General features: G+C 40.6%; 3 protein-coding genes across 8 annotated transcripts; 1 reads left to right on the top strand and 2 right to left on the bottom strand.

The window, feature by feature from the left end:
• Positions 1-15712: 15712 nt before the first annotated feature.
• On the top strand, positions 15713-32848 carry p2rx1 (purinergic receptor P2X, ligand-gated ion channel, 1). Of its 3 annotated transcripts, none has more exons than XM_022205991.2 (14): positions 15713-16482; positions 20311-20455; positions 22923-22994; positions 23350-23407; positions 24630-24717; positions 24887-24967; positions 26681-26822; positions 26967-27112; positions 31122-31212; positions 31301-31366; positions 31443-31538; positions 31908-31997; positions 32148-32192; positions 32284-32848. In XM_022205991.2, the coding sequence occupies exons 1-14, from the start codon at positions 16346-16348 to the stop codon at positions 32287-32289; spliced, it is 1263 nt and encodes a 420-aa protein (XP_022061683.1). In that variant the 5' UTR covers positions 15713-16345; the 3' UTR covers positions 32290-32848. The 3 variants fall into 3 exon arrangements, with proteins under 3 accessions (XP_022061683.1, XP_022061682.1, XP_022061685.1); XM_022205990.2 differs by having other exon boundaries at positions 15719-16482; positions 23350-23419; XM_022205993.2 differs by lacking the exon at positions 31908-31997 and having other exon boundaries at positions 15730-16482; positions 23350-23419.
• Positions 32849-32899: 51 nt separating this feature from the next.
• camkk1a (calcium/calmodulin-dependent protein kinase kinase 1, alpha a) lies at positions 32900-143496 on the bottom strand. Of its 3 annotated transcripts, XM_022205988.2 has the most exons (17): positions 142938-143494; positions 115495-115945; positions 100308-100355; positions 94284-94337; positions 81168-81219; positions 80346-80479; positions 75331-75367; positions 74929-74950; positions 72384-72472; positions 64551-64750; positions 63308-63361; positions 62946-63019; positions 52722-52809; positions 45166-45294; positions 41716-41819; positions 39144-39191; positions 32900-38743 (listed from the first exon to the last, which is right to left on the bottom strand). In XM_022205988.2, the coding sequence occupies exons 2-17, from the start codon at positions 115822-115824 to the stop codon at positions 38671-38673; spliced, it is 1536 nt and encodes a 511-aa protein (XP_022061680.1). In that variant the 5' UTR covers positions 115825-115945; positions 142938-143494; the 3' UTR covers positions 32900-38670. The 3 variants fall into 3 exon arrangements, 2 of the variants coding, with proteins under 2 accessions (XP_022061680.1, XP_022061681.1); XM_022205989.2 differs by lacking the exon at positions 39144-39191; XR_007937263.1 differs by lacking the exons at positions 32900-38743; positions 39144-39191 and adding an exon at positions 42612-42991 and having other exon boundaries at positions 142938-143496.
• A 13472-nt stretch (positions 143497-156968) lies between these two features.
• atp2a3 (ATPase sarcoplasmic/endoplasmic reticulum Ca2+ transporting 3) lies at positions 156969-209495 on the bottom strand. Of its 2 annotated transcripts, XM_022205987.2 has the most exons (22): positions 209115-209495; positions 194694-194711; positions 194277-194359; positions 188830-188934; positions 188051-188189; positions 183321-183401; positions 182973-183058; positions 182155-182619; positions 175057-175145; positions 173618-173720; positions 172667-172798; positions 170152-170268; positions 169820-170038; positions 169025-169360; positions 167788-168008; positions 167484-167686; positions 165501-165586; positions 164992-165125; positions 164274-164391; positions 162160-162277; positions 160754-160787; positions 156969-160638 (listed from the first exon to the last, which is right to left on the bottom strand). In XM_022205987.2, exons 1-21 carry the CDS (start codon positions 209230-209232, stop codon positions 160783-160785), a joined length of 2976 nt encoding a protein of 991 aa, XP_022061679.2. In that variant the 5' UTR covers positions 209233-209495; the 3' UTR covers positions 156969-160638; positions 160754-160782. The 2 variants fall into 2 exon arrangements, with proteins under 2 accessions (XP_022061679.2, XP_022061678.2); XM_022205986.2 differs by lacking the exon at positions 160754-160787.
• Positions 209496-258762: the final 49267 nt, after the last annotated feature.

Here is a 258762-nt window from a genome sequence, read left to right as displayed (position 1 = left end):
AGTAATTGTGAACACCTAAACTCTGCACACCTTTAAATCTTAAGTAGCAGCTATTTTATGCAGACAGTTAAGAAAGTAAAGTTGTCACCTGCCTTGTTTACGTAGAAAATGTTATGTACATGTAAAATATACATAAAAAACTACATACATAACATGGATGCATCCATTAGAAATAATATTCCATTCAACCAAACACTTTCGTAGTGAATCTGATGACCAACACTGAATTTCACAGTATTTACTACAGCAAGTTTTCATTTAGCAACTGTTTTTTTCCTAGGGCAACAATGTTTAAAGCAGCATTTTACAGAATTTATTCTGGCTTTGTATTTGCTCCTGAAATTTGACATCTTTTAGCCCGCACAAGTGCATCAGTATCAGGCATCATGTCCTGAGCAGCAGCCAACTTCAGCATGTCAGTTAAGTGCTTATGTGTGAGCTTTGTGCGCTGTTTTGTTTTATTAATGTTCATTACTGAGAAAACTTGCTCAAAAAGATAGGTTGTCCCAAACGTGCACAACATTTTTGCAGCCATTGCTGTTAATTTAAGGTAGCCTGAAGGAGATGCTGATCAAATGCTTCCAAGCCCACAGAGGCAAATCTGTCCTTCAGTTCTACATCACACTGCAAATTGATTATTTCAAGTTGCATGTCAGAGGGCACATCAGAAGCTTCCACTGTGAATGGAGAGCAAAAAACTGCCAATTCTGTCTGGAGTTCGCTAAAGAACTGAAATCGTTTCTCAAACTCCCACAGCAATCCCGTAATCTTGTCCTGAGGAATGAGCAGCGTCACTGCTTGCAAGCTGCGTCTCTCACAATGCGAGCTTCAACTTGAATGCACGTATGAACGTAAGCGTACGAATGCATGCAGGTTCAGAGTATTACTTGTAATGTATACTGTGTGCGGAGGGGTCACATGTACGGTCCGCGGACCCGTACCGGACCGCAAGGGGTCCGACCTGGCCCGCAGAATACATATGCAATGTCAAAAAATATTCAAAAAATTATGATCGACATTACTACTGCATTTGTTTGATCAAACTGCAGCTCCCACATTGTCTGCTATAGGGGCGCTCCGTCTCATTCGGAGCGGAGAGCGTCACGCTAGCAACTTACCTTAGAACAGACGTAGGTGTTCTCATTGATTTTGGAGGGATTCAGCTGATCCTGCGGTTTCCCACACTGCTTAATCCCCACGCGGCACCTTTCTTCTTGTGTCTTTGGCTTGGGGAATGCAAAAAAATCAACACCACCCTCCAAGCTTTGCGGATAACGAGTGTCAGACTTGCAAGTACCGTACGCACACCGCTTCGGCATATTGTCTCCTGCTGAAAGCTTGACAGACCTCTCATGCCTAATTACAGTTGCTAAGGTAGGATTGGACAGTAGCCATTTGTGGGAGGGGGTTAGCAAAGGGTCAATTGCTGCAGAGTGATTTGAAAGACAACCTTTTAGCCCCCCTCCCTCCCTGTCGAGAGTTCCTAGACCCTTGCGTCTTCAGACCTGGGTCTAGCGCGGCTAGGCTAGCAATATGCAAGACTTTGAATACAACCATCTGCTCTGGAAGATTTTTTTACATTGGATTATTTCTGTTGCCTGTCTTTGCTGAACCTCTCTGGTTGTAAATGAAACAAAAGCAGGTATGGAATTCCCCCCCGTCGAATCGCCACCTTATCGCGGTGTAGGGGTTTGAGTGTCTCGGTGATCCTGGGAGCTATGTTGTCCGGGGCATAAGCCCCTGGTAGGGTCTCCCAAGGCAAACTGGTCCTGGGTGAGAGACCAGACTAAGAGCGATTCAGAAGACCTTGATGACAACGACAAAAGGCAAAGCCGCTACCTCGCCCGGGAAAGGGAAACCGGGGTCTTCCGGAACGTCACCTCACTGGCGGGGAAGGAACCTGAGCTGGTGCGGGAGGTGGAGCGATACCGGCTAGATATAGTTGGGCTCGCCTCCATGCACAGCAAGGGTTCTGGAACCAGAATCCTGGAGAGGGGTTGGACTCTCTCCTATTCCGGAGTTGCCCAGGGTGAGAGGCGCCGGGCGGGTGTGGGGATACTCACAAGCCCTCGGCTGAGCGCCGCTTTGTTGGAGTTCTCCCCGGAGAACGAGAGGGTCGCCTCTCTGCGACTTCATGTTGCAGGGGGGAAAACTCTGACTGTTGTCTGTGCTTATGCGCCGAACAGCAGTTCAGAGTATTCGGCCTTCTTGGAGTCTCTGGGTGGGGTCCTGGAAGGGGTACCGCCCGGGGATTCCATAGTTCTCCTGGGAGACTTCAACGCTCACGTGGGCAACGATGGAGAAACCTGGAGGGGGGTGATTGGGAGGAACGGCCTGCCCGATCTGAACCCGAGTGGTGTTTTGTTATTGGACTTCTGTGCTAGTCATGGTTTGGCCATAACAAACACCATGTTCGAGCATAAGGTTGCTCATAAGTGTACTTGGTACCAGAGCATCTTAGGCCAAAGGTCGATGATCGACTTTATAGTCGTATCGTCAGACCTGCGGCCGTATGTCTTGGACATTCGGGTGAAGAGAGGTTGTTGCGATCCAACCTCTAGGGGTTGGCTGGATGCAACAAAATAACCAGATGGTGTTGGTTTAGGTTAAGGGATTTATTGCTTAGTAGTAAAAGGAACGAAAAAGTGACAATGAAACACAAGACTGGTGGGTGTTGCTAAAACAAAGAACGGAATAAAACATAACGAAGGCTAACAGGGTTTGTAACTGAGCTAAACACAAAGAAAACAACTAAACTCCCTAGCCAAACCAAACTACAGAAGCAACACCCACCACCAGGAACAAAAACTAATACAAAATGTGTACAAAACGAACCAAACAAAACTGGTGCCTCCGAATAAGTATACATACCAAGCACAGTTCACAAAAGCTCAAAATACGATGTGGCTTCTACACACAGTTGGCAGACTACGAATTGGAGCCTCAATCTCCACTGAGATGTAGGGCTCCACACCAAAACTAAAGCCAACAGAAGGTCAAAGTTGTCTGTAGCACCCACCACAAGTGCTTCCAGACCGAAAGACCACACAGAACAACAATACAGAGCCACGGTGCAAAGAGGCACCAGGGTGGACTGGTCGAAGTACCAGCCACCAAGACTAATGGCACGGTGGCATTTTATAGGTAGCAGGTGTGGTGCCTGGCTGCCTCTGGTTGGTCGGAGGAGGAGGAGCTGAAGGGTGGCCCAATCAGGATGGCCGGAGGGCGGGGAGAACAAGACTGGAGTGCAGGTCGTCATTAGCTCTGTCGTCAGCTGAAACGGCTGGCAGCTGGGGTTCTAAAGGCTCTGCAAAAAGCCCCAGCTGAACCCACACACAAATTTCTCCCACACAAAGACCCAATAAAACACCACCTCAAAACGAACGGCACACCAATACTGGTGGCCGTAACAGAGGTGCAGAGCTGTCAACTGATCACCACCTGGTGGTGAGTTGGATCCGATGGCGGGGAAGACTGCCGGACAGACCTGGTAAACCCAAATGTGTAGTGCGGGTGAACTGGGAACGTCTGGCGGAGGACCCTGTCCGTAGGGTTTTCAACTCCCACCTCTGGAAGAGTTTCTCCTGCATCCCGGGGGAGGTTGGGGACATGGATTCTGAGTGGTCCATGTTCAAAGCCTCCATTGCAGAAGCAGCTGTTAGGAGCTGTGGTCTGAAGGTCACTGGTGCCTGTCGCGGCGGCAATCCAAGGACCCGCTGGTGGACACCAGCGGTGAGGGAGGCCGTCAGGCTGAAAAAGGAGACTTTTCGAGCCTGGTTGGCTCGGGGGTCTCCTGAAGCAGCTGACAGGTACCGGCTGGCCAAAAGGGCGGCAGCTGCGGCAGTTGTGGAAGCTAAAACTCAGGTGTGGGAGGAGTTCGGGGAGGCCATGGAGAAGGACTTTCGGTCGGCCTCGGGGAAGTTCTGGCAAACCATTCGATGCCTCAGGAAGGGCAGGCAGGGCTTCGCTCAGGCTGTGTACGGTCGGGGTGGAGAACTGTTGACCCGTACTGGGGATATCGTCGAGGAACTCCTGAACCCGTTAAACACGTCCTCTATGGAGGCAGAGCGTGAAGACTCGGGGGTATCTGCGTCCATATCCATGGCAGAGGTTGCCGAGGTAGTTAAAAAGCTCCTCGGTGGCAAGGCGCCAGGTGTGGACGAGATTCGCCCTGAGATGCTGAAGGCTCTGGACATTGTTGGACTGTCTTGGTTGACACGTCTATACAATGTCGCGTGGGCATCGGGTACAGTACCTGGGGAGTGGCAGACCGGGGTGGTGGTCCCTATTTTTATAAAGGGGGATCGGAGAGTGTGTGCCAACTACTGCGGTATCACACTTCTCAGCCTCCCCGGGAAAGTTTACTCTAGGGTGCTGGAAGGGAGGATCCGACCGATAGTCGAACCTCGGATTCAGGACGAGCAATGAGGATTCCGTCCCGGTCGTGAACAGCGGACCAGCTCTTTACCCTTGCGGAGCTGCTGAGGGGGTCATGGGAGTATGACCTGCCAGTCTACATGTGTTTTGTAGATCTGGAGAAGGCCTACGACCGTGTCCCCCAAGGGGCTTTGTGGGGGGCACTGCGGGAGTATGGGGTCCGAGGCTCGTTGTTACGGGCCGTTCGGTCCCTGTACAACCAAAGTGAGAGCTGTGTCCGCATACTCGGCATTAAGTCAGACACGTTTCCGGTGGGTGTTGGACTCCGCCAGGGCTGCCCCTTGTCTCCAATCCTGTTTGTGGTTTTCATGGACAGGATTTCAAGGTGCAGTCGTGGTGGGGAGGGTTTTCGGTTTGGGAGCCTCAGGATTGGATCTCTGCTTTTTGCGGATGATGTGGTTATATTGGCATCCTCAGACCATGACCTCCGGCACGCACTGGAGTGGTTTGCAGCTGAGTGTGAAGTGGCAGGGATGCGGATCAGCACCTCCAAGTCCAAGACCATGGTTCTCTGCCGGAAACCGGTGGAGTGCTTCCTCCGGGTTGGGGGGAGTTGCTTCCCCAAGCGAAGGAGTTTAAGTATCTCGGGATCTTGTTCACGAGTGATGGGAAAATGGAGCGAGAGATGGACAGGCGGATTGGTGCGGCGTCAGCAGTAATGCGGGCGTTGTACCGAACCGTCGTGGTGAAGAGGGAGCTGAGCCGTAAGGCGAAGCTCTCGATTTACCAGTCCATCTACGTTCCAACCCTCACCTATGGTCATGAGCTTTGGGTAGTGACCGAAAGAACAAGATCGCAGATACAAGCGGCCGAAATGAGCTTCCTCCGTAGGGTGGCTGGGCTCAGCCTTAGAGATAGGGTGAGGAGCTCAGACATCCGTAGGGAGCTCGGAGTAGAGCCGCTGCTCCTTCGCATCGAAAGGAGCCAGTTGAGGTGGTTTGGCCACCTGATTCGGATGCCTCCAGGGAGACTTCCTTTGGAGGTTTTCCGAGCACGTCCGTCTGGTAGGAGACCCCGGGGCAGACCCAGAACTCGCTGGAGAGATTATATATCTCGTCTGGCCTGGGAACGCCTTGGGATCCCCCAGGAAGAGCTGGAAAGCGTCGCTGGGGGGAGGGACGTCTGGAACGACCTGCTTCGCCTGCTGCCCCCGCGACCCGGCCCCGGATAAGCGGAGGAAAATGGATGGATGTATGGAATTAGGTTGTGAGGTCAATGCTCTAGCAACATCAGTGGTTCTGAGAAATTGCACATACAACCTTTAATGAAATTAGTTTTTTGTGCATTTGTTATGACACATTGCAAAAGTCTATTAGGAGCGCTACAACTAAGCTTTTGTTAATTTGTCAGTGGCTGGTCACAGTATCACAACAAAAGAACATTCTGCAGCCCAAAAAGTATTTTCCCCTTTAGACCACCACCATAAAATGACACCTGTAGATTCACTGTACATTTTCTTACATTGGTGCATGAGACCTGACATGATAAATAATGGTTATGCAGATGGAAGTTGCACAGACAGTTTAAATGCTTTAGCAGAATTATCTGCGCTGACAATTAGAATTATTATTCTGCCAAGGAACGCAGGAGAGGTATGTGACAATCAGTGTACGTTTATCAGTCTGTGTGCAACATTACTCAAAAACAGACTAACAGATTTGGATGGAATCTTTAGAAATGACACAAGGACTACCTCATTAGATTTGGCAGTAATGCAGTTTATAGTCCAGATCCATGGATTTGTTAAAGATTTCTGGATCATTGCGAGATAGCGAAACAGCGTCACTGTAACTATGACAACAGGTGAATGCTACGTCCACTCACATGATCATGATCACATGATTGTGATGTTACGGTGGGTACACAGGCTCAGATGCAGGAAATGAGATGACTGGTTTAAATATGCTTTCATTTACAACACAGGGGAAAAAAATACAGAGAACTACAATTGCATACCAGAAATATGACTACGGATACAGTCGAAGAACTAACCGCCAAGGGCGGAGCAGATGTAGATACCCTCCAGAGGGTAGGCTCACTAACTACACAAAAGGTAAGTAAACCTACATTTGGTACGACCAAGGCAGGAGTACAAATTAAATACAAACAATAAGAACAGAACATAAACAGGATTCTCAGCTACAGCAATCCTGAAAACTCAAAGACTAGACTAACACAAGGCTAGAAACAGTTTAAAACTGAACCTGAAAAGCACAAAATTATACCAGAAGATGCAAACAGAATTATGCACAAAAAAGCCAAATGGAATGGACTAAATAAACAAGAGAACTGGTCTAATAATAAAGTCTGGTATTGCTTGGGCTTGGTGACTTAACTGACTGTGCCAGGGAAATAAGTCCGATTTTGGGCCAGGTTCCGACCAGTCTAGGGAGGACGAGATGCTCCAAGGTATAATAGTAGCCAGTGGTGTATTAGTTGGCATACAGGGTGGACAGACTGGAGGGCTGGCGTGGCTGGTATTCACAGTGGCGTGGCAGGCAGCAGGTGTGCTCTTCAGGTGAACGGAGAATATCCAGGGAGTCAAAGAACCACAAGAAGCCAAGGGAATCCGAGGGGTTGAGGAATCTTGCCACAGGCAGATGGTGTGAGCAAAAGAACCAGGTGACACAAGCAGGCAGGAGTCAGTTCTAAAGAGAAAACAGCATTACTAGAAGCATGAGAACAAAAGGCTCAGTCTGAACAGTGTACAGCACTAACTGTAGATTGTTCACAGTCCAGCGTTGAGTGCAGAGTTACATCTGGTTTTATGGGGCAGCAGGAGTAGTTGATTTAATGGCTCCCACCTGCTTGCATTCTGCTGCTCACTAATCAGCAACACCAATTGCCAAGCCTCTGTGCCAACGCACACCAAGGAGAGAGAGACCAGGGCCACAGGAGGGAGAGCACTGCTGCTAATCCCAGCCTGTGGCTGTGACCATGACATGCGATCCTACGACAAATCCACCACGACATATCCATCGGAAATGATATGAGGAACAATTGATTAGGTTGTTCCTCAACCTAATCAATTGGTTGATTAGGTAACCTAACCGGGATTAGGTAACCTAATCAACCAGTTGATTAGGTAATAGATATCATATTAAAACTGTTCTTCACTCAATTTCCCATTTCAACACATTTTCTCACTAAGAGGCAGTTAAAGGGTATTCAATATAGGTCCTATCTACCTACACAAATATACTATGAACTGTGCTTATCTTTGACTTGTTAAACTCTATTATTGCTTTTACTATAGGGTGTTTCCGAGTCCCATCATTTCCGCCACCCGCTACAATTTTAGATCATGCGATTCGGTATCCGTACATAACATACACATGCATAACACATGCCTGTGCTCAGAGCAAGGTAATTTTTTTAAATTAATGTCAGGATTCCCCTCTCACCCCCACTCCCCCCTGACTCCCCAAATTCCCTTCCCTATCTGGTTCTGGTCTCTCTCCCTCTCTCCCTCTCTCCCTCTCTCCTTTCAGCAGGACTCGGAGTGGAGCAAGTCACAGCTGGCTCCTGTTTGGCAATCAGCTACATCCCTGGAGTCTGGGCAGCTGTGTTCTATTCCACTAATCACACCACTGCAATAAAGACTGGCTGAACTCTCCACACTCTGCCAGATTGTTGCATTTGACTCATGCAGTCAGTAGCTCTCTAGCCTTTGTGTATCCTGAGAAAGTGACCCACGCTAATTCTGTTTCTCCTCCTTGCCTTGCCAGAACCAGCTGCCCAGAACCGCTCGCCGCATCCAGCCGAACCCACCGTAGACCTCGCTCCCCTGCGAGATCCTGCCTGGACCCCTTTTCCCCCTCCAAGACGTTTCCCCCCTCCGGCTCCTTCACGACCGGTTCTGGACCCAAAGACCCCCCGGACCACCCCCTCTCTGAGTTCCTGCCTGAACCCCTTACCCTCCCTCTGGCGCCTTGACCTCCTGACGTCCTCCCGGTCTGGTTTTGGGACCGAACCTTCCCCGGATCGCCCCCGCCTTGAGCTCCCCCCTCCTGAAGCGAACTCCTCTCCCCTCTCCTCAGCTCTCCGCCGCCGGGAAACCCAATCTCCCCACTCCACACTCTGCTCCCCCGCCTCTTCGAGTTCTGACCACCGCCGATCCACAGCCCAAGACCCTGCAAACCGGACTCCTTTTCCCTAACTCACCTCCCTTCCTGGACAGTCTCCAGCCACTTCCATCCATCTCCCTGTACAATAAACCATCATTACCTTCATCTTTGCCTCGGTAGCGTGGTTCTCTGCACGAGTCCTGTCTAGTTCTGTGACAATTAAAGATTTCGTCTGTCAGAAATGATACAAAGACTGAGCAGCCTTGGTGGAGTGCTGCTCTCTCTGAGTGCTTTTCTTGTTTTGGCTAACAATAAATGCTGAGCAATTCAAAAGAGGAGAACCAGCTAACAGATGACATGTCACCACTGAAGTTCAAAACTGTTTGCTAGTGAAATACATAATTTACTTACCCAAAAGTGATTTTCATATCTACTATAATTTTCAGAAATTTGGCATTTTGTTGTGTTGTCAGAGCAAAACCAATCACTGACCCCTGATAATCCATTTATTGTTTAATGTGACAAATTCATGTCAAAATACATAATGCAATTATTAGATGGAAAGGCTACATGACATCAGTTTTTCTTTTAACTATTATGAGTAAATCAGAGGGAAAGACACGATATTTACTGTATTACATGTTATTGGCTGGGCTGCACAGTGGAGTAGCACTTTCGCCTTGCAGCAAGAAGATCCCCGGTTCAAATCCCGGGGTGGGCCTGGGATCTTTCTGCATGGAGTTTGTATGTTCTTCCTGCGCATGCGTGGGTTTCTCCGGGCAATCCGGCTTCCTCCCACAGTCCAAAAATATGCTGAGGTTAATTGATCACCCTAAATTGCCCGTAGGTGTGAATGTGAGTGTGATTGTTTGTCTGTATGTGTAGCCCTGTGACAGACTGGCGACCTGTCCAGGGTGTCCCCTACCTTCGCCCGAGTCAGCTGGGATAGACTCCAGCACCCCCCGCGACCCTAGTGAGGATAAAGCGGTGTATAGAGAATGGATGGATGGATGTTATTGGCTGACAGAAGTCCCAGAGATCATCCAGAAATCCAGGCCATCCTGTCAACTAGACTACTTCCCCACACAACTGATTAAAGCCTGCCTTCCTTCTCTGGTCCCCCTCATTTCTGCCCTCATCCACTCATCTCTCATCCCTGGAACTGTCCATAAATCCATCAAAACTGCTGCTATTGCCCCATTTTAAATTTTATTTTTTGTTGTTGAAAAGATTTGCCGTTGACCCTTCCAACTTCAATAGCTTCTGTTCTATTTCCAATCTAGTTAGAACTGTTACTATCACCTCTCCTGCCCCTGGTCATTGTGTCAACAGTCTTATTTAAGCAACAACATTTACATCCAGAGAAGGGAAGGAAAAGGCCCTCAAACAGCTCAGTATGAATATATGTCAACACACTCTGACATACCAATGTGGTGCGACTTATAAAATACGCTTCATTTTGAAAGGCTTTTTGCATTGTGTTAGTGGAATTTAAGGGAACAGTTCAAGCACCAACTTGCTCTTGGTTAAGAATGTAAAACAACACAAGAGAGATTGTGCAACAAATTATTTTGGCTCATCACTCACATGCAGTAAAACCAGTGGGCATGCAGTTTGTAATTATCAATGTCCCTTTTCTTCTGCGTGGGTGAACAGATATCACATTTCTCAATAATCTCAGTAACCTTTGGGTTTCACAGATTAGACATCCTCGCTGAATCAGTGACAGCCATGAATGGCCTGTCACTTTAATACATCCTTGTGTAGACAACTGAGAGTGAATTAAGCTGATCTACATCTTACTTATGTCATTACGGCCATCCCATACACTATCAGTATCGACTATGCCATCAACCAGAGGCTCAACTTACACTGTAAGCTCTGCAAATGCTGCTCTGCATGTGAATATTATGTTCGCTTTTTAGGTTTAAAAACAAAAAGCTGATCACTCTTGTCTGTCATAAATAGAACTTCCTGATGGGAATGAGCATTTGGATGTTACCACCACTTTGGTCCAGACTGAGACATCTGAGCAACTGTTTGATGGATTTTAATTAAAGCTTGTTCAGACATTCATGGCCCCGAGAGGATGAATCCTATAGACTTTGGTGATCTTTTAACTTTTAATGTAGAAACCATCATCAGGTCAAAGTTTTAATTTGTCTTGTTTAATTACTGACCATTGACATTCCCAACTGCTTTAGCTGTGCTGGACTGTTCCTAGAATTTATGCTTTTGTAAAACTAAACTGCAACAGCAAATTCTGTACTTTCAAGAAAGTGTAATGGTCACCAGACCACATTTTCTTTTTACTTAATGAAGAAACATTGGCAGGTCATTCACACATAACATCTGTGACTACAGCATCATTAAATGTTTTTATTGTTATGCTTTGGCACTCACAGAACATGGTCAAAGACATTCTCAAGTAAAAATCAGGATTTTTATCTTCTTTACATGTCCATATGTTGTTTTTCCTATGTTGGAAGACACATCATTTTTAGCAAAAGAAGTAGTCAACACCATGACTGAGAAGTTCCACATTAAAACTGCAGTGTACTGATGACAGTCTGAAAAACACTGATTCAGACTTTCAAAGTTCACATGTAGCAAAGTTGAAGAACAAGTCCTTGCAACTTGCAGGGTGAGGCTTTTTCGGTAATCACGTTTCTTCAGAATCCGTTTCTGGTTTAAACATGTAGAGCTGAGTTACTCCAATATTACAAGTGGAAATGGTGCAGCTCAGCGTAGTTGTACAGTGTTTGTCCAGAGTCAGAGGTGGGCTGGTGTGCTCAGGCTGAAGCGAGTGTTGAAAAGCGGATGGAAAGACACTTCACAGATCTGCACATTCATAATATACAACATTGTAGGGTCACAGCTAAGCCATTTTGAGGCAAGATGAGAAAAAATTCTATTTTTGTAATTTTGATACACAAAAAATGAGGTTTCAGAAGTTGAAAGACCGAAGATTGATTTAGAGGTTAGGGACAGTCTGTGATCTGATTTAATACATTAAAGCTGTCTTCTCTCACTAAAATTAAAAGTGCTTTTCTTGCCTAAAAGACAAGAGAATAATGTTTATTCCAATCTCTGGACTCCACCTCCTGCTAAATCCAATGGAATATCATTGAAAAGCAATATGCAGCGGTGGAAAAAAGTTTTAAAATTTTACACAATCTCAAATATTATCATGAAATATTTGTGGAAAAATCTTTTTTGTGTTTCAAAAGGTGTAGCACAAAATATATTTTTTTGGTTTTTGCTTACATGTTGTGAATGACAAGTCCTTCATTGTGTATGGATAAGACAGTCAAACTGATTAGTCATGTTGTCATTATAACAGTGTACTCTGGAGGAATGTTCTGATGTAAACTGTGGCTAAAGGACTTGTCATTCTGATGGCACTGACATGTTCATTGACACAGATATTTATTTTTGAGAGATGAACTAAGGATTTTGAGCGAGAGACTGGCTTTTGCAGGTAATCCATGGTGTTTTGCTATTTGTACGAATTGAGAAATGCACTTACTGTTTTGCAGATGTCGAGGATGATTGTAGAAATGCACCAAAGCAACTGAGGAAGACTGTAATTGGCTTTTTTAAGGATTTGTTTAGTGTTTAAGCTGTGACTATACTGAAATAAATTGCTATTGAAGAGTGATTCTTATTGCGATATTTCACAAATGCATGGAGCGTCCAAAAACTTTTTTCCACCAATGTAGTTGTTCAGTATGTCCTATTACACAGTCCTGTTTAGTACATAATGCACTACATTAACATTTCGTCATTTTATTTTAGTGTCCAAATTCTCATGTGCATCTTCAAACACAGGAACAAAAAGTCCATTACATGTACACTATTATTGGCCAACAACTGGCAGTAAATGATTTTGTTGTTGTTGTTGATGAGGCCATAATGGACAAATTTGCACACCCTGAATCAACATAAATAAAAAGGACTGTTTAGTAAATGTTAGGAAGTGTTTCTAGACATAGAGTCACTCTTGTTTCTTAACTGTTTATTTTCACGTGTGCCTTTAAAAAGAACACATTGGCTAATTAGGAGAAAGCATTAGATGCAGCAGAAAGGTATTTAACTACTTGTAGATTTCATTTACAGGGGTGAACTTGGGCTTTACATGTATAATTGAGTTCTGTGAGATCTTTTGTTACCCACAAACAGATAAATGTGTAACTGCACCCCTCTGTTTGAATCTTCTTTATTCACTCACAGTGGAAAATATCTGTGCAAATCTTTCAAAATGTTGTGCACACTCACAGAACTCATTGATTTTAAAATTAAATCTATTTGTGCAGATATTTTTACACATTCAAACATTTATGAAGTCAAGTCATCATTATAGATAGATAGATAGATAGATAGATAGATAGATAGATAGATAGATAGATAGATAGATAGATAGATAGATAGATAGATGGGGGAAAATTTCTGTGTATATTGCATATTCATTCACAAGGGCGTAGGTTTGCATAGGGACGGTAGGGACATAACACTACCAACTTTTCAAGAGGGTCAAATTGTCCCCACCAACTTTTAAGCAACCTTATTTGCATTATATAATGAGTTCAGTTATATAGGTAATTTTGATTGTCTTCCCATATGTTGTAAGGATAGAATTGACCCTACCATTATTAAGTGAATTATTTTCATTATATTCAGACCAGGTTCAGACTTACATTTACCCCTTTTCACTTGCTGAATGTGCCGCTCCAATCAAACGTGCGTTTGATTGGCTGATGGCTTGACCCCCCGCCACCCACACGCACACTCACACAGCCCCGACAGAAATACACAATAAATAAACATGCCGCCTTCTCCGCCCCCTTCGAAGAGGAGGGATATTAGAAGTTTTTTTCGGCCAGCAGCAGCAGCAGACGACACTGTAAGTAATGTAAAAAGACGTCAATGTTGTGGACGTGGGGAACACACCACTAATGTTGCTACTGAAAGTCCGACCTGCATCAGAGTTAGCGTAACATTAAACTGTGTGAACTTGCTAACCTGCAAAACTCGAGTAGGAAGCTGCTTAGAGAGAATTGTCCTCCTGCATGTGTTTTCTACTGTTAACGTTAATTAAACTGTGAGAAATGTAGTGAACTCTGCTGGAAAATATAGAACCAGAAAAACGTGAGCAAGAAGCTGCTTAGAGAGAGAGGTCCCAGTCTGTGCTTCACAGGAAAGTGTTGACAGTCAAAAAAAAAAAAAAAAAAAAAAAAACACATGCTGCTGCTTTTCTTCTTGTAAACGGCCTCGTTTAGAAGGAAAGAAGGCTAGAGCATTATGGAGCAATAGGAGTGCCAAATCAAAATATAAATAAATAAATAATTAAATAAATAAATGTGGAAATATAAAGAGAAATAAATAATTAAATAAATAAATGTGGAAATATAAAGAGAAATAAATAAATAAATAAATAAATAAAAGGAAAAAACAGAAAAGGTAAAGCAAAGACAAAACTTCCTTTTTATTTATTTATTTATTTATTTATTAGTCATGTTGTGACTTTACACTTTTGAAACCAAATACCTATTAGTGCATTTATTTATTTATTAAAATGTATTTAATTATTTTCTACATTATTTATTTAAAAATATTTTTATTTGCAGCCTATGCAGACATTTTTCAGATAATCTAGGTTAATCATGATCAAGGTAAAAAGTTCAATTTATCCCGATTTAGATTTTTTCCATAATTGCTCAACCCACTGATGCACTTTAGAGATGAAAATAAGGGAGAAGAAGATGAAAGAGACCAATTAAAGCAATGTATTACTCTTGTGGTGAAGGACAATGTTGGCTAACATGTAGTGCCATGTATAGGTTAAATAGTACCCCCCCAAAACACACACACACACACACACAAAACAGCCACTGTAAATTTCCTTTATATGAAGCAAGGGGGAACTCCCCCATTTTGAAAATTACTTTCTCCCATGAAAATAACAATTTTAACTTTTTTCATTTTTACATAGGTAACACATCAGCAACTAAGAGAGGGAGAGAAAGAAGGGACACAGCAGAGGAAGTTTTCAAAATGTTTCTTTAGTAGTTTTTGAAAACAAAGATTTGAATTGAATGGTGTATCACCTGAACCAATACACATGAAAGTTAGTATAAGTCAATACAGATTTATTTTGCATTTAGCTTATCAATTAATTAGGTTCATATTCGTGAGAAATGTAGCCCTGACCCCCGTTCACCCAATCTATTTGGTCTTATTAATGTCCTGTCCCCAGCAAAAAGTGTACATACAGGTTATGCTGTTATATCGTCCCTACCAATGTTGAGACCAAACCTATGCCCTTGTTCATTCATACATATTCATAAATTTAAAACAACGGTTGTTGATCCAAAGTGAGTTCTAATCAAGAAAAAAGAAAACGTGTGTTATGAATTGACCTAACAAGTGTCAATAAATTAAGACTATACAATCTTATAAAAAACACCAATATATCTGACTAAGAACCTACAATAATATATACTCTAACAGATTATCTGACTACTCTAAAAATTCAATCCAACTAAACTGTATATGATATTCTACAAAATTAAAATATTATATTTGAGTGGTAATCAAATTATTTGAATTCAGTTGGTCCAAATATTTTTACACATTCACCTGTTTAAATACATTCATGATTTCACACATTCATCTACAATACTTTTGACCCTAATTTGTTTATCTATTTGTGCCTCTCAACTCTTATTATATTGTTCCAATCAGAGCATTTAGGTTTTTTATTTAGATTGTCATATGGTCTTTTTGGCAATCCTAAAACCCTTACAATCCTGCCAAATCCTTGCAATCCCACCAAATTACAGGCATGACAATTTTAGAGTGAACATATATGCAGATGTCTCATTGAATAGGCTTTAACTAGATCTAGATTTCAGACTGATAAGTTTTAATCATAATTCCAAAATGCGATGTTCCATTTATTAATCTCTAGTGATCAGAAAGCACTGAGAGCACCATGTGAGCATAGCATAGTTCTGATGGGAAGCCTTAAATATAAAAGTCCCAATATTCACCTTATTTATACTGAAAAAAGCAGTTCATTTTTCTAACTGAGTGTCTGCCACTTCACAGATTAAAATGCAAAGTATCTCACAGTATATGAAAGGAGAGAGAGAGTGGATTGTTGAAAGTGTTGTCTGCATTCCCCCACACAAACTGATGATAAAACATAAGCAGGCTTAACGTCTGACATATGATGGCATGAGTGTAGGCAAACAGGCTAAACTGTGGAATAGAAACAGTGTGTTTGTGCTGAGCTTGTGTTGCTTTCTATCTCTGCTCAGCATGCAGGAAGAGAGTGTCAGTGGAGATGATAAGGTTTGATTGCACAACGAGAGGAGGAGGTCCGGTGCTTGTCTGACAGCGGTTGAGCTATTCAAACTTGAATTCCAACAAATGTGTTTCTGCTAATTTAGTGTGCTTGCAAGATACAATGAAAGGCCAGGAGATGCAGGAATGAGGAAAATGGGAAGATGCACAAATGTGAAGAGAGAGAGACCTTGTGCAGAGAGAGAGAGAGAGAGACGGACAGAGAGAGAGAGAGAGAGAGAGAGAGAGAGAGAGAGAGAGAGAGAGAGAGAGAGAGAGAGGGAGCAGTGAGGGAGGGAGGAAGTCCTGCACTTCAGGACTTCACATGAAGTGTGTCAGACATTACTTATGAGAAAAGGAAGAGGACCCACGCCACTAGTGAGGAAAGAAGTAAAGGCGGCCGAGAGGGGAACAAGGGGATTCTTGAGTGTTTTTATATGCAAGTGGGGTGACCAGAGAGACCCTCCAGTTTGTGGGTCAGCTGCAGAGAGAACATGAAGAACCAAATCACCAATGCTATCTCTGACTTCTTCTTTGAGTACGAGACCCCACGCCAGGTGCTGGTGAGGAACAGGAGGGTGGGAGTGGTGTGTCGGCTGATCCAGCTGGGGGTCCTGGCTTACATCATTGGGTAAGACCCACTCTTTCTTTAAAAAATGCTCAGAGTCAGGTATGAGCGTCTGCACTGCATTGTTTTGCATGTTTCAGCCTGTTTGACCTCCAAGAGTGACCCTGCAAATTTTTTTTTCTGGTTTGGGATGTGTTTTAATTTTGCACTGAACAACAAGGATGAAACTGCTAGAACAAAACAAAAGGAAGATTAGTTCATCAGGATCCCACCATGGTCACACAGACATACTGTAATTTGCCAGGTCCTGTTGACACAGCAAACAGACTCTGGAAATGAACTGATAGCAGAAGGGACGAGTGCATCAGGTCAACCATGTTTGCCCAAGTTGAGACAACAAACGGCATACTTGTTAGCTTACGGAATCACTCACCATCTGCAGACACTTGCTTTGACATGCTGGAGATTTCTGTGGAAAAGAAAGGAGAGTCAGGGTTTTTTCATCATCTCACTTCACTTGAACAGCATAGCATGTAGGTTTACATTTGTGCTATGCTGGAATTCGTCATCAGTGGGTGTGTGTGTAGCTGTGTGAGTGGGATTTTCTTCCTGCCCCTCTGAGCAGCACAACCTGAGGAGCTGCATGTGATGAACATGCTGAGGCATATGCTAGCATAGATAACAATCAACTGAAACCCAGTCCCCTGCCAAACAGCACAGAGACGTGCTACTTTCTGCTGGTGTTCATGATGGTGACCAGAAATGGAAGTGAGAGGGACACATTGGGAAGATCTACCTTTTTATTAAGGAAAAGTGAATTGATTGGGATTTTTCAGGAGATGCTGATGTTGGGGCTTTAACCTTATCAGTCTCTACAATTAGAAAAAGTTCATGATGATCTTAAAGTTCTGATCTTGAAAAAGTGGGAAGGTTGTTTTAGTTTCTGCCATGTACTGATAAAACTAAAAACAAAAACTAAAAACAATTCAGTGTCTTTCATAGATTTGGTATCAAGGCTGCTCCTGCGTGAAGGATCTCTGCTCTGCCTCCTTCTCCTTCTATCTGTCACCTGCCTTTTGCAGCCATCAGGCCACATTAAGGCCAGGCGCTGATGCGCAAGAGAGGAGATGTGATTGTGAAGCTGTCCAGATTCTTCTCTTCAGAACTGAAGCAGCAGGCAGACAGGTCAGAGCAGAAGCCAGCTTGTCTCTCTCTGATGCTCAGCAGTGATCCACTGAATCGGTTGTTTTGTCAGGAATGTTCATTTTCATGCTTGTTTTTAACTTAGATTGGCCGCACAACATGTAATTTTAGTCAGCAAGAATAAGAAAAGGTTTCTTTGGGCTACTGTTTAATGTTTAGCTTTAAAATGAGGCATCCTCAGGCTGCCACTCCCCAATGCTTTAAATAAACCTCTCACTAATAAATCCCACATGAAAGGTTCTGGAAATATCTGTGAGTGAAAGCATCAATCAAAATAGTCCAAAAACAAGGACTAATTTAATAGAGAACAGCAGCTTCAGCTTCAGTTAATTAAAAGAACAGTAATGACTGTTCTTTTAATTAACTCATTCTTTGTCACTTTGAAGTTAATAATACTGCCGATCCACTGCCTTTTTAGCTTAACTTGAAGGTTGATTGTTTCCTTTTTATTTTAATTTGTCACAAAATGAAGACTAATCTCAGCACCACAGTGGTGGAAGAAAAAGCCTTGTGCACATCAAGAAGCCTCCTCCCTGCCTCACTGTTCTCCTTCTGTCGCAGCAGATACAGATCTCACTTAGACTGCTGTTTTGGAAGATCTTTCCATTATTTCCACGCTCATCAGTTTCTTTATTCCATTAATGCGCTCTATTTTTTCTTCGTTTCCACATCAATGTAAGCTCGAACTTACATAATTTGATTTGCCTCGCCAATAGAAAATGCGGCTTTTGTGCACACCTTATTTCACTCTGCAGTTTGAAAGATGTGTCATTGGTCTGTTGCTGTGAGGGGCTTCCATTGTCCACAAACAAATGAACATGTGCTGCAACGCATGCTCTCCTGTAGGCGTCCTGGCAGGCAGTAATTGCTTTTCACATCCTATATAAAATAACTCTGCATGTTCGACAGTGTGTGTGTGTGTGTGTGTGTGTGTGTGTGTGTGTGTGTGTGTGTGTGTGTGTGTGTGTGTGTGTGTGTGTGTGTGTGTGTGTGTGTGTGTGTGTGTGTGTGTACATACAATATCTTGTCAGTGCACACCAGCTGTTGGTCATACCTCCTGGCAACACACACACACACAACACAATAAGAAGCTTCACTGTGCAGAAATCAAAAAGTGCTGCACCCCAAGTATGAAGCTTTTTTGCCATATGGGAATCCTTTTATGTGACAAAGGGTTCAGTCTTCACTTTGTCAACTTATAATAACTGCATTTTTCATCAGGACAAACCTGGAATGTTTGTCCAGTTGGTGTATTTAGTAAAAGAGAAGTTCTGCTCTGGATTTCAGAGCTCTTTAAACTATCATGCATTGTGGAACAAGCACTGAAATTCTTCACAAAATACCCAGTTAAAATATACAATCACAGGGCCACACCCTGCGACAGACTGGCGACCTGTCCAGGGTGTCCCCTGCCTTTGCCCGAGTCGGCTGAGATAGGCTCCAGCCACCGAAAATCCTGAATGAAATAAGCAGTCAGGACCAGCCCTGATCATTTCCACACTGAAACTGCAGTGTACTGATGACAGTCTCTTCAGATCTCCAGGGTTTGATACATAACCTAAGGAATCATCGGTTACATCTAATGCATTTTAAGTGAGAAAAGAATTCTCTTCCTCAAAGAGGGCCTTTAACGCTATCATGCCTTTTTTTATTGAGGTTATAGTGGATGGTGACGCACCTGTGACTGCAAATGACTTCTTAATATTTTGCTCACACCATTGAAATGTATGAAAGTGCATAAAATGTGCCATTGCAAATAATATATTATTGTCTATGACATCATTTGACGTAAAAGCATTGATTTGGAAATTGCTGAAACTGTACTCTACATTTGCTCAGTGTGTTGTACTTCTGAAATCCATGTATGAAGTTTGCAGTGAAAACATCACTTTTGTGGAACTGCTAACAGCTCATAGTCATCTGAAATGAGACAGAAACAAGCCAGAAAGACTGGGAACCACTGGTTTGACCTTCAGTGATGGATTGTATGCTATAACTAACTATATTTTGTACTCTTTTTATTTTTTATTTTTACAGTAAAATCTTAATCTAAACCCTAACTGAGGACTGCAGCTGTCAAACAATTGTAGTACAGTTACACGTTTCATTTTTCCCTCTGAGATTATGTGGAGTGTAAAGTAGCATAAAAGCATATACTACAAAAGTAACTTACTTGTGTGAATGAGCTTCGACAACTGATTTTCGCAAAACCCTTCTGACAGACATGCAATCTGGCATTTTAATATGACATTCAGATTCTTCAAAAACACTGTCTGTGCTATCAGCAGGGAAACTTTCATTATGATTCCCAGGCAGCAATCAGCACTCTCCCTCCACTGATCACAACTGTGATAAAGCATATGATTTACTGTCTACTTGAGCTGCTTTTACTTTCTTAACATTTTTCTGCAACCCTCTTATGATTCTTCCTGGCATATTCTGAAGCCGGTAAATGTCAGCACTTTGAGATTCAGTATGTCATATGTGCCCAAATGGTGGTGAAAAAGGACAAGCAGAACCATCATGACATTGCCCGACCACATGTGTCCCTGTTAGGATTGCTGCTGGATGTGTAGAGTGTCATGGCAGCACCACCCATATGCATGCCCTTGCCTGTGGGATTAAATGTTTCAGTGGGAGTCCGTGGTGCTGACAGAACTGACAGGCTGCTTTCTATGTCTTGCACAGGTGGGTGTTTATCTATGAGAAAGGTTACCAGTCCACAGACACAGCAGTCAGCTCCGTCTTCACCAAAATGAAAGGTGTGGGCTACACCAATGTCAATGGAAGCGAGAGGGTCTGGGATGTGGCCGACTACGTCTTCCCCCCTCAGGTCAGACACTGGTTAGATGAATGTTGTCTGAATTTGTGTATCTGAATATGTGCTCCTAATGGGCCAATAATTACTTTTGTATATCCTCCTGAGACCCAGGGGGAAAAAAAAGTTTTGTCATTTCGATTTTTTTTTTTTACATAAATGAAGTGTTGGGGTGGTAAAGAACATATTGCAAAGATTTTTTTTTAGAAACTTCACAATGACAACATACATTTTGCTTTGCACTAACCAAAAGGATGTGTGGCAATGGGTGTGGTCAATCACAAAAAGGCATGTAACTCCCTAATGGCTTCATGAAATACACACCACAAAACTTTGGTGCAAGGTTGGTCATAGGCTAATGAAGAACTGATCAAATGTCCACATCCACTAGTCAAAGAGGAGTACTAGGCTTGGCCATTCACAATAACACAACTAATTCCCAAACGGCTTTATCAGATGCTTCATCAGATGCCAACAATGAGGTGTCTTCATCGATGACATCTGATGAGGCAATTAGATTTTTTTTTTCTCTCACCCTCTCCTGTCTCACCCAGTGGGCTGTCATCTTCTGAAAGGTTTAGGTCTGAATCTCCATAATGATTCTCTGAAGAATTACCTCTGCCTCTGTCAAACACCTGTTTACTAACGATAAAAGTGAAGTAAACAGAAGTCCAAAGTCCTGACGTGCACTACAGTGTACGTCCATAAATCAGTTGCTTCTCCTTTGAAAATAACTAATCAAATCTCTGAAAATGCACTCAAATCATTCTTTAGAATTTTATTTACTATAAGCAGTCAAAATATAGCATCAAAAATACAATTAAAAATATGAATATCTTCCTTGCTTGTCTTCCTTTCGTAAGATGTGCTCAATGGGCTGACTGCCTTTTTGAAAAGACCCCCAAAGGGAGTTGGCAAGACACACCCCCACACATGTGATGTCATTTTAAAGCTAAGTTTGTCCCCTTTAAGGAACATCGGGACTTAAAAGTGTGGCATATATAGTATTGGAGAAATGAACAGGAAATGAATGTGCACTACAGTGCACAAAAATAAATTGCCGGGTCTCAGGAGGATATGATACAAGTCAGTGGCCACTGAATTATACGGTGAATCTGGGTCAGAGTCAGGTGTCAAAAAGTCAGCATCTACAGCAAATGAATCCAACTGTCAGAGTGAATAAATGCCAGGATGAGTCAGGCAGAAATGTCAAAACTCTTTGCTCCCTGAAGAAAAATAGTCACTGGTCAGATCATGACAAAGTTTATACATCATTAAAAACATATGTGCGTCATGATTTAATGCTTTATCCAATCAGTGACAACACTACAAGGAAGTACAGACATACTGACGGTTACTGAGGGTTTATGAAGTTGACCTTGAGAGCAATCTGGTTTTGTCAACTTAGAGGTGTCTATGTACTTTTCAAAAGTCATTGCGTGCCAGAGTTAAGCAAACATCCAACTAATAGGGACACTTGGCTCAAATACATTTCATTGTTTACCTAAAATGTTGTGGAGTGCTGTTATCTGTGGGAAAGAAATAAAGAAGACACAATGATGTTTGTCCTATTTGCTTTGAGGTGTAGGTGTGTCCCTGTTTTGATTCAGAGGAGGGTTAGCACATGGTTCAGTGTCATAAACCCCACCAATGACATGAAAGGGTTACTTTTCTTTATTGTACGCTTTGATCAAGTAAGGCATCAGTTTATTCTGGAATCCACCTCTTTGTGAGATTATTCCCTGCATTCATCATGTTAATGCACATAAAGAGAGATTTCAAACAGGTCTTATCTAACGTCACAATGAACCTGATGTTCAGCACTTTGTTGTGTAGAATCTTTTTCTCATCATGATATCACAAATAATGGTGTTTTATGTCAACAAAATTCCCTTGGGATCAAACACAGAAGTTTATAAAATTATACAAATAGTTATAAACAAAATCAAGAAGGATAGATAGAAATAAATGGCAGTAACTGTTTCTGAGTTTAACTAATTAGTACAAAGCTGCACACAGCAGTTTTTTTAGGGCCACTCAGAAGTATCTACCCTGGAGCAGGCACTCTGTCGTTCCCCAAAAATAACCCCAAAATGAGGTTTTAGAGGAGTGGCTCTTGCAAGAAAACACGCTCAAAGGTTTGGGCTATGTAGTTCCTATATCAAAGAACAGCTGAGCCTTCTTCTCCATTTGCAAAAAGCTAAGAAGCCTTTTAAGAAATGTTGAGCTGTGTCCTTCAGCTGGAAACTGACCAAGAATGAAACAACACAGGAATGTCTGGAAAGTAAAAAACTCTATTTAAAGCTGTTTGTGATATTAGCAGGCTCACCAGTGGCTGTAGCTGAGTACTGTTTGGCAGTCAGCCTACAGTTCAGCTCAGCAGCGGCATAACAGCTACTGCATCATTTATTATGTGATTTTATAGAACAAATACATGACAAAAAATGACTAACGCATTCCTTCTTCGAATCTAAAACTTCAGGGAGATTCCTCTTTTGTAGTGATGACCAACTACATCATAACTGAGGGCCAGAAGATGGGAAAGTGTCCAGAGGTATGTCAAAGATTCTTTTTGTTTCTCTTTCCTTCATTTTTTTTTTCTGTTTTCTCCATCTCCATCTCCCTCTGACTTACACATTGCCATAAATAGTCAAACAAAATGGAAATTGTGTCTCATTCCAAGACTGTTTGTGTAATTGGGTAGTTGTGCAGCTGTTGCAAAGCAGAAAAAGTTAATTTAAGCTTAATGGTTTCAATGTGACACAAACAGGAGTATGTGTAGGTCGATGAATGTCACAGTACTTACGAAACTGAAATTTTGTCATGTTGTTTTCCTGTTTAGAAATACTGATTTCTTCATATTACACAGTCTTGCTCACACACTAAACATAGTCTCTTGTTTACAACAGCTCAAAGGCAAGCAGAACTGCAACTCAGACGCCGACTGTGAAGGAGGGAGTTTCAAACGTACGGGACATGGTAAATGATGACGGCCTGACAGTGGGTGACCTCGGCTGTCCTCACTGAGTGACCGTCTGTGCCAAAAACTCAGATTGGTCCAGATCTTCAGTTTCATATTATCTCGCTTTGGTTTGCCAAATGCAAATGCTTTCTGTGATGTCCCGAGGGAGGTAGAAGATCACGTCAGTTTATGTATTTGCAAAATGGGCTGTGGCTCTCAAGACATGTTATAATTTAGACTCACGCAGTAGAATCTAAAATGCACCAGATCTGACTCACCACTGCCAGTGTAAACATTTAGACAAACCTTATGGATCCCTCTCGTCTAGAGCTGTGTAAAAAAAATTGATTCAAAACAACAATCTAAGTCTTAGCAACCAAACATTTGGCCAGTGTGTTTGTACCATGGTTATTAGTCACTGAAGCAAGCAAGGAAAAACCTCCCCTTAAGCAAGCAGTCACATGTATGTATACATAAGCACAGCCACAGATGTTGCTATAACTCTCATGCATGTGAACAGACACAGTCACCGAGACATCCAAAACAAATAACCTTCACGACACAAGCTTTTTTATAGGTCCAAAATTATACAAAGTTAATGGTGAGTTCAAAGAGCAGTTATATAAATGTATTGTCCTCCATCTCTCCGAGGGTTAAACCCTGAACCTTTCAAGTCCTCTGTGTCCCACATCCCCTTCAATAAGTCCAGTGTTAGTCAGATCTCTACATCTGCCTGTCTCATACCAGTTCAATTCACCTTGAGGTGCCAGTGTCCACTCAGAGCCGGCGTTCTGTTTCTGCGATAGTAGATGAGCAAACATGTGGGTGCATCCCTGCAGTTAAACATGCTGGTGGGCTCCAGTAAGAGGTCAGAGACTAAAGTCGAGTGACCAAATGCCTGCTGGAACTGTCTGTGAACTCATCCGGCACTCGATGAGAGTGGCTGATAGCAGCAGTGCTAATCACATGCAGAGAAATGATATGTAAAGATCAGGGTGAGATAAAGGAAACGGCTATTACAGATTTTGCTTTGCTTCACTTTTATATCTTGCTTACTGCTGTTGATGCTAATTTGAGATAAGATGAGAAGTGGAGGCATAAAAATTGCATCAGTGTTAAAGCTCTCTGTTCTGTTCTTTGCTGCTGCTGCTACAAATACATGCTATACTTTTACTTCAATTTGAAATTGTGTCTCAAAAGACAAACTCTGTCTGTTTCTGTTTCAAGGACAAATGACTGGAGTCTGTGTGAAAAACACTACGACCTGTGAGGTGTTGGCTTGGTGTCCAGTTGAGGACGATCACAACATTCCAGAGTATGTGGCCAGTGAATTAATCATACTGCAGTGTGATGCCAACTGTTGATGACTAAATTTTGTAATGATTCTGTGATGTTTTTCGGATCATAAAATAGTCTGTTCATGACAAATATCACACAGCAACATATAGCCACAACATTTGATTCTGTTCTCTCTTGTGTTCCAGTCCTCCTCTGCTGATGTCTGCAGAGAACTACACACTGTTCATCAAAAACTCTGTAACTTTCCCCTTATTTGGCGTCACAAGGTGATGGACCTCATTCACGTTACATTAAATTTAGCCCTGCAGATGCTAAGAATGTAAAATAAATCAATAAAATCCAGCAAAAGCAATACAAATAAGGCATATATAGATACGTCTCTATTGAATGCCTACATGTGTACATGCACACCTAAAAATTATGCTAGAAGACGCTTTTAAACGGACACTCCATCAATTTTCTTTTGTGATTTAATTTTCCCTGATAGTGTCACTATGGGGAGGTTTGAGATTTTCAATATTTGACTAAAAATGTATATTTTCTTGATGACTGTGAGGGCAATAAGTAGGAAAGAAGAGGGCTGTGGTAATCTGGTTGAAGATTTTACTGACGTGCATTGTAGGATCCTGGTTCTTGGGAGTTGGATCTGAATTAAAAGTCTGGACATCTTGGTTCCTGCTGCAATTGTTACATTTTTAAAAGTTGTGTTTTACAAGTTGCCTTTTTAATTAAACTATGATACTAAATCATTGCATTCCCTTTAAAGGAGAATTCCGGATTATTTCAACCTGGCATTTGCTATTAATCTGTTTCCATGGTAACTCGTCTCTATTGTAGAGACTCAGGGAAACAGCATTTAGCATAAGCTTCCTGCAGCTTTCCAAAGATGAATTCTTTTAAATATTTGCTTTCAGTCTGACCAAAGGCAGACACAAAAATTTCTCAGCTGGAACAGACATTTTTTTTTTTAGCTGTACTGATATTATCTGTTTCACCGGCTGTACAGAAAGCCGGCTGTTCTTGATCTTTCCTTCCGAGTTGGTCTTGAGGTAAGAGGTACAAAACATATCAAATCAACAATGTTTATCAAAGCTGTTTGTGATTTTCTAAGTCTGCCATAAACACATCCCACTCTGAGCTGCGAGCACAGGATCACTAGTTTCTCGATGTACGCTGTCTTCAGGATGTCCTGCTGTTTTTCTGCCTTCATCGCCACAGTCAAAGTCTGCCTCACACACAGAAATAAACCACCATCGGCAAACGAATATGGTGGTTTTTAAGTCAACCGGCAAGTGCTCCCAGATGGAGATCACTAATGCAGTTAGCAAAATGTTGGTTGTTCTAGGTAGCTAATTTCTGTGTTTTCTTTCAGACTAAAAACTAAAAAAAAAAAAAAATTAAAATGATTCTTTCAAAAATGGTCCTTTTTTAAATTAAAAAAGCCACAGGAACATCATGCTAAGTTTCTCAAATGAATAGCGTCCACAGGCTGGTTTGTTTGACCCTTCATTTCCTCCAGCTTTCCTGAACAGAGGTAAAGAGTTCAAAGTCTGAACAACTCATGGAGTCAAGAAAGCTGCATTAATAGGTAATATGCCAGGTTGAAATAAACTGGAATTCTCTTTTAGCTGTTGCCATACCAGTGGTTAAAACCTGTGTTACTTGTAAAAACAAGCAAGCAAAATGTCACTACATTCATTACATTCTCTTTAAATACAAAAGAATTAGCATGCATTCACACAAAAACTTGCAGTCTCCTTAAAAAAATACTTTTTAAACACACCTCAGTCATGCAAAAGATGAGGATGAAGGATGAAGGATCAACACTTATAGGAGACTGACCTGCAGAGAAGTAGTTCTGAGATCACTATTTTTTTTAATTCATAAAAATCAGTAGTCAGTGGTGAGTTGCATGCAAATCAACAAGGGTACTATATGTTACTATGTGATCCTGGACTGTGTTTACGATGTATTTTCAGGAGTAACCTGGTGGAGGGGATAGATGCTGACTACATCAGCAGTTGCCTTCACGATCCAAAAAAGGCTCCACTGTGTCCCATATTCAGACTGGGAGACATAGTTAAACTGTCTGGCTTCAGCTTTGAAACAATAGCCCGAGTGGTAAGTCGGCACCACTAAGTCCTTACTGTGAGTGGAAATGATTCACTGGTGAAGTCACAGATCCTGTTTAATCCCACCTGCCCATGTTTCATGTTGCCTTCAGAGGTTTTGTTTCTTATGTGGCATGTGCTTGTGTGCTGACAGGGAGGGGCCATAGGGATTGTAGTTGACTGGACATGTAATCTGGATGTGGATGTGAAACACTGTAAACCTCAGTACAACTTTCATGGTCTCTATGGAAACCCTGCTGAGACGGACAAAGCCAGAGCGTCGGTGGGCTACAACTTCAGGTGTGTGTAAACATTTTGCACTAAAGGTGTCACACTGCAGTAATACATGTCCAGCTCTGTATGCCTGGCTCTTGCTACGGTGTTTAACCTTTCTGACCTTTCTGATAGCAACCTGCCGCTGGTTGCTATCTCTCTTTTTTTTTTTAAATGGACAAAATTAGATCATTTTACTGAAAAAAGGGAGTTCTCAGCAGTTCTTCAGTTGTTCGTCTGTGACATGGTGTCCCTTCAGAGAACTAAGTCTGAGCTTAAGCGTGCATTATTTCCTTAAAAATGCATGTCTCATTTAAGAACAAACCCAAAATTGTTTGAGTTGAAAAGATTTCACAGAAAACAAACAATTCAAAGCACCTCTGCAAAATCATGAAGCTATGAGTCACTTTGCTGCAACCAACAGTGGCATAACAAATATTCAGGAACCGCAGACTGTGTTCACACAGAGCAGAGAGAAGACAAGAGAACATACAAAATAAAAATGTAAGTAGTACGTAAAATAGTCATAAAATGTTTTACCTAAAGACTGGAAATGGAGGGAAAGAGTTAATCTTGTTCTGTTAACACTGCAAAGAAGTGAAAAAGTGTTGTTTTTATGGTTCATTTTTTTATGCAGTAAAGCAAATGCACAGCTTTAGCTTTCCAACAAAGCTAGTTACTTGTCTAAGCAATGAAGAACTGGTGAAAAACAGAATTTTGAATTTATATTGAACTTAGTCATCGCTTCTACCTGCAAACAGCTCTTCTTTCATTTTTACAGTCATTACTGTTGCTTGAATTACTTATTAATGCTTCACTGCATAGATATGTTAAAATCAATGCAATTTAATAGTGCACAAGAGCAAGCAGATCCAGAGCTTTATAATCATGTTTGTTGCGTATTTTTACATTTGGAAGGAATAACATTATAAAGACAGATTAAATTTCTGCAAACTATTATCATTTGCACACACAGTTATGAAAAAATATCTCTGCTGAAGGCATTTTAGAATATAAGACATTTAACATGTATGAAATATGTACAAACAATAATTTCATTCAACAGATAAAAAAATCTGAAAGTAATATAGTATTAAATGAGGAGTACAACTTAGACCTTTCTGAAAGGGAAAAAGACAAAGACACAGCACAAATGGCCAAGATATGTTTTCAAGTAAAAGGAGTGAAATTACACTGAAAATGGCCCAGGGCTTATATGATTCATTTGTTATGCCCAATATATTGCTGGGATGTATATGTCCAGAGCAATTTAGCTGAGAAGCAGGCATGTGAACGTGGACACAAAGTGTGTCTGTTGGGTTCTCAGGATTAATTAATGAGCTTTAGAGGAACTTGTAGATGGATTTACCTTTAGACATTCAGTGGGTACGGAAAGTATTCAGACCCCTTGAAAATTTTCACTCTGTGTCATTGCAGCCATTTGCCAAAATAAAAAAAGTTCATTTTATTTCTCATTAATGTACACTCAGCACCCCATCTTGACAGAAAAAACAGAAATGTAGAAATTTTTGTAAATGTATTAAAAAAGAAAAACTGAAATATCACATGGTCAGAAGTATTCAGACCCTTTGCAGCGACATTCATATTTAACTCACATGCTGTCCATTTCTTCTGATCCTCCTCGAGATGGTTCTGCTTCTTTATTGGAGTCCAGCTGTGTTTAATTAAACTGATTGGACTTGATTAGGAAAGGCACACACCTGTCTATATAAGACCTTACAGCTCACAGTGCATGTCAGAGCAAATGAGAATCATGAGGTGGAAGGAACTGCCCAAGAAGCTCAGAGACAGAATTGTGGCAAGGCACAGATCTGGACAAGGTTACAAAAGAATTTCTGCAGCACTCAAGGTTCCTCAGAGCACAGTGGCCTCCATAATCCTCAAATGGAAGAAGTTTGGGACGACCACAACTCTTCCTTAGACCTGACCGTCCAGCCAAACTGAGCAATGGTGGGAGAAGAGCCTTGATGAGAGAGGTAAAGAAGAACCCAAAGATCACTGTGGCTGAGCTCCAGAGATGCAGTCGGGTGATAGGAGAAAGTTCCACAAAGTCAACTATCACTGCAGCCCTCCACCAGTCAAGGCTTTATGGCAGAGTGGCCCGACGGAAGCCTCTCCTCAGTGCAAGACACATGAAAGCCTGCATAGAGTTTGCCAAAAAACACATGAAGGACTCCCAGACTATGAGAAATAAGATTCTCTGGTCTGATGAGACCAAGATTAAACTTTTTGGTGTTAATTCTAAGCGTTATGTGTGGAGAAAAGCAGGCACTGCTCATCACCTGCTCAATACAATCCCTACAGTGAAACATGGTGGTGGAGCATCATGTTGTGGGGGTGTTTTTCAGCTGCAGGGACAGGACGACTAGTTGCAATTGAAGGAAGGATGAATGCAGCCAAGTACAGAGATATCCTGGAGGAAAACCTCTTCCAGAGCGCTCAGGACCTCAGACTGGGCCGAAGGTTCACCTTTCAACAGGACAATGACCCTAAGCACACAGCTAAAATAACAAAGGAGTGGCTTCAGAACAACTCTGTGACCGTTCTTGACTGGCCCAGCCAGAGCCCTGACCTAAACCCAATTGAGCATCTCTGGAGAGACCTCAAAATGGCTGTCCACCAACGTTCACCATCCAACCTGACAGAACTAGAGAGGATCTGCAAGGAAGAATGGCAGAGGATCCCCAAATCCAGGTGTGAAAAACTTGTCATTCCCAAGAAGACTCATGGCTGTACTAGCTGAAAAGGGTGCTTCTACTCAATACTGAGCACAGGGTCTGAATACTTCTGACCATGTGATATTTCAGATTTTCTTTTTTAATAAATATGTCACGGTCTCGTATCTGACATAATTTCATTAAATAATTTCCTATTTCTAATAAACAAAAACAGAACCTCATTTTCAGTCTGCATTCACTGTCTGATGAACATGAACAAAACACTGCTGATGGGTATTTCTGTTTTCATGTTGATATACTGTCACTAAATCCTGTGTTTACTGCTACTGCTGACTTTATTTTCCACGGGCTGGACTTTACTCGCTGTTTACTCCTGATATTGGTCGGCCTCAGGCCTGTTGAGCTTGCAGAGCACAGACTGCCTGGAGTTATGATGTTTGCTTGCTCTCAGTAAAACAGCTCCATGTGGCGCTCTGAGATTTGTCTCAAACTGCTATTTCATGTTGTTGACTGTGATTCAGACTGCTCTCTGAGTGCACTCACAGCCATAGCTTTTATTTAAGAATCACTAATTGGCTTTTGGGGTTTTGATTATTCAATAATTGTATGGTAGCTGCCATAGTATGTTTTTAGTAACAATGAATGAGAACAGTTTTATTATCTAGTGAGGTAATACTAGACAAAGGAGTGAAACTTTTCATTTATTTCATGGTAACCTTCTGAATTGAGTAAAAGCACTATTTTTACATTAGTTAATTTAGTCAGATACTTTGACAAATACAAACTGGTGACACATTAAAGGAAAACCAAAATTTAATGTTTTGGTAAGGTGCTGTCAAAACAGCTTCAGTGCTTCTTAGCAATAAGTCTACTATACACAGAACTCTACTGGAGGAATAAACACAGTTCTTCCAAAAGAAACTCCCTTATTTGGTTATGAACAAAACACTGCTTGATGGGCATTTATGCTTTCATGAAAAAACATGAAAGAAGCTGACAACTTTTATTTTCAAAAATCACAATAGCATTACTCAAAGATGCAACAATACAGATGCGTGCTGTTGCCTGAAAATTTACTAGAATGCAACTAATGAAGTACTTGGTGCTAGAATGTCCTGGTGGGCGACACATAACCTTCCCACTTAATGTGTCCCTTCAGTGTTCAAACCTACTGATATATATGATAACTTAGAACCACTTCGTATAGATTTACTGTGAACCTTCCCTCCGTGGGCCAAACCACACCAGTAAAATACCACCGACAGAATAACAGAGCCACTGGATCCCCTCACTGTCTTCCTTTAACCTGTCTAATGCCTTTAAATTTCTGCTTGTAGATACGCAAAGCATTATATGGAGGACAAAATTCAGAAAAGAACCCTTATGAAGGTGTTTGGCATCAGGTTCGATATCATCGTACAGTCGCTGGTATGTAACACATCTGATTAATTTCATTTTTATGGATTTCTTACTTGAGAAATAATCAAAAGGAATTTTGCATCACTGTCCTTCATAGGCACGAAAATTTGATATCATCCCAACATTGACAGCGATAGGCTCTGGAGTGGGAATCTTTGGAGTGGTATGTTATCTTCAGAGTTACATAATTACAGTCTATGAAATATTCACATAAAAAGTAATATGATTTTCCTCTCCAGGCAACTGTTGTATGTGACTTGGTGCTGCTCTATTTGCTACCAAAAAGAGAATTTTACAAGAACATGAAATTCAAATACACAGACACACAAACACAGGTAAGCTCCTTTTGTTTATAAACGATAAATAATACTTGTTTAGTTTGTGCACAAGATGGCAGCAGAGAGGCACATAACAGTCCAGACAGACACAACAGGCTCCACAAAGTATTTAAAGGTCTCATTTTTCCTCTGAACACCTTTTAGGTGTATTACTGTCGAATGCCACATACAGTCCAGCTAGAAACGCCACCAGCACACAGTAACCGTCAGATTATTGCTGTGTTTATTCCCATAGCATTCGTGAGAATTGCAGAGGCCTCTGCAGCTAGTGCAGCTAGTTATCTGATAAAGGATGATATCTGCGCCTATCCCACGCAGACAGCTTCCCTCTTTAACTGAACCAGGCAGGACGTTTTGTATTTACAGCAGGACAGCGAGTCGCTCGGTTTAGACACAAGCGTCTATTACACCCTTGAAGCAAATGCAAGACAAGCCCAAGGCACTGACCAGTCCAACGTGAGTGCATGATGGTGTGGACAGTATAGCAGATACTCTTTATTAAAAAAAAAAAAAAGTTTTCTATCATGTCATGAGGAGAGTTGTTTTGCATATTACCTTAAAGGCCTAACTGGCTCCTGTCCTGTGGCTCTGACTTCCATCCCACAGGATCCTGATTCAGAGGCAGGTAGCACAGAGACTGAGGCATCTAAAGTAAGGGATTCATCTTTTTTTGTAGAACACTGAAGCCTCGGGGCTTTGATTTGCTGTGATGCCTGACGTGTTATCTTTCTGTTCTGTGCAGAAGTGACCTGGGAGCAAACGAGCCATGCTGCTGTTGAAGGCGTGCTGCACTGGAACACCGCCATAGACCCTCTCTCTCTCACTCACACACACACACACACACACACACACACACACACAACTTAAATGGACTCCTGAGACAGAAAAGAATATAAAGACATTGCATCTCGTGTTTCTTTCTGATCTCCAGCAGCATCTTCTGCCAACAACATCCTCCCACTCTTAAAGCCATCCTGAGTGACTGTGACTCTTGCTGCTGTGTAGAGCCACAGATACCCTAGCTAAGCTGTATGTGTACTTTTCTGGGTGTAGCTTGGTTTGCTTTTGTTCTTACTTTGGGTGTAACCTCCGGCTCTTTAACCGTCTCCGTATCAGGTGAAAGTAGAATTTCTGGCACTTAAGTGCTGCTGTATACACAGATTGTCCACTATCTCTGTCACTGTCTTTGTCAAAGCAAGATATACACACAGAACCTGTGGATGGATGTGTTACTGTCAGAGTGATTCATCGCTTGTGTGCACCTTGTGATCAACAGTGGAACTCAGTAAAAAAAAATTGTACAGCTACATTTGTGGTTTTCAGTTTTATCAAGCAGAAAAAGAAAAAAATTAAACAGATTCAGGTTTTTTATTTATTTATTGTCTTTGATTATGTTTAGGTGTACAAAAAGCATGCAAAAAATAGCTCATTATATATATGTATATATATATATATTGGTACATATTTACATTGTAATAACTGCATTCCATAGGGATGTGCCATGCTTTTGTTTTAGTGACTTGACACAGGCGAGTGAGTACATTCAGAGAAATCCACAAGACGACACGAGACACAAACACAGAGACAGCAGGCACCTTCATCACACACATCAGGACAGTCACAGAACAGCAGTGATCGCAGAGTCCCTGACTTCATACTATGTACACACTCACTCTCCCTCAGTCCTCCTCCTTTGGATATAATTATGACCTGAAATCATGATAAAATTAGCCCTGCCACCCACTCTGTGCTGCGGTAACGGCACTCATTGATTTTTCTCCCTCCTGTGATTCTCTGCAGCAACAACATGAAGCTGGAGAGCATTTATTGAGAGAGTAAACCTCTGTCTGGGCTGCACAGTTGGTGTGTTTGAGCCTTTGTTGTGCATGGGGATCACAGATCTGCCACCTGAAACCTGGAAGTATGAAGGATGAACTGTGCTGCATTTACAGGTGGCCACAGAGTTATGGCCATTTGAATTTATGTGCTGCAGAACCACCCAAACATGATGCGTTCAGGGGTTTTCAGTATTATATGTACAAAAAAGAAAACATTTAGTGAAAATTGGCAAACATTTAAAGGGACCTCTCTCCAGGCAGAAAGAAATGTGACTTATGTAGACTGGCTGACATATCGGACTAAGGAATAAGGAAAAAAGGAGTTCGCTTTTTCTTGCATGCCTTAATATGGGAAGTAAACTTAAATAAAATACAGGTGCTGTAGATTTATACTGATAACTCAGTAGGTGATAGACAGAAAACAGAAGAATATAAAGTAAGAACATATCTCGAGGATTAAATGTTTCATCATCAAGGTCAGCTTGTGATCATCCATTACTGTGTCTCTTGAGAAGATCCTGAACACAAAGCAGTCTCTTCTACCTGATCCAGTACTCATAAAGAGTTATTTTTTTCAGTGTTTCAGCATTTTTTCAACAGTAAAACCTAGAAGTTCATTTGCCCCAGTTATCCATCATTCAGTAGTCTGCTCTAGTATGGATATGCACACAAAAAAACGATTGAAAACCAATCTTGCAGCTGTTACAACCTTTTAACACCGACAGGAGAAATCAATTATAAAAAGGTCTCAAAAACCAAGTAGCAATGCTGTGACATGCAGATCAATAGCAAAGAGCAATGCATTAAAAAGCACAGTAAATGTGGTCTTTTATGGGTGAACCACACAGCTTTCCCTCTTTATCATAAACTATACATTGTTAAACGGCTGCCAGTACTGTTCAATGTCATCACAATAACTTTAATATGTATCTGTAAGTGGTAAAGTGCAAATATTTAAATGTAAGCAGTGTTAATCTCTCAACATTAAAGGAGGAGCGGCCTGAGTGCTCTGACACCAGAGGAACGAGGCAGCGACGACAAAGACAACAATATTGCACCTCTGACACTGTTACACAAATGGCAGATTAAAAGAACACTCGTAAGAAGTGGTTTTAAGCAAATAAATACAGCAAATCTAACACATCATGTCACACTTTTTGGTTCAAACACACCCTCATAGAAGGCCACTCTGCATACAGACATATAACTCCAACCCCTATCAGTGTTTACTTTCATTCAGATTTGTCTCAATTACATCTTTCACTGAACATTAATATAAAAACAACAAATACAAAGCTTTAAATTCTCCAGTAGCCACACGATAATAGAATTTATGCTCTAATGTCAATGTCATCCATGATTTTTATGCCTCTGTGGACATAAACCCCCAAACACAACAGCTCAGCAATGCCATGTGAAGAGCTGCTTTTCTTTCAGACTCCACCTGTCCGTCCACTGCACCTCATGCATCACTGGAGGACACTGACGGCAGCACTAATAGAAGAGATGCAAAGGGCTGCACTCTGTTTCCAAACAGCCACTTTGGGGATGGCGCTGAAGTGGGCGGAGAAGTGTTTGTTGGCAGCCTGAGCCTAATCATGGCATTGATTGGGAGCAGAGCCTTCCGCTAGCTGTCATGTCTTTCTTTCACAGGAGCATCACGCCAGAGTGGCAGCAGAGGAGCTTCATAAATACCTACAGTCCCCTCCAAAAGTATTGGACTAGTGAGGCCAATTCCTTCATTTTTACTGTAGACTGAAAACATTTGTATTTGACATCAAACAATGAATATGAGACAAGAGATCATTCCAGCTTTTATTTCCAGGTATTTACATCTGAATGTGATGTACAACTAGAAGATAGCACCTTTTGAACCCACCTATTTTTCATGTGAGCAAAAGTATTGGAACATGTGACTGACAGGTGTGTTTTGCTGCCCTGGTGTGTCCTCTTACCTTGATTATTTAAACAATAAATAGTGCTCAATGTTTACATTCAGTTTCAGATTTGGGTTTTGCCTGTGCAGACTGCATCTATAGTTAGAGGTGTAACCAACATGAAAACCAGAGGGTTTGTCTACTGTTGGCAGAAGACTTCATTAAAAAAAGTACAGAGGCTTCACCAGAAGATGCATACCACTTATTTACAAGAGGAACAGGAAGGCCAAGTATAGAGATGAGCCTCTAAAATTCTGGGACAAAGTTTTATGGACTGATGAGACAAAGACAAACCTTTACCAAAGTGATGGAAAGGCTAACATTTGGAGAAATAAAGGATCTGTTCATGATCCCAAATGTTCAAGTTTATCTGTGAAACACAGTGGAGGTAATGTCATGTCTTGGGCTTGAATGTCTTTTTCTGGGACGGACTTTTTACTCTTCATTGATGATGTAACACATGATGACAGCAGCAAAATTATCTCAGAATTCTATAGAAACATTTTGTCTGCCAATTTAAAGAAAGATGCAACCATAGTCATAGGGAGATCGTTCATCATGCAACAAGATAATGACCCAAAACACACTGCCAAAATAACAAAGAAGTTCATCAGGGGCAAGAAGTGGAAGTCAATCTCCAGACTTAAACTCTATAGAACTGCATTTTATCTTTTAAAGAGAAGACTGAAGCTAAAAAAACCCCAGAACAAACAACTGAAAGAAAAGTGAAAGCCTGGAAAAGCATCACAAAAGTAGAATGTCTAAGTTGTGTATCAGATCCAGATGTAAATACCTGAAAATAAAAGCTGAAATGTTTCAAATTCATCGTTTGATGTCAAACCCAAATGTTTTCAGACTACAGTAAAAAATAAAGGGATTGGCCTCAGTGTTTAAATACTTTTGGAGGGGAGTGTATGTGAGGCTAAGCTGCGGCTCAGGAAGAACTTTTCTCACTTACCAAATAACAGATCTGGCATTAGACATGTGGAATGGCAAACAGTGAAATCACATAAAAATATATACACTTCTCTTTCATGTATCCATCACACCAACATCTCAAAGGATTAGAATGATTTCCAGTATTAGCATAGTTTGTTGGACCTCACCAGCCAGGGCCAGTCAGCAAGGACTACCGTAACTAGTGAGGGCCTGCATGAAAATTACAAGCAAGATATTTGTGGAGGGAGGTTAAATCCTATATTTTAATTTTTTACATTGCACAAACTATTTACTTTTTCTTAGATCTTAACCTCGACTCAACAATAAACTGCATCCACCTGATTTCAAAAGACTTACGGTGCTGTATTGTTGAAACTGAGAAAGGCAGGGCCTGAGAAGTTCAGATCATGTGATCAGCCTTGAAGCCTAACAAATTAATGGATTCATTTTTTTCCACCATCGCAATCATCATGCAAATCTGAGGTGGAATTAGAAGTTTCTGCTTTCATGGCAAAGACAGAAAAACAATGAAATTGATTAGAACATGGGTCATCTATATATGTATAGAGATATCTGTCTTGTCATTACACTAATCTTGTAATTGACTTGCTCTTTCATAATGAGTATTCTAAAAAAAAAGAGTCACATTTAAAGTCTTCATCTGTGTGAACAAATGAAATCTATTTCTAGAAACAATAAGCATAATGCTGCTCTATACGCTGCAACAATAGCTTATAATTGTGCACATTTGGGGAGTCAAGTACACCAAATCCGCTGTTTGTTGTTGTTGTTTTTTGTTTGCTTTGTATCATTTGCTTAATTGACAATCACTGGATGACGCTGAATATTCTCAGGCAGGTTCTGTAGTGTTCCTGCACCACTAGTCTACTGTGCATTGTCCTGTAAGTATGAGATAGTTTTCTCATAATTGCAACATCCAAATTCTCCTAACAAAAAGGATAAGGTCTATTTTGGCAGAGTGCACTTTAATGACTCACTGTGCACACCAGAGCCACAGACTGCGACCTGATTCCTTTGTTTTTTTTAAAAAATTAATCCCACAAGAGATTACTGGCATAAAAATGTTGGGCATTAAAAAATAAAAAGAACCTTCTCTGTTTTGCTAAAAAAAAAAGGTCACTGTCTAGAGCAAAAAGCAAACATGCACAGCTTTCCCTCTGAAAAATTTGTTGCACTCGCTTTACGTTAGATAACCTCATATGAGTTCATTCAGTGTTTTCTGCAAGGGAACTCATCGATGTGTAGTTTGAACACTGAGATTACTTATGCTTTAAAATCCACTCTGCATCCAAGAACGTTGTATAATAATATGTTTTAAATTGGATATACACACAGCATAGGCAATCGCATTATTTTTTTTCCATCTCTTCACACTCACCGTCCAAACAAGATACACTTCAAAATGTGCCAATTTCTGTCACAATAGCGACACATCAAACTCAACAGTGTTGGAGAGGAGAACTCATCAGACAATGCAGAAAAGTTGGAGCAGGAGAAGAAGCGTGAAATGACCCCTAACACAAACATAATTACAAATCACATGGCAGAGAACGTCATTTTGAGATGTTTTCAAGCACAGCAAAGCCACCGTCATCCGACAGCCAAAGAATCAGAGAAGTTGTGCCAGTCCATGTCTGTGAACGCAGCGCAGAAAGGACCTTTATGACCTTGCTTTTAAAAAAGTGATCAATGGCACAGATACAAGAAAAGGGGCATGACAGTCACACAGAACACACTTCAAGACGTCTATGTACAATCTTAAAATGACTGACCACTGACCAGGAAATAAAAGCCCTCAAGTTCACTGAAGAGACAATACAATGTCATGTACATGCTGAAGTCTTTTCTTCTTGTGACGGTGACAGATGGCTGTAGATTGTCTGATGAACATGTCTAATTATTCACCATGCATGAAGATTAAAAAAAAAGTTTTCTTTTTTTTTTTTTTAACAACAGTGTAAACCCCACTGACAAGCATGTTCTCATCTTTTCTTGCAACACTGATTTGAACTGGTAATGATCCAGAGGATTGGAAGAGTTCCTCTAATGGTCCACTGATGCCAGTCACAACAGTAAGTGGTTGAGCCGTTACGACAAGAAAGATTAAACTTGCAAACTCCACAGTGGAGTGGCAAAAATGGGGGTAAAAGCAGGTTTTCTCAGGCTAACTGGAAGCAAAAGGAAAATCAAGTCTGATCAACTGAATGTTAACACAAGCAATACGTAAGATTAAAAAGCTTGAGTTTTTAAGTCTCACACGTACAGACTGATATTGTGTCACTAACTTGAAAGAAAAGCTTGGAAGAAGGCCTGAGTGCGCAGTGGTTCAGTCAAAGGGATGTAAAGCAGATGGTATTTAAGACAAAGCTCTGTTTACAGGAGTGTCATTAAGACTCAAGAGGATGGTTCGTCTTCATGTAAGTCCTCCAGTTCTCCTTCTCTTGGTCCTTCTCCTGTGCTGCCCTTTCTAAAGGAACAAATAAAAGAGACAAACAGAGAGAAACAAGTGAAAACCAGCAGCTCTGTGGTCATTTAAAGCTGGAGAATGAGGGTAGAGATCTAAATGGGAACACTATTAAGCTTTTCTCTCTCCAAATGCAGCATGGCGATCAGAGAAGCTCTTTTCCCTTCTTTTTCTGCTACATGATGAATGTGAAAAACACACAGGATGCTTTGTCAATGTAACACAGTGTTTCAATGAAAGCAGTAGGGACATGAGAAAAAATATCTCTGAGATGACAGCTGGGGAAAGGCTCCTCCATCACCTCTCATGATGGGGACAAGCGAGAGCTGAGGGGTCTAAGATGATGAGCGGCTGTTAGATGTGCGACAGACAGCGTGCCAGACTGCTTTGCACAAAGTGTTACCTGAGTGAGGGGTGAAGTTTTAAAGTGGGCCGGAAGGGCCACGAGTCCCTGCAGCAAAATGGGAGAAAAGATGGAGAAGTCACAGGTGAGAGGGCAAAGACATGGCAACTGGTGGAGATGACCCACCTCCTCAATGTAAGGGCGCTGGGAGAAGATCTTTTACATTTCAATATTCATTCTTCTTAGGTTAATCTTTATACCAGTGTCAACTGAATATTGTACAACAAAATAAGCTTTTTTAACGTTTTAATTTTTTTTAAAAAAAATTTGTTTTACAGGAGTACCACGACAATTTTGATGTCATTAGGGTTTTTGGAATTTGGAAATTATTTCCTATTTTATATTTGTACCTATTTTCTAACATAAAACGTGCTTTTCAATATGCTAATATACACATCCTGGCATTCTCTCTCCTTCCAGGACCCAGAAATACACCATTACAGAGGAGCTTCCAATTACTTATGCTCAACTTAAGATATCAAGGAGGGAGGAGAGAGGGAGCTTGAAGTCAGAATACAGATTTTCATACGTGGAAGCCTTTAATGAAGTGGCATGACGTATGAATACAACACGTTTGTCGGTTTTGGAGTGATCTGACTGGTGATAAAGTTGTGCAGCAGTTTCTTAAATAACTGCCTTTGTTGAAGACTGAAGCTATGGAACTAAAGATTTCCCATTTAGCAGCTTCGCCTTCTTTGTTCTTGCATCTGTTCCTCGTATCTCTCTCACACATCATTGCAAAGACTGCATTACAAACTATGGAGGGCACTTTGAAAATGTGCATTACTAGGAAAGTGTTATACTCTGTTCAGTATAACTTGTAGACTGTTTGGTGGAGACTGGTGCTTGCATTTGTGAGATGTACTTCATGTTCTAAAAACACCCATGATCAGATGTTCTCCACCCAAGCTCTGACTGACAGGCTTAAAGACAAAAGGTCTTTGTCTGGTGATACCTGGTCCAGGTTAGACACTTTGAACCTTAACCTGAGTGTGGTGCAGCAGATTCATCATGGTGGTCGCCTTCTATGTGCCTCAGAGTTTTACTTTCTGAATGATTTACCGTGTATCAGGTGGGATCATCCTTTCATCCATATTTATCTTTATTTTTTAGATTTGAATTTCACCATTTTACTTTAAATTGGCCACTTAAGCTAATTTAAAGTAAAGTAGTGAAATTCAAATGAAAGTCTTTTTCTCCTAGTCTTAAAAATGATCAATAATTATCATCATTATTATCGTGATAAACTTTTCAGCTACATCACCCAGACCAATGTAAGCAGTTGAATTGGCTGTCTGTGAGACACTTAAGGGAAAACTTTGCAGTGTCGTCTGGGCTTTTTTTGTATAGATCAACATGTAGGTCGAATAACAACAGAGGCTGCCTCATGTAACATGCCTCATAACATTAGTTTAGTCAGAATAATACACACAATATCTGCAGTGTTGATTGGATCACTATTTTTAAAAAAAGAAATCAGTGATATCTTTGTGTAAATATTATTACTATTAGATCATGATTGTTGAAATCAGTCTTATAATGTGCAGCTGTACCACTCATAAATCCGATTGATTCCTGTCAGGAAAAGGGTAGCGGCCATTATTCTGCCGGTAGCGGTCTTCTCTTTCACTTTGATGAGTAAGATATTGTTTGTTCATCAGACGTTCATTTGTTCCACCTGCCATTCTATAAAAAAATTGAAGACTTAAACTTTAGCTTGTTTTTTATGTCTTGAGGCTGTACATCAATAATGTCTCATAAAGAAAACTATTATATTAGTCAGTCCTCCGTACGAATACAGACTCAACATTCAAGAGCATGGCTTCATAACGGGCACACGAGACCTTATTTTTTCCTTTTCCAGCAGGGGGCAATGTTATTTCAAATTCCTCCCATGTCCTCTGAAAACACCTTCACCTCAGATAGCATCTCTGACAGTTTGGCGAATAATAGGGGAAACCTCAGCCTAGATAGAGGAGAGATCATCTAATAAAGCCCTCACAATGGAAGATAAGAGTCTGCTCCACATTGAAAACAACATCGGTCCATCTTCATAGCACAGTCTACTGGACACCTAACAGAATATTGTCTCAAGAGTGCTTGCAGTACAGCAATACACGCTCCAGTTTGCCCTTGGCTATATATGCATATATTGGCTGTTTCCCCTGTGATGCTTGCAATCTATAGAAAAGTTAATCCAAGGTCAGCCTGAGGCACTAGTGGGTCTATATCATTGTGTTACTCTGAATCCTTCTGGCCTTGAACGCTGAAAGCAACACACAAAGAAACACTTATAAATGCTGTAAGCTTCGCTGCATACAATGAACGAATGAATTATGGTGCTATGGCAACACAAAGCAGCAGGTGTTGCTGCAAGAATGACTGCTGGTTAACCTGATACAGCAGAAAGAGGAGACAGGTGTGAAGTACCAATCTGTGTCAGAATCTTAAGCACTACCGGCAATAAGACTGAGCTTATGTGGTTGTATCTTCATGGATGAGATATGCAAGTATTACACATGCAAGAGAAATCTGGGCTTGATGATGTCAGGAAGGTGGACTGTGTGCTTACATAAGCAGACTGCTTGGTGCAGACATGGACCTCTCCTCCCGCCTGCTCGGACACTCAAAGGGGTTACTGAAGGAGCGTTTCCTCAGCATGGCTTTTACCAAAATCTGAAAAATTCAAAAACAAAGGATGGTTACAAAGATGTGTAGAAGGTTTTGGTTTTTAGCAGATGGTTCTGTGCATCAGGCAGATAGACTTCCCAGTGACATCATCGTAAGATGTTCAAGTGAGGGGTAATACCCAAATCATGAAAAGAAGTCATAAACTGCACAAATGCCAAATGTACCCAGAAAATGCTCAATACTCTAAGAGCAAACCTATGTGTTTACTATGACCAGTGATAGAGGTGCAAGGTGATGGCTTTGGATGAAAACTGCATCAAGTTTTTAAACTTAAAACATTTAGGGGAGGAAAAAAACACAAACAGGTGTATAAAGTCTTTTTTGCAGCATTCAAAAATTAAGTCAATGCTGAAGAGCTATAAAGTGTAGTTCTTTGAATGTTCACTTGAGGTTGGTTACACAAGTAGATACCCGAAGATCTATATGGTAAAATGTCCAACTTTACATCCATCCATCCATTCTCTATACACTGCTTTATCCTCACTAGGGTCGCGGGGTGCTGGAGCCTATCCCAGCTGACTCGGGCGGAGGTAGGGGACACCCTGGACAGGTCACCAGTCTGTCACAGGGCTACATATACAGACGGTTGTTGCTAGAGGTTCGGACCCGTACCCGTAGCCTGTGGACTACGGATACGGCACTTTCCATTTGCCAATCAGATACGCGAGATCTGGTCACGTGACTCCCGGTAGACGCTAGCGGTACGGACCCGTAGCATCGGTACTACAGGTACGGACCCTAAACCTGACCCTAACACTAACCCTAACCTTTGCTTACCTTTCAACAGTTTGCAGTGCTGAGCAGCTTCTTGACTCGCGAGACTCGCGTACGGGTCCGTATCTGTCCGGCAAATGGAAAGTGCCGTATCCGTAGGCCACAGGCTACAGGTACGGGTCCGTATCTGTAGACACTACCTATACAGACGAACAATCACACTCACATTCACACCTACGGGCAATTTAGAGTACTCAATTAACCTCAGCATATTTTTGGACTGTGGGAGGAAGCCGGAGGGCCCGGAGAAAACCCACGCATGCACAGGGAGAACATGCAAACTCCATGCAGAAAGATCCCAGACCCACCCCGGGATTTGAACCAGGGATCTTCTTGCTGCAAGGCAAAGTGCTAATCACTTACTCCACTGTGCAGCCCTCCAACTTTACAGCAGAACAAAACAAAATAACAAAACAAAACAAAACAAAACAAAAATATATTTATAATATTATAAGATTATGGGGGTGAATTTTTATATAACTCATCCATGTAGCTTTCATCAATGCTAAAAGTCATGCTTGGAGTGACAAGTCCATTTACTTTATTAAGTAATGGACAAAAAAACCCATCCGTTGGCACCACTGCCACATTTTGAAAAAATACAATCTATTGAGCTTGGAAAGTTTCATGCAGTTTTCATTCCTTAAATTAGTTTTCAAATGTATTAATAATCTTGCCCCCGAACCCTTATCCAAATTTATTCAAAGACAGAACAGCAGCAGAGTAACAAGAAGCAAGGTGAATGGAAACTGTAGCATACAAAAATGTAAGTCAACATTTGGACAGTCAGCTTTCTCTTTTAGAGGCTCTAAACTCTGGAATTCATTACCACCCAATATCAAATTAATCACAGATTTAAAACCCTTCTCTGCAAAGGTCAAGTGCTGGCTAAAAGCAAATCAGAGCTGTAATCATTCTTAGTTTGCCATGTTTTTTTATTAACTTATTTTGAACTGGTTTGTGTAATTATTTGTTTTTATGTGAACATGTATTTTATTGTTCTTTTGTAAACTTTTCTGTTATTTTATGATGTTATATATTCTGACTTTTATATTTAAAGGCCCATCAAGGGACAAGAGTTGGAAACTAGCATTTGCCATAAACTCTCTGTGCAGCACATCAGATTCATGCTAAGTAATGGAACTATGTTAAACTGCATCGTCCCTATCAAATAAATAAATTCAATTCAAAATTCAACTCAAGATGGCAACCACTGGAGCCACCACACAGAATTTTATAACCACTCTTCAATAAACCTTTGGGCAATGCCAAGAAGGGTTTTTCCATCTATATACAGCCTGTGGTTACAAAATCAATGTAAAGAAAGTTGCATATTAACACTGCATACATGTCCTAGCTGTTTGTAGCATAGGACACTGGCATGTATCTGTTGCATCGTATTCAGCATTTTGGTGTTAAACAGCAAGAAGTTCATAAATGCTAACATTGCTAATATCCAGAATGAGGACGATAATGTGCTCTTAACCTATACAAAAGACAAACTACAGGTTTGTTACACATGGCAGCATTAGTTGTTTGTTTTTTAACCAGTTGTTTACCAACAGTTTCAAATTCCCTTTATTAAAGCATTATGTTCATTTTGGTAACTTACTGTCCCATTCAGAGAAAAATATATGATAAAACACGATACGTTTTGCTGTATCATAATGCATAGTGTTTTGGACTTCTTAGTCAGATATATCCCTCGCTCATTATGACCAGTTTCAAAAGACTGAGATGTTAATGTCTAAATTCCAAACTCAAGGCTTGAAAATGATATGTCATGAATCACTGGTGACATGATAGTAGCTCTAGTCTCAGTTAGCATCATCACTGCTAGTAGTGGTTGCCATTTTTCCAACAAGTCGTAGAGCCAGCCGGTGCCTATCTAGGCATGTCTATCAACATGAGGTGTGCAGTAAAAAAGCTGTAGATACACAAGCACTGAACTCTAATGAAGCTCTAAAATGTCATTTTAATAACTGACATTAACATATAAGCTATCATGACGACATTGTAAAGACCTGTTGTCGTTCCCTTCTTCAACTACTTCTTAATCTGTACACGAAGTGCAAAGATAAAAAGCATTAGTAATTATAAAGGCAATTTTGTGTATATCCAATGCCAATAATTCCATACAATGGCACTGGGTATACACAACATTTCTTTAGAATTATTAATGTTTTTTATCTTTGCACTCACTCACAAAATTGAGATCCCAGTAATGCTTTAATAATCCAACAATAAAGCATTACTGGAGCCAGACACTACAGAATCCAGTTTTCAGTTTGATTGTGGTAAACCAAACAAAAAGCTTTCAAGGTATAGGAAAACACATGATTCAAACTGGGGTCACTGAGGTGCATTTATTTATTTAATTCCAAGGTTGAGCACTGATAAAGGCAACCTTGTCCTCTACAGTGGTGAACAAGGCTGCCTTGTATTGCTGTGCCTTGTCACAATTAAAGTTTTATTTGTAAAGACACAGCTATACTACTGAAGGCATCAATTTGACACAAAAGTGCTTGATGAAAGGAATAGACACTGCGTTTCCTACCACTGCAGAGAGGCTAGGAACAAACTTCACTGAGTTCTGGATATCCTCCTCTGTAACCTCCACCACCGAGCAGTGATCCTCCTCCAGTGGCAAGGGGTCAGTGCCTCCCTGTGTCACCCACTGGTCCATCTAAACACAAAGACAGTATTGAAACAGGAGAGTTTCATGACATGGCAAATACCCTAAAGTATGACAAAAACTCACACTAGCATTTAGTGAAGCTATGATTTACATTTGGTGCAGTAGTTTGCATCTCAATAGGAAGCCTTGCTCTTAGTGTTCCATGTGTTACTATTCTTATGCTACAAAAATCCCCATTGCAAAGATTTAACAGTTCCTTGGGACAGATAATGCATCACTATGTCTGGCAAGGTAGCTACTTTGTCAGATTTAAGTAAAACATAAAGTCAGAATTTCTTGCAATGAGTTGGCTGAGAGACATGACAGACTACATATTAATATAACAATTGAATTGCTTGCTATTTTTTCTGACTTGCAAAATGTCATGAAGATCTATTTGTGGGTCGCACTGAATCACAGTCCTTCAGAATGCCTTTTGTTCTGTTTTTTCTGTTGGCTGACATCATGGAACATGTTGTGGAAGCTGACATACAATGCAGAAAAAGTAGAAAAATCTGACAGGCTTGTCTTTTTACTATGACACTGGGATAAGTGATCGATTATAGTGCCAGAGGCACATCTGAAGCTGCCCTCAGTGTTTTGATATGGGCTATTATCGGTCTGATGCCTTGTATTTCTGTATTTTCTGACTTCCCAATTCCATCTGTACTGTCTTACAGCTTGAACCTTTTCAGTTCTACATCAAACATATTACCAGTATCTTCAAAGACTAATCATGAATATATATACTTCATTTTTCATAAATGGCTAAAAAGATTCTTGAAACAGCTGATCACTTTAATTTTCAATAAACAGGCAGCATGAAACAGTGCCACCGACTAGAACATTTTTCCTCTGATGTGATTTGCTGTCTTTGTTGACCTTTTGCATGGCAGACACTTTGACTTGTCAGAGTGGGGTAAGACTCAGAAAAAATGAGCAAAACTTTCATGAAACAAAATCTCAGACAAGCAATTTGTAAAAAGTGGGTTTGTTAAAAGTGATTTTAAAATAAGACATTACAGTCCGGGCTGCACAGTGGAATAGTGGTTAGCATTTTCGTCATGCAGCAAGAAGATCCCTGGTTCGAGTCCCGGGGTGGGCCTGGGATCTTTCTGCATGGAGTTTGCATGTTCTCCCTGTGCATGCGTGGGTTTTCTCCGGGTACTCCGGCTTCCTCCCACAGTCCAAAAATATGCTGAGGTTAATTGGTTACTCTGAATTGCCCGTAGGTGTGAATGTGAGTGTGACTGTTTGTCTGTGTATGTAGCCCTGTGACAGACTGGCGACCTGTCCAGGGTGTCCCCTGCCTTCGCTCAAGTCAGCTGGGATAGACTCCAGCACCCCCCGCAACACTAGTTAGGATAAAGCGGTGTATAGAGAATGGATGGATGGATGTTATTGGCTGACAGAGATCATCCAGAAATCCAGGCCATCCTGTCAACTAGACTACTTCCCCACACAACTGATTAAAGCCTGCCTTCCTTCTCTGGTCCCCCTCATTTCTGCCCTCATCCACTCATCTCTCACCCCTGGAACTGTCCATAAATCCATCAAAACTGCTGCTATTGCCCCATTTTTTAATTTTATTTTTTGTTGTTGAAAAGATTTGGCGTTGACCCTTCCAACTTCATTAGCTTCTGTTCTATTTCCAATCTAGTTAGAACTGTTACTATCCCCTGCCTTCGCCCGAGTCAGCTGAGATAGGCTCCAGCACCCCCCGCGACCCTAATGAGGATAAAGCGGTGAAAAGAGAATGGATGGATGGATTTACATTACAGTCCTAATATCCTTCTAGTCAATCATTTCAAAATATAGGAGCAGTAAATGCAAAGGCTCTCTCACCTTTGGGTGTCAGTCAAATCAAAAGATTTCATGAAGCCAAAAGTCATAAAAGATTTGACAAAGAGGGATTTGTAAATAATCAGTAATAGGTTGAAATACATTCTGAGCGTAACAGTGTACTGAAGCCAGGATCAGTGAGATGTGCTCTAACCTAGAAAAAAGTACTGGGAGCTCTGGGTGAACTGGAGGCTGGAGAGAGCTTCTTTTCCCTGATTTCAAAAAATACAGAATGACACGAGTCTTATCAATCAACACAAAAAAATTAGTCCCCAGATTTTTTGTAGAAATAAATGTTTCTGACATGAGCATGGATTTAACATTTTTGTCGAAGTTACGGCTTTAATCTCAAATACACTGAGATTTCTGCAGCACTGAGTTACTGAATGTGACACAGAACCAAGACTATTTGGAAGTTAGTTGTACTATATTGACCCATGATGGATACCTCTGTGTTTTCTTCATTTAGCTGCAGGGAATTTTGTGAAATGAACTCAGTTTTGCAGCTTCACGGTGTTCTGAGCATAGACAGATCAGAGTGCTGTCTGTGTGAAAGTGGAAGCTGATATTCTATTGACATATACAGGAAGGAATACATCTACGTGTTTATTGTTTGCTGGTTTTATAGCCCATTTGTTTTCAGAGAGTATCAAACAGAATTATATTGTACAATGTACAATGACAATAAAGTGATCTGATTGATTTTATAGGCAACATTTATTGTTGTAGTTTGAACATTGGATTTGCCAGCATTAAAGAGTCCATATTTGATTTTTTGTTTTTCCCTTTCCTTTCTCATATATTGCCTTTTTGTGCATGTAAAAGTTATGCAAACTTATAAAACACAAGGCCCTCACCAAAGAGACTTATTATTTCCCACAAAACACTCCTTACTTGCCTGAAATACAGTGCCTATCATAAGTATTCACCCCCTTTGATGTTTTACCCTTTTATTGCTTTCATAAATCAATCATGGTCAATAAAATTTAGCTTTTTAAACAAAAGAAATTATTAGAAAAAATTCTTTAACGTCAAAGTGAAAACAGATTTCTATAAAGTAATGTTAATGAAAGAAAATTACATAAATAAAAATAATTGTTTGCATAATTATTCACTCCCTTTTTAATTTAATGGTCTAATTCAATAGAGGTCCATCAAATTGTTGCCAATAGTCTCACAATCAGTGAAATTAAGATCACCTGAGTGGTGTGGGTGTGTTTCAAGTGATTGAGTTGTAAAACACCTGTGTCTGAAGGGTCCAGAGAGTGGTTGATCAGCATTCCTGGCTACCATTACACCATGAAGACAGAAGAACACTCTAAGCAACTCAGGGAAAGGATTATTGAGAAGTACAATTCAGGGGATGGCTACAAAAAAATTTCCAAGGCACTGAACATCCCCCGGAGTTCAGTGAAATCAATTATCAAGAAATGGAAGGAATATGGCACTCGTGTGAATCTGCCTAGATCAGGACGCCCTCGTAAACTGAGTGACCGTGCAAGTAGGAGACTAGTGAGAGAAGCCACCAAGACCCCTACAACTACTCTGAAGGAGTTACAAGCTTCAGCTGCTGAGATGGGAGAGACTGTGCATGTAGCAACTGCTGCCCGGGTTCTTCACCGGTCAAAGCTTTATGGGAGAGTGGCAATGAGAAAGCCGCTGTTGAAGAAAAGTCATATTAGATCTCGACTAGAGTTTGCCAAAAAGCACGTGGAAGACTCCATGGTCAAGTGGAAGAAGATTCTTTGGTCTGATGAGACCAAAATTGACCTTTTTGGCCATCAGACAAGACGTCATGTTTGGCGGAAACCAAACACTGCACATCACCAAAAACACACCATCCCCACTGTGAAGCATGGTGGTGGCAGCATCATGCTGTGGGGATGTTTCTCAGCAACTGGACCTGGAAGGCTTGTAAAGATAGAGGGCAGAATGAATGCTGCAAAATACACTGAAATCCTGGGGGACAATCTTTTTCAGTCTGCAAGAGAACTACGTCTTGGGAGAAGATTTATTTTCCAGCAAGACAATGATCTAAAACATACTGCAAAAGCTACACAGGAATGGTTAAAAAAGAACCAGGTAAATGTTCTGGAGTGGCCGAGTCAAAGCCCAGACCTCAATCCTATAGAGAATTTGTGGCTGGACTTGAAAAGGGCTGTTCATGCCCAATACCCGTGCAACCTGACAGAGCTTGAGCAGTTTTGCAAAGAAGAATGGAGCATAATTGCAGTGGGCAGATGTGCAAGACTGATTGAGACCTATCCACACAGACTCACTGCTGTGATTGCAGCCAAAGGGGCATCTACTAAATACTGACTTGAAGGGGGTGAATAATTATGCAAACAATTATTTTCATTTATATAATTTTCTTTCGTTAACATTACTTTATAGAAATCTGTTTTCACTTTGACATTAAAGAGTTTTTTCCAATAATTTTTTTTGTTAAAAAGCTAAATTTTAAATTTTATTGACCATGATTGATTTATGGAAGCTATAAAAGGGTAAAACATCAAAAGGGGTGAATACTTATGATAGGCACTGCAGCTCACTTGAAGTTCAGGCTTTTCCTCTGTTACTTATCTACAGCACCATGTTCCATATTTGTGTAATGGCTGCCTAGTAGGTAGTTTGGCCTCCAACTAAATGAGCAGCTTCCTCACAGTCTACCATTATTTCATTACTGGATCTACGTCTCTTGGCCTTATATTCACAGATCTGGAGTTATGGTATGTAACCAGTGTTGCCTTGCTTTCGTCCTGCCAGCTGACAAATCAATAGGACTTGGCTTTTCAGGAGGGGGACAGGAACTAAAATGTATCATTTTTTTTGAACATTAAAGTGTATAAACATATTTTAGTAGACCTCAAAAATAAAATTCTAAACATGTAATTGTGCATAATATGGATTCTTTAAGATAAATTATTCTTTAAAATGCCTGCATTTACATGCTGGTTGAGACCTCTACATCTTGGAAGATGACCACAAACATTTAACAGTTCACACAATTATCACTCAGGAAGACACAGGAATGCTTCAAATCAGTGAGTGTCATTATGATTAACAGTATATTTACTCGGCAGATTGTGTGTATTCATGTGTTACATAACTCTAGCAAGTTGTGCAAGTTTACTTTTCTACCGTGACATGAATAAAAAACTCAGAAAATATGTGATATTGTTACAGAAATGAACAGCAATAAAATGAAAGAAAATATGTAATTTTGGTTTAATCAAAATTAGGAGTTAAATGGCATTAGTCTGATTTAGCTGTTGTTATGAAACGTGATGTGACTAACAGCCACATTTTGATTTGATCTCTTAGTCTTCTTCTGATTCAAAGGCGGTGTTGAGCTGACTTTCGTATCTCGTATTAAAAAAAGAATGTGTGTGTGTGTGTGTGTGTGTGTGTGTGTGTGTGTGTGTGTGTGTGTGTGTGTGTGTGCGTATGTGTGTGTGTTTTGCTCAAGGTCACGCATGATGCCCGACAGCCTCATTATCTCCTGTTCCATGAACGCAATCGGAGACTCTGGTGAGAAAATGAAGCACTGACACACCACTAGATTGTATCACGGAAACACAGTGGGAAGTGGGGAATGTCATCCATTTGTTGCTGGTCCGGGATCCCTCCTGGCAATCTACTGTTGAGTTTTAGCCCAGCCCTCCACAGGGACAGACAGGTTTAATCATGCCCTGGAGTAACACAGCATCTCTAAAGAACCTACTGCAAGTACCACACTCAGAGTTTCCGAGGGGAGAAGAGCATCGTGTTGTATGTTATAGTTTTTCTTAACTGATAAGACACTAAATTCCATTCACTGCACACAGCCACCAACTGACTGCACACATTTCTCAAAAACAGGACTCTGCTGTCAAAATTTTGAACACTATTCATGGTTTACACACAGTTTCCAAAACTCTTGCACTCTTTTTGCAAATGACTGAACATATTTTTTGCTCATTTGAACACACTTTTCACTCATGGCACACATTTTTCAAAAAGTGAACGCTAGGAAGCAGAATTGGGACACTGTTCCTACACTGCTGTCACAATTAAGACACAACAGGTCAAAACTGAAAACACTTTTTTCGATGAACTGCACACTATAAAACCTGCTGGGAAGCAGAGTTAGCTGTTCAGAATGGATGTCAGAGGAGCAAGAGGTCATGCTGGAAGAAGAGGGCGTGGATGGCCTAGACCCCAGCCAGAACCAGATCCTGGACCTGCCCATGCCCATGGTCCTGGACCACTTTACATGGTATGTAAATGTTGTTTGTCACTTCAGTGATATGTCTATACTGGAACAATACAAGCAGCCAGAAATGTTCTGAGAATACTGTAAAAAATCTAGTGCATAATTTTGGTTCACAAGTGCTGGTAAAATTACAGACAGTATACATGACTGACTTTTTCTCTGTTTCTTGTGCATTTATTCCAGAGAGTTTTTCAGTTGGATTCTAATGATACACATGAATACATCTTTGTGGATGAGGCTGGTTTCAACCTGGCCAAGAGCAGGAGAAGAGGGAGAAACATCATTGGACAACAGGCTATAGTCAACGTCCCAGGTCAGTGTGGGGCAATGTAACCCTCTGTGCTACAATAAGCAATCTTGGAGTAATTGACCGTCATGCAGTTCTGGGCCCATACAACACCCAGCATTTGTTGACTTTCCTAGATGGATTTGGTGAAGGCCTACTGACATGGGTGCAGCAGGACATTTGGCAAGAATATATGTTTTTTGTTGTCTGGGACAATGTCAGTTTTCATAGAGGACTATTGATTCAGGAATGGTTCAATATGAACCTCCAGTTATTGGGGTTTTTCTGCTGCCATATTCTCCCTTTCTGAATCCTATAGAAGAATTCTTCTCTACATGGAGGTGGAAGGTTTATGAGCGGCAGCCATACTTTGGGAAAATCTCTTGCAATCAGTGGTCTTGGCATGTGGTGATGTTTCTGTTGATGCATGTCAGGACTGGATCAGACACACTAGGGGTTTCTTTCCACGTTGCCTGGCCAGAGAAAACATAGCTTATGATGTTGATGAGGTCGTGTGGCCTGACCAGGCTGAAAGAATTGATGCAGATGTGGTGTGAATATCTGCATAATGTACTGTGTAAAATACAGTGCTGTGTTTTTTGTCTAGCATTATTTTATTTTGTAATGTACAGTCAGGCACTGCAATGGCCCCCTCTGATTCATTTATAGGATGCATTTGTGTTTCAGTTGTCATTTTTGAGGACTGTATCATTTTTTTATGCTTCTTGTGAAAACACAATGAGAGAAGAGTGTTTTGTATTTAGCAGTGCATTGTCCTACTTTTGCTTCGTGTGTCTTAATTTTGAAAACAAAGTTCAAAATTTGACAATAAAGTGCGCTTTTGACACAAGTGTGCATTGCTTTGTGAATTGTGTTTAAAAAAACAGTGTGCAGTGTGTTGGGAAATGTGTGCTATTTTTGAGGAACAATGTCTTATTAATTGAGAAAAACTGTAATACGAGTGAAGATCATGATCAGATTAGCTGCTGACCATTTCAAATACCAGGTGTCTACTCTCTGGTCTATTTCATAACTGCTTTGTTCTACGTTTACCTTGATCTCAGGAAGGGTGATCCTGGTGTCTGGGTTTTTATCTAGCATTCGCAAGAGCAGAGTCCGCAGCTCTTCACTGATCTTTGGTCTGCAAAAAACACAAAATAATGATTTGAAAAGAGTTTTGGGGAGACAAGTTTGCTAGTACACATGTTACACAATGTTTTATTCACATTCAGTATCTTATGATTATATCATCTGAGCATTAGGCAAGTTAAGGCAGGATATTTAAAAAAAACAAACAAACAAACAAACCGAAGCTGCACCTTTCGAAGCAGCATTTAGTAGCTTTTTGAGTGCTACAAAGAAGATTTATCCATCTGCAGCACCATGTCACACAAGTAAAAAACAAAACAAAAGGGGCAGTAATTAGCATTGAGCCATGAGATACAAGAATTCTGGCATAGAACACTCAATATAAAACTATACTAAAACACCAATTATGCTTATTCTAAATCAAGAAAATTGGCAGTCATCCTCTGCATTCTCAAATTTAGACAACCGCTGATAATCATACCTTAAAGTCGCTTATATTCTCCACAGATGTTATCACAACAAATATTCCACATATTCTGTCTGACTCATTTAAGACGCTTATGAATAATATCTCACATTTCACTACATATATTGATGCTGTCAATAGAACTGGAAGGATAATAAGGTTTCTTCCTGCCTATTTCAATATACTGAAGTTAATCCAGAAACATACAAAGCATGATTGACTTATTTCTTTAATTCATAAGTCAAAGTTTTGGACTAATCAAAATTTGGGTGTAAACTGATGTGGTTGTTCATTGCCAATATAAATACCAATTATTAGTGACCAAGGGCAGAACCAATATGAATTTGCAGTAAAAATGAAAATTGTGATGTCAAAATTTGAAATACCACAAACAATTTCTATTTCAATTAAAAGAGAACTTTTAAACATTTATCCATTAGTGTTGATAGGTTGTTACTCATGACATGCAACTAATCAGACAGCACTGTAGGTGGGACATTGCTCAAGACCACAGAATGGTGACTACACATAGAAAGAGATGGCTGCATCAGATGCAAAGTAGCAGATTTCTGAATAAATGTATTTTTCTTGAAGTGGTAAAAACTATACTAACAGTAATGGTCAGAAAAATGCTGAATATAGAATCCAATAATTGGTCAACCACTGATCAAAATATCATCCAGAATTTTACAATCTGAGCCAACCTGAGAAGCATTTGGTTGTCAGTTGTCTTGTAATTGTTGTAGATATCGTTGGGCTGCCTGTAACCACACATGAAAGTTTTACTCTCTAAAACTAAACTTTAACAGGTTTTTCATATGAAGTAAACTAAAACTGAAATTTAATATTAGTTTCTTACGGTCATTCAACATGCAGTTGTGAGCATCCTGGACTAGGCTTGGGAAAAAAATGATGGCCTGGGAATAACTTTGGTATAGATTTCTTTGTTAACTTTCAAAACTTAAAGGAGCTGTTACAGGCTCACTGTGAAAAGGCTTTTGAATCACCTGAAAGAAAGTTGTAACACTGATACCGAATTTGTTGAATACAAGAACAAAATCAATTTTTATATAAAGTCAGCCATAGCACCTAATACCACGTGGTCGAAAAGCAGCTAGCCGCTAGTAGCAATAGTTAGCAAAAAGTAATGGATAAATAGTGAAATAGTTAGCTAAAAGTAGAGGCTAAAATTTTACCTCTACTTTTATTTAGCCGCTAAATGGTTAAAATAGAACTAGCTTAAAGTACCAGCATGGGTAAAATAGCTGGACAACTTTTTAAAGGATAAACAGAGGAAATAGCTAAAGGTAATGACACTGACATTATGAACATAGAACATACTGTATAGCTGAAACAGTTGGCTAACATATAAATGGTTTTACTTGCTAGCTAAAAATTATGGCTAAAATATTTAAAATAATGTCAGAATAGCTAGCAAAAAATAATTACTAAAAACTAGATACAAAACGTTAGGTTACTCATGTAACCCCGGTTCTCTGATAACCGAGTGAGGTATCTCACTATGGGAAACGCCCTCTGGCGTGACCGATCATGGAAGCTCCAATGACACCACGTCTGTCATATGACAGACCAATCATCTCGAGATGCATGGGGCAGCCTGCCCCCCTTATAAGCGCCCCCGCGCTGCACCCACCATTCTCAAGCGTATTTCTTCCACCCCACTGATGCAAGTAGGGCAGTGTTGTGAGATACCTCACTCGGTTATCAGAGAACCGGGGTTACATGAGTAACCTAACGTTCTCTTTCAAACCTCCCTCGGTATCTCACTATGGGAGATATAGCCCACTCCCGGATTTGCATGCTCCGAAGCCCACAAAGCCGCGACCCGCGATGAGTCGACACCCTAAACCCTCCCCAAGGGCTAGCACGCAATTAAGATGTACCCACACTCAGGACTGAATGAGCCAGAGACGTCTCGGTCATGTCCAGTCTGTAATATCGGATGAATGTGTGTGGGGATGCCCAGCTGGCAGCGGCACAAATATCCCTCACAGATGTGCCTTTGAACAGGGCCCATGAGGTGGCCATACCCCTGGTGGAGTGGGCCCGAAGCCTCTCCGGGGGCTGCAACCCACGACTTTCGTACGCCAAGATTATAGCCTCCACCACCCAGTGTGACAGGCGCTGGCGCGTCAGGGCCCTCCCCTTGTGAGAGGGAGCCCACGATATGAAGAGCTGGTTGCTCTTCCTAAATCCCTTAGTCCTGTCCATGTAGATGCGTAACGCCCTCACAGGACAAAGCAAATTGAGCCGTCTCTCATCCTCCCCTGCAAACGGCGGTGGGTGAAAAGCGAGCAGCTCAAGCGTGGAACAGCTGTAGGCAGAATCACTAACCTTAGGTACAAACGCTGGGTTAGGACGCAACGTTACCTTCCCATAATCTGAGGAGAACTGAAGGCATGAGGCATGCACAGACAAAGCCTGTAACTCGCCTATCCGTCTAGCTGACGTTAAAGACAGCAGCAGGACAGTCTTAAGAGAGAGCACTCTTAAATCTGCACATTCTAACGGCTCAAAGGGCAACCTTGTGAGCGCCTCCAGAACCAAGGGTAAATCCCATGACGGAACCGGGTGTTTACGCACGGGACGCAGCCGACGCGCACCCTTCATAAACCTCTTTATGAGAGGATGCTGCCCGATAGGCGCACCTCCAAAGCCCACGTGACAAGCTGAAATAGCGGCCAAATAGACCTTAATGGTGGAAAAAGCTTTATTACCGTCCAATAAGTCCTGCAAGAAGCACAACACATCTGGGACAGAACACTGAAACGGAATGATAACTTTAGTCTCACACCATTTTTCAAACACGCGCCATTTATTGTCATATAATGATCGCGTGGAAGGTGCTCTTGCGCACTGAATAGTCTCAATCACCCTCGTCGGGAGACCAGACTCGTGTAAATTCACCCTCTCACGTACCAGGCCCAGAGAGCTAGACGTTCGGGGTTCGGATGAAAAATCTGCCCGCGCGCCTGTGACACCAGGTCCGCGCGTAACGGTAACGGCCATGGCTGGCCGTGTATGAGCTGTATCAGCTCCGCCATCCACGGTCTGCTGGGCCAGTAAGGAGCTATCAGGATTAATGAAAGCTGCTGCTCCCTTACTCTGATCAGAGTTGGAGTGATGAGGAAGAGAGGGGGGAAAGCATACAGCAGCGCGTTTGGCCACGGGTGCGCCAACGCGTCCGCTCCCAGAGGCGCGTCCCGGTCTCGTAATGAGAAAAATAGGGGACACTGCGCGTTTTCGTGCGATGCGAAGAGATCTACGGACGCTCGGCCGAATCTCTCCCACACCCGGAGAAGCACTTCGGGGTTCAGTCTCCACTCCCCGTACAAGGGATTCCCCCTGGAGAGTAAATCTGCCCCGCTGTTCAGTGCACCCGGAACGTGCGCCGCGCGTAACGATAACAGGTGCTCGCTGCTCCATAATAACAGACTCTGAGCTAGTCTGTGTAATTTTACAGAGCGAGTGCCTCCCTCCCTGTTTATGTAGGCCACTGCTGTCGTGTTGTCCGCTCTGACCAGCACATGACACTTCCCCAGGAGGGGCAGAAAATGTCTGAGGGCTCGGAAAACAGCCAACAGCTCCAAGTAGTTTATATGAGCCTGACGAAGCGTCGGGGGCCAGGTCCCGTTCACTGACCTCCCCTCGAAAACCGCTCCCCACCCCGTTAACGAGGCATCGGTTGTAACTGTCTTCCTCATCACAACCGCTCCCAATGGGACGCCGGTAGTGAATATCCCCGGGTCTCTCCAGTGACGGTGAGCCAGGAGGCACTCCGGGGAAATCCTCACCATACGCCTGAGGTGACGTCGTGCGTCCAGACGCAGAGAGGATATCCAGCGCTGAAAATCCCTCATTTTCAGCAGCCCGTGTGGAATGACAGATATTGATGACGCCATCAGCCCTGACAGCCGGAGACAGTCCCGTAATGACACTGAACTTCCCCTTCGAAATAAAGCCAGGTGTTGGCGAAATTTCTCCACCCGAGCATGGGACAGAAAACTCCGAAATGAAACAGAGTCTATTTCGAGGCCCAAATACTCGATCTTCTGAGTAGGAGACAAACAGCTCTTTAAGGGGTTTATACTGAAGCCCAAGCTGCTCAGCCTGTCTATCAGTCCCCGCGTATCCTTCTCCGTGTTCTCCTTGTTGGGAGCACAAAGGAGAAAATCGTCCAGATACGCGAACACTCTGAGGCCCGATGCTCGCATCGGGTTCAGGGCTGCTTCCACACATTTGCTGAAAACTCTCGGGGCTAGTGACAGCCCGAAAGGCAAGGTCTGATACTCGTATGCCATTCCCCTGAAAGCGAACCTGAGATATTTTCTGTGTGCGGGATATATGCTTACATGAAAATAAGCGTCCTGCAGATCCACTGAAGTGAACCAGTCGCCTGGACGAATGGATCGGAACAGAACCTTGTGTGTGAGCATTTTGAATTTGTACTTTCGGAGGTGTAGATTGAGGCAACGCAGATCTAGGATCGGACGTAATGAACCTCCTTTCTTTGGAATGAGGAAATACCGGGAATAAAACCCCTGATTTCTCTCTCCCTCCGGTACAATGCGAATTGCCCCTCGGCTTAATAGAGAAGATATTTCGCTCTCCAAAGCCTCCGCGGCTTCCCCCGTAGCTTCTGACATTAGCACACCGTTGAAGCGGGGCGGCTTCATTGCAAACTGCAGCCTGTAACCCTTGGTAACTGTTGTAAACACCCAGGGGCTCACTGCGCATGCGCGCCACTCCTCTGTGTTGACAGCAAGAGGGCCTGGTGGCCTGAAGCTTAACAATGGACCAGCTGCGCCCTCTGGGGGAGACAGACTGTCCTGCACCTCTTGATTTCTCTTTTTGTTTTGTATTTGCTGCACCCTCGGCTTTATGAATGAGCCTGGCTGCGACAGCTTGTTTTTTATTGAAAAACCAGGAGAAGTGCTTAGTGTGAACATTGCACTTTTTCCCACTTCCCTTTGAACTGTCTCCGTGGAGCGACGAAGGGGGGAAAAGAAACTGTGCACTGGGGGAACGAGTGCGTATTTCTGTCTGTGAACGGGATGACCAAACGGGGCCGTTACACAGCGCTGACCGGAACATTGGTCCAAAACATCCATCCTCCGTTTCTTGGGAGGAGAGGGAAACACGTGGTCTGTTCCGAGGGGGCTCAGAGCAGGGATCTCCGTGAGTGCTGACTGCTGAGCCTCTGTTCCCGCGAACCACGACACCAAGGCCGACCGTTTCTTCTTCCCGTCCGGAGGGCGGGACGGACGGTTTGGATCGGTGCCTGGAGCGGCAGCTACTGCGGCGAAGGACTTTTTGGGCCAGTGCCTTTGATGCTGAGCTCCACGTTGGTGAGACGCTGGCTGCTCAGACGTGCGTGGTCTGGGCTCCTTATAGCCGCCGCTGCGCACTCTCGCTGTAGCCGCAAATCCCTGGCGAGATGGCGGTGTGGGGCGAGAGGTAACCTTGCGAGGAAGGCAGAGGTCGAAGGCTTCTCCCTGCTTCTTTCTCAGGTCACTGGTTTGCTGCATGGCCGTGACAGCCTCCCCAAATAAGCCCTTAGCCCTTGACGGGTTAAAGGGAGCGTCAATAATGACCTGTTTTTCCTGGTCAGACAGGCTGGAGAGGTTCAACCAGAGCGCTCTCTCCCCTGCCACTGCCGCATAACACGGCCGCAGCCTTGTACCGCACCTCTAGAGACACGGAGAGTGAGGTCGGTGACAACACATATTTCCTCCCATATCTTGGGGCTTGGGGAGCCTTTATCCAGGAGGACCCCCATCTCCTGGAAAAGTTCAGCCTGGTAGGCTGTCAGCAGAGTGACAACATTTAAGTTTTTCACTGACTGGGCTGCTGATTTGTACATCTTTTGGTACATGGCGGCAGAGAAGCGCTCCGTCTTCCCCGGGAGGGTGGGACCCGCCGCGGTGAGCGCAGACCGGTGGCTGGGGTGGAGGTGAGAAGCCACCGCCTGCTCCACTGCCGGGGGATCTCCGAGGCCCCACTCCTCGCTGTTAGCCACGTCCAGGCTGGAGTAACCCTTGACGGGGACTCTGTGGCGAAACGGTTTGTCCCAAAACCGCTTCATCTCCTTCATGCATGCAGGGACGACGGGCATGACCTGTTTTTTTGACGCTGGGCGAGAAGGCAGAATTTTGCCGTCGTATAGATCCCTTTCCTCGCCCTTGTCATCCGATGATGCGGGCCAGTCTATACCCAGCCGGGATGCTGCCCGCTTACACACCTCATGCAGGTCGACCTCCGAGGGTGAAGAGGGGGGTTGGATTTCTCCGCCAACGGAGCTGCTGGGTCGGGATGCCGGAGTCGGGGGGAGGATTGCGTCCTCGTCATCCTCCTCGTTCTCGTCGTTAAGGAGGTCCAGGTTATCATCCTCCTCTCCGCCCCCCCCTCCGTATTCGTCCTCCGAGTCGAGGAGCTGGTCGAACAGCGGAGGGAAATCCGCCACCGGGGGGTTAGCCCAGTCTATGTTAGCTGTAGCCGGCTTGACGGCGCTATCGGAGAGGCAGGGGTCGGCTTTTGAACTGGCCGAGACCCTGAGGCGCCTCTCCAGGATCCTGGTTGGCACAGTGCTGCAGTGCTGGCAGCACTCGGAGTCTGCGAGTGAAGCCTGAGCATGCTGCACTCCCATACAAGCAATACAGAGAGGATGTGGGTCTCTCCCTGAAATGCTAAGACCGCAAGAGGCCGGGCAAGGACGGGACTCGACGTCCTTCACCTTGCCGCTAGTCGTTGTCCCCTTAGAGGAAGCGGTAGCCATAGCCGACCTCGACGGTCAGTAATAAAACACCACCACCCTAATACCTTAACGGTTAGCGTGATAAGTGAACAAAAACACACACTTTCGCGACGAAAGCAGCGATAAAAGTGAATCCTGAATCAGATATTCACGCTCGGTGACTACCTTGACGGCGCGTCGGAAGAGCAGTTGAATGAAAATCCAAAATCAGGACCGCTGAGGAGCTATGTGATGATCTTCACGTGGAAGAAAGCGAGAATGGTGGGTGCAGCGCGGGGGCGCTTATAAGGGGGGCAGGCTGCCCCATGCATCTCGAGATGATTGGTCTGTCATATGACAGACGTGGTGTCATTGGAGCTTCCATGATCGGTCACGCCAGAGGGCGTTTCCCATAGTGAGATACCGAGGGAGGTTTGAAAGAGAACAGTTTAAATACTTGGCTAAAATACTGGCTATAACAATTGGATAAACTCAATGGATGCATTACTGGACTATAATATACAGTCATTAAAAAAAATATCAGACCAACCTTGTTTTCTTTCATTTCTTGTTCATTTTAATGCCAGGTACAAGTTATTGTACATTTGTTTGGACAAATACAATAATAACAAAAATAGCTCATTTAAGTTTAATTTAAGAGCTGATATCTAGCCATTTTCAATGGTTTTCTTGATAACAACCAAAATCGCTTAAGTTCTTACATCAATAGCTATGGCATTGTACTTCCAAAAATAGTGCTTTTAGGCATTTCATGTTTTCTTTTCTGTCTGTTTTAGTCACATGATACACAGGGGAGTTAGTATTTGATTGCACAACCATTGCTTTTGATGATTGCAGCCATGCGTGTTGGCATGCTCTCCACCAGCTTCTGACATTGTTCTGCTGTCACTGCAGCCCATTCCTGTTGCGCATATTCAAACAAATTTGCTTTGTTTTTGGGCTTGTGGTTCTTGGTTCTCCATTTTACATCTGATGATTTTCCATAGGTTTTCAATTGGATTTAGAACTGGTGATTGAGCAGGCCAAGGCATGACTCCAATGTTCTGGTCCTCCATTCAGGCTTTAACTGACCTTGCCGTGTGGCAAGGGGCGCTGTCTTGTTGGAAAATCCAGTCATTTGAAGCAGGAAACTGTTTCCCGGCTGATGGAAGAAGACTGTTTTAAAGAGTAGACCTGTACATGACCTGGTTCATTTGCCCTTCACACATTTGAATTTGCCCTGTTCCACCCATACTGAAACAACCTCAGGTCATCACTGATTCACCCTCATGTTTTACTGTAGGGGCAAGACAGTCTGGTTTGTAGGCTTCTACAGGCTTCCTCCTAATCGGTAAGTTGGCTGGAGCGGGCATCAACTGAAAATTGGATTAATCACTGAAGAGAACCTTAGCCCAATCATCAACAGTCCAATCCTTGTGATCCCCAATAAAGAGTAACCAGGCTTTCCTCTGCATTTCGTTGATGAAAGGCTTCTTCCGTGCCCTGTGTCACTTCAGACCATCTTCAAGAAGTCAGTTTCGAACTGTCCTTGCTGAACAAGTTACATTTCTCAAAAGTGCCTACTCAATTTTAAGGTCCTGGTGGTCTGACAACAATTCCTGACACAGGAACACATGAGTGCACAGTCATCTCATGGGGTAGAAAGATGTTTTCTGCCATAAAAAGCTAGCTATTTAGTAGTACCATGTTCAGCTTGTTTTTTCTTGGTGTAATGAAGGGATGTCTTGGAGATCTTCAGTTTTTTTCCACTACCTGTCTCTCACTCATGCCAATTTCCAGCAGTGCCAAGATGGCTACCTTTATGGCTTCACAAAATTCTTTTGTTTCAGGTATTACTTGAGAGCTGACAACTTCTGAGTTGTGCTATAGCATGAACGTAGGCAGGAACCACTCTAGACCTTTGCATGCGCAGTGCTGCTTATGACATGAAATGGCCTCTTATATGTCAAATAGGACAAAGTATTATGTAATCAGCTGCATTTTTTGTCATGTTCATTGTATTCTTCACACAATATATCTTTCGTGGTACCAGGCATTGAAATGAACAAGAAATTAAAGAAAACAAGGGTGGTCTAATATTTTTTTTTTATGATTGTATTTGAAACTGTCAAAAAACATGTCTACAATGTTTATAAAGATTCACCATCCATGTTGCATTTCAGTGGCAATGAACATAGAAATAAAGTTAGAAAGAAAAGTAAATAAATGAATGTGAGTTCAGCCACTAATCACAATGACAGTGGCATGACATTACCTGCAGCACACCTACAATATACTAGTCGTACTGTCAGTCCTGCTTATTATCACTGCTTGGTACAGCATAGAGATGATTCCATTATGTGATGTGCTATATTCTGTTTAGACGGATGGTAGCATTTAATGAAGAGGCTTTCTGCACAGCCATGAAGTCTCTTGAGCCCACAGTGGAAGGGCACTGATTAACAGCATGGCACTCTGTCCTGACACATACTCCATTTGCTACTCGCAGGTGCTTCACTATCGCCGTGTTTGAACAATAGTAGTGTGCTCCTTCACTTTACCACCACCATCCACCCTGTTCTTGGCTTCACTTCTTTTGCTTTCACTGTTTTCTGGCAAAGACCTTCTCTGCTTTCCTTTAGCTCTTTAGCCAAAAGGAGGAGCAGTGACTCTTGTTTGTGTCCAGGCTGCTGATCCCTCAGTTTGCTTTGTCAGTGCTTGTTTTGATCAGATGCAGGTGACATTTACTGTGTGCTGGTGGTTGCCACTGTGAAACGCTATTCATATTTATGTTCACGCATTTTGTGATGGAAAAAAAAGAAGAAAATGGTTTTATGACTGATATGCAGATGAGATGAAAATTGAAGGTAAAGACGATGACTCGCGCTGTAGACTGGAGCTGGCTGAAGCAACACTGCTGTCGTTTTTAATAGTGGAAGAGAGGCAGGGATGCAGGAGTTGGACTTACGTCTCTGGGAAATCCACAGGCTTGGTCCTTATCTTATTGTGCAAAGCCAATATGTACTCGTCAATAAACGGGCACTGCAGATGGAACAGAGGAAAGAGAGTGAAAACCACAAGGAAGGTACACTGAAGTAGCACTGTGCTAGAGAAAATCTGAACCCCTGCAGACAGCTGAATAAAACAACAGCAGTAATCAGTTCCTAGTGTTCATTAAAATGAACCATTACAGTAGAAAGCTGTTTTACTGTCCATGTCTTTTAATTTTGACCTTTGAGTCGGTACTACCAAAAAAATTCATTATGTGACTGGTCAAAATTAATTGCATAATGACAATAAAGATTCTTGACTTGAAATCTGCAGACTTGCCTTCCCAAAGACGAAGCAGTAGAGGGTAACTCCCATGGCCCACACATCCAGTGCCTTTAAGAAAGTGCCAACAGTGATGCTAAAGCAACAGACTGAACAGCATTCATTTAAAAACACACTGCAGTGAAGTCAACATCTACTTTTCCAGACAAACACTTGGACCTGAATCGATGCAGACTGCCAACAGTGATTTATGGGGCATTTTGAGGTTATGCTTTGGGTGTGTTTACTGTCAGATACCCTGAAGATGGATTTGTGTGATCGGATAGCAGGGGCACAGCTGCTACCAGCCAGGCTCTTTGTATTCCATTCAGCATCTCTCTGCTCAACTTAAAATCCATTTCATTTTCTGATTAATATAGAATGACTAAACTAGGCGTCTGAATCTGTGAACTCTACCTCAATGCCACCAACATCAGTTATTAGAAATATGATGTACTATTGCAACTGAGAACTGGTGGTGGTGGTTGGGGGGGGGGGGGGGGGCATACAAGTGACAGATATTATACATACATAGTGGCACAATGGTGTAACACATGAACTTTTCACTGTTCTATGTGAACTCGTGTTTTATTAATATCTTTTTCGTATTATATGTGCCCTTGTTTAATTTCTGCTCAGTGTGAGTATCTAAAGCTTTCCTCTGGTTTTCCTTCATTCTGCTGTCTGCTCTGCTCTGGTCACTGTGCTTGCTCTGCTGTGTGAAACAGACACATATGGACCAGAGCAGAGCAGACAGCAGAATGAGGGTGAAGCAGGGTACAGCAGAGAAACAGCAGAAGAAAGGGACACATATGTACCAGATGGAAGAGAAAGTGAAAATGCTTGAGGTGATCACAACCTTGTGTATTTCAGATGCCAGCGTGGCCTAATGGTTGTGGCTGATATATATTTTGTTGGTCCTCGTATACAAAAACGTTCTGGTTGAAAATGAGAGATGAAATTTATTGGTTCTGAATGCCATTTACATAATATTCAAAAAACATGAAATCAAACTGATTACATTCTTCCATTCCTTTATTTTGGTCCTGAATACTGACACCAGTCAGCACATATGATAACTTGTTCCTGGGTTAGCAGGTGGGCACATCTCATCTTTCTCAGGTCATAAACTTCTGGCATAAGGCAGAATTTGCAGTTCAGTGCACTTAAATGCAAGTACACGAACATAAACAGATACACACCTCAAATGTCTAAGTCAGACATCAGTTTATAAGACTGTTTGCATTCAGAGTTGACTCACTTTGCCGCTGAAACTCTTGCGCTTATCTGACAAGGTCTCTGGTGCCATAAATGCAGGAGTACCAGCAGTGCTGGATAGCAAAGCGTCGTTGCCCTCAAACTGGTTGCTGACCCCAAAGTCTGCTATCTTCACATGGCCGTCGTCCCCCAGTAACAAGTTAGATGGCTTGATGTCCCGGTGGACAATCTTCTGGTAGTGCACTGATGATAAGAAAAAGAAATGTTATTTGTCTAGGCTGTGCCCAGAGGATGCAGAAAAGCTCAAATATCAAAAATGGAAAGGGTTTCTCCCCTGGGAAAGTGTGAATGAACTCAATAAAATTCATGGCAGTCTAACACAATAAACATTTTTATTTGTCTTCCTCTCTTCCATCTTTGGGGACCCATAATATGAAAACTCGGCCATATACAGTTGAAGACAAATTATTAACCCCCTATGAAGTTTTTGTTTTTTTTTGTTCAAAAAATTCCCAAGTGCTGGTAAAAAGATCATGGCATTTTTAGCACAGCTTTTCCAAATATCCTAGTTTAATTTTGGATGCTTACATTATTTTACTTTGCACACAGAAAAAAAAAGTATTTAACAAAAAAAACCCCAAAACTACTAGGGTCAAAACTATTAGCCCTCTTGATGTTAACAGTCAGTTGTGTATCCTTTTTGCTGGATAACCGCTTGCAGTCGTTTGTTGTAGTTTGTAACAAGTCTCTGACACATTTCCTGAGAAATCCCAGGCGTTCCCCTTTGGGAAATCTCTCAAGCTCCTCCAGATTTGATGGCCTTCTGGCATGGACCCTGGTCTTCAGTCGACCAAACAGATTTTCAATGGGATTCAAGTCAGGGCTTTGTGCAGGCCAGTCAATAAGTTCACTTTGGTCTTCTAGAGGAAATTCTTCACCAGGAGTGACATATGTTTTGGGTCACTGTCATGTTGGAAGACAAAGCAACCACCCAGACCCAGTTTTGCAGTTAACTTGAGGTTTTCTTTCAAAATCTTCATATATCCTTCTTTCTTCATGATTCCTTCAGCCTTGACTAGATTGACAGTTCCAAACACACTATAGAATCTCCACAACAAAATACTGCCACCACCATGTTTAATTATAAGGATGGTGTTTTCTGGATTATACGCCACTTGTTTCTTTCTTCAAACATAAGCGACGTCTCTATGACCAAAGAGCTCTAGTTTGGTCTCATCTGACCTAAGGATATGCTTCTCGTATTCATAATCTTTCTCCAGATTGTCTTTGTAGGTGTCTCTTCTGTAGAAGTGGAGTTTTTCTTGGCCTGCACAGTTGCAGTCCATTTCTGTGCAGAGTTCTGGTGACTGTCTTCTTTCACACTAGAATTCCTGACTTGGCTACGTCATTAACTAGTGATTTGGTGGTTGTTTCTAGCGTCTTTAGACACATCTCAAAGTTTTCTTTGCAGAATCTTTGAAATCTTTCGCTTCCTCCTTTTGCCAGACTTGTTCTGTACTGTGTGGCTCTCTTTGAATTTCTAGATGATATTTCTCACTCCACTTCTTGACACTTGAAAACACTGTCATAACGTTGTGCACCCTTCTCCTGCTTTGTAAGCAACAACGATTCTTTTTCTCAAGTCTAAGCTGATTTCTTTTGTTTTGGAGTGATGCTTTCTCACATGACAACTCTAATTCGTGATTAAGTTTTCAAACTGTCTGTAAGGTGTAGGACAACCTTCAGTTTTAAATTGATTGATTGATTACAAGTTGTGAGCAACACAAAGTTAAAGCACATGATTGCACAACAGTAGTTTGGGCTTTGGTTCAATAAAAAGGTCAGTTGTTAAGGGGGTTAATAATTTTGACCCTTGTAATTTTTCATTTTTCTAAAATTATTCTGTTATTGTGTGCAAAAACAATTCATTTATGCTATCTGCAGAAAAATAGTACATCAAGAAGTGCTATGTTGAAAATCCTCTGCTCTGGTAAAAATGCATCTGGAAAAATTTCATAAGGGAGCTAATACTTTTGTCTTCAACTGTATTATTGAGACAGTTTGTCACGGAGCAATATATACAGTGCCTTGTGAAAGTATTCGGCCCTGTCAGGAAGCCGTCCCGGCTCCTGGCTGGTTTTTGTTCCTGCCTCTGTCAGGATGCTGTTCCGGCTCCTGCCTGGTTTTTGTCCCTGTCTCCCTCTCTCTCTCCCAGCTGATTACCTGTTGGAGGACAGCTAATTGCAGTATAAGACTCAGCTTAGGAGTAATCAGCCAACGCCATTCACCTGCCTTCCCCCTTCTGTTTAAAAACCCTCTGCTCCCCTCATTGTGTGTGGGAGCATCACAGCTTAGACTGTCCCATATGTGGTTCTCCCTGCACTCCTTCTGATTCCCATCAACTCTGGACTTTTGAAGATTTCTCCCTCTGGATCCTACTGCTTTTGGACAATATTGGTTTTTCTTTTGTGGACTCAGCCCTTTTTGGGACTCTGTATTTTTGGACTTGCCGCAGCTGGTTCCTCCCTGTAAGGAGAGGATTATCACTGTTCGTGAGTACGTGTCCCTTGTGTTATTTTCTGCTGTTGGATTCTGGATTTTGGTTTAATAAAACCTATTTTCACCTCTTACACCTGTTGCCTGCCTGTTGGTATCTGCGCCTGGGTTCTACCATCTCCGCTCGTGACAGGCCCCCTTGAACTTTTCAACCTTTCGCCACATTTGAGGCTTCAAACATAAAGATATAAAATTTTAATTTTTTTTGTCAAGAATCAACAAGTGGGACACAATCGGGAAGTGGAATGAAATTTATTGGATATTTTAAACTTTTTTTAACAAATAAAAACCTGAAAAGTGGGGCATGCAATATTATTCGGCCCCCTTGCATTAATACTTTGTAGCGCCACCTTTTGCTGCAATTACAGCTGCAAGTCGCTTGGGGTATGTCTCTATCAGTTTTGCACATCGAGAGACTAAAATTCTTGCCCATTCTTCCTTGCAAAACAGCTCGAGCTCAGTGAGGTTGGATGGAGAGCGTTTGTGAACAGCAGTCTTCAGCTCTGCCCACAGATTCTCGATTGGATTCAGGTCTGGACTTTGACTTGGCCATTCTAACACCTGGATACGTTTATTTGTGAACCATTCCATTGTAGATTTGGCTTTATGTTTTGGATCACTGTCCTGTTGGAAGATAAATCTCCGTCCCAGTCTCAGGTCTTCTGCAGACTCCAACAGGTTTTCTTCCAGAATGGTCCTGTATTTGGCTCCATTCATCTTCCCATCAATTTTAACCATCTTCCCTGTCCCTACTGAAGAAAAGCAGGCCCAAACCATGAGGCTGCCACCACCATGTTTGACAGTGGGGATGGTGTGTTCAGGGTGATGAGCTGTGTTGCTTTTACGCCAAACACATCGTTTTGCATTGTGGCCAAAAAGTTGGATTTTGGTTTCATCTGACCAGAGCACCTTCTTCCACATGTTTGGTGTGTCTCCCAGGTGGCTTGTGGCAAACTTCAAATGAGACTTTTTATGGATATCTTTGAGAAATGGCTTTCTTCTTGCCACTCTTCCATAAAGGCCAGATTTGTGCCGTGTACGACTGATTGTTGTCCTATGGACAGACTCTCCCACCTCAGCTGTAGATCTCTGCAGTTCATCCAGAGTGATCATGGGCCTCTTGGCTGCATCTCTGATCAGTCTTCTCCTTGTTGGAGGTGAAAGTTTAGAGGGACGGCCGGGTCTTGGTAGATTTGCAGTGGTCTGATACTCCTTCCATTTCAATATGATTGCTTGCACAGTGCTCCTTGAGATGTTTAAAGCTTGGGAAATCTTTTTGTATCCAAATCCGGCTTTAAACTTCTCCACAACAGTATCTGGGACCTGCCTGGTGTGTTCCTTGGTGTTCATGATGCTCTCTGCACTTTAAAGAGAACCCTGAGACTATTAACCTTGCCAGCAAGTTGATTTCTCGCGATATTTGTGAGTTCACAAATCTCTCAATAAACCATCTTGCTCCGCTCCCGCATTCACTGTTCGTACAGAGCCAAGTTGGCATGGGCCAATCACGCAGCAGTATTCGTGTGTGGGGCGGGATATCCGGGTGTGAAGACGACACCAAGCGCCAGTAGATCAAAACAAACATGGCAACGGAGGACAACGATCATGTAGATGCTGCTATTAAGTCAGTTTTAGCTGAATCTCCTATTGCTTCTTTGAAGGAAGAACAACGAGAGGCGCTTTGCGCATTTCTGGATGGTAAAGATGTTTGTGCTTTTTTACCTACGGGTTTTGGTAAGAGTTTAATCTACCAATTGGCTCCGCTCGTTGTGAAGATCTCGCGACTGGCTGAAAACAAACCTGTCAGAGGCGGGACATACTGTTGCATTGTTCAATCCGTGCCTCTTTCCTCTGAACGGATTTACATGGAGCGGTCCCAGATTGATATTGTGGAGTACTATCAAGTACTACACAATTATTAATCTGGCTATTGCCAGGTTATGAGACTATCACAGAGCGGGTGCATTTATACGGAGACTTGATTACAAACAGGTGGATTCTATTTATCATCATCAGTCATTTAGGACAACATTGGATCATTCAGAGATCCTCACTGAACTTCTGGAGTGAGTTTGCTGCACTGAAAGTAAAGGGGCCGAATAATATTGCACGCCCCACTTTTCAGTTTTTTATTTGTTAAAGTATAAAATATCCAATAAATTTCATTCCACTTCACGATTGTGTCCCAATTGTTGTTGATTTGAAAAATTACAATTTTATATCTTTATGTTTGAAGCCTGAAATGTGGCGAAAGGTTGAAAAGTTCAAGGGGGCCGAATACTTTCGCAAGGCACTGTATATGTGTATATATATATATATATATACGTATAGTGGTGGACGGAATGATGGGGACCACCAAAATAAATTGGGACTCATACTGTCGAGGATATCCACAGCAAATGGAAGATCCAATGTGACCCATAAGTTGTTGATGCATCAGCAAAAAATCTGTTTGGACCAAACTGTTGGACAGACCCATCTGCTGAACAGTAATGGAGGAAGTACTAAGTTAAGTAAACATCACTACAGCAATGCAGAAATACTACATTACACTAAACGTCCTGCATTGAAAATCTTACTTAGGTAATAGGTCACAATCTGGGGAGTCATGGGATGAATAAATGGGGAAGGAAGAAAGGAAGAACGATTTTACATACAAGTTATTGTTAATTATTTGTACACTGTTTAGTCTTCATGGTGTAACCCACCACAACATTTTAGATGTAAAAGTGAGGTGGGAGGGGTGGTGGCAGTGCAAGTCAAGGACTTTTACCCATGAGACTGAGACTTGAGTCAAATATCAAACAGATTGTTAGTGTTGTTGTATTTTTTGACTTCAGTCTTTCTTTCAATCAGTGCTTGGTTACAAGGCATCAACATTGCTTTGCTATGTTTAGGCACCAATACTCCTTGGTGAAGTTTAGGGAAAGATCAAGGCTTGGGCAACAATATACCCTTTCACGTCAGAACATATTTGCCTGCAGACTCATGGTATCCATTTCTGATGCTGATAGATTTTTATAGGTCTTGACAAATGACATTAAAAAGTATCTAGTACATTCAAACACGATGCCAAAGAGTCATGGAAAAGCAGCCGAATGGGACAAATTGGGGACAGTTGGAAATGATTTCAGTCTTTAAGAATACATTGCATTATATTAATTAACCATAGTTAATAACTTTGAAAAACATAATCAGTAACTAGAGCTGTCAAATAAATGCAATGAACTAGAAATCAAACAGAATCTCAATATAAAGGTTAGGTATAGCACTTGAGGACTTCTGTCCAATCCAGCATTCATGTGTTTATTAAAAAGTAATAAGCAACAATAACATTTTGTTCTATCTGTATCATATTAAAATCAATTTTCTATATTTTAGGGTAGAAACAGAAATCACAGTTTTCTTTCCTTCTCCAGAGAACAGTTGATAACATACTCTAATGTATGTTAAGCAGCATATAGGAGAGAGAAATTGTGAACACAGCAGTGCAGAAATTATTGCTTTGACTTCGGTTTGATCGCTGCAGTATAAGGATGACAAGAGGACTGCACTGAAGGTTATCTTCTCTCAGCTTTATACTTAACAGCCATTCGGAGCTTAGCCTTGGACACTTCACTGATTGGATAAGCAGTGCCTTCTTGTCTGAGGAGGTCTTAATGGAACATGGGGTACTTGATATATTAAAAGGCCTTGGCAATTGAATGTTGCTAGCATGAATAATTTAGGTTAAAGAGGACATACTATTTCACTTTCATTTCGACACAGATGGCACATTAAATAGAGGTCATCAAGAGTATATCAACAGACATTTACTACTGAGTTAGTTATGCAGCCCATAAATGTTCAATATCAAATAAAGAAGTCATAACATAAGTAGTCACATGAATAAATAGTGTATTTATTAATTAAATTAATAATTAGTAAAATAATTACTAAGCTTATAAACATAATATGATGTTACATCAGTTGTTCTTAAATGCTTTATTTTTAACATTTTGATTTGACAATAGACATGATTTTACAGACAGCTTCAACCGTGATGTTAACTCTGTGTGTCTCAGGAAATAGTGAAGATAGCAATGCCATAGAGGACAAGACTGCTACTCAATGAGGACCCTGAGAGGGAAAATACGTCTCCATGATAACAACTTGTCAATCACAAGGTAGCCGCAGCCTAAAGCATGCCCTGTTTTGTTGTCTAGTTTACTCAAAATACAGCAGAATTTACGAAAAGAACATCATGCTGTATTGAAGGAGACTTGAGCGTGGGTTTTCTATGGTTTCTCCAGCTTCCTCCCAAAAACATGCTGAAGTTAATTGGTAACTCTAAATTGTCCGTAGGTGTGAGTGTGATTGTTGACTGATCTATTGTGTAGCCCTGTGATAGACTGATGACCTGTTCAGGGTGTTCCCTGCCTTCATCCGAAGTCAGCTGGGATAGACTCCAGCCCTCTGCAACCCTAATGAGGACTAAGCGGTGTATAGATAATGGATGGATGTATAACATTAAAAACTGACTTTTAGAAAAGAGCATTTTGAAATCAGGAAAGTGTAAGTTAAACATATTTGTTTCAGTATGTATTTGATATTGAACATTTTCAGGTTCCATAGATGGTCAGCATATTTTAAATTTGAATTGGAAATTCATCTTTACTCTAAAAAAAAATAAGGCCAAGTGTTTAAAAGTGCTTTGTAATCTGCAGTACCGGGTTAATTTGCCCTGCTGAAGTACTCTTGAGCCTCAATTGTAATGATAACTGAGTTTTACACATTCAACAAGTGCATTTAGACGAAATGTATTGATGTGTTTTCTTTATTTTCAAAATGGACCTCAAAGTTCAGACAGAGGCAGCATCAATCCCCAATCATTAGGCTCAGCCTGCTGAAATTGATTATCTACAGCAAATGAACACCCAGCTTGAGGCAAACCATTCCACTAAGCATAAGCTCAGTACTGATGAGGAGGTGGACAGCAGACTGCAGCCAGACCCCAAAGTACAATAGCTCAGGGTCAACAAACATTTGTTCTTTAAGATAAAAAAGGAAACTATTATCACTGGTTTGTAAACATAGAAAGAGAGCATATTTTAGGAAATGTTTCTGCCAAACTTTGAATATCATAATGTGTAAGAGACATTATTACATATGCCATATGTAACACTTTTTTAGCCACTAGAAAACCTTAAAACTACATCTAGGTGGCACGAAAGAAGCAATCTGTAAAAATGTGCAACTTTATTCACAGAAATGTTTCACAGAGACACAGATAGGCCACACTCTGGTCCTCTTTAGTCACTTTATGTGTGGAGCTACTTACAGTACTCCATGCCCAGGATGACGTCTCTGAAGTACAAGCGAGCCTGCTCTTCTGACAAAGGTTCATCTGTGGGCACCTCCATCACTGGACTACAAATCCACAGCAAGCAGAGAAAACAAACAGATACACAAACAGCGTGGCAGAAAATATACAGATTACGTGTATTAGTTGTACCATGATTAGCACTCGAGATATTCAAATGGAATCCGGATTTAAACATCTTTGTCAAACATCACAGACTGTCAACAGTAAATCAAACCCAAGACAGTTTAATATCTGAATGGATGAGGTAAGACTCCTTACTATACAAAAACAAATCACTATGTACACTTCAAATATAAGTAAGGATTATTTTTTTCATGGATGAATACTTGATTATCACTTCAATAACATTTGTCACTGTAAAGCAGTAGACTGACAATGGCTACAAGGCTAAACTCACAATAAAATGCTATATTGGATCTGTAAGCGGTATACATATTTATTATGTCTTTTTTTTGAAATATGAATAGAAGTTCCACCACTAACCTAAATGTAGGATGGAAGCAAGGATTTTGTAAAAGTATAAAAAGAAAATGTGTGAAGCAATACGATACAATTTTAAGTTAGATCTAGAATGGTTACGACATTTCTTAATCAAGATTATTATTAGCTGATGACAATTTTGCAGTGTGATGTATCACATATTTATTAACTGTTTCATAGAGTCTTTCTTTCCCACATGGGAACAGAAGATGGAGTTACTTTACAAAACAAGGTACTCAGTTTAAAAAAAAAAAAGGAAAAAAATCGTTTCCAAATAGCACTTTCATGTGGAAGAAATCATGACCAAAGGCTGTTTTTCTGTCATGCTTTCTCCAAGTCATTTAAGTGTTTCATATGTGAATAACCAGCTCAGTCTTGGTGTATCATCCATTTATAAAATCAATATCTGTTTTCATCTTAATAAAGTACTGTGCAGCTCTCAGTAAAAAGGACTATAGAGAGCTCATCGCTCTGCATATCAGAGTAAACACAGAGTCTCTGAGCAAACCAAAGTCATGGTTTTAGTTCTAAAACCCAGCCTCAGCAAACAGAGTTGCAGAACAGCTCACACGTGTCTATTGACCACAAGCTAATAATTTGTTTATTGCAAATTAATATCTTTGTCTTCAGCCTGCTTTCTGCTAAAAAATTGACTCCATTACTCAACTGCACACATACTCCAGTGAGCCCAGTTCCCAAACAAACTCTTTAAAACTGTTAGAATGCAAAATTATGCAAATACAGTGAGGAATATGTTTATACAGTAATGTCATACTGCAGTGTCAATCATTCTGTGTATATCAGATATGAATGCAACAAATACAGCCTCAAAAATGTTCCTTGATTATGTTAAAAACATTTATTGATTGTCTATATAGTGCTTGAACATGCTCAGTGGGGGTGTTGGAATTAAAATATTACTAGTTTTAGTAGTTTGGAAACAATTTTGCTTGATTAATGACTTAAAGTATGAATCCACTGTGTAAATGTACTGTGGACTGACTAATATTTTGCCAATTTGAAGACAAAGCCTACACTACCGGTTAAAAGTTCTAGAACACTCCAATTTTTTCATTTTTTAATTGAAATTCATAATAGTAATCATAGTAGGAAGCCTCAGTTTCAACTGTGAAGAGAAGACTTACAGTTGCAGGTTTCACAGATCGAGTTGTAGCAAGAAAGCCATTGCTCAGACGTCAGAATAAGAAGAAGAGGCTTGTCTTTTATTGTGGTATTGTGGGCAGTCTAAGGCACACCTGTGCACTAATCATGGTGTCTAATCAGCATCTTGATATGGCACATGAGGTGGGATGGATTATCTCAGCAAAGGAGAAGTGCTCACTATCACAGATTTAGACAGATTTGTGAACAATATTTGAGAGAAATGGTGATATTGTGTATGTGTATTTGAGTTCATCTAATAAAAAATGGGAGCAGAAACAAAAGTGTTGCATTTATATTTTTGTTGAGTGTACGTGAATATTATATCAATATAGCACTACTATTTATCGCAGATATAGTAAAGGCTGTGTGAATCAGATCAAATATCTATCATCTTTTTCCCAGGGGCAAAGACAGAGGAAACACTTCCACTTAAGAAAAAAAGCAAACAAATAGGGCCTGTCTTTTTTTTTTTTTTTGAAAAAGGAGAATATGACTTACATATGCACATATGTGAATAACACCAGCTCCCCCCTCCCACCTACATTCGCTTATCATAACAAAAGGTCTCACATCATTAGATCATCGCAATTTTTAGTGGTGTAGGAAGGAACGACTCATGCATCAGGAGCTGAAACACTTAAAGGGCTGGCTCCCACTGGTAGTAACTGTGAAAACCTAAGAACATTACGAATCCCTTTGAAGCCTGAGATGGAACAAACACCCGCACTGTGTCAGCCTGGAGTCATGAGGCAGAACAAGACTGAGGCAGGGATGCAGGAATGAGAAGGTGAAGGTGGGGGAACAGAGGGATGAGCTTTAAATTATTCAAAAGTAAAAGGACATGCTCTCTACTCACCCCTTACGCATCAGCTCAAACACTGTCAGAAAAAAGGAGGGAGAAGGAATCAGGAACACATAAGATTAAATATTTTATTCATCCATTCATTCATTCTGCTGGGTTTGACCACTGCTGCCACTCAGGCGATGCCCAAGCTTCACATCCATAGTCTTCATTAGCTCATAAAGAATTTGATGTTGCACAATAACAAACGTCCAAGCAGTGACTTCAAATTGCCAATGGAAGGTTTTCTGCATAATGTGTATGCCCTGAGGCGGTGTGGAAGGAAGCAAGAGACGAATTCTGAATAAATTATATCAACACTTGTTGGTGGCATATGTGTCAAGACCAAAGGCAGACAAAGAAAGATGGCAGGGACAGAGTGCCAGGATTTGGACAAAGAAAACATGTCATGCATACCCATGTGAAGGTTGTCCTCCGATGGGTCGTCTAGCACCTGCAACATTAACATAATCACCATGAATAGAGAATATTCAGTTGGAAACTCCAAAGGTACTGGTGACTGCGAACAAAACGAAAACATACATCAAAAATGATAAAATAATAAAATATTTTGACTTTCTCTGGATTATTTAAAAAGCTGACAGCATACATTCAGGACCAGTACAGTGCAGATATTGAAAGTCTGATCTTCCTTGAATTGTCTTAATCACATGAAAGCTGTTTGTAATTCTCAACAACTCGGATGCTGCTGAGAGTTATAATTTAAAACACCAGCTTGACATGATTGGTGCAAATTGACATCTCTGCAGTCTACACTTGAATGCACCAGATAACACGGCCCAGGTGCAAAAATGAGATGCTGGGTCCCTTGAGCCCCAATTCCAATGACTCTCCGATCAAGCTTTGAAGTTTTTCTATTGAGGAGCACATTGATTACACCACAGCCATTTAACACCTATCACCCTAATTGCAGATTTTTAAAAATGACTGGACACATGGCTACTAAATGTTACTTGGGTAGTTGTTCATCATATCAGCTCACAGGTGCCAGCAAAGACAACTCCATCTCAGTCATTTAGACTGAGGTGGAGTCAGTGTGAGGACTACAATGTGACCATGAAAGATAGAAATGAGTCTAAAGCAAAGCTGTCAGAGTGATAAAAACGTAGTTGGTTTGTCACAGCTGTGTGCAGGAATATGAAAAAATAGCTGCATTTACATGTAATTGTCAAATAGATTTAAAGTAAATTTTTGAAAACTTTTTTTGGCCTTTTGTTGGCTTTATTTGATAGGCACAGTCGAGAGGCAGACGGGAAAGTAGGGAGAAGAATGAAGGGCAGACATGCAGTAAAGGGCTATGAGCTGGAATCAAACCCAGGCTGCTGCATACATGGGTCGCTTGCTCACCCAGTTGAGCTATCTGGGCGTCCATTTTGGTTTGTGTTCAATAACTGCTTGGACACAACTGACTCTCTGCATCTAGACTGAGTATAAACCTGCTCAACATCCCTAACAGAGGCAGCATTATGAATGCAGATGAACACAGGAGCATTCTGTGTACTCATATCCAGCCAAATGTGTAGCCCACCCTTAACTGCTGCTTGAGGCTAGTGGCTCCAGATGTGTTGTTCAATTTCACAGTAGCCGTGGTTGCATTGTAAGTAATGCAGCACCTCCAAGTCCCAGGCCATGGTTCTCTGCCAGAAACCGGTGGACTGCTCCCTCCGGGTTGGAGGGGAGTTGCTTCCCAAAGTGAAGGAGTTCAAGTATCTCAGGATCTTGTTCACGAGTGATGAGAAAATGGAGCGAGAGATGGACAGGCGGATTGGTGTGGCGTCAGCAGTAATGTGGGCGTTGTACTGTGCCATCATGGTAAAGAAGGAACTACGCTGCAAGGATGGTCATGAGCTCTGGGTAGTGGTGGAGCCAGTTGATTTGGTGGTTTGGACATCTACTTCAGATGCCTCTTTGGAGGTTTTCCAAAAAAGTTCACCTGGGAGGAGACCCTGGGGCAAACCCAGAACTCGCTGGAGGGATTATACAGTACATCTCATCTGTCCCGGGAACACTTTGGGATCCCCCAGGAAGAGCTGGAAAGCATTGCTGGGGGAAGGGACGTCTGGAATGACCAGCTTCACCTGCTGCCTCTGCGACCTGGTCCTGCATAAGTGGAAGAAAATGGATGGATGGCAATGCAGGTGCCAAGTTTTGAGAATTAAAAGAGAGAGAGAGTACATCTGCGATGTCCTGAAGTTTTTAGTTTTTTTTCCTGCAAATTCTTTCAGCCTCATTCTTTATAAATGAAAGATCTGACAGGATTTTGGCTGCAAATTCTTGAGGTTCACATCATTACACAGTGTGAAGATCCTTTGACAGAAAGTTCAAATCCATCGGAAGAGTAAAATGTCAAGGGATGATGAGATGGGTGATATACATTGTAGCAGCAGTAAGGAACATTTTGTTGTCTTTCAAGAGGCTCTACAGTTATTGTGCGACAGCCTATTAATACCATATCCAGGCACAATGTCACTGAATCAGATTTTGCTTTTTTGCTCATGTCAATACGTTGAATGAAACACAGTTGTAGGGAGCAATATCAAAATATTATGATTTAATATTAGTCTGGTATAAATGAAGCCTTAAGGTCCATTCTTGTAGTTAATACTGAGCCTTAGTGGAAATATTTCCACAAATGTTTAATGATATTCACATAAACTGACTGACATAAAGTAAGCAAGAGCTGTCAGGGCTGACAATCCGACTTCAGCTAGGTACATGAAAACAGGTGTTCCCACTGGACTGCACAGCTCAGGCTTTGTTTCAAGGTGCAAGGAAACTGCTCACAGCAAAGTTGTTTAAATACAGTGACCTGGTGAATTTAAATGCCCATGGTGGCATGTTTGTCAAGGACAAACAGTGCTACAGGAACAAGTGCTGGAAATCACCTGTAAATTGACAATAACTAACACGTTAGGTTCAACAGACCTTGAAACTGTCACAGTGTAAATGTTTGCTAACACAGTTCAACGAAGTTCACTTAAATGTTCCTTCTGCATTACCACCTGTATTTCTGTTTTTGTGTACGAAATAGTACGAAATGTTGGAAACAGTAAATGAATTGCTGTTGATGCATACAAAAAGCAGTCCATTAGAAGCTTAGTTATTTTCTTTGAAGCTGATGAATATTGCAGTGACTAAGATGTATTAAAAGGGGACCTTGACTTCTGGGGAAATGACATAATTGAGCTTGGGATTTTAATGGAACTGCCTACTCTCAGAACAACTGAATGCCACGGAGAGAACGGGGACACTTTGACTGTCTCTTCCCAACCATCTATGACAAATGACCATATCACTTTCATCAGTTTTAATCTGTTCCACTCAGCGTGGGCTTTAATGTTTCAAAACGAAACAAAGAGTCTATTCATAATTAGAGGGACTGGTCTTCCATTTCACAGGAATCGGTTGGATACATCTAATGAATGTGATCCTGACCCAAGCACAGCCCATTTAAATGGATGAACAGAGATGGAAAGGCAGGTTCTCCTATTCCCTACATATGCCCATTATGAGAGTGAGAGTGACTGTGTTCTCTATTTGTGCTTGTGAGCACACAAGCACAAGTACTCCTCTGCTACAAAAAACCTCTGTATTTCTGTCAAACATTTCACCCAAGCAAGCCAGACCGCTTTCCTACTGACTGACTGCATAAGCTTAACTCCCAAGCATGGCGGCGGTGCCCTCGCCATCTGGCCATGACTGAACACCACTCTGGTGATATCCCAGGGGAGCGGTATGCACCTTGAGTCACATCTTCAAAATTGCCTATCATCTTTCCAAACAACCACCTCTGCAGATCCTGAAAGTCTATCCATCTTTAAAACTTCCAAACTCAGTTTGAACTTCAAGAATGCATTTACAGGGTGGGGGCTTTTGTTTTTCCAAACATCATAAGCATGATAAATGTGCTGCAGAGTCAACCTATCACATTTTGCCCACCCACTTCCTGGCAGCACAGGGCTTATACACCTTTTTCATCTGACAAACTGGTTGAAAATAAATACACACAGCAAGGACAGTTATCTGATGATGGAGTGATAAAGTATAATCGGAGCAAAGTGGATTTTAAACCTGCTGTGAATGTCCACCTGCTACTATCTGATATGATGTGACACATTTTACTGGGGCAGGAAATCACTTACTTTAATTCAGCTTAAAATACTAACAAAATAGAAAAACAAGTGTGAAAAGCAGGATTCATTTGCTGTGGCATTTCTGATAAAATAGTTCCTATAATATGTAAAGGTATATCACAGGGTGATGCACATTGAGATTGGGGTGTTATCTTATTAGGGGTAAGTCTGTTAACTGTGCCTTCTGTGGTGATTATTTAGATATCTTTTGGCTTGTTAAGCTAACAAGTTGGCCAAAAGGGCTTAAGCTTATGAAAACTTAATGGGAATGCCAAGTCAATGATTACAGACCTAAACACAGTATGCCCGCTTACATGCCCAGTCATTGCACAGAGTGTTTTTTGAATAAAACTCCACATTTCCACATAGCTCAGTGTTCACAAACAAATCAACCAGAACTTTAATCATAACTATGGGAAGCTCTGTAAAAAGCTGATGTGTTTACAAAACTCCTTCAGAACATCTTTTCCAGTCCGGAATTTGCCTCAGGTACTCCAAAAAAGTAAATTTTTTGCAGTGAATTACAGAGAGACTGGACTGTGCCAAGAAGCTGGAATAATCAATGAGCTAACAGGCAATTCAGGTGTTCGACTTGTTGACACTAGCTAGGTTAGTTTAGCACATGCTAGCTATGTAACATACAGAGAACACACAGACTGTAGTGATACATACGTCTTGTAACAAAATATTTCACTAAACTCGTTTCACATGTGGCAGAATAATCCGTTTTGTCACAATGTTACTGAAAGATAAAAGCTGATTAGCCTCTGATTATCTTCTCTCCTGTGGCTGACGTGCAGTTTACATCCATTCGTAATGAAATACAGTTCCTTGCTTTGAACAACATGGGCTTAGTTCGTATACAGATTTACAGACATAAAGCAAAACTATGTGAAAGCGAGGCGGAAAAGCTACAAGTTCCAAGAGTTCCTCCCAATCTACAGTACAGTTAACAGCATGCTCACAATAACAATTCTAACACGCTGATTTTTAGCAGTATAAATGTCACTCAGGAAAGATGTTGTTTTTTTGCATGCTAATGTAAAAAATATACAGTTTGTTAGGTTTTTACTACTTTTTTCTTCAATTCATCTAGACTGTCCCCGCTGGTGAGGCTGTTTGGCCAACTACAATCTGACCACTTTCCAATATTAATACACCACTACATCTAATCGCACTAAGTCTAATAGGACTACTGCATGGGTTTTTCTCTGAATGTAAGTGCAGCAATCATTTTCCGTTTTGTCCTCAACAACAAAAAGACAGAGAAGCCCTCACCTCCACCAACTTTACAATGTTGACATGGTCCAGTTTCTTAAGGATGGCAATCTCTTGGTAGACCCTTTCCAAGGGTCCTAAGATTTTGGGATGCTCCCCCTGGGCTGCTTTTGGTCCTCTTGGGGGTGGGCGACCTGCAGACCACCACACAGACACACATGCTTAGTCTTGTTATAACACAATTAAAATTCTGATACAACATTGGTTATATTTTGCTGCATGCTAATCACGTCAGCACCCCACACTCCCTTTATGTCTGTCATTTTGGAGGGTTTTGAAACTACTGTTTAGAAATGTGTCACTAGTTATACATTTTAAAAAAATGTTCATCTTTACATAATTAATTCTGTAATGCACCTGCAGACCAGCACAGAGGATCACACTTCTTTGCAGATCCGTTAGTTGTCTATGCTTCTTTGAAAAGTCTCATATCTGTATACTGAATGTCAGGGTTCTTCTCCACCTGACAAATTCTGTTAGATAAAAGGCATTCATCCCAACCTCACACTCCTTAATGGTGCTATCTGTAATTGTGATTACTGGTTAACATCCACTTCGACAGTGAATTGTGTGAGTGTCTCATGTGATGGTGTGGCTCATTCATCTTTGCACACTTTCAGCAGTTTGTAGAGCCATTATTAGAAAACAGATGATGGTGCATGAACCTCCAGGAATACAGAAATTCCTGGAGGCTCCTTTTCTTCCACTCTTACCTGCTTCATTTTCTTTTGTTGTATTGGTTATTATTAGTTAAAACTACGTTGATCTGTTTTTCTCTGCTTTCTTCTTCATTAGAATACAACAGAATAAATGAGAACTTACGTGGGAAACCACACTGCTTCATTAACTTCTTCTTGGACACCAACTTCATGGCCTGGGAAAGTAAAAAGGGATTTAGATCATAGGGGATGACCAAATGCGGAAAATAATATTCCAAATGAGAATAAGTTATGTTGGCAAGCAACAAAACATAATAAACGCTGAATTTAGATGTAAACTACAAAACATTCTAATGCAGACCATGTAAGGTCATTATATTCAGTTCAATTCAATTTTATTTATATAGCGTCAATTACAGTCAAATTGTCTCAAGAAGCTTTACAGAACCCGTATGCCTGACCCCCAGAGCAAGCCCAAAGGCGACAGTGGCAAGGAAAAACACCCTTTTAACAGGGAAAAAACCTCGAGCAGAACTCGGCTCTATATAGGGGGGAGCCATCTGTCTGCTGGCCGGGCGGGTTGTGAGGGACAGAGGAGGGCAAGGGGGAGGGATGGGAGGAGAGGGAGGGGTGGGAAAGCAAGGAAAACACAACACACATTTGGATACATGCATGACAGGATATGTGACACAAACAAAGTATAAGCTAACATTGAAAACTGACTCATAGTTTACTCTTATGATGTACGGCTCTGAAATTAAACATACTACATATATAGCTAGCAGTAAAATATATATATATATCTGACCTTAAATAACATAAAACACTGTCAAGATTAAACTAGAAACTAAACTGCTAATGCAACCTTCAGCAGTGTTAACACAAGATACATCAAAGCATGAAACATGAAAGTTAAGCACCAGTGTATCTACTATCTGTGTTATTCTGTTTTGTAAAAGGTCAGTTGACTATCTGAGGACATTGAATCTTTCACAGAATAAAAAGCATCAATTGGGCAACAGTGTGTGTGTGTGTGTGTGTGTGTGTGTGTGTGTGTGTGTGTGTGTGTGTGTGTGTGTGTGTGTAGGTGTGTGTGTGTGTGTGTAGGTGTGCTCAGCTGCTGGCTATACTTGTGGGGACCAAATGTCCCCGCAACTGTAGGAAAACCGAAAACAATGTCACTTGTGGTGACCTCATTTCGGTCCCCACAAGTTTAAACAGTGTTTTCTTGGCCATGTTGTTGTTACTGAAAAAAGTAAAAGTTCAAAAACGTTTCTTTAGGGTTAGGCATTGTTTTGGTCTGGGTTAAGGTTAGGGTTAGGGTTAGGGGTTAGATATGAATGGTAGTCAATGGTATGTCCCCACCAGTATAGATAAACAAACATGTGTGTGTGTGTGTGTGTGCGTGTGTGTGTCAGTGAGAAGAAACTCAAAGTAATAATGGCATCTTGTTGCAAGGAATTGGCCATGCAAATGAAGAAGAAAGAAAATAAAATAACAAGACTGTCAATGCGTTTTCATTGATTAGTAATTCATGATAAGGTGGAGCATTTTTTTTTTCTGCTATTTGCACACCACAAACTGATGTGTGACTGATGTACAGCTCAGTGCTTTCCTTTAAAATTGCGGTCGCCATGACTATGACTGTGCAAAAAAAAAAAAACAGGTTTGGCAAAGAAAGCAGAACCTCCCCTGTAGACAGTTGCCATGGTGTGCTGCCTGAGTGTTTGTGTGTGCACAGACTTGTGGGAGGGTGGTTAATGTGGGGAAATGAAGCACCTCACATGCACACAGTCATCAGACAGTTAAAAATTGTCCAGCAATGATCAGAATTCCTGCAGCTTTTGTTGAAAAGCTCATATCTTTCTAGAGGCACAAACATTTGGATCTCTAGAAAATAGCTTCCTTTACAAAAGCTACATTATGACTGCGTAGGTAGGTGTTGGTGCATCATTTATTTTACCAAACTTGAAATTGAGGATGACTGTATTTTACTTTTCAAACAAAACATGGCTCTATTTGTGCAAAGCACAACAGCACAGACAATCAAAATGAATTGTGAGTTCAGCTGAAAATCAGTCTTATGCTGACGAGGTACAGTGAGTTGTGTGTGGTGCTGATCAAAGGCAGCCAAAAGTGCATCAGTAGCAACTATATTTTGTGGGAGGTGGAAGACAAGATGGTTTGAGTATGATTTAAGGCATTATACTGTTCTTTCACTGCACCACTGAGCCCTCTCTGAAGTCTTCATCACTCTAATCTGGAGACCTGCAAAGCTTTGCAAGTAAACAAGATGTGTGGTCAGACACAAAATCACAAAATGTTATACTCAAAGTATAAAGGTTGAATAAGGTAACCTTTGCTGAGTGTTGACAGAAGGCCTGGATTGAGCTCCAGGGCAAAAATAAGCTGTGGTTCCATACTGACCACAGCTCGTGTCATTGTCTGTACAATATGTACAGAACCAATCACATGGAAGAGGTATATTTCAATGAGTTAAGTGATAATTATACAAAAATGAATTTACTATAAACCAACATGTACATGTAATATAAAATAAATGCTAAATATTATTATTATATTATTATATATATATATATACAAGGATTATACCTTTACTGTTTTTACCATTTTAATTGTCAAACTCACAAAGTGCACCTCAATGGAAACAGCACAACTGTTGCTAGAAGTAGAGAAAATTTAAAAATGTCTTCTGTGTAATGTGACACACTTAGAATGCCATAAATCTTAAAACATGGTAGTTAAATTTCTGTGCTTGCACTAGGGAAAGTTTGTCTCTAGCCACTGTGGCTAAAGTACTAGAATTTTGTTTAGCCACATTTTTCAAATGCATTCAACTTCATCCAACCCACTATCCTCAAAGACAAGCTCACAGACATGGGAGTGGATCCTTCCTGTGTTTCATGGATCACAGATTACCTGACAGGAAGGCCACAGTTTGTCAGACTGGGGAACTGTGTTTCTGGGACATTAATGAGTAGTACTGGGGCTCCACAAGGAACAGTCCTGGCTCCATTCCTGTTCACTCTGTATACATTTAACTTCAAATACAGCACTGAGTCCTGCCACATTCAGAAATACTCTGATGACACTGCTATCGTGGCATGTATCAGAAATGGACATGAAGCTGAATACAGAGATTTGATAAGTGCCTTCAGTGACTGGAGTCACAAAAACTGCCTGCTACTCAATGCCTCAAAGATGAAGGAAATTATCATAGATTTCCACAGATCCAAACCTCCTCTTCAGCCAGTGAACACTTGTGGCGTGGACATCGAGATGGTGACATAATATAAATATTTAGGTGTCCACCTTGATAATAAGTTGGACTGGTCTACAAACGTAGACTTTATCTACAAAAAGGGCCAGAGCCAACTTTTTTGCCTCAGAAGACTTCGATCACTAGACATCTGCAGTAAGATGCTGCAGATGTTTTATCAGTCTGTGGTAGCAAGTGTCCTGTTTTATGCTGCAGTCTGCTGGGGAGGCAGCATAAAACAGAAGGATGCAAGGCGTCTGAACAAACTGATTAAAAAAGCTGTCTCTGTGGTTGGAATCAGATTGAACACATTGGAGGATGAGGTGGAGAGACGGGCACTGAGCAAGATGGAGTCCATTCTGACAAACATGGATCATCCACTTCACATCTGCCTCAATGAACAACAAAACATCAGTGGACGGCTCCTATCCCTGTGCTGCAGGACCGAAAGATTTAGGAAATCTTTCTTGCCCTCAGCAGTCAGGTTATTCAATTCAAAATTAAACAGATAAGAACCCTGACAACTGAATTTCCCTTCGGGGATGAATAAAGTGATTCTGATTCTGATTCTGATTTAGCCACACTTTTCCAGTATCTGTGCTGCGATGAGCGCAGCTTGGTGCAGGGTGGGTGTGGGAGGGGTGTCCCCTCCATTGAAAAAATGGAGTCCTTTTCCTGCATTCTGGTAAATTTTGAGGCCAAAAATTATGTTCAATATTGCTTCGGTTTATTTCAACATATACTCGGTAGCGCTCTTTAGTAAAGGAGACGCGGTTTGTTATTTTCTTTGATTATCGCTCGGCAAATTATGAAAAAGTTGTAAGTTAACCCTTTGTTCACATTTATTAGGCATAGGGGGACCATATTCTGTTTCTCAGAAAAGAGGACACACTTCCAGCTCGCGCACGAAAAATTTTCTGTTTTTTTTCCCCCCCATTTATAGGGGTTTTCCGTGGGTCAGGGGGCTTTCTGTGCTTCAAACTCAGTTAAACAAATATTCTGAATTCATCAGAAAAGAACACTTTACCTGGATATACAGAAAAATAGCCCAAAACACTCACAAACAGTTGCTTTATAAATAATATATTTATTATTTAAAGCAATTCTCCTAAACAATATAATCAGCCACATACAAATATGGCATGCTCTAGTCTTTAATAGTTATTGATTAAACTAGAAACTAAACTGCTAATGCAACCTTCAGCAGTGTTAACACAAGATACATCAAAGCATGAAACATGAAAGTTAAGCACCAGTGTATCTACTATCTGTGTTATTCTGTTTTGTAAAAGGTCAGTTGACTATCTGAGGCCATTGAATCTTTCACGGAATAAAAAGCATCAATTGGGCAACAGTGTGTGTGTGTGTGTGTGTATGTGTGTGTGTGTGTGTGCGTGTGTGTGTGTGTGTGTGCGTGTGTAGGTGTGCTCAGGTGCTGGCTATACTTAAGAGAAATAATCATCTCTCTTAAGTCTGACACTTACACCTTAGTTAGGAAAAGTGAGGTAGAGTACCATTCTTCAAAATAACCTCCAAATTATCAATTATGTAAAAATAGAAATGCCTCAAAATATTAAACAAAAAGAAAAAAGAGAGGTAGCCTATTCTTCAATGTTCAGTTAGCCCATTCTTCAAAATAATGTGTCTAATGGCAAATGAAAAAATATAGAAATAATGCCTCAAGTCAACAGTCCTTTTTTCCTTCTTTTTCCTTCTCTTATTAGCTACAGAAACATAAGTCCCAGCTTTGCAGACTGTACATTCTGCCTCCCATTTGACACGACCCGGACGAAAACAGGGGTACTTTTTTCGCATTTCACCAGTGAAATGACATTTGCGTTTCGGCTTTTTCTTTCTGTTCGAGTGTTCTCTCGCAGTGTGCCTACCTGCCTGTCAGCCTGCGAGGAGTGAGTGAGTGTGGAACGCCTCTGTACTGATTTGTGAATGAATGAATGCACGTTCCGGGGTTCGGCTCAAACTCCGCCTCTCAGAGCATGTTTCCAAAGGAACCATTCAATGTGAATGAAAAATACACTGGTCTGTGATGCGCTCAAGCTAGGCAAGATCAAAAACCCGGACATTTGAAGGACTTCATAAACGCCGACCTGACAGGCCGGACAGCCTCTCAAAAGAGGACATGTCCGGGCAAAAGAGGACGTATGGTCACCGCAAAATTAGTTTCGCCACTGTGGCTAAACATGCTAAAAATGGCTTCGCTATCCTGAGGAAGGCTTCGCCTATGGCGAAGTGGGGAATGGCTAGCGCAAACACAGAATTTCTTTATTTATTGTACAAAATTAGAAAAAAAACTGTGATCGACACATGCAACATTTTTCTAAGTACTCACAGGCGTTAACATTACAGAAAAGAAATGGTGGCTCTACATACCATGGATATTTTACTATTTACATTTTTAATTTGTGTCCATACTTGTCTCCTATCTGCTTCATGGAAACACAGCCTGCGGTTCAGCCCAGTACAGCCAAAAAGTGAGGTTCCAGCTGAATCATTAATTACAAAAAATCTAAATTTTAGTTTCGTTTAAACAAACAAAAAAACATTGACACTTCACATCACATTTTATTGTTTCTGGTTCTAATAAATGGTGTATTTTGGAGATTAAAAAAATAACTACCTTTCAAACCCACCAGCAAATCTGTCATGTTCAGAGGGTTTAATTCCTCCTCCCACCAGTTTAACATGAGTTAAATGAATATGTTATTAATTAAGTTTACTTTGGCCAATAAAACGTGATAAAGGGCATAATCACAGTTGGATGTCTACCAGTCAGTCATAGTTTGGGGTTTTAGCTGAAGTTGTTTCTGGAGAACATTGTTGTTTTACTTCCTGCCTTTCAGCTTTTCCAACCGGTTTTTGTGTGTAACCTGCGTGTCATTAGTCAGTCAGTCCTTTGTGTATTTATAGTTATATATCAGTTTCGCTCTTCACCTTCGTTGCTTTGAGTTTTCTGAACCTTTTGGCCACACCGTAAACTCAGCTTTTATTCTGTGTGTTGTTGTTTGCCTGTTTTTCATCTGTTATCAGTTTAAAGTTAGAAAAGCTCACTTTGTTGGAGCTGCTTCCTCCCACTATCAAGTTGTGCGCACTGTAATTACACAATGCAGCCAGCACATGCATGACTTAAAGACCATAAGTATGTACCACTAAGTCCTTTAACACTCACTTGGACAAGATTTTGACAAAAAATTTTGACATTCTGATTCACTTTAAAACTGACCACTGCTGCTTCATCAACATAAATAATCATCAGTATCCTTCTAACGATGCTGATGCCAAGACTGAGAACTGAAGCAACTAAACTAAACACAAAACATTCTTTCTCACAAAAAGGCTATATGTTCTTAAATAAACAATTGATCCTGTCATGGTCATTCTTCAGATATGGTCTCTCCTGTGTATGGTGTCAGTGATATTAGCGCATATTGTACGTGGACTCACACTGCAGACGCTCTGTATGCAAAAATCCAATCAGTTTCATAAGCCAATTCTGATTGCCAGGAAACAGAATCACCCTTCCATGCCGCCATTACTCATCTCCTCCTCTCCTGATTCCTGTCGTTATTTCAGATGCGTCTGTCATTTGAGCCAGTTTGCAGTAACCCACAATCTGTCCCGGAAGATAACATTTTCTATTACTGTCAATAATCAGTGTCAAACATGAGACATCCCACACAGACTGAAACAAAAACAGGAAAACTAAATGTAGACACGTGCAGTAAAAGCCTAAAGGTACCTACAGACACCCAGAATTTCTGCAGATAGAAGGAATAGGCTGAAGAGGAAGAAAAAGTTTTCATTCATTTTCAGGCTCTCAGGCATCAGACTGAGTCATTCTGACAAGACGAAGGCTCCATTTAAAGCTGGATTCTCTCGTATTGCTACATTCTCTGCCTTCTCTGTTTACATATATTTATATATACTACTACTGTGTTTTCCTGGTGGTATTTTTATAAGGAAACATTATTTGAAAGGCAAGTTTTTCCTAGTAGCGGAGTTGGTACATTTATGTAAGACACACTAGCTGGGTGCAGATGGTGGGTGTACAAGTAGAGGAGTTAGTCAGAAACCCATCCAAATGTTTTACCACATTTCCAGCAAAATTCACAAAAGAAAGTCTGATTTATGCTTGTTTCCATCCACCATTGCTAATGTGGATTTTTGAGCACAGCTTTTGAATTCCGATGAACTATAGTTGAGGACAAAATTATTAGTCCTGCAGAAATTACAAAACATTTTCCTAAAATTCGGTTTGATAAAATCAAACACTCACCAGTGATATTTAGTAGCTTTTGGTACATTTGGAAATTTAAAAATACATTTTTAGGCATACTTTACACCAAATATAGTGATGGAGCATCATGGTGTGGGGCTGTTTTGAAGCCTCAGGCACAGGGAGCCTTGTTCTGCTGCATGCTATCATGAAAGGAGAAAATTATGTTGACATTTTTAGGAATAATATGAAGAAATCTGCTCTTAGTCTACGCTTAGGTTGTTGCTGGGTCTTCCAGCAAAACAATGACCCAAAGGATATGTCAAAATTGGTCCAACAGATCTTAAAGGACACCAAAACCAAGATCCTGGAGTGGCCCACACAGGGCCCACATCTCAGTCCTATTAAGAATCTGAGTGGGTGCTCAAAGTGAATGTCCATGCTCAGAAACCATGCAGTTTGGACCGGCTGAAACAATCTGCATTGAAAGAATGGACCAAAATCTCTGGAGTGACATGTGTCAACGTGATGAAGAACTACTTGAAGAGGGTACTGTCAGTTGTGGCTCAGAAAGGGTACACTACTAACGACATTAATGTCCAAGAAGCTAATCCTTTTGGCCATGCCATTTTTGTCTTTTCTTGTTTCATCTTATTGCATCAATAAAATATCTTTATCAAACTTGGTAAACATTTTGTGTTTTGTCATTTTATAAACAAAGTAGAACTATGTCTACTCATGGTCATTTTTGGGGAGAAATTAAGGGTTTTGTCTGATTTCACAAGGGGTGCTCAAAATTTTGACCTCAACTGGATTGGGACAACCAGTTCTCCAGTTGGTGCAATTGTACATTTGCAGAAGACAGGGCAAAAAGATGACAAATTAAAAGAGTGCCAGTAAAAAAAAAGGTAAAACATGTTTGTTGTCAACAAAATTACCTCCCATGCTTTTTTCTAAATACACTTTTAAACTTGTTAGGAAACAAGAAAAGATTAGAGGGGATTCATGAGTACAAAAAAGACAGCTGTGGTCACTTAAAACAGCTGCCACTTAGAAAAAAAAGGGGTCACTTGTCTGATAGTAAATTTCCTAGCAAAAAATTGAAACAAAGAAATGGAAATGTGGCACTGGCATTTGTTGGGGAAGGTTACAGTTCACACATGACTCAACACTGATCAGATGCTTTTGTCTGAGGTATTTTCTGCAGAAGAGTGAAAGTTTATTGATGTTTTACTCACTTTATTGTCTACAGAATTATTCATTCACCAAAAGTGGTTTCAATCGCTTTTTAATTTAAGTTTAAGTTTATTAATGCGCAAACTGAAAATGTGCGCAACAGATGGATGGAAAGGTAATCAGGGAACCTAAAAGCATAATTCTTTAGATTCCTCTTATATCCCACTGCTCCCAAATCACACTTCCAGTGTGTAATTCAGGATTTTGAGATTTGACTCCTTTCCATCTTCTGCTCACAAAGAAGTCTCCCCACCTAACCTACTTTTCAAAAACGCTCTATGTCGACTGGCATTTTCCCTTACAGTTTTAAACATGCTGCTGTTTATCTTTTCATTGAGAAGACCTCTCTGGATCCTTTGTTTCAAAGTAATTTCTAACCCATCTCTAAGCTGTCATTTAGATTTGAGATAACATAGTCTTCACACGACACACCTATTAAGAACAATAATCTTTTTTTTTTTATTTATACCTGATTGAATCAAGATCTCTAAGTGCTTATTGCCATCCACTGATTCACGCTGACTGCTCTCCATTTAAACTGTCTTTCAGCTCAGCCTCTGTCACGGTGGACTACAATGTCCTAATCAGCTGTTTGAAAAACTACACTATATCAGTGATATTATGCATCTCATGTATGACACGCTGCATGTCCCCATAAAGTGTGCTGCCATCAATGGACTATATATATATATATATATATATATATATATGAAAGTCTTAAAACACATTAAATTTTTATTGCAGAAGCATACTCTCAAACTGAAAATTGAAGAAAAATGTATTATAGGAGAAGATTAGGTGCTATTTTTTTGGCAAAAGGGGGTCGTACAAAGTATTAACATCAGGGGTGCTAATAACTGTGGCACACATGATTTGATGTAAAAGGATTATTTCTTAATGTGTGATTTTTTTTCTCCACTGAATAAATGCACTTAAAGGTTGGATTTTCCTCTTTTTTTTCCCATTGTGGTCCTATACTATTTAGAAAAAAACCCTGAATTTATTAGAAACTAAAGAACACATCTTAACCAGCGGTGTCAATAATTATGGCACACACACACACACACACACACACACAAGCACACATACATATATATATGTGTGTGTGTGTGTGTGTGTGTGTGTGTGTCAATATATATTGAAGGAAAACTGGCAGTAGATAATCAGTACACATTTTGCTGATATACTGAATATGATTTATTTATCAATATTTTGGCAGATATATTACTTAAGACATCCACATTGTTAATAAAACACTCTTTAGGGAGAAATAAGCATTTGCCATTGCAAATTACTATCTCCATGTGGGACTGGGTTACATACTGCTGTGTATCTAAACAGCTCTGCAAGTTGGCATAATTTAAGCAGCATGTCATTATTCCACTCAAGTATGTAAGTTTATAAACCCCCCCCCCCCCCCCCGTGGTGTATTTCCTTCAGTGTGTGGGGTTTATCTTTTTCCTGATATATACATCCGGCTGTTTGCAGGATGTGTATATCCACAGTTTGCAGCTTTAGTCAACATGACTCATCTAAACACTTTCATTGTTGTTACTGTACAGGCCAGCTTAGTTATGTTAAAGCAAAAAACAGCTTACATTTGCAACAGGCTGACATACTACAGGGTAATTCACCTTGATGGAAACGCCTAAAATGACCCTGTGTCCATGTGCTGCCTCGTATCTAGACTCTTCTTTGTCACGGAACTCAGTGTGGATCATACACATAGCAACAGCAGCACTGCTTTGAATTTGGATCAGGTCTCCAGACTAACTTATTTCCTAGGAGCACAGTGGCCCCTAACTTAAAATTTTAGGAGCACAAGCAGAAAATTTAGGGGCGCACACCAAAATCGACTTGCAAAGTAAATATTCACATTTTCTCTCATTTTCACTGATAAATACTTGCACAATAAATGCAGAAACTATGTTTTGAATTCACAATTTATTGTGCAGCAGTTGACACAACATAACAAGAAAAGTATTCAGAGAGTGCAGTAGTCCACCAAGGCTGCTCAGTTGATGTATAATTTCTAACAGATGAAATCTGTAATAAAAAATAACCTTGTGCTGAGTACAGACATGTGCTATGCATGTGAACGTTATGTATTTATACTGAATCACGTGTAAATTACTCTTATAAAGGTCTGTTGATCAGTTCATCAATTTTGGCAAGCCTTTGTTTTGCTAGTGTTAAAATGACTGTTTCCTCCAGGCATTTATTTTGAAGATGTATTTTTAATGCTACGGGCTTTTATTTTGTGACCATTTCAGCAGCACAGGAAGTGTTTCTCTAAGAAGAGGTTTTTTGACATGACAAAGACGCTGCAGAAAAGTCCGACAATCCACGTAAAGTTGAAAGAAAACGGTTTCACGCTGTTGCTGTCTAGCAAAGGATGTGTCAAAACTTATAAGCAGCTGGAATAAGGACAGAAAGGTGAATTTGTGTTCAAAATAAGGCTGAGCGTAAATAAAGGTTTTGTGAAACATCAGAACCTCCCCCTCACTCGCCCTCCGCTCTCACTCACATTGGCCCGTCTTCTTTTTGGTGTTCGTTCCTTTCTTCTTCTTTTGGAGTTAATGTCGGTTAAACCATAGATATGAATAGTAGATGCGCTAGCCCGCTGTAGCAGCCGGCTAATCGACGTGCCTATGTGGCGGCCATCTTGACGGGAGCAAAGTTCCCATTCAAAGCAATGCATGTACACTGAAGATATATCATAATTTGCTCATTTCTCAACCAATTTTCGTGTGGTTTACTTTATTGTCAACATCAAAACATGTACTATTAATAGAAATATGTGATCTAAAAAAAAAAAAACACTGGAAAAGCCTTCCTACAAATGTAACCTGCAATTTTAGTTTGTCACATTCTTTAGGTCCAGAGGTCAGGGACTCTTTCAGTTCAGCCATTACATATATAAATGTAAATGCCTGCATACATAGAAAATATTTTGACATCAAAAGATTTAATTGTAAATGTAATCTATTTATTTCTTATTAAGATTAATTATATATATATATATATATACACACACACACACACATATAACAAGGAGCTAGACTAGAACAGGATAGAGTTTATTTACATTTACAATAAACACAATTATTAATATTAACTTTTTATTTTTTTATCCCTCTCTTTAGGATGATATATGCATATAACAATGAGAGACTAGAACAGGATAGTTTAACTTTTACAATAAACAACTTAAGTGTCTTTGACATTGTTGAAAAATGTTTGCTGCAGAGCACCGACTCATCACTTGCCGCAAACCCCACCCTCCTCAGAGCTGCTTCCCACTTCCTCCTCGAAAGTCTTTGGGAAACCTACATGGAGTAAGAACTATAGACAAAAAAGTAAATAAGTCTGTACACAACAACATATCTAAAAATAAATCATGCTACTAAATTAAGGACAAAGAACAGAAGTAGCCAATATACTGGAGACCAGAGCAATTTAATTTGATCAGTATAACATTGTTTAACATTTCAATTATGTGAGAGCAGTCCTGAAGAATTGCCTGTAATCCCAATCATGAAATGGGTTTGGAGGAATAACATAGATGTTAATCTGGATATATACAAGTTAGGCTTTATAACTACTAATTGTAGTATTGGTGGTAATAATAGTAATGTGACTACTACTAGTAGTAGTGGTAATACACCAACTACTGCTGCTGATACTGTCTCTGCTACTGCAACTTGTAATACTATTAAAAATGCTGGCACTACTTCTACTACTCTAATGGCTATTTATACTACTACTGCTGCGTGTACTTTTAGTATTACTACTACTACTGCTTGTACAGCTATACTACAGCTACTAATAATCGTCTGGTGTTTGGTTGTCCAGCTGTTAGCTTGCGTTAGTGTTTTGCTAGCGGCTAACTGGTTAACTCTCATAGACTCTGAACAAGATTTAACAATGAAAAAAGAACCAAAAAAAATTCTTACCTATGGAAAGTTATTCCAAGTTTCCTTGTCTCCAACGTTCGACGTAGTGTGCAATTAAATGCAGCGCAATGAGCCAGCATTGTTCCTTTTTTTGTTTTCGCCCCGTCAAAGGAAAAAAAACTGAAATTTTGACCCGACTAGCCTTGTGTCATTTGTGCATGACTGTCTACTGGACTGAAGTGTGGAGCAGAAGTTTGTCGGCAACAAAAAATATTCAATAGTAATTCAAAAAAAAAAAAAAAAAAAAAAAACGACAAATTTACTGGTCGCACATGTGCGAGTAGATGAAAAATACTCTAACTCGCTCAAATTTTGGTCACAAAATGCGACCATTTAGTCGCAGTCTGGAGCCCTGTTGGATGCATTTCAAATGGCATCTGAAGCCACTTTTATTTCCAGATTTCTTCCACAGCAACTGATGCAATTCAAGGGAATGAAACTCACAGCTAGGCAACAAGGAGCAAGAAAAAAAATCAATAGCACTGGTCCTCTGTCTAGACAAAGCAGGCTGAGAGGCTTGAGCTCAGAGGAGAAATGAAGCTGTATGACAGAGAAAATCTCACTGTATCCACTTACATAGTGTTTGTCATCATCTTCATTGTAGGCAAGTTTGACCACACCGTAAGAGCCCTGCAACACAACAAGACTGATTTTCATATGAGGTCTTAGCAAAACAAAAATTAACTGATAACTTAATGATAAACCCAAATCCACAGTAAAATATTGTAGTTAAAGAGCAGAACTGCTGAGATCTTCTGGTTAGGTTCTGAAAGCATCAATTGGTGAACAGACGGCAGCACCATACTGACAGAATGTTTTCAAGGCAGCACCGTTTGCATTCAAAAACAACATTTTTATTATTTGGCAGCACAGAATGGCTCCTCCCACACAAACGCTTCCCAAAGATGTGTGTTTACCATCAGAGCCCTTTTTGTTTTTAAAATTTTCTTCTTAGATGAGTGTAAATTAGTAACATAGCAGCCAAATGTTCAAAGAAATTAAGAAACTTTGACAGTTTGGACACTCAAAAGTGCCACTTGACTCATTATTTGTCCTTGGAACTCTATACTCAACATTTTACAAATGCGACAACAAGGCTGTTAAAATCAAAATCCACCCTGATCATTCTGCTCACTGCTTCAGGTTAACATCTTCAAATTCTCGTCAGATCCCAAATGAATACCTGCAAAAGAAATATATCAATCCTATATTTATGTTTTATCTTTTTGATCTGACATCTCTGCAGAGCCTTTTGTTTCGAATGCCTACCTAAAATTGATGCTTTTTGCAAATGCCTGGCCTTGCCTTGTATAATGATGAACACTTCACTCCTTTCAGTTTCTTAGTTTTCCAAATGTTATCTGTTATATATTCTATATCTGTTGCATTCCTGCACGCGTTAACCACAAAAATGATTATCACTAAATGTTACTCTCTGACATGTGCACCCTGAGTGGATCAGATTTGCAGCACTAACAGCTGCTGAGTGTGCCTTCTATAAAGTTTGCTGCATACATAGTGTTTACGTCAGCCTTCCATAATACTAATATTTGGTAGAATTTTGCTTTTTGTACAGTGGGGATTGAAAGTTTGGGCACCCCAAGAAAAAATTTGTTTTAATGTGCATAAAAAAGCCAAGGAAAGATGGAAAAATCTCCAAAAGGCATCAAATTGCAGATGAGACATTCTTATAATATGTGAAAAAAAAGTTAGATTTTATTTCCATCATTTACACTTTCAAAATAACAGAAAACACAATAATGGAGTCTGCAAAAGTTTGGGCACCCTGCAGAGTTTATAGCATGCACCGTTCCCTTTGGAAAGCTGAGACCTGACTGTTAGGTCTGCTAAAGCAGACTCTAGATAGGCCCCTCCTTCCCTGTGTTTTTTTTCTCTCCTTTTCCTTCAGGTGCACTGGGTGCTGCAGCGGCAGGTGAGGCCAATCTCTGAGGGCAATCAACTGAAGCAGGAGCAGGTGCACCAGTACCACTCTACTCAACTTGCCTCACAATATAACCAGGCTTCAGTCACCGGATCATAAACATCCATTTCGCCCTTCTTCCTGCTCTGGCTCACCTTCGTCTGGATATCTGGTTTTGTCTACGGCCCAAACCCATTCCTCCCTCTGGACACGTTGCTTAATTCATCTCAGTCATCTTCATGGCTTCCAACCCCGTCAGCCTTGCCCTGCCATCGCAGCCCCCTCCACAGCTCCTTGGACCCTCAGCCCCTCTTCAGTTTCCCTAAACTCTGGTCACAGTAAGCCATGCCTCAGTTAGGGCGGTTAATTGTTTATAGAAGGCCAGTGAAGTTGTACAATTTAAGTTTTATAGAATTTTGAGATTTGTCCTACAGTTATCGTTGCCCTGCGACTTCCTTAGTTTAGCCTTGTGCAATCTTGTGCTGTTTGCCTTGTTTTTTGAGACCCTCCTATTATAGTGTCCTTGAGTATTTTCCTCGCATTGAGCAGTAATTCTTTTGAGGAACTCTCTGACCTTAGTTATTATCAGCACAGTTATAGCTCTTTGTATAATTCTAGTAATTGCAATTAGTTCAACCTTAGTTTTAGTATTATTTTGCACACAGCATTCCTTCCCAGGTTTTACCTGCTGAGGGTTTGTTTAGGATTTTTTGTTTGTTTGTTTTTTGCCCAACCCCTAGGGGCACCATAGTTTCCTAAAGCCCATTTAGTTCTGTGCCTGGGATTTTCCTATTACTGGGAATTGTAGTTCTTTATCCTAGCCTTTTGTGAATAAATCATTAATACATCACCTGTCTCTTTCGCTCTCTTTTCCTGCGCTTGAGCTCACTCTACAAAAACCTAACACTGACATTCTCATGGATTGTTCACAATCATCGTGTGGAAAGACCAGGTGAGGCCAATCTCAAAGGTTTTTAATGCTCAGACTCCTCCGACCTTGCCCCAACAATCAGCACCTTGGGATCTTCTAAGCAGTTGTCTAGAACACTGAAACTGAAAATGGTTGCAGCCAGTGGCACAGGGAACATTTCACGAGTAGAAGGAAAAATGGACTCAATAAAATTTCAGATTTTGGATGCTAACTTGATGCCATCTGTGGAAAAAGCTGAAGTTAAAGAGAGGATGGCTTCTACAAATGGATAATGATCCTAAACATACCTCAAAATCCAAGAGCCGTAAACTGAAGGTTTTGCCACGGCCTTCACAATCTCCTGACATCAACATGATTGAAAATCTATGGATAGACCTTAAAAGAGCAGTGTGTGTGACAGCCCAGAAATCACAAAGAACTGGAAGACTTTTGTAAGGAAGAATGGGTGAAGATACCTCAAACAACAATTGAAAGACTCTTAGCTGGATACAAAAAGCATTTACAAGCTGTGATACTTGCCAAAGGGGGCAGTAAAAGGTATTAACTCTGCAGGGTGCCCAAACTGTTGCAGACTCCATTATTGTTTTTTGTTATTTTGAGAGTGTAAATGATGGAAATAAAATCTAACTTTTTTTGACAAATTATAAGAATGTCCCATCTATAATTTGATGCCTTTTGGAGATTTTTCCATCTTTCCTTGGCTTCTTTATGCACATTAATACAAATTTTTACCTGCGGTGCCCACTGTAGGTGCAATCAAAAAGCTCTGGCACTGTTCATAGTGCATCATGGTTGCACGTAAATCATCAGAGGGACTTGTGACCACAGATCGGTGTACATGTATGATTTCACCATGGCTCTCAAACTGGAGCAGAGAGCAAACATCACCAGGATGATCTTCTATACCAAAATGTTGAAGGTTGGCCATTTTGGAGCTTTACTTGTTTGATAACAGGAAAATTTTTCCAGAACAGGAAAACCTGAGTCTGTGAGGTAAATATAGCCAATAGGCAGGTTTCCACTGCAGGAAATTATTGCTGGCATGAAGTGGTGCCAACATTTAGCCTTTCTGTTTCTGTTGGGGTATAGAATCCGACAGCTTCAACCACGATGTTAGGTCTGAGTGCCAAAAACAATTACAAATAGCAGTTGTTGGACACTGAATATAGCAGAGGTTCGTTCTGTTAGCCTTTATGTTGAACTATAAATGGTGCTTGCGGTCCTCTCCTAACTTTAAGTCAATAAGCATCTTCTCAGTCAGAGTTTAACCAACCAGCATCAATATGGGGCTAAAACGGAGGTAGTATAGGTTGTCATTGGAAAAAAAAAAAAAAGAATTTGTCATTGGAAAAAAAAGAATTTGTCATTGAAAATAAAATTTGTTATTGAAACAAAATTACACTGAAATGATCATTTTTGGAGTTTTTCTTCATGTCTGTGCTTTCAGGGACAAATTCTTACACTCAGAAGTTTTTTTTAAATGATGTTTCGAAGTTCTGTTTTCAATGATAATGTTCTGTCCCTCTTTTGGAATTGAGCACCTCATTTACATATCATTTACATATCACAGAGCATGCAGAACCCACCAGTAGGTGACTGACCTGACCGCAAGTTCAGGCTGGACAGCCCTGCCTCTTTATGTTTTAATATGAAAATAATTCATAAATATGTATTTTTGAGGTTTCTAAGATTGTTCTAAATCTTTATTTAATGTTTTAGAGGTGTTGGTTTATCAACAGCTGTAGTTTATGATGCTGTTGAACTGTATTATCTGTACTATCTTATTCTCAGTTATATCAGTCGATCACAAAAACTTAGCAGTAATTAATTACTGAATAATTACTAAACTTTGCAGAGAACACCACCTCATGCAGGACTGTTTTATAGGTGCACGTGTTTTATCTGCTCGTGAACAGAGATGAATGGGTATACAGTTTCATTATTAACATTACTAAAATACATTAGTCTACATTCTACATACATAGCTGCTATTTGTCCTCAAACATCCAGAGGTTTGTAGTCTGCACGAACATCACTATAAATTAATGTAATCACCTGCACCTCACCTGTGCCACACACTGAACACTATTACAAATTAATGATGTATATAGAATACTTCATGTCAGCTGCTTTACTCAGAACCTAAACACAGGTGAGCTCTTACAGGTGAGCTCTTCCTCTGCCTGTCAGGTAACAAAACAGAAACCTTTTGAAACATAAGCAGGCCTGATGTTAGAGGAAATGTAAAATCTGGCTTCAACAATTCATGTCAGACCATTTAGAAGTTTAGATTTTAGAATACATTTGAAAAGATATTTAATAGTTTAATTTAAGCACAGTCCATGTTATAACAGGACTTAAGTCTCTTATGAAACACAGAGCTGACAAACATGATGCTTCTCCTCCTCTTGATGTTCTTTAGCGGAGCTGATCAGCTTTAGTTTCCATTAACACCATCATGCTGGTACAGATGCTGCTAATGAAGGTCCGAGGATGTAGCTGCTGATGTTAGTGTCTGAGGAGACTCCCAGCAGTCAGTGAGGATCTGGTTTTTTTCAGCTGTCCCTCAAATAAAATATTGCTCGAATGCTATTTTTAATGCACAGTAATAGTCATATGAATAGAACAAAGGTGTACGTCAGGTAATGACGACAAGACAATAATTCAGAAGTACAAAGTTAGCAAAGATAAGGCTGCTCTCGACGGGCTGCTGTGAGCACTAACTGTCCAGCCACCTGAATAGCTTATAATGCCTTCTGGCTTTCTAACCAGGACACTCACATCTCCAAAATCGTTGAAGTACATTTTTTAAGCAAGCTTCATCTTGATAATTTGATCAGAGATATGACATTTATACAACTACTTTCCTCACTAAAATAATTTTAAAACTACATTTTGTGTCACAACAACAGTAGTATTTACAAAAAAAATTCTATTACCTTTATAGGTTTTCTCCTCTACCTTATTCGCTGGTTGTTGCAAAATGCATCATGGGATACTCCGCTGCCCCAAATCTACATAACATGTAAATGAAGTGGTCCTCGACATGCGAATGGCATGTAAATGAGGCATTCCTTGCCCTCCACGCCAAAAGAGGTACAGAAAGTTGTCATTGAAAACAGAACTCTGAAACACTGTAAAAAATAAAAAAATAAATGTCTGCGAAAGCACAGACATGAAGAAAAAGTCTGAAAATTATAATGACATTCTCAATGACAAATTCTCTTTTTTCCAATGACAACCTATACTGTGTCTGTTTTAGCTCCATACATCAGGACCTGCACAGAAGGTTTTGAACATCACTGAGAAGTCTCTACTCTGGAGTCAGTGTTTTTCTTCCCCAAAAGGGGCAGTCCTTGTAGTCGAAGCATGCACAAAGTTGTGGCCTGGCCTAAATAGCTCGTACGTTCCTGCAGTGAAATATGACCTGGTGGTGTACACACAGGGAGCAAATGTGAAATAGCATTATTAGGTTAAGTGTGTACAACTAAAGCTAACGATACAGTGGAAAAATGAACCTGAAAAGTTCCACTATCGAACTTTCCTCCTCTCACAAGACAGTTTACTTGTCAAATTTGACAATCTGAAAGACACAAAATAAAGATAGCTCATGATTTTCGTGCACATGCGTGAATAATTTCAGTGTCCATTTTGTTACTTACAAAAGGCCAACCATCCCCGAGCTGCTGCTATTTTTCCAAAGTACTTGAATTTAAACAGGCAAAAGGCAGAAAGTGGACACACTCACCTTTCCAATCTCACTCTTCAGCTTATACTGGTTCAGTTGGATACAGTCCTGTGAGGGGGAAGAGAGGAGGTGGGGCATAAATCATCAGTACAGACATAATAGGCAGCAGAGATGCTTTCAGCATCTAAAGCAAAGTCAAACAGGACTGTCTTTTGTATAGGAACAAAACGTTCCCACTGTGCGTGTTTGCATTTGTGCTGAAAATCATTTATTTCTGAGATGCAGGTAACGATGAACTCTGTAGTTTCTGTTTGCTGTCTGCAAATCCATTAGATGGCTACTGCTTAAATGGCTGATTTGCAGTTTCATAGCAACCAGTGCTACAGCACAGAGTCAGCCAGGGGCACGGCAAAAGAAAGCAGACCACAGCAGGTGACGCGAGGCAAGGTGAGAGTTTAGTGGTGGGGAACATTTCATGAAGGGGGTGGGCCTGAGAGGTGGGGCAATGGAAAAGTCAATAAGCAGAAAGTAAGCAGGGATGGAAGTGTGAAAAAAGACAGAGATGTAGAAGAGGAGAAATGGATTAAAAACAGTTCTCTCATTATAGCTTGGGGTGTCGATGGCGTATGAGACAGACCAGTGCCGGAGGCTTCATATGTTTGTATTTATATTTACATACATTCATGTGTTTACAAGATGAAAGGTGGTAGAAGAGCATATATGTAACAATGTGACAGCACTGAAAGCACACCACCAACTCATAGTGTAGGACAGGATGCCACCAGGCAAGGTATTTCATAGAATTTGACATTATATAGTGGCTTACATAACTTGTTGGTTATGTAGCCTGTACTGGAATATTACTGCTGGTACTGCAGGGGATGTGAGGATTGTGCAGTGGAGGGTTATGCACTGTAGGGTATGATAGTGTGATGTACTGTGTTCAGGGATTATAACAAAGGGGGAGAGATAGAATAAAAGATGGGAGTTTTGGAAGGTGGATGCAACTTAGAAAAGGATTGCTTTGATTGGTTGAAGGGAGATAAAAAAAAAAAAAAGCAAAGAAAATAGGGCAGTGAAGGATAAAGAGGAAAGGCAAATGTGGAGAATCCAAAGAAAAGAGCAGCAGGAGGGATTGTCTGAGAGGACTTCCACTGGGTTCACAGTCGGCACATGTGCAGTGGATGCAGCATTGCAGTTAATACTCTGTGAGGGTGGATGGATAAAGAGGCCCATGCAGAAACCCTTAAATACATCTGCTACACATGCACACCCTGCATGTATAAATAAAACTCAGATGCTTCACTGGGCCTCATTAAATCTTTAGAGGCCCTTTTTGCTCCTGCTGTCACCTTACAATTTTGCTTTACATTAAGAGTGCAGCCCCCAGCCATTGCCTATTTCCCTTCACAGCTCGCTTTGTCCTCCGCTGTTATCTGATCTATACCAAACTCTCCATCCATTACTCAACAACTGATCAATATCAGTGCATAGCAAATAGATCACTGCCACCATGCCATTTGAAAAATCAAAGGCCATGCGTTATGACAAATAAGGAGCATGTATGTGATAAAAAGTGGAACTTGTGTTTGATGGTATTTATGAAAGCATAAGTGTAAAAGAATTTCAGCAAGCTGTTACTTTAAAATCCATTTTTGATATATTGGTACAATAGCAGAAGGAAAATTTAAAAAAGACAGTTTATTCTATGCAACGTTACACATTATATTCTGGCGTAAATGACAGAAATGATTTCCTCCACAGCTAGTTTTAACATACAGTTAGTCAGACATAAAGTGTTTTATGTTCATCCATTCTGGTGTAAAAGCTGGCAAAATGTTTCAGGCTGTGGAGACAAGTACAAGCAGATACTCATCAGTGAAGGACTGCAAAAATCTACTTTGCACAGTCACACAGAGTAGTCAGAGTCCTGCTAGATTAGATCCAGTGAAAATGTCCAGTTTCCTGTTAGTGGATTTTGTGATTTTTTTTCCTCCAATCAGTATATAGCTGTCTATTCTTGTTAAGCCTTGATCATGGCCACCAGCTTAGTCCTGCATTTTTCAGTATGCTCTGAATTTCTTCACTTCTTAGAGTGTTTTAGTAAGTCTCCAAATTTAAACTAACAGTCAGTCAATGAAGGTTTGCTTTTATGACCAAGAAGCGCATACTTCGCTGCTTTGAGAGACTTTAAAATACACAAAGAAGAAAGAATTCTGCTTCTGAAAATAAGCCTCCTGCTCTCTGTCTACCTGCTAGCAGGGCTATCTGACTAGCCTCACCCTGGGCTTCCACCTGTGACTGTCTGGACCTCTGCTAGCTCTATCCTGGTCTGGCCTACGCCTACTAAAGCCTGAAACTCTGCTAGCTTTAGCCTGACCTGATATTCCACCTGCCACAGCCTGGACCTCTTCAGCCTGTAATGTACTTTTTGTCTGCTACAGCCTGGATCTCTTCTACCTTTAGACTGGGCTGATCTTGCACCTGCTACAGCCTGGATCTCCTTAGCCTGGTCTGGATTTTCGTCCGTCACAGCCTGGACCTCTGCTGGCTTCAGTCTGGCCTCCCAGCTGCTACAGCCTGGACCTTGACTAACTTTAGCCTGGCCTGGCACTCCACCTGCTATTGCCTGGACCTCAGCTAGCTTCAGTCTGGCCTGGCCCAGCTTGCTACAGTCTGGGCCTCGGTTAACTTCAGACTGGCCAGGCCTGGTCGTCCACCTGCTATAGCCCGGACCTCCACTAGCTTCAACCTGGTCTCCCACCTGCTACAGACTGAACCTCTAGTAAAGATGGTGCTTGTTCTCATTACATTGCTTTTCTTTTCTCTGCGCTTGAGTCCTGAGTCCCTTACTATCTCAAGACCTCCCCCCTCTCATGATACAATAGTCACACCTTCTATTTGCTACGGCAGTAAATTAGACTTCAGTTTACCACCCAGGGACAGCTTATCTTTCTGGATTACAATGACTGTTGGTCTCCCCACTTGTTATGTATTATGTCTTATTCCATCATTCTTTTACAAGCTACTGCAGCAGCTCACTGATTCTCCATCCATCCATTCTCTATACACTGCTTTATCCTCACTAGGGTCACGGGGGGTGCTGAAGCCTATCTCAGCTGAAGGCTGGGGACACCCTGGACAGGTCGCCAGTCTGTCACAGGACTACATATACAGACAAACAATCACACTCACCTTCACACCTACGGGCAATTTAGAGTAATCAATTAACCTCAGCATATTTTTGGACTGTGGGAGGAAGCCAGAGTGCCCGAAGTAAACCCATGCATACACAGGGAGAACATGCAAACTCCATGCAGAAAGATCCCAGGCCCAGGCCGGGATTTGAACTGGGGATCTTCTTGCTGCAAGGTGAAAGTGCTAACCAGTACTCCACTGTGCAGCCCGCTCACTGAGTCTTTCTCTTTAATTTTAATGAAGCCCTCTTTGACTGATGCATAAGTACAATAGTTTGGCACTGTTTTCCAACGAATGTTAATAATCTTCATGATGTTTATATCTGTCAATGTTCATCCAAATGCAGAGCCTACTAATGGTGATGCTCATCCTATTGTTTCTAATTTGACATTTACTGATTTCTGTGAATGCAAATCCTTGGGCTTTTTACATGTCAATATCCGTAGTTTATAATCTAAACTTGATCTATTAAAGTCTTGGGTACACACTGCTAACCCAGGTATTTTTTCTGTCTCAGAATCATGGTTCAAGAATAGTGTTACCAACTCTGAAATCTTAACACCAGGCCATAATGGGTTTTTTTGCCAGGATAGAGGCACTAAGGCTTGGGGTGTGGTTATCTTTGCAATGCTTTGTATCCCTGAGTAAGTCCATTCCAAAGCAATTTGAATTGCTAGTGTTAAAGAGTAAACTATTAAAAAACTTTTCTCTCTCAGTTGCAGCTTGCTATAGACCACCCTCTGCCCCAGCTTGCGCACTAACACCTCTCAGTGAATTTGTGGCTCCTCACATCTCTGAGTTTGTCCTTATGGATGATTTAAACTAAGATGTGTCCAACCAATCTGATTTAGTTTCACAACAATTTGGCGCCCAAAGCCTATTTCAAATTACATCTGAGTCAACCAGATATAATTGAAAATCTCCCTCAGCTGCCACATTGACAGACCTTATCCTGACCAGCATGCCATCCAAATACCAATCTAGTGTCTTCTATCAAGACCTGAGTGATTACTGTGCTACAGCAGGCATTCGCCATAGTCTCTCAGTCCAACGCCCAACTGTGACCGTGAAAAAACGCTCACTGAAGAAGTTTGACATTCAGGCCTTTCTACATGGTATGGTAGCTGTGATCTGGGCCAGAATTAACTTAATTCCCTCTATTGATGATGCTTGGTCTTATTATAAAGATTCATTCAAGACGATCATTGACAAACACGCCCCCATGAAAAGATTCAGGATCAAGAATCGCCACAGCCTCTGGTTTTCCCCTGACCTGGCTGACTTGATCCATCAGAAAAATGCCTTTTGGTGGAGAGCCAGGTGCTCCCAGTCTCCTGTCGACTGGCTTGCTTTTAAGCAATGTAGGAATAAAACCATGCAGGCGATCAGGACAGTCAAAACCAAAGACTTCATGGAGAAATTCTCAGGTTGTCACGCCCTCTTGCTACGGCAAACTGATTAATTACCTTCATGATGAGCGGCTGCGCTGAGGACGCAGCCGGCAGTAATTACTGATCAGCGCTGTATAAAACAGAACTCGAGACGTTGCTCAGCGCTGCAGCATTGGACTACTCTCCCCGCTCATGAAGGCTCTCCTCAGTCAGTCATCCTGCTTGGACTCTGTCTGTTCCGTTCGGACTATTCTCCGCTACGCATCTCCCACTTCCTGGATGTTTGTGTCTGCCTTGCCTGTAATTACCTCTGCTCCGTTTGCACCCAATTCCCCGTCTGCTTCTCAGTCTCTTCCCCCCTCCGACTCCGTCTCCCGATGGCTGGACTTTTTGTGAGTTACCTCTTAGGTTAGTTTTGATTTATGTTTAGTTTTTCCTCGGCCTTCGGGTCCGCCCTTGGTTCTGTTATATTATCTAATTCTCACCACGGCCGACTGGTTCGCCGCTTTTAGTTTAGTTTTCATTACCTTTCTGTTTGTTCCTGTGCTTCTGCATTTTGCGTGTTTATTTCAGTTTAACCAATTAAACCTTGTTTTCTTCAAATCACCTGTCTGCCTGCTGCATGGGTTCACACCTGTCCCATTCGTGACACAGGTTGTAGCTCTAACGTCAAGAAGTTTTGAAAAACAGTCCAGTCTATGGAAAACAAACTTACTTCTCCCCACCTTCCTGTCTTCATGAAATCTGGTGTACACGACCGGTCAAAAGTTTAGACATATCTTCTCATTCAATGGTTTTTATTTAACGAGTTTATACGTGGTAGATAATACTGAAGGCAATTAAACTATATGAGAATACATCTGGAATTATGCTGTAAACAAAAGTGTTAATCTTCGGTATTAATCTACAATGTAGAAAATAAAACAAATAAATATATAGCATTGTGTGTCCAAACTTTTGACTGGTAGTGTAATGGTCACTGATAAGTCATGTATGGCCTTGCTCTTCAACCAACATTTCATGAATTCTTCTGGGTCTTTACTGCTCTGGTCTTCGACACTGCTCATTCATAAAACCCTCCTCCTTCCAGTGATGTCAGCTTCCCTCTACAACCAATCTTGTTCTCAGAAGCAATGGAGGACCTTTCCAAGCTGGATTCTAACAAATCTTCCAGTTCTGAAAGGATCAACCCCTTATTTTTAAAAGTAGTTGCCTCCACCATTGCTGCTCCAATTACGCACTTGTTTAACTTTTCTATTTCTTTGTCACTTTTCCCTTCTGACTGCAAATTAGCCATAATCATCCCTCTCCTCAAACGTTCTGGCTCTGACCCCAACTGTTACAGGCCAATCTCCATCTTGCCTTGCCTGGCCAAAATCATGTAGAGGCTATTTCACAAGCAGCTCAGCCATTTCATTAACTTGACCCATATCCTGTCAGATTTGCAGTCAAGTTTCAGAACTGGCCCTGGGTACATCGCTGCTACCCTGAAGGTCCTCGATGTCATCTTCACCACTATGAACAATAAGCAGGTCTGCATAGCCACCTTTATAGACATGGCCAATGGCTTCGATTCAGTAGATGACACAATCCTTCTGCAAAGGATCTCTAGCATTGGCCTATCCTCAAGCTGTATTCACTGGTTTGCCATCTGCCTTAATAATCGGAAATAGCAAGGATTTAGAGAACTTTATGCCAGAACCCCTGATTATAGCTAAGGGCGTATCTCCAGGCTCCATCTTGGGCCCTACTTTGTTCTCCATCTGCATAAATAATGTGGCCAAGGCTATTGATGCCTCCCGGATACACCTCTATGCTGATGGCACCATTATGTACTTCACTGGCCCATTCACTCTGCTGCATCTACCCTTCAACTCAGCCTTACTTCAGTCGAGGAGTCTTTTTATGACCTTCACTTGTGCCTCAATTCCAAGAAAACAAAATGTATGTTATTCAACTGGACAAACAGTGTCTCCAGCCCCCCAAAGATCAACTGTGCAGATGGTTCAGATCTGGAGTTCGTCAACTCCTACAAGTACCATGGCCTCTGGCTGGACTGTTCACTTTCTTTCACTTCTCACATCAATATTCTACAGGCTAAAATCAAATCTAGACTGGAGTTCCTTTGCTGTACTAAGTCCTCCTTTACATGCTCTGCCAAAAGCACTCTTGTGAAGACGACCATCCTCCCCATGTTTGACTACGGCCATGCCATAATGTAAAATGGCCCCTAAGTGTGTCCTTAATAGGTTTGATGCAGGTCTATCACTCAGCCATCTGTCTTGCTACCGGTGCACCTTTCTCCACCAACCATTGTGACCTTTACAATCTGGTGGGTTGGCAAGGTTCACACTGTCTTTGGCCAGAATTCCTTCCGCTTTGCTGCAGCAATCAATTGGAATTCCCTCCAAAAATCTCTCAAACTGTCAGCTCTTTCATCACTTTACATAATTAAGCAAAAGCTGCACCAGACCCTAGCGGACCACTGCACATACTGACTGTTTCTCACTGAACTGCTAGTAATTGCATGCAAATGGACAGCTACAGAAATTATGGATGCATGACCGTTATTATTATACTCCAGTCCAGTCCACTTGGAAGACTGTTCCATACATGCACAGTAGGTTGGTGTATGAACACATGAACATTACTGCTGAGAATGCACATTACTACCCTTGTGGGACAGCGGTCATCCTGATAACTTTGGGCTGCATACAGACAGCTGTGGAAAGGTCCATGCAGACTCTCATGGAACTGAACATAAAACCATTTATGTCACATGGGACCTAAAAAACTCCGCTCCACTGGTGTCAACAGAACAACTTGGGCCTGAAAATAACCAAAACAAAGGAGATTTTTGTGAACTACAGAAAGAAGAAGGCAGACATTCAACCACTGCTCCTTTATGGGGACTCTGTGGAGAGGGTTTCTGATGTTCGCTTCTTGGGTGTGCACATTAAGGACGACCTGACCTGGAGCGCAAACACAGCAACCATTGTGAAGAGGCTGCACTTCCTGATGGTCCTCAGGAGCAACAACCTGCTGCAAAGACTGCTGGTGGCCTAATTCTGCTCCATAGAGTGTTCTCACTTAGTGCATGTGTGTTTGGTTTGCCAGCTGCACAATAGCAGACAGGAAGGCTCTCCAGACGTTCGTCAATACAACTGAGAAAATCATCGGTTGTCCTCTGCCTTCCCTTGATGAACTGTACAGCTCTCGCTCTCTCAGAAAGGCACAAAATATAATCAGAGACCCCTCCCATCCGGCCATCACCGGTTTGAACTTCGTTACAGCTCTGAAAACAAACAGACTCAGAAACAATTTCTATCTAAATGCCCTAAACACAGGGCACATTAAGTAATTCTAGTGTTTAATAGATTTTCACTGGATGCTTTTATAAATGTTTTGTAAGAATGCTTGTATATGGATGGTCTTACATGTTATGTGTTTTGTTTTGTATTTTTTTATGCACCTTAAGGACTGCATTTTCAATTTCGTTATTCTCATACAATGACAAAGACATTCTTGTGATTCTGAAATGTCCATACACACATTTAAAACATTATTGGTCAATGTAATTGTTCATTTAGTCCTGGAGAAATCCTTACATAAACTGTGTTCTGTTTTTACACAAACATGAAGGCACACATCTAACTTTCTTTATTTTTGATAGTTCTGTTTTAATCCCAATTCTAAACCATATAACAAAGAAGTTTTGTGTTATAAAGTCATCTCAGTTCCTATGATGGGAGAAAATTATGTGTACACAATGTGTACAAAACAGTCTGAGATACATCAGCAAATGCTGTTTCTCACGTTGCTCACTGGTTTGACGCAGGGTTTCGCAAATTACTCAGTAAGGATCTTTTTCTCATTCTCATTGTTCTTAGTAAAGGTGAAATTGAAAACATATAGGTGTAACTCATTCTAATTTATTTTCACATTCTGTTACCCATTGTAATTTTACATAACAGTGAAATGTATGGAAATTTCAGTGTACCTGGCAACACTAAAAGAAAGGAACAAACTGAAAAATGTCTGCTACATATTCCTCTCAGGTCTCAAGAAATGTCAGTCATTACCGATGTTCCTGAGAGCAGGGAAAGTTCCTCCCTCTCTCTGTTGTGTCAAACTGTAGATCCAGTGAAAGGAGCCAAATACAAGCAACACTGAGTTTTTACAGTTCAGGGTGATAGCTGCAACTCCATTTTCAGATAGGAATGGATGCAATGACAGGTCTGCAAGTCTGTGGCAGCAATCTGTTAAATTCAGAGGGGTTCCACGTCCTGACAGATGTCATGAATTTTTAATGCTCACTCTGAATTGGAAAAAGCAAAAGGAAAATGGAGACTCAGGAGTCACCCATAGCCACATAATACCTCTGCTAGTTTGAATGAGTAAATTCATACCAGACTGATATTTAAGGTTTTCAACTGCATATTTTCTATATGATGATCATCAGTGTTAATAATATATCCAGAACCGCCCCCAGAGGTTCTGTTTTAAGTGAATAGTTTGACATTTTCAAGGGGCCATATTATGTTTATTTCCAGCTCTCTATATTTTTATTCTAAGACTCCGCCAGAGTAGCTGTACACGATTCACAGTTCAAAAAAATGCATCTGATACTGGCTATCATATGACCCTCACTTGAGCCTCGGCCTGAAACAAGCAGTATTAGGCTCTTTAACCCTATGAACCGTAAGCTGTTTTCAGGGTAATTTCACTTCCTTTACTTGTAAATACTAACTGTTTCTTGGTGATGTTAAGGGCTAACCACAAATGCTGTATCCTGTTTTTTTCAGAGCAGTCTAGGCAATCCACATCTTCGCCATATGATGTGATAATATTTACAGATTTATTTAAATCTTCATATCAAGAGAAAAAATATTTTGGTTACAAAAGGAATTGTTTTCAATGTTTCCAATCCTTACAAAGCTCCAATTCTTTTCTTTCTTCAAGGTCATGAGCGAGTCATTAAAACAAAAGTAATTGGTGTGCAGATGGACATAGAGCTGTAAGCAAATTGTAGCTCTAATTAAAATTGATGCTATTGTTTTTTGCCACCAAACATTTTGTCTAACAGGCAAGAAATTAGTCACATTGGAAGGGTCATGAAGTTTCATGTGATATGAACTACATATTACTGCAGGGAATGCTTCAACCAAGGAAAAGGGATATAAATTTGGATTCATAGATATGTTTAAAGGGTTCATGACTCCATCCGCAGAAGACCCCTTTGTTTTGACAACACCCAGTACTTGTTAGCACGGTCTTATCCTCGTGCCAGTGTGGAAGTTCTAAATGCAAATTGTAAAACATGCGGCAAAAAGCGGATCATATAAAAAACCTAGAATTTAATTAGGAGACTTTACTTTGAACATCTAACTTTGTAACATATACAATCTTGGAAAAAATATTAGACTACCCTTGTTTTCTTCAATTTCTTGATCATATTAATGCAGAGTATCACTAAAGGTACACTCAAAAAAAATATAAATGCAACACTTGTTTTTGCTTCCATTTTTTATGAGATGAACTTAAAGATCTAAAACTTTTTCCACATACACAATATCACCATTTCTCGCCAATATTGTTCACAAATCTGTCTAAATCTGTGATAGTGAGCACTTCTCCTTTGCTGAGATAATCCATCCCACCTCACAGGTGTGCCATATCAAGATGCTGATTAGACACCATGATTAGTGCACAGGTGTGCCTTAGACTGCCCACAATAAAAGGCCACTCTGAAATGTGCAGTTTCATCACACAGCACAATGCCACAGATGTGGTAAGATTTGAGGGAGCGTGCAATTGGCATGCTGACAGCAGGAATGTCAACCAGAGCTGTTACTGGTGTATTGAATGTTCATTTCTCTACCATAAGCCATCTCCAAAGGTGTTTCAGAGAATTTGGCAGTACATCCAACCAGCCTCACAACCGCAGACCACGTGTAACCACACCAGCCCAGGACCTCCGCATCCAACATATTCACCTCCAAGATGGTCTGAGACCAGCCACTGACAGCTGCTGAAACAATGGGTTTGCATAACCAAAGAATTTCTGCACAAACTGTCAGAAACCGTCTCAGAGAAGCTCATCTGCATGCTCGTCGTCCTCATCAGGGTCTCGACCTGACTCCAGTTCATCGTCATAACCGACTTGAGTGGGCAAATGCTCACATTCGATGGCGTCTGGCACATTGGAGAGGTGTTCTCTTCACGGATGAATCCCGGTTTACACTGTACATGGCAGATGGCAGACAGCCTGTGTGGCATCATGTGGGTGAGCGGATTTCTGATGTCAATGTTGTGGATGGAGTGGCCCATAGTGGCGGTGGGGTTATGGTATGGACAGGCGTCTGTTATGGATGAAGAACACGTGCATTTTATTGATGGCATTTTGAATGCACAGAGATACCGTGATGAGATCCTGAAGCCCATTGTTCTGTCATACATCCAAGAACATCACCTCATGTTGCAGCAGGATAATGCACGGCCCCATGTTGCAAGGATCTGTACACAATTCTTGGAAGCTGAAAACGTCCCAGTTCTTGCATGGCCAGCATACTCACCGGACATATCACCCATTGAGCATGTTTGGGATGCTCTGGATCGGCGTATACGACAGCGTGTACCAGTCCCCGCCAATATCCAACAACTTTGCACAGCCATTGAAGAGCGAAATGAAGAGAGAAATGTGACTTGTTCAGCAAGGACAGTTCGAAATTGGCTTCTTGAAGATGGTCTGAAGTCGCACAGGGCATGGTAGAAGCCTTTCATCAACGAAAGCCTGGTTACGCTTTGCTAGGAATCACAAGGATTGGACTGTTGATGATTGGGCTAAGGTTCTCTTCAGTGATGAATCCAATTTACAGTTGATGCCCACTCCAGCCAACTTACCGGTTAGGAGGAAGCCTGGAGAAGCCTACAAACCAGACTGTCTGCCCCAAAAGTAAAACATGGGGGTGGATCAGTGACTATCTGGGGTTGTTTCAGTATGGGTGGAACAGGGCAAATGCAATAGTGTAAAATATGAATGAACCAGGCCATGTACAGGGCTACCATGGAAAACAGTCTTCTTCCATCAGTGGGAAAACTCTTTCCTGCCTCGAATGACTGGATTTTCCAACAAGACAATGCCCTTTGCCACACAGCAAGGTCAGTTAAAGCCTGGATGAAGAACCAGGACATTTAAACCATCCCTTGGCCAACACAATCACGGGATCTAAATCCAAATGAAAACCTGTGGAAAATCATCAAACGTAAAATAGAGAACCACAAGCCAAAAAACAAATGTTATGTCCCCAAGAACTAGTGGATGAGGGGAGTAACAAATATGCAGAAAACCGGGTATGGAGGCAGGGAAATTGATAGTGTAGCAGACAAATTATTTATTTTACGAAAAGGAAACAAAACCAAGATTCAGTACAAGGCGAGCTAATTAACACAAAGCTGCTCCAAACTCAAACCGCCACACTTCTGATTCTAGCAGAACGCGAGACACCAACACGACACCCTAGCCGCTGATCTGGCCCACTGGCAAAGATAAGATCAGGTTGGCTGATTTGTAACTGTCTATGATTGCAAGGTAGCTGCAGGTGTACCTGGCCATTCCCAACGGACGTAACCTGAGAAAAAAAATTAAGAGAGAAGAGAACAGGAACAAAAACACAACCAACTCCACCTGCACACAAACACACCAAGAAACGTAACACAAAGCAAATGTGTTTGCATTTGTGCAACAGGAATGGGCTGCTGTGACAGCAGAACAATGCCAGAAGCTGGTGGAGAGCATGCCGAGATGCATGGCTGCAGTCATCAAAAACAAGTACTAACTCCTGTGTGTGTCATGTGACTAAAACAGACGGAAAAGAAAACATGAAATGCCTGAAAGCATTGTTTTGGTAGTACAATGCCATAGCTATTGATGTAAGAACTCAATGATTTTGGTAATTATCAAGACATCCATGGAAAAGGCTAAATATCAGCTCTTAAATTAAACTCTAATGAGCTATTTTTGTCGTTATCATTATATTTGTCCAAACAAATGTACCTTGGCATTAAAATGAACAAGAAATTGAAGAAAACAAAGGTGGTCTAATAATTTTACCATGACTGTATAAAAATAGAAAATAGTACATCCCCTTTAAAGAAATACACTTCTTAACTTTGTTGCCAAAAGTTAGATAAAAGGATTAATACCACACAAAGTTAGCTTAGCATAGCATAAAGGAAATAGTGGAAACGGGTAACTTGGCTCTGTCCAAAGCTATCAATAACATTAACTTATTATATCTTGGTTATTCTGTACATGTCAAAACAACAGTTAATGTGGTTTTTGCAGAAGATTACTATATGAGTGGGACTATTTCTTAGCCAGTTGCAATCATTTCTTGGAGATATTCAAAGAATGAACATACACTGTGCCAATTATTGAGCCTTAAAGGGTGCACATTGTTATTTTGAGGCTGGCTAGCTTTTCCATCATGTTCATTGTGTCCAACGTACGCTAACTATCCTGTGGTTTCAGCCTCAAGAAAATTTTAATTTTAGCGTCCAAACATGAGTCGTGATTCTAAATACAACCTTTTTCTTATTAAGAAAATTAGAGTAATTCTTTAAGTTGCAATAGGCACGGCTACGCAGATGCAAACCTGTTTTCCCTAAAATGATGCTTAATATGCTCTAAAAAGTTCACATGATGTAATGCAAGGCATCACTGATAAAATAACTAGCTACAGTATGCACCAAACAAGTGTCAAATTGCTTAGATTGTTTGAAATTGCTAAACAGTATGTGGATATAAAAATGCCCACACCAAAATGTATGCAAACACAAACAGCCTAGAGCCAGTGCACCTCCAGTTGCTATGTGCTGTGTGCATCACTGTGTGGTTGGTAGTTCACTCCTGCTTCTGTGAAGCTCTGGAAAGCTTGCAATGAGGCAGGTAGTTTCCCAGGTTTGACAGTGTGGATTTCTTTGCAGAATGTGGATTAAAAATGGCATCGATGCAGTTTCCAGTATAACAGCACAGCAAAAGGAATGCCTTTCCCAAACTCAAAATGTAAATCTGAAACTACGGCATGTAGAGTAGGAAGAGCATCAGCTGTGACTAAAGCTACATCGTATTTCATGTCAAATAGACAGACATGCGCACGCAGGAAAACAGATACAAATGGTCCGCATGATGACAAGTCATTAGCTGTTCCCATCCCAGCTCCTCACTTCCACAGTGTTGTCTGTAACACATTTCACGTATCACAGCCAGAACACAAAGCTCTCACATGTCATTATTGCAAACATCTGCTCACAGTGCTGAGAGGAGAGTCGGATATAGGATGTACATTCATGAAAGAGGCTGGGCTAATGATGCTTTAACACATATCATTTGTGATAAGTCAGAGGTATCGAGCTGTGTGCCGCTGATTTTGACACCTTTTGTCATGAGCATGATGAAGTGGCTTTCTTACTCCTTGCTATGGTACCACCTGTCATATCCAAAAGTAGAAATTCATCTTCAGAATTCCAAATCAGAAGATTATAGATCAATCAATCAGAGTTTATTTCTATAGCACTTTTCATACAAAAGTAGCACAAAGTGCTTAACAAGTTAAAAACAAACAATAAAAAACAATAAAAAGACAATGGCCCACATCCCTCCCAAACCCTGCCCCACAACATACTTCCTAAGACACAGACATACACACAGAGACAGTCACACAGCCAGCCACGCACACACACACACACACACACACACACACACACAGAGACAGTCACACAGCCAGCCACGCACACACACACACACACACACACACACACACACACACACACACACACACACACACACACACACACACAGAGACAGTCACACAGCCAGCCACGCACACACACACACACACACACACACACACACACACACACACACAGAGACAGTCACACAGCCAGCCACACACACAGACAGTCACACAGCCAGCCACACACACACACACACACACAGACAGTCACACAGCCAGCCACACACACACACACACACACAGAGACAGTCACACAGCCAGCCACACACACACACACACACACAGAGACAGTCACACAGCCAGCCACACACACACACACAGAGACAGTCACACAGCCAGCCACACACACACAGAGACAGTCACACAGCCACACACACAGAGACAGTCACACAGCCACACACACAGAGACAGTCACACAGCCACACACACACACACAGAGACAGTCACACAGCCACACACACACACACAGAGACAGTCACACAGCCACACACACACACACAGAGACAGTCACACAGTCACACACAGTCACACACAGTCACACACAGTCACACACAGTCACACACACACACACACACACACACACACACACACACACACACACACACACACACACACACACACACACACACACACACACACACACACACACACACACACACACACACACACACACACACTATAGATGACAGAAAGAAAGGTTTGGAAGAAGTTTAAAACTTTTTGATTGTTCTGTTTTTGAGCAAAGTGGCTAGAATTGTGACAACACCTGCCTTGACATCTACACTGCTGCTGATGTAAAAGGAAAACCTCTCATGTCTTGTGTCTCCACAGTGTTAAAACGAACGCAAGTGTTGTTCTCACCTGAGAGTCTGATATGGAGACACGTTTAGACTCCACTGTGGGCCTGCGAGCCACACGAGGGGAAATGTGGGTGTAGCTTCCTCCAGAGCCTGACAGGTAGGTACCCCTCTCCTGCAGCGACAGCTTCCTCCCAGTCAGGTGAGGCCGCATTGGGTGTGTCCTCTTGCCCTGAGCCCCGTCCTGCTGAGCCCCACTGCTCCTCGTGCTGTTGGCAGCTGAGCCATCCAAGTCTTTTGTGGTCATGGCAGCCATGATGTCTGTGAGACTACTGGCCTGTGTGGAAGAGTCGGGGTCCAGCCTCTCACAGCCAGGGTCACTGCTCATAGCCATGGCGGGTGAGTAGGTGGGAGCGGTGCAGGAGCAGGTGGCAGTGAGAGAGCCCTGGAGTGCCCACCAGCATCAACGTGACCTCGGCCAGGCTGCAGTCACAGAGATCTGGGTCTCAGCAGAGCTGGAGGGACAGAAGGAAAGAGGCTGTTGGCTCAGTGAGAACAGAACAGAAATGTCCCAGCAGTATATTTTCTCACAATCTTGGCTGACTTTCAAGGTTGATTTAATCACTAAAACTTCTCAAAACACCATCTTCACATTGTCTCACTGCCAATATCCAGTCGGAGGGAGGGAGGAGTTGATAATAATGTTACTGTCATCAACATTTACAAAGAACAGTGAATCAGTTTCAAACTTTTCTTTAGTACCTCAGTTTCATCTCTAATATTCTGTACATAGTGGCTCTTGCTACACCTTTGAAAGACCTGCAAGCACAACTCAGGGCGGTAAAGACACTGCAAAGTGAACAAACAATTTATTGCACAGTATGTTATGAATATTAGTCAGTTCTATTCTGACTGGTGCAACTTTCCTAGTGTTTACAGCATTTAGCAGAACAGAGGGCTGAACTACCAAGGCAGTTTGAGTTAGTAAGGCTTTCTGTGTGTGAGTTGGCTCGACAAAAACTGAAACATCAGTCAGAGTTAACAGGTATGAAGGTGGTTATCAGCTTTCTTTGTTAAGTCAGACGATGTGCTTCAAACTCGTCCAGACAAACAGCTGCTTCAGTCAACAGGTCATATCCCGTGTTCCGCCAGGACAGTTATTTCTGTTGCACAGTGCACTTACCTCTGCTTTTGATGCTGTAACGTGCATGCCAAGTGCAGAATCCCATTACTGAATTAATCCCCAGAATTATCGATAGAATCCTTGAAAACTAAAATAATCGATAGCTGCAGCACTAATACTGATAAAAATATACACACAATAAATATACTACTTAGGGAACAGTTTAAAATAATGGCTCAGTATGCATTATTTAACATTTATTTGTGTTAGTAAAACTGAGTAAACAGGAGACTGGAGTTTAATCAAGCAGTCAGATAAAACAGCAAATGTCATCTTTGTTTGTGTGTGTGGGCGGGGTGCTGGTTCAAGTTACATACAGTAGACATGCGCTCATAAAATCAAATAAATGTCCCCATGATAAAATCCAACCTATTTACTGCAAAGCTAATTATGCTTTATGGCTTTCGTCATGGTTCCCTGTATCGCTGTCAAATGTGTGTGGGCAGACTGACACAAAGAAATGCACACAGAAAAAGATTGAAGGTATTGTGTGCATATATTTTATGCGTGTGTGTGTGTGTGTGTGTGTGTGTGTGTACTCCGGAGACATTTAGAAGGATTTGTTTATTGTGTTTCCCCTTTCATCTCCAATAAATATCAAGTCAGCGGCAGATTGCGACAAACAGGGAATATCAAAGCTCTCCAGTACATCTGGTTCAGATTGCGTTCTGCATATGAAAGAACACAGAGATGCAAGGTGAGCGTAGCCCAGCCATCCAAGGGAACGGGCACATCCTCACACAATATCCATCTATGTAATAGCAGGAATCAAGAGTGTTTTCATCCAAGAGGAGCCACCTGGGTCTGTATATGTGCCACTAAAAAACACAGTCTGTAGAGAGACAATGGAGCCAAATACAAAGTGACTCTTGAGGTGTTCAGAAATGGGCCATGTTAAGCTATTTTTGAAGTGTGTCAGGAAGGTTGAGCTTCACGTTCAAAAATAAGTGTTCCACTTTGTCCAGGTGTGTCATAGTCATTCATGTATTCACTCAGCCATGGCTCAGTACCAGCTGCTCAGTACTAAATCATAAAGTGGCATAGCTCTCTGGATGGCATTGCCAAGGTGTCTGTCAACCACTTTGGTCTACTTTGGACCAGTAGTTTTCACTGTCTTTTTCCCATGGAAGCCAAACAGGTAGAATCAGACTAAGCAACTTCTACCATGGAACAGCAAAAACCACAAACCTCTAGCTACATGATTTAGAGATGGAATTCAACAATAAAGGGTGTCCCAAAAAATTTGACATCATTTCATCACCTAATAATTTGCTTTAAATCTGTTTGGTTTTTTTGCTTGAAAAAGTGCATTTTTTATTTATTTTCATTTTTATTGTTTATTTATTATTATTATTTACACCGTGCGATTTCTTTCTGTGGGGTTACATGAAAGGACTGGTCTATATCCCACCACTTCCCACATGTGTAGAGGAACTCAAGAGAATCATTGAGGTTCTGGGGAATGTTACACATGACATGCTGCAGCAAGTGTGGTAGGAACTAAACGACCGGCTTGATGTGTGCCGTCTCACAAGTGGCGCACACATTGAACTTTTGAAATAACTTTGGAACATTGTAAAATTACCATCCCGCAGAATTTTTCATTTGAAATTTGTAGAATAAAACATTTCATGTCCAAAATAAATCCTATTATGGCATAATTTCTCCTGACCATGTCATCACTCCGATATGGACATCACTTCACAGGCCGATAATTTTGGCAATTCTTGTTGAAATAACCTCAAATTTTCACAGAATGTATAGAAACAGATCAAGATTTTATATTTATTGTTTTGTTTTTGTTCTGTTTCCAGGTTGAGCGATGCCGTTCACTCCTAAAGAGAAGTCATTTTGCGTCTTGGAATATGCGCACACACAGTCACCCAAGACTGTGCAGCGTGCCTTCAATGCAAAATTTGGAAAAACTTCACCAACTGGCAAACAAATTTGGACTTGGTACCAAAAATTTAAAGAGGAAGGCTGCTTATGCGGGGCCAAAGGATCTGGTAGACCATCATCAACATCAGCATATTCCAAGACGCAAAATGACTTCTCTTTGGCAGTAAACGGCATGGCTCAATCTTTGTCACTCAAACCATTCCTGAACAATATTAGCACTTATGACAGAGAGCACTGTCTAGCTGAGTGAGTGCACTGCCATCAGGGAATGTGTTTGCCATCAAAAGGTGTAAGTGGTCTACAACAATGCTTGGGTAGGTGGTAACTGTCGAAGAAACATCCACATAAATGCAGGACCAAAGGTTTCCCCTGCATTGCCTAGACCATCACATTGCCTTCTTCTAAAGTATATTTTGCTTGGATCTCCTCTCCAAGAAAAAGGACAAGCACACACCTGGTTGATCATGTGATGTAAAAGGCAATGTGACCAGACCAGGCTATCTTCTTCCATTGATCTGTAGTCCAGTTGTAATGCTCATGTGTCCACTGTTGAAGCACACGAAAGCAGACATACTGTTATAAGCCACAACAAACTGCAGCTGCACAATACCCATACACAGCAAGCTGCAGTGTACCACGTACATCCATGAGCCTTGAGTGCCTGCGACCATATCCACTTTTGGAAGGTACCAACTACAGTATACTGGAAGCACTCCACAAGACCTTTTGTTTTGGAGATGCTCAGATCAGATTGTCTAGCCAGCCCAGTTTTGCTTGTCAAAGTCACTCAGATCTTTTCACTTGCTCCTTTTTCCCACTTTACCACATCAACTTTTAAGAACTGATTGCTGACTTTCTGCCTCATATACACACGTGGACAAAATTGTTGGTACCCCTCAGTTAAAGAAGGAAAAACCCACAATTCTCACTGAAATCACTTGAAACTCACAAAAGTAACAATAAATAAAAATTTATTGAAAATTAAATAATCAAAATCAGCCATCACTTTTGAATTGTTGATTAACATAATTATTAAAAAAAACACCCCCCCCCCACATATATATATAAAAATTTGCCCATTCCATTTGCATATTTGAAATGACTTATTACAATTATGGAAATTTCAAGTGCAGGAAAAACCTTGTAACTGGCAGGAGTGAGGGGAAAACGCATAGTTTGAATCTGAGAAAAAACAAAAAGGAACTGTCATATTTTGCTAATTTGTATCACATCTAGTGATTATGTGTCTGTTGAAACGGTTTCTCTCCTTCTCTCCAGTGCAGCGCCAGTCAGCCTGCTGCACGAGTGAGCAATACCCTGGCAGAAGCTGGAGGTGGAGGAGAAACAATGATCTGGTTATTACTTTTATCTGTGCTGCAATTTCTATTTGTTTGCAGAAGAAGGTTAGAACACATTTCCATTATGCAGGAAATTTTCATGAAGTTTAATATTTCCTTTCACATCTAACCTTTTTATTTTTACTGCCTCCATCTATCTCACCAGGTAAATGTTCTGCCACACAGCTGTGACATACCGTTGTGTTGGTATATAAGCAAAGCATCATACTAGGTAGATCGGTTTATTGTCATCTTTGAGAGTTTAACACATGAAAGATAACTTCTACCAGCAATAGTCCAAAACTCATTCATTGGAAAGGGCTCTTCATGTTTGTTATATTCTTTAGTTATCACATAACTAAAGAATATAACAGCTTACACAATTAAATCAGAGTTACATTTGCAGATAATTTTGTGGTGTCTATAACTCCAAAATACTGTAATTAGGTGAACATGATTTACCTGGGTGCATTATTGACAGACAGCTGATCAGAATGATACCAAACATGATCATGTGAATGGCAGACATGGCAAAAGTTATAATAGTGATACCCCACTAGGAAAAATAAAAGATTAAAGACAAGGCTGGATATAGACTGACCATGATGTTATGGAAAAGTTCAGTTGTTCTGTGAAATGGATGTACATAAAAAGGAGTTAAGTCCAGAACTGTGGGATAATTGTCTTTGTTGGTTTTGATTTGAGAAAATCTGCTCTGGATCAGTTTCACCATTGTTAATGGCCGGTGGATCAGTGTAGGCGTCAAATCTGCTGAGTATTCTTTCAAAGTTATGGTCAGTGAAATCATACCTGGTTATGTAATGGGTGGCGACAGGTTGTAAAAACTATTACAAAAGGAAACTTTGGGTATTGTAACCACCATATATCCTGGCTCTCGTGAGGACTTGATCTGTCTCATCATATCAAACTAATTTAGTTATTACAAATTTTCATTTGCACAATTAAGATGCACTTCCTATGCTGTCTCTCACACCAGAACCAGCAGTGAGATACAGAATCATGAAAGCCATAGCCAAAGAAATGCTGTCATATTACTTCAGTAAAAAGGAAATAGGTCAGTTCTGAAAAGTCAGCTGATCATCTGTGTAAAGTTCAAACTAATGTGGCAGCATGACAAACCTATTCTAGCACTAGCAGAACAGGAGCAATGTGTGGTTCTTTGACATTAGGATGTTAGATTCCATAACAAGTCCAAAACCAAAGCTCAAAGGTGGTTAATGTTAGCTGTCTCGCTTTCCAGTAATACTTTTAGAAGCAAATTACAGAGGTGTTAGTATTTAAAGACTTAACACCCATTTACACAGAAAGGCTGGTGACACTAGGATGCTGAATCTGACTATCATGAACAACACATACAGTATGAACCTTGTTACTGGAGAAATTAGTGTTGTAGTTGCAATTAGGTCTGTATTGTTTAGGTAAAATGTGATTTCAAGACAATGCTGCTTTTGATACATATTTCTTCTTCTACTAACTGTGAACGTGTTTACTTGTATGTATTTTCTACTTCACAATCTGTCTGTGACATTTGTAATAAAATTCAAAATCCTCCTGGGTCTGACTGATGCCTGACCATGAAGAAGATTGATGTTTGGTCGTTACTCATTAGTCTTGTTTTTCTAATGTAGCTGTTATAATAAAGTCTTTGGTACTTTGTTGAAGCAGACTTACTCTTGACCGTTGATCATCTTGCTGAGCATCAGAAAAGCCTGTTTTGTAAGCCTCCTCCTCCTTCATATTTGTAATTTTTTTGTAAATAATTGATATATTCATTTACAATTAGGGACAAGATTAAAGAGTATGTGTACAGTGGATACGGAAATGTTTAATTCCATGTTTCCAATGCAATCAAGCAAAAAAAGTGAGACACACAGAGGAACAAGATGAAATAAAATGTTTTGATGCTAATGGCAGCAATTAAGAAGACTGATGCTTTCTCTCAACAAAATGTGCTGTTGCAGAGGCAAATTTCAATATTACCAAATGCATGATTGTATGAGATCTTGTTTTAACCAGGAAAACAAACTGAGAGAAAAGCAGAGAGATTAAACCAGTAAGAACCTTGAAACTCCACAGAAATATGATGTGTTTTCAATGCCTTCTTTCAACTCGGTTTAGAGGATTCAGCAGAGCCAATTACAGAAAGAGGGGAGAGTGGGTTGTGGAGGGTGAACAAATGAATCAATTTGGCTTCCATTAGTAAACCACTTTCACCCTTAACCTGCCTTCAATTTCTCTCCCCCATCATTTGGTGGTGTGCAGATGGCAAATACAGACATCCAAGGCCAGAATCAAAAACAAAATCCTTTTTTTACGAGAAAAAAAGGCAGAGTGAGGAACAAAGCAAACTGATGTACCAAAAGAATCATTCACTATGCTCATGTTTAATGGTTCTCCATATCTTTTTATGTTTCTCTTTACCTCCTCTTAGGTCCTTGACAAAATGTAAAGAGCTGACACGGTACATATTCAACAGGCAGATGAAAGCTTCGTGGTTCAGCTAATAGAGGTATCTGACCTGGCAAACCTTCTGTGATTTATGTTTTCTGAAACATATTGTCTTTATCCGTGTAACTGCAAAATACAAGGAGATGTTGAGAGCAAAGGGCAAGGCCGTGCGCTGAAAGCAGATGTTTGGTTCTCTCGTCCTTAAAGCTAGGCAATAGTGAATTTCTTCTTCACTGCCTTCTGAAAGTGAATATTTTAACTGAAGTGCACTACCTCACTCAACATGTCAGAATCAAATGCAATCAACTCTGATTGTTCTCTGATTGCAAAAATGTGATTGGAACACAATCTGCATTGTAATGTGTAGGATCAACGAGCCATCGTTAGATTCAAAACAAAGAAATAGCAGAGGCACCAAAGCACCCCACCAGATGTGGAACCGTAAAGCAAGACACATTCTAGATCTGGCAGGATGGTCTGAAGACTATGTTATCAAGAAGAGGCCACGAAAAAAAGACATTGAGCCGATGCCACAACACAAACCTCCACACATCCAGGATGTATACTGACCCTAGTTGTAGGATTCCAAGTAACAAAGTAATTTGCAGTCACTGAAACGTGATGCAAAGATATATTTTGCAGGTTAAATTAGCATTATTTTACCATCAAAGTAGCAGCTCCTTTCAGGTGTGCTCTATTTATGACTTCATCTCAGAACATCACAACATAATATTAACCCCAATATCGTGTGTAATATTGTGTTCTCTTCCTCCTTCTTTTCCTCATTCAAACTCAGCTCATTTCTTTTGTGTTGTTTGTCTTGATGTGTGTTATTGTTGTGTCATAGTTGTCACAGTATTGTGTTGGTAATTTAACAAATGTACATAAACATAAGTTGAGTTCCTCCACTGTTTTGTTGTCCGTATTTCAGTCCCTAAACGTGTACAGATTCAAGACACTGAGCTTCTACAAATAATCTTCAGCTTAAATCATGTCCCTCCAATTCTTGAAGCTCTTCTTTACAGTGCAACCAGAGGTGCTTCATATGCTGCATTTTTATAATAATCTGATGTAAATATTTCACTGCTTGAATATCATGTAGATTGTGTAATAATTCAGCATAAGTATTCAAAACCCATTTCACAGAAACATTCACGATACATTTCATATATTGGTGGAGAAACATTTATCCTACAAAGGACTTGAAAATAGATTTCATTTTCCATTTGTGTAACACAGGAAAGGTGCATAATGGGACATTTAGTGAGGATGATTGTGATGCTCTGTGTTCTAAGGCTGGAGGCTTACGCTCATACAGTCCTACTGACAAACTGTGAACTCCCGAGGCAGAACAGAGCACATATTAATGGACAACACACTGCGACCACATGCCTACGATGTTTCCAGAATTCATCTTATCCAGGATCAGACATGAATAGACATTAATAGTAACTACAGTGTCCTACAGGGAGAACATTATAATCATCTTGATACTGTGTAAATCTCCTCTATAGACTAGTGAGCAGACATACAGTGAATAATGTGCTTCAGCAATAAACCTAAAAACACCTTACAGAGGTCACTGTTTCACTTCCACACCCTATTGCCATGTAACAAAAAACACGCACAGATGTGATGCCTGTACACAGTCCGTCAGTGAGAGCTAATTGACTCATTACAAGCCAGATGTCAGGTAAACGGCCAGGTTGGAGAGAGTTGTCAGAGGTCCAGAACGTCTTCAAGAGGAAGGTCCAGATACACCAGCGGACGGCCAGTGTAACAGGCCAGACTGAGCCCAAAATATACCCGGGTATAAACTGGCCAAGGACAAAGTATACCCCAGGGTACATTCTGGCCTGAATGTACCCTGGGGGCCAGTTTATACCTGTTGACACATAAAGATTAAGCATTTTTAAACTCTTAATTGTTAAATTATTTAGTTTTTTTTTTTTTTTTTTTGGGGGGGGGGGGGGGGGGGGGGTTTATACGAAGAGGTATGAGCAGCTAGCAAATCATTATGAAAGAACATAACTAGAATGGTCCTAAGCAAATTCAAACAAAAAAGCTCAAACCAAAGGAAAAACTGAATTACAAACCAAGCATAATTTAAGCAAAACATTATGAAAAAGCATCGACATTGGCTGGTGTTGCTTTAAACTGTTTCTGTATGTCTTTGTATTGTCTTTGATTGGTGCTTAAACTAAGATTGACTTGATCTGTGTGTAACAGGCCAGATTAAACCCTCGGTCAAAGTATACTATAGCTTAGCCCAATTTATACCCCAGGTACTGATACAACCTAGCCGAGAATATACCCTTCCAGGTTAAAATGCATTCCATGTATTATGAGATTAAATCATCCATCCATTCTCTATACACTGCTTTATCCTCACTAGGGTCGCGGGGGGTGCTGGAGCCTATCCCAGCTGACTCGGGCAAAGGCAGGGGACACCCTGGACAGGTCGCCAGTCTGTCACAGGGCTACATATACAGACAAACAATCACACTCCCATTCACACCTACGGGCAATTTAGAGTAACTAATTAACCTCAGCATATTTTTGGTCTGTGGGAGGAAGCCGGAGTGAACGGAGAAAACCCACGCATGCACAGGGAGAACATGCAAACTCCATGCAGAAAGATCCCAGGCCCACGAGATTAAATCAATCAAATGAATTTTTATCTTAATTTAAGCAGAGGTCAATGAAATTAAATCAAATATTTTAGGCAAAATAGGGCTGCACAGTAGCTTGGTGGTTAGCACCGTTGCCTTGTAGCTGAAAGATCCAGGTCTTCGTATGCAATTTAGTTTTTCCTTTGGTTTGAGCTATTTTCATTGTAGTTAGCTCAAGGACATTCTAGTTATGTTCTTTCATAACGCTTTGTTGGCTGAGCGCACCTCTTTGTGTAAAAAAACAAAACAAACAAAACCTACATAACTTAACAATTAGGAGTTTAACATGCTTAATCTTTATGTGTCAACAGGTATAAACTGGCCTCAAGGGGTATACTTTAGTCAAGAGGGGTATGAACTGACCTAGGGGGTTAATCTGGCTTGTTACACTGGGTCAGACGGAGCAGACGGGGGGGTCCAGATTCTTTATCAGCAGGAAGGTGCAGGTTATTGAGCGGATGGCCAAGTTTGAAGGAAGTTGGGCAGAACCTGACAGTGCGGTCAGTGGAAAGCAAAGCTAATGCTACGATCTGGCAGGGAGTTGAATCATGACCCAGATGTTATGGAGCTGGTGATGAGGCAAGTGTGCTGATCCGCAGCTGTCTGGAGTTCCCGATGATTCAAGTGTTTGATCGATAACAGCAACCAGAGTGGCACAAACAGGAGAGAGAGCAGAGTGGTGAGGGGAAAAGAGAGGGAGAACGGAAAGAGGGAGAGCAAAAGAATGAGGGGAGGAGGGAGGTAAAAGGAGGTCAGGTGGGGACAGATGCAAAGACCGAGGAGAGGCCCCTGAAACAGTGGTGCTCCCAGTGACTGTAGCAAAATACTATCAAGTAAAAGACGGGAAAACTGTCAAAGTAAAGCTAAGTAAACAAAACTGTTTTTTGCATGTTTATATTCAAGTGAAGCTCCTCACATCTACAGTAATTACAGATTATCAAATTTGCCAAAGTAAAGGAGGTTATCAGGTGATATAAATCAGGAGTATGTGTATACAGAGGAGGATGGAGTGGATGGACAGATCAACAAATCAGATATCTACAGTGGTGGAAAAGAAGTTTTCAGACGCTCCATGCATTTGTGAAACATTGCATTAAGAATCACTCTTAGGTCTCCAAGTGCAATTTATTTTAGTACAGTCACAATACTAAACAAATCCGAAAAAAGCTATTAAAAACTGAAAATTAATTGATTCCATAAAAATAAACAAGAAATTTTGAGTATTGGGTCATTTTGGTACCAGTGATCCACTAATGAAGGAAGGATGCAGTCCTTCAGCAGTTGGATACACTGCAGAAATAAAGATAAACCAACATCTTGGAAGACAAACCAAGATCTGGGTGTCCAAGGGTTTCTTCACCAAGAAATGACCGTATCCTGATCTGCATCTGCAGGGAAAATTGCCAAGTGACATCACAGGAGTTCCAGCGATACCAATATATCTGTGATAGCTCTATCAGTCAGGCTATAATTGCAACCATGATGGCATTTGTCCAGCTGCCCTAACAAACTACTGACACTAAGTCAAACCATGCCCCAATCCTAACTGAGTTGTTTTTAGACCAAACCTACCCTTTGGCATTTGACCTAATGAAATGGCTTGTGGCACACTTTTCTCCAGTGATCTTTAACAGCTACTGTGTGGCTGCTGGCATCATATGTGTCAGAGGGTTGAAGGACTCTCTGCAATATAACCAGCCCAATAACTCAGTAAATGTCAACTGATTAACAGATAAGAAATAGGCTATGTCTTATCTCAGGTTTGAAAGTACGAGCGGAATCATAGGACCTTTGATCCCTGCTGCACCTTACAGCGATGACTGAATCCTAAACATTTCCAGTCCTCCTGCTGAGGCAACCTCTGCACATCAGATTGTTAAATCTCTTATGTGCCGTTACCTGGGACTCCACTAATGCATTTAGGATCTTAGTCCTAATCAAAAGTTAACATCAAGGTCTCACCACACTGTGCTGCCATGGATATTCACTGCTTTATCTCAACTGTTCACATAATTACAAATAACATTCAAAGCTGATTAAAGGACAAATTTTAGGAATGCCTGGCTGTCTAATTAAAGGGCACTATAATCAAATTAACTTCATTTGTACAATGAAATCTACTTAACTGATAATGCAAGCACATTAGTGTCACAGTTGACCATCAGTGCAGACGATGCTGTGCTGAAGCTGCTGATATTAGCATCACAGACCTGCACTTGCACATTGTTGGGTCTTAATTCATGACCATGTAAACATCAAGCCAATGGCAAAATATCAAGCATTCAGTGATCTGGCTCCAGTATTTGCAGTGTTGTAGGTGTAAACGTTGTGTTAATGCGGTTAAGAAAATCTCTACTAATGAAATTCTTTTACGCTGTGAGAATCTTGTTAAAAGACTATAAAGGAAACACGTTTTAATGCAAGGTTTTACAGATTAACGATTCAAGACTCCCTGGCTTTTATCCCATAATAAATAAAAGACCAGAGTCACCCCAAATCAACACATCCTTAACAGGTCAGAGCTCTTATACTACAGAGGTTTTTCCCTCCTGCTGCTCCACTGTCTCTGGGATCACAGGTTGAACAGGTTCCTCTCGTCACCTTCTCTTGTCACATTTCATCTTACTCAAACCAAGAATAGGTCACATTAACTGCTGCGAAAAAAACACACAGGAATAAGAAGGGTGGAAAGCCCAGCAGGAACATCAACAGGCGGCTCCTGATGGATGACAGAGCGAGCCTCTGGAACAGCATGGATTTGCGTGGCTTTTGTGCGTCAGTACACACACACACCTGCCCACCCACACACACACACACACGCTTGATTTTGTTTTGGGGTTTTTTTTTCAAAAAAAGATTAAGGGAGACATTTCATCCCTCTAGTCACACACGTGCACACTGGAATTAGCTTTCCCCTATGTTCCTCCTGTTGTGGTAACAAACAGTTGACAGCGATTATGCCTCATCATGTTTGACTGAGTGAGTCTCATTCATATGGAGCAGAGTGTACAGCATCTTCAGGGCCTCTGGAAACCTAGTAATCAGCCATCAACTGTGATCAAGGGAAAACTCTCAGCTCTATGAATACTGATGAATATATTTTAACTCAAAGACAGCTTATTCTTAGGGGCCACAACAGATGCAGAACGACACATCATTATCCAAAATGCCTCATCAGAGTCACTGATACTCACTGCATCACACCAGCAGCTTTGATCCACTCTTAAGTTCCTTTGGGACACTTTGACCTGATGGTATCACTAGATGAAAAGTCAAGGGGATCCTCAAAGTGATCACGATTCACCCTGGATTAATTTCTCCCAAAGAACTACGAAGGACTGTCATATCTTGGATGATTCACTAGAAAAAACAATGTAAAAACCAACAACTACTGCTACAGTTTAACACCCCAGAGCAGCCACGTCCTGACTGAGTTAAACACTCTATTCTTTATGTTGCTGATGATTAACAATTAAAACTGACAGCACGTGAAGCTCCTGTCCATCAACAAAATCCCCTCCACTAAATGTAGCTCAAACACACAGGGATAAACACCATAATTGAAGTACTTTCCAGTAGAAAACATAACCAATGCTCACCTGACACACACTAATCCCTGGAACTCTTTAATTCAACCCACAGGATTAACAGGCAACTGAACGAGATTCGACTAGTTGCATCCCTAAACCTATTAAACACATCCTTGCATAGCCAATCAATGTGATGTAATGAGAGAGCCAGCATTTCTAGAATAGACAATGGACACCGGTCCATGAGCAGCGATCAATCTGACTGGACAGAAGTACACTCTGGGACAATCCCAAACAAATCCAGGGCCATTCTCTCCGACGTCGGCTGCCCTGGGCAATAATAAGCCCAGGATTACACAGGATAGAACAGTGCAAACTGGCAAGTTGGATGAGCCAATTACTCACATGGACAATGAGTTTGTTCCTTCCAGCATGGTTGACCTTCCTGGAATCCTAGAAATGTTGCCTGGCAAGGGTCCCTCTAACCCCCGCCACCAGACAGTTCAGCAGATCTGTGCTGTGGAGGACTCCCTGTATTTTACAGGTGGGGCGGGCCTTCACTGAGGCTCCACCTACTTTCTCTGTCATACCGTTCAGGCTGGCTGGTGGCTGAACCTGCGACTAGCTGGTCATCTATTTTTAGGAGGAGATAGCGCTCGGGTGAAGGGTTAGAAAGAGTTTAAATAGAATAGAAACACAATGCAACTCATCTCTCATCAACCCGCAAAATTTCCCAGTCAGAGCTCTCAATATAATGGTGTTACAAATCTGTGATGATGTGAACCAGCAGAGGATTAATCTGCTGCCGCGGAAAATGAGAAGCCATCTATCTTTCCCCTTGGGAGTGATGCTTTAAATCCCTCAGAGAGGCAGAATATCCCAGTGATCTTGATCCCTCCTCATCGCTGTTAGAAACCTGTGGCAAGAGCAGGCAGGCTGCCAGGTTAGTCCTGATGTACAGAGGCTGCTGCTGGCTGCAGCTTACCAACATCTAACTGACTGATTCAGTCTCCAGCGAACTGTGAGCTGTAGGCAGAAAACAAGTCCAGCTTTCTGGATTCCTTACAGGCTTAACAATAAAAATGCACAAGAGCAAGTGCTAAAAAACAATAATAAGCAAATATGGTACATTTTTAAGGTGTTATGGGGCTAAAATCTATATGTAGATCAGCATGTCAGCTGACAAATGAAATGCCAAATCATTATGAGCCACATAATTTATTGTTGGTCCTTCATGTGCTGCAAAAACATCTACAAGCCGAGGCATGGACTCTGAAGACCTCTGAAGGTGTCCTGTGATATCGGACACGAAGACGCTAACAGCACGTCCAGTAAGTTGCCGCAGATCAGACTTGTTAGAGTGTATAACACCCAACTTCGGGATCATGATGTGTCCCTGCTTCACTGTCAGCAGGTAGGAGATGGTTTGCGGACTCTCAGCTGTTGCACTCTTGTTAAAAGATGATCAGTGTTATTCACGTGATCTGTGTGTGGGTCGTAATGTTTAGGCTCATCAGTGTATAGATTAGGGTTAAGCGATAAGTGACAATTGTCCAATCAGCCGCTATCAGTCCAACGACGAGCAATTGCTAAAATATTCTCTGAGAAGTCTGACACTATTTTAAAAATCGTACGGTGGCATTAGATCAGTCTTTTATGCACAGTGATGCATTTGCGGCAGCCCATCACAACGTCAGTATTGACTGTCTGGTAAAAATGAGTGAAATCTTATTTCTTTGTGGAGCTGCACCCCTGAACCAAATCAAGAAGGAGAGGAATTACTGTTGTACAATCAATCCAGATTACATTTTCAAGTCTGCAGTTCCTAACCACAGCAGGGAGACCTCTGGTTTAAAATGCTAAATGTCTTTATTGTAGTCTGACTCTTAGCTGCTACGTATTCTTTAGTGTCCGTACCAACTCTGCAGCGAAGAAGAGAGCAAAGAGACGGCGTTATAATGCAGCATGAAGCAGCCTTTATCTCCTTCTCTTGAGCAGTGAACATGGCACACTACGTTTAAGAGATATACAGAAAGACCATTAAATTAGTACAATAACATGACATATATGAAAACAACCTGAGATGGACTCAGCTCATCATAAATCATTTGAAATTTGCTTAACTTCAAAACAGTAATGCTCCTGCTACCTTCAAAATAAGAGTTAACTGAACTTAGGCTGAAAAAAGATTGTAAGTGAATAAACTCAATCAACTTGAAACATGATAATGAATCAACTGTGTCGCTTATATTTTCTGTTTAAATAGTCACTTCTTTGATTTGAAGAACTATCTGCTCCAATAGAAGAGTCGAATCCGTTTAAACCAACATGTGAGGCTGCATCTCTTACTTTGTTTTAAATGATGTTGACAGGAGAAGGGAATAAAAACATTGTTAGCGCCCTTTTCATTATCATGTAATGAAACTAACAAGATTTAACTCTCTAACAATGCACAGTGGGAAGTCTGCTAGCATTCTAACTTTGTTTCTTTAAAAACTTGATTTAATGAGTTGATTAAACTCTCAGCCACAGATTAACTGAACTGCAGAGTAGACTGATGGGAATGGGCAGCTGGAAGCAGTGGGCTGGAGGAAGGTCAGCAGCAGCATCCCACAGTGGACATGATGGAGACTAGACCAGTTGGTGGGACAGCAACCACAAATCAGAAGCATCCAGCCCTGGGAGGAGGGACACTCAGAGAAAGGACACAGGGGAATCTTTGAATGTTCCTTTTATTGGTTTGATTGTAATCCTGCTATGTTCCTTTTATTGGTTTGATTGTAATCCTGCTATTTTTCTTATTCTCAGTCGTTGTCATGTTGGCGCCGATGACTTTCCTCTGTGCAGGTTTGATGTTCTGGGTGATCTACAGCGATGCCCTAATTGAACCCAGATGTCTCACGCAGCCACAGGTGTTTTATCCTCACTGCGTCTTCATACACATAAGTGTGTTTATAGGCTAGTGAGTGTGACCTGACCGAGTGAGCGTGTGTGTGAAGATTATAGTATAGGTCTCGATGATGGCGACAGGAATACTGTTCACAGTTTCTGACTCTTGATAGTGAACTAATGAACACAATTAGCCATATAATTACACCTATCGGGTTACAGCCAGTTAGATTTGCTCCTGTGACTCGGTCTGTCCTTTGATGGTAGCCACATGTAATCATCACTACTCTGTCTGCTTGCTACACTGAGTTCCATCCTGAATTGTCTTTCAGAAAATCACTGCAAAGACAACATTCTTCTCAAGCTAATTTAAGCTCATTTGTCCGTTGTGCCATTTAAATCATTGAAACAAATGTTCGTTTTTTGAGCTCTTGTCTCTTAAGAACAGGTTCCTAAATGTGCATTGGGCAGTTTAAATAAACACAAACAAAGCTGCAAAAAAATCTCAGAAATAAATTCAGATGTGTGATTGTGTTCTTTGTCTGGGGAAAGGTCACAGGCTGAGAATGATGCAGGCTTCGCCATGAGCAGCTGCTATCACAGAGGCAGCGAGTGTTTAGCCCAGCAGCCCATGACTCATCTTGAGAATATTACTCCTCAAAGACAGACATCATTACTACTCCGCTAAGGAGGCAGAGTTCTGTGATGATCGGCGTTGGTTTGTCTGTCTGTCTGTTAGCATCATTACTCAAAAACGGATTTGGATAAAATTTTCAGGGAAGGTCAGAAATGACAAAAGGAGTAAGTAATTAGATTTTGGCTGTGATGCGGCTTATAGTCTAGATCCACGGATTTGTTAAATATTACTGTATCATTTCGAGATAGTGGCACAGTATCTCTGTAACTATGACAATAAGTGAACGCTGCGTCAGCTGCCTGCTGACGATCACATGATTGTGATCCTACTCCAAACGGACCATTGTGGACTTATCGGGACTTCTGTTGGAAAAGATACAAAGAACAACTGATTAAATTGTGGGAATGTTTTCGAGTTCCATCAATTGCTGCCGCCTGCTACATATTTAGGCCACGCGATTCCGTACATAACGTACACATGCATAACACACGCCTGTCCTCAAGACTATTTTGCTTGTGGGTAAATCTATAATAAATGGCCACATTCTATAGTGTCATGATTTCTTCCATGATTTTTTTAAACATTTCATCCTTCGGAAATGATACAATGACTGAGCAGCCTTGGCGGAGCACTGTGCTCTCTAAATGCTTTTCTTGTCTATATTATTTCCAGCTCATCTGATTACAAATACTCATTTCCATTTCTTACTATGAAGACAAGCTGATTGGGAGCCATGAGTGGCACTGACAGATAGCACAAAATTTTCAGTATGATAAAAGCTGACAAAGTCAAGTAAAAGACAAAAGTCTTTGCAACAATTATCAAGACAAATAATCGACAACAATTTTGCGTAATTAAAAACTTAGGAGATTTTTTAAGCAAGCATGCAAAAGGGTTGTTATTTTCATGTGTCTTATATCACCATTAATGGAATATCTTTGGATTTCTGACCAAATGTTGGACAAAACAAGTCATTAACTGTTATCGCCTTTGAATCAGATTAACTGAAATGGATGTTTTTCATTTTTTTCTGCCAGTTTATACAAGGTGTCCCAAAAGTCTGGACACATATGCAAAAAGACATATTTTCAAGAAATACATTTTTAACATTTTACTCAATATATTAATTTTTTAATATATTGAATTTAATCCTTTATATCTCACGGGAGTGGCGCCACTCCCATTTCTTTCAATCACCTTAACTCCTCAACCATTTGCGCTACAGGGAAAATTCAAACGGTTCCTGACAGAAGAGAAGATGTCCTTTACGGGGTATTCCAGTATGTCAAAGGAACCACATGCAACGACGTCTATCACAAAATCCCACGGGAGTAGCGCAGCTCCCATTTTACAAGTACTATAAAATTTAAATTTTTGTAAATATTTATTATAGTTCATATTTTACATTTTTATTGTCAATGTTTTTGTTCATGTTCAACTCCAGTTTCTAATTTAATAAAATCTGTGAAGGCAAAAAAATTGTAGTTCAAGAGATTTCCTATGTGTCCAGACTTTAGGGACACCCTGTACACCAAATGACTGATTATTGGAAAAGTGAATGAACAATAAAGGATTTTTTCAAAAATTAATTTTTATGTTTTTTTTTAAACTAACAAAACAGTCTAAACATTCTTGTGATTAGTCAACAATTATTTTGTCCTCTCCAGACTACTGTAGAAAACATGAAGTCACTACAACTAAGCTTCCAAGAGCATATAAAAAGACTCTGAAGCAGCACACAACACTGAATGTTGCCTTGTTTTTCAAAGATGTACTGTTGCAAGCACAATTAGTGACTAATGTAATCCTCAGCTCCATCCTGCCAGTTCTGTTTTTCTCCCTACAGCACAAGGGCCAGTTTTTTCTTGAGAAATAGAAGAATTTCAGCCCTCTGAACTGTGAGCCTCTTTCTGCCTTCATCATAAATGTTAGTGCCAGCATTGAAGAGTCTCTTATTCTCCACCCTGGTGTAAGCTACAAAGAGAAATTTTGATGCAGGAGCCTGGAGAGGGGAGCCGAGGTTGGTCGATTCTCCAGAACTGGAATGGATGTGAGGAACAGTTTGCTCACTAAAATAGGTTTCTTTCTCAAAAGGAGAGCACTAGTGTCAGCTGGCCCTGGGTCAGATTCTGCTTTTCACTCCTCCAGGATTTCATCAAAGACTACCAGCTCTGCTCTTTCATGCAATTCCATCATCCACACAGAGGGATATTTATACGTGGGGCTATTGCAAGAGCACCTGAGCCAAAATTGTAAAGCGTGTCCTGTAGAAAAGCTGAAGAGGGGGAACTGTGAGCAGAGATCTTAGCAGAGGTTTAAGCTCCTTCTCTTTAGCTGGCAGAACTCACTGAAATCACAAGTCTGTCTTTGGCGCCACGAGAACCGTTTCCTCCTGTAGCAATGCTGTCACTGCTAAGAGGTAAAAGACAGCCTGCCAGAACCTTCACCATCACTGCACACACAATTTATAGCAGTAGGAGGTGAGGAAACTTTTTGATGAGTTAAAGCACAAGCAGTTCTGAAGATATACTTTGCTGACACATCTAGTGGAATAAATGAATTCTAAGCTAAACACGGCAGATGAAAAGAGGTCAACCAATTTAATAAAAACAGTTGATGTGATCGATATGTTCATCCTTCATGTTCACTGAGAAGTACCAGTTTAACTGTTTCATCTTTTCACAAAGCCATATTTAATCTGCGGCGACAAAAAATTATAGTAATGAGATTTCTTGTGTCCAGACTTTAGAGACACCCTGTACAGTACAGATGTTCATGACCTCCAATGGATGAGTCCTAATCAATCTTCAGCAGCTTCATAATTATGCTTCAGAGTGAAATAGCGGTTGGATTGAAAACTGCTGGATTGAAATGGGTTGTATTAAACTGGTTGATCTCTTTTCATCTCCCATGTTTAGCTTTGAGTTCATTTATTCCACTAGATCTATCAGCAAAATATATCTTCAGAACCCCTTGCGCTTTCTCTCATCAAAAACTTTTACTTTACCCTGTATATTTCAATCTGCATTCAACATAACAGACCACTATCCCTACAGTCAGACTGTCAGCGTGGCTAATAACGACCAGCTGTACAAAGTGCAGTATTCCAGAATGCAACAACTGCAACTCAGTTTGCAATCACAGGACCAATTCAGTAAGAATCTGCCCATTAAGAATAAATCCACTCAGTAGAGATAGCATCAATGCCTGCTGATTTTATCTCTGCAAACTACTTCAGCGACATGGAACAAATCCATTTTTATTTACACGGGAGCCAGAATGTGCCAAACACCCCCTGTTCTATGCAGCACACAACTGCCTTAATAGAAAAACTATCCACACAAACAAGCACTCCCCTGCATCGCTTGAATCACATGTAAACAAAGAAAATACCATCTGTTAATGCACAGCTCATTACTACTATATATGCATCCCAGAGCTGTCACATGTGGGTTGGGTGGCAAACTGCAGAGGCCTCTGTAAGCATATGGGCACTCACTTGAAACCAAGGAGATATGCATTTACTATGTTTAACTATGCATCATATAAGCTTAAATCAATAACTTTCTGCACGTTGTCAGTGCTTCTGGAAGGAACTGAAATGTGTTGGAGTGTAGCTAACCTGGAGGGGAGGTAGTGCTTCGGCTGTTTGTAGTAAAACCCAAAGGAGTTCACTGTGACAAGTCGTCACTGAGGAGAAGCTGGTGTCAGGGTTTGTGGGAGAGTTTTGGAGAGCACACAGTCAAGCCTTTCAAGTGGACGAACACAAAGTCAGCCAGTCATCAATTATTTCAGTTAGCCGCATGGAAAGAACAGCAGAGTTTTGGGGACATGCAGTGGAATAACATCTGGAGCTCGAAGGACATGAATAGAAATAAATTCAAAAAGATTTGCCTTTCTATGGACGGCTATGTATTCTGTGCCACTTTCATAGACAATGCTGTTCATGTAGTCTTTTAAAAAGCACCGTCATATTGAACTATCCACACAAAACCATTGTTTATAGCTAAAAGAGGACAGAGTCAGTTTAACCTCTCAGATATCTAAGGCTGATCCAAGAACTGGATAAAGCAGCAGAAAAATATTAATCAACTTGTTTTTCTTTATTTTTTACATTTATATTCATACAATTCAGACATGTTCTTCCAATAATATGGCCTCATCAGGCAAATGAACTGGGACAGGTTCCCGGTGAGTATCTCGTGCATGCTGGTATCTCTCATCCACAGATTAATGAGAACAAGGTAGAAGACAAATGGGGTGGAGAGCCGGCGAGCACTTGGACGAGGTTAACTGAGAGATCTGAGAACCCCCAGAGTCCTTACTGGTCGTGCTTTGAATAATGAAGGCTAATATGCAGATGTGGATGTGCGCCTGGTGCAGGATGAACTAATGAGGAGGACCTGTAAATGTATTCAAGTACTCACTCTCTACAAACATCCAAAAACACCTCTGACACTTCAAGTTTCATAATTATGTTTCTTTCAGTGTAGCTGACATTTAAAATTATATTTGGAATATGAAAGGTGCAAAAGTAGACAGTAATATGCATTTGATGCCCAGCTCACTGTAACTTTGCCCTTGATGTAGAACAAAGACTGTGACTCTGTACATGCCAATACCAGATTTTCACTCATAAGTTGCACGAGTTGACTTCATGGTGGTACAAGGAAAGCCAAGGGTTCTTTCGAGGATTCTTCCTCTGGGGGGGCATGAATCCATCTAGGGGATGTTGTGATACTCCACAGGTTCCCATGAACGTGTTGACGTGCTGATGGTGGTAGAGGGGGAGTCAGGGCATCATCCTAGTCATTAGGATTCAACAACATTTCCATTCACCAACAAACCAGCAATGCCATTTCTGCAGATTAAAACCACTGTCAGGTCAAGTGAAGAATGCCAATCATCTTGTTACAATATAATGTTCTGCTGGGAAACTTTGGGTCCTGGCATTCATGTGGATGTTACTTGGACACACATCACCCACATCAACCTTGTTCCTGACTAAGCACACCTTTCCTCATGGCAACAGCCCTCGCCACTGCCAGCGGCCTCCCACAGCAGGACAATGCTTCCTGCCACACTGCAAAAATGACTCAGAATAACACTAAAGTACCCAAGGTGTTTACCTGGCCTCCAAATTCCTGAGATCCCAATCTGATGGAGCTTCCACAGAATGTTCTGGAACAAACCTGATCCACAGATGGTCCACAGTGCAACCCACAGAACCCAAAGGATTTGCTGCCAACATCCCAGTGCCAGACACTGTCAGTGACCTGACAGCTCAGAGCTGTTTTGGTGGCACAAAGGGGATCTAAACAATATTAGGTAGGTGGTTCTAATATTGTGAAGATGCCAGCAGAATGGGTAAAAATGAGAAAGTCTCTCAACACACTTATTTATCAATAGTGACCACAGTCCAAGGTTGAGAAATGAAGGTACAGTTGAAAAGCTTGGCAGCAACATCTCATGAGGTATATGATGCAACCTGTTCCTGCTTGTCAGATGCAGTAGTGACAGTTTCTCCGTATCAGTATTCTGTGACTGCAGCCAAAAAACAATGTCAAGACAGCAAAGTGGCAAAGCTGCAAATCCCTCCATCCACCAGTCTGTCTATAGGATCCATGTATTACGAGGCAAACTGAAACATATGGTCTAAACTCCCTGCCAGTCCTACAGTCCCTCCTCACCGCTCAGTGTTTCCTGGTTTCTCTCTGACTGTGGGCAATAAAAGGCTGTCAAAGCTCCCAAAGAGCACTGGGATCATAATGTGGTGGTATTATATGGTTGTTATATGGTGGCTGGTTATAAATGTCAGGTTATGCAGTCAAATCAGACGTAACACCATATTTTTTCATTTAAAACATGAGTGAAGAGTATTTAACACCCAATTTAGCTACCACCTTTTAATCAGGTATATGTTTATCTGCATGACTTACTTAAGCCTTGTTGGGATCATCCATGTCAGCTGCAAGTGTATGGGAAACTATATTTTTAAAAAAAACACAGCACAGGTGTTACACATTTAAATAAAAAGCAAAAACTATTCCAAAATGAGATGAGGTGGTTGGTAGCGATTTGGAAAAGTCTGAAAATGTTAAATTACTGCACAGACAGAGCACAGCAACAGTAACAAGAAGTTACATTTGACACATTTATTCATCAGTGGGTGGACTGGAAGCACCAGATTAGTCACTGATGAGACATATTTTATTGATTTGGTAGTATTTTTTAATTAATAGGTTTTTGCTTTTTTTTTAAACTTCAATCATAAACATTGAAGTTAGTGTTTTGCTAAAGATTATTATTTATTAGGTTGTTAATTTCATAGTTGTACAGCGTGCACTCAACACAAAAGAACAGAAATAGAATCACTACTATATATGCTGTTTCAATGAAGTGCTGTTTTATGGCCATGTGGACTAAATTTGTTGGGTGTCTCAGAGCTGAGATGTGAAGAGTTTAGGAGGGACTGACAATCAGAACATAAATAATAGTAAGGATTCGTTTGACAGATTAGGACAGCATCTGCATAAATTCAGGGGACTTAAAGAACAGACCACCAAGACATTTCTCGATAAGCGTTCTTGTCTGTGCTTATGCTCTTGTGAAATGTCATCATCTGCAGTCCAAGTACTATTCAAATTCAAAGTTATCATTTAGACAAATACAGTCCAAAGGCCCAGATGTGTTTTTGCTCTATCCACTTCATCAAGGACCATTGGAAGGTGACTTGGGTCACAACAAACAAACAAACAATGACTGGAGAAAAAAATCAAAACTGTAAGCTATCCTTTTTGAAATACAATTATTGTTGAGTCACAGTATGTAGGTTTGAATATACTTATTTGGTTTTCATTCAGTGGTTGACTTATCAAGATAGATCCTACTTGAACATGTGCTCCAATGTTTTTGGAGCTGTGGGTTCTCACTACCATGCCTCACCAGCTATTGAGAAGACAGGCAGTGGGCGCTCATAGTACCCCACCAAGAACACCGTTAACTCAGCAGCTCCTTTAGAAATTTCAAAGCTTATGACTCGTTTCTTACTTAACTTTAACATTGTACTACAATGCTGTCTCTGTATCTTTCACAAACAAACTGTTTTCTTGTCTTTACTCCCAAATGAACAAATTTGCTATACTTGTAAACTAGCTATTACTATGAAGACACATATTAAGGATGTACTTTGTGATGATGCTGAAGTGAACTGCACTATACAGAGAGGTCTTTACATTAATTAGGCTACTCTTATTAGAAATGTGATGGACACAATAATTGAAAAGCATGTAGCATACTACTCTATCCAATACCTGTAATAATCTGTTTGTAGTTAATGGTAATTTCATATGTAACTAACTACATAGAGAGAAGGACAAACAATGAATTGATTTCAAATTGCTATTTAAAACAATGCAAATTGCAAAAACTGCAGTTTAGGATACACGAGGTGTGGCTATTAAATAGTGACACTAATGCTGTAGATCAATTTCATTTATTTTGAGTAAAATTGAAAGTACAGGAATTGTTTCTGCTTTCCCATTAATCAGCAATGTTCACTGTGGTTCTCATTCTTTAACAGCCACACCGTCTGACAAAGAGCTTAAACTGCTGTGGCAGTGCTTTTACTAATTCATACCATCTTCTGGTACTGAACTGAAGAAAAACTTTTAAAAATGAAACAGCAAATTCAATCACAGCATCTGTCAGAAGAATCTAAATGAGATGTTTTCCCCAAATCCTCATCATTTAGTTTCTCTAAATGATGAGAGCTGGATATGGACCATGAAAGACTGAGGGAAGGTTTGAAATCATGTTAACAACGGTTTGATTCAGATCACTTCTGTGACAAGTGACTGACACACAGCACAGCGGGTGCATGAACAGGAATCCTGCGACAATACACGAAACCGCACAGCACACCCTTCAATAATGAAATGCACTCCATTTCTACCGCTCCCACACTCCTGCTAACCTGCTTTCAGTCTTCTCAGCCCTGACGCTGGAGCTGCCTGTTACTCTGTTAACTCGGTGTGTCAGTCCAGCCTGCAACACTGGAGTGATTCCATGACAGCAGCGCAAACAGACTGTGAGCGCTTCCAGGAATTGGAGGCCGATTCCACAGCGGATGCAGCACTGACAGCGCTAACAGATACACTCCAACATGTACAGCTGCTGCTATTTTCTCACAGCTGTAACACGAGAGCCTGTGAGACATCCAATAATGCTCCTCGCTATGGATACAACAGGCCTGAGCACCTCAACGCCCCACACTGGAAAACAAGTGGCACCTCACCAGTTGTTCTACATCCCTGGGAGGAACAACTCTGTAAATGTATTCACGTTGCTCTCGTGCTTATTAGGAATGACTCAGTAAGCTTCAGATCTCCAAGAAACAAAGGATCAGTGGGATTTCACGTCTCCCCGTTTTAATACGGGCTTCCTTTGAGTATTAAAGCATCAAATCCCATCAGTGCCTCAGCACTGGGGTCAATGTCAGGTCCAGCTTTATATTTTCATCCAGTTTGAGTACCTAGAACATTTACCTTGATGTCTAGTCTCATACAAACACACACATACACACACGCTAAGAGGTAGAGGTGCCACCCTAGCTGATGATAATCACCACGAGGATACATCAAGCAGTTACAACTTACACAAATGTAAGGCTCTTTCAGTTTGAGTCTATCGAATATATACACATTCTGCTAATTCTATGCAGGTCTACAGACATTTAGGGATGACAATTAATTGGCGAAAACAGAAAATGATCTCAATAAGAGAATCTGCAGAACAAAACAGAGCAGCACGTCAGAGCAGCAGGTTTCCTCACTGCTTATTCTCTCAGAGTGACACTGTGTTAGATGTCATACGGCTGAATTATGTTCAGGCCTGCATGTAAAACAGTTTAAGACATTTGTTAAAGGCTTTAATGTGTTAATATGATTAAGCACACAAGGAAACACACATAAAACCCACACATGAGAGTGATTTCTTCTTTCACCAGTCTTGTGCGAATGATTTCCCAGAGGGGCTGAGGGAGCTGGGAGCTGTTGACATGTCCTCCTTTTTAGTAGCTGGAATACTCTATTATGGTTAGCAAAACCCATGTTAAGAGAGAAGGTTAAAGCTGTCAGCACATTCAGAAAGAGAAAAAAACAAGTGAGCATGGGGAACAGAAGTGATGACTTACTTAATAAACCTTGCTTTACAAAGCAAAATGTAGCTGGAAAATGACAGAAAAACTAAAAATCTATACTAAATAAACAGCTATTGGTAATATACTGTGTACTTCTGAGCACATTGTCTGATGTTCCTCTGCTGACACACAGCCCAAACCACATTTTTTTTCAGCAAGATTCAGCAAATGTGCCTCAACAGGGACCAAATGTAAGCCAGCCTCTTGTCGCCAGTTTGTTCATGCTGGAAAACCAGTTAATCTTCCCCTAAGTCTTCATACAAGCCGCTTTGTGCTGTTTCCCAGTCCTGTTTCTGACATTTAATGCTCATATAGCTGCATGCATAACATTAAATAAGCCCACAAGAGGGAGGCTGAACTGCTCAGTAACAACACTCATGGATGCATCAGCACTGCTGCAACACAGTCTCCAGGCCAATTCAGCTCAACCCATTTTAAATACTGGCCTGTGGGGATTTAGGTCATCATACTGTCAACCAGAAAACTGACACTGGTTTTCTCTGTACACAGTCTTTAGTGTCAGTAATTTGCTGCGAGTCATTTATGCACTCGCTGATTGTTTTTCAAGGTGCAGCACCAGAGAAGTCAGTTCATTTTCAAGTCATCTTTCAAGAGACTTCAAAAGGATCAGCTCCGCCTAGTGAATGAGGGATTAAACAACCTGTGAACAGGAGAAAATGAGCTCCACTTGAGGCAGACATGAAATAATCGGACAAAGAGGAACAATGAATAAGCATGTAGAGACAAACACTTGCTTTTTGTGGCTTTTAAACGGGTACTGTTTTTCTGAGTAACAGGGCTGTCAGCTGATTCAGATTGGTTCTTTGAGAGATATTATCACCGTTGTAGACAGATCATCTTTACAGCCAGGACCCTTAAATATGTTTACAGGGGCTGCAGCAAAAAATGTCTCATCATTTTATCAAAAAAAAAGGTAGAATATACTGAAAATGCTCCATTTATTAACCCAGTCTCAAGGAAGTCATGTTTAAATTGACTCATTTGATCAACTAAATGTTCAAAATGCAAAATATATCCAATTTGAAACATTAAGAAGGAAAGAAAAGGCTGCAAATCCTCACATTTGAGAGGCTGGAAGCAGTAACAGTTCAGCATTTCTGCCTCATAAATGACTCAAAAGATGAATCAATACTAATTAGTGTTAAATTTGAGGGTTCATTTTCTGCTGACTAATTAATGAATCATTTAACTTTTATATCAGACACCTTGATACACACACACACACACACACACACACACACACACACACACACACACACACACACACACACTTGTGATCAAATCTGACATGTAAATACATCTCAGCCTGCAGACCAAAAGGAAATCCTCAGATTATATTAAACCTCCCGGCTGCACCGAATTTGTAAAGCATTAAAGTCTTTGTGTCCAATGTGTGTGTGAGCAGCTTCACCTCAGGCCAGCTGTCTGACACACATCAGAGGAACGTTAGTCCTGCAGCTGACTGCTTCTGATCTAACCTGCGCATCGTCTCTGTCCCTACTGTGGGAGATTCTCTGAACATCAATAAAACCCAGCCAGGAAGCACGTGCAGTCACATCCCTGCATTGCACAAGAGCGCATCCAGCGTTACTTCCCCATGTTTGCTCAGCACACACTGGCCCTGCGAGACAAACGCACCGGGAATCACTCGATCCGGAAAGTTTCACTCACCCGAACACGCAGCAGCAGCCTCCCGGTCCGCACGGATCAGCCAGGTCCGGTCTGACTGTGTCCCTGGCAGCACCAGTGATGGAGGCTCTCCTCTGTTAGGTGTGTTTCAGGATCAGCTGCTGTCCGGAGCTCTGTCCCATGTTTCACACCCTGTCTTCCGGAAAACACAGACAGAGCAGATCAGGCTGCAGAGTGAAGACACCCAGCGGCGGACACATACACTCACACCCCGATACACACTCTGCTTCTGCTTCTGCTGCTGCTGCACCACTGCAACGTGCACACAGCAGCAGCAGGGTCCAGACACACTTTGACTCCGTCGCACGTCGACGGATCCTCCAACTTTTATTATTCCACAGGAGTGACTCCACGGGTCCTAACGTCCGCCCGGTTCCTGCACGACACAAGCACAGAGCCGTGATTCTCTGACAGCTGCAGGGTGCTGCTATGGCACCACTCTTCCTTTACACTCAGCAATACAACATTAAATATGTCATGAATTACATGATGGATTCAATAATCAAAGGTGCCTGATGTGGCCTCTTTTCTCTGCTCCTCCATTAAGCCTGGACAGTGACTGCAGAGTAAACAGCGCCTCTAGCGGTCACATTCCTGCCTTATTTCCCCAACAACAGAATGCCGTTGAAGTCCTGAGTAATTAGTGGCGATAAGCAGAGTCCCAGCAACAGTCTAATTACTGACCCTCCACTGGACACTGAATAACTATGGAGCTAAAACACGGGTAGTATACCTTGTCACTTGAAAAAAAAGAATTTGTCTTCATAATTAGCATGTTGGAGGCAACAAATTCATCTTGGAGCCACCAGTACTATCCCACTGCTGCTGATGTATTTATTCAAAGGAACAGTTTAATATTTTTGGGAAACATGCCTTTCCTTTTCTTATTCAACATTTCTAGTTGTTCTGTTTTACATACACAACCGTTCAAAAGTTTGGAGTCACTTAGAAATGTCCTTATTTTTGAAAGAAAAGTATTTTTTTTCCATTGAAGATAACATGAAATGAATTCAACTCCAGTCTGGACATTGTTAATGTGGCAAATGACTACTGTAGCTGAAAACGGCAGATTTTTAATGGAATATCTATACAGGGGTACAGAGGCCCACTTCCAGCAACCATCACTCCTGTGTTCTAATGGTACATTGTGTTAGCTAATCGTGTTGATGATTCGAAAACCTTTGTGCAATTATGTTAGCACAAGAATAAAAATGTGAGTTTTCATGGAAAACATGAAATTGTCTCGGTGACCTCAAACCTTCAAATGATAGTGTATATGTACAGGAGACTGGGGTCAGTTGTTACACAGATATTTTGTGGACCTTTGAGCGTCCTTGACCTGAAATCATCTTCTCTGTTAAAACATCTGAAAGCGTCAACTTGGTAACATTTCTGTTTTATTGTATTAAGCAGAGGTGCTATCTTGAAATAATAGGGGCTCACGTCAGCCCACAAATCTTCAGATTGCAGCTCCATTATCGTGTTATAGATTTTAACCTGATGACTGCACCAGTTTCAGAGTAAATGAACATAAACTGTGAGACACTATGCTCTCTACAAAGTGAGGCCATCCCCCTTTCTCTCTCTGCTTAATATTCACATAAATATCACAGCGGCTGCCGGCGAGACCAGTGATTCTCAAAGAGAGCCATGGAATTAGTTAAAGTTATGTTTATTTACATCTCTATTCATTGTAAAAGTGTGTCTTTTTACAGAAAACATTGAGGAATCACTGAGGAAGACCAGTGCTGTCAACATTTATCTACCAGCTGAAGTGAGATTGTATATCTTAAAGGTTAATAATCCTTACAATATTTTTTTACTAAGTTTATTTCATACTAATTTGGGGAGCAAGCCCTTTGATTAGTCCTAGATAAAAGATGTAGGTCCTGATGAGAAAAAGTTCACATAAAGTCCCAAAACACAGATAAATAACTAATAAGCAGCCTGAATCTGCGGCCTAAAGATCACCAAGGAACATCTTCAAACTCTGATCCAATGGAGCCACAGTCAGGATGAGCTCCTTCTGCAGAGTGAGATGGAGCCAAGGAGGATCAGAATCAGGGAAGAATGATAGAGAAGAAACCCTCATGAATAAGAATATAGCTCAGGATACACAGCTTTAGCTTCATCATTTTATCATATTTTTCCACAACTATTGCCCTTTGAGATGAAATACAGAAGTAGCGTCTTTGTCTTTGCAGCTGCATCAACAACAAAAGAAAGAGACAATTCTTGAGTTCCCAAAAGAAGGTGGCAAAACTTTACACTGAGAAGTCTTTTGGATCCACAAACTGACTTTATAAAATAGGATTTCAGTTCCCTCTGTAAAACTAGATGTCATTGATGGTGGTAGTTTTCTTTTTTCAGCAGTTTTCCCCAGTTGCCGGTGACAGTATTGTCTTTAAAGTCTCCTCTCAAAGCTTCTCTTTATGTGAAGGTGCTCTTGTACTTTTCTTTCTGGTCTTATCTATTTTTCTTTCCAGTCCTGGTTTTATCTTCATTGATGATTCTAACTTGTGCTTGTCTTCCATTTCTCAACATTAGTTTCAATAAATACACCATGATTTTTATCGTGCTTTTATTTGCACTCATATTAGAGGATAGAATTAGAAAACTCTTTTCTACTGCCCTGAATATTTCTGTACTGAGCAGTTAGGAGATTTAAACATTGTCTGAGTGGGAAAAAAACAGAACATTCATAATAACAGCCTGGAACTAAAAGTAAATCTGTATCTGTGGATTAAAGGTATCATAAAACTGTGCTAGAGAGAGGTATTGGAAATGTGTTACTTCTTGTTAATAGACACAGGAATCAGCTGCATCCTACAGGTTTTCTCAGTTGCTTTGGTACATTTCTCAGATCAGAATTGAAATTCTCAAAACTATTTGCTCAGTCTTCACATCATTGTGTCATTTGTGCACATCAAAAAGCAGTTTCTCATTTCTTTGAACAAGTTGCAAATGCTTTGGTACATCTATGCAAATGATTCTGTACAATTTTCTGCTGTTTCCTACATTAGCAATTGCTTATGTCATGTTGAATAGTCTCACCCCCCAAAACATATAGGCATTAGGTCATCGCATAAGTCTTTACATGCAAAATGGTTGAACAAGTTGTCATAATATGTCAGGATGTTTCTATACATTTAGATTAGACTCTTTTTAAAAAAAAATCTGTCCTGACTTGGTAAATTGCTTCCAGGTGAATCCTAATTTTCTCTAACAAAGGGAAATGTGTGAAGGGTTTGGGTTTTCTGAAATCGCTAAAAAAAACACAGGAGAAGATATTCATGATGCGGATCAGAAACATGTAGGAAGTGTAGGAAGACTGCACTGTAGTTCCTTCCTACATCACTGCATATACAGTTTTCCCTAAGGAGATCGTCCTATCTTCACATTTCTACTTTTCTTTTTTCTTTGTGCTATGTAGAGCTGTTTTCCTTTCTGTATCGCAATAATGTGGTCTGTCAGCAAATTACAAGACAAACAGTAAAAGCGTAAACGTGAATCTTGTCCAGTCTCTTGCGGTCAATCTCCCACATACACGAAGGTGCAACTTAAAATTTACAATAATTGTCATCAAAACTTTAGCCATAGTTTACATCAGAACATCCCTCCAGAGTACACTGTTATAATGACAACATGACTGAGCAATCTGACTGTTTTATCCATACACAGTGACACAAGGACTTTTCATTCGGACGGCACTGACATGTTCATTGACGCAGATATTTACTTTTGAGAGATGAACTAAGGATTTTGAACAAGAGACTGGCTTTTGCAGGTAATCCATGGTGTTTTGCAATTTGTACGAATTGTTTTGAGAAATGCGCTTACTGTTTTGCAAATGTCAACGATGATTCGAGAAATGTACCAAAGCGACTGAGAAAAACCATAATCAAAAATTTGGGTTAAAAGGGAGATACGTTGGTTTGCACATGGGCAGTAGAACCCTATATAGGCACTTAGTAAAACATATATTAAAACGAGTGTGGTACATGTGTCTGTGTCCCTTTAAAATATTTTTGTCACTTCCCCCTTAGGAAAAATTTTGTTTGCTTCCTGTTTAGCTATTACAGTTTTTAAGGTATATTCATCAGTTCATGTTACAATTTCCAAAGTGTTTCCAGCCAGTTCAGCTAAATCCAGTTAGAAACCCATGTTACTGTGTTAAATTATATTTGTTAGGGAAGATTCCGGAATTTTTATATTTGCCAGCTTGTTCACAAGCACAAATGTACAACATGACTTTAATCATAACTTACCTAATTTTTTAGAATACATTGTTGTACATTTAAAAAAAAAATTATCTAAAGCTTTAACCTCTCATTTGCTGCTGATTAGAATATTTTTTCATGAATTATTAAATAGGAATATGACGGACAGTAAAATGTGTGTCGACCAACTCCAATCTGCCTTACAATACACTACACACAATTTAAATGAATTAAGAAGAAATAGCTGACTCAGACAACAAGTCAATTAACAAGCTAAAAAAACACCCAAAGAATTAAAAAGAAAACAAAAATCAACTGAACATCTACTATCTGCTTCATATTTTATTACATAATGAGAAAACTGAAACTGCTTGTCAGTCAAATGTCTACCGAATCTCTGACTAAAGGTTACATTTCCTAAATTGTAGTGATACAATCATTTTGTTAAACCCCTGGAATTTAAGCTGAAAGTCAGCATTTCCGTTATTGTTGCCTTTCAGATCTGTGGTGATGTACAGATGCACAACTACAACTCGCTGATCCAACTGTATTTAAGCCCAAGTTAGTGTTATCATTTAATATTATTACTTTAGGGGGGCTGTGTAAATGCAATTTGGAGAGCAGTTTACACAACTTCTGCTAAAAACATTTAGCAAGGTGGTATTCCTTCATCACAGGCAGAGAGTAATTACAAGCAGGCGACGATGGCAGCTGCATTGACAGTCTTTTTACAGTTAAAAATCAACCGGTTTATAATTAATCAGTAATCCTTATTATGAAATCAAGTCTACTTGTGTCTTTGGTGCTGTCTGCGAAGTATTTAAAGTAACTAGATAATGCAGAGTCACTCAACTGACATGGAGAACCAGAGATGGAAAATTACACACAAAAAATTCACTCACCAGCACAATACTGGGAGAAGCTTTAACTAGAAATAGGTTATTTAGATGCAGTGACAGAAACAAAAAGCCCCAATTTTACCTCATAAATGTCGCAAGTTAGCTGTTAGTTGTACAAAACGATATGTATGCGACTTTCAAAACTGCACATATTTTATAATCAGGAAAAAATTGCAACATTTTTAGTTTAAAGGGAGCTGGAGATTAGATTAGATTATACCAATTTGGAAAAACATCAAATGGTCATGTATTATGTTACCTGATTTGCAAATCTATCTTTAATAAGTGAGTGTTACTATGTTTTACATTATATTTACACTTCAGAGCTGCCTGGTCAGTTACACAGCAGTTACCTGCAGTTAGACTCTGAGCAGCTCCAGTGGAGCAATACATATTCTAACGGAGGCTGGATTCAGATAGAAATTAAACAACCCTCACCCTCCTGGTTTACACATGACTCTGTGAGAGATATGGAGTTTAATTCATGTAAAAATGATAAACAGGGAGCACTTAAAATGCCCTCTGGTCAAGTGCTCTTTATCTTTTTAACAGGTCAACATGGCGATGTTAACGTGTTGTCTTGCAGGTCAGAGTTTTCTGTATCATGGTTTGTCAGAATCAGTTACTCCAATTTCTCCAGAATTACAACTCGACATAGCTAAGTGGAGTTCTTGGTGAGCCAGTGTGTTCCAACTGCAGTGTGGGGGGGATGCATGGAGAGAGAGGCTTCATAGATCTACATATAATAATGACAGCAACAGTGTAGTGTTCCATCAAAGTCACTTTAAGGCAGGGAGGAATCGTTTTCATGTAAAAAAAAAAAAAAACTTCTTAAAATATAACTTTGATAACAGAGATGAGTTTTCAGGCATCAAACCAACAACCGTAGAAGGACTTTAAAAATTCTCCCGTTGTCTAATACAGTACAAGCTAACAGTGAAACTGATTCATAGTTTACTGCTATGGTGTAGGACTCTGTCATTAACAGAATAGAACAGAATGACTTTATTGATCCCAGAAGGGAAATTCAATAAATACACTACATATACAGCAGGTAGTCAAATTTAAACAGTATGTAGATTAGCATATCAAGTAAAGTGAGGGTGATGCAGAGTAGACTGGTGGAAATGGTCAGCTGGAAGCAGTGGGCTGGAGGAAGGTCAGCAGCAGCATCCCACACATGATGGAGACTAGGCCAGTTGGTGGGACAGCAATCACAGATCTGAAGCATCCAGCCCTGGGACCAGGGACACTCAGAGAAAAGAAACAGGGAGAAACAGAGTGAGCGTAATGCAATAATGGTATATATATTAAATACACGGTGTCCCAAAAAAATGTATACACCTTTTAGCAGCTGATAACTAACTAACCTCACACCACTAGACTTCTATTTATGGGGATACCTAAAAGACAAAGTCTACGCAATGAGACCTGCAACAGTCACTGAATTGAGAGCAACTATTAAACGTGAATGCACGCAAATACCCAGGGAATTGTTTCATGATGTGTGCTATTCCATCGTTTCACATTGTCGGCAGTGTCTGGACAAGAACGGACATCAGTTTGAGAACAGGCGGTGACAAGACAATAGAATGATGTTTGTAAATTCTTTTACATGTTGAAAATTAAACAAATTATTATGCACACCTAGTTTACAATTATTTAAAGTGTGTATACATTTTTTGGAACACCCTATATAAAGGTAGATAGAGAAGAGCTCAGTGTATTAAGAGCGGTCCCAGAGGAGCCTATAGGCCTTAAGAAGCATAACTTGGGGCAGAACTAAGGGATATCGAAAAAGGAAGTCAGTTGTGCAAATGAAGACTCCAACTGACCCCCTCAGGGTCACCCAGTCAGTCAAAACTATAAGATTTGTCAAAAAGGAAGGTTTTAAGCCTGGTCTTAAAAATAGAGAGGGTGCCCGCCTCCCGAACCCAAACTGGGAGCTGCTTCCACAGGAGAAGGGCCTGATAACTGAAGGCTCTGCCTCCCATTCTACTTTTAGAAATTCTAGGAACAACAAGTAAGCCTGCAGTCTGAGAGTGAAGAGTTCTGCTAGGATGATATGATGCTATCAGGTCTTTAAGATATGACGGAGATCGGTTGTTAAGGGCTTTATATGTCAGGAAAAAAAAAGAATAATACATTTAATAAATAATTATATTTATTGAAGCACAATTACTGTTCCTCAAATGTCCACTTGAGTTTGTTTTCAAAAATGAGCCAGTCCCCATAAATCTGCATGATAAAATGTCCAACTTAACAGCAGAAATAAACAACTTTACAGTCTGGTACAAAATTGGTTTTGTTCTCTATATCTAATTTCCCTGTTTATGACAACTGTACGAAGATGGATTTTTTTTAACCTTCTTTTGGAGAGCTGACGGTGCTAACCACTGTATCACTGTGTCTCAGAGAAATAAAAGAAAGAAAATGAATTAAGCAATTTTGAAGAAAAGCAGCAAATTTTTACATCTACAAAGCTGGAATTATAAAAAAAATAGTATTTTTTTTCATTTAAAAATGATTTACAATGATTATCTACATAGTTTGATATTATTTTCTGGTTGGTTTATTGACTAATTGTTTCATTTTTAATTGCTTAAATCAATAACAAAGCAATATATTTCCACAACTCTTCATAGGTTTTACATGCAAAACTTTATTCTTTATTTGTAAAGTGATGGGGAGTACAGTTTTACCGTAGTGGAGTAAAGGTAGAGGAGTAAAAAGGTAGAAAAAATATGTGAAGAAGTAAAGTGGCATGAAATGCAGACATTAAATCAAAGTACCAATATCTTAGTTTTAAGTAATTTTTTTAGACTAGACTAGAATAGAATAGAATAGAATAGAATAGAATAGAATAGAATAGAATAGAATAGAATAATACTTTATTGATTCTTTACAAGAAGTTACTTTGTTACAACAGCATGTTAACACGCAGACAACCCATAAATCCTACAGAACACTAACACTAATAGTCATCAGTATGACCATATACATAGTATATAAGCTAGAAAAAAATTATAAAAGTTAAAACGTTTTCACAGCATATACATCATGTGTTCAAATATTTATGTGAATTGAAAAGCCTGATTGCAGCTGGTAGGAAGGACTTCCTGCTGTGCTCAGACCTGCGCTGAGAGGGGACGAGTTTGTGTCTGAAGATCTTCTGCTGAAACACCTCCAGATTGTGCAGTGGGTGAGAAGCATTGCTCATAATAGAGTTCAGATTCCTGAGCATTCTCACCCCAGCCACCTGTTGGACTGACTCCAGCTCAACACCAGTTGTGGAGCTTGCCTTCTTAATCAGCATATTCAGCCTGTTTCTATCCCTGGAGTGAGTCCCCTCACCCCTATACACAACCCCAAAGAGTAAAACACTGGCCACCCCAGTCTGATAAATGGAAATTGAATGGAAATGTACATAGAAGAGGCCTGCTGATGTTAAAAGACCTTAACCTTTACAGGAAGTAAAGTCTGATTTGGCCTCTCTTGTACAGTGCCTCCATGTGTCTGGACAAATTCACTTTGCTGTCCAGCTACATTCCCAGGTACCTATAGCTGGAGACAACCTCCACCTCTGTTCCAAGAATGGTGACTGGGGCCTGTGAGGACTTCATCCTACTGCAGTCAATCACCATTTCCTTGGCTTAAGAGGTGTTCACTATAAGGTGGTTGATGTTGCGCCAGTCAATGAAGTCCATGATCATGTCTCTGTATTCCTCCACGTGTCTCCCTCTGAAACAGGCGACAACTGCGGAGTCGTCAGAATATTTCTCAAGAGAGCAGTTGTTTGAGTTATACTGGAAGCTAGACGTATATGACGTGCATAGGAAAAGGGACAGGACAGTTCCTTTTGGGGCCCCTGTGCTGCTGAGGATTTTGTTGGACACACGTTTCTGCAGACAAACATACTGTGGTATGTAAGTCCAAATAGGCTATGATCCAGGTGACCAGTCCAGGAGACCAGACCACTCCACCTGCATCATCCTCATCTTCTCACCAAGCAGCACTGGCTTGTTAGTGTTGAAGGCACTTGAAAAATCCAAAAAAATCCTCACAGTTGCATCTACAGCGCCCAGATGTCCATAGACCCTCTGTAGCATGTTGATGAGGGCATCATCCACACCAACGCTGGGCTGATATGCCCACTGCAGGGGGTCTGTGTACGTCCTCACCCTGGGTCTTATGCGGGAAAAGATCGGTCTCTCAAGTGTCTTCATGATGTGAGAAGTGAGGGCTACAGGTCTGTAGTCACAGGAGTCGGTAGAATGTTTCCTTTTGGGGGCAGGGACTATGCAGGATGTTTTCCACAGTGTGAGGATCTTCTGCAGATTCAGGCTGAGGTTGAACAGGTATGTGAGGATGTCACACAGCTGAGTGGAGCAGGTCTTCAGTAGTCTGAGGCTGATACCATCAGGACCAGCTGCTTTGCCCTGTTTCAGCCCGTCCTGTTCCCTTTTCACCTGAAATCGCTGGATTTCTCAGGATGAGATTGTGGACGAGCTGGGGCAAGGGAAGTGAGATTGAGTCAGAGAGGAGGTGAGACTGAGCTGAAGGAGGACACCAGAGCTGGTAGTTTTAAACGGTTTTTGTGGCCCCGCTGTACATCATAAAAGACTTATCAGCTGAAACCCGGCAGTAACTGGTGGATATGTGCCACAGCCTTCAAGAGCACTTCCTCTTCCCTGTTGCAGCCGTGATGGAAGTTCATGGCAAGTTCATTTGGTTTCTTGGCAACAGCTTGAGCTTCACAGCACAACACAGGCTGACAACATGGGATAAGGGCAGAATGTCCTCCCTCAGAGGGCAATCGTCCCACAAATTTAAAGTCCTTTCCAGGCTTTTCTGTCTCGAGGCGGTCTTTTAGATGCCTGTCCTCACAGAGCTCACTGCACTGCAAGCAGCATCTGCTTGTTCTCGTATGAGTCATAGTGCAAATCAGCCACTGCACAGCCTTGTATGTGCACAATGAGGCCAGCCACAAGAGACAAACAGGCATGCATCATGAACACATCACTATCAGAGATCTTGTGTTAGAGCTTGTTCAGCTGCAGGGAGGATCGTAATGCTATCTTGAGCATGAGTCTTTGAACCTGTTAATATTTATGGTCGTTTCCAAAACTGAACAATTCTAAATCATTAGAGTCAGTTTCAGAAAAACAAAGAATTATGTGGATTATTCGGAGGAAACAGGGTGGAAGCAAAAATCCTCTCAGACCAAAAGTGCTGGAAATGTTCCCAGTAAACTCACATTTCATTTCACTGATCTTTCTGCTGATGTGTTTGCCATCCCACCTGCTTTAGTTTTTGTTTGCGTGTGATATTCTGCTTTGATTTTGATTTTAGAAGGGAACCCCAGAGAGCCAGCTATTTCACCTGCACAAAGTCAGTCCAGGGCATCAGAGATTCTCTTGTGTTTATCAGCACTTCATCGACATGTCTAATGGATTCCTTTTAGTTTTTTATCTCAGTATAAATACAGAAGGAATACTCACTGCTGAAAGATCCTTATCAGGGGCAGTTTTCACGCTGATATGTAGCATGGAACCAGCAGCACTGTGAAAGAATCGGAGAGAATATAGATCTTTTTTTTTTTGTGCTTTTCAGAGTGTTGCTGCTGTGACTTCAGTTCAATAATGCAAGGATTTGTCCTTGTTGATGTATGAAATGAGAAACACAAAAATTCACTTGTGGTGAGATAAGTCTGATTCCTCTCCAACACAATGTCTGCTAGAGTGTGCTGTCTTTCCATTTTTGTGTCAAGTTTTCTCAGCTGCGGTCCTAGCCCGGGTGTGTTTGTGTGCCTCTCATTGGGACGGTATCCCTGCTGACACTTCCATCCTGCATCCCTCTGAGGCACAGTGGAAATAACATCCTATAACTAATGAGATCCTCTTTTATTCTCCCTGCAGCCCATGGGACCCTCCCTCACACCAGGAACTTCCTCCTCCAGAGAGTGTGTCATTCTCACATGTAAGATCTGGGGAAGCATGACTTGACTGTGTGCTGTTAGTGAGGCAGTTGTGTGTATATGAGTGGAAAAGTCAAACAGAAAAAAAACTCATGTCCTTCTGGACTGTCCAGCTGAAATGTGATGAAGAAGTTTCATTTCCTCTGTTTGTGTTGTCACTGTCGGGTGTTCATTACAGAACACAATCAGTCCTGCTGCTTGAGAGTCATGAGGACATATGCCACATCTGGACAGGGTCAGTCACCCTGTAGTTTCATCCAGAGAGGACTGTGGTCTTACATCTCCCTCTGCTGGCCTGCAGTCATCACTGTGCCTCAGTTTTCTCAAATTCTGCAGATGCACTGCTGTGGTGAGCATAACTCAAAATGCATTCGCCTAGTTTTTAATGATGTATTTTACGTGATATTCACAGTGAAAGGATGATTTTCAAATGCTCAAAACAAGTGCAGATAACAGGTCAGAGTTTCCTGCTCACAGGGAAGATAAATAAGTTTCTAATGTTGTGGCAGATTCAAAAATAAGAAGAGGAAAAAACCCTCATGACCGGTATGAAGCCAAATGCAAAGGACATGAAGCAGCTGTGATGGAGGGTTGTGTGAACATCAGATAAAAACTCTTTTTAAATGGATCATTATGTTCTATTCTTGTGCTCATTGTGTATCATCATGTTTGTACTTCTACAGTCCCTGACAAAAGTCTTGTCACAAAAGGATATAGTAACCTTAAATGGCATATAACTTTATTTCTAATCAATCAGTTCTCACAAAAAATGGTTCATTTTAATGTCAAGGGCTTTCACATTAATAACTGGGTGCAAATTGAACTCGTCATAAAGTGTCCTGATGTTCACGTCTTGGTAAAGCCCATGACATCTGTTTTTGCAAGGACAAAAGTCTTGTCATGTCTTTAAATGATTCAAACAATCACAGATTAGAAGTTCACCTGTGACAAATACTGTAACTGACACATTCCCAGGTGTATATAAAAAGAAATCCAAGACACAAGACCTTCACATGAAGCCCAACCTGACCCCGACAGCATGCCAAAGATCCAACCACAGACCAAAGTGCTGATCATCAAGAGCCTGAAGACCAAGTCTGCTGCTGAGGTGGCAGACAGCTTTAATGTATCCAAATGTCAAGTAGAGAGGACAAGAAAAAGATCTGAAGAAACTGGTGATGTTTATGACAAGCCCAGGTCAGGCAGACACCTGTTAGAGCAGAGCATTTTTGCTTTGACAGTCCAGGGCTTCAGTCCCTTTTTCAACTGTAACAGAGTTACACATGAACTGGTTGCCAGAAATCCCTGTATCTACAAGAACAGTTTGTCAAATTCTCTCAGCGGTGTTCTCCATAGCCAAATTAGTGCATAGAAACCAGCATTAAACAGAAGACAACAAAAAATCGTGTTGCATTTGTCAAGGTCCACAGCTTGCAGGAAGGATGGACAATGAAAAGTGGCAGAAGGTTGATTTTTCTGATGAATCATCCATTGAACCTCATCCCAATCACCGCTAATCCTGCAGAAGCTGCAAGATTCACCAAGAAAACAGTCAAGTTTGGTGAAAGAAAAATCATGGTTTGGGGTTACATCCGGTATGGGGTGTACGAGAGCTCTGCAGAGTGGATGGAAACATCAACAGCCTGAAGTATCAAGAAATTCTTGCTGCCCATTACATCCCAAACTATAAGAGAGGGCAAATTCTGCAGCAGAATGGCGTTCTTTCTCATACTTCAGCCTCCACATCAAAGTTCCTGAAAGCAAAGAAGGTCCAGGAGCTCCAGGATTGGCCAGCTCAGTCACCAGACATGAACATTATTGAGCATGTCTGGGGCAAAATGAAGGAGAAGGCTTGGAAGATGAAACTGAAGACTCTTGATGCAATCTGGGAGCCCTGCAAGACTGTTTTCTTTGCCATTTAAGATGACTTTATCAATAAGTTATTTGAGTCATTGATGAGACGTATGGATGCAGTCCTCCAAGTTCTGGAAATCATACACAATATTAATTCATTTTTGCAAGACACTATGACTTAATGTTCTGATGTTTTTATAGCATATTTGTGTATTCAGAATAAAGTATATGTATAATTTCAACATTATTTTTGTATGCGACAAGACTTTTGTCCAAGCAAAATCTGACCTTTCTGTCCTAATTAAATGATAAAACTCAATGAATGATACAAAACTTTATTTTGGCATGATAAATATAATCTAGAGGGCTTTGTTATTCATATGAGCCATTTCTGATTCCAATTGATCAATCCAGTCGTTATTTGTTGTTCCTACAACTTAAGAGAAGCGACAAGACTTTTGTCAGGGACTGTATTATTGAGGACCCTCATCAACATAATGTATCTTAACATTGAACTGACGGTGGGCTCGCTAAAAAAAGAGGTATTTTGGATCAACCTAAATAGAATGCCATAGTTTGAGAAATGCAATTGAGATTTTAAAAAAAAAAATTAAATAAGTGATATTAAGTCCGCAGGTTTAAATAGTTAAAACATTTTAATGTTCTCAAATTAACATTACTGCAACTTCATTTTAAGGAAAGTTTTTTATTTATTTTTATTTATTTAGAATTTATTTAACCAAGTTTGTCCCACTGAGATCAGAGATCTCCTTTACAAGAGAGGCCTGGACAGACCTAGAAATACTCATGTATAAGTACGACAAAATTGTACTTAAGAACAGTATTTGAGTAAATTTTCTTTCACTGTCTAACACTGCAAAGAACTCTACCATACCTGTTTGTAAAGCGATAAATGTCTTTATTTGTTTTTTGATTAAGTAGTACCACTAAAAAGACATTATAAAAAATATTTCTATTTAAGACAGTAGTGCTTAAAAAGATGTTGAGACAGAAAATAATATTTCGTGTTTAAAAATGTACATAAAAAGACACAACTTCTGAATAAATAACAAGATAAATAATCTTTATTTCCACGTCTTTGTCATTTATAAAATTATGTGTCCACAATTAATATTAACAAGGCAACACAGAGAATCCTTTTAATTTCTCAGAGGTGGAACTCAGGCTCTAGAGAATGTTCACTTGTAGACAGAGAAAAGGAAGCATTGGTCAGATGTTACGGAACCTGAAGGCTCCTTCCCTGTAGTAAGGGAGTTCATTGTTTTACAGATTGGGGAGGATTGTGAGTACCGTGCTGAAGAGCTGTGCAACTTCCCAAATGCCAGACCCAAAAGGATTGTCAGGAGTCTCTAGAGCCTGCATCCCACCAAGCCCTTCAATATACAGCCATAAAACTTCATAACCCAGGATTCATCACTGCATATCACTCAGTGTAAACCAGACACAGTTCATTCAGAATTCTTGAACGTTCTCACATCAGATAGCCATCACTGAAATGATCCGTGTCATCGCCATTAACTAGCATAAGCATTATTCTTGTCTATCTTAAACATGATAACGTCATATTCTTTCCCCTACATTAAAAGACACAAAACCCCAGCAACTGTAAAAACCAAACGGGAACAATGAAGAAACAACCTTTCTATTCTACAAAACAAACAAACAAAAACAGAGGAGATCCTTAGATACCATGTGCTCAAAAGAAAAGATAAAAAATGCTTTCTCGCAAGTCTGTCTGTTGGCAAGTAGATTTCAATGATGTAAGTTATCAAAAAATTAAATATTATATGCTGTATAGGTTATTATTACAGTGACAAGGTTCCATGCGATCATATTCTTGTCGGCTGCACAGAGTTGAGAATTCAGTAGTAAATTACAAGGCTATACAGACCTATAGTGCCTGGAGGCCAGAGGGCCAGCATGTTACAGAGCCATGGAGACCTGGGACAGGTACAGGAGGTCTGCTGGCCCAGACAGAGGTGCCACATGCTCATGGTGGTGACAAAACTTACTGAAGAAATCGCTGAAAATAAAAGCTGTTTTATGTCAAGTATCATCAAAATCATCATTATTTAATCCAACTTCTAGTCTAATATTAAAGGAAGAGTCCACCCTTAAATCAAAATGTTAACATATCTGGTGATGAACGTTATAGTGTACTTTTCCTCACTTTGTTTCATCTACTTGTACTTAATAAGCAGATCTTCTAATGTCCCAAGAATGACCCCAGAGTATTTGAAAGTGAAGGCATCTACACTCCATGATCTCATGCCACAGAAGCTGATTGTCCCCTGGAGCAAGACTAAAACATCACCAAGCAGCAGTAAAATAGGTGAGTACAAATGCATACAGAACAGTAAGCAACAGCAGATTGGTCACTGCTGTGTTAAAGAATGGATTTTCCTTCAGATTCTAAACATGCTCCAAGTGAAAAGGACTCCTGCTTGTTGGATTCAGATCAGACATCCAGAAAAGGGAGGGGAAAAGAATAAAGATCTGCACACTGTGTCAGTAATTGAAAAGTAATTTCACTTGAACAGGTGCCTTGAAGTCAGGCTGTAACTAACGGTTATTGTCCTTGTAAGAAAACAGTATGATTATTTTCTCTTGGTCCAAAAAATGACCAGAAAACTGTGAAAAATCATATTATCATAGAGCAAAGGTTGAAACCATTACATGTCATATTTAGTATGAATATCTCCGATCAAAATGTTTCTTTATTACAACAGACACAGTGTGCAGATTTCTGGTTTTGACCTATGCTTATTAATGTGCACACTCGTTTACAATACAGTATGTGGAAGCAACAAGAGACCAAAAACACCTCTGACCCAGTCCACAGAGCACCAGGGCCCTATACAAAACCATACTTGAGACTAAAAAAGACACAATCCAAACCCAGTGGGTTCATTCAGTCAAATACATTATTATTTAGTAATTAAAAAACAATAACCATGTGAATCGCTAAAGCACTGAGAGAGCAGGAGGAGCTGAGGGAGCAGTGCACAAAGCACAACAACAAAAAAGGGGAGTTTCCTATTAACCATGTTTGGATCAAGTTGGCATTCACATGATCAGTATGAGTCACTGTTGGGGCACATATGAGTGAAATAGGTGTTGGTGGGTACAAAGCTCATTAAAGGTTAGCAGAAACACATTCATTTGGACCACATCTTTAATGTGGAGGCGCAGTGGGCTGTATAAGGCATGGATGTTTCATGTGCTTAATATATAAATGATTCATGATCAAAGTGAGACAATCAAGCAGTTTACTTCCTTAACTTATTTTAACTACATCATCTGTGCGATTCAAAGACTGAAAAGCCTATCACGTCAAAATCGACTAATTTATTCAAGTAAGGCTATATGCACACACATTTTAGCGCTGGTTCAGGGTCAGAAACAACTGAATGAATGTAAGGCAGAAAAATAGCACAATGCTCCAAGACGTTCTGTCACTGAGCATCATGCTATTGTTCAGATCTACCTTAAATTTGCACATGAAATGACTTTCTGAGATATTTGAAAGTTAAACCTCCAGTGGCAGCACAGCAGATGGACATTACATTGAGGTTAAACAAGGCCAGCTAGACAGGCTGACTGACAACTACTCTACTGATATGCTGGTTTGGTTGCTGTTTGACATTTTTCTTTCTGTTTTTTTAAATTTTATTTCTGCCAAGTGTGTGAGCTGGCCTCAGCTCCTCGAATTTAGAGCCGAAGGAAGCGGCTAAGCAGCGTAAAGCTATTCACACCTTTAGGCGGAGCAACATCTCCACACCCCAAACTCAAGAGCCCGACAGTGTCACGACCCCCAGGCCCACAGCTGCCTCCTCGAACAGAGAGCAAGAAAGAGAGACGGAGAGAAGGAGGCAGGCAGAAGAAGAGTAATTCTGCATACAATAACAGGAGTTTGTGGTGAAAGCGAAGACAAAGAGCAATGAAGGAGCAGCACTGTAACAAACTGGCCAGAGATACATATATTGTGCTGTGTTGATAAGGCTGGGATTCACTGCCAGTAGTGTGGGCGGCACATGCCTGGGCAGCACCTTGATGTAATGCTTTGTGGACACACACGGATACGGTGGCTCTCCCACACTCACGCTGCCTCCAGGGCTGGCTGTTTTCACCTTCCACATTCTTGCTGATGCTCAGTGTGTCCACCATTCTCTTCTCCATGACAGGCTTCACCTCTCAGTCTCTCTTTCGGTCTCTGTGCTGACGTAAAACCCTCCCCCCACCCAGTATTATCAATTTCCCCTGTCCTCCCTCTCCTTCCCTCCCCAAAGTCCAGTTGCACACCACTACGTTCGTACTGTACAAAAAAAAAATTGCAATAAGCAAAAATCTTTAAAAAGCAGAGCCATGAGCAGTTTTCTTTTTTCTGCAGTTGTTTCTCGCTCTCGCCACTATGTTTGCCTAGTTTCTCTCAGACCCACACACTCAGAGCTCATCTACTCACACACTTGCACAAAGCCATGCTCGCAAGAACACAAACACTCTCTTTCTTGCACACTCATTCTCATGCAAGCCCTGCTCATTTCTAGTGGTGGTTGGTTGGACATGCAGGAGTGGGGAATGAGGGCAGGGGAGAGAAAGGTTCCTAGGTCATAAAGGGAAGAGGGTAGCTGTGTGTGTCTACTGTGTGAGTTTGTTGAGGGAGAGGTCTTAGTTCAGCTGCCATCTCCTGCAATATTTCGTCTCCTCATCACCTGCCGGGGATAAAGATAAACATCCATTAGTTTGAAGCCATAGTAACTGGTGTGATTAGTTTATAGGTGTCAGGTTCTACTGGAGAGAGAAGAAGGCACAAAGAAGTTGTAGTACCTTTTCACGGAAGGTGAGACTAAATGAATTTAGGCTGAATTAGAAATGCAAGAGAAAGGAAAAAGAGTTGAAGAAAACATGAGAAGACAGATTAATCAGATCAGCATCACAAAAACATTTATTGATTTAAATAAATTTAAATACACACAGATCAGGCAAAACATTCTGACCACTAAGAGATGGAGTGAATAACACTTATTATCTCTTCATCATGGCACCTGTTAGTGGGTTGGACATATTAGGCAGCAAGTGAACATTTTGCCCTCAAAGTTGATGTGTTCGAAGCAGGAAAAATGGGCAAGCATAAGGATTTGAGTGAGATTGACAAGGACCAAATTGTGATTGCTAGATGACTGGATCAGAGCATCTCCAAACCTGCAGCTCTTGTGAGATGTTCCTGGTCTGGAGTGGTCAGTATCTATCAAAAGTGGTCCAAAGAAGGAACAGTGGTGAACCAGCGAAAGGGTCATGAGATGGCCGAGACTCATTGATGCTTGTGGGGAGGAAGGCTGGCCAATGAGGTCCAATCCAACAGAAGAGCTACTGTTGCTCAGATTGCTGAAGATGTTAACGCTGGTTTTGATGGAAAGGTGTGAGAATACACATGGCTTCGCAGTTTGTTGCGTATGGGGCTGCATAGCTGCAGACCAATCAGAGGACCCCTGTGCACTGCCAAAAGTGCCAACAATGGGAACGTGACCATCAGAACTGGACCATGGAGCAATGGAAGAAGGTTGCCTGGTCTGATGAATCACGTTTTCTTTTACATCACATGGATGGCCGGGTGTGTGTACGTCGCTCACCTTGGGAACACATGGCACCAAGATGCACTATTGGAAGAAGGCAAGCCAGTGGAGGCTGTGTGATGCTTTGGGCAGTGTTCTGCTGGGAAACCGTGGGTTTTGTCATCCATGTGGATGTTACTTTGACACGTACCACCTACCTAAGCATTGTTGCAGACCATGTACACCCTTTCATGGAAATGATATTCCTTGATGGCTGTGGCCTCTTTCAACAGGATAATGCATTGTGCCACAAAGCAAAAATGGTTCAGGAATGATTTGAGGAGCACAACAACAAGTTTGGGTGTTGACTTGGCATCCACATCCAGTATTTGTGGGATGTGCAGGACAAAAATGCCCAATCCATGGAGGCCCCACGTCCTAACTTACAGGACTTAAAGGATCTGCTGCTAACATCTTGGTGCCAGACACCACAGCATACCTTCAGGGGTCTAGTGGAGTCCATGCCTCAGTGGGTCAGGGCTGTTTTGACAGCAAAAAGGGGAACCAACACAATATTAGACAGGTGGTCATATTGTTGTGCCTGATCGGTGTACATAGGAATTTTGACTATTAGCCAAATTCATTTATTTTCCTAAACTTGACCAATAACATTCAAAGTACCTTCTAGATGATTCCTGGAGACATATTTTAGTGCCTCATCCAGGAGGATGACTGGGATGGAAATCTTCAGGACCACGATCCACTGAGACCAGCACAAAGGGGTCACCTGGAAGATCAGCTGAAGGGCAGAGAAAATTCAACAGTCACAAATTCTTAACGCTACACAGAGCAACAGCAGACTCTGTACAACAAAGCCTGAAAGCTTAACACATTGAAACTCAGAAAAATATATTAAAATGCCAAAAACATCTTCTCTGACTTGATAATGCATGCACATCACTCTGGGGAAAAAAATACTGGAAAGTGAGAAAACACAACTAAATATAGTCAGTGTCCCTTGGTAACTTCTGCTGTTTTGTAACATATTCTGTGTGACTTGAAGCATTTTTGTGGTTGGCAATTATTTTTCTGTATCTGCATCTGTTTTTGTATGACACTGGACGTGTGGTATATCCAGTTCAGATGTTCTTGACAATTTGTCTGTTTGTGTGTGTTATATAAATCTTTCAAAGCAATCAAATCTATATCTTAAAATATTACTGCAATAAGAAATAGCACTTGTGTCATCAATGGTAGGCAGAATCTGTCTTTAAAAAATGATTCATGCATTTGGACAATGTAACAACAGCATCAGTGTTAATTTCTTCAATGAAAAATGTAAATATTGATGACCTAATAAGGACAGAAACGTTCCAAGTCTAGAACTATGATCAAATGTTTCGCATTCTTCAGCAGCAGATACTGACTAAATAAAAATGTTCAAGACAGACAAACAGACAAATGAATTAATCACCATTTTAATACAAAGTCTCATTCAATGAATCCGTGGAATCAAACACTGAAGCTCCTGATCAGTGAAAGCCTCCTCCGCTGCCCAAAATATCTCTTGATCAGTAGACATATGTGACTGACCTGTTGTACTGCCATTAATAAGAAGCTTGTCACAATGAGTACCTTCATGTTTCTGTCAGAAGTCTTATCTGATATTACCACTTCTTGAAAGAGTTATAAAATAAACTCAGTCAGAATTAAACAAAGAGCAAAAATAAGCCAAGCAAACTATGAACAAGCAGGCAGCAGCTGAGATTTATATAAAGTAATGCATGATAATATTGACTCATCACAGTTAGGAGATGAAAATGTCATCTACAAATAAATACCACCTGTTTTAGTTGTAGATTCAAGTAGTTTTCTTATCATGACCAGTGAATAAATAGATTCAAAAAGCATTGTATTTTATGTCTAGTCCGCCATCACAATAAGAGCAGGTATAATAATGTGCTTTTTTCAAGAGGGACATAATGTTCTCTGCAATCAGGTGTAAAGAATTTGTGCGTATATCGGCACAAACAATCAGCCAAAATGAGTTGGAAAACACTGACATACCAGATATCAGCAAAAATCTAATATTGTGCACTCTTAAAAGAAAAGGTAAGCTAATGTGTATGTTTCTATCGGTTAGATATTTTTACTGACAGAAGGGATGAGTTAACTCCAGGATGATTGCCAGTTGTCCATTTAAAGCCTCCTCTACATTTTCACTCGAAAAATGTCACTATGAATTATTAATGGTGTCTAATAATTTAGCAACAGTTTGTAAGTGAATCATAAATCATCATCTAAATGAGTTGCAGCTCTTCGGAGGAGAGAACAGGTAGCTGCTAATGCTAAGAGAGCAGGATGAACACAGCGAGAGAGAGAGAGTGGCTTAGAGTTTGGAGATAATAACTGGATTTACTGTGGAGAGTATTTGTTTTTTCACTGTACAACAGAGTGACACTGAGCCTTTTTCATTAACCTAACTATAGACGAAAATAATACATGTAACCCTGATAACTGAAGACAAAGACAATAACAGCCCTTAACCCTTAAAATGCTTAGAAGATTTTAAAAAAAAGATAAGTAAATAGTCTAGATGTTTTTTGACTAAAACTAGCAGGAATTAATTACTAACATTTGACTACCATTAATACACATTTTCTTAACAAAAATAAATCAATGTCAGAGGATAAAATTAACACTACTCATTTTCACACTATTGCATAGATCTAAACTAGCCTTACTGACAGCAGCAGAGTCTACCTCCTCTTCAAACAACTGTCCTGAGAACTCACCGGCAATGGCTCGACATAGAGGATGAGAAAGTGGAGGGAGAGAGAGAGGATGATGGCTCCCAGCAGCCAAATGTTGACCCAGGGAGGCATCCTGACCAGCGACTGGTTCTCTGACAAACTAGAAGACAGAAATTTCAATAAATTCTAACATTTTGACCATTTAGCTACACAGTTTGACATTTGTGACTTGCATGAACAGTTTCTATCATGTACCAAAGTAGAACTGAGAATATACAGGAAACCTTAATTAGACTATGTTTGGAATTAATATGATGCAGTGCATGAGACAGTCATGCATTTTAAGCTTGCCTTTCTCAGATTCTTTCTTAAGTGAGACATTAGCATTTCTTTCTATATGCAGCTACTCACATATACTTTGCTTTTGCATCATGATCCTGGCAAAAAGATGAGGACTTTTTCCTTCATACCACTGTTCCTTCCATTTTATGTCTCCCCAATTTCTTATGCTGTGTGGCTAACCTTGATTCTTTGACACATTTACCAAATAAAAAATGGCCATTATAAACAGCAACATTAAGTCAGCAAATAGAGTTGATGTTTGTGACAGCTGTGTTTTCTGGCTAGCCCTCAGATAGCTGTGTGATTCTTTCTCAAAGGGAGTGCTGTCCTGTTGGATGAGTGTCTCTTTTTTTCCATATCTGCCAGTCGTGACATTTCAGGATTGTTTAAACTGACATCACAACAGAAGATCACTGACCTGTTGAGTGCGTTGAACATTTCGATAGTGACCAGCACAGACAGTGCCATGGTTGTGGGGTAGCGGGATTCAAACACCTCACAGTCGATTTCCTGGAACATGGGGTTCTCTTCAGTACACTGCATGAAGTGTCGCTGTAAAGAAACAGACAGATGGGAGTTAGTGTGCTTGAGTGGCTGTGTGCGCGCTCCTGCATGTGTGTGGGCAGGATGTCACCAGGACCTCTGTGACCTGGTTTGATGGAACTCAGATCTGACTGGGTAACAGCTGCAGAACCTTGGCCTCGTTCCACCTTGTGTGTGATCAAACAACATGGGTCTTCCTTCCCTTTCTATTTCTGTCCACTGCTGGGATCACCAAACACTTTTGTGTCCAACCACAGGGAATTTAAAGAAATCATTGAGCTTACGAGAATATTACGGAAAATAAACCCCTATCCTCCGAGGACAAGATTGAGTTACATCAAACTAAAGAACACAGGCTGGGCAGAACTATGTTTTTTAACTCACCAGCTGATAGAAAGACACTTGTGGACCCTCTTCATCGAACAGGTACCACCAAGTAGCTGCACTGACTGTTCCAAGGCCCACATATCCTACAAGAAAAAACAGTCAAAGATAATTTTAGACAAAAAAATATTGTAACTAGACAGGCAGCTACATAAACAGTCTTAATTATGAAGCTATACTGTACTATACACTGTTATTGTGAGACAGAAATCAAGAGAATGACTGAGCTTGCAAAAAAAAAATAACACTAGAATTGATCTTTATGCTTTAAAATGTACAAATCTTGTGGAAAATGGTCAGTATCCAATGAGGGAAACCTCCTTGCCAGCAAGGAGTGCATGATTTACTACTAGCATGTAGCTAGCCTTGAATTTAAATAAAGTTGTGATGGCAACATGCTCGTTTTAACACACTGTTATGGCTATTTAATGAATTCTGCAAATACAAGTGTTTGCAGATCAGTATCATGCTTGTCTAGCGTGTCAGAGTAGGCTTGGTGACCACTGACAGAGATGCAGACTAATGGTTTTGGAAAATCCATCACATTTTTACTTTTAGAAAAGAAATATCACAAACAGCTGTAGAGTCTCTTTTCATGGCCGTATTTGACTAATAAATTATGCATATTAGAGTATATATTTACATAGCTTGAGCTGATTTTTTTGTTGTTAGCAAAAGTAGTCTAGCGTATATCCCATGTAGTGTTTGGTATCGACTAATGTTGAATGTGCATGCTACTGCTGTAGTCATGTCACACTGGACTTACTTTAATTACTAGTTCTCATTCCTAGTGTTTGTTTCGATGTCTCACTATGGGACATGCCTCATCCATATGCCTCAAAAGCATTTATCTCATTGCCCCAATCCTGACTGGCTCGTGATTGCAATGCTTGCATGAGCTGAAGCCACCTACCATTAAGTAGCCTGCGCTACCTCACAGCATCACTAAAACACCTCTTCATGCAGCGGCTCTCCCACTGGATTGTTTGAGCAGTTGCCCTGGCCTACACGTTTCATTCTACACATGGCCTGGCTGCATCCTGGGCTCTATGTAAAGGGGTAACCTCGGTTCTCAAAGCACCATGAGTGAGATGTCTTATCAGACAGCCCTTTTTGCTGGACGAAGTGAGAAGGTGCTTATTTTGGGTGATCCTGCGTGGTAGCGCAGGATACTAAAAGGAAGATGGCTCCACCTGAAACAGGCATCATGATCACCAGTCAATCAGGATTGCCATAACGAGATAAATGCTTCTGAAGCATATACAGAGATCGTATCCCATAGTGAGACATCTCATTCATGCTACTCTGAGAACATGGGTTACACAAGTAACCTATAGTTTTTCACTTCAACATCCAAGCCGGATCATTTACAAAAGTACATTTTTTGCAAAAGGCCTAATGTATCCAACTCCAAAATGTATAAGCACCAGCAAGAACAAGAAAATATGGATGACTCACTTTCTGCTTTATTTTGTTAAGGCTTTTTGATTAAGACTGCTGGAATGTCCAATAAAGAGTGAAAAACAACAGCACAAAAAGACTGACGGCTGCCTTCTCGAGTTGTCCAATCGCATGAATGCAATTTGTACACATTCCATTCCCTCCCACAAAATCTAAATGCAGCATCATATCCAGAATGGGGCTGCTGTGCTCTTAACTTATGAAGACAAACAGCACAAGTTTTATAGAATAATATGTAATTGAATTTAATGACATATCATGAAGTGTGTTCAGTCTCAACTGGCATTATTACAGCTAGTTGTGGCTATTTCTCCACGTCATTTTAGCTAGGAAGAGTTAACAGATGACTGTAAGCATGAATGACGTAGTTAAAATCCAAGCAGCAAGTACACACACTATCACATCATTGTGGTTCTTTTTTAACTTCTTGCTGTACATGCATTGTAACTTAAACTGGAAACTTGTCTATACTCTGACATAAGCACATACAGATCATAGCAGCTAAATCAGAGCGAGGCCTACCTCCAATGGCCAGGTATCTGAAGAAGAGCCAGCCAGAGATGAGAGGCTCTTTGGGGTTGCGGGGAGGCTTGTCCATGATATCCAGGTCTGGGGGGTTAAAGCCCAGGGCTGTGGCAGGTAGCCCATCAGTCACCAGATTTACCCACAGCAGTTGTACTGGAATCAAAGCCTCAGGGAGACCCAGGATGGCGGTCAGGAAGATGCTGTGGACAGACAGAAAGAAGAGGTTTCAGCCAAGGATGCCAAACTGATAGTGATGATGGTCCAACAAGACAGCTGAGTGTCAAGGCATCTTTGTACTCACCAGACAACTTCTCCTACATTGGAAGAGATAAGATATCTAATGAACTGCTTCATGTTGTTGTAGATGGCTCGGCCTTCCTCCACAGCAGCCACAATAGTGGAGAAGTTATCGTCAGACAGCACCATCTCAGAGGCTGACTTGGCCACTGCTGTACCAGAACCCATGGCAATGCCAATCTCTGCTTTCTTCAGGGCTGGGGCGTCGTTCACACCATCTCCTGTCTGGTAAGATAAGGGACCACATCCGTCATTAATGCATCAAAAACAGGAGCCACAAGATTCTATGTGATCTTCTTCTTATTAAACAATCTTCAAATCCAACACACAATATTTGCATAAAGATTCAAGAAAGAAATGTTTTCAGAGGCTGCATCGTCACTTGTAAAGAGGAAAATATCTCATAGATAAGAACCCTTTTTAAAGAACAAAGGATTTTTTTAAGATCAGAAAGCTGGATAAATAATAAAGATAGAAAAAGGATAAAGACTAAAAGCTTAAACTACTTCTTAGTTGTTCATAAACCAGTGTTGTGTGGCCTATTCAACATGGCACACAAAACAGAATTTGTTCAAATAAGAGTTGTTCATTCTTGAAATATTGATCCCACATGAAAGTTTTGGTGAAGATTATTCTATAAACAGTGAGTCAAACAAAGGATGGCTGCAAATAAGCTTCTATCTGACTATGCAAAGTCTCATTATCATTTCAGATTCAGACAGGATTAAGCTAAAGCTTAGCATGAGAGATATTTATCTGTCACGGCAGGGCCTGAAAGCAGCTGTAGACTCCTGTGAATGGTGGGTAAGTCTGACAGGCAAATAGCGATATTGTTGTCTCCCTTCCTCCCATCTTCCTTCTGGATCAGTCCCTCTTCTGAGAAATGTGTCAGATAGAAAGCAGCAGAGCGGACTGGAGATGACAGGTTCTGATAGCATTGTCTGAGAGAGCAGCCTCAGAGAGACCTGAAACATGCCATGCCTCACTGGCCTCTTCCCATGCATCTCTGACAAGTCATTCACATAACAAACAGCTAAAGGAGGAGGAAAATATCTTTTTGCCTCACATTTGCCATGTAAAAAGATATTTGAGAAAGAAGTATACAAAGCATAGATCTGAAGCAAGCAGAGAAAGACTAACAGTTGAAGGGAGGAGGTGCCAGTGCAGGGGGAAAGAAGGAGAGATTCAGAGTAGTCATTAAAGCTATGAGTTGAGCAAGCTGTGCCATTCGTTCTCCTTACCATTGCAGTGATCTCATCGAATGACTGCAAGTACCCAACAATTTTGGACTTGTGAGCTGGCTCGACACGGGCGAAGCATCGCGCGCGTTTGACAGCTTCTCTCTGTGCCTCTGATGGGAGATCATCAAACTCGCGGCCCGTGTAGGCCTTTCCAGTCACGTCTTCATCCTCGCCAAAGATGCCAATTCGTCTGCAGATAGCCACAGCTGTGCCCTTGTTGTCTCCTGTAATCATGATAACGCGGATACCTGCCTCGTTGCACAGTTTCACTGAACCAATCACCTCTTTCCTGGGCGGGTCAAGCATGCCCACACAGCCGACAAATGTGAGCCCCAACTGAAGGTAGAACAAAGTGAGAGAGGGGAAGAGATTAACTGTCACAGGGCAATATCTGAAAACGGCATCTCTCTCCGATGCCTCTGAAATTCCACTAACCATTTTCTAATTGTACTGCTGCTCAAACTGTTTATTTTCTTTTGTACACAGCAATGAATTGTTCAAGGACATAAGAACCAAATGTAAAAGATTTAACCAGTCACAACTGATAGAAAAAGCAGTAATTTCGACATTCTGTGAAGAGCTGGACATATTTTTCGCTAGATTTCATTTTTAAATGGGAAAGTAGAGTATAGTAGATGCATTTTGCATCTTTACCTTTGGCACTGATTTCAAAACTGTATTACCCATCAAAACTGTAAGTCATTTTGTTATAGAAAATAGACTGAAATATAACACTCTAAACAACATGGAGATCCTGATCTAAACATTACATGTTCCCACAATCCTCTGCTGTACCTCATACTCTGCAAACTTGCTGGAATTCTCTAAGTCCATGTCTTCTTTGCGTGGCGGGGTGTCATGTGTGGCCAGTGCCAGGCAGCGCAGGGTGTCCCTGCCTGTCCCCCAGTCCCTGATCTTAGACATCAGCTGGTCACGCACAGCTGGTGTCAATGTCACCTTTCCTGTTCCAACCCGCAGGTACTGACATCGCTCAATTACACTCTCTGGAGCGCCCTGAGGAGACACATTATAAATGACAGGAAAGTAGAAGATGAAACAATAATGAAAATAGTAGTGATGACAGGTAAGTGCATGTGTTTATCTGAAAGTGTTATATTTAGTCATGCCTTAATGAACATCTTGCTCTGGGAGCCTGGTTTGACAGGGGTGCAGTACACAGACATGGACTTGCGGTCACGAGAGAACTCCAGGGTGAACTCCTTCTTCATCAACTGCCTGATCACCTGATGGATGAAAAAAGAGGGAGATGAGGGAGAAATGACAAAGAAGAAGAAGATGATGAAAAGAGTCAGAGACAGAGCTGAGCAACATTCATTGGCATTTGTCAGACTGGCAGCAGGTGGGAGACTGAGAGGTTTTCCTGCACTACTAACAGCTGAAGGATGATACTTCAGACCACTCAGCCACCTTGTCTAGATGTCTGACTGCTGCCTCAGATGTCTGTGTACAGCAACATAGATGATACTGATCCTTCTAAGAATGACTGGCAGTAACATGTGAAAGTATATGGAAAGAGAACTGCAAAATGCTGATAAACAAAAACAGACAGAATCTTTGCAGGCTCACTGCAAGAACAAAGCTCAGTGTAAAAACATGTCTTATTCATATAGTCTATTACCTGAATTTAGTGTCAAGTCATTTTCCACCAGTAGGTGTCCCTCTAGTTCAGAGTCTGTGCTGAGTGTAGTGAACAAAAGAGGCTGAAAGGGTAAGACTGATTATACTCTCTTGTCCAGCCAGATGGTTGTGGTGTACACACACCCTGTCAGGGGACTTCAGACATCTGATGGATGTCCTAAAATCTGTCACTATGACAAATTTTTTCTCTCTATCAAACAGGGAGAGCAGTGTGAGTTTGTCTTGGCATGCCATGCTGGGGAAACCATTCTCCAGCTCCTTATTGTCTTTGCTAGCTGTGTCAATCCAGCAGAGATTTGGAAAGTTTAGGTCAACTCATCTAGGATTTGCTGAACATCCAAGTTAATGTTGAGTAATGTCCCACATTAAGTTATTTGTCCTCTGAGCAGGTACAATGCACAAATTTAGACGTTTGAAATGAAAACACAAACATTCACTTCTGTACTCTTCACTACAAGGCTCTTTCCATCTGAGACTCCACAGCCTCCATCCCTTTTACGCTTCTCAAAAGTGAGAGCAGCAGGGATTCTAATGACCTCGGAGCCTGGAGTGGACAAGCTTAGAACTGGAGCCCCTCAGCACTGAAACATCAACCTCAGCTTAGCCATCCATTGGTCACTCACACAGCACAGGCCATGTTCAACACTTTCCACATCAGCTGGGAATAAAAAGTGTAATTTGCTGCAGCTAGATTGGTGTAAAACCAGCCCAGACTTCAAGAAATGCTGCACTAAAGCTTGATGTCTTCACAGCGGTTTAAATATGATTTGGTTTTTCTTGTGCGTGATGTTTTTAAATCATAACCAAAAATTTGCAGTTTCAAAGCCTGAAGTCATGTGTGTCGATCAGCAGCCTTGTGTATCATTAAATAGTCCCTGTGTAACACACTAAACCCTGACCTGTTGACTCACCCTTGATAAAACATGACTTAAATGGAAAATGTAATTAGTACAAATGTGTATAAGTAGGCACACACTAGGTCATTATGTCCTCCCTTCTGGCAGTATACAGTATGGTATAATGAGTAATTAAAGTCTCATTGGCACATTCATGCTGAGAAGACCAAAGCCTACAGCCGATATGCCAGTTGTGGGAGCAAACAGTGTGCTTATTGTAGATAAATGAATGAACAAGGATTAGTAACACACTGATCTCCACAGACTAGGCTTAAACACCTATAATTGGGTATTAAAACGGTACTCCACAGATTTAGCGTGGCACTTCTTTAATAGTGTCTGAGTCAAAACAAGAGACCCTAGGACTGCCTAATATCCAACCATCTCCTTAAGACTTTTGTCTTAAGGCTGACACAGGCTGACAATACCAGTTATTTGGTACTAGTACAATACTGGTTAAAGGTGAAAACTGTTTTATAAATTCACAGATGTATGCAGCAGCTCCCACTACAATCCAATCAGATCATATACTCCATAATTAGTCATTTGCTGTCAGTATGAAGTTTTTACTATATATTGTTCTTGAGTTTATCATGTTCACAGGTTAAAACCAGACTCCTTTTAATTGAGCTAATTAGATTAAGTGGCAAAGACTTTATGTCAACACATTAGTCATTGCATGCTACGTATCTGGTATCAATTTGAACTTGTTAGCCTAATGTGTAAAGGAGCAATTTCTGGGAAATCACTGTTCCCTATTTAATATGCAAATTCATGCAGAAATGTGCTCCAAAATCTAATTAGATCATCCACTCCATATGGAGTACTGGGTGCTGTTAAGTAGCCAGTAAAATTTGACTTTGTTCTCAGAAATGGGTCTACGGTGTCACAATACAACTGGACTGCACATGAGGTGGTTGAACCAAATATATAGATTCTAATCCTCAAACAGCTATTCTTTAGACTTCGCACAGCTCTTTCTCAAGTCACAGAGCTTTTATCATGTATGCAGAAGTACTCCCGGAGACCTTTAGATATAGATAAAGATCAGATTGCAGGGTCACAAGCATCTTCCAATGTAACATACTGAGTTGCAGGCCCCAGCACGTTCCACTTTAGTGAGTCCAGACAGGTCAGTCTTGAAGACGTTCATCTTCTCCACCAAGGTAGTGAGAGCTGTTTCTGTGGCCTCACCCACCTTCTCATAAACCCCTTTGGCCTGTAAGAGAACAGAAGTTTTAAGCATTTGAGGACTGCTCAAGGTATTGTTATCCCCCAGCTGTCTCAACCATCAGTGAAGTCATTAAAATGATATATTTTAAGTGAAACCTAAAGGCAAAAAGAAATCATTTAAATCACATATATAACCCATTGTTAAGTGTGAGAGACCCTATTCACATGAAACAAATCCTAGACAAACATGCAGTGAGCAAATCTGCAGGTCATTCACCTCTACATCAACCATAAGCATTGAGTCATACATGCAAAGTGTTTTCAAATATGTGACCCTGCGAGCTGAGATGTGGAGTAGTTAAGCTGGAACAGTGATGACAAACTAGACACTATTTGTTTGTGGGGCCAACTAAAGACAGCAATAAAACCCCTCCCTCCCCTCCAGCACTTGACTCCTCTTTCTTTTCCTCTCTGATCACACACACTGCCTTTATTCAAAAATGTACAAAATTGGTGGCAAAATGACTATTTACAACAATAGAGACAGTTAGTCTCGGGAAGATTCATAGAGGTTGAGAAGTGCTGTATCCCTAGCCTCTCTCCTCAGCATGGTTACCATGATACCATGGTGATGACAAAGAGGTGAGAAAAGCAATCCAAACCAGAGAAAAAGATCATACATTGGAGTAAAATTAGCTCAGTTGAAGAAAAGAAAGCAGTATGTGTGTGTATTCAAGTGCTACCTTTTATGGAGTCGCTGCAGTGTGTTGATGCACAAAGGAATTTGCAAAGACCAGACTTTCACAATCTGCTACACATGGATCTGTTTTGCATCGAAAATTAAACATGTTTGTGTGTTAATGACCTCATTGTAGTCCAGTGAAGAGTCGTTGCACATAGAGCATACTGTAGCCAATTCCAGAAGTCCATCATAGTCTCCACACTGGACAGGCTTGTTTCCTGCAAGTCTGGAAGAAAAACAGATACACACACACACACACACACAAGTGTCACTCACAACAGCAAAGCACCAGGAAGAAACACTTCACAGTTCACTACACCGTAGACACAGTAGTCTACTGAATATTTATGAGTCTAGACAACATTCGGTTGTTTAGCATTCCAAAGTTGACTGGAGAAACAGTGGTGGTACAGTAGTAAACAGTGTACTTGAATGTGTGTATGTGTCTGTGTGTGTGTGCCAACTGCATGACAACCATGGATCCCTTCCCAGTAGAGACTGCAATCGTTGCTAGCGAAGCTCCCACACAATAACCCACTCTCTGCTGTTATGAAATCGACAGGTTCATGCGGACTCAGAACGCTGTACTCACCAAACAGTAAAATAAACATGCATACACAATGAACTGCTGAAATCCTTCTTCTATCTAATGAGTTTGAATGCAGTCCTCCACAAATACATATTTACTAAGATAAAAAACAAATCGGACAGTATAGATCCAAACGGCCAAACAACGGAAAATCTGTTTACCCTAGTCCACTCCACACTTCAACAGCTTCAACCAAAAAGGTGTGTAATAGGACAACAGTACAGCTGAGGCTTATGGGTGCTATGATTGTTGCTATGAATGTATGGATGTATAAGTAGTTTGCACACAACAGAATGCAACAGAAGTATTTGGAACTACCATTTCCCTGGTTCTCACAGGAATTTCCATAAGAACACAGAGCATAGCTAAAAGCATTTTTTCAGACTCATTAGAAGTGATGTAACAAATCTTGGCCCATAGACCACAATACATTTTGCTTAACTGCATCTATTTACATTTTATCATGTTCTAAAAAAAATGAAAGAGCCAGGAAAAAAGGGGAAACAAGTGATGCATTTAACCTCTTAAGACCTGCCGTCCACATATGTGGACATGTTTTTTTCCCCAAAAGGACATATTGTTAATACTAATAATAATGCTAATATTACTGCTTCTACCACTAATAATAATAACAACAATGTAAATCTAGCCAAAAAAAAAAAAAATATATATATATATATATATATATATATATATATATATATATATATATAATGTAAATGTAATAAACATAATAATCAGATATTAGATATTATCCAGTTATTATATTTATTGGTTAGTCCTTATCCCAAGTAAGTAGAAAAAACTAAAATACAAACCAAACCAAAGCTTGGGTCTAAGGAGGATAAATTACAATTTTTATCTAAGAAAAATTTGGAAAGCCCACTGACACACGTTTCAAGAAATGAGTCAATAAAATGAACTTCATGTCTTTTGGTAATCAAGTAATAAGTCTGTAAAGTGTGACACTTACATTTGTCCCTCAGGGGCATATGTTGAACCAGTGATAGAGAACTCATGCAGGGTGCAACCTGACTCATCCACCTTGTCTGCGATGAACATCTGGAGAAGAAGAACGACAAACACAAACAGAGGCGACATAGTTAGCTAATTAGTCAAAACTGTGATTGATCTTTGTGTGCTGTAGCTACCCACTGCTGTTAAAAGGTTATGTTGGATTAAATGAAGAAATATGAGTCTGCTTGTGTTTAGAGATGTTAAAAAAATAGCCTTTTAATTTTAATAGTTAATGGAGGGCTAAAGAGAACCCAGTGGCAGGGTCTGGTAGACTGAGATGTAGTTCAGTTACTGGCTGCACTGAATATTTTGAAGAAATGTTCTGTTCTCTATAACTGTGACAGCTTCAGCAAGTGGAACCAAGAGAGTTTGTCATAAAATATAGTACAGCTGAGGCTGATAGGTTCTGTTATTGTCACTGTGAATAAAGGCTGAACAACTGATTGATTGCAAATCAACAGTCATGATTTGCAACAATTCAAATAGCAAATTAGAAAGGCAGCAATTTAGCAAATGTGTGAGTCATGCCATCGACGGTATCTCATGAAGTATTTCTCCATCACATGTTTTACATCTTTTATATAGTGAGTGAAATCTGATTGAAAAAAGTATTGCAAATCTAATCCTAATATTTGTCAGAAAATAAACATTACAGTTTCCCCCAAAAGAAAACTATGGCTGTATCTGTCTTGCAATATAAGACAGAATTTTTTAGAAACAAAATCTATTTCCCTGGTTATCACAGAAATTGCCATATCAACACAATGCAGCACAGACATAGAAATAAAGCCTCTAGTGAATTCATCATCATTACCAAAGCATGGTGTCTGAGCAAATATTGGTCAGATCCACACATGTCTATTAAACGCAGTAATACCATATAGGAAGAACTAGCTTGAACAAGTGGTTACTGAAAGGACGGATTTTAACCTGCAACCAGTGACTGGACGAAAATCTACAATGATTCAGAGTCAAAAACTACCCACAATGTATACTAGTTTGTGCAGCTCTCTTTACTTTCACTTCTTTGCCCACTTTAGCATTTCTAAACAATGAATGCAACATGGGAGTTGCAGTACTCATATGTCTGGATGTAAGGCTTCATCAGGCACTCACACTGTCAAACACGCTCCAGTTAACCGCTAGAAAACATAGCAAAAGTCAGAGAAGATGGGAGAAAGAGCACAGTCCCAGAGCTGTCCAAGGATTTGCTTTGTTGGCTGCTTTGTTGGCAAATCTTCTTCCTGAAATTCCCCCAGGCAACATGGTTTACGACACACTGGTAATACTAATATATTGATAAAACATAGAGGGAATGCAGCGGCTGCTGTTTTCTAAGAGATACACCATCATTGATAGTCCAATGCCTCTCTGCACATCTAAACACCTTATCTGAAAGACATGCATAACTTTACAATAGGATGAGTGACTGCTCTTGACTTTCAGTTATTAATTAATATTCAGTTGCACACACACGTGCACACGTGTGTGTGTGTTTGTATGTGTCACTGACATAGCAGCCATCAATTTAAAAAGAACACAAGACCAATGGAATACTTAAGACAATACTTAAGCAGACACTGTTCCTCCAGAACAAGAGCATAAAAGGTAAGCTAAAGCCTTTTAATGGAGTAATTATTACCAGGGTGACTACATTTAGTCCACTGATGTCGTCTCTGGACAGCATACACTACCAGTCAAAAGTTTGGGGTCACTTAGAAATGTCCTTATTTTTGAAAGAAAGGCATTTTTTTTCATTGACGATAACATTAAATCAATCAGAAATACACTCTAGACATTGTTAATGTGGTAAATGACTATTCTAGCTGGAAACGGCTGATTTTAAACAGAATATCTACATAGAGGTACAGAGGCCTATTTCCAGCAACCATCACTCCTGTGTTCTAATGCTACATTGTGTTAGCTAATGCTCATGAAAGGTATCCTAGCCACGCTAGACAGCCCACGGCAACAAATTTAATTCTCTGCCAGGGTGGGTCTAGTTACCCTCGGTAAGCCTCGAGGTTGGATGCTCCTAAAACTGGCCGACGAATCACCATGAAGTGTAGAGTCAGAAGGCGGGCGTAACTAAGTGACGACAGAGGCGCAACGATTCTGACAGAAACAACCAGAAACAACTAGCCTAGCCGCGTTAGACAACCCACGGCAACGAATTTAATTCTCTGCCAGGGTCGACAACAGTCGTTGAGCTGCATTAGCACAGACTCTGAATAATCTTTCTGTTAACATGTCTGTAATATACTTGAGCGTCACCCATTGACTGTATAAATAAGGCTTCACCAAACTACCGCATCCTCTGATTTCCGGCGCTCTAGGAACTATGTCAGCCTATTCGTTGCGCTGATTGGTTGTATAGCATTGGTTGGGATGCTGCTGCTGACCTTCCTCCAGCCCTCCGCTTCCAGCTCCCCATTTCCACCAGTCAACTCTGCATCGCCCTCACTATACTTGTTATGCTAATCTACATACTGTTTGAATTTTACTGCTAGCTATATATATATATATATATATATATATATATATATATACATACACATCATAAGAGTAAACTATGAGTCAGTTTTCAATGTTAGCTTATACTTTGTTTGTGTCACATATCTTGTCATACATGTATCCAAATGTGTGTTGTACTTTCCTTGCTTTTCCCACCCCTCCCTCTCCTCCCATCCCTCCCCCTTGCCCTCCTCTGTCCCTCTCAACCCGTCCGGCCAGATGGGTCCCCCCCTATACAGAACCGAGTTCTGTTCGAGGTTTTTTCCCTGTTAAAAGGGTGTTTTCCTTGCCACTGTCGCCTTTGGGCTTGCTCTGGGGGTCAGGCATATGGGTTCTGTAAAGCGTCTTGAGACAATTTGACTGTCATTGACGCTATATAAATAAAATTGAATTGAATTGAATTATACCTACCCAATTGCTGCAGAGTGATTTGAAAGACAACCTTTTAGCCCGTCTCCCTCCCTGTCGAGAGTTCCTAGACCCTTGCGTCTTCAGACCTGGGTCTAGCGTGGCTAGGCTAGTTGAAAGGCTAATTGAGGACTAGAAAACCCTTGTGCCATTGTGCTAACACATGAATAAAAGTGTGAGTACTCATGGAAAACATGAAATTGCCTGGGTCAGCTCAAACTTTTGAACGGTAGTGTACATATGGCTATGTTGGAGTAATTGAACATAACATAACAGCTTTCAGCTATTATACTATAAAAATGTTATAGATGAGAAAAAGTGGACATCCTTTAGCACACAAAAATAAAAATAAAAAATGGCCAAAATTATGAATATCCACATCTTTATACTTTACAAATGGTGATTTATTCTTTTACAACAGTTGACCAAGTAGAAGGATTTGCTACCACAAGAATTCTTGGACTTGTAGTATTAATCCACACACTGCATCACAAGAAAACACAGGTGTGGCCAAATAAACCGACAGTGACTAAAACTTCAAAAAGTCACTTATATCACACTCAGTTAGCTCATTAGTTGACAACCTAATACAATTTTCAATTCCCGTGCTCCAGCCCTGACTTATAAATAACAACTAAAACAAACATTCAGCAGCAAAAGCAGACTGGATACAGTACTGATGTGTAAACAGGATTTTTAACTTTGCATTCTCCTGGCCCCATTATTCCCTGATGTTCTGTTTCATTTCAGGATGTGCTGCCCTTTACACAACTTCAACCTTCTGTTCAATCCTTAATTTCACAAAGGTCATCAGGCTAGGTACTCTCTGTTCCAACAAACCAATAATACCAACTCATGGGCTCAATAACTTCCATGAAAGGACATACTGTACACACGAAAAAGAGCCTAAAAAATAAAATTACGCTGTTCTTTCATCCGTGGTCGGTTTTCTCTCAATATCTGATCCAATCTCCAAGGAAACAAAGCACAGTGTGATCCATGTGACTAAGTGGTAGGGGCAGAAGTTTGTTTTTTTCTACTCGTGTCCTCTGAGCTTGTGTGGGGATGAATAGTGGCTAATCTTTTTGATTTACGTGTGTGTGTGTGTGTGTGTGTGTGTGTGTGTGTGTGTGTGTGTGTGTGTGTGTGCGTGTGTGCGTGTGTGCGTGTGTGCGTGTGTGCGTGTGTGTGGTCAGGTGCTGGCTATACTTGTGGGGCCCAAATGTCCCCACAACTGCAGGAAAACCCGAAAACAATGTCACTTGTGGTGACCTCATTTCGGTCCCCACAAGTTTAAACAGTGTTTTCTTGGCCATGTTGCTGTTACTGAAAAAAGTAAAAGTGCAAAAACGTTTCTTTAGAGTTAGGCATTGTTTTGGTTTGGGTTAAGGTTAGGGTTAGGGGTTAGATATGAATGGTAGTCAATGGTATGTCCCCACAATTATTGAAAAACAGTGTGTGTGTGTGTGTGTGTGTGTGTGTGTGTGTGTGTGTGTGTGTGAGAAGTGAAAAGGGAAGTACAGTGTCAGGACACAGAGGGGGAATCCCTGGAAATCCTGCTGATATGGGGATACCGCTGTGGCCAGGGAGACACATGGCACTATCAGGGTTACTGGCTGGAGACCAGTCCAGGAATAAGCACAGACGGATAAGCTTGAGCAAACATGTGACGCACAGAAACTATTAAAACAGCGCAGACTCACTGTGGTAAAGGTATGATGAACATGAGGAGGGACAAGTTAAATAACCACAAAAATACTATCTCCAGGAAACACCAGGACGAAAAAAACTGAAAAGAGGAAGTTTGATTTGTCTTTGTGAGAATGTGAATGTGCATGTGCACTGTTGTTGCCCATCAGAGAGCTGAGAGCAGCAAGCCAAGGAGCATAGGTGGAAGCAGAAGGTCAATGTTTACCCAGCGCCAGCCTGTTTCACTCTTTTTCTGTGTGGGAGGGTTTCAGGGTTGTGGTGAGATCACTCCTCCGTGTTCCTCCTGCTAGAGGGAACTCCCTGCAGCTATGTATTAATCACGGAGACACTCCACGTCATCTGGGGGAGCAACAAGGGGCGGGCTTTTATACGACAAGAGCGGAGAGTCAATCGTACAGGAATTACACAGTGCTTTGAACCAAACTCCATTTTGAAATGGACTAAACAATTTTTAAATTATTATTTTTTGCTTAGTAACAACCACATTACCACAGATGTATTAGAGATTGAATATGTTTTCTTAGGCATATTTGAAAAAGTATTTTTGAAACTCCAGAACTTTGTTTTACTTGGCTTGGAGTAATCAGCAAAAGATCATAAAACAGCAAACTCACGTCTAGAAGAGAGCACTTTATTGATCCATTCAGTTCTGACGCTCCAAATTACACTCAGTAAAATCTGATCGAGTAATATCTAAGGGACTGTTCTTGATTTGGTATATAAAGATTACAATTTATATATATTTTGTACCTGACACACAAACCATCATTTATTTGTTGCATTAGTTATTTTCCCTGCTTCTTGATTCTCAGGAAGTTATCATTGCATTTCAGCTTGCCACTCTTTGCAAACAGGAAACAATTTGTAATGTTAAATCGCAAGTCATGCTCTTCTAAAAAATTTGCACTGTCAGATCAATACTTGATACTTAGCCACTGCCCTCAGTTATTGGTAATGACTCCTCTTTGAGTCCTTTTCTTAGCAGCACAAAGAAGTGGACAGAGCTTCCAGGTCTGAAAAGTGAGGCTAAAGTGCTTTAACCTACGTTCTCTACAACAGCATACAGAGGGCAATTTCTGATTTAAAAAACAAAAAGTCCAGTTGTATAGAAGTTTTTACTTCATTTGTTGCCACAATAAACACTTTCTTACTGAGTGCATGATTTCAATCACTAGTTTGGTGTCCTCTTCATAGACTGTACATTGAAGATGGATGTAGCCTTCTGGTCTGAAAAGTGAAGCCACTGTGGAAAGGTCTTCAACCTGCAGCAATCAGCAGGAGGCGACTCCTGGTTGCAGAAAGTCCAAGATATCTATGAGAAAATGACCCTACTTCTAAAAGTAAATATTTTGTTAATGAGTTTATGGTCTCAATTGCTAGTTTCAAGATTTTTTGAAGACCGAACCATGCTCATTTTTGTAAAATGAGATGAAAATAGTTGATAAAGCAGGGCATTCCACCCTCTCATCTAAATACCCTTTCTTCCGGCTCCAAAAAAACAGCCAAAATGTTAAATTTGAGGTATGTTGAGGAGGGCACACCACTCCTCTTAAGCAGTGTTGCTGTACTAATAAAACTGGCCACTAACTCTGAGGTCATTATTTGAGATGAGATGAGAGAAGACAGAGGATGGAAGGGCAGGAGGTACTAACTGAGATTAGGGGTGTGTGTGCATATGTGTGTGTGTGCTGAACACTTAACAGGAGCCAAGACAAACCGCAGCGCTGGCATTTACTCTGTGCTTGGAGTAAAGTCGGTATTCAAACATTATACACACACACACACACTGACAAAGGAAAGGGTGAGGCCACATGCTACAGAAATACACATGAACAGTTGTGGATAAGATCTTTCTGCATTTGTTGTTCAGTGTAATTATACTGTATATATACACACACACATCATTAGCACACTGAAACTTGCAGTACAGTTCAAGGCATGGATCACTGTACTGAGTTTATTTAGGCGACGTGACATTTTGGGAACCTTCCTGGTGCATGTGTTAGCTAATCTGGTGAAATGCTGCAAAGCTCTGGGTGCTGCTGGATCCTGCCAGCCTCTACTACTCCACCATTAGCTATCAAATCTGCCAAGTAAAGGTAAACATTACAACACCACAAGGATTTTCCAGCCTTCTGTAAGCCCTAATTATGAAAGGGAAAAAGAAAAAAAACACACAAGGAAAAAAAGAAAAACCTCAAAGATGGGTGAACTGTACAGGTTGGCAATAAGTCAGTTGGTTTTTTGAAGTGTCAATATTAGGATAGCGTGTGGAAATTAAATTCATCCTTTGTGCTCCTGTGAACCTGTTCAGATGTATTAAAGATATGTCACAATATGTAACTCTCTAAGCTAAGCTGATTATCTATAGTCAAATCCTCATTTGATCAAGAGCATTTTTAGATTCCTGATTGTCACTTACTCTGCAGACGGACATCTGGTTGGTCGTGAGGGTGCCTGTTTTGTCAGAGCAGATAACAGAGGTACAGCCCAGGGTCTCCACAGAGGGCAGGCTGCGAACAATTGCATTCTTCTTGGCCATGCGACGTGTGCCAAGGGCCAAGCAGGTGGTGATGACAGCAGGCAGGCCCTCAGGAATGGCAGCCACAGCCAGGGCCACAGCGATTTTAAAATAATAGATCGCCCCTCGGACCCAGGAGCCACCATGGACAGGGTCTCCGAAGTGGCCAATGTTGATGACCCACACAGCCACACAAATCAGAGAGATGACCTTTGAGAGCTGCTGACCGAATTCATCCATCTTCTTCTGCAGCGGTGTCTTCTCTTGCTCTGTGGCTGCCATCTGATTACGGATCTTACCGATCTCTGTGGTGACACCCGTAGCAACTACAACACCTATGGCACGACCTGCAGCAATGTTTGTGCCCTGAGACATCAAAGACCAACAAGTAAGTACAAAGAAGTGCAGCAGAAATACATTTGACAAAATCAATATTGGATAAACTTATTTTTGTATCTGTCTGACCAAATCAGTTGTAAAATAAAATCATATAAACTTATATTGCCAAATCAAATGGAGCAATGAATCCTAAGTGTACCTCTAAAAAGATGGCTTTAGATCACTGGAGAAGTGATGCAAGGTTTTCTAAACACTGCAGTAATTACACTCAAATATGTGATAAATGTCATGGTTGTACAGTTTTGTCTTTGACGGCATCTTTTCCTGATATGGAAGCAGAAGATAAACATTACTTAAGGAGCTACAGAGGACGTGCTTACAGAAAACAGCATGTTCTTTTTGTCCTGGTTTACAGCTCTGGGGTCAGGAACAGGGTCAGTATGCTTGATGACGGAGACAGACTCCCCTAAAAAAAACAGGATTAGATTGTGTATAATTAGATCTGCACATGTAACAGATGATTATTAGACCATGTTTTCATCAGTTAGAGCCAAACAAAGTTACAGTCACAGCCTAAAAGGGTGCAAATTATCATAGACAGTATTACAAAAACACACTGCTGCAGACTGCTTATGACTTTAGGTTTTCTAAGTTCACACAATAAAAAGATAGACAAGAGCAAATCCTTCACAATTAGGTGAAAGCCTTAAAGCAAGATTGTAAAGTACCTGTGAGGATGGACTGGTCTACCCGCAGGGTGGTGGACTTTATTGAGGTCACTCTGATGTCAGCAGGCACCTTGTCACCAACTAACAAAAAATAAAAAATAATAAAAACACTTCAGGCTTAGATGAATAAAAGTTAATGTCAAAATATTAAAAGAAAACACATCTGCTGAAGGTCAACAAGAGTCTGCATCCATGCAAGCATCTGTGAGGCTGTACTTAAAAGGCGACTGTCACAACAAACTGTAAATGCCATCCTGCTCACAGTGACAATACTAACATGCAGACTTTCAACCTTTATTATGTCCATTTTGTTGGTTTAACCGATAAACTAACATACTAGCATACTAACAATTGCTAACTAGAAAGCAGTAGGTGTAGAGTACAGCTGAGGATGTTGTGATTGCATTAGTTTTGTAGGATATCTGTGACACTTTTTACAATTGATCCAACAATTGAGGGTCTCTTTGGCCAAGACCCTCCTCCAGAGCACAGCAGAGCGAAGCACTGAAGAGACCAACAACACAGCCTGGCAGTAAGGTAGAGGCCCCTGATTGTCCTCTCCAGCCCCTACATGATTGACTAATCCGATCGCTATTGAGATATGTTACTCAAAAGGCAAATGAGGGGCTCAGAAAAGTCATGAGAATGCACATACATCAAAACAACTACATGACTCTGTCTAGTAGATGTCAACTTTTCTCACTAAACAAGTGAAAATGTTACTCTGCTGGTTGCACTAGAAGAAAGGCTGGGGTATTACAGCAGTAACACTTCAGGCTATGGGTGCCATGAGTATCTGTACTATTACTACTACTGACTGTATGTAATAATAGACAGACACCGGAGAGTGAAGAGACAATATGTACTTCTAATAAGTTTGCTATCTAAAGATCTGACTTGTGCGAAACCCTACAGGAAAGTCTTGCACCTTTAAGTATTGCTGCAGGTGAACACTCAGTTACACCTTATTGAACGTCAGTGTTCAAACAATAAATCCTTTGAGCAAAGAAACATTGGTGGGTTCAGTCCAGGCTCAGGCTGCAGCCGCAGGTAAACAACAGCTCGATACAACCTTGATGGAGTCACATTGCTGCTTTAAAATGATCGATTATTTTCCCTTCCTCTTGTTCTCTCTTCTCCCTGCACCTCTCCCTGTTCCTATCATATACCACTTCCTCACACGTCAGACAAACTACAGATGCAGCCTTCATTAAATGTATAAAATGCTTTTCATCTCTCCCACCACAGTGTAACAGTCTGCTTGTTAAGCCTGCTTATTAAACTCGTATTTCAAAGCCAGAGAATTATATGCATTCAGTGCCCCAAAACAAAATGGTTATTATTTCCTCTTTATTAAAGCCTGACAATGAACATTTAATGGAAATATTCTCTTACTAGTAGGACAGAGCAGACTTGTGAAAAATGGATCGTTTGATGCAATCAGTGATGATGATCTCAGAGCAGAGGAGTGGGAAATTGCTGCAGACAAATGTAACACTCTTTAGTCGTTTCTTTCCAGTATGACAGAGAGGAGAAAAGACCTCCTCGTTACTTTGTATAAGAAGCATCTCATTAATGCCAACTCAGAGTTCTTAGCCGTCTTTACTTCTCAGCATTAATCACAACAAAAGCAAGGACTCCCTACTAAATCTGTCAGTTTTTCAACATGTAAAGGTTTGGAAATCTTCTTTGTTTTCTGTTTTGCATCTACACATACACACACTAAAGGTCACTGAACAGGGACTACGTCTTCTGTATGGGCACACCGAACTGTGAAAATTTTTCAAAGTGGCCTCATGCTGATAAGTGTCAGAATCTTTTTTTTTCCCTCCATCTCTACAAGCTTCATCATCTCCTCTTTACATTTTCTCAGTTTTCTGAGACTCAAAGTGAATTTTACTACATCCGTTCCTGATGGGAGACAGAGACGGAGAATGAGAGACAGAGAAATGTGTGCAGTATAGGAGACACTACTTTCATTTCCGTATTTCTCAACATTTCACTGTCAGCTATCCATGGATTGTGAGAGAACAAGAGTGGGAGAGGCGGAGGGGGAGGTGTGTTTTCTGTTTGTGTGGGAGATGGCTGGAGGCTATAGGTTCACTCTAGCAGGACTGGCCGATGGCAGAAAAGAGAGGCTTTTCAAACGCCTACCCACAGACTCTGGCTCCCCTTTCTGCCATTGCCTCCCACAGACATCCTCCATGTGCGAGAACAGAAATTTAAATCTCAATACAGTCACGCCGAGTTCAGATATGCAGACTTTTAAATATTATGAAGATCAAAAATTTGTCTGGACGTTATTGTTAGAAGTTTCAATTTCAAACATCATGAAAAATATTTTAAATCATCATTGTACCTCAGTATTCACTAATTTACGGACTTGCCAAAACAAACGATGAAGTCAGCTTGTTTGGGCAGACAGAACTCTCCTTCCATTTAAGTAAAACTGGACTCCAAACAAGATCTGAAAATATTGCATAATATGCTGCAAGAGGGATCTTCCTTCACATGCAGGAGAACCGTGACTTGTTACAAGGAATGGCTCATTGCAGCTTTCCTTCTCTTCACGTCCTGTGTAAATCCTCTAGGAGTTCCTGACAACCTGACCGTGGCAGTCAACCCATTTAAAAAGCCAAGGAAAGTTCCAGTGGAAGTGCAAATCACAACTGTGTCGTAACCGTGGCTGGAATCGCAGGCAGTCTACAAGAAGGCAGGCAGACAGGAGTGGTGGAAAGTTAAGTAAATATATTTATGCTCTTTTCTCTCCTCAAAGGCACTTGTGGTCAACAACATCCTTTTCCAATAACTTCATACCGTTTATTTAACCCCCCCAGTATCAAGTTAGGTGGAACAACCACAGGATGATCTCAAGAACATGAAAGGCTGGGAAATCAATGGAGTGATGTAGCAAAAACAACCATTTGTTTTCTTTGTCATCATATACCTGCATGTCTTAGTCAGTGGAGTCAGCTTGAAGATGCTTGACATACATTTTTTCGAAGTGAGAAGAGTGTGGTTCAGTAACTACCTCAGCTGTTTATGCCCGTTTAAAAGTGCTTAGCAACAACATTATGTCAGACAGAATGAAGTGCTGAATAAACAGAGTATATTTTACAAAGATCCATCGCCATCATACCTGCTGTGAAGTAAATTTTCACAGTAAATACATTCAGTCGTTGAGACAAGCTAGATTTCCAGCTTCAGCCATTGCTTTGTCATCAGCAGAGACATACTTTTACAGTTAATGCCATATTTGGTATTAACTGTCATTCCTCTTTCAACCATAACATTTGCGTGAGTTTAGGTAAGGCCAATGAGGTATTATTCTACCAATAAAAGCAAAAGTGTATATACATCTACACCTACAAACCGTAAAATAATCATAATACAATACTGAATTTTAAAATTAGTCATTGTTACTGTATGCTCCTCCTTTCTTTCACAATAGGACAGTCCTCATTGACCCACTACCAGCTGCTGACAGTCAGCAATAATATTAAACCCTTATTTAAACAGAAGATGGTTCTTGTGTCGTGAACTTCAGTACCACAGATGAGATGAACGGAGCAGAGAATGTTGTCATGGTGACGCTGTTGGTGCTGACACTGACAGTGATGGTAGTGACGGTAGGTGGGGGCTGAGGAGAGTCATTTTGGTGCTAGCTACCTGTGTGGGCTTGTCTGTGCCTGGCTGTGAGTGCATGCATGTATGAGTGAGGACACCAGCTGTAACAAGCTCAAATTTCAAGGAAGTGCCATCCGTCACAAAAACCACACACAAAATAAGTCTTTCAAGTTTAATGTAAACTACATTCTCTGTAAACAGTGGGAGAAAATGTGAATATTATTTATAACTGACGTGCCTGTGGGAAATGGTTTGAGTGCCTTCAGTGATAGTTACTTATATGGATAATTACATTTTAACTTTTGAAACCTTGAGCTGAAATCCACGCCTTCACTGCGACCACTGCTGTGTATATCCCTCTCCTTGACACTATGTTGTGATTATGAATGAACACTGCAATCTCTCACACACACGTTCTGAATTCTGCCTCTTTTTCCACACATCAGTCAGAGCCACCTGAGACGAATCACAAGCCATGCAAAGCTAAGGATTACACTCCAAAAACTGGTCATGTTGATGGGAAATTGATCTCCTTAGCCCTGTGAGTGTGTGCACATTTAGTCTGGCATACACAGATGTTCTGGAGTCAGAGTAACAACCAGACTATTTTTAGCCAAAGCTGCCCACACATGGGCGAGTTTACAGCAGGGGGATTGTCTGTATGTGCATGTAACATGGAGGAGTGTGAATGAGGAACTGACAAACATCCAGCAGCATCCAGGTGGTGAGACTGAGAGCATGGAAAGCAAAGGGAAGGGGAAAGCTGTGGAAAATTAAACTGGGCCTTAAATACAAGAACTGACCACAGACACTTGCACAGAACCTCACACACACACAAACAGACACAACTGGATAGCAGCCCTGGCACCTGCACATCTAGAGAAAAGACTCTTATGTAATCTAGTTTGAGATATTCCAATAGTGGTTCCAGACTTATGAATGGGTGGCAAACGCTGTGTGAGTGTGTTTTTGTGCATGCCAGTGACAACAGAAGCATAGAGGCAGCTAGGTGACAGCAGTGAGCCTCCTCTGGAGGTACATAAAGCATAAATTAGCCTCAGTGAGTGACAGTAAAAGTTTGGCTGCGTGCAGCTGCAGCTAACCTGCCACCTCCACTATGTCTCCTGGGACGATATCCCTGGCTTTGATCCTTTGGACAGCCTTGCGGTTCATGCGATACACTTTTCCCATCTCTGGTTCGTACTCTTTTAGAGCCTCAATTGCATTCTCTGCATTTCGCTCCTGTGCAGAGATGTGGAAAAGAAAGTCATGTCAAGGACAATTATAAAATTTCTTTTTGAATGATGTACAATAAAAGGTGTGCATGAAAAAGTTTTTATTAACTTTATTTCATGAAAAAATGTGTAAAGCAAACACACAAAGGGGAAGAGACGCTTTTGTTAAAGAAATACTATGTATTGTTGAGACACCAATGTCTGTACAAATGCTGGCGTTGCTTTAAAAAGTGACTTGTTACATTGTGTCCAAACAACAAACCAAGATAAACTCTGAGCAATGTCTTTATTCCAATAATGGTTTTTGGGATGGATGCATCAACAATTCCTGCTTCTTCTTCAACACAGACAAATAGAGAGAGTATTTTGCATGAGCTCCGTGATTTGCTAATGATTTGACTTTATGCACAAACTTGACTGCTTTAAACATACAGACGTTAGCATTTGCTAACACAGTCTCGTTTTCAATATATTTCATGAATAAGACATCCATGAACTCATGTACATGGTAATAGCTGGTACAGGATACATGTTTTAACCTTACTGTCATGTTTGCCATATTTAGCCTTAGTAGACGTGAACGTAAATAGAAAGAACCAATGTGTACATACATTACACACAGACATAGGATGAGGAGCATATCTCACCTGCCAGACCCCAATAACAGCATTGGCGATGAGGATAAGAAGAATTACAACAGGCTCTACAAAGGCAGTTGTTGTCTCCTCTCCTTCTTCAAACAGAGCCAACACCTAGATGAACATAGAGCACACATTAGCTTAGCTAACATGTTACACATGCACTCTGTAACTCCAATGGCAGCTCGAACACATTTTTAAGAGGAAGCTTTGCCTTGAAACATTGGAAATAAAAGATTTTTGAGTATTACTAAAGGACATAATGGAGGAAACAAACTAAATTTAAATGGCATTTGGACAGAGAAGCCGCAGCTTAGGTCCAATGAGTGTGTACTATTTAGTATGACGTGCTCACATTTTCTGTCTGATTTACCCCCACAGTCCTATCAGGCAGACACAAGTACTTTCATGTATGCTGTGAGTTTGCATTCATTCATGGGGTGGACATTTATCCATACTTTTTAATTTGTTCAACCGTTTATCTATCCATGTTTACTTCTACCATATACCCATTAAGTAACTTGCTTTTAGCAAATCATCTCCACTGCTTTGAGCTATATCCTAATCATTTACTATTACTTTTAGCTCATTCTTTTAAGTATTTATCTATGAACATATGTTTAGTTTGTTAATCACTTTAGCTTTATATCCATCCGCGTTATTATTTCTACTGTTTATCCATTAGCGTACTGCTATATATTATTTCAAACATTTATCCATTAGCTTACTGTTTGCACGTTACTTTTAACATTTATTCATTTGCTTAATGTTGGCTTAATATTTCAACCATCTATCCGTTAGCTTGCTGTCAGCTTAAAGTTTCAAGTATTAATTCATTTACTTACTGATGGCTTATTGTTTTAGCTGTTTAGAAATTAGCTTAATGATGGCTTACATGATTTAGTTAATTATTTCATTATCTATCCATTAGGTACCTTATCTTTTGTGTATTATTTCAATCATTTATCCATTAACTTCTATCTGGATAATGTCAAGTATTTATACATTCCTCTTAGCTAATTAGTTGTACTGTTTATTGATCACTCTTGGCTGATAATTTAATAACTACAGAAATATTCTGCGGTACGAATGGCTTTGGTTGGAAATGACGGCTCTATAGTGACTGCAGAGATACTCTGACCTCCTCTACAAGAGCAGGTGATAAAGTGAGGCTGAAGTCAAAAGAGATCCACTCACAGCCTGCAATAGTTATAACGTGAGCACTCAAAAGAAAAAGGCTGTGAAATGGCCAGAGGGTGCAAGCCTGTTCTTCTGCAGTAAATATATAGTTAGAGGCTGCAGACATTTCACACTGAAACAGAAAGATAGTTCAGAGTAGACTGAAACTCCAAGAAAAACAGCAAAACACACTGTATATTATTTTTTATGTTATTGTGTTTTTACTTTTTACAATGGGTGTCAAGATTCAGAGCAAATATTATAAAATTATGCACTTGTAATTAGTGTAGTGAGCATTTCTCTATTTACTCAGTAGACCGTCTTATTTTTACTTCTGTCTGTAAGTTTTAAAATTTGCAAGTTCATTCTAAATGGTCAAACTAAATAAATCAATTTAAGCGTGGGATTGAAAAATAAATGTTTCAGAATAAAAAAACCTCACACAGGTGTGCACGTACACACACACACACCCACACACACAAAAAGTAATGACAAAAATTTAATGTTGGGTTGCCTAGAGCACAATGACAGTGCCTGAAACAACGGCAATAAAAATAAATTAAATCCTGCAGGAAATGAGATACTGGGCAAATAAAATAATTGGGATTGCACTGAATGAACTGGACTCATTTAAAACACTGTCTCCTTATGAAGCCCAGTCTTGAAGGAGCGTAATTCATGAATGTTGATCCTGTTAACCAAAGCTCTTAGATGGTAGGAAAATCACACACAAATTAACATTTACATAAGGATTTAACGAAATCAACTTCTTTCGGTGGTGCAGTGTCTTTTAGGATGACAGTGTACCTGACAATGAACCATGAGGGTTTGAATGACAGGACAGCCAACAGCTAGAATAGTGAAACTCAACTATGTTTTAATGAAAATCTATGCGCAACCTCTAAGACAGAGCCAAATATTTGGAATGTCAACCAAATATTAAATTATTGTCCAATCAGATGACCTTGTAAAGGTCCTTTAACACAACACAGTCAAGATGTCCACCATGAGCTCTGGTTGGTGAGATGCATATGATTTCTGATGATGCAAAATATGTGTGTGCCAACATCATTGCTGAGTTACTGAAAATGTATACAATAAACTGCTGTCTGATTTTAATCTGTGTCTTTATAGCATCAGCTTGGTTCAAAATTATCCAATTTACATTACATGGCGTTACATGGTCCTAATATACAGTTTCTTACTCTGCTGCTCGCAGATGGAAGGAACAGCAATTCACCCTTTATAACGTACTAATGTCATACTAATTAAGGACAGGGTGAACAAAACTGTCTACACGCATTGCAACAGCTAATTTGCTAGACACCCGAGGACAGCAAAAAGAACTTGTAAACGCAACAATGGCATAGCTATTATCACCTTTTAAAAGCATCTATGGAGTTTATACCCCTGTGTACATAATACACAATCCTACCCAGGGTTTCCTGTTATTCCCCAAATCTACATTGCTGGTGCTTCAATAAACCCAGCATTTATACCTACAAAAGGCAGAGAAAAAGAATGCTGGCTAACACAGATGAAACAAATGCAGGATTTAAAACACTGCAGTTAAATATGTAACTTTAAAAGAAAGAAATAGTGCCTGCAGTGGAAAAAAAATTCTTGATGAGAACAGAGGCACTGAATTAAAATGGAAAGGTTATAGTCCAGAAAAGAATAAATAAGCATCAGCTTCAAGTTACTATGAACAGAGAAGCTACAGAGTTTAGTGAATATTCTTTGGGAGTTTTTGGCCACGAGCAACATCGTTTACTTATAAGCAGTTGTGTAATCCTTTGCTGTTACAAAACAATATATTAGAGCTGCTTTAAAGTCATGCCTCAAAAGAGTCCATGATGTCAAATTGAAGTATCACTGGTATTTAATAATCTTCCAATAATTTTTCCCCTCTACTCTCTCAGGGTCATACAATTTAATCTCTCTTATGTTGCCATATTTTTGCCATTGCACTAAAGCTAAATATAGTTTGATAACAGCTGAATACTAAAGACAGAATACATCTTTGGAGATAAAAGAAAAAGATCCCTACTGAAATGCAGAAATGATTTCATGCTAATGTTTCCATTATTTTATCAATGGCAAATGTAGAAACCTAAATGACTGCACCACAAAAGCAGCAGAGACAAAGAAGTGAATAAAGTAGATCTACGTTTCAATGATCTGATGGGGCTTATCAAATGATTGAGGAGTATATTCTCTGCAGAGTACTGAGCACCAGTATGCGTCACGGCAGCCTGAGCCCGGTCGATAGCTCATCATTCCCCGTCATTTGGGACGGTAAATCTGCTGTACGACTGAGCTGAGATTGGAGGGCAACAATGGCAGTCCTCTCAGTAAGGACAGTTCAAAAGACACTTCACACTATCAGCACACATTCAGAGAGCAGTTTGAATACCCAACTCCTGCTTTCATGCGGAATGGGAGTTCAAATGGAGAGCAGAGTAGAGTTTTTTTTTTTTATTTCAGTATTTAATGAGGGAATCTGGTGGAAATTCAGCTGCTTGCGTTTGGCAATCAGAGACAAAATAAAACTCAGTTTCACCACTGGGTTTTAAAATGAAAGCTTCCACCAAAATAAACATCTCCTTCCAGCTTTAAACATTGCACTCTTCACACCCCACATGCATAACTGAATGTCGACACACGCCGACAGATGGCCCATTATAGCTGAACATCTCCAGAGATTTGGAACATCACAAGGGCCACAGCAAAATAGGAAAAAAGCTATTTTATTTACACAAACTTGACCAGAAAAAAACATCTTTATATGTCCCTGTCTGTATTTTGTTAAGTTCCACTACATTACCCCAAACTGACGTAGTGAGGAAGTGCACTGATTGTTTCAAGTGGCTGGTATGGCTTTTTGGTCGCCTCTGCTCTATTTCAGCCCTACCTGGGAGGTGACTCACTATCAGATTGTGGCTTCAGAAAAACACAAGCTTAAACCTTTTTTTTAAAAAAAAAAAAAAAAAAAAAGATTTGCTTGAGAAATTGAGGTACTGTAAAAGATGTAGTTTATTTAATTGTTTGTGAATTTCTTTCTGTATACGTGTTGACATTAACCATTATCAAGGTGTCCCAACCATTCTTTCACTGGTTTGTCATGCAAAGGCAACACATTTGAATAAATTCAAAATATCAGCCAAATGAGTCTGAGGATGGGGTTTAATTCCAGTTCACTCAGCTTTAGCCACTTCCTGATTATATGATTATACTGGGGATACACAAAACAGTGAGCAAATAGGAAAGTTATGAAGTTAAAAAAGGACTATAAGAATATAATTTATTAACAGAAGGGCTTGAAAACTGCAGTGAAGTGTGACGCATTTTAGATTTCAAGTCACATCAGGTCACAAGGATCATCGCTTTATAGTTACTAAGCTGAAACCCCTCCAAGCAACAATGACATTGTAAAGCATTAGAGTCTGTGTGGCAGTGAACCAGGGGCCGTGTTCCACTATAAACAATCTTTTACAGTAAGAAGCGCCAGATTTACACAAGGAAAAGTGAGCCCACACTCCAGAGTCATGCCCACGCCTGCACTCTGAGCTTCTTGCTAACAGAGAGATACATTGTATCATCTACATTTTTAGAGCAGTTTTCCTACTTTCAGAAATAGCAACAGCAATTCCATTCGGAGACACCAGGGACATGCTGTAATAGATGGAAAAAAGCTATTATGCAGCAAGGATTCCCCCACTCCACCCTTCTCCGACCTTCGCCACCCTCGGTTTCCAACCAAGGTCACAGTCTGGGGTGAAGCAGCAGAGGCAGCTTTGATGGATAGTTTTGTTTCCAATTCGGCAGAAGTACTGCGCCTGTTCCCTCACTGAAACCCTATCAACACTGGGTGGAAAAGCTGGTAATACACAAGTTTCCACACGAAAAGGGACTGCAAACTGGGTTGAGCAGAGTTCTAACAGGGGAATAAAGCTGCCTAAGACTAATAGAGTGGTCTATTAGGGGCAATTTCCTGGCCATTGTCCAATTAGGGTCTTGTTTATAGAACTTTGTTATTTTTTAAATTCAGAACTTTGTGTCAGTTTTAGTGTCTGATGTTCTGTTTGTTTTTGTCCTTGTTTTTGTTGATGCTGCTCTTTATGGCCTTTTTAATTGCTGTTCGGGGATAAATTAAGTGTTTGAATTGAATTGAATTGAACTGAACTGAGAATCCCATAAGTGTTCATTTTAGAATCGAGACAGAGAATCAACATACTGAGAGTCACTGGCATTGTAAGTCACTACATTGTACTTACAAAGGAGACGCAGGCAGCTAACAGCAGGATCCTGACCAGAAGGTCTTCAAACTGCTCCACCACCAGCTCCCATAGGGACTTTCCTGAAATATGCAAATACATGTCACACATCTTAATGCTTTACACTTGAGTTAAAGTTTGAGCCTTTCAGTGTCAAGGTTTTAAAGTGTGTCCTTATGCTTAAGGGTGGAATGGATCTGCAAGACCTATTGACATTAGCTCTTCAATAATGACAGGCAGCTGTAAAGCAAGACCATAACTGTATTTACAGAGGAATTGTGGTGTGTGTCCATGGGTGGAAAGCTGCTGTAGTGTACACTTGCAAAGTTTACAGAAAAGAAAAGATCCAGACTCAAGACACACAATCAGGTAGTAAAGGGAGGAAGATTGCAGCTCATCAGAAAAATCAATATTTACCTTCTTCAGCTGGGAGCTCTGTGGATGTCACACCATGCCGGTTGGAGAGGAATATAATTGGCCAGTTCAGAGAGAGTCGAGTGGGTGTAGAGGGCGGGGTTGTGGGGTGGAGGAGAAAGACAAAGAACAGTTAATACATTTGATTAACTCGGCCTGACTTAAGATGCACGGACAAATACAAATGGCTGCGCTTGGTTATGATGATTAAAAGCTCCACGCAGTAAGGCACAACAGCAACACTGTCGTTTTTCAAGTTACAAAGAATTAGTCTGTAGTAACATTGTTACTGATGTGAATAACCATGAAATCCAACTCCAGGATTTATTCATGGATGCTCACCTCAAGATGTTTCAAGTTCCACCTTTAGTATACTGAGTGTAGCTAAAGGCATCCAGTATCAACTCAACTTTCAGAAAACATTAATTTATTAATGTTTATCATCTTGGGCCCCTTAACACTCAGTTAATCATGCTTGCTTGACTACCAAAGGTTGGATGTCCCTTAATTTTCTCCACCTCAACTCTGATAAAAAAGAAAATTTTTCTGATTGGACTTTGCCACTTTGTTCCATTTTACTATAATATAAAACCTACCACTAAGATCCTTTTTATCGTTTATGATAACCAAATGACCAGCAATTTACAAAGCTTGTCCAGTCCTGTTTTGCTAGAGAATATCTAAAACCTTGTCCAATATATCTTTAACTATGAATTCAGACTAAGCCAAAGTAACATTTCCCTCCTGGGAGATTTCAAGGCATTCCCAGGCCAGATGAGATATGTAATCCCTTCAGTGAGTTCTGGGTCCACCCTCAAGTCGCCTTCCAATTGGAGATGCCCAGAAAACCTCCAAAGGAAAGCATGCAGGAGGCATCCTAATCAAACACCTGATTCACTTCAGCTGAGTCCTTTCAAAACAAAGAAACAGTGACTCCACTCAAAGCTCTCTGTGGATGTCCAAACTCATTTTCATAACTCTATAACTGAATCTAGTCGCATTGTGGAGGAAACCCATTTCAATTTGTATCCACAATCTCATTCTTCCACTCACTTCCCAGAGCTCATGACCATAGGTGACTGTTGGAATGTTTATCTGGTAAATCAAGAGCTTTGCTTTCTGGCTCAGGTCTCTCTTTATCACAACAGCATGATGCAATGCCTGCCTAAATGCTGATGCGGCACCGGTCCATCTGTCTATTGCTCTACTCTCCCATCACACAAACAACATCCCAAGATGCTTTAATGCCTTCACTTCAAGCAGAGGGAGCAACCCACCAGTTTCCATCACAGAACTATGGCCTCAGGCTTGTATGTGTCAACTCTCATCCCAGTTGACCAGTGGAAACAGATCATCTCTAAAAAGCACTGATGCAACTGTGAGGTTCCCTAACTAGGTCTCACACACCTCACTCCAGCTGCACCAAGACCAGGATCCAAAGGAAGCGTGTATGGCTTTGTGGCAAGAATCCAAACATAGCTCTCACTTTGGTTGTACAGGGACAGGGTGACTCGTAACAACAGCTTCGGTGTCCGATAACCCCCCCAGCACCCCTCAAAGGGTTTCCCAGCAGAGACAGTTGTAGGCTTTCTCTATGTCCACAAAACACGTGTGGACTAGATGGTAAAACTTTGACGATCTTCTCAGTAACTCAAGAATAGTTCACTGTTCCACATCAAGGATGGATCGCAGTGCTCCATACTGACACTGAGGTTTGTCGATGGGTGAGAAACTCTTTTCCAGTACCCTGGAATAAACTTTTCCAGGAAGGCAGAGCAGTGTCATACCCACATAATTGGATCACTCCTCTGTAGATCATTTTAATTCTCTGTATTAACCTACTCTAAATTAATTATGGTCAGTTGCCAGGTTACTAACAGGAAGTAGCCATCAGTACCACATTACTCCTGCTCCTGCATCCCTCCACTAGAAAAGTTAGAATAAATAACATGATTACATATAGGACACGGTATGACTTACCCCCAGTAACATTTTTTAATTTCTTTGTTTCTCACATCACTTTTCAACCACTATGATTCTTAAGTCTCGTCTATTTATCCAACTCTTGCTTCAACTGCAAAACAAAAGGTAGTCACTTATTTTATGTTTTAGTCCTAACTTTTTGAAATTTTTGTCATTCAGTCACATTTGCAGTATCTTTAGCCTGATTTTAGTGGCTTGTAAAAAACAGTGAACCTTTTTAAATACTTCCATCCATGTCTTTTGTTTTGTTACATCTCCCAGTGTTTCATTTTGTCATTTATTCTTACTTAGTTTTTACTGTTTTGATATGTTTTGTGTGTGAAACATTTTGAGTGCTTATTCTTATTTTTATTTTGTTTTGTTTACTGTGTGTGAAAAAATGGAATTATGTTAGAAAATGCTAAATAAATGATGCTTAAATTGTTTGCATGATACAGTCTTACAATACGCACGAACAAACCAAAAATCAGTAAAAGGAATAAATATTCACTGGTTCGGGATTATTGGATGTGAGAATTTGGGGCTTTTTTCTGCAACTGTAAGTTGAATTTTTCTGGACTGACTGGAGACCTAATTAGAGATGTGGAAATTTGTGATAAACATTTTGTAATGTTTTTTCCCTTTTCACCAGAGTTACTCACATTTTTAATCAAATGAGAAATAATCAAAAGATTTAACAATAATGACAATAATCTATAATCCCAGCTCTTTGAAAAAAGGTAACCTTTATTCTAGACATCATCTGTACAGGAAACACTTTTTCTTTATCAGAGCTGCTGTGGTGTCATTGACATTCATGGTGCAGCCTCAGCCTCTAAACTGTTGGAGTTTACTTCAGTGCAGATTCTGTCTACTGCATTTACTCTGCTTCTTTGCATCAGAATGTGAGATGTGAGTAGGATCCCACAAAAACAAACCCAAGAATTCCAACACATTCATCTTTTCTTTCATATCACTCTTGTCACTTTCTATCTTTCTTTCAAAAGGGAAAGTTGCAAGATTTTTTTGCTTTGTTTTTTGGCATTTTGAGACTGGCTGAGCATTTTATCCACTCTGATCCGAACACCCACCACACTCATGAGTCACTGGTGTGAGTAGAAAACACATCAGTCATGTTCTAAAAACATTCCAAATGACAAGTACTGTTGATCAGTGTCACCACAATGATACATAGACAAGCTTAGTCACTGCATTTGTCAGGTTCTCATCAAGTCCAACGCAAAGTTATGACTGAACAGGTCAATGTAACAAATAACATCCATCACATCTGAAGAACTTGATTGAGTGTTGTTAACATCAGTCTGATTGGCTTGGTTTCTGCTTGATTATGTGCATATGTCTGAGATTCAACTTTCATCATGATATATTTTTGGAGAAACGATGGGATTTCATACGACCCAAAACTGGAAGAAACACGAGTCTCAACTGCAGAATAATATCTTTACAGCACTATTATTCTTTAATCCATGCTTTCTCAGAAAAGCTTATTATACAGTAAATACAGTAAGTAAAAGCTTGAATTACAGCATTCATTACAGAATGGTTGTGGAAAAGCAGCTATATTTAGCAGGCAGTGGGCTGGTTGCCCTAAATGACAGCAGTATTCTCCTTTTGAGCGGTGGAAACCTCGTGTTTCTCTGCATGTTTTGACCACACTGTACAGCACGAGTATCAAACGTGACCCTGTGTAGGCAGGGGCTGGAAAGAGGGAGGGCCATGACGTGAGCCCGCAGCCTCCATCCAAAAACAAAAATACTGCGGCCACTTATGTGCCACTAGTGGAAACAGAAATAATATGATTTATCAAGTCATTTCAGAATAAAACGCATTTTTTTGGTGGTCATTAGACTGAAAAAGCAATTTGTGAATTTCTTAGTGTTTTCCCAATAAAATTAAACATTTGATTATTTCAGGAGGAATAACTTTCACAAGTTGATTTAATAAGTTGAGGGTGACGATTCTTACAGTTCAAGCAAGATGTTGTGGAAATTCAACAAACTGATGTAAACTAAAACTTTTATGTAGGTAGGTACCTAACTGACCCCGAGGGAAATTCAAGAAACCAGCAGCATATTAAACATACAGAATATAGTAAGAGCAACTTTCCATTTGAGTTATTTATTGCAGTAAACCGTAAGCATGCAATCAGGACTTGGGCCTTCCAGAAACAGGAGGCAAAGGTATAAAGTCACATTTAATCTTATAACAAAGTTTGTCACTCTTATGTCCTCCCAGCAGATGGAAACAAGGGGGGGGGGTGTCAGTTTCTAATGACCGTGGTTGACTCTTCCACTAACAAGGCACTCCGACGTCTCAACTTAGCTCTTTGCGTGGGCCTTCAATAGACAAGATAAGGCCTCCTGTACACTCCAAGGCATCAGGGTCAAGCTTGCCTCCTCAGTACAAACAGGAGTGGATGAGAGACAAGCCAATTCACATTAGAGAGCACACAGATAACACATAAAATATGCAAAGGAATAACACCTGATACCTTGCATCAGCAGAAACTGTAACAAAGCCAGTAGAATATAGTGTTCCTATCACACACGTTTTAAGAGCAGATAAGTTCTTACATGGGCATTAAAACCCAACATTAACTCTGCATAATCTATTAGAAAACAACCTTCTTGGGGAGACTGACCCTTGTGCAGAGGTTGTGCCTCTGGTCCACTAAAGATGGTCCTCAGCCCGTGTAATAATAGCTGTTGAGTCATTGTGAATAGCTTTTCAAACTTGCTGTCGAGAGCATTTTTAGAGTTCAGGTTGGACACGGTTGAACTCACGGGGGACTTTTGGCTGCACTCTGCCAGCAGCAGCAGAAATGTAGAGAAGTGGGTTTCACTGTTTTCCATGCTTCACCCGTCTGACATGAGCCTGTTTCCCCATTACTGTGCCTCTCTGGTTGTATAATGTTTTATGGCAGATAGGCTGGCTGGGACTCGAGTGCTGGAGACAAAGACGGACTGACTGAAAGGACAAGACAGAAGAGAGGCTAAGGGGAGGGGGTTGACGACAGGGAAAAAGCTGGAGGTGTTGAATGGGGTTCCCCGGCTTCCCCCTGCCAAGGATTCCCTCCCAGTCATCTGGGCTGTGTCAACCCGAGGCTTGCCCAGGCACATTCCTGAATACTGACTTCACCTCTCTCTCTCTCGCTCTCTCTCTCTCTAGGTCCCCACAGCTCCCTTCCACCTCCCTCTCCCGACCCAGACAATGAATAAAAGAGGTTGTTTACGCACGGCAAAAAGCGAGCAGTGCCGAGCAGAGGGGAGACACTTCCTGGAGACAGTTGCCAACAACAACAACAACAACAGGGAGATGGTTTATGTGTCCAGAGAGTCAGGAAGCAAAGCAGGAAGCTGTCCATCTAACTATCTGCACTGCAAACAACGTGCTGATAAAGGAGCTCTCAGTGCAAGTCCTTCTCTCTCCTCTTTTTGTACTCAGAGTCCATTAACAAATTACACTCCAGATTATTAACAACCCCAGTAAACAACACATCTGAGTGTGGTTAGGCAGTGTTAACAAGTTGCAGTTCAAGCTGCTTTGTGAAAACTACAAACATGAGAAAGTTTTCAGCAGTTGCCATGGCAACTTTTTTTCATGAAGGCTCCTTGAAAACAAGCATTTCACAAGGTAATGTGCCAGTGTCTGTCAAAACTGACCAAGAATAACTATTATGCAATCAGCAGGGCCTTTATGTGGCACGCTTGACTGCAAGAATCAAAAATCACATGTTCTGATGTGGACCAGCTCATTTCTGGCCACTGCAGGCTGCTAATACACTGTTATCATGAACGGCAGCATGCAGACAAGCTGACACGCCAACATAAACAACCAACAGTCAGTCAGTTGAAGTGTGAACAAGGAGGCACAGGAGCAGTGGGTGTATGCAGGTACAGAAGTAAGACGTGTTGCTTTAGCTCCAGAATCCCTCTCCATACACTTTAAGAAAGTAGAACAGCCTTATAAATACCATGACGGTAACCCCTAATGATAGTTTTAATCTCTTAATGTATTCCCCCACCAGAAAAGGTCTGCATGCATTAACCATTTAAAATGTGAATGATAAATGTACCTCATTCTCGAGCCTAACATTATTATCTCTGCACTGAGAGCACTGCAGTAACTGCAGAAGAGATGTCTGATGTCTGGCAAAGTCAATGATCATTTACGTAAGTGTCAGTAGAGGGCTTATTTCTCTGAAGAAGTCATACACAACCATGTTAAGTGGGCAAAAGTCCACAGTCAGTCAGTTATCTTTAGGCACTCCGATGACCTGTGAGAGCAACTCTTGATATCGGAACAGCAGCAGTGGACCAAAGCCACTAATCACTCCTCAGCTGTATAATGAAACAAGGACATGAAGTCCTCATATGCAGCTTCTCTTCGGTCATTAAAGGTCCAGGAATCTGTCATGTTGGATTAAAGCTGCTCAATCACATAGATCAAACAAGACTAATGACCGTGTTGGTGGCTCTGTGAAGCTAACTGTGAGCTTAATGCCAACATGCTGATATGTGCACAATGAAAATACTGTTATATTTTTTCTAGACATAATATTCATCTTAGTTTAGCATACTAACATATATTGGACTAATTTTGACCACGTTACTAGATGAAAGCCAAGGGATCGACTTTTGCAGCCTTGATTTTGGTATTTGGCAAACACCATGTTGGCCTTTTGAACCTGGATGTGACAAGCAAGGGGTAGATCTGACTGAGAATTTGAAGACACTATACATTATGGTATGGTATCAGCCTGTCAATCACAAAATAGCCCCACCCTAAAACCGACCCTGCTTAATCATCTATTTTACTTTAAATGGGATAATCATTTACAAAATGAACATCATGCTGTATTGAGGAACACTGGAAACTAGTGATTGAGACTATACACTTATGACGAAAATGTATACTGAGGTAATAAATCAGATGACAAGTAGGGTAATTTTCTTATAGATTTATATACAATCGGACATCCTGAGTTACCACCTGCTGGCTTTTAGAAAGAATGCAGGTGTAAGGCACCTCTTACTGGCCTTACTTTTTAGATTCAAAGGCTAGGTCTGGGAAAACAGTCTATCCCTCCATCATTCATTTCAGTCTGTATTTCAGGACTCCCTGATGCATCATGGCCACTGAACTAAGCCAAGCCACTTCAAACTTTAAAGGAATGTCAACAATTGAGGAACTGTTTTCAATTTTTGAATGGCTGGTAATTATATTCGTATGTGCAGATGGGCGACAAATTAAAGGAAAAACTTAAAACATTGACTCCTACAGTGAGGGAGTGCAGTGGCTTCGTTATGCTTTGGGGGGCATTTTTCTGTCTTGGTTTGGGTGCACTTGTCCCCTTACATTGACGAGTCACAGTACAGATGCTCCGAGTGGTTATCTTTATCTAAATAAGAAGCAAGCATCCATAGAACATAAATGGTTACTGACTGGTTTGGTGAAAAATATGTCAATCATATGCTATGGTCGCGGGGGGTGCTGGAGCCTATCCCAGCTGACTTTACAGTCACCAGATCTCAACACTGATAGGAGATTTTAGGTCATTATGTTAGACTGTACTCTCTCCAGTCATCATCAAACCACCAAATGAGGGAATATCTTTTGTAAGAATGATGCTCACCCTCCAGTAGAGTTCAGAGACTCAGAATCAATGCTAAATAGCACTGAAACTATTCTGGTGGCACTTGGTGGTCCAACCCCTTACTAAGATACTTTATGATGGTTTTTTCCTTTCATTCAAATGTTGGAAGCATAGTACAGTTTATAACTAGCCATAATTAATTACAAGAAATAATTGCACCATTCACTTAATTATTTGGAAACAATTGCTACATATTTGAGGGTTTTAGAACTAACTTTGAAATACCAACTCAAAGTGTCTTTGAAGCACCACACCAGAGTGTCAAATTAAATGTAATAGGTCAAAAATGGTTTTAGCCCACAGTAGAGTTTCCAGAACAACACAATGGAGTTGAAGCTACAGTAACATTTTTCTAACTACCATTAAGCAAACTTTTCAAAACTGCTGACACATCCAGACCAACACTCTGAAATGTCTTGCATACTTAACAGAGGAAAGAAATACTGGTTTCATTTTAGTGAGAGGCAAAATACATTAACATGCACAGCAGGAAAAAGGACAACGGTGGAAAAGGAGCGAAAAGGAGCTCAGTACAATTAAAACTATTTAAGCTGCTATGTTTGATTAATTGATCAGTTTGTAATTCTCCTTACGCTGTGAACACAGAGGAATTTCCATCGTCAAAGTTCCATCCAGATAAACTCTTTTGTGGTGTGCATCTCTGAAAGACTGTTGTGTCCGAAGAAGATAATTAGTTTCAAATTGTAGATTTTATCTTTTCTAGCCAATAAAGATGGCAAATAACATGAGACTCAGCTCAGTGGCTGCTGCAGCTGTCGATTGGCTGGACTGTTTCTGACGTTATCAAGCTGTGGTCAGGGAAAAAGAGACTGGATTTTTCCTTTGATTGTTGCTCAGGATAGTGCAAGTTGAAATCAAACTGCAGCATCACTCTCATATTTGTCCTGTGAAAGATCTAGGACATCTACCTATGCATGCGAGTGTCCTATATATTTTACTTTAGTTTTTAAATAAACAACATATCTTAGATCACCGGTTTAGAACCGAGAACCATCATACATGATCCGAGCTGTCAGAGTGAAAGTGCAGATGATCAACGAAGATAAGACATCTGTGTTTATGCAGATACTGTAAATAAATATGGTCTCTGGCTGCGCACATATACTGCTCACTGCACATTAATTTCAAGTTTAAACAAACACTCTAACACGCTCAAAAAGAGCACCTTGCCCCTAATATGCACAGTATGATCAGCTCTGCTGGCAAGTTACAGAGGAAAAGGAAAAGGGCCTGTCAACTGAACAGGACATGCATGAGGTGATTAGCACAGAGCTGATATCTTGTCAGAGCCCAAAGCTTCCTCTTTAAGGTCACTGCTGTGCAAAGAGCCATTTTTTGAACATTTCGACAGGCTAGCAGGATGGCACCCGGCCACCCAGTAGCCAAATGGAGAGGCTGAATGCTGTGAAAAATAGTCAGCAATCCCCCAAACGACAGACTGAAATATCTGTGTTAACACCAAGCTATAAATAGGGTTTATTCGAGGTTTAGAAACCAGAGCGATACTTTCATCCAATCAAATGCCTGATACAGTATAACTTTACAGGTCTGAACCCTAAAGCAACACAACCTAGTCAAAGTATTGAAATTTCAAACTAAATAAGAAAAAAAAAAAAAACATGTACACCAACTGACATGAGCAGATAGTGTGACACAAGCTAAATGTCTAGCATGCACATGTAGAATTAGACTTTCTATTGGCTTGCCAAAATGATATTAAGTTGAGTGATATGCTATATTTTTAACAAACCTTGTGAAAAGGACAAAACTAATAACAACTTGATCCTACAAACAAGTCTGGACTGCGCAGCCGACACAGTTAAACAGTATCTCATTGTTCAGTGTCATGGAGCTCCATTGTTGTACAAAATTATTTAGAATCTCACCAGTGAACCACGGTGTTCTACTGGGCGACATGTGCCAGTAATACAACAAATAAGGACACTGCAGTTTTTTTTGGGACAATTCCACACATGGCATTCTGCTGCCATAAATACTCAATATTGACACTACTAGAGCACCAAATCTGCCGCTGAAAATGCATCCCAATAAATGCATGAGTAAGTAACATCTGCTAAAAACAACAGTGCCCAGCTTTTATACCCTTAAAAATGAAAGTCTACATTTGCGACAGTTTTTAAAAATCGACATTTTCAGATGGAACCTGGAGGTCTGACGCTGTGCACCACAGACAGGCAGAAGATGTATGGAAAGTACTGAGAGATGGACTACCCTGTTTCATTTTGATCTTTTAACAGAATTTGATAAAAATCAAAACCTATATTTCTGTAGCTTTACAATTGAAAAACAGCCATCATATCTTAAAAGATAGCATTATGGTGACATTATATTGAAATTTTCTGTAGGTTAGTCTTTAGGAGTCGCTTTGTGCGTTTTTGCTTTCTTTTTTATGAGCTGGAACTGATAAACATTTGCATTAAAAAATAAAGTTTTCGTGTCATAATTTAGAACACAAACTATAACACAAAATTTACCCTTGCCAGTTTAACAAAACTGTTAAAATGTTAGGATCACACAATTTGCTCTAAACGTCTGATTTACTTTTACACACATCTACAGCTGCACATTTGCTAAAAGCTCACTTCCTTTCTTTAATCTGTTGTTTAGCTAAATTCCTTGTTCATATTCTTGGTCAATAAAGCTAAATCTAATTCTACTTCACCAAGCAGGATGTTCTCATGTGTGGGATGGCAGAAAAGATGTAAACAGAGGGCTTAAGATCCAAACACATGAACTTTTCTAGTATTTACTTATTTTTCCAGATAATAACCAGCCACACATTATTGTACATTCAGCTCATTATCCTGTGCTCAGATCTCCTTCTGACCGCTATTTCCTGAACTTCAATGTATACCACTTAATGTTAATGTACAGCATGTATGCTCTGTGTACACATAGCAGACCCCTTGAAACACAAACACCCTTGAGCATCCATCTCCTCAGTGGACCGGCCTGCTCAGTAGCAGAGCATCTTGGCAGAGTGTTCGAGTGGCGTGACTCAACATCATCTCAGCATGAGAGCATAACGATGACTGACAGATGCAGAGGTGGGAGGGAAGAAGGCAAGACAAGTGACAAGCTTGAACAGGATCACACTTCCTTTGAAGGCAGCTGGGCAGGCACACACAGAGCCCACTAGTACAGGGAAGTGACTCAACACCCCAAGGACTTCAAATTACTTTTAACTCTCTTTTCAGCCCACATAACACCGATACTATTACCACAGTTTAACTCCCGACTGGACAATTTTCAGCGGAGTGCAGGCCGATGGCCCATAATTGAGGAGGCAATGTGTAATCATGAGCATGCCGGTATGAGGGAGGAGGAAGAGCAGGAAACAGTACAACGTCTCTCATATTTCAAACACAGGAGAGAGTAAGTCAGGCCGCTTTCATGTTGAGTTGCACAACAGGAAGAGAAACAACACAGTGAGAGAGATCCCACTAGAGGAAGTTGTAATTAATATTTGTAGTAGAAACTAGAGTGAAGAAAGTGCAGCAACATTTCAGAATTTTGCCAAGGATGGTATCATCTAACAGTAACAGTAGGTAGTCTTTGGATTTCCATTAGGGACGGAAGACAAACACCTTTTTGGTGCCAAAGTTTATTGCATTTTCACTTTTATAAAACAAGTGCACACAGGTCTCTTCATCTAATCAATAAAACGAATCAGCAGAGCCTCAGGTACAGAGTTTGATAATAGAAGAGATGGCTGATCTGGTTGTTTTCATGGCCTTAATTTTATACACATCTAACATTAGACACTGTATCATGATGAGGCAATGCCATGCATTTGTAGGTCGCTTAACCTGAATATGTTGCACAATTGTACTTCGCTCCTGAAGGGTGTGTCAAGTGACATTTTTACAGCCAAAATGTGAAGGCATACAGCTGTGCTGTAATTTTTAAAAAGAAAGAAAGACAGAGAGAGATTTATTTACATCCTTTGATTAATAAATTACACTTGAACATTTTAAAGTCTGAAGGACTTAAATCATAATGGAGGGACTTCTTTTAGATTTTAAATGTTAGAATAGAAGATGAATCAATCAACGTTTTCTGTGAAAAAGGCCATCTTTCCCAGACACTCCTTCACCTGAAAGTCAGTTTCTTTGAAAAATCACTATCAAGAGACCTTACCTTAAATAAATAAATAAAAAAGTTGATTGCTCATGGGGACAATGTGCCCTTTTACTGACACTTTCTAAAAACGAACGCAGTGCACTTTTGAAATAGGGGTTGTGAGTGCACAGGACACAATCACCAAGAACCACAACCTGCTAGAGCACAAAGCTCCTCAGTGCACCCACACAGAGCAAGACTGTGTGTGTGTGTGTGTGTGTGTGTGTGTGTGTGTGTGTGTGTGTGTGTGTGTGTGTGTGTGTGTGTGTGTGTGTGTGTGTGTGTGTGTGTGTGTGTGTGTGTGTGTGTGTGTGTGTGTGTGTGTCTTAGAGAGGCTTGCGACTTCCTCTCTCCTCCACTACATCAGAACCAACTATCACTTCACAATGAAATTGATAAACTGTCTTGTAAATTGAGGTGCTTGCAGTTCTCCACAGTAAATTAGCTGGATGCGTGTGTCTGTGAATGAACTCAGAGAAGTATGCCATAAATGGAAGGTGTGAATAACAGACCAGCTGCCTCCTTTCTCCTTTCAGCGCTACAGAAAAGGCTGCCCAGATGTGGTGGCTAAGCGAACTTTCCAAGATCTCAGAAAGGAATCAAGAACTGTAAGGGGGTTCTCTCTTTAACAGCACATGAAAGTACCAACATGGTGCCACAAAACACTGACATATCTCACCTGTCTTTACATATAAATGCAGCACTGAAAACTAAAAATGTATGCGTTTTCCTAACATCACAAAAAGGAAGAATCCATCCAGAAAAAGTGAAATTAACTATTTGAAGTTGTTCTTCCTAATAAGACAAATTAATGGATACTATAGTCACGTGAATGTTGCCATGTATATCATGAGAGGGAAAAACAAAACCAGGCAAAAATAGGTAACAACATGGTGGTGTCACCCCATTTTTGACCTCCAAATTATCTCTAAAAGTAATGAGGCAAGACACACTCTCATCACATTTTAATTGAGGAGACGACTAACTAAATCAGCCACAGCGAAACTCTTTCATCCACCCCAGAGATCCAGATGCACTGTGAGTGTGTAAACCACTCCAGGCCCACAGACGGGTGTTATGTCTGAGTCAAACATTTCACATCTTTTAGCATGTCAGTGCCCCTTTATGCAGACACTGAGAGCAGCAGATCATCATTTTCACCACACTGAGCTCAGTCCCACAGAGGAGTTCTTGCTTGTGGACACGTTTCAGGTTAATGACGCTGCTGATAATGAGATCCTGCTAACCAGACAGTACGCACAAGTCAGGGAGCAAGGTGAGCATTCCACCTGCAAACTGCTCTGAATGGAAGCTCGCTGGAACTAAACCCCCAAGACTCACATGGAGTCCTTGCCTCATCAACACAGTTTGTGGTTTGTGAGCAGAGGGGAAGGAGCCCTTTAGCTGCAAAGAAATGCACTGAAACAGTAAAACCACTGATGCTGTTTTTAACATTTGTGGCATGTAAAGAAGAAGTGCATAAACCCTGTTGTAGTTAGCTGTTGTTAGCGGAGCCCCAAAATGGAAAAAGGGTATTCCTTCCCTCTGGTGTTTATCTGCAACTTGCTCACACAAAGCAGGAAGTTCACAGCTAAAAGCAAAAGAGATGTTATCTGTGGCAAGACGTTGCTTTTTTCCATGAAGTCATCACAAGCCCCTGGGTAGAGTGGCTGGCTGCAACAAAAGGGCCACTGTTTGACAGGCACAATGTGCCGCTCTGCTCCACAGCTTGGCCACACATGCAAATGACAGGAGAGGAGGGAAAGGTGTGCTGATGTCAGGTCCGACCTGAGCATGAAAATACTCAGTGTGTGTGTGTGTGTGTGTGTGTGTGTAAGTCGCTTCATGATCCACATAACTGAACAGAAATAATACATTCACCTAAAAGGCACTTAAATAGCAGCTTTACATGCTGGTTGTAATCTTTATCACTCCAAAACAGTCCGTTTTAAATAACACAGACACTGCTCTCTGTTATCTTGTAATTTGAACTGCAAAGTATAGGCCACATAAAGCACAACTGTTGAAAGTGAAAACAGGTTGTTCAAGATTTTCTGTTTCATTATCTTCAGCACTTCTTCTTCCACCCCAGTAACCCGCCTGCTCTGTACTTCCTGATCCGTGTATGACAGCCTGGGATGCCTGTCCTCACACAGCTGCACGTACTGTGTCAATACTCAGTCAGGAAGGCTTTGTTTTCGATGAGATACCAGCTTTTTCGGCTGCGCGGAATTGCTGTGTGAGCCACTTGACATAGTTTTAGAGTGGTCCTGACATGAGGACAGCTCGGAGGAGTGACTGAATAAAGAGGAAGCTGCGTTACTTTATGAAATGAGTTTATCTGTATTGCATTTCTCATTTACAGATGCGATTCTTAACTTAAACCGGTGCGGTGTGAGGTGAATGACTCAATGCAGGCATGTGCATCAATGAATGTGCCACTTCTGTTTCCACTGACTGTGCGCCACAGGGAATGTGGTTTCTTTTTACGCGCACGATCTGGCTCAGCTTGAAAGCTAACGGCAGTTGAGGGGTTTCCTGGCAAATGAATCGATGCACACTCTAATACGCACCACTTCTGACTGACAATAAAGAGGGAAATAATGTAGAAAACTACTCACCGTTCGGCCCATATTTTTCCAAACCGACTTTGACCTGCTCCAGAGTCAGGCCGGTGTTTTCGTTCACACTGAAGTTATCTAAAACTTCAGTCGCCGATTTCGTATGCGCATTTTCCATCTTCGTGGAGTGGGCTTAGATAATCAGGTCGAAATGCATGCAGCTAAGTAACATCTACTGTGACAACCTGGAGGTGTGTAGGGGGGTGAATTAGCAGTAATTTCCACCGATGGACGCTGAAGCGGCTCGGTCTTCTCTGTCACCTGTCTGTCCCCCCAGAAAAGCTCCGGATCCGCAGTTCTGACGCTGTCGTCTCACTATTGCTCGACTGCCGTTGCTACTTCATCTCCATCTGAAGGTGTGCTGTGTCTGTGCCGGCGCGGACCGCCTCTCCGCTGTTGTGCACTCCCTCCTGCGCTCCCATTGGCTGCGCATACCTGAGCGCACGGTGCCACTGCCTCCCGCAGCCACTTCAAACATCGGGACACGTGAAGTGTTCAGTGTGGAGCGTCAAGACTTGTACGTCTGTTGTCATGTTTATTCCTCCTGATGGGGGAATTTATCTGTTTGAGTTTAAGTTCAACACAGAGCTGACATGGGGACAAAGTGTGTCTTTCAGGGTCCCATCCAAACAGTGGTTTTAAAGCCCTCAGCACACAGTGCAAACTGCCGCTGTTTATGGCGCAAAGAGTGCGAGTGTTAGTTACGTACAACAATGTGAACAGAACGCAGCCCCGAGGCCAGTTGCATAACGACTATGTTGATCGAGTAAATTAGGTCGGTTTTAGTTTTCCTCTGAAATGCTGCAAGACAAAAACGAGCCGGACTGATTTTCAGATCGTAGCTCCACCCTTCAGGCTGTTTCCACTCAGAAACTGTCCTCACCACAGACGGGAAGCGGACAAAACATGGCCTGTAATTAGATTTTGATAGCAATTCTGCAGAGTCACAAAGGAAATCATATTTCCACGGACAGCATGGCTTTTTGAAATATTGTATTTGTTTCACTCATCACTGAATATCCCCAATTAATTATCCTTCTGACTTTTTAGCTCTTTCAGTAAATGCACAAATAAAGAGTGGAGGAACTTAAAGTCAAAGCTTTGTTTCTACTTTAATCATAATTAGCTGAAATAGTCGAGAATGAGAGAGCAAATATATCTGTTAGATCTGAACCATTAAGACTGCCCAGGCAGTCACACAAGAATGATGACCAGCAGGGACAGCAAAGTTTATTATGTTCTTTTTCCCAGTTATTGCTGTATTTGTGTACTGAACAAAGATACTGAAGTCATGAACAGCAAACAGTCATTGCTAAAGCATGGTATATTTTCTCCGAGCTGCAGGTAATTTCAAACAAGGCGTAGACATTTGTGGAGAAGAGGCTTGATGCTGTAACCATTGGAAGATCAGGGACAGTAACATAAATAGTGAGTTTCTGTTGTGTTTTCTCATGTGTATTGTATTTATTTGCAAGATAAACACTTTTATAAACAGGAAAATGCAATAGGAACAGTTAGCATATACCAAAATAACAAAAAGTAATAGAGTATGGATTGTCAAACAGCAAAATAAATATAGTTTGTGATTGCCTGCTAAGCTGCATTTTGAGCTGTACCAAACAGCAGCTAAGCAGAATGTCTGAAACTCTGACAGCTGTGTTCTCCGTCCTTGCGATGTTGCCAGACTGTTCTCTCAAGGGGACTGGCAAGAGCGTCCTTCTCGAGTCCATTCTTCACTGTGCTGGTACTGAGACACATCCTTTGAGTTCTCAGGACCAAGGTTGAATGCCACTGACTCAGAGGATGTTTGCAGATGCAGGGTCTGAGCTCAGAAAGTCCAGTGAGAGGACAGTTCATCTGCAGGGAAAATGAGCTGAAATACAAAGTGCTTTGACAGAAAAAGCAAAAGTAAGATACCCAGAATTTAGCAACACATAGCAACCTATGTTTGCTAGCAGCATTTAAGAAAACAACAAAACAACAGATGCAAAAATGCAATATGTCAGTCATTATAAATACACACGTGGACAAAATTGTTGGTACCCCTCAGTTAAAGAAGGAAAAACCCACAATTCTCACTGAAATCACTTGAAACTCACAAAAGTAACAATAAATAAAAATTTATTGAAAATTAAATAATCAAAAACAGCCATTACTTTTGAATTGTTGATTAACATAATTATTTAAAAAAACAAACTAATGAAACAGGCCTGGACAAAAATGATGGTACCTCTATAAAAGATTGAAAACTATTTGACCAGAGTGACATGATTAACTCAGGTGTGTCATTTAATTGACATCACAGGTGTTTCCAAACTCATAATCAGTCAGTCTGCCTATTTAAAGGGAGACAAGTAGTCACCCTGCTGTTTGGTGAAAAGGTGTGTACCACACTGAACATGGACAACAGAAAGCGAAGGAGAGAATTGTCCCAGGACATCCGAAAAAAAATTATAGACAAACATCTTAAAGGTAAAGGCTATAAGACCATCTCTAAACAGCTTGAAGTTCCTGTGACAACAGTGGCTCATATTATTCAGAAGTTCAAGACCCACGGGACAGTAGCCAACCTCCCTGGACGTGGCCGCAAGAGGAAAATTGATGACAAATTGAAGAGACGGATCGTTGGAATTGTATCCAAAGAGCCCAGAGCAACCTCCAAAGAAATTAAAGGTGAACTCCAAGGCCAAGGTACATCAGTGTCAGATCGCACCATTCGTCGTTGTTTGAGCCAAAGTGGACTTCATGGGAGACGACCAAGGAGGACACCACTGCTGAAAAAAACTCATAAAAAAGCCAGACTGGAATTTGCAAAAATGCATGTTGACAAGCCACAAAGCTTCTGGGAGAATGTCCTTTGGACAGATGAGACCAAACTGGAGCTTTTTGGTAAGGCACATCAACTCTATGTTCATAGACTCAAAAACCAAGCATACGAAGAAAAGAACACTGTCCCTACGGTGAAACATGGAGGAGGCTCAGTAATGTTTTGGGGCTGCTTTGCTGCATCTGGCACAGGGTGTCTTGAAAGTGTGCAAGGTACGATGAAATCTGAAGACTATCAAGGCATTCTGGAGAGAAATGTGCTGCCTAGTGTCAGAAAGCTTGGTCTCAGTCGCAGGTCATGGGTCTTCCAACAGGACAACGATCCAAAACACACAGCCAAAAACACCCAAGAATGGCTGAGAGAAAAGCGTTGGACTATTCTAAAGTGGCCTTCTATGAGCCCAGATCTGAATCCCATTGAACATATGTGGAAGGAGCTGAAACATGCCATTTGGAGAAGACACCCATCAAACCTGAGACAACTGGAGCTGTTTGCTCATGAGGAGTGGGCCAAAATACCTGTTGACAGCTGCAGAACGCTCATTGACAAATACAGAAATCGTTTAATTGCAGTGATTGCCTCAAAAGGTTGTGCAACAAAATATTAAGTTATGGGTACCATCATTTTTGTCCAGCCCTATTTCATTAGTTTGTTTTTTGAAATAATTACGTTAATCAACAATTCAAAAGTGATGGCTGATTTTGATTATTTAATTTTCAATAAATTTTTATTTATTGTTACTTTTGTGAGTTTCAAGTGATTTCAGTGAGAATTGTGGGTTTTTCCTTCTTTAACTGAGGGGTACCAACAATTTTGTCCACGTGTGTACATACACTATCATTGAAAAGTTTGGGGTCACTTAGAAATGTTGTTATTTTTGAGAGCAAAGCGTTTTTTTCAATGAAACTAAAATTAAATGACTCAGAAATGCAGTCTAGACATTGTTAATGTGATAAATGACTATCGTGGCTGGAAACAGCTGGTTTTTAATGGAATAAAAATCATGGAATAGGGGTACAGAGGAACATTTCCAGCAACCATCACTCCTGTGTTCTAATTCTACATTGTTTTAGCTAGTGGTGTTGAAAGGCTAATTGATGATTAGAAATCTCTTGTGCATTTATGTTAGCACATGAACAAAAGCATGAGTTTTCATGGAAAACATGAAATTGCCTGGGTGACCCCAAACTTTTGAATGGTAGTGTATAAAAGCAATAAAATCTTATTAACTACTAAACATATAAATAAAAAATAAAGAGGTAGCATCATGTAAAAGCCAGTTCATAAAAAATTGGTTTAAAAAAGTGATTTTAAAAAAGGTAATTGATTCTGAAGCCTTAGCTCCTCAGGCAGGTCATTCCAGAGCTCCAGGGTCTGTGATGGCCCCTTTAAATTTCAGATTTTAAGCCTCGGCCTTGAAACAGCCAGAGGGGCCCCACCTAAGGATCTAAAGCTCTGAGATGGCCCCTATGAGGTCGACATTTCTGCTATGTAGCCTGTAACCAGATACAGATGAGCTTTAAAGGTGACCAGTATGATCTTATAGTCATTTCTACAACAAACAGGAGAAGTCAGAACTGAGGTGATGGGATGTTTAAAAAGCAGTAAGAAGCTGAGCTGCTGCATTCTGAAGTGGAATGTGAGAACATCAGTTTTATTTTGGAGGTGACTCTTAACTGATGGAAGCAGGGCTGGACCACTTTTTAGCTCTGTGGCTCAAATAATAAAGTATATTAATGCTGATAATAATGGTCTGTGAATGGTCTGTGAAACACTATAACAATACAATAAAAATGTTCTTAATGCAGTTTTGAATTCAAAAGTTTACCTATGTTAAGTAAAAATACAGATATCTGTCTCCTTGATTGATACATTATTACACATGACATCAGTTGATAATTAACATTAATATTGATGTATATTATAAGTACCATTTTAGTGTTGTAGCTCAAAGTTTTTGTCATTTACTTTATGTACAATTTGGTACACTGGTTCAGGGGTTTCCAACCTACAGCTTGAGGCCCCTTCAGTGGGTCGCAAGATCACAGTGGATCTCAACACCTGAGATGATTAATGAGGCACAAAAGACAAAAACAATTAGACACATCATTTTGTAGTCTCCAGTTGTTGCTTTTTGTGTTATTTAGATTCTCTGACGTCTTGTTAAATATCACTGCTTACAAAATGTGCCATCTAACCCTAACCCTGGCAGCAAAATATTGCCCAAAGCTGTTATATGATAGTTTATCTTCCCCCAGCCGTCACAAGTGTTGCACACTGGTGCTATAATGATTAATTTTTATGAATCCATCGTTTGTGGCAAATAACTTACAGCATTTAACCACTTCCCTTATTTATTTTGCTCCAACTATTTCAACCAGACACACATAAACTTACAGCACAACGCATCAAATTCCATGTGAATCCGGGCATCACTCATATTCTGTCATAATTGGATGCTGCTTGCATCAGAAAAAAGTGCAAGACTGCTCTCTGTGTGCATAGAAAATTATTTTGCATCTCATTTACTAAGACCCTTTGGGGACTTGAACTTCCTGGAAACCTGTTGTTTCCTGGAAAACAGTGAAGGTGACCTCATATAACATGCACAGTGGGTGTGACTGTAACTTACAATTCTCCTGCCCTTTAGTGCCTGTTCTCCCTCGACTGGTATCTCATTGGTTGAACCTGCTGAATGATTCCTCATCAGCCTGCCTCAATCTATTACAAACCTCCATTTACTTCTCACTATTTCCACTGCTTTGACGTGTCTGAATGTGAACCCCTATAAAGTTGGCACTTATGGGGGAAATCAGCAGTTTATTGATGCTATGGCAAAAGCTTAATGAAATTGCCCATTCATGGTCGACTAGGGAGAAATCAGCCAGCTGAGCACAAGCAGGGAAACTGATGTTCCAGATTTCCCTTCCATCACTTTATCCTGAGTGTAAGGTTACTGCAGCATTATCTCCCCACAGTATGCGGACTCTGAAATGGGTCTACTGTTGGAGATCACAGGAGCTGGACTGGGACCTGGTTGGGCACAAAGTATAAAAGGAACAGGGTGCTCCAATTCTGTCCCTGCTCACAGCTGGCCTCTTCTTTCACAGCAAAAAAGTGTATTTATATCTGGAGCTTATGTAACTTCCAGAACTGCCGTCTGGAGGATGGTAGCTGGCTACATGAAGTTCTTGGATGCTAAGTGCCTACAAGTGCCCTCTCGCTTGCTTTATAGGTTCTGTCTTTCCCTCTATTTCAATATTCAAATTCAAAGATTTCTATTTTAAAAAGCAGACCTCACTAGGGCAGAACCCCAGCAGACAATTGAGGCTACATCCACAGGTTCCACTGCCCACTCACATGCACAGTCAGGGAGCGCGACTCTGGTTAGTCATCAGCAGTATCGACTTATGGGACTTATGATATGAAGTTCTTTGTAAACTTGTGTTTGTGTGAGCTAAAACCTTCGCATTAGGCCTGACAGTGACATAAATTTCAAGAGAACCCCTTCAATGCCAAAGTTCTTATGAAAAGGAAATCCCCACCCTGACCCCCCTCTTTGGCTTGCTCCTTCTTTCCCTTCTGTGGCACACACTGGGGGACTGTGCTAGCCTCAGTGCCAGTCACACAACATTTTCCACACAGCACTGTCAGCCTTCCAATACCATTTGCCTTCCCCTTTTGCTTGCAGCATTCATTTGCATGAGGGAAATGAGCCGTGGCCTCCCAAGCATAAAAAAAAGAAATTTCCTTCCCTCCACCTTGCACGTGATGTTTCACAAACCTACTGTACCTCCATTTAAGACAAGGCATGACGTTCTCTGTGTCTGTGGACATGAGAGTTAGATCCAACAGCAAGATTACTTTAAGTTCAACTCAGAAAAACAGTCAGTCTTGATGTTTTTCATGGAGCTCTGCTGCTGGTGCTGCAGACTTGGGAACAAACAGCTGGTGCTGCCATTGACTTTGAATCAAGGAGATGATGGTGATGTGAGTCGCCAATAGTCTGGAGCAGCTGCACCTGACAAGCAGCCTAAGCAGCGAGGCAACCCCACCCAGGCACATCGCCATTAATAAACCTCTCTCCTCTTTCCCCATTCTCCTTCGCCTGTTTCCCGTTCGGGGGTTCTGCGCTTACGTGAGAAAGTCATCATTTTACAGTCTGGTGGAGCAGGATGCTCCGCTGTTTGTCAACCCAAAGAAAAGACGGGGCATGTTTTATGTCTGGGGAGATATGTCTGCCTTAATGCCGTCTTAACACGAGCTGAATATCCATCCATTCTCTATACACCGCTTTATCCTCACTAGGGTTGCAGGGGGTGCTGGATTCTATCCCAGCTGACTCGGACGAAGGCAGGGGACACCCTGGACAGGTCGCCAGTCTGTCGCAGGGCTACATGTACAGACACACAATCACTCTCGCATTCACACCTACGGGCAATTTAGAGTAACCAGTTAACCTCAGCATATTTTTGGACTGTGGGAGGAAGCCGGAGTGCCCGGAGAAAACCCACGCATGCACAGGGAGAACATGCAAACTCCATGCAGAAAGATCCCAGGCCCACCCCGGGACGAACTGAATATTTTAAATCCAATTCTTGAATGATATTTTAAATAGCAGTACAGTGTAAAGAAGACATGAACCTTTAAGAGCATAAGAAAGACTTAGCAACATACTGTATATCTGTGGCATTAAATTCAGAATGGATGCACGGATAACAAAGCACCATCCACTCTTACAGGAACCCGGATACTTTGCACCCAGCTTCTATTTTACGCCACAAAGTAATCACACAAAGTGCAGATCTGACACAGATGCAAAGATTTTAAATGTGAACATGTTCCTTAACAGGGCCTCATAGTAGCGTAGTGGTTAGCACTTTCGCCTCGCAGCAAGAAGATCCCCGGTTCAAGTCCCGGGGTGGGCCTGGGATCTTTCTGCATGGAGTTTGCATGTTCTCCCTGTGCATCCGTGGGTTTTCTCCGGGTACTCCGGCTTCTCCACACAGTCCAAAAACATGCTGAGGTTAATTGGTTACTCTGAATTGTCCGTAGGTGTGAATGTGAGTGTGATTGTTTGTCTGTATATGTAGACCTGCGACAGACTGGCGACCTGTCCAGGGTGTCCCTTGCCTTTGTCCGAGTCAGATGGGATAGGCTCCAGCACCCCCCATGACCATAGTGAGGTTAAAGCGGTGTATAGAGAATGGATGGATGGATGTTCCTTAACAGATTCAGTAAGACATAATTTAACAAGTTGTGGCATTAGTTGCTGATAGGTTATCTATCTATATATCTATCTATATATATATATATATATATACATATATATATATATATACACTGACAGTCATTAAAAACTTTGAGACCATATTTTTCAACATAATTTTTATTTTGAACTGGATTTTCTTCATATGAATCATTTGTTTAGCATATTGGCATACAGAAACAAAAATCTAAAGTTTCAAGAATGATTTTAAAATAAAGAATTTCACAAAAGAAAACGGCACCTGCCAAACACAAAGTCACAACAGTCAATACCGAGTATGGCCTCCATTTGCTTCGATGCAGGCAGCAATCCGTCGGCGCATGCTGTGGACCAGGCTTCAGGCTTCTGATTGTGGGTTGGGAACAGCCCATACGCCTGGCTACATCACTGTAGCTCAAACCGGCCTCCACCATACCCAGTGCCCGGAGACGTTGTTCATGTGATAGACGCGGCATGATGCTGTTCACTGGACTAACAATGGTGGCCTTTTTTGGGCCTTTATATAGCTAGGCCTTCAAAACCCATTCTCAAATTGTGCAGATGCTCACTGAGTATTGCTTGGTGTGTATTTGGTTCACTTTTGCAAAGTGACCAACTAATGTGCAGTGAATCATGACAAAATGACAACTCATCATTATCTCAACTACCAGGGCACTAGATCATCAGTAAATCCACAATGAATAATTACAACCCCCCTACAAGTAGAATTCTGCGTACATTTCTACCTCAAAGTTTCTATTGACTGTCAGTATATATATATATATATGTGTGTGTGTGTGTGTGTGTGTGTGTGTGTGTGTGTGTACATACACACATACATACATACATACATACATACATACATATACATGTTTCTTATCGTAGCATCCACTCTGGCAGGAAACCAGAAATTGAATGAAAAGAAAGAAAAAACACAATTAAGTAACATACTAGTGTAAATACGACATACTATATTACTAAGCTATACATACTATACTATCAGCAGTCAGGCTATTCAATTCAAAATTAAACAGATAAGAACCCTGAAAACTGAATTTCCCTTCGGGGATGAATAAAGTGATTCTATTCTATTCTATTCTATTCTATTCTATTCTATTCTATTCTATTCTACTACGTCGATCTTTCACATGTTGTCCATGGGTTAATGCAGTCTCAAGCTGTTTGTCCAAACAGACATGAAGGATGCACCACAGAGTGCTTTCTAACTCCATTTTCCAATCACAGACTGCATGTGAAAGTATCAACCATGGTGTTACGGTTGTTTTGTGGACTATGATGATCTGATTAACAACCTGATGATACACTGATACATTGCTAAAACAAACCGTGCTTTATTGTCTATTTTGCTCTTAATGGAACCATCATTTACAAAATGAGCATCATGGTGTGTGGAAGGAAACTAGTGATTGGAGACCATAATCTCACCAGGAAAATGTTGACTGCAACAAAATATCGAGTCAGAGATAAATTCAATTTCTCGTGGACTTTCATTCAATCAGACTTCTTTCTGCAACCAAAGGAGGTGCCCTTTGCTTGTTGTTTGAAAAAAAAATGCAAGTTTAAGAGACATCCGTGTTAGTTTTTCTGATCCAGAGGCTACATCCATTTTTATATACAGTCTGTAAATCCAACTGGTACTGAGTCGAGTAATGTGGTTCTAAGGCAATTAATTAGACTTTCTTTAAAGTCATGAAAGGCTTCATACAACTCTAAACATACTTTGATGCTCAGAATCAGTGTTGTATGGATGTGTCTAAATAAAGATCTTTGAAGATTTCCTCGAAAGATATTTTACTTTCAAATAATTGTTTCCCTGAAGTCTACAATCTAACGCTCAACTGATCAACATACAAAAGCGTCATATTACCGCTCCTGGAATACAATCACTTCCTAAAATTCACATTGCATGTTTTTTGAAAAAATTGCCAGACAAACACTGAATACTCACAAAATTAAAATGTCAAAGTAACTCCAAATTTGTTGCATCTGTAAAACGAGACTATACAACCTTTAATAAACAGTAATGCACTGGGACTACAAGAAGAAATAAGATAATGGTACACAGCAAAAATCAGGAAAGTGACGCAGTAATGTCATTTACACAGTAATACAATATTTATCTCAAGCTTGGTAAGACTGGCTGAGATTTGCCACAATAAACTAATGACAAGACCTCTAAATGTGCGTTTTGTAGACTTCCAAGTTTAACTTTTTACTTTTAGGTCTGTACTGTATGTGTTCATATTTCCTTCAACGTTACAATTTCACTCGATTTGACACCGCTAAGTTATTTGAAACCAATCAATCAGATGTGTTCAGAGTTAAGTTTGTCTCTAGTTCCATATATTTTAGTGTTTCGAAGGACACCAGTGACGTTAAAGAGCATTAAACCCCAAGTGCATGTTAAACTCAGTGATTTTAATACAACCGTGGAGGCTGTTTTAGTGTGACTTCTATTAGTCATTTTTGCTCCCTCCAGTATCACCCAAATAAACCATTTGAAATAATCAGAGTGAATATATTGGCCATTATTAATGTTGATATTTGTGTGTGATGTGATTAAACCACACTACCTTTGAAAGCCCACTTTCTACATTTGTCACAATTCATTTTCTCCCCCAAGTCAACATTTTAATACAGCATCTCACACATCATCATCATGATCACCACCATAATCAGGCAGGCAGGCACGCTGTTTGCTGCTCAATCTTTTCTGGACAGGATGAGTCACCATGCAATGACGGGGCTCATCCTGTCAATCAGTCCATCTGTGATGGAATCAAATGCGGCATATGAAGCAATTACCAATGATGTGTGTTTAATAGGCAGCCCAGTGCAGGTCTGTGCTGTGCATTTAGTGCCACACACAGAAACAGATCAAATACCACACTCACAGCTTTTCACCAGCATCAGATCACTTGTTTGTACAAGAAGACATGGTTGATTGTCAAGCACCTGACCTAAAAATCTCAAATTTAACTAGCGATCAGCTTGTGGTAATTACTGTAATGAAGTCATTTTTTACAATGTGAGATTTTGATTATTTTGTGTTTAGTCTTTGTTCGTGAAATATTTCTCACTTTTTGAATGCTGGTCAAACAAGATAGGCAATAAGCAATAAACAGACTTTTTTTGCTGTAGTCCTTTAAAATGGTTTATTACAACGCTTTGGCATCATCAAAGAAGAGGAACTGACATCTATATTACAGGGTCATAATTCTTGCATCTCTGCCTGAGAGCTCAGCCCACTATCCAACCAGCCAACAATCAAATTACTGGCCTCTGAAGCACCATGTTAAATCACCACCAAACAGCTCTGAAAAGACTCTGATCTTTGTACTGCATGTGAATGAAAAAGAGCACAAACAAAGAACCATATATTAGAGGACATACGGACAGGTGACAAAGTAAAGGGATAACCTGAACCCACAGTGAGGAGATCTTGGGGCTTTGCTATGCTGTGGGGAGCTTTTGCTGGTATGGTTTGGTTCCATTGGTCCCAGTAGAGGGAAGAATAACTACAAATTAATGTAAATTCTTTATCTGAAGAGACATTTCTTTCTTAATGGGAGTGGTCTCTTCAAGGATGGCATTCCCATCCACCCCCCAAGGTTCAGTGAATGGTTTGATGAAAATGATGTGAATCAGAAGTTATGGCCTTTACTGTCACCAGGTCCCAACCCAGCTGAACACCTCTGGAGATTTTTTGCCAGTGTGTTGGTCAGTGCTCTACAGCGCCATCATCAAAACACCAAATAAGTGAATATCTTTGGAAGGAAGGTGTTCATCCTTCCAGCAGAGTTAAGAGACTTGGAGAATCAATGCCAAGGAGCACTGAAGCTGTTCAGATTTCACGTGGTCACCTGAAAACTTAATAAGGCATTTTGTCCACCTTTTTTTCTTTACTATGTCTCTAATCTATATTTTAGTCATTTATAGAAACAAAAGAAAGTTTCTTCATTTTCACATAAGGATCAATAGTGTACATGCTCATCTTTGTGAACCTGATAACTGACAATGTTTCCTCTTGTTTTTTGCTCATGAAATCAATGTTTTGTCAGGACACCCAAGGTTGTTAAAATCTTCTCGCCTCTATTGCAACTTACCCTGGGCACATTACATAATGATTAACTGGGAACAAACTCTTCAATCCATAGTTATGAATCTGAGCAGCCTTTACTCTTTATTAGAGGCCAAAACCCCAGAGAATCTAATTTCCTTATGCCATAAAGATGTACAGCTTTGGGGTGATCCCAGAAATGACAAATGGGAGAGTAGCTTTGTGCATGCAAATTTTGTTAACATTGAAATGCTCTTGATTTTTATAGTTGCAATAACCAATCTGAATCCAAACGATGTGAAACCATACTGCATCTGAGCTGAATCTTCCTGAAGCCTTATCAATCACTGTAAGACTACAGAACTGTATATCAACAGTTGCACACATTCAGACACAAGACAAATGGACTGCTGTGCTTCAGAAGCACAATAAGCTGAAATGTCCTCAGGCAAACGAAAGACAACGCTGAATAATGCATGTTGTTGCTATTGTCCTGTGAAGGTGATGGATTGCATTTTGTTTTCTGGATTTGCTCTTGTAGCTTGTCTTCAAGCACACTAATAATAGCAACGATGATCATCAACCTCACAGGGCTCCTTCCATCTCCTCTCCAGCTCTTCAGCATTAGCCAGAGGCTGCCACTTTGACAGGTCATCTACACCAATTAACTCCAGCATGAAACGTTGTCAACAAGCGCAGAGGTTTCAGAACTTTGGGTGTCTGACTTGACATTACAGCGGCTGGTGTAAATATCCAGACAGAACTTGTTCAGAAGTCAGCCTGTGTGCTTTGAAAGGTGTCATCATTTCCATGTCAGGACTGATGGCGATGCCCACCTCTATGATTGGTTATGAAAAGTAAGATTTTCTGTAGTGTCGCTTTGAATAATCACCTCTTTCAGTGTGTTTGTTTCTTGAAAGTCAGTCCTGCTCTGGTGCTGGTCCCCTGCCTGCTCAAATCTTTACTCCACACTGATCGCCACCAAGAACAGACTGTGTCATTAAAGAGAGCCAGGTGCTAGGCCGTTCAGTCCCCCCAAAGGCTTTTATGACCAATGAACACGCTCCTTCGTGTCACATCAGACAGAGCACAACAGTAGCAGAGGCTGTCAGACAGCTCCAATTACCAATCAGTGACCTGGGAGATAGATGGCGTGGTGAGGGAGGAGTAGTCGGAGAGGAGCAGGCAATACAGAAAGTAATCATGTAAGATTCAACTGAGTGAGTGTGCTGAGAGCTGCTGACAATATTTCCACATCAGATCCACTGAAGGTGACTGGAGAGAGTTTAGTTTGCTCTCCCTGCACGTGCCATCCTCTGTCAAATTTGAGCCCTTTCTCTCTTTACTGAAAAACAAGAGAGGAAAACGTTCTCCGTCAATCACATTGATGCCATTCAGATATGGAGTAATTTCTTCTTCTCCCTGAAATATAAAGTCAGTGTATTTTCCATGTCTGTGAGGGTAGTATGATGTAAATTTAACCATCAACCACCATTTGGACATCTCCCAAAGTCCAGTGGATTCTGCCAGACTTGGACATAGGTGCAGCCCATAATTTGTGTTTTTAGAAGCAATGTTACATAGATGATGGTCCACATGCTCATCAGTAGTGTGCATGCATAGAATATGTAAATGTATGTAAATATGACCCTGTATACATGGTCAGATCTATACATATGACCATGTATAGATTTATACATGGTCATATGTATAAATCTATATGTATAAATATGACCATTCTATACATGTGTACATGTATAGAATGGATTCCTCCAAGCAGACTTCAGCATGCTGGGAAAGTGTTATAATAGCAGCAGTTATGTACCCGTGGGAAGGAACAACTTCCAGCTTGGAAGAGTTGGTCCAAGGTGAAAGTCCAAATAAACTGTCACAATTTTTGAATCCCTGAGTACAGAAGAGTAAATTTCAAAAAGTCTGCAAAAGTGCACATGCAGTCCAAAATTTACATCACGAGGGCTGTAATGTGCATGAATGGAGTACGGCCTACTACATTTGTATGGAATGGCAGACTCCCATGGATTAAATATAGTATAAAGCTACAACTGTGCATCCATCAGGTGTCTGTGTGAGGGTCAACAAGAAAGTGGAATAAGTCAGCAACAGGCCTCTCACCCAGAGGGCCAGGGTTTGTGCTGTGACCCTCAATCTGAAGTTTTATTTTTCACTCATTGTTTGTTCAGGTTCAGGCACCAAATCGACATCGTTAGGTGTAGAAAAACATCCTGTTTTTTTTTCTTTGTTTGTTTGTTTTTACCCTTTTACAATGATTCCTACATCTTAGAAGTTTCGTTCAGTTTAGGTATCAAAACTACTTGGTTAGGTTTTGGAAAATAGCACAGTTTAGGTTAAAATATGACATGTTTGAAGCTTCTCCTCCATTTTATGGATTACAATGGTGATAAGTCCCACCTCATGTAATGTCTTACTGGTTGGCTGAAAGGTAAAGTAATACAATAAATGGAAAATATATATTCATTTGAAACATATTTGTGATCTATCATCAAACTTACCTAGCTTCCCTCAAAATGTACTTAAAAATGCAGTTTACTTGTACAAGAAGGTAATTTTGGGGAGAGGAGGGCTGTAACTGCACCTGTTTGTCAACTACTGCTGGTCAAATAGTGTGCAGAAAGGATTTGAATCTTTTGTGCAGTAAAGTTATTTTCTGTGGGTTCAAAACAACAATCAACACATTTCACATTGGTCATTTGATCCATCCATCCATCCATCCTCTATACACCGCTTTATCCTCACTAGGGTCGCGGGGGGTGCTGGAGTCTATCCCAGCTGACTCGGGCGAAGGCAGGGGACACCCTGGACAGGTCGCCAGTCTGTTGCAGGGCTACATATACAGACGAACAATCACACTCGCATTCACACCTACGGGCAATTTAGAGTACTCAATTAACCTCAGCATGTTTTTGGACTGTGGAAGGAAGCCGGAGTGCCCAGAGAAAACCCACGCATGCACAGGGAGAACATGCAAACTCCATGCAGAAAGATCCCAGGCCCACCCCGGGATTCAAACCAGGGATCTTGTTGCTGCAAGGAGAAAGTGCTAACCACTACCCCACTGAGCAGCCTCATTTGATCCATTTCTATCATAAAATATCAGTTACAGGCTCTATAATTTCAACTCATTTTACTGGAAATAGTTGAGTGCAGCCCTGGATTGTACAATAAAAACATTCTCATAGGCTAGCATTTCCTTAAAAGCTGCCAAATCACCATAGCAGATGCTTTACCAAGGTATAGATTAAGTTTACAGCTTATACAAGATGCAAATCAAAGACTTCTTCCTGTAAGATAAGACTCAGGGCTTCTTCACAGACCTCCAGTCACTCACTGCTTGAGCTTCCTAACAAGGAAACAACTCTTATTAGTCTTTCTGCTTTCAAAGTTGCCATGGCAGACAGGGAGTCATCTTGAGCTTGTATCCCAGGGGAGATGTTTCTCTCTCAGTGTCTATGTACCCTGCTCTGCATTAGGGCTGCTGTGTCCAGCGATGACCTCACTCTCCCCTCCCTGACACCGTTTTTAATGAGGGACAGATGGCTCCTTTCTGTCAGCACCTCTTCCATTCATCATCTCATCAGTGTACAGAGTAACAAAGCAAAGCAGAGCAACAGCGACTCAATGACAGAAGCTCTGGCAGCAAAGTGTGCAGCCCTTGATGAAGGAACATCCCTTCACAGTGAAAGTACAGAAGGTGTTGTTTGGTGTGTTCTCGGAGATGGCTTTCAGGACTGACATGACAAGTATTGTCAGGTGGAACAGATGCATAGTAACTCTTGAGTTTAAAGATCAACACTTCCTCTTTTAGAATAAATGTGTGACCTTATTCAAATAGGCCGAGAGAGACACACTTCCTCCCTGTGAGTCCTATCTCCCTGTCAGCAGAGCGCTGCTGCTGTGGAGAGCAAGTTTTATCCCATTTCATGACTGAGCTCCCCTGGGTTTGATTAGATTCTGTGCAACACTGTGAGGATGAGTTTCTCCTGTCAGTTTAGCCCATTGACCTGCAGGAAGTATAAGACACACACTGGAGGATGCACTGTTCACCCTTAAAGGATAGAAAAGGAAGCTTTAATTATTTCTATGGAAGCCTTACAAATTTGACTAATGGAGTTAAGCACTATACTTTCACCAAGCTGTCTGAAGGAGCTACTGTGCAGTGAAAGACATAGTAATAATTTGAGAAACAGTTACAATATATTAATATTAATTTATGTAGTTTCCCCCCTTTCCATATTTCAGTAAATAAGTTACAATGTCAAATATACATATAAAAACACTAATAAAAATGCATCATTAAAATATTAGATATGAAAAAATCCAGAAGCATAGAATATGCAAAAAAATAAAATAAAAAATCCAATTCAAAAATGTAACTCTTACACAGAAGATGTCTTATACTTTACTGGTACATACAACCCAAACTCAGAGGTTTAAAGTGAGCAGAGAGAATCGTTGCTCCTTCGAGGGCTCCATACTCTGCACTTTTATACATCAGGTGCTCTAAACTTCTTTAAGCTGTTAAATAGGAGTAAGACATATTTATGCATAGTCATCCAAAATTGTCACAGGATGCAGAGCCTTCACTTATCAGCTCCTCTGCTGTGGAATCAGCTCCCATTCTGGGTTCAGAAGGCAGACGCACAGTCTACATCTAAGATTAGGCTTAAAACTCTCTGTTTGTACAAAGCTTCGACTTAGGTGTGGTCTGGTGAACCTGAGCAGTCACATAGTTGTGCTGCTATAGGTTTAGATGGGTACAGCCCATGATGCACTGAGTACCTCTCCTCATCTTTCTTGATCGGCATCTTCCATAATTATTGGCAACCCTGGTTAAGATGTGTTCTTTAGCTTCTAATAAATTGAGGGGTTTTTTTTTCTAAATAATATAGGACCACAATGAAAAAAGAGGAAAATTCAACCTTTAATTCAAGTGCATTTATTCAGTGGGGAAAAAAATCACACAATAAGAAATAATTCTTTTACATCAAATCATGTGTTCCACAATTATTAGCACCCCTGATGTCAATACTTTGTACAACCTCCTTTTGCCAACAAAACAGTACCTAATCTTCTCCTATAATACATTTTTTCTTCAATTTTCAGTGTGAGAGTATGCTTCTGCAATAAAAATTGAATTTATTTTAAGTCTTTCAACACGTCTTAACCAGGGGTGCCAATAGCTATGGAGGGCACTGTATAGCACCATTGTATGTCAATAACTTCACTCTCCTGTAGTTTGTGCTTTGTTCTCTCCAGAAGTCTGTCTGGATCTGGAACTTAGTGTTTTTCTGATCTGCAGTCTCACCAACCTTCCCACTGTTCATTGTTTTGTTGCATGTTATTTGCCTGTTTTTGCTCTGCTATCATTTTCTCTCTCATCTTGACCCTCACCCTAACTCGTTGAGGCAGATGGCTGCCCTTTCTGAAAATGGTTCTGTCTGAAGTTTCTTTCATTTTACAGGGAGTTTTTCCCCTACTATGTGAAGTGCACTGAGATGTCTTGTGTTGTGAGCTGGTGCTATATAAATAGAATGAACTGATCTGAAATGAATATAGGCCTAATACGGACTCTGGTCATTTCAAATCTTAGTGTTTTTAGAATTTGTGTATTCTATTACATTGGATTTATTTAAAAATTTTTGCCACCTTACATTTTCCACAGGACATGTGCAGTATCTCTCTGCTGCTAGTTGTTGTGTATACCTATATATATTTGTTTATTTTATTTTACCTTTGTGTCTTTGTATGAGCCATCCTCCTTATGGCTGTTGTTTGAATGTTAGTGGTTGTTTTTTCATGACTAACAACAGCAGCTCTCTGCGCTCACAATTCACTTCAGGCACAATAAAGATAATTTTATTGTCTTCTGCACAGTGAAACATTCAAGGGAGGAAACTTGAAGCAAAACACACTTTGAATAGAGGACGCGTTAAAGTTATTAGAACTTTTGTCTTGGGAGCAGTGCACGTTGGCATTCATTTGTAGTTGGGTTTCTGCAGTTGAGTTATAAAACTAAATACTTTTATTGCACAAATTTGAGGTCCTTGTCATTTGCTGACTCATTTTTTCATGCTACATCATGCTGCTTCACTGCAATTCAAATACTTTTTTTTTTACACTTGTTACTCCACTGCATGTGTTTCTGAAGGTTTTGACAGGCTAAACCTATAAGGAGCTTCTAAAATGTGTTGTTGGTTATAGTCAAGCCCTTATTGACCAAGTTCACACAGTGCTACCTGAGCATTCATCTCTCTATATTTTGCAGTCTACTAGAGTTTTAAATCTGCTGTCTGTGGTGACATTCCTGGACTGGTGCACCAGTAGCAAATTTTTATGTCAATCAGATCAGAAATGGGGAGCAACCATATGGAGACATATTAGGCTGCAGTATTTACAAGTATGGAGGAGGCAGAGAACCCTGGAAGGGTCCAAGACATACTCCAGTTATCTTGTAATGCTGCAAATGAAAAAGGAACTCCATGTTCAGAGATGGAGTACAGTCTATAAAAGGCACAGAACATACAGTCCTGGTCGACATTATTGGCACCCCTGGAATTATTCCAGAAAATACACCATTGCAATTACACTGATACACAAGTGTTTATTTTCTTTATGTGCATTGAAAAAACACAAAAAGCAGCAGAAAAAAGCAAAAATTGACATTATTTTACGCAAAATTCAAAAAATGGGCCTCAACTCTAAATTTGGTTGCAATGCTCACCCTTTGGAAGAAATAACTGAAACCAATTGCTTCCTATACCCATCAACAAACTTCTAACACCTCTCAAATACAATTTTGGACCACTCTTCTTTTGTAAACTGCTCCAGGTCTCTCAGATTTGAAGGGTGTCTTCTTGCAACAGCAATTTTCAGATCTCTCCATAGGTGTTCAATGGGATTTAGATCCGGACTCACCGCTGGCCACTTCAGAACTCTTCAGCGCTTTGTTTCCAACCATTTCTTGGTGCAATTTCAGGTATGTTTTGGGTCATTGTCCTCCTGGAACTCCCATGACATCTGATGCAGACCCAGCTTTCTGACATTAAGCCCTACATTATGACCCAAATTATTTTGATAGTCTCCAGATTTTATGATTCCTTGCACACCATCAAGGCACCCAGTGCTAGAGGCTGCAGAACAACCTCAAAACATCTTTGAACCTCCACCATGTTGGACTGGAGGTACTGTGTTCTTTTCCTTGTAGGCTCATTCTGTTTTCTGCAAACAGCAGAATGACGTGCTTTTCCAAAAAGCTCTACCTTATTCTCATCTATCCACAAAACATTCTCCCAGAAGGATTTAGGCTTACTCAGGTACATTTTTGCAAACTCCAGTGTGGCTTTTTTATGTCTCTTTGTCAGCAGTGGGGTTCTCCTCGGTCTCCTGCCATAGAGCTTCTTCTCATTCAAATGACGACATATGGTCCGAGCTGACACTTTTACACCCTGAGTCTGCAGGACAGCCTAAATTTGTGTGGAAGTTGACTGAGGATGTTTAGCCACTATTCAAACTATCCTACGCTGCATTCTGTCATCAGTTGTTCTCTTCTGTCACCGTCCAGGGAGATTAGCCACAGTTCCATGGGTTATAAACTTCTTGATTATAATACTCACAGCGGACAAAAGAACTTCAAGATCTCTGGAGATGGTGTTGTAACCTTAAGATTGTTCATATTTTTCCACAGTCCTCAGACACTTCTGAGCTCTTCTTTCTCTTCTCCATGCTTGGTGTGACACACATAGACACACAACGCAAAGGTTGAGTCAACTTTTATACATTCTAGCTGCCTTCAGATGGGATTTCTGTATTGCCAGCACCTGTTACTTGCCACAGGTGAGTTTAAACAAGCATCACATGTTTAAAGTAAAATGATTTACCCACAGTTTTCAAAGGATGCCGATAATTTTGTCCGGTCCATTTTTGGAGTTTTGTGTAAAATTAGGTCAATTTTGGCCTTTTTCTTCTACTTTTTTTGTGTTTTTCCAATGCACATGAAGGAAATAAACACGTGTATACCAAAAACATTTGTAATTGCAACTATTTCTGGAAGAAATAGTGTATTTTCTGGAAAAAAATCCAGGGGTGCCAATAATGTTGACCAGGTATGTAAACATGTGTTTTTTCATTACTCTCACTGCTAGAAGGGGGAGACAAAAAGTTCATCACATTGTCATGCCACTGCCGGTTTACATCACTTACATCACATCAAACAGAAATACCAACATTTAACATGCTGCAACTTCAGAAATGTGATAATTTGTAGCTTTTTCTTTAAATATTTTAGTGTTGACTGTTGGCTGAACTAAACAAAAATGTAAAGATATCACTTTGGGCTGTTGGTAACAAAAAAATCTGTCAATGTAAACAGGACATTAGTCCAGAGTGTAAATAATCACTAGCTGCAGGAGGACAGTATCCAGGTCTTAGAGTGGCCAGCTCAATCCCTGGACATGAGTCCCATTGAAAATCTGAGGTGGATTATCAAAAGGTCTGTTTCAAAGTGTAAACCAAAGACTGTAGATGAACTAAAAGCAGTAATTCAAGTAGAATAGGACAAAATTATACCTGAACAGTGTGAAAGGCTCATGGGGAACATGCCAGTCAGAAGCAGAGCTTCACTGCATGCTAATGGCAGGACTACTAAATATGAATTTGATGATGTGATGGTTTATTTATTTTTGTTCAGTTTTGAACACATTCTGTTATTTGTTGACTTTGACACCAACAATGTTGAGAACTGACATAATTGACATGGTTACATGAAGTTTTTTAATTTGGAATTATTAATTCGGAATTAGCTAATTCGGAATTAAAGTTTTGTGCTTCGCATTTACAAAGAAATATTAATTCCGAATTAAGGTTTACATGGACCGCACATTTGGGCGTTGGAAAGGATTCTGATTGGACAGGGAGTGGATGTGACGTATCCCTGTTTACTGAAAGGAAACAAACTCCATTTTCCCCATCAACATGGAGGAAAAAACTAAAAAGCACGCTTTTCGCTAAACTTTTTATTGTCGATTTGAAACAGCAACTCAACAATGGCGTACTACTTCTGTTGCGTCAGTAAGGTTGCAGAACGTGCACGTCGATACATTGCTAGGTAAGGAGCCAAGCATGCGCAGAATGACCAGAATCAACTAAAGCGGAATTAACTGTACACATGAATAGAACGTACACAGGAATTAGTTTATTCGGAATGAACATTGGAATAAACCAGGTAGTTTATTCGAAATTAACTTTTTAATTCGGAATTAAGTGTTTACAAGGAGATTTTAAAGTGGAATTAACTTTAATTCTGAATTTAAAAGGAAATAAAGGTCTCATGTAAACGTACTGATTGAAACTGTCAAGAATTCAGTTTTGTTAATTTTTCTTGTAAACAATAAACAAAATTAACAAAAACTTTTTATATGTTTGTGTCTGTCTAATACAGCCACACCTTCTGAAAAAGATTTTTCCACAAATATTTGCTGATAATATTTGAGACTGTGTAAAATTTTAAGGGTGTCTGAAAAACAGTTTTCACCACTATATATGTACCCTAACCCTAACTCTCTTGGTCTCTACCAAGACCTGGAGGAAATGTCTGCAACTTTTTATCAGTTAAAGTGCTCCATCATGTTCACCTGGTAGTCACTAATTTTGTCAGTCTGAAATCTAGTGTTGGTTGGGTGTTGAGAGTTTTTAGTTTCTTGCTGACAGCTGCCTTCTGCTGCAAAAAACTATGACACCAGAACAGAAAAAGATAATCCAGACAGTGAAGCTGAGTGCCCAAAAATTGAAACAATTAACTGAAAGTCACTCTGAAAAATCAGTCAGGTGAAAAGTCACTATTAGCAGTGATATTCATAATACACATAGCATTTGTTAAAATGTTTGATAAAAAATGAAATATAGCTTCTTTCTAAACATTATACAGCTAAAGCATCAATATTCAAACACAACAGTAACAAATTCAAAACCACAGCTTAAATTTAGTCGGATGTATTTAAAAGGACACACAGCATTGTCTCAACTACATTCAGACAAAAGTGCTGTTTTTTTCCTAGTTTTCTAGCAAACAAATCTGAAAGATAGAACTGCTCAAATAATCCTACAGTTAGATCCTAAACTAATAAATATCAACATGGAAAGATGTCAAACAACAGCAGATGTCTTTTCATCCACCCCAGACACTATAGCACTGACTTTAAACCACACTTGTGAGGTTTGTGCGCTGCCAGCCATGGCTACAGAGTTACACAGCAAAGGAAAGAATAACAGGAAGGGGAGGAGTGAGACTTGGAGGCAGGTGCATCCAAGATGTGTTCCATTCTCACAATAGACATGAAAACAGCGGCTGTAGAAAGTACAGAACAGTCTAGTGCAGTTAGGCTAATTCTTCACAATAGCTGGACTCCAGAAAAATACTGAAGTGAACTGAAGAGTTCTTCATATAAAGAACAGGCAGATTTAAAAAAAAAAAAAAAAAAACTACTGGAAAAGAGAGGCTCAAGAAATGCTGTCTGCTTAATATACATAGAAAAACCATAAATAAAAATCCTATCACGGATTTGGAACAAACAGGCATCATTTCAAAATTTTGAGAGAAACTTTAAAAATCCAGATTGAAAGAGAGCAGAAAGCCATGATAACAGAATGTACTGTCAACAAATGAAACCTAATGATTTTTAATGAATGAAAACAACCTGACCAAAATGCTGTGAGAAGTCAAGACAATGAGTTCCTGATTTCTTAAAAGTCACATAAAGGACATATATGTATGTCAGTTTCCCTTTGAGCATTCTTATGCTGAAAACATGTTAAAATGAAATGGTCACTGTTTAAAACAGGCTGCTTTTTAAAATGTACAGTGGGTACGGAAAGTAATCAGACCCCTTGAAAATTTTCACTCTCTGTGTTATTGCAGCCATTTGCCAAAATCAAAAAAGTTCATTTTATTTCTCATTAATGTACACTCAGCACCACATCTTGACAGAAAAAACTGAAATGTAGAAATTTTTACAAATTTATTCAAAAATAAAATCTGAAATATCACATGGTCAGAAGTATTCAGACCCTGTGCTCAGTATTGAGTAGAAGCACCCTTTTCAGCTAGTACAGCCATGAGTCTTCTTGGGAATAGCACAAGTTTTTCACACCTGGATTTGGGGATCCTCTGCCATTCTTCCTTGCAGATCCTCTCCAGTTCTGTCAGGTTGGATGGTGAACGTTGGTGGACAGACATTTTGAGGTCTCTCCAGAGATGCTCAATTGGGTTTAGGTCAGGGCTCTGGCTGGGCCAGTCAAGAACGGTCACAGAGTTGTTCTGAAGCCACTCCTTTGTTATTTTAGCTCTGTGCTTAGGGTCATTGTCCTGTTGAAAGGTGAACCTTCAGCCCAGTCTGAGGTCCTGAGCACTCTGGAAGAGGTTTTCCTCCAGGATATCTCTGTACTTGGCTGCATTCATCCTTCCTTCAATTGCAACCAGTCGTCCTGTCCCTGCAGCTGAAAAACACCCCCACAACATGATGCTCCACCACCATGTTTCACTGTAGGGATTGTGTTGGGCAGGTGATGAGCAGTGCCTGGTTTTCTCCACACATACCGCTTAGAATTAACACCAAAAAGTTCAATCTTGGTCTCATCAGACCAGAGAATCTTATTTCTCATAGTCTGGGAGTCCTTCATGTGTTTTTTGGCAAACTCTATGCAGACTTTCATGTGTCTTGCACTGAGGAGAGGCTTCCGTCGGGCCACTCTGCCATAAAGCCCCGACTGGTGGAGGGCTGCAGTGATAGTTGACTTTGTGGAACTTTCTCCTATCACCCGACTGCATCTCTGGAGCTCAGCCACAGTGATCTTTGGGTTCTTCTTTACCTCTCTCGCCAAGGCTCTTCTCCCACCATTGCTCAGTTTGGCTGGACGGCCAGGTCTAGGAAGAGTTGTGGTCGTCCCAAACTTCTTCCATTTGAGGATTATGGAGGCCACTGTGCTCTGAGGAACCTTGAGTGCTGCAGAAATTCTTTTGTAACCTTGTCCAGATCTGTGCCTTGCCACAATTCTGTCTCTGAGCTTCTTGGGCAGTTCCTTTGACCTCATGATTCTCATTTGCTCTGACATGCACTGTGAGCTGTAAGGTCTTATATAGACAGGTGTGTGCCTTTCCTAATCAAGTCCAATCAGTTTAATTAAACACAGCTGGACTCCAATAAAGAAGCAGAACCATCTCAAGGAGGATCAGAAGAAATGGACAGCATGTGAGTTAAATATGAATGTCTCTGCAAAGGGTCTGAATACTTCTGACCATGTGATATTTCAGTTTTTCTTTTTTAATACATTTGCAAAAAATTATACATCTCTGTTTTTTTTCTGTCAAGATGGGGTGCTGAGTGTACATTAATGAGAAATAAAATGAACTTTTTTGATTTTGGCAAATGGCTGCAATGATACAGAGAGTGAAAATTTTCAAGGGGTCTGAACACTTTCACTGTATTTATTTATTTAGGTCAGTTAGCCATGTTGATCATAGATTTCATCTTTCTGCATGCAAATGTTCTACTAAAACAAGTGGCCTGTCACGATTTTGAGAAAACACTGAAGCCACATCCTGCACTTATCTTTGACCAAGATGATTACAAACAAGCCAGACATTTCTGTAACGCAGGACGGGCTGTCAAAGTCAGACAAACCTGACTTAGAATGAATATAACCTACCAATGCAACGTGACTTTGGAGAAATACTTTCATGCTAATCAATATTGTCTACGTCTCAACCAACAAGTAAACAAAAATGGTTATTTAAATTTGTGGGTTTTGAGCCACATTGACATTGTAAAGGCATTTCAGCTGGTTGATTAGAGGGCGAATAGAGATGTTAAATGAAAGCCACAGTGACGTCACACTAAAGGGTCACCCCACACAATCCCATATAGTGAAGGACATTAGAAGGCTATGCACTTGATAAAAGAACTGTAGTTGTATATTAACCTAATATAATTGAAGTTGTAATACCAGCGAATTTAAAACGCATGTAACTAGAAGCAACTGTTCAAAGATTTGATTTTTTGTTTCAATCAGTTAAGGGGTTACAGAAAGAGGCTTACTGTATATCCTCATGGTGTATTTCTGCATGGCAGTCATGAAAGCATAAGGTGACTAGTGTTGAGCACAACTAAAATATATTAACTAAATATTAATTTCTGTGCCACCCCTGTGTGAGTAGTGGTCTCAGCCTGGACACCCCTATAAAACTGCCCGACTCTGTCACTGCTTTGATGTTCAGACTGAATTTTATTCACTTCTGAGTCTTAAGTGAAATCCTGGCTGGTGTTCACCGGGTTTAGAAGAATGTTTTGTCTGTTTGTCACAGATACTGTATAACCTTTATGAAAATTTAAACTATTCAAATGACTGACAGACATTTCATTGCTTTGGTAATTAAAAGCTGACAGAGAAGCTGACCGTACACTGGTATTGTTATGAATGACAACATTTGCAAAAAAAAAAAAAAAAATGGTGGCAGGAAAGATCCAAAGTTTGAGTCAGTTTCAGTACATCAGCAGCCTCCTGAAGGCTTCATTCTGGATTTTATTTTGCCCTCCCGCTCATTCATATAATTTGCATTTTTCCCCATGGATCCAGTATATGTAAATAGATTGCCTGTGCAGATGTTTTTCTTTCCTATTAAGCTGCTTCTCTCATTATTTCTTTGCTGAAAATAACTGCACTTCAGTCCATCTAAAACTATGTACTTGTACTATATCCAGCTTCTTCAGTGGAAAGAAAATTTTCATCACATTGTCATGCCTGCGTCTTACTGTTGTATAGTACACATTGTTATGAACACACTGATGTAGTACAGTCTGGAGCTGCTCCGTTCAAAATGACAAGGACATTAACTTGATAAACACTTTGCCAGCTCTAAATCAAAGACTCATTGTTTTGCTGTGCTGTTATCCTCTACAAAATGCAACCATTTTAAGTGCTTTTCCATTCATCTTTTTCACCTTGTTTTTTAATCATCAATTTTTATGGCGCTGAACAGCAAAATGAAATCACAGCTCAGTGGAGAAACCTTTCTCCCTCGCCTTGTTTTGAGCTGTTGAGACACACAAGCATGCTCAGTCATGAATGTTAGATCGTACCTGCTTCGCTTCTTGACCTTGCCTGTCTGGTCATGCTCAGCTTATCTTCTCAGGGATGTTTCCCATCAGAGGCCTCCCAACGCAGACTGAAAGTTAACAGAGAAAGACAAGGACAGGGGAGATTATGCTGTCTTGTATTGCCTTAATGAGCTGTCACGCCATCAGACTCAGACAGATAATTAACCCTGATAATTTGTCATAATATTACTGGAAAGGGCTTCCATTGTGGACTTAGTGGTGCTCTCCAGCTGAAAGTGTCTCCATGGCTGCAGGTATGAGGAGCCAGAGGAGAGTGGAAAGAGGAAGGGAGAAGGAGTGATAGTGATGGAGGTTAGAGATTAGGCCGACGGATGTTGATTCCTCAGGGAGTGCTGATCCTCTGGGAAGTCTCATTCTTTTTATAGACCAGCCGGGGGAGCTGCTCAGATCCCATACGGGCTGCCTGACACCTCATTTTTAATTCATTTTGATTCTCTGCTATCCATCTTTCTCCTTCTCAAGGAAAGCCAACATAATAGTTGTGTTTGTGTTTAAAGTTCTGCACTCTTCCCATGACTTTCCCTTAATGTGTCCGGGAGGACTGTTCAAATAAACACTGCACATGTACTGCATGACTCTCTCATTCAGTGTTCCACTCCCTGAGGAGGCAGCCTGGAAGAGTCACTGTTTACCTACTGTTATCAGACATAAATGGCACTTGTGACGTAACACTGGAGATTTATGCAGTGAAGAGTATCAAGAGAATGTCTGTGAGAGGAGGAATATGCAGTTATGTAAAGAAATTCACAAATGGAATGTGAGAAAAGGACGAGGCAATCCCAGAAGCACACATGTGAGTGGAGTGAGTGTGTGCATGTTGTGCTCACACACACACACACACACACACACACACACACACACACACACACACACACACACACACACACACACACACACACACACACACACGAGCTACCAGAACAGTGAGAGGCTGCAGCTTGTCTGTGGGTGGGACAACATGAGCAGACAGTCCAGCCTAACAAGCTGTGAGCTGAGCTGGAGCTTTTGAAGTTCTGGCTGAGCTCTGAGGAGGGGATGGGGGTGGAGAGGTGTCACGCTTTTACAGCTCATCTCCTGTCTCTCCAGTTATCTTATTCTCCGTCACACACGCAAACACATCTGTAAACACAGCGGGTTTCTATCAAATCCAGTGACAGCCTCCACTTATTTGTTCTGACATTTTAGTTGACTGCACTCTCCAAATTAGGAGTTTCTAGTTTTATTGCTAAAGGGGCTTGCACACCATGAAAGGGATTCTTTGTAGTTTATCTTCTTTATGTTCTTCTGTCATTTTATAATCTGGTAATGTTTCTCCCTATCAGTAGCGAAAACTGGGTACGTTTACTACTTATATATGACAGCTATAGCAACTAAGCTCAGCCACGTGATACAAATAACATTGATCATCTTGTTACAATATTCTGCAGGGAAACTTTGTGTCCTGGCATTTATGTGGATATTGTTTTTCATGTACCAGGCACAAAAAAATAGTTGCAGACTAAGACCAATAAACTGCCCAGCAATGGTTTGAGGAACATGACCAAGAGCCCCTAATTCTTAATTTGATCAAGCATTTGCAGGGTGCATCAGAACCAGTCCAATCAATGTTGGACCCACCCAGTAACCCATAGGACCCAAAGGAACCACTGCCAACATCCCAGTGTCAGACACCACAGGACATCTAACAGTCTCCCTCCCATGGTCTGATGGGTCAGTACTGTTTGGGTGGCATTATGGGGACACTTACAATTTTAGACAAGTGGTTTTAATGTTTTGGCTAATTGGTGTAAAATGCATTGCTGTAAATTACACTACTCAACATTTATATGTATATGAAAAAGGGATTAAAATTGTATTTTAATTTGAGACAGGGCTCCTCTAATCAAGTAACTATACAGAGATGCTTTAAGGACATAATTTTAATTTAGATTTTGAATTAGGTGGTGGTGTTGTGACAACTTGTTTGCTGTTATTGTGTTTGTGCACATGGTTGTGTCACTCCCTGTTGTTCACTGCTGATTTAAAAAAAAATTTTCCTCCTGATTTTATTGTGAAGCACTTTGTGAATTTCCTTTCTGTGAAAGGTGCTATATAAATAAACTTTGCTTGTTTGAATTTGCACACTACAGAAATGTGCAATTTATCACATTATTTCCCATCCCACTTCATAATACTTGCATATTGGTATAACAAATATTTATAAAGTTTCACCATTAAAATCCTACTTGGACCATTATGTATCTGTAAGAAAAGTCAGACTGTATAATTCATATGGTTCTGTTAATGCTACATGGTGTAGCACTATTAATTTAAGCTGTAAATGTAAAACATTAACCTGGAGTATTTTTGCATTACGGTAGTAATACTTTTGCTCAGGTAAAGGACCTGAGAACTTCTTCCACCAGTTCACCTTGTTGAAGCACTAATTTGAGGTGTAAATATCTGTTGTGGATTGTACGAGACTGGAGGCCGTTAAAAGATCACTCGACTTATTAAGTCACCATGGAACTGGTGGATGATGTTGACAAAATGGGCTGAGCAGCAAAGATTCAAAAAGACTCAGTAAACATAAAGTGATCTCTGTGTTAACACTGCTGAATGTACAACTGGATTTGTCACATTAAATAAATCCAGAATCTATAGATATGTAAATATTGTTCTCCAGTGTACAGGTACTGGAGTTTTCAAGTTCCTGCATCACATAAGTCATACACCACAACTGAATGACACAGTGGGTATAAACCATGTATCTGTGTGCATGGTGTGTTAAATGTGGAAGTACAAAACAGCTTTTCTTCCTGAAGCAGATGGATAAGAAAATAACCTTCTAGTGTCAAACTTTGTTCAAATATCTTTCTGCACAGTTCATTTAGAAATAGGAAAAGCATAATTTAAGCAGAGGGGTATTTTACAGAATATTTCCTGCTGTTTTTGCTGGAAGAACCTACATTTTTGAGAATCTGACACTAAAAAAAACAGCATAAATGTTGGTGCACACTCACACAAATATGTCTTCCTGTGGGAACTCTGGTGAAACCCTGTGCTTTTTTTTATCTGTTCTACAACAACAGATGGACATATAGAAAATGCTGACTACTGTCTAGATCTGGTCTTCTTCTGTTGTCTCTTGACTCTGGTGAATTACCAAAGTATTCAGGAGTTCTGCATTTGGTTCTGTACGATGGACTCCAGCAAAAGATTAAACAGTCCTACATCATGTGGTGCAAAGTACAGTAACCAAAGGGAAGGTTTAGTTCACCAAATATGAAATGAAAAAGGCACTGAAGAGCAGTGTAAAACTTTCGAAGTATGTGAATGTGCTCTGGTTTCAATTTGACCCCCAAGATGTGTATGTGCAGCCCAAAATTTGTGTCTGTGTGGACAGTTTGTGCAAATGTGACGCTACAAGTGTGCATGAACAGAACATGTATTTACAACATGTCCATGTATGGAACACAGTCCTAAAAGCGGATTTCGTGCAGACGAGAATTTAGTATACGAAATATACTACACGTCTGTCATCATCATCATCAAAAATTTGGGGTAGTGGTAGCTCAGGGGTTAAGGCTTTGGCCTGGAGATCAGGAGATTCAAGCCCCAGCACCAACATGATTCCAGTGTTGGGTTCCTGAGCAACCCTTAACCCTTAACTCTGTCTGCTTGATAATTAATCAATAGAGTATCGAAATAAAATAAATCAATAACTATGTCTTTGTGGTGCCTGTAGCTGTCTGTGTAAGCATCCCCAGGAGAGCATAATCAAGGCCAATGCTATAGATTTGTTGTCAGCGAGTGCATGAAGGTCTACTGGGATCTGTGTGACATAAATTTGAGCTGCCCAAGTCCATGAGAGTCCACATTAATCCCTGCATTTCAAATTTTGTGTCCACTACCGTTTGTTCCAAGGATAGCAATACACATGTTCAGCAGAAACGTACACAAGTGGAACATATAGACACCAGTCAACTAGGCATTGACGGAACATAGTTATCCAAGTGGAATAGAAAAGTAGGCTTAAGATGGCACTGTAAAAAAACAAAAAAAAGTTAAATTCCTAAAACCATACTCTACAGAACAAATACAAAAAAATTAAGAGATTAAAATAACTAAACAATTTTCCTCCATTGTTCATGGTGTATAGATGCATGGAGAAAGCACAGAACCCCTGTATATTAATGTGACGGGCACAGTCACTGTTTTGCAGGCTTTGGTTTTATGTATATGATTAGCTCGTTAAATACAACAGTTGGCCACCACATTAACACCTCTGACAAGCAAAGTGAATAACACTGATCATCAGTGTTCTGTTGACAAACCTTGAATTCTGACATTCATGTGAACTTAAACGTATAATCAGAAGACCCTTGTACAATGAATATCAAATTAAACAGAGCTGCAGAACAGTTTGGTGATAGTACTAAGATAATTATCATATTGATTATCAACCGGAGCAGCAAATACAGACTTTTACCCCACCTACTGCAGTCAATAAAATAAAATCTGATTGAAAAGAAGATGTTATTACACAGATCAAGCACCGAAAATTTTGTTTTCAGTTCCGCAGAGGATGAGATGTGTTGACATTGTTCTTCAGCTACAAGCTTAATTCATCTACAAACAAAACATTCCAGCAAAGTGTAGAGAACAGCCTGGCAACACAAAATCTGCCCACTGCTGATGACAGTGTGAACAAGCAAACCACCTGCAGGTTTATTCCTCAAGTTGAGAAGTAAGGAGTAATGTGTCTGATTATGGGATGAATTACCCGTCAGCGGCCCTGACAGCCAGTCTAGTGTGTCAGGAAAGTTCACCCTGCTACTCTGCAATTGTTCAAACAATTGTTTTTACACCTAAGTGCAAATTTGACCCTCTGCTGGGGAGAATGTGGGGAACAAGTAGAGAAACACAGAGGCTTAGAAAACTTTTAAGTATAACTTTGACCTTAAAGAAACATCTGAACTGGAAAACTTCTTAGATATTAATTTATTACAAAAAAAGCAACTGTGTCTCTTTAACATCACATAGCAGCCACGAAGCCACTGACAAGGACATGGAAACCTAAAATCTACCAAAACTAAATACAAAACAGAGAAAGATGCAGTTAACAGGTAGCATCCAACCACACCTCTGTGTCAATCCCAGTGCCTATTCTCTTCTGTTCTCTCTAAGGCATGGAAGACAGCAAACTGTTTTTTTGTTTGTTTGCTTTTCATAATGGTTCATTTAACACAGCCATCAAGTACTAATTGTTGAGAAGACAAACCTCAGAACTATGATTGTATTTGCAGCCTAAATCTGTCTTTCTTTCATTGTAAGCCCTATTAAGTAAAAACATTTGCTTTGATTGTGTATATGCCCTTATTGACAACTTATATAATATTACAACAAGAAAACAGCACAATGTTGTGTAATCAGATTTTTTGGATGAAAGAAAAAACTTTTCTCAAGATCAGTCCTATGAGCACTTTTGGGAATTCAACTCCTCCTTTTCTCACATATTAGACTTTCAAACTCTCACATTTCCCACACTCTCTCCTTCTGCCCTGTTTTATACCTGTGTGCTCAACAGCTCTCTGGATGTGTGATACTGCAAGATAGAAGCTCTCTTTAGCAACACTTTTGCAAATCTGGCTCACCGACTAGAGAGCTGTGTGTGCACTGTCTTTCAAATACACCCATCAGCCACAATATTAAAACCATAGAAGGGTAAAGTCTATAACATTGGTCATCTCAATCCAGTGCACTGCTCTGCTGGGAAACTTTGAATTCTGGCATTCAGATGTTACTTTCAGTTGTACCACCCACCTAAACATTGCTGCACAGGCTCGAGCAACACAACAAAGAGCCCAAGCTGTTGACCGTGCCTCCAAACTCTCCAAATGCAAACTATTTTCTCAACCTGCTTGTTACTCTGAATGTTGTGAAACAGGTGTAGTTATTTTACATTACCGTTTTTTCTTTTAATCTGTTCTCTTCTTACTTTCTGAAGTAGGTGAGGCTCCTTTAAAACTACTTCACTATGGCACTTGCTTTTGTTATAGCATACATGTGTGATGAAAATCTAATGAAGCAAAATAACTGATTATTAGTTTCACATTCACTTAAAGGGTGATTTCACCACTTTTACACACCAAACTCTGTTTATATTACTTACACTGCAAAAACTCAAAGTCTTACCAAGTCTGTTTGTCTTATTTCAAGTCAAAATGTCTCATCCCACCGGATTTAAGATACATTCTCTTAATAAGTGGCATTTCAGCAACATAGAGGGACTTGTTTTAGGACAATGCATCTTAAATATCTTGTTAAGTCAAATAATCTTGAAATTATCTTGTTTTAACCCTCGTGTCGTCTTGCTGGTCAAACTGACCCGTTTTAAAGTTTAAAAATGTGGGAGAAAAAAAAGTATTTTCACAGTGAAAACTTCCACATTTTCAACATTTTTGGGGAAAACTGTGAAACATTTTTTGGCGGAAAAAAAAGAAATGTAAAAAAAAATGTTTCTTTAAGAACATTCAGAAAAAAATCAACCAAAATCTAGCAAATTTCACTGGATTTTGGTTGAACTATTAGAAGTTTTACTGATAAATATGGCTTTAGATATTTTATGTTTTTTTAAAAAAAATTATTCATTTTTGAAAATATTTAAAATTTTTAGATTTTATATTTTTTTAATTTTATTTCTTGCCAAATTTATGGATTTTTTTTAAAAATAAAACTTTTAAGGGAAACTTTTAAGGAATTTTCTTTCTGAAGAGTTTGCAATTTTTTTATAAATTTGGGGAATTTTGGGGGTTTTTTTTAGCCAAGGAAACAATATTTTTTGGTGCCTGTAAATGAGGACAACAGGAGGGTTAATACACCTAAGCTTGACAATTCTTGTAAAATATAGCTTAAAATAAGTTTTCCCAGCTAATTTTAAGATCTCAGTTTTCTAAATATCGTATCTTATTTCAAGAAACCTTACGAAGCCATTTTTCACTTGTTCTGTTGGCAGGTATTTTTCACTTATTTCAAGGTAAAAATTCCTTGAAATAAGTTTTTTTTTGTCTGTTTGTTTTTGAGAGGGGCATTTTTTCCAGTGTACAGAGTACAACTACATTCCACGAAAAAAAAGAAGTGTAAAGCATTGTGTGGCTTCAGAACGGAGCTGTGCAATGCTAGAAGCTTGAGTTACATCCAGATCTGAGACTGAACTGTCAGTGGCTGAGATGTGTTGTGGGTAATGTAAGTTCAGGGGCTCAGCAAGGAACAACAATAAAAGGCTGCATCTAGGTCAGGTTCTTCTGCATTGATTCTGGTCCTTTTCACTCATTTACTCATTTGCACAGCTGAGGTCAGGGACTATTCAGCTGAACTGCTGTCTATCTTTTACAGAGCAGAGAGTAGACAAGTATGGAAACAAATTACAGAGACCGAGGAAAACCAAAGATACATTTTGAATAAATTATATGCAAAAATGTTATACAGAGGAACAAACTGTCAGCAAGTTATTGAAAGATACATTCAGCATGGTGAAATATCTGTCTAGTGTTGATGTGCAGAGAGTTTGTAGAAGTTATAAAAATGTCAGTAGTTTATCATCTATAGTATTTGAAGATGTTATTTTAGTGAAAACTTAGAACAATGGTATACATTTTAATTTCACTTTATTTATTCAGCTTTTGTTAAATACATAATCAAAGAAAGAAACGTTTCTTTTTTGTGATTTCTGGCATTATGACTGTGTCATATTGCACAAAAGACATTTCTGAGATACCTCTAACTCTAGCCATGACTGTTGTATTTCCATAGAAGTGCAGGACTTTACATTGCAGAGAAAATGAGCCCACAGTGAGTACTATGTGACAGGGAAAAAAATGCCCAGATAGTGAGAATTTAATTGAACTTTAATTCCTGCTTTTTTTCATTCTGAATGTTTTTGCTGTTATAAACAAAACATTCAGAATTGGAAACCAGGCATTCAGTGGCATTAAAACGTAGCAGACACCCTTTTAATGTCCTATATGCCCACTGAGCTACATTTTGCATCCTTCTGTGGATGTGGATCTGATTTGTGCCCTTCAAGGAAAGCTAATTTCCTTCTATTACACACACATTTCTGAAGATGCAACCCTTTGCCATTGAATAGTTATTTTCTCTGGTGAACTTCTAGAGCAGTTTGTCTTTTGTGGTGCTGCAGCTTTTGTTCTGATCCTGACATTTTAATGAGAGTCATTATTGTTGTTCCTGCAGCAGCCAGGCCTCTGACACCTACAGAAAGGGTCACATTCACAGAAAAAAGAAATGTCACGAATCAGGTTCCTCTCTGTCAGGTTTTTACAGACACATCAGGAAGTGTGACTTATACACCGTTTGCAGCATAAATTAAACATATAAAGTCACTGATCTTGCACACATAAACACGTGACAAATGGAGATATATGGGAAACAGATGCCTGTAAGGGTTTGATATATAATCGGGAAAAATTGTGGTCTATAACTGGGAACTGGGAATTTCCTGATTTTTATAACTGCATTGAATTTGTGGGAAAATGGCATGAATTTCGGAGTCGAGGGGTGTTAAAAAATACTAAGTATAAGGACAGACGAACAAGTAACCTTGCCAGCAAGTTGATTTCTCGCTATTTTTGTGAGTTCACAAATCTCTCAAGAAACCATCTTGCTCCGCTCCCGCATTCACTGTTCCTACAGAACCAAGTTGGCACGGGCCAATCACGCAGCAGTATTCGTGTGTGGGGCGGGATATCCGGGTGTGAAGACGACACCAAGCGCCAGTAGATCAAAACAAACATGGCAACGGAGGACAACGATCGTGTAGATGCTGCTGTTAAGTCAGTTTTAGCTGAATCTCCTATCACTTCTTTGAAGGAAGAACAACGAGAGGCGCTTTGCGCATTTCTGGATGGTAAAGATGTTTGTGCTTTTTTACCTACGGGTTTTGGTAAGAGTTTAATCTACCAATTGGCTCCGCTCGTTGTGAAGATCCCGCGATTGGCTAAAAACAAACCTGTCAGAGGCGGGACATACTGTTGCATTGTCCAATCCGTGCCTCTTTCCTCTGAACGGATTTACATGGAGCGGTCCCAGATTGATATTGTGGAGTACTATCAAGTACTACACAGTTATTAATCTGGCTATTGCCAGGTTAACGAACAAGTACTCACAGACAAATCAATTTCTTCATTCAAAAATTATCCTAATTTGGTACTTGGAGAACACAAGTTTCACAATGGACAACGGTGGAAATGCAGGCCCTTTAGGAAAAGTTAAAACTTCAATAAAACTTGTCTTTGGTCTATTTAGTTACAATGTACACTATACTACCTACAAAGCAGAATGGTGCAAAGATATTACCTAGTTCTTCTTTGTCTTGGTTCCTCCTTGCCTGGAGGTAGTTCTTGAGGAATACAAGGTCATTCAAAGCCTTATGCCCAAGTCTCAGATTTTGGTCACAAAATTCCCAGCAGAGGAGAAGCTTCGCTCTGATTCAACTGAGGTCGGTGTTGTAGTTAGTAGTGCCTGGTATAGAATGCTTTGGGTTCCTCGCTTGATCACTTTATGTCCACATCATGAACCAGCACCTTATGCTTCACGAGCCCTCCTGTTGAGCCCCCTGCCGTCGACAAGCTCTTAAAACATTTCTTGCATTTAGCTTTATCCCCACCTTGGTGAATGAAATAGACCCAAGCAGGAGATGCTTTGTGTCAAGAGACCATTTGACCAAGGCTGGCCAAATGTATACGGGATGTCACAGGGTGTCTTAACGCAACCTAACGCAAGTGATATGTTTTATCAACTGAATATAATGGTGAAAAATTGATGCTACTTCAAGTTCAGACACAGAATGTAACAATTTCCCAATTGGAAAGCAACTTACAAGACATTCTGGGGAAGGTTTTTGATCTTACTTATCTCCGTTGTTAGTACTTTTTGTACACGTAGCACTTGCAAAATGAAACAAGTACATTTCCGATTTTTTTCCCTGTTTCCCATTCCCGGACACCGGGATTCCAGTTTAGATATGGGAACCTGGAATTCCCGGTTCCAGGATTAAATCCTAATGCCCATCCTGCCATCAACTTTTGCTTAAAGCATCCCATTATCTTAATGTCCTCCATTCCTTCAGTATCACTTATGATGCTTCTAAGAAACCATGAAGTGTTCTGTAGAAAGTGACTATCAAGTTCCAGATTGCACCAGATTCCAAGTTGGGGTAGAAAAGGCTGAGGTGTTAAAAGTTAGTAGGAGGTCTGATCACCTCTATGAGAGCTGTGCTGTGAGGCATCGAAACCCCTGAGAATTGCCGCTGCCCACGTTACAGCCTTTAAATAAAACACTGCCCTGATTATATTGCTCTCTTCCCAGCACAGAGCTCAGTTTCAGACACATGCAGCAGAAGGCTGCTTGCCTACATGGCCTAGATGCAAAGCTCAGCTCAGTACAGTAAAGCGCAGTACAACAGGACACAGGACAGGACGAGATGGAGAGTACAGCAAAATGAGTAGGAGCAGTCACGTTACAGTGTAGTCATCCTTGTGTTGTCAAAGGCGGCACCCACACTGCAGAAATCCGCCAGAGCGGTGAGATGATTCCACCTGTTTTCACTGCAAAGCAAGGAATGGGCTTTAAAGTTCTTGTATGTAAAATAATCCAATTTATTTGCTTTAGGTAAAGCAGCAGGAAAAGCTGCATAGAATTAGGCAAACCAAGTCGCTGGTGGTTCCTATGATGTCAAGGAAACAAGGATTTTAAAGTGGCATGTCACTGATTTTAAACAAGAAGTTTAGTTCAAGTCAGTTCACTTTTCTGTACTGTTTAGCCTGTCATTATCCTCAATGGCTCTGCTTTGTCAACTCTAAGAAAATTCTCTCCTGTGTACAGAGCCTTATAAATAAAAGGCAACGTGATATGCTTTGGTAATGTCACTGAAAGCAACCATTGAGGTTTTTATTTTGTTTTAGTTTGTTACAAGCCATTTGTACAGTTGTGTTCGTCAAAACTTGCTGAGCTGATGATGTCAGTAGCACTATTGCTGTTCCATTTTCAAATCAGCTGTGTTTTTTCTTCTCCAAGGACAAATGTGGTGTACTCTTCACACAAACAAACAATAGGCTTTGACCAGGCATGGAGGATCAAAAGAAAGGACTACTGAGCTGCACTGAAGGTCGCATATGATGGAAATTTATTTTCTATTTTTATTTTACTCTGTGGTTATTAGAAACTTGGGGCGGTAGATGTAAAGCTGTTGAGATAGAAAGATGTTTACCTGTGCCATTACTCAAGCCACCCCCTGCATAGCCCCCTCACTGGTTTAAGGTGAGTCATACCTAATGAACTGCTGCCTCACAGCTCACTCAGTAAATTTACAGTAGAGCTGCTTCTGCTTACTCTACAATGTCTCAGCCACAAACAAAGCTCACTAAATGTTCTGCTGTTACCTGCAAGACTGAACTCAAAAGTCTTCATGCACTCCCAGGATCTGAGGAACTAAAGATCTAGTGAAATGCTTTTTTTTTTTTTTTTGATGTCTTAGTGTTAGCATGATGTGCAGGTAATGTGGCTAAAGTCTGTATTAACACTGATAGTATACCCACAGGTTAGAGCTCTGTGGAAACTGTAACAGTGAGGGACTTTCAGAGATGGTAGAAACATTAAGACTGATATCTAACCAAAAACAAGGACTTTGTGGGCTACTGTGTTCTCATGTCACATTATAGGCTTCTGTGCTACTTAAACTTGGTCAATATTGCAGTTTGTTGGCTTCTCTCCTGCTCTCTGTGATCACATATACTACATTTGAATACAGTCAAATTCACATTATTTCTGTTCTCATTTACTTAACTTTTTGTTTCTGTTAGTGACTGAAAGCAGCCCATTATGATTACATATTAACAACCAGTGGTCAGTTGTTTTGCTTTGTGCTATCAGTTACGGACGCAGAGAGAGTTTTCTTCCTGAAGGGGGTGTGGACAACAGCAGCTCCTCTGCATTTTAAACCAGACACTGATACAGCTTGTTTAGACTCAAACCAAGAGTTATACAGTCTTGGTGAAATGAACCATTTTTAAAGTATTTTTGACTGAAAAACTGAAAGGCATACTCTAGGGTTATTTGAGGCTTCAATTTGCTGAAAGGGGCATAATATAGGACCTTTACTGAAAATATACCATCTGGTGTTTTTGGAGTCTGAAACCTTGTTCAAAATGTCTTCTGCAAGCTCAACATCTTTTTTGTTTGCTTGTTTGTTTGTTTGTTTGCAGGATGCTGTACCTTAAAAACATTTATAACACCAATTAGTGCAATGAGAACAAAATCATCTCTTAATGACCTCATTGGGAAATACAACATAGCGATTTACTTCTGTGGACCCTGTTACCAGCTGCAGTTCACAGGACATTAGGTAAAGGATGGTCAACCTGAATCATGTGTTATAATTTGCCTAGCAAATGCTGGCAAGCAGGGATAGACACTGGATGCAAACAAGGCTGAGATCATAAAGACCGGGGCTAGTTTCTGTGTGGCACACACAACTGTTAGTGTGTGCACTATGGCTGTTACCTAAGAAGGTAAAAAGATTGCAAGGCATTGTTATTTTGATGAGAATTAAATCAAATCAGGAGAAAATTTACACAGTACATTCATATGAAACACATCCAAAGGCTAATTTTTAATTTGGAAGCCATCAGTGGCAGCTGTGGGTGACAATTTTTAGATCTGGCCTTTAAGCAAAATTCTGACAGACTTCCAGCAATGTGTGTTCACACTCATTGTTCTTATTCTGTAAACTCATGAAGACCTTCTCTGTTGTTCAGTTGTACTTCTGTGCTTATCTTCCTCCAGTGGTGGAAGATGAGACGAGAAGGATTTTGTATAGAAAAGTACAGCAACATATCAGTCTCTAATTTAGCCTTTGAGTTACCAGACTCGAATTTAGATGGTGATGAGCAAGTGCAGTGGTTTCATTGCATAAATAGTCCTCAGATTAGACATAGATACTGATATGAAGTTGTCATAGAAGTCAGCTTTCTTGGCACAAGGCCATCGTTGCAATCAGGCATGAATTCTCCACATTAGTGCTTAGTGAAAACAGGCTGAAGCCCACTTGATAGTGATTCAGTGTAACAGGAACAGAAAACTTGAAAGATGTGTTAAAAGTAAGTTCAGTTTAAAGATGTGTTAAAAGGAAGTTCCCTGTCTGCACCACTTATTCCTGGACTCCATTACAGTCTTTGTAATGGAACATTTTTCAGCTTATGTACGAGCCCTCACACAGGTGGCTGAGACATCTGACTCTTAAATGAAGTGACAAACCAGCTGCATCTGACAGACAGAAGCCAGAAAGCCTGCTTGTTATAGTCTGAGTACATTTACTCCATTACTCTCTGTCTCTCCTGTTCTCTCACACTGGACAAAAAAGGAATATTAGGAAAAGGGAAATCTCAAAGAAATGATCATCCAGAGTCATTTTTCCATCCAGTTTTTTAATGATTTGTTTTCCAGAGTCATTCCTACTGATGCTGACATAATCATCTTTTTTGTTGGTTATCTCCAAACAAAAAGGTTCCTATCCTAGCAATAACTAAATCATGTTAATTTGTAGATGACACACATGCACATGCACGCACAGACGCACACATGCACACACACACACACACACACACACACACACACACACACACACACACACACACACACACACACACACACACACACACACACACACACACACACACACACACACAAGCAATCAAGTAAAGCAAGTATGCATGTCAGCTCTACTTCTCCAAGCTAAAGTAATAATAGAAATGGGCATTAACTATTAACTAGCTCTCATTCATTCATGCCGAGGCTTCATTGTCTGTCAAGGTCATTTGGGGAGAAAGGATAGCAAGCCAGGAGGGCTCAATAAAAATGAGTAAATTAAAATATCATCTTTCATAGCCATGACTCCACTAGACCATCCACGTTCCACCTGAATGAGTTCTAGAGCAGTGAACTCTTAAGAACATCACATTGTGCTGCAAGTTAATGATAGAGTTGGAAGTAGACCACTGCAGCACATTGCTGTGCATCAAAGTGTGACCTGAATCTGGGGCGAGTGGATGTGGAACAAGTGAGACACGAGTTGCACCACATCGTTAAATTTAGTCAGGTTCTGAATGTCAGTGTAAAGCAGATATACTGCATATACTATACGAGCTAGACATGTTTACAGATGGGAGGTTCCATGTGCATATTGCATGCATCTGCACACATTCTGATATTTTCATTTAAATGAAGGGCAGAGCTAAAATAGGTGCATGCAGGCAGTGGGTGACACACTTCTCATGCCATCACAGGCTCTGACTTCTACATGTGTGGAGAATTATTTTTTTCTATAAAATGACACACTTAAGAGACTGAGGCATGGTTACTGAGAAAGATTAGCTTACTTAGATTATTGGCTTCCAATGTAATTCCACTTTAATAAAACAAAATCCTTTGTTATCACATGGCATGGGTCATACATCTGATTTCTGCTTCTCCCACAACTATGTCAGGCTTCTATCAACACATATTCAGTCAACAAAAAGAGGAATGAGGCAGCTGAGTGGGTTAGAATTTGGGGAGAAATGTACAGTATATGTGTCTTTGGGGTTTAAATCCCAAATGGTGCAGTGGTGTATTAGCAATGACCTTGCAGAGCAGAGGCAGGGATTCTCTACTGCATAATGTCATCTCTGTTCTTTATTACCCACCATCCCTACCTCTCTACATCTCTCTGTCTCATCTTACTTTAATAAACCCCAGTGTGTAGATCTGTGGTGTAAGGAGTATCCTGTCTATCCCTTGGGCTCAGTTGAACAAGCTTTGTCCGTGCGGGAGGGAGAACATTTTCCTAAAAGCATCTGTTTTGGTTTCATGAAAGTCCACAATGTGTACGATGTGTTTGGTCTCTAAACTCTACTCCAAACTGCACTCTAAAGCTGTCTATACAGAGAATGCGGTGGTGGAGAAAGTATTCAGACACTTTAGAAAAAGCAGTATTACTAATGTATTATTATGTAAGCAGTGTTTCTGGTGTCAGGAAGTTCTGTCTCATGCAGGAAAACCTATTTTTACTCCATGTGTATGTTATCCTTTCCACAGTAAAACCTCCTAGTAAATTAGATTCAATGTTTTGTTTTTTCTTTTCGCATTAACTTCAACTCTTAATCAACTCTTGTAATTATATTGGCAGATTCAAGTTTAGATTTGTCTCTATAATTCAGACACTTCCTCAGCATTTTTCAGTGGAAAACTACATAACACAAGTCACATTAAATAACATTGTTCTTGTTCTTCTTCTCACTGGAGGCATTACCTTTTGTAAAACCAAGATTTTTTAGTGGCTACTGAATGCTGAGTTACTTAAAGAGTAAGTAAAATTCTGAAGTCCCCACCTCTCTCCACTCACCCCTCCCAACTTGCTGCAGCTGAAGCACACCAGCTCGCCTACAATTCTGCTCAAACACTGTAAAACTGCTCTACACTACGCAACGGCAGCTTGCAATATTGGAGTAATTCATCCTTACATGTTGGAAACTGATTCTAAAGAAGAAGAAGAATACAGAAAGTCCCACCCTTCAAGTTGGGAAGATTATATTCTTATGTTTGTTTCATATGAAGTCCTGGTAGTCTAAATTTGTGTCATCCATACATGACAGTTACAGAGTGGAAATGCTCAGTCATGGCGTCGAGTGCTCATAATATGTCTTCTAGTATATTAAAAACAACATATGGATAGGTAAACAAATTTGAAACAAATTTATCTGAAGTTAAAACACCTAATTTGGACTAACTAGAAGAAATTGTTCAATTGCTAAGCTGAGGCTGGTTGCCTTAGAGTTTTTAGCTTTCTCCGCTTCTTCTTTTGTGCTGGACCATCTTAATCTGCACAAACCGTTATCATATAGAACACATTTCTGTCTAGAATTGAGTCATAAAAAGCAGATTTCACAGTGCAGTAAGAATATCTCAGGCAAGACAGAACCAGACAAGAACAAGTGCATTTCCTTTGCAGTGAAAACAGATTGAAATCATTCGAAAACTGACAGATTCTAAATGTTTTTAAGAAGAAAACAAATGTAATGGAGTAAAATGTGCATTAGTTGTATCGTTGGAATAGAAGTGGCATAAAATGGAATAGTCAAATATTAATATATCAAATTTGTACTTAAATGCAGCACTTGAGTAAATGTATTTTTCAACTTCTATGCTTCTGTCTGATATCAGTTGCCATTCTCCACCATTCACATATATTTTTGAACTTAATAAGATCCTTTCGTCTGTGAGTGACTGGAGAAGTTTAATATGTGGAAGTTTAATGTAGCAGTGAAGTGCTCTTATTCAATCCAACAACAAAGCCACAGGATCAATGAAATGAATATTTTACCATGACTTATTGATGTTACAGAGGAGCTGCTGAGAATGGGTGAGCAGACAAAGGATGAAAAGAGTGGAAGAAGACAAAGATGGAGAGAAAAAAAGATGTTGACGTGACAAAGAAAATAAGCAGAGAATAGTGGAGGAGAAAAATTGCTGTCTTCCAGGTGTACAGGTTGGTCGGTTCACCTGGCGTGGGCAGCTTGCTCCACAGCATGGAGACACACAACGGGGACTATCACAAGGTTTATGATTCTGGGGCAGCTTTCAGCTGTCTCTCAGCATCTGACAACCTCCTACAAGAAATGATACGACAACAAGCGGGCCTCCTGTGTCACAGATGAGCAGTGAAGAGGGACTGCATAGCTGATGCACTGTATCCCGAGGATATCTCTCATTTGATCTTTGCTGCGCTTTGTTACAAGCCTTGAAATATTTTCCACCAGAAAGGAGGAAGCTTAATACACAAACCCAACTCTGACTGACATTTGTTTGGAAAACAAAAGGCGAAGCCAGTGACGGCCCACTTGAGTTTTAAGACCCACTGATTTCTTCTGAAGCTGTGTTTATGCTGTAGCTGCAGAAAGGATCAACACACTGTAGGAGTTTAAACCTGCCTGAGTAACATTTGGCTTGACTGTTAAGATATGAATAAAATACACACATGCATTGATCTCATGTGAACTTAAAGCCAAAATTTCACATTCTGGAAAAATTGAAAGTATCATGAGAGTCTACGCGATAAATGTCAACCGAGATCCAGTTAGCCTAGCTTAGCATGAAACCTGGTGTGCTTGGTTCTATCTAAAATAATATCTACATATCTATTTGTGGTTATATTATACAGTGATTTCCCAGAATCTCTGCTGGTTACCTGAATGAGACTCCAAGCTCTCAGCCAACAAATAGTCCCTCACATAAAACTTTAAGACCTCTTTTTGTGTGAAGAATAAACAAACGAGAAACAATTGTTAATCCGTCAGATTTAATTTTTAAAAAAATTCAGACAGTCAGAATAGCTGCTTATAACTGATGCTAACTTTCAGCACATCAGCATATAAGTGTAGGCTGTCTCACAAAATATTTATTTTTAGGACAAGAAACCAGTTCCCATTCGTGGGAAGTGAAATTTCAAAACACAATTAAGATTGAGTTGCTTTTCAAGAAATAGTATGGATAAACATTTTGAAGGACATAAACAAGAAAAGCACTCAGAGGGTGCAGTACTCCGCCGAGGCTGCTCAGTCGTATCATTTCTGATGCATGAAACCTTGAGAAAATTTGTGGCAGAAATCACAGCACAATAGAATGTGTCCATTTAATATAGATCTACCCACAAACAAAACGACCTTGCACTGAGCACAGGCGTGTGTTATGCATGTGTACATTTTGTACAGACACTGAATTACATTAATTATGTGGCAGCGAGAATTGATGGGAATCATTTCCACAATTTAATCAGTTGTTCCTTGTGTCATTTCTGACGAATAAGTCCTGATAAGTCCGCAGCGGTCGATTCATAGTAGGATCACAATCATGTGATCGTCAGCAGGCAGCTCACAGTGTTGTTGTCATAGTTACAGTGACGCCATATCGCTATCTTGCAATGATAATAAACAAGTAGCAGCATAATAATCTCACTGCCCCGATGTGTATGTGTTTTAGTATAACTTGTGTCATTGGGACATATGTTTGTGGACACAGTGACATTGTGGAGACTCGTCTTCCTTCAGGGGACAAAAAAAATCCCCAAGATGTAAATAATTACCTTTCTAATTGAATACGTGGCTTACGGTTAGGTTTAAATTTGGGCTGAAGTTGCGCAAAGGTTATGACTGTGGATAACATTGGAGGCTAATGTTATGCTAATGAAGAAAATAAGTGAAGGCTACCTCTGAGAAGATGAAATTTTAACAAAAGCCTTATCTCAATCGCTGGTGGTAAAATTTCAAGTGAAATTTCAAATCACAATTAAAATTCAGTTAGTCATTTGGAGACAAGATGAATACAAGATTTTCAAGGACACAAACAGATGATAAACAAACAGCGGCATATATCTAGAACAATGAACTCACTACCTGTATGCATGTATACTAGTGTTACATATGTTGTGGGACATCGATATGTTCACACCGTGAAATTGCGTAGCCTCGTCTTCAGGGGACAAGAAATTCCATCCATCCATCCATCCATCCATCCATCCATCCATCCATCCATCCATCCATCCATCCATCCTCTATACACCGCTTTATCCTCACTAGGGTCGCGGGGGGTGCTGGAGTCTATCCCAGCTGACTTAGGGCGAAGGCAGGGGACACCCTGGACAGGTCACCAGTCTGTCGCACGGCTACATATACAGACAAACAATCACACTCACATTCACACTTATGGGCAATTTAAAATAATCAATTAACCTCAGCATATTTTTGGACTGTGGGAGGAAGCTGGAGTGCCCAGAGAAAACCCATACATGCACAGGGAGAACATGCAAACTCCATGCAGAAAGATCCCAGGTCCAGGCCGGGATTTGAACCGTGGATCTTCTTATTGCAAGGCGAAAGTGCTAACCACTGTGCAGCCCAAGAAATTCCATAATGAAATTAATTACATTTTCGGTTGAAAGCTTGGTTTAAGGGTAGGTTTAGGTAAAGGTTGATCAAAGAGATAGAGTTAGCTTAGTGGCTAAAGAATGTGCTGGATTGAGGTAAATCTTCTCTGTCTTCCGAGGTGTGTGTGTGTGTGTGTGTGTGTGTGTGTGTGTGTGTGTGTGTGTGTGTGTGTGTGTGTGTGTGTGTGTGTGTGTGTGTGTGTGTGTGTGTGTGTGTGTGTGTGTGTGTGTGTCTGAGGCAACGGGATATCTCCTCCAGGGACATGCCAACAAAAGTATTCGAGGACATAGTTTACTGGGTTCAGTACATTTTTGGTGTATTGATTGTTTGCATCATTGTCACAGCAAATGAGCTAATTAAAAGAGAGTAAATAACAGTGATTGACATGATCCTAGGCACAGTCAAAAACAATTGACTGTAAACAACTGAACTTAACAAACTCAAGTTTTAAAAAAATCATTAAATAGTTCAGACAGAGCCCTGAAGTTGTACTTGCATTAGTTGATTGACATTAGCCGTTTAATTTCTGTGTTACAGTCACTGGCTTGGTCACAGCTGTGTGCCTTAACTGACCAGTAGACTCTAATCATTTCAATGAAGCTATAACAACCACAACCTCTTCTACAGCTACAATGAAGGGGAAGTTAGAAGATGAGTTAGAAGAAGCTGATGGATCTCATGAACACATACCATTAGGTTGCATGTTTATAGCTTTGCAGATTTGATTAAAATTTAAAGAAGTACTATTGTGACTCTTGTTGGTTCATTCTTATAATTACTGAGTCTATTCTAATTCTACCTATTACATTTTATTCATTAAAAGTTCTCTAAATCCTCCTACTCTTTAAGCCCAGATTCCCTTCTGTTTTAGGAGCTATTTACATCAAATGTGCATTATTCATGACCACCTACACCAACTAACTTCTTAAAACACGAACCATATCGGCAGCTGTTGATATGAATCAGTTTATTCACTTAAGTCTGATCCTGAATGTGATGAATAAGTGCCTGCTGTTGAACAGTTGAGGCTTTAAGCACAAAGTTTTAGTGTGATAAGGTCATGCCTAAATGACGTAACAAGCTAAGATAGTAAAAGTCTAATTTTCTGGCATGGGTGGATCGATTGTAGCTTTAATACAAGTGGCTGATAACAGATGGGAAATTGTCCCCAGCAAACAATGGACATAAATATTCACCCTCTGCAAGGCTATGCAAAGACTTTTTAACGACTGAAATACCAGTAATTGCACGCTTCCAATGCCCCACATTTGGTTATCCAAATTGGCTCAAAGAAAGTGATAAGTGGGGAGTCCCCTCATAGGATTTACTGAAATCTATTAGGACTAAACTGTGGAGGTGTCAAAGGTGCAAACACTGAGGAGAATTGATGCCAGGCGGATGGAAGAGAGACAAAGAGAACACGTGCCTGCTTTTATATCCTGGAAGGCCCAGTTGAGCTGTATTAGCTGCTGGCACTCCCATCAGCCAACTCCCCTGTCAAAAGCTCATCTCATTTCCCTGTTTTATACCACCTTGTCTGCTCTACTGTCTGTCCTCTTGTGAGGATGTGCTGTTGCATTACAGAGCTATGGCTCAGGTGGTAGAGCAGCTTGTCCACTAATTTAAAGGTTGACAGTTCAATCCTCCACCCCTTCATGTGGTTGGGCACAACACTGAACCTGATGGCAGGCAAAAACCTTGAATAGCAGCCATTATGCCGCCATTGCCGTGCGAATCAGAAACACATTGTCAAGTGCTTTGAGTAGAGTAAGGTAGAAAAGTGCTATGTAAGGGCACAATATTTGCCATCCTTTGTGGAAGTATTTTCGGCATTTGTGACGTCTAAAAGGGGCATTACACAGAGCGGCAATATACAAGCCATGCTGGAAGCCGTACTGACAAATGTGTGTATATAATACACATCACCCAATCATAATGTTACTCTTTATTTGTATAATATTCTTTTGTGTGTCTCGCTTCTGTTATATTTTATGGCACTTATGAGTGCATGTGTGTAAAATAGAAAAATAGAAGTGTATGACATCTTTACATTCTTACCACATTCTGCCACATTGAATTATAGGTAAATACATGTATTAAGTTATTATGAATACTGTTGGACTCATCTGACAGGGATAATAAAATACAGCTGAAGGCTGTAACAAAACAATGGACAGAAGAAGCAGTTGTGGTACAAGTCATATTTAACTGATGTTGCTGTAAAAAAAAAAAAAAACAGATCCAAGACAAAGATGCGTCATTTTGTTAAATGCCTTTTGCCTCAACTTCTTGCGTCTCTTTCTCGCCTCCTTCATTCACGTGTCTGCTGGGAGGGACTAAAATACAAGGAGGAGTTGAGGATGTACAAATTGAGAAAGGAGAACAGTGGGAAGACCACCTTTATGACAACAGGAGGAACGTCACACTGCTGCAATGCAAACAGTGTTCAGAGTAGCATAAAGAAGAGAAGGGAAGGGAAGGGAAGGGAAGGGACTTTTTGTTGTGGCAGCAAGCTGACATATAATTTCATGCATCCAAAGAATGCAGTTAGTTTTATAGCACTGCAGGGACCCCACCATTACTCTGTTCATCCCAAAACTCAGTTATCTCATTATCCAAGATTGATGCACTGTAATGTCCACGATGTACTAAAAAGGATTTCAATATCAAAAGTTCGATCCATGTTTAACAAATTTAACTGCATATACACACTTCCTATAAATGATCAGCTAACTGTTATAGATTGTTATGACTGACTTTTGGAAAAGACTGTTTTGATGCTTCAAAACAGCAACATTTTGTTTAACAATGCCTCATAAGGTGTTAAAGATGGGATTGATTGAGGAAGGCAGTGCTCCAAAATGTCACACTGGCCCTGACCCAGACTCAGTCAGTCCATCATTTAATGTCCTCAAGGTAATTTAGCTGTGAGCGACCAGTTGCTCGCCTGGGTTAAGGGATAAACGAATGGCCTTTCATTTGACAAAGGCTCGAGTCGTGACAGGGCAGTCCATCTCCTCTTGTCTCCATCACATTAGAGCCAGCATCTCCTTTTACTCATACACAGCCCTCATCCTAATGATTCAGATTAGTTAACACACTCAGCACCGCGGCTGTCATGTTGGAAGCCCCAGCTATCCATTATAGTAGACCTTGTCCTGGTGCCACAGGTGGCTGTTCCAATGACAGCCTGCCTCTAACCTAGATAGGAGAGAGGTGAGAAATGAGATCAAAAACAGCAAGCTCCTCTCTCCCAGTGCAATCAAACAATAGCATGTGCCGAGCGGCTAAATATGGATGCAGGCCTTCAGTGCATTTTATTCTCACTGGGTTCTTTAAACTAACCAATTATCACCGAGCCTCATGAGAGGCGACCCACACCGTCCTTGTGTCCCAGGAGGGTGAGAGGAAGTAGGTCTCATTATGACAAGGTGAAGGTAGAGTTTCCTTCAGCGTGGGAGCAGTTTCATCAGCAGGGTTGTAGGTTTGGACGGGGTCAGAGGTACATGAGAACTCAGTGAAAGGAGGTTAGAAAATGATGAGAGATAGTGTGAGCCAACCAGTGAAACCAAACACTGGTGGTTCAGGGGTACTTCACTGTCATTAATAGGAAAACAGCATTTATTATTATTGTTGATAATGAGTTACAAGGTATGTGTGTCTTGTTTTTACAATTTGCCCTCAAAAATGTTCAGAAAGAAAAATCTTGAAATATTGACAAACACTGAACCTAGCATATGGATAAATGCAATAAAGCACAATATAAACAGACAAATGACTGATGTGACTTTAACATCCACTGAAGCTTCTGCGCCATTGGAGAGATGAAAATAGTGGCCAAAAGCATCTGATAAAAGCATTCCTCTAAGCAATGTCTGAAACAAACTGCAATGTCTTATTTCCATCATATTTTCGGCATTCTTGTGTGCTTATGTCATCTTGCTGCATACTGTTCTTCTGCTCTGGTTTAATGGGACCAACTAGAGAATTAGCTACAACAGCTGTTTAGCTCAACAAAGCAACTACAAATATTTGCATAATGGTAGGCGATAGAAATAGGCATTCATTTAAATAGAAGTTTTTTGCATATTTGATCAAAAAATGTGATACAGAATGAAGCTTGGTTAAATTTCTACAAATACTGTATTCATAACACATTTAAAATGCAACATAGCTTCTGCTGAAAATCTCATTATTGCTGACTTCCAGTTATTTATCTGCTGCTATGGTGTAAAAGTGGACTTCTACTTCAGGTTGTGTTGGGTGTGT

The sequence above is a fragment of the Acanthochromis polyacanthus genome, chromosome 17 (genome assembly GCF_021347895.1).
Source record: "Acanthochromis polyacanthus isolate Apoly-LR-REF ecotype Palm Island chromosome 17, KAUST_Apoly_ChrSc, whole genome shotgun sequence".
Taxonomy (NCBI): domain Eukaryota; kingdom Metazoa; phylum Chordata; class Actinopteri; family Pomacentridae; genus Acanthochromis; species Acanthochromis polyacanthus.
The sequence above is the reverse complement of the archived record's forward strand: the minus strand, read 5'-3'. Positions and strand labels throughout refer to the sequence as shown.

Excerpts from the sequence above, each read along its gene's own strand:
- p2rx1 (XM_022205990.2), top strand. The coding sequence starts at position 16,346 with ATGAAGAACCAAATCACCAATGCTATCTCTGACTTCTTCTTTGAGTAC. Across the intron at positions 23,420-24,629 it reads TTTCAAACGTACGGGACATG|GACAAATGACTGGAGTCTGT; the intron begins GTAAATGATGAC and ends TTCTGTTTCAAG. Across the intron at positions 31,367-31,442 it reads GAGTGGGAATCTTTGGAGTG|GCAACTGTTGTATGTGACTT; the intron begins GTATGTTATCTT and ends TTTCCTCTCCAG.
- camkk1a (XM_022205988.2), bottom strand. The coding sequence starts at position 115,824 with ATGGCTATGAGCAGTGACCCTGGCTGTGAGAGGCTGGACCCCGACTCT. Across the intron at positions 94,338-100,307 it reads TGAAGAGTGAGATTGGAAAG|GGCTCTTACGGTGTGGTCAA; the intron begins GTGAGTGTGTCC and ends GTTGTGTTGCAG. Across the intron at positions 80,480-81,167 it reads GAAGCAGTGTGGTTTCCCAC|GTCGCCCACCCCCAAGAGGA; the intron begins GTAAGTTCTCAT and ends GGTGGTCTGCAG.
- atp2a3 (XM_022205986.2), bottom strand. The coding sequence starts at position 209,232 with ATGGAAAATGCGCATACGAAATCGGCGACTGAAGTTTTAGATAACTTC. Across the intron at positions 169,361-169,819 it reads GCAAGTTTGCAGAGTATGAG|TTGGGGCTCACATTTGTCGG; the intron begins GTACAGCAGAGG and ends TTCTACCTTCAG. Across the intron at positions 167,687-167,787 it reads AATGTAGGAGAAGTTGTCTG|CATCTTCCTGACCGCCATCC; the intron begins GTGAGTACAAAG and ends GTCTGTCCACAG.